This window comes from Anguilla anguilla, chromosome 12, assembly GCF_013347855.1.
Source record: "Anguilla anguilla isolate fAngAng1 chromosome 12, fAngAng1.pri, whole genome shotgun sequence".
Classification (NCBI taxonomy): domain Eukaryota; kingdom Metazoa; phylum Chordata; class Actinopteri; order Anguilliformes; family Anguillidae; genus Anguilla; species Anguilla anguilla.
This window is the reverse complement of record NC_049212.1, coordinates 29,545,640-29,812,852: the sequence shown is the minus strand read 5'-3', so window position 1 is coordinate 29,812,852 and position 267,213 is coordinate 29,545,640. Positions and strand designations below refer to the sequence as shown.

Sequence of the window (267,213 nt, the reverse complement as noted above, 5' to 3'; positions counted from 1 at the left end):
GTGTGATCTTTTGGAATGAGCGACTCCAGGCTCCCAGAGCTGCTTGGCCTGCCCTTAATGACACCCCAGCAACACCCTCCCCATTTCGTCATGATTTACCAAGGGGTAAAAGTCAATCCACAAGAGTGTGAGAAGGAGCCCCTCGGGCGGCTGTGCCGAACCGACTCTCTCGCTCTCTCTGGGGGCCGTCTTTACAAACAGGGCGTGAAGCATTTATTTCCTTTAACTTTTCAGCCTGGCCACTCCCCAGGTCTTGTTTTTTTGTGTGAATGTGTGTGTGTGTGTGTGTGTGTGTGTGTGCATGCTTTTTATTTTTCTCTCAAGAACATAGTCTGCGTTCCACTGCCCCTTTTATGTTGAAGTCCTGTTTAATGAGAATTTTGACTTGGCAGTCAAAATGTGTAAAATGATCTCCAGTAGTGCCTGTTAAAAGGTACTAAAAGGTATCCAGAGTATTGAGTACAGCATTTCTGAGTTGTAGTTCTGATCTTGGATCAGGTTTCTCCTGTCCATGTCCTAGCCTTACCCATTTTGAACTCAAAAGGAAAACTGATCCTAGATCAGCTCTTCTCATCTGAGATGCTATGTGAACATGGATCCAGAGCCTCAGTCCAGGCAATTGCACCCCACCAGGAGTACTGGCCAAATGATAAAAGTCTGTCTGTGTGTGTGTGCGTATGTGTGTGTGCGTGTGCGCATGTGTGGGGTGGAGGTCACCACTGAATCATGAAGGACATGAAGTTCAGAGCTGTTTAAATCAATAAGCTCCACCCACATAACCTACACTGTACATCCGATCCCTGCATAAAAACTTGGCAGCAGAGGGTCCGTCAACTATATTTATATTCTAGTCCTGGAGTTGAACATACTTCCTTCGCACTGTCCCATTGTTGGCAGGATGCGGGAGAAGGCGGGACGGGGAGTGGACAGCCCCCCCCCCATGGCGCCGGGAGGACCCAGGCTGAGATAAGCTACCAGACTGGCCTGTCTGTTTGACTCTGTTTTTTTTGTGTGTGTGTGTCTGTTTTATTTGATTTAATTTAATTCATTTTTCAGAACAAGGGGTTGACGCATTTACAGTGTCCTCCCCCTCCCTGCCTGTCATTTACCCTGGCGTTCTTCCTATCCATTGCATCACACCATTACATTTTGTGCAAGACAGAGGCCTTGCCTACTTGAAGCAGAGCAGCTGGAAAGTAAAGATACAATTTTTTTTTTTTTTAGCCAAAGAGTATCTGGCTTAGTACTGTTTGCTTAATACTGAGCTGAGTCCTGAGGGTCTGGAATAAGGATTCAGGGTCTGGTTTTGAGGATTTCCTAGCTCTCCCTGTATCACATTCAATATACATATCAACACAATTTTAGCAGCACTAAAACAAATAGGCAACATTTTTATAAATTGTATAATATAATTCCTTCACAAACACTACATAAACATTCATAAAGGCTTATCCAAATAACCACAAGTTGGTGTAGATTACTTGGTATGTCATTTGCTGTAATTTCACTTGCTGCTAAGTTAAGACACTATTATATATCACCCCATATGCCTGTTAGCAGTTATTGAAGTAAGCATTCATGAACATTTGTGTAATGTCTATGCAGCCACTATGTATGGCTTATGCAAGACTATTCACAGAAAATGTTATTAAAAGATGTGTGGCTTCTTATTCTTGCGCTGGAACGTTGTTGTTGGAAGCGTTGTGTTTGGCTGTACCCATGCACTTTGGCCTGCTGCTTATTTGATTTCCATGTTCATCTAAATGTGCCGGGTGGAGTGGTGCATCCTGCCAATGCGCCAGTACTCTGTGTATTGATGTGCCCTGCGGTCTGTTTTTAATCCTGGCCGTGCCAGTGCAGACTCTGGCTGCATCGCCCCGCAGAGAGGGAGGGTTGCCCTCGTCTTTCTGCTTATGAACAGCTTAGATCAATCATGATCCTGCAGTCCCTGCATACAGGGGCACCACCTGGGATTTTGGGCCCAATGAACAGATCTCACATTGGGCCCCACCAACCCAGGCCTCACCGTAAAAATGGTCCCCCCCCAAAAAAAATTAATACTTTAATGAAAATTATTTTATTAAATAATGAGTTCATATTTTATTTATGACAGGTAAAAATAACTAAGCAATCAGAAGTAACAGCTGAACAGATAAATAAATACATTTACAACTAACTTGCTAAGAAAGCTTTTCCCAAAAAATATATATTTACATCTACCAATATAACAATATGGTTGAAATATCAAAATGGGCTATAGGTCTGCTGTGCAAAATCTCAAAAGTCTATTTGCTACAATGTTTTTCTATTTGGGAATGTTGGGTTTTGTTGTTGTTCATCTCTCCTGTTGTGCTGTGTAATTTTGTGCCATTTGCTTGCAAAGTGGAAAATATTTTTTGACTGCACAGGGATTTCAAATGCTGGAAAAAAAATAAACTGGGAAAAAAAAATCTCTACGAGACTGCTGCGTTCCAAGACCAGGACTGGTCTCCTCGCCTTTTCCATTGCTTTTGTGAAACGTCATCCTTTCCAAACTCGGCCTCACAATCAGCATGTGTTGTCTTCCGCTTAAACACTAATGGGAACCAAATGCCTCTCGTCGAGAGGTCCACAGAGTGATCCCATTCACAATGCACTGTGTGATCAGCTTTCGGCAAAATATGTCAATAAACATTGAGATCTTAAACAGAATCTGATAAAATGTGCATCGCATATTGTATAAGCTATTTATCACTGCAGTTTGTAATGTTTGTGAGGTGGCCTTCAGAAGTATCAAAGCTCGACCCTTTTCTAAAAGCGACCGTTTATAGGTCCCTTAACCCCACTCACTGTGCTGTTCGGGGTAAACAGTGACAGTCTGGAAGGAGCAGCGGGCATAGGGTACCTCACTCCCCCCTTATCGTAACAGCCGTTAGTGGCGCGTCCTTATCTCGATAACTCGCAACTGTGTACGCACTATTCTTTTTAACCTTCCTTTGCTATCTTGTTTAGATTCAATTACAGATTCAAAAAGTAAGAAACTGGATCTGTGAGAATAATTGCATTGGCAGTCAACTACATTTATTGCTTTATGGGGGATTTAAAACCACAAAACCATAAAACTTAAATAAAAGTAAAATTTTCTTGGTTGTATAAGGTTGTGCATTTTTGTGATGTGAACTCATCGGAGCGACGAGCGAGGGGGAAAAAAGCAAGGCGCACATCTTGCGGGTCTGCGCAGAGCTGGAATGGATGGCTCACAAATGGTTCTAATTTACATCTCGTGCACGGTGTCGTAGTCTGGGCACCGAGGGAGGGATCCGCGACAGAGAAATATTTTCCGTGTGTCTTGACTTCAGAGACGACAGAACGCGTGGGTTTGTGATTTACCCCTGTCGTATCCTTTATGGATCAATGAGCAGTGCTGCGTATGCAATTGGAGCGGCAGGTCTGGCGATAGTTTCAATGTATAAATCCAGACAAAGACAGGCGGTTGGATTTTGATCCGTTACGTTGTCTTGAAAAGAGTTTAGTGTGGAGTTTCCGGAAGAGCTGCTGCTGCATATTTATATGAATAAATATAGGTTACACTAGTAAAACATATAGGCCCAATTTTGCGAAGTGATACCTGCTCCAATCTTGTTGAGATTAACACCTTATTTTGAATGAAAAATTGCCAGAAAAGGCGACATAACGGTCATTTCGCTGTATACTCGATCGTAATAATTTATGGGCAAACTATTATCGAAACTTAAAAACCTTTCGTAGATGAACTTCCACAAAGTGTTATTCCGGTTCCCGTCTTTCTGTCTACCCAAGTGCTGCCTTGGCCTGCTAATTGTTATTCACAGGTACTCGCGCAATTCACAGAAGCTTTGAAATGCAACTTCTTCCTTTAATCTTGTTTAATTAAACGCCTAACCACTTTCTTCTATCTGTAGTAGGCCTATGTGTTGCTCTGCAACCCCCCTGACCAATAGAGGCCACTGTGGCGGCAATTTTTCCGTACAGATATCTTGAATAAATTCCTAAACATAACCATTGCTCTCAATTTTCATGCTACACCCTTGTGGTGGCGCATTTCGAGTTGCCACCAAGGGAATCGGTATGTAATATTAGCTCTATATATTCGTGTATGGTATCAAGGGAAGAGGTTGTTTTTTTTTCAAGGGAATAAGTTGTGTCGCTTTTCTAAGCTCCTTGTAACTTTAATGATTAGGCAAAATAGCCGTTAAATGTTTTGCAAGGCCTATACCTTCGTATTGGCTTTGAAATAGGTCGAAAATAACTTTTACACGAAATTATGAACGCAGAGACATCCCTGCAATTACAAGCCTATGGATTCAACATTCCCACCGGCTTTCCAGTTTAATTACACCAGTGCAAATATAATTTACGCAGTGTTTGATCAACAGTGCTTTGTCATAACTTGCCCACTTCGCCTCACCAATACCCTAACGTCCTCTGTTCTAATTGATTTGGTTTCCAGGCATGTCTATTCATGGAAGAGGACGTCAAGTGTGAATATTTAATAAGAATTAAAGCTGTTACGTCGGGTAAGCAGAAAACAACAAAGCGCTATTTTATAATGCACAGACAAGTGCCCTGAACTGTGATTAATTGGTAAGGAGATTAACTCATGATTTTGGGTTGGCCAACACAGGACACGTATCTTCACTTGAAGACTATAGCAAGATGCATTTATGCTGTTGTCATGTAACAGCTAATGGTACACAACGAAGTGTAGTTGCATGAGTTCCCTTTATTGAAGAATACTAAATGTGTTAACAGGTTTTTATAGCATATTGTGCTTTACTTCAACATGCAAATAAGCTTGGCCTATATGATAAGGAATACAATGAAATCCTTTTGATTAATTGCTGAAGTTATCAAAAGCTGCTATTGATCAGCTATTTGCTATCTTTTCACTTTTCCAGTGCTTTCCATCAAAAAGTCAGCCTACATTCCGCCCGAACTGTCCATATTTTAATTGAACCATTGTAAAATTTGTACAATTATAAACATACAAAGAGGTACCAGTATAATATTTAAAATAGGCTACATTAGAATACAAATAAGGTTTAACATTATTTCACAACATTATAATCAACCAAAAGTTTTAATAGCCTTTTTGTTCTCCATTTTACATAAAATCGTGCTTTATTGTCTAAAACTTTTGAGAAAATGCAGGAAATCTAATTTTTATTTTTTTCTTAGCGAATTGTTCAGATAGTCTACCCTTATGACAAAAAAATGGCGTGGCTGGTTCATAAACTCGAAATGCTAACCTTTCGAGAATGTATTTCCCTGACAGTAGGTCTGTTACGCTGAAAAAAAGCTTCACTGGATAAGCCAGTGAAAGCTTCGCTGGATAATTTTACTTCAGTTTGTTACAAGTATATATATATCAATGTTAGTTTTTCTCAATGAAAAAAACGTATGTTAATATTGAACCTATTAATGTTCCATTGAGAAAATCTAAAAATATAGGTGTAACAAATTGAAGTAAAATTTTGGTTTATCCGCTGACACTCAGTGTAGGCTACATAGCGTAGCAGGCCCGTAGCAGGCTGTCTATGAACAAAAACTGCACCATGAAACCAAAAATCACATAAAGTCCTCCTGTTGATCTTGCCCAAATTGTCTAGGCAACATTAGGCCTACAAATGTACTAAAACACGCTGAACATGAGGTCTGAATGAGTCGGTCTGCTTCTCTGAGCACAGAGCAGAACCACAGCAAATTGCCTACACTGAAAAAAAGCGAAACGTTGGGTAAACATTAAAATTCTTCTAACGTCTTCGAGTGGTCATATCTACAAATTTTAATTTGACTCAACTAATTAACATTTAATTAAACGAACCTATTGATTTTTAAAAAAATTAAAATTAACTCAAATTACAGTTTTTTTTAGATGTGACCACTTGAAGAAGAATTTAGAAAAAATATTAAGCTGATCCAACGTCAATGATCACTTTTTTCTGTGTGCATTTTTGAACAGATTGATTCGTTGCACTGAATCTGTGAAACTGCCTCACATGACCGCAGCTGGAACTTCTGTGTATCCTGTACTGGGGCACTCTGAGCAGATGTTGTGGCGCTCCCGCCCCTCTCTCCCATTGCTTTCCCCATTCAGGATCATTCACGCCCCTCCTTTTCGTAGTCTGGTAGTGCTATTTCTCGGCTCACGAGACGGTTTGCTAAGGGGTTTATTTCCTCTCTCTTGGCATCAGCAAGCACATGGGGCATTAGACGTGTAAAAGGACCACCCGGCTGTAAGCATAATAATTCTAACGCAACAGGTAAGCTCCTTTGTAAAGTTACCTTTTATTATCTTACTGGCTTCCAATTTGTTTCTATACTATGCAGTTTATTGCGCTATTTCATACACTCCAAAATATTCGTATTTTTGTGGCTGCGCAAAGTAGCGCTTTCGTCAGGTTGCTTATTTCTCTAGCTGTTCGGCATTTTCTCGTTTTCTACAACCTGTAATGGACTGTTATTGCGGTGGCAGAATAAAGCATTTGCGAATTATGTATTTATCATTGCAATTACCTGTTTCGAATTGGCTATCCTTATGGATAGGCTATCATAGTACGGTGTTAGCAAACATAGACGGATAGTTTTTAAACGTTACTATAATGTGACATTTTGTGAATATAGGTTACCCTAATGTATCTACACACGCAATACAATGTTTTGTGTTAAATCATCTCTTACAGAGTACATATGGAACCTATTGGACTCGTATGTACTCTCTCATAGCTGAATTAGCAATGGACATTTTGCTGTGTCTCTACATAGCAATGGATTCAGTTGGATGGGAAACTAAGACGATTACAAAGCTTAATAAACGGGGGTTGTTATAATAAGACAATAATTAAACATGGCTTGGACTTTTCTGAGTTCTACATGACGATAACAAGTAAAGTTATGTAAAATCAATTTATTCCTGTTTTAAGGGATATCACTAAGCGAAATTGTATCCAAATCCTGAACGGGTTTAAGAAAAATGTCATATGCTTAATAGTAATTTCGTCATCAACAAGACCTTATGAATATTGATTTTCTTCCTTTTTCTTTTGTTAAAAATAGTCAGGATGGGTGCGGATTACAGTGACTAAGCTGATGATACAACGCGGCTGTGGGTGGGAAGGGGGGATATCCGAGAATTGGATGATCTCAAAGGCTAACTGCGTTCATCTGTTGCATAAGAGTCTAAACAACCAGGGAACGCGTTCATACAAGCCATTTCATCCAAGGTCATGAGGCAAGAACGAGTCACAATGAAAATACAAAACCAAACACTCATTTTAAAATGTAATTTAAAGTCAAGAATTCTAGTCTCCCATGTCAGACGGTATCATTGCATAAGCATGATGCACCATATACACAGGCATTGTAAGGCTGTTATTACATGCTCATGCGCTCTCAATACACAGACCATGCAGTAGAAAAGCCTTCACAACGGTGGAATTTAACCAAGTCATTGTGTTGGAAACAAATGCACCTTCATGTAAGCAAAAATCTTATTCAAAGAATCAAATTTATACAGAACAACCAGTGTGTCTACCCTGCCCATTCAAAACCATTGAAATATTTACAGTGAATCCTTCAAATAATTATCTAATGAACCCTTGTGGAATGGTGTTCCACAATTTTCTGGGTCCTTCCAAATGTAAGCTGGAGAACATATATTTATTTGTACTGTTCCTGAAACCCACACTTCAAGTGACATTCGATAAAAATAAAATAAATAATATTTTTGAAAATATTTTGACTGCAACATATTTTTGTCATCTAAAACAGTTGTATTATCTAAAAAATGTAGATATCTAAAGTTTTTTTTCTGTGAGGATATGACTGAGTTGCTGCACAAAGGTACAGTTCCCTCATGCATCAGAATAGACAGTAAAATGTTCAGTGTTGAGTCAACTCTTACAGAGTATATATGGTTCCTGTTGGACTCATATATAGCTGTTAGAATTATGATTCATGTTGCTGGTGATTTCACTTACCTAAGCCGCGTTTCCACCGCAGGAACTATACCCCGGAACTAGGAACCTTTTGAGGAACTCAGTGCGTTTCCACCGCAGGAACTAGGGTCTAAATTTAGTTCTGGGGGCTTTGTTTTACCCCCCAAAACGTTCCTGCTCGGGGGGTAGTACTTTCCGAAAGTACAGGAACCTTTTGGGTGGAGCTTGCAGCGCTGAACATTTCTGATTGGTCGAGTACTCGTAGCATTTGTGTTGTATTTATTTTCCGCCATTACCCGCCATGTTTGAAAATATTCAGCGGCAAACCAATTTATTTTCATAATAACTTCAAATCAAACTTGTATGTTATGCGGCGCAGTAGCCTACTTTTGGTTATAACCTGTCAACGTCTTGGAATTATAACGTGTGCTCTTCTGTTCTTTTCTTGCTTTAGTATTCGTTTTATAAAATGCTAAGCATTCGTGCTGGGACAGCATATTACGTAGGCTACCAAAACATTCAAACGGATTAATTCGGTTGCTGAATATTTTCTTCCGGATTTTATTTGTTAGCCCGTTGTAATTGACTCAAAACGTTTGATACAGTTATGTGAGGTATGCGGTAGTTCTGCATAATTAACATTGGTGATACAGTACACGCAAACTGGAAATCACCTTCCGCACTTTTTATCCGGGTAAAATAACAGGTTAATTCTAGTAATCTTCGCTTTAGCTTTTTCAGACTGCCGTAATTTTACTCAATTTTACTGCCATTTTTCAATTCCACGAAAAGACCAGGAAGACTATGGACTCATTTATGGTGCATGGTTCGCATCTGGAGGGCACACTTCGCTGCTCGGCTAGCAGTAACTTCGAAGGAAAGCAAACGGTGGCTGTACCACTACTAATTTACATTTTCACGCAAGTCCGAGTTTTCGTTCTATTCTTGTCATTTTGCGATTAGCCTATATGGAATTGACGACGAGAAAGTAATAAAACAGCAAATTGTTTACAACGTGTGCATGTTTTCTGCTGTTAATGAATGTGTTTGAGAGGATATATGAAAATCAATAAATACAAAAGTAACCATATATAGTCATTGTTGGTAACCCGTTGTATATAAGTGGAATAAACCCCTCCGGGCTGTCCCGGTTATTAGAAAATAATGTAGGCTACTTCGGTGGTAGTATGGGGATACAGAAGAAATCATATGACAGATGGACCGACGACAACGTCAGTGGGCTAATTTGCCTAATCTTCGCGGTACTTTAGACCCCGGTGGAAACGCAGACAACCATTGGCTGAAGGAACCTTTTAGTTCCTGGTAAAGTAGTTCCTGGGACTGAAAGTTCCGGGTAATTTTGGTGGAAACGCGGCTCTAGAAACGTGTTGTCATTTCAGTTTGGGCCTGGATTAGTTTGAAAAATAATGCAGTTAAAAATGTTTCGAGTGTGAAGCAACACATCAGACTGAGCCTACCCTTCATAAAAGAAGCCTACGCCATGGTGACAGGCGTCAATAAGTGGGGCTATTTCGCAAAATGTTCAGCACAGTTATTAAAAAAACAGCTGCACCATTAAAACGAAAGAGAAAAACAAGAAAGTCATATGGTAACTTTTCCATATGGCAGACAAATCATTGTACCCATTAATCTACTCCCCACAGAAGAATGAGACAGTGCAGAATTAGAAACCAACGTGGCATAAGTGGTGAGGAAGCCGGACCTGTAACCAGAATGTTATGGGTTTGAGTCCTAAAAACCTAAGTTAATATTGACTCAGGAAATATCCAGCCATGTAAATGTATAATGCTTTATATAAGGGAATATGCCAAATGCCTGCCAAATGCCTGTAATGTAATGTAATAATGGAATCCGACAAGCAAGTAAACAATGTTTTGTAATGGGTCACTTTTGCCGAAACAAATTTCACTGTGAGGTCAGATTACTGTTGTAAATATAGGCATAGTTTATGGGTTGAATGGGGTGAATGGCAGTGGGGTATGTCTCCCTCACCTTTTTGGGGGAACATCAATCACACCCCCCACTCCTCAACACACACACGCGCATGCACACGCACACACACACACGCACACACACACGCCAACTCCTCACAACCACCAGCGGTGCTCCACCACCCCCCATGCACACACAAGCACCACACCAGTTAGTTCCTTGTTTATTAGTTTTTTTGTGAAAGCAGTGGCATTCCAGCTCACAGTTCACTGAATGGTACCCAGGGAAAGCTGGGAGGTCAGGGGCAATAGAGTGTAATTGCCCCTGATACTTCTTGATAGTGGATAAATGGTTTGAGCTGGCTAATGGGGTTTCAAGTGGTGAGGGGAAACCACAGCCAAATATTTGAGGTTGTGGAGAAAGTTTCAGGTCGCATCAGCCGATCCCAAAATTTCACTGTTAACTTTATCTGTGGTGTTTCCAAGAAAGCCCAACAAAGCGAGACTTTTTTGGGGCCTCTACAGTTTTCATCAGCTAATCTGAATGGAGGACAGCTTTATGATAACATTTCCCTGGCAAAATGTTTTCATTTCTTTTCTGTTTGACAAACAGAAAAGAAAATATTTATTTGTTACCTATTAATCCAGAATCTGCCCACAGACTTTGTGTATATTGCAATTCCTGGGAGTTTTCCTTTTCTTCTGGCTCGTTGTCTATAACTATGTAACCCTGTACATAAATACACAGAGAAAGAGTATTCATTTAGAGTGGCAAAGGATGCAGGTGTCCTTTCACAGAAATTTGCTTTTAAACATAAAAGCGTATCTTCAATTATCTCTTAAATATTATACTTACTGAGTTTGGAAGTTTGTGGTTGACGTGAGTTCATGCAGTGTTTATACAGCTGTGCGCCATCAAAGTCACCTTGATTGGAATAGTGAGATAATAGAAACCCAAGGAAAGTGATACAGCAGGTTGAACAACCATCTCTTGGCCTTCATCAAGCAATGGTATCTTAACTTTTTTTGGAACATTTTCCTTTCAAGCTCCTCTTTTGTATGTATATGTAATTATAAAGCCGACTGTTGACTGGTTAGACCATATAATGTGCCTTATGTACACTTGTCTAGCATGTATGTGTGTCTTTAGTGATGGAGAGGACCTTCATGATAAATCAGAGACCCTTTAGGTGTCTCTATGGCAAAGGTAGGCCATGTGGGTCAGGGTGTGACTCAATTCCCTTGCTGAGGTCATTTGCCATAATTAGGTGCTTTCTGAGGTACAATCTTTTAATGGAGAGTGGAGCGTGAGGGGATTAACGGGTGATGTGTATTTGGATGGCTGGTGCAGACTTTTGGTTTTTGGTCCAGAGATGTACAGAACACTGAGAGAGAAGACACAGACCAGAAGAGAGGCATAGGGAGAAAGAGAGAGTATTAGTAGAAGACTTCACAATGTTAAAAACAGTGACCTAGGGAGATTTTCCATCCATCCAACAGTTACACGTTTTATTTTTGACTTTGCAAATACATTCTAAGGCAACAATACCTTTGTTATTCCTGTTCGACCAAAACACTTATACACAGGCTCTAACAGACATGTGAGACAGACACTGAGCATTGTCACGTATGAGTAACATTGCTGTGGGAAACGAACAGCTGGAAAATGGCCTCTCAATTTGTGTGATGCTACTGGATGGGCCTGGCTAGGTGTTATCTGTCTTTTCTCCCCTGTGTCATTTCTTCCATCTCTGCCACACCCCCACCCCCCTCTTCTTACACCAACCTGGCTCCGATTATCTCTGTGATCTGTCTGCAGACTGGAAACGCAGTCTCTGCCCCCCCCCCCCCCATCCCACTCTCTTGCACCCCCACACCATTTGGACCTCAGCTGGGACATCAGTGCAATCATATTAAAAACAGAAGGGACTCTGACATAACACCTCAGATTGAAAAATATACTATAATTGTAAGATTAAAGGTTTGGCTGATCTGAAAGGCATTAGGCAATCCGCATAATTATGCGTTTCTGAATGAGAGACATGTACAAAGATGTACAAAGTACTTACAGATGTGCTTGCCCAGGTTTACTATTGTGGTTTTAAAGTTTTTTGTACAATGTCAAAAGCTCTCACCCCCATTAATTTTTCTCATTTTGCTGTGCAGCTAAGTCAAATGGAATATATTTCAATTGGATTTTTTTCTCTCTTATTTAGGTAACTCTCTATAATGTTAAAATAAATGGAACACTGTTTAGATGTCTTCAGAATTATATAAAAAATAAAAAACCTGAAAAGGACTCCATTGACAAGTATGCACCCATTAGTAATACAACCTATATTGGGCCAGGTAAGCTCCACTTTCTTGACAAATTGCACTAAATACATTAACAAGGTTCACCTATCATGGATTCCAATCTCCCTACTAGTCCCTACTAGTTGCAATCAGACAATGAACTGCCAGTATCAACCACCAAATGTCAGTCAGGCATCTGAAATGCCAGTCAGTAATCACTTCATGGCTTTGGTAGAGAGTTATACCAGTTAATTAAAGGGTGTCATTTTAAAGAATGCACTAATAATCTTCTGAACACACTGTCTTCATTATGATTTTTAACCCTGTGAAGAGAGAGGTTTTTTGGAATGGTTTTCAAAATTCCAAATCAGAAAACTCCATTGCTAATTCTAGAATTCCACTGTTTCAGTTACCAGTAGTTATTGTCACATCGGCATTAGACTGTTCATTTACAAACATTTTAGTCACATATTTGTGATCTTACGCCTTAAAAGGGTTAAAAAGCTTGAGAATTAGAGTCATCATCACCAGAGATGATTCTCTCCAGCAGTACAAATGCAGCTGTGGCAGAGTCCCACCATTCACAGTTTGGGACAGAACATTAGTGATTAATGAGACGGACTCATTCTTACGTTGCCGCATAGCCTTTGACAACAGGCCTCTGATGACGGGCCAGCCGCAATGCAGCGTTTTTGCAATGTTGCTCCAACGTTGCGGCCACATTGCGGGGAAAGTTGTCAGAACGTTATGTGCCAGATGGGAAGATCTCTCACAGAAAGGAAGAGGCCTGTGCTCTAGGAGCACTGGAATGAACATTCTTTCTGGTCTTCCTTGGTCCGTTGCCCGGCACCAAAATTGGAATGTACAAGGAATTCCTTACAAAGTGTGATTCAGGGCCTGACTCACTGGAAACACCCCCATCCTCCCCCAAAAATTCGGCTGTAATACGCTGGAGGGAAAGAGAAACGTTTTCTGAGAAGTCTTGCTCGTTTTTTTTCTTTTTCTGCGTTGTCTTCTCTCTTGTCTGTCCGGTCTCAGACTCTGAATCCTGTTTCCTTTCGTTTGCTTTGCAGAGCTCTGGGACCAGCCTTCCGTCCTCGAAATTCCACAAACTCCTGACTTCTGTCTGCGAGATCCCGGGGCTGAGCTGAAGTTGGGGCAGCTGGGGGGTCACTGCAGTTTTACCACGAGGCAAGCTTCAGGGGAGGAGCACAGTCAGAACTCTGTTAGCCACAGAAGTGCCACTCGCATGAGAGGCAGTCTTCGTGAGGGAGTGTTGATCCAAAGGTCAAGGTGTCTCATTCAGCCTAGTGCCACTCAGGCGGCTAAGAAGCTTAGCCATCGGTGAGACGGACCAGAGGAGAGAAGGGGCCTCTGGCTTCCCTTTCAGAGTGGAGGAGCTCGACACCCGACTGATGCCTGGATCGCACACTCATTTACCCTAACCTCCCCTTGCCCCGAGAGAGAGAGAGAGAGAGAGACATCACAGAGCCTGTACCACCCACAGTACTGAATTCTGGGTAACAGAATGCCAGCCAAGACGCCCATGTACCTGAAGCCCTCCACCCCGAAGCGGGGCAAAAAACTGAAGCTGCGGGATGTCCTGTCGAGCGACATGATCAGCCCGCCGCTGGGCGACATGCGCCACAGCGCCCACGTGGGGCCGGAGGGGGAGGGGGACATGTTCGGGGACGTGGGCTTCCTCCAGGGCAAGCTGGACATGCTGCCCGCCCTGAACCAGACGCACTCCCGGACGCACAGCATGGAGCGCAGGCTGGATGACGCCTTTCCCCTGGAGCCCAAGTACCACCACTCCGCCTCCCTGCTCAAGAACACCGTCTCCATGCCCGTGTTCGTGGCCCCCGAGCAGGCCCCGCCCAAGCCACCCCGCCTCCACCTGGACGAGACTCCGCCCCCTCCCCGGCAGCAGCAGCAGCCGCAGTCGCAGCAGCAGCAGCAGCTGCGCTCCATGTCCGTCTGCGATGCGGGTGTGCAGAGGGGCGAGGTCCGCTACGGCGAGCCCTGCCGCGATTTCGCCTACGCCGCCTCAGTCTCGGCCTTCCCCCACCTGGTGCCCTCCTCCGGCTCCTTCTCGGAAGCCTCCTCGGACGACTCGGTGCTGGACGGCTGCCCGCCCCTGGACCCGCGGCGGGGGCTGAGCCTGGACTCGGACGCGGGGCTGAGCAGCGAGGACCTGCGCAGCGAGCGCAGCGAGTCGCCCGCCGTGTCCCGCTCAGAGTCCTTCATGGGCCTGGACCTGGACCTGGGCCCGTCCATCCTGGAGGATGTGCTCCGGATCATGGACCGCTACAAGAGCGCGCAGGAGGGCTGCCAGCTGTGAGGGCTGGGTGGGGGGAGGTGTGGACTCTGAACCGCAGAAATGAAGTTTGACAACCCCCTCCTCTCCCTCCCTCCAGTTACCCAAGTGCAGATTGTGCTTCTGAGAAAGGAGAAGAAAATAGACAATGCAAGGACATGCCTGTGCTAAAGCAGCAGCCCCAGACTCTTCCTGAATGACTGCATGCCTGCAGACCACTTTCAGTTTCAGAAGCAGGCTTGAATTGGAGAGCTTACAGTTCAAATAATATGTCCTAATACTCACAACTCATTCTTCAGAAGTGCACAGATGTGTTGTCTTAGTGCTTCATTCTTTGTGTTTATCAAAGTCTTAATGAAGACGAATAAGTGAAAACCTCTTGAGGGTATACATGTTTTACAAATGGAATCACAGCATGAGTATTTGCCTGTAAGTTGCTCCTATAGTTTTCATTTGAGACGTGGGCTGCAGTTTCCATATTGCAAACAAGCTAACACGTGAATGTTTTATATATTTATTTCAAGAAATTGTATGATTACATATGTATGTTCAAGGAGTAGTGTAGCCACAAACCAAACTGAGTTCTGTGTACTTTCATTATGGCTCCATCTGGTGGTAGATACAAGAATGTGATATTTGAAGGATAGTGGTAACTAGGTACAGTAAGAGGAGCAATAGTTCAGCTTTGAAGGGTAAGGAAATTAAGGAACGTAGCTTGAGACAGCATGTGATGGTAAGGATGTTCAGACTTTAAGGAATGATGAAGTTTAGGGAGGTGGCCAGAAAAAAATGTACTCAACTTTGTTGCCTTTGAGATATTTGTGGTCATGTACAAGCACTACATAAAATAAATAACAGTGTATGTCCAAGATCCCCTGTTCAGCAACTAATCTGGTCTGTCCTTATGGCAGATTGTGGTAATTCTCACTTTCTAGCTGTATTATTATATTCCTTGCTATATATTGTAATAAATATAATAAATGTGAATGTGAAAAATGATTTTATATATCTGTGTTATTTTCTTTTCTTTGAAACTGAAGATATTATATAATACTGCTTCCTCCTCAGAATAATACTGCTTCTTCCCTCTAAAAAACAGAGCTTATTTCAATAAACCATATATGATATAACTACAATGGTTCCTATGGATACAAAAGTACAACCAATTTGTTCAAAATTATTATTATTTTCTAATGTCATCTTAATTGTTTTTATAAATCCTTTAGTCAGTCCTCCCTCCTCAGTGTCTGAGAACACAAAACATAAATGAGACTGGTAAAAGCATAATCTGTGAAAGATTATCTAGTCACTGTACATTTGTTTATAAATATGTTAATCCTGCAATCCCCCAAAAGAACACACTGAAACTTTGCTCAACCTTAAGTTTGTCTAAGCAGAATCAGGAGAAGCCACTTGCCTGTGGGATATCTAATTATTAGCAGACAGGAAGTGACAAAGACATTCATTCCATTCTCATCCCACCACCCAACACCTGCACTGGGACCAATAAATCCTGCTATGGTGTCCTGAACCTGACATACCAGGCACCCCAACTATCCAACACACAGTTAAAGATGCAAGATCACGTCCAAAATGTACAGACTCAAATTAATCGCAATTGTGAGTTAACTAAACTCTAAATAAAATGTATTTATTTCGTAAACTTTGCTCCATTGTTAACTCCTGTTAACTCCTGAAAAGATTGCATATAATTTTAAGAATATTTGGGATGATACATAATTTTAAAAAATTATAATTCATAATTTATAGATGCATTTTCTGAATACACAGATTATCCATTCTAAATTACCGCGTGGCATTAAATAACATAACGAACGTTAAAACGACAGGTCATATCATATACTCTCAGCATGATGGTCATCGGACACATTTTCATAGGTTACTCATTAACTTTCAAACCGGTAATGGAATTCTACATCCAAGCCTTTTCGAGGTTGGATTACTTAGGTCTACGCTTCGATTTCAAACACCCACACTCTCTATAAACTTCGTACATTCTGTTGATCCAGGAATAGTACGTATTTTACATCACAATGTAAAATTCTGATCAGAACGTGAAGAAACTGATCCTGATTCAGCGTTAAGTACAAAACTTACCCGGAACAAAGGGATCTGTACTTCCGCTCATACTGCGAAACTGGCATGCAAACTACCCACTCAGAGGTAAGAATCTCACCGGAGAAAATTCAACAACCAATCGGAGGGAACAGGCGGTGGGAGCGTATGAAAATGAGGTTTTGCAATGTGTATTAGACAAGACATACGAACTGACGCAGAGAACCCGAACAGCAGCGAAGTTTAGTCCATTTTTGTATTTTCTTTTATTCTCTGCATTTCCAGTTTGCGATTGTTTCATTTACATTAATAGCAAGCAATACACCCAAAGGAAAGACTGAGTGCGGGGGCATCATCATAACCAGCAATGAAGTATGTGGCTTGCGAGCTGATGTTAACTACCTTACTTGTGAGCATGACAGCGATTTAGCGGCATTGTAGCTAATAGTTCAAATCATTAACGGATATTCAGTTCCTAGGTCTCACGATAGTTAGGTGATGGTAACTAGCTCACGCAGAGAAGCATTTTTCTCACAGTTAAAGTTTCGCCTTAAGTAATCACAATATTACCGACGCAGCATGTAGTCGCACAAAGTATCTTCGTTAGTACATGCGCACTTGTAAGCAAAAGCATCAGAAAACCATTCTATGCAAGGTACTACATTGACAAGTGGATTATTATGTCATGTAGGATAATAGTTATGATTGTACCCAACTTTATTTCGCCAAAGATATACCGCTTGGATTTTTCACATAGGTTGAATATTGAAGGGCTGCTGGTCTACTTCCCTTATGACTACATCTATCCGGAGCAGTACTCCTACATGTTGGAGCTGAAGAGAACTCTGGATGCGAAGGTATAGCATGGTGGTCTGGAGGTACCCAAGGTCAATAAATCTGCTTTTGTGTCAGGAAGTGACCCCAGTCAGGGCATATGAGACTTGCTTGAAAGATTAATTTTGCATGTTGAACTACAGATTAGCTTTCACCTTTTCTGTCTGAAGTACATTTTGGCATGCTTTGGTATTTTGATTCGAAGATATGTGTACAAAGCCTCATTAATGGCATGTCTTGTTTGTGTCCGACCCTTTTCTGCTGTCTCCTAAATCATGTGGTAAAAGGGACATGGGGTCTTGGAAATGCCATCAGGAACAGGGAAAACCATATCACTTCTTTCTCTGATTGTTGCCTACCATCGGGTGAGTCTTGGCTACTTCAGCTTTCTTTCTGATTAGATTCACAGCAGAAAACTGATATATTGTTTTGAGGAAATGTTAAGTACACAAAACACAGGGCACAGCATTGCTGCTGTGAAGGATATTTATAGTATTTACAGGAGTGTCTGGAGACTTGCCTGCTTTAAAATGGCTGTTATTGGGGCATTTGTGGTCTAAAGTAAGGAAATACCTTTCATTTAACACTAGTATACCAGCCCTTATGAAGCCAGTTGGTTGTGAGAAACTTCAGTAAGTGTGTGAAATATAATAACATCAAATAACCAGAGAAAGTGATCTAAACATTTAATGCTTACGACCTGCCACTATTCTGTGCTGCTAGGAGCTTACCTAGCTAAACCTGAGAATGTTTTTTATATAGTCAATGTGTGAGAGAGATGTCTTCAAGGGGGTGTCGTGCTGCATGTGTGTTGAGGAACCAATCAAAAGTGACGTAAAATGGTCTGCAATGCTCTTCCTGCTCACAGGCTTATCCACTAGAGGTGACCAAGCTGATCTACTGCTCTCGAACTGTACCTGAGATAGAGAAGGTAAATGGTGGGCGTGGTCTCCCTCACACTACAATACACTCGCATACATTCCCCAGTGCTGTCAGAGGATCCAGACCAAGTCTATGCTCTTTGAATTGGGTTAGAGTTTTTTTTGGGCTTGTAACCAAAAAGTTTCAGGTTTGTTTCCCAGGTAGGACACTGCTGTTGTACCCTTGAGTCAGGTGCTTAACCTGAATTGCTTCAGTAAAATATGTAGCTGTTTAAATGGATAGTATGAAAAAAAGGGAGAGACATTTGTGTAAGTAGCTCAGGAAAAGAACATCTGCTAAATACCTGTAGTGTAATGTCATGTGATGTAATGAGTAAAATGTAAAGCAGGCATATGCTCCATAATGGCTGCCTGTGCTTTACGGGTCTGGATGCCGTACAGAACTTTACTTTGGCCCCTCTCAGGTTGTGGAGGAGCTGAGGAAGCTGATGGAGTTCTACGCAAAGGAGACTGGAGAGGAGAGCAACTTCCTGGCCCTGGCCCTCTCCTCTCGTAAGAACCTCTGTATACATCCTGAGGTAAGCCTGCCTGTCCCCTTCTTTTTAAATGGGGGCCCAATTGCACCTGGGAGTTGCTTGTTGAGGCAGAGTATCCTGCTCACTGAAGCCCTCCCTGTCTGGAGGACACTGTAACCCAATACATGAGGCCCCACAGGGTTGCCTCTGAGGTCAGACGCCACAGGGTGGACCCTGAGACTAAGGGTTTGATTTTGAACCATGGAGCTCATGACTGAGCCAGGTGGCCAGTGCTTTGGCAAGACACTACCATCCCAAAAGTGAGGAGATGTTTGTATAATGGCTGACCACTCCGTCGGCCGACCACAGAGAGCTATATCCTCCTGAAACTCGGCAGAAAAAATGTTTAAGTATTTCTGACATCTGTCTTGGATTATATTTTTCAAAAACATTTTATACTTTGTTTTTAATAAATGTCTCCCATAGTGTAGCTCACATTCTGAGCAGATGTGGGGTGGCCAGGTGAGCTCCCAGTGCAATGTCAATCTGAGCAGATGTGCTGTGTTCAGGTGAGCTCTCTGTACAGTATCAATCTGAGCAGATGTGCTGTGTTCAGGTGAGCTCTCTGTACAGTGTCACAGTCTGATGAGGTGTTGCTGTGTTCAGGTGAGCTCCCTGTACAGTGTCAGAGTCTAAGCAGGTGTGCTGTTTTCAGGTGAGCTCCCTGCGCTTGGGGAAGGAGGTAGACGGGAAGTGCCATGGCCTGACTGCGTCATACATCCGCGCCCAGCACCATAGCAACCCCGCCGTGCCTGTCTGCCGCTACTATGAGGTAAATGGAGTGAGAGAGGGAAGGGGAAAGGGGTGGAAGGGTTTAAAAGAAAGAGCAAACAGACAAAGGAGGGAGTTATGTGATGTGAAAAGGCACAATGGTGATCTAGCTTGTGTTTTGAGCCTGTTTTTTTTAGTCAAGCCAAAAAGATTGACCTTTAAACAGTCATGTAGCTTTCTGTGCCTACTGTGTCTCCTTACGGGTCTTGCTCAGATCTTGTTCTCTGTCCTTCTTCCGGACGGCAGTTTTCCCTTCTCCTCTTCGTGCCTATTTGCCCTTCTGCGTGTTGCACTCACCTTGCTGTCCTGCTCCTGCATCCTCTGTTGCCTGGGTAACCGTTGTCTCCTCTCTCCACCCCTCAGGAGTTTGACTCTGTTGGGAGGCAGGTCCCTATCCCCCCCGGGGTCTACAACCTGGACGACCTGAAAGCTTTCGGCCGGAGGAAAGGCTGCTGTCCGTACTACCTGGCACGGCATTCGGTAAAGCTTCAACACCTACAGTGTGCTGCTTTTTATTGAGGTGCCCTTGGGCAAAATTTAGGGTCCCTTAGGCTGGCATAATTACTTTCCTTACGGTGCCCCAATACAACATGTATGGTCACTGGAGCTGGTAAACGCCCTTGCCCCTCTTCCTTAAAGGGCCAATGTGAAACTCTTTGAGTTGCTCCAAGACAACGGTATGGGCAGGTAACGTTCTGCAGGGGCGAGGTACAGGGCCTCTTGCCCTTTCATTCAGAACTGTCCCGTTCTTTTGGTAGGATGGGACATGCCAGATATCCTCATGGGTGACATCTGAAATTGTGCCTGAAAATGTACTGTTTGCTGAATATTCTCAAGTGTTCTCTGTACATTGTGTTGTAAATTGTGTAGCGTGTCTGTGAAGCACAAAAGTGATGCAGATTAGGAGATATTTACAACGTGTTAACATGCACTGTGCTGTCTCTGTCCTCCCTGACTGAAATCCTATGTGTGTGCTGTCCTCTCTGCACAGCTACTCCATGCAAACGTCATAGTCTACAGTTACCATTATCTTCTGGACCCGAAGATTGCAGACTTGGTCTCCAAAGAGTTGGCCAAAAAATCTGTGGTGGTTTTTGATGAGGCGCACAACATTGGTGAGAGATCTGCGCCCTGTGTGTGTGTGTGTGTGTGTGTGTGTGTGTGTGTGTGTATTTACATGTGTTTCATAGTCCCGCTGTGTTGGTTGACTCCATGCTGATCTGATGATGGTGCCGATGGTCTCGCCCTCAGACAATGTGTGCATCGACTCCATGAGCGTCAACATCACCAGGAGGACCTTGGACCGCAGCCAGGCCAATATGGAGACCCTGCAGAACACCATTCAAAAGTAAGGACCCAGTCACATGAGAGGGGACCGATGCTGCTGCTGGCTTCTTCTAGAGAGTCCTTCTTCCCAGTCTAATTGCACGGTCCAAACTTATGTATGTACTTTCACAAGTAATTCTGGATGAGGACATCTGCTGAATTCCTAGATGTAGATGCAGTTCTTACCAGTGGAGCTGCTTTCTCAACCTCTCTAATGAGATCTTGCCAAAGCCACTCTTCATCATGTTTTTCCTCCTTCGCAGCATAAAGGAGACCGATGCTGCTAAACTGAAAGAGGAATACAGGCGATTGGTGGAGGGGCTGAAGGAAGCCAACGTCGCCCGGGAAACCGACGTCTACCTGTCCAATCCTGTCTTACCTGATGAAATCCTGCAAGGTATCTCCTTTACTAGAGTCACACAAAAATACAGCTGTGTAATTATGATAATGATAATACCAGTAATAATAACTTTGTAATTTATTTGATCTTATTTTACCTGTTTTTCTAAATGTTTTTTTCCCAAACCTGGCATTAAACATCAATTCCTTTTAATTTCTGGGGCTTTTTAGGGGCTCTTTACAAATGTGAAAATATTGTTATTGTTGTTGTTATTATTATGGGCTTATTGTATTATTAAAGTTTATTATTTTAATGGTTCATAGAGGCAGGATATGAGACTATTGAGAGGCCCACCTCCCCTATATGATTGAACTGCTCTCCCTCCCTCCCTCCATCCCCTTCCTTCCCTCCCTTGCTCCTTCGCTCCCTCCCTCCCTCTCTCCCTCTCTCTCTCTGCAGAGGCCGTCCCCGGCAGTATCCGCACGGCGGAGCACTTTGTGGGCTTTATGAAGCGCTTCCTGGAGTACCTGAAGTCGCGGCTGCGGATCCAGCACGTGGTGCAGGAGAGCGCCCCCCAGTTTCTCAAGGACATCTTTGAGAAGGTGTGCATCGACCGCAAGCCCCTCCGGTAAGACCCCGCCGGACCCGCCTTCCTAACCATAGCCCCACAGAGCTGCCTAATTAAGCGAACCCTAACTCTAACCCCACAGAGCTGCCTAATTAAGCGAACCCTAACTCTAACCCCACAGAGCTACCTAATTAAGCTAACCCTAACTAAGCTAACTCTAACTCTAACCCCACATAGCTGCCTAATTAAGCTAACTCTAACCCCACAGAGCTGCCTAATTAAGCTAACCCTAACTCTAACCCCATAGGGCTGTCTAATTAAGCTAACCCTAACTCTAACCCCACAGAGCTGCCTAATTAAGATAACCCTAACCCCACAGAGCTGCCTAATTAAGCTAACTCTAACCCCACAGAGCTGCCTAATTAAGATAACCCTAACCCCACATAGCTGCCAAATTAAGCTAACTCCTGCATTAAAATATTGCAAATATTTTGTTTTAAGTTAATAAGTTTTAACCTTGATTTTTTAAGCCAATGCCACTGCAGTGCTGACTGTGTCATTGTTATGAAACAATTATGTAACAATTTTTGTGCAGGTAATATAATTACACTTCTAGTGTGGGCTACTTCCTATTGCTTGGAAAGAAAACAATGTTACCGCTCAGCAGTATTAAAATGTTTTTGCTGCATGTTTGTTAGTGGCAATCAATGCAGATTACTGGGGAGGGGCAATGTGATATTTGACTGACAAGATGGTTCTATCGCCCTCTTGCTGAGGGATGTATGAATTGCAGTTGAGAAAAGTTCCCTAAATGATAAGGCATGCATCTTTGGAATGAAAAATTCCAAAGTGAAAACATTCAATGGCACAAAGATAATCGCCTCAATCAGTTGAACGTCTGGCATTATTTATAAGGTTTGAAATTCTGCCACAGTGAGTACCTCAGCAATTTAAATTTGAGGTCCTCCGAGGATGTGATGTAACTGTCCCTGTCTGGTACTTCCTCTTCCTGTGTCCGCATAGGTTTTGTGCCGAGAGGCTGCGCTCACTACTGCGGACCCTTGAGATTGCTGAGATCGCAGATTTCTCTGCCATCACTCTCATCTCTAACTTTGCCACTTTGGTTAGCACGTACAGCAAAGGTATGCTATGCATGAATTCGCCCTTTTCACACACACACACACATACACATACACACACACACACACACACCCATCTCTGGCCTTTACCCCTATCTTACACTGCGATTTACCCATGAACCCTGGTGTGCTTGTCAGCGAGCTTGTTTTTGTTCCCGGTCTGTTTCGTAGGCTTCACCATCATCATAGAGCCCTTTGAGGACAAGACTCCAACCATCGCTAACCCTGTGCTGCACTTCAGGTGGGACTGCTCTAGTGGTCTGTAGTCCCTCTTTGGGCTTCACATTTCAGCACTTTGAGGGCAGCTGTGGGAAATTCAGGATGTAATATGGGTAATGGCACTGTATGTCACTTTCACTGTGGAGCGTGAATGAATAACCTATTTTACGGCGACGGATACCTCTAAAATATCTTGGTGTTGATAACTTGAGCCCTTCTCAGAACAGTGCTGATTGTGGGATTTTAGTGTCGATGTTGTCATTAGACCAACAAACTGCGCCCAGTCGGGAGTCTACAGGAGTCTACTGATTCTGGGGCATTGTGTGAGATACACACAAAAAACAGTTGGAACACCTCAGTGTTAATGTATAATTAGTTGTGCTTGATGCCGTTGGTTCAAAGTTTAAATCAGTCATGATTGGTCAGGCTCCCATCCCCAAAAAGACCCATCCATCCTGTTTTTCCATGATTGATTATTAACCTGATTTAATCTACCCCTTGTTCTCGCTCCCTCTTCCCTTTCTCCAGCTGTATGGACCCTTCCATTGCCATCAAGCCTGTGTTTGAACGCTTCCAGTCAGTTGTCATCACCTCAGGGGTAATCTCTCTTTCCTCCCCCCCAGCACAGATTATCTCCCCTTTATGTCTCCTGCTAATCACTGAGTGCAGACTCTCTGCTGAAGTCCTGCTCCATCTGGCCTGGCTTTCCGTTTGCTCAGACAGACAAAACACTAATCAGTGTTAGTTCTGACATTAGCTGGCCGGTTATGTGGCCGGGCCCAGCCAAGTCTTAGTCTGCTGCTGTTTATTCTGTTTTATATTTTGAAGTTTGTGAATACAATATATGTACATATATTTATATAATATATGTATGTGGAAGAAACCGTAAATGCCTGTCTCAGTCCTGACAGAATGAATAGGAGACTCCTCTTTTAATATGAATGTGTGTGTGTGTGTGTGTGGTGTCACATGACCACGCCTCTCTCCACAGACCCTTTCGCCTCTGGACATCTATCCCCGGATCCTCGACTTCCGACCAGTTACCATGGCGTCCTTCACCATGACACTAGCGCGCACCTGCTTGTGTCCCCTCGTGAGTAGCCAGTGAAGCGCACTCACCCCGCCCCACTGATGTCACTCAAAGACAATGCGTTAACGCAAATGCACAAGCGATGTGATGGTTGTTACCAGACGCTTGTCCGTCAGCAGAGGCTGTAATGTAGCCTCTCCTTCCTCTTCCAGATTGTGGGCCGAGGGAATGACCAGGTGGCGATAAGCTCCAAGTTTGAGACACGGGAGGATTTCGGTGAGCCCCAGTGATGAATCCTTTTGGAGTCACTTCATTTGCAAGACATGGGCGTGGGGAATTTGTTTTTCCTTCCTCAAATGAGAAATCATGACAGCTCTTTGACTGTACAGGTGTATAGTTTTACACACTTCCTGGGTGTTTGCTGTGAGAGGTTTAGAAGAAACCGCTGTGCAGTGTCATTTGAAATGAGGGAAAACTGGTTAGCACACTAGCAATTATCCAACTGTGCTACCCAACAAGAGCTAAAATGTTGAAAAGTATTCAGTGCTGTGCTTTGTATTTCAGCTGTCATACGTAACTATGGTAACCTCCTTCTGGAGCTGTCAGCCATCGTGCCCGATGGCATTGTGGCGTTCTTCACCAGCTATATCTACATGGAGAATATAGTGGCCTCCTGGTATGAACAGGTGTGTACAGATTATACTGACTTATTGAGAGTCTGTACCACTGATAGACTGCACCACTGACAGTGAGTCTGTACCACTGACAGAGAGACCGTACAAGCACAATTCAGTGTCAGTGATAGTTTCTGGTGATGTGTTACGTTGACTTCTCAGCAGTACACTGAGAATTGAATAGCACTAGGTTATAATTGGCCACCAAATTGGGAGAAAAAGGGGAAAAATCAGAAACCACATGCTTGTGGTAAAACGCACCTCCTGGTTTGATATTTTTCTTCTTTTACGAGCCTTCTGTCTTTGGTCTCGTCCTGCCTGTTGGTCGCAGGGGATCCTGGAGAACGTTCAGAGGAACAAACTTATCTTCATCGAGACACCGGACGCAGCAGAGACCAGCATGGCCCTGGAGAAGTACCAGGAGGTCAGTACGGGTCACGGTCTCTTTTTTTTTTTATCCATGAGAGCTGGCCTTACTTTCCAGAGAGATGGTGATCCTCCTTATTTCAGCACCTGGTCTGATAAGCATCAGTGTGTCTGGTGAGAGAGACCCAATAGTGTGGAGTGTTTGAAGTCACTTTGTGGTAACGGCCTGCAACTCTCCTAACATCCCTCTCTCCTCCCTTCTTCTCTCCCTCCCTCCCTCTCCAATGGTTTCTGTATCTCCAGGCGTGTGAGAATGGCCGTGGGGCTATCCTTCTCTCGGTGGCCAGGGGGAAAGTGTCAGAAGGGATTGACTTTGGTGAGTTTGGATCACAGGTGGCCATCTTGTAGGAATGCCATATCTCCTTTTCTTCTTCTGGTTACACAGCTAGCAAGTGGTAATTTGCTCAAGTTGTTTTACTGCTCTGAGACTAAAGTGCTAAAGCAGTTACCAAATAATAGTGAAGTGGAATACAATGATATACACTGGAAAGAATGTAATGATAATAATATCTATTATCATTTGATAGAATAGTTGTCGTTATTAATAATAATACTCATAAGGAACCTTCCTCTCTCTCAGTGCATCACTATGGACGTGCTGTGATCATGTTTGGAGTGCCCTATGTCTACACACAGAGCCGTATCCTCAAGGTCAGTTGCTGTGCGGGCACCTCTGCATTTCCTGTAGCAGTGTTCTTCCTGTTTCCTGTCTGGCTTCATTTATCAGTAATCTCAACTCAGGATCCTTTCTTAGCAACTTCAGCAGGCCCAATACTGTGCTTGCAAAGCACTTTTGAAAAGCACATTGTAAGATGCCGCGTCAGTAACGGTCATATCCAACAAAGAATTTTCTTATAGTAATGCTCAAAACTGACAGAATTTTAGGAATTAGGGTAATTTCTTTGGCTAAACCACCCCCCCCCCCCCCTTCTCCCTGTACTCTCCCTGCCAGGCCCGCCTGGAGTACCTGCGGGACCAGTTCCAGATTCGGGAGAATGACTTCCTGACGTTCGACGCCATGCGGCACGCGGCTCAGTGCGTGGGGCGGGTCATTCGAGGAAAGACCGACTACGGCCTGATGATCTTTGCCGATAAGGTGAGCCATGACACTGGGGCCACGCCGCCTTATTTTGAAGGTCCCCGCTGTTTGCCTCGTACTGAGGATTTCAGACGACGGACTGCATCTATGAAGTGCCTTTCAGCTGATGATCTCAAAGAGGTTTACAGCGGTGGAGGGAATCTTACCTCAGCCACTGCCAATGTGCAGCCGAGTCATGGGAAGAGGGATTATGAGCCAGTTAAACTCAGATGAAAGCGCTGATAAGCCAGCCCCCCAGTGTGGCTCCCATTCTGGTGCCACGCGTCCACCTCTCCTCCTCTCTCTTCCCCCAGCGATACGCTCGCGCAGATAAGAGGGGGAAGCTGCCGCGCTGGATCCAGGAACACATCAGCGACGGGAGCTTGAACCTGACCATCGACGAGGTCGTGCAGCTGTCCAAGCACTTCCTCAGGCAGATGGCCCAGCCCTTCAGGAGGGTCAGTCCCCCCTCCTCATCCCGCCACTCTCACTCATCCCAACTGTCACTCTTTCATGTCAGTTATTTTCAAATCTAAAAGGCAGTACCAGTGCTGAGAATGAGGCTAATTGTAAGGGAAAATGTACACCACACAGCTCAAAGAGTAAGTCTAAATAGGGTAGAAAACTGTTGGGTTAAAATTTTCACCCTGATTGTAGTACTGGGCACACCGAGTGATGTCATTACAGGTATTTTGCCTGTGCTGTTAATGGAAAACGCCTGCTTTGACATCACTATTCTAGGTGTGGCCAGCAGTGCATATATGCTCCTGAGCCCTGGCAAAAAAAGCTAAAGGTGCTATATCTAACTTTTTAACGTAGAGTTTTAAGTCATCCACCGAGCTTGCAGAAAGATGGAAAAGTAAAAGTATTGATTTTCCTCAAATTTATATTGACTATGAATTTGTAATTTCAAATCAATTTTATGGTCCATAAGCTGTGTTGTGTTTATGTCAGTCATCAAACATAAGATGCATCAGATACTGGGGTTACCACCTCCAACAGTGCACCTGAGCCAGTAGCACAGCCATCTTTTCCTCATGTGCAGCCAGTTGGAGTGGTTAACTTAACTTAAATGGTGTACAGCACAGGTCCATCTAGCTAGCTGGTTACTTGCTGTGTGGTAACAAAAGGGATTTGTATAGAAAGTTAAAACAAGCGAATAAAAATTCTACTTTCTCAGCGGTTATAGTGAGTGAACACTGCAGGCGAAGCAAGGCCATTTTGACAGTTGCAGTGCGTGTCTCCTGCGGTCACAGAGACGCGGGCGCTTCCCTGGAGTGCTAAAGGCTCATCCGTGAGAAAGGGCCAATCAGCAGAGTGCTTTGTTTCTGCGCAGGAGGACCAGCTGGGGCTCTCTCTGCTCACACTGAACCAGCTGCAGTCGGAGGAAATGCTGCAGAAGATTGCGCAGATGGCCCACCAGGTCTGAGAGGCCCTCCGTCGTGGGGCCTACGCAGCTGCCGCTGCGCCCGGGAGCCACGCCTGTCCCCGCCCCCGGCCCGCGCGTCACATCGCCTCCTGCTGACTCAGAAATGCAGCTGCACTCCCAGTGTACATACATGCATTTGAATTGGTTGTATTGTGTATAATCCCTGACCTGTTGAAACTGTATAAATAAACATTTCAATTTTTATTGTTCTATACTAAAGCGTACAGTGTGATATTGCATAGTGTGCTCCCAGCGCTACTGAGAAGAGAAGCTGGAATGGTATGAGGAAATCTGTTAAAGATCTTGTTCGGCATACATTTTGCACAGGAACATTCTGAGCATACCATACATTTTTTATACAAAAGAAACAAATGGACATTTTGTAAATAATGTCTAGAATTTTATTTTACATTCCTGCAATAATTACTGTTACGGTTGCTCTCATGCCCCCGCAAACATAAGCGATGCCGACACCAAGGTTTCCCAAAACTAACCAATAACTTTATTTAAATACATTTAAGGAATACTAAAATAGCTGCAAAACACCAGATAAAATCAAGACCCGGCCGTGGTCGAGAGGTGAGGAGAAAAAGTCCCATCTCCTGAGAAGCCGACTCCAGGCTTCTTAAAAGGGCACCGCCACAGGTGCTCACAATTAACTTTAACAAGACACACGCGTGTCCAAACGGCCAGCGCCCCCACCTGAGGCGGAGGGACGTAACACCCCCACCACCAGCTGGGGACACCAGTCCCCAAAACAAAATAAAGTGAACAAGGGGAGACAAACCAGGGGAGACAGAGAAACGCTGCAGGAACTCTATGCGCGCCGCACGCATGCGACGCCGCAGGAACTCTACGCGCGCCGCACGCATGCGACGCCGCAGACCATGTGCAAGTACACAGACACTCGAGCAAACTCAACGTTACATCTAGAGGCTTGAGCAGTTTATCGGAGGGTTCCGGAATATAAATTGTCTAGGACCGAAGCAGAAGCACTACCAGGCTAACACGAAACAGACATGGTACGACACTTAATATTCGGAAAACGACAAATGCGCGATAGTATACTCCACAATAAGGAACGAGAAAGCAATAAACGCGAAGTTAGGAAATCGAAAGACCGTCTGTGCTAAACCAGTCTAACCTGGCCGAACGCTGTCAGCAAAACACCGTGCAGGAGGATCAACCGACAGACAATTATCACGAAGCACCGATAAGAGACTAACCAAAACGTTACGTAGCCTACATGTTTAGGCGTCCATGTTACTCAGTTATCAAACTGAACAGTGCTATCAAAAAAAAAAACCACACCCGTCAAACGATTCTATCCTTTTCCCAGCTCAATCGGCCCAGCTGGACGAAACAGCTGATACAAATCCAGAGTGATTAAACCAATCAGGGGCGCTACCATTCAACTATTGTTCTTTCCCGATCCTACCTAACCAAACAGAAACAAAATTCTAACTCAAACTAGTCTTCAGTGGTTTTCTGCGCTCGGGGCGACTTTGAACGCTAAACTCGTGAGCACTGTCAGCAGACCACTTGACTAGTCGACCTCAGTGCCCCGAAGCGTACCCCCACTCATATTAACCACCAAAAACAAAAAAGGAAAAACAATAAAGTGACAAGTCCCTTGGACCCGCCCGGCGGCTAAGCTAACCGGGCTAAGAACAGAAAATGTAAACTCTAAAGGGTAAAATCCCGGACGAGCCCCCATTTATGTTACGGTCGCTCTCATGCCCCCGCAAACATAAGCGATGCCGACACCAAGGTTTCCCAAAACTAACCAATAACTTTATTTAAATACATTTAAGGAATACTAAAATAGCTGCAAAACACCAGATAAAATCAAGACCCGGCCGTGATCGAGAGGTGAGGAGAAAAAGTCCCATCTCCTGAGAAGCCGACTCCAGACTTCTTAAAAGGGCACCGCCACAGGTGCTCACAATTAACTTTAACAAGACACACGCGTGTCCAAACGGCCAGCGCCCCCACCTGAGGCGGAGGGACGTAACATTCACTAAGAAATACATAACAAACACGAATGCTTTTTGTGACCTAGGGTTGACATTGACAGCTCTAGCTTGGCCTTGTGCGTATAGTGGCTAACTGGACCAAAGCAGTAACAGAAAACTATCCCAGAAAACATTTTGTTTCCTCTTTGTTGCACTGTTTTAGCAGCAGTCTCATGTAACTGTGCTGAATTGGGGAATTTGGGAAATGGGGGTTCAAATTTAAAGCTACGATAGTGCTCCTATTGGGAATGATAGAGCTCTGTGCAAACCCATGAGAACAATTAAGGCTTTACCTGTAGAGTTACCTGGCCCTGCTGCATGTTTTTCACCAATCCAATCTCTCAGCTGACGATGACGGCAAATAAAATGTAACACCTCTGTATGTAGGGGAATTAGTCCACAATTGTACTCATATTTGGAACACATTTTTGTGAGTTTTTTGGGAGTAATCAGACTATCAGAGAGGGCAGCAAAGATATCCTTACTGTATCGAAAATTGCAGTCCAAACCACCACAGATGTCAGATCGGTGATTGATAAGCAGGAGCTTGCCTGGCATGATGCAGAGTGGTTTGGAAATGCAGCTCTGCTCTACTGCCTGAAGTGCCTCTTTACACTCAGCAATGCTCAGTATAAGTTTTACACCATCTATGGACTGGCTGTGGAAATCACGTCTATTTACTGTGAAGGTTTGGTGGTGGGCAGAGGGTGGAAAGGGAGATCAGTCAACCAGTAAATACTGGAATGGGACAGAGCTACTGCAGTTTTGTCAGTCTGAATTAGATCAAAGCAACTTAATTATATAGAGACACACATTTGTGCCCATAAGCTTACATACAGCATTCAAATATTCATGCAGGTGATAGAAAACAAAGAGGCACTAGCAGGCATATGGTGCTGTTAACTCTGAGGTGAAGAAATCTTACGAAGTCAGCATTATGCTGTATTTTAAAAAAACATTCCATTATGTGGAAAGGATCTCATTCGAGGTCAGATTAACATTACGCTATACACATTCCACTACCAATCGATATGGCCTTTACTGGAGTTCAAAAAGAACAAAAAAAGTTCTATCAAGTGATTTACTTAAGGTTATGATACCTACCTCCCACCCCCTTCCGGTCACAAATTCAGCTGCCCTAACTTGTGCTTTAGTCGAGGAAATGTATTCTGGCTCTATTCTCAATGTGACAAAAACATTGCAAAACTATTTTCACAGTAATAAAGAGAACTTCTGTAACAATTGTACAAAGAGGAATGTAATTTTGAAAGCTCAAACCAGTTTTTTTTTTTAAAAACACGTTACTCTAATCCTTTTTCTGTAATACATTTACATACAAAACAAAACAGTAGTATCAAAGTGAGTTGCAGTTCGAGAGTATGAATGAATAATAACACTCTCATGAAGCAAAGTCAGTTGTGGGTACACTCCATTAAAAATGTACCTCTGAGAGTTTTTTTTTGACAATTTATGTAAAAGTGTAGGTAAAAAAAAACCAATATTAATGTTAATAAAAATGTTTCATTAAAAATCATAAGACACTTTCCCACAATGCTATCTATAAGAATGCACATAGAACCAACATAATTGCCCAAAAGCAAGCAATAGTCTTGCTATCACTGTTGCCTGTAATATTAACATAAACCAAAAAAATAACTTTGTTAATGAAGTCTGTCAGTTAATGATGTGACTGCACCTAAAGCCTGTTTCCATGTCAGAGTTTCAGGTGTGAACCATGACAGAAATTCCAAAACAAAAGAGAGTGCATTTCCACTCACATCAGTGAGACTATTTCTGTAACATCCAAACCGCCACCATGAGAAATGATGATAAACTACCCTGGGTTCAAGGGAAAACTAAAACTCCTGGCACAACAAACTAAACTAATTTTCAGGCCCAAAATGAATTATACATTAAGAATTTGCAATAATCGTTTAAAGTCCAAACTGGTCAGAATAAATACGATTTAACAACTGTAATAGAGCCAACTAATTTAAACATCACAATGTTTAAAACATGAAACATTTTTTAAATTGATATACACACTTATTTGCTGCAAAGTGCTTAAGGCAGTACTGTATTAACCTAAAACTGCACTAGTGCAGAGTAGATACAAAATACAAAATACTAGACACAAGATTAATTTCTCTGATTCCATGATTTCTCTTCAAAATGTGCAGCTCATATCATTTTTTTGTAAAAAAAAACAAACAAAAAAAACACAGTTTGATAATATATTACCCTTCATCTCGTGTGAATTCCAAAGACCTAAATGAAGAACTGGTCAGAATATTGAGTTTGGTACATTTACCGCAATTACGGTTAACGATTGTCCAGATATGTTTCCTTTGACACAATAACAGAGATTTGGTCACATCATGAAACAAAATGGAATGTGGAGCCATTGCCTGAGGTCCTTTTGGGTTGTAAATCGGTGTCCCTTCTGTAATTATTTTAAAAATATAAAATTGGAACCCAAATTTCATCTTCAGCATAGTGAGTTACAGGTAGTGCAATCTTTTGGATTCTTCTGTTTCTGGGTTTATTTTATACACTGTTATGTAGTGTGTTCAGAATATTTAACATTACATAAATGTTTCTAAATAAATATTTTAAAAGTATTAATTGCATTTTCAACATCTTAAAAACTTCAAGCAGACTGACTGGCTTACCTTCCCTACCAGCTATGAAAACATACTCCAAAAATATTTTTAAATCTTAATGGATTGTCTTCGTTCCCTAAATTCTACTTACGATTTAGTAAATGATCTAAAATGGATTAGCTGTATCTAACATCAGTTGCTGTTCTTGTAGGAACCAACTCCAAACACTCACACACAAGCCAAAGGAGTGTGAGTGTGTGTGTTTACGCACGCACTGGGAATCAAGGAGGACTGCTGGCATAAGAGAAATGCTAGATTCGGACTGAAGTGGGGCCAGCCCAGTTAGACAAACGGATGGGGGATGGCCCAGCAGGTCTTGAGCTTGGTGCAAAGGAGTAGACGGTGGAAGAGTCAAATGTCAGAGGTTAGGGAACGAATGCAGTATTAGCTAGTTCCACTGAGGGACCCCCGACGGGCCAAACTTTGGGTGCTGGAACTGAGGCCTCGGGTTTCTGTGAGAGTGTTAGCCTTCTGAAGAGAGAAGGAGAGAACGACATATTTTTAAAATAAATGCTTCATAGATCTAACAACAACAAGAAGCTTTACAAAGAGGTGATTTCCTTCTTACCTGAGCTGCATCCTGGCTCTCTCTCACCCCGACATTCAGCACATTAAGGGAATTGGCTCTCTTCATCCTATCATAAGAGAGGAAACATATGACCCTCATGGAAACAAATCGACCAGTTTCACCCCACAGCACTTCCATGTGCCCTTGGACTAAACTCCAAACTCAAGCCTGTAGGGGGAAGCAATTATGTGAAGCCCATGTGAGGTGTGGAATTTTCTGTAGTTTATAAATGGCTTCATTGTTTACATGATTGTATAAATTATTTGTTTACGGTTCTAGGCATGCAGAGTCTACTTGTATTTTAGCGATGTTACATGTACTCTCGCTGGTCTGGGAATGTTTTTAGCCATGTACTATTGCTCACGTAAATCACGTCCTCTTGCTTTCCAAGTCACTCTAGCCGAATGTGTGTACTAAAGGAATCCAATGTGATGTAATGTGAGGTTTGGGAAGAGGCCCTTCGTGGCCTTTGCATTCTCACCCTGCGGTCCGGGGGGTGCCATCCTGCGCCCCCACCCCCTTCAGCTTCCTCACCAGCTTCTCACTGCTCCGCCTGATGGACTCCCTGAGCTTAGTGAAGGAGCCACTGCGCTTCAGACCACCGAACCCATCCTGGAGGGAGGGAGTGGGGGGGGGGTTCGTCTTTCATTGAGGATGATTCAAAACTTTTTTTCACAAGTGGGATGTAACACTATAGCCTTATACATTTGGATATTTTTTCAGTGTAATACTTTTAACAAAATAAACACGTTTCTGTATTTCATTTATTCAACCGATTGTTTCGATTGTTTTCAGTTGTTTCGAATCAGTTTTTAAAATCTGGTGCCCGTGAATAACAGGAAAGAAAAGAGACAGAAAGGGAAGGGAAAGGAAACTGGAGAGTGCAGAGAGAATGAGAAGGATGAGTAGAGGAAGGAGAGAGAGATGAGAAGAAAGGAGTGAATGGTGAAAGAAAAGCAGTGGTGGAGCGGGGAGAACGTAGAGGGGCAGGCGAGACTAGGACTGAAGAGAGAGAGGCAGACAGACAGCTTCCTCATTATGTGTAAGATTATCCATCACTGTCATGAAATGGAAAAGAGAATTCTCTGCCAATGTCCCGTGTGGCACCCCACTGTTCACCTGCCGGGAGCTGCCTTCCTCTGTGTGGATCCAGATCGGACGCCCATCCCCTGGGAGAGACAGAAAGAGAGAGAGAGCTGTAATTGCATTATGATATAGATCAGGGGTGGCCAACCCTAGTCCTGGAAAGCAACAGGGTATGCTGTTTTTTATTTTCAACTTTAAAATCAGCAGTGAAATGGCAAGATAACCATGTTATCCTCTGCTTTAATTGATTAACTAAGCACTGAGTAACAACCAGCATGCCCTGGGGCTCACCAGGACCAGGGCTGGCCAGCCCGGAGATATATGATGTCGTTCTGTTTTTGTATCCCTCGGTTGTGCGTGTGCTTTACCGATTTGAATGTACTGGCAGCAGAAGCCGGACCCAACCTATCCTGAGGCTATGAAAGGCAGGAGACGTACAGGAATACTGCACCACAGTTCATAATTAGTGTCGAGCGAAGCCTAAGATATCACAAAATTTGCCTGTTTTTTTTTTTTTTGTTTACCTTCCACAGATCCAAACTCCTTCTCATGGGCTCGCGTGAGGATCTCCTTGTACAGGGCTTCAGCCTGTCTGTACTTCCCCTGTTTAAGGTAACATGAGGCCTGCAAACACACACACACACATACTTCTTTTCAGTTTGAAAGTTACACAATCTGGTCCCCACAGTGCTACCAATCAGAGCACACCTGACTTACAGTCATGGTCTCAGTCATGGCCACACTATAGCCTTCATGAGATGATCACAATGCAACTTTCGTGTTTTTTTTGTGAATCTGTTTCCACAACTGCCCACTTCCTTATAATTGTAAAAAGAAGCAAAACCCTGCACACTACACCTCAGTGCTTCCATTTATTGAACTATATACACAACGTTTCAACCCTCAGGTCTTTATCCAGTCAGGTGTACCTGATAATGGGTGCAGTGAAGAGTAGTGTGCTGGGTTTTTCTTCTTTTTGCATTTGAATTCCCCTATAACTCTAGCACCAATGAAAAGACTGTATTGTATGTATGTTCTTTCTACTTTGCTACACTTCCTTATAATTCACAGCCAGCTGAATATTTTCACTGCTCTGCAAAACCTGTAACTCCAGTAGCTTCCACCACATCCACTTCCCTTCTCTTACCCAGCCTCGCTCTCCCACCCACTCTGGGAACCACGTTCCAATTCTCCAATCCCATTCATCCCATCCATAAAATCCTCTGAAAAACCCCCACCCCGCTCCCAGCAGCTCCCCCCTCCCTGTGCCTCACCAGGTTGTTCTTGGTCTTGGCCACGTTGGCGTCGTCTGGGCCCAGCCGGCTCTGGTAGATGTGCAGGGCGCGCTCGTAGTACTGCTCCACCTCCTGGTACTTGCCCTGGTTCTGGCACAGCAGGGCCAGGTTGTTCAGCTGCTTGGCCACATCCGGGTGATCAGTGCCCAGCACCTGGGGAGGGTGTGACAGCATAGGAAACTGTTTTATGACACCCAGTTTTTGTAATGAATATATTGCACCAAAATGAAGTACAGCAAAACAATAATTAAGCACGAGTATTTATTCATGTATAAAATATTAAAACAAGAAAAAGGGGGAAATTGAGCACTAGGGACAGGTGTTCGTCAACCCAAGCCACCAACCCGCTGCCCCCCTCAGCACACGCCACGTGCTGGCCTTACCAATCCTTTCCCATTACAGAAATTACATTAAAATTTAATGTTAATGTAAGTTGAATGTTGGAAGACATTTGTTCTATGTTTTGTACATCTATTTTCTATTTTTATAAATTTTATTTTTTCTTTTATTTTGTACATCTGGATGGGTTTCCTTGGTCCCCCCTCAAAAGCAGGATGACATGGGTCACTTGACCCTCGACATTTCATGACACTGCATAGCTTCATATTTTGTGGCAACTCACAATGCTAAGTACTGTGGAACTGTGGGTTGCCAGGCTACCAGATTCGCCCTACCTTCTCTCTGATCTCCAGGGCCCTCTTGCACAGAGGCTCAGCCTCCTTGTACTTCCCCCTCTTGCCATACAGCACCGCGAGGTTATTCAGAGTGGCTGCCACCTGCAAACATGCACACACACACACACACACACACACACAATCAGATCTCACAACCAGGCTGAGAACCGCGGGCTACTCTATTTTACACAAACTGAATTATTTTCGAACTGTTATGGTAATGTAAGCCCACTGTGTCACTTCAACTTGTTTTGTCAGTTTGGGAGGGCAAACACTAGCATGCATGTTCTCAATGTGCGCAGCCAGCCACTGCACCTTTTCACTCTGCAGGCCAACAGCTGAGCTGCGCAGAGGAATGCAGCTGCGCAGGAAGACTGCAGATGTCTGCTCAGGCAGAGAGAGTAGCTACTGAGATGGAGAATAAAACCCTAAAACCGTCTCTCCCCAGGCAACACTGCAGGCAATTACACATAACCCTGAAGGACTGCTGACCACTGTGTGTGCTGGCACAGCCAGGTCAGGGTTATATCTGGATGTATCGCTGCAGTGAGTCCCAGTTATTTGGCTGGATACACTGCCCAGGAGTCAAGACAGTGTTTTATTACTGCAACAATCAGCAAAGTCATGCTAACCGCGGGGTGATCCACACCCAGGGTCTTCTCTCGGATGGCGAGGGCATCGTTCAGCAGGTTGGCCGCCTCTTTATACTTGTTCTGGTCTCTGTGAGGCAGGAGAAACATGGAGACAAGCGTCAAACTCAATTCAGTCCGATACTGAAATATGGCATAGGATGTGGCCAAATGATGAAAGTGGCCAGTCCAATGTGAAGGTGTCCCGGCAGTCAGGTGTTCCCCTCACCTGCACAACAGAGCCAGGATTTTGAGCATGGAGCCTACTTGAACACCAGTGGCAGTATGTTGAGCATGGGGCCTATCTGTACTCCAGTGCCAGGATGTTGAACATCGGCCCTATCTGTACACCAGTGCCAGGATGTTGAGCATGGGGTCTACCGGTATGCTAGAGCCAGGATATTGAGCATGGGGTCTACCTGTACAACAAAACCAGGATATTGAGCATGGGGCCTACCTGTACACAAGAGCCAGGATGTTGAGCATGGTGGCTACGTCAGGGTGGGTGTGACCTGAGGACTTCTCCAGGTCCTCCAGGGCCTGCTTGCAGAGGGGCACGGCCACCTCGTACCTGCCCTGGGAGGCGTACTGGATCACCAGGTTGTGGAGGGTTCGCAGGCGGGCCGGGATCTCGTAGCCCCCCTGCTGGGCAGCCGCCGCTGCACTGCTGTGCTGATGAGAGACTGATGAGAGAAACCCGTGAAGGGCACTGAGACCGGGAAACACTGAGAGCTGGAACACACTGACATCTATAGGTACTGATACTGGGAAACACTGAGAGCTGGAACACACTGAGGCAAGGGACACACTAAGACCTCAAAGCACTGCGACCAAGGACATACTGAGACCTCTAGGCACTGAGACTGGGAAACACTGAGACCTGCAGGCACTGAGAGCCAAGACACACGGAGACCTGGTACATACAGTGAGACCTCTAGACACAGAGACCCAGGACATAAAAAGACAGCTAGGCACTGAGACCTGAGACACTCTGAGACCTGCAAGAACTGAGACCTGGAACACACTGAGCCCGGGAAACAACAAGGCACAGATATCAACTGAGACACTGAGGAAGACTGAGGTTTTATAAATTTGTGCTAATACAAACATAAATAGAAAAAAAAGAAACAGAGAGAGGATTCTATTAAGGGAGCCACTGAGACTTGGGAACACTGAGACCCAGCCACAGCCAGTCTGAGCCACACTGGAGACACAGCAGAGGTAAACCGTCTTTCCTTTACAACAGGCTTACTCTGCGACGGCTCCTCCTCATCAGCGGGAAAGAGGTCATCCAGGGACTCCTTGGCAGTGGCAGTTTCTTTGTCATCCTGTGTGAGGTAGACAACGACAGCAGCAGACATTTTGAACAGTCAGCACCGGTACAGTCAGGATTATATATTCTAATATATTTTAGTGCTCTTGGGTGGACGCATCATACAACAACCTGACAGCATACGTTAGTGCAGGATTTCAGACATCAAGGGAAGCATACATATTTCTGATGACACTTTCTGTGAAAAGTCCTTCACAAGAGCTAAATAACTTCTTCACAAGCACTACAAAGACATTCATGAGCACCAGCTGCATCAGTGGCAACATAACATACCATTTGACTATTTTCATTTAATGACTTATAACAGTAGTCCTTACCCCGGGAACTGAAGACCCACAAGGTCTGCTGGCTTTCATGGTTACTCAGCACTTGAGCAGCACAGCAATTGATCAGTTAAAGCAGCCAGTTACACAGCTAACTCAGGTCACCTGGTTTCTTGGGTCTGAATTGATTGCTGATCTTAAGGGGAAAACAAAGAGCAGCAGACTCTGTGGGACCAAGTTTCCAGGACTAGGATTGAGGATAAGGTATAGAACAGAGGTGTCCAATCTAATCCAAAAAGGGAAGGTATGGGTGCAGGTTTTTGTATTAGCCCAGCACTATGACACCTGATTTGACTCTTGATTGATTTGGTCTTGATTGATTGATAATTCGCTGAATCAGTTGTAGTGCGGGGATATGCACGCGCGTACCAGCGGCGGCTCCTCCTGGTCGTATTTGCGGATGCTGTTCATGAACTGCAGGTGGCGGTTCTGCTCCTCCAGGGTGACCAGCTCCTGCTCGCGCTCCTGCAGCCGCAGCTGCGTTGCTGCCAGCTCGTCCCGCAGCCACTGGTTCTCCTGGCAGAGCCGCCGCACCTGCGTCCGCAGCTTCTGCTTCTCCGCCTCCAGCGAGCCCAGGTGGGCCGACAGGGCCATCATCACCTGGTTGGGGAGGTTAAGCACATTCCCACAATGTTTCCACAACATTGCAGCCACAATTTCACAGCAGAATCCCGCCCCCCTCCCCCCCAGCGTACCTGTGCCTCTCCGAGACCCAGCTCGATCCTCTCCAGGGACTCCTGGATAATGCCGGTCTTCTCCTGCTCCACGCTGCCGCTCTCCACAGACGGCTGGCTCTGCAGCGCCTCCTGCAGGCTGTCCAGGAGGGTGTGGTTCTCGCCCCGTAGCGCCTCCAGGCCCGCGATCACCTGCCGCGTGCTGGACAGGATCTCCTCCCCCGACAACATGGCGCCCCCACCGTGCCACACCTGAGGGAGCAGGCAGAAGGCGTGAATCCCACAATGCAATGGGCATGGCTGTGATCCACGCCGAGGCCTGTGCCATTGCATACTCAAAGCATAGACTGAACTCTTACACCAGAGTTGAGCAAGTGAACATTTACATACTGTATGATTCTAAAACACAGAGATACATGCACTACGCAAAGTAGCACACAGCTAAGTGGCTCACAATACAGTGACATCACATTACTTCAGGGAAAGACAATGTCTACACACCAACACAATGGGACAATGCCTAATGACCTCACCCCTGGTCAAAATGATGGTTCCGTGTGATGTCCCTCAAGCTGCTGAGAGAGAGAGAGAGAGAGAACAAGAACAAGTTGAAGGCCTACAAAACATACCGCATCAACCTCAAAATGAAGTGCCACAGTAACCAGCATCAACAGAACAGGCAATTAATCTTTCACTTCTCACCACCAGGGGGAAGCAGTCTTTAAATTTAAGGACAATAAACCAGGAACTGTTCTTTCCTTGAACCGGTCCCCTAACACAACCCTCAGCTGAACAGACACATTTTTTAAGGATGACTGCGTTTTTTAATCAGAATATTCTTTATCCAACCTTCCCAGCAGCTCTTGTGTTCACTATAGATTCCAGCTAGTGACTGCATTTTAAATCCAGCCATAGGGATTGTTCTCGATTATTCAATGGCTTTCCAAGGCAAAAATCATAAAAAAATACATGAACAACAGCAGCTGTGTTCTGAAATGGGGGCCTTTAAAGGCTGTGTCATTGATTAAAAAATAATTGGAGGGAGGAAAAGATTCCGGAAGATTCCCCTGGTCTCCAGCAATCCTATAATCCAGAGACAACTGAACAATTTCACCTATAATTGAAAGGCTGAGCAACACCTTGCAAAAGCCCCAACTACAGTACCACATGAGAGATGGTTATTCAATGATGCAGTGATTGAGTGTTCTGTAGGGTATGGGAAACCCTAAAGATAGAATTAAGTATTTCCATTGCTAATTCATGGAAAACATGCCCTGTGGCACCTTCCACCAGCTCTCAGCAAAGGAGCTTATCCAGCCATATATGGGCAATTGTGTCTTAAGGGCAACTGAGGCTCTGTACTTCCTGTGAGCCCACTCTATTCTCACTCTCCATGGTTATAGGATGGAATGGTAAGATGTGGAGTAGCATTTTTAAGACAAGGTTCTAAAAACAGTTACAGATCAAAACTTTCAGCAGTGGGGGCAGTGGCTGTACCCCAAGAAACCCGGGAGCAAATGTATTTTTCCCATTAAAAATGTTGTAGGTAATATGTGCAATATTATGTATCAAAGTTATGTATTTAGACTTCACCTTTCTAGAAGAACATAAATTCAAGCCAAGGAGCCCCAGTGCAGAAAAATCACAGGAGAGACATTTCTTTTTTTGGAAGATGTTTAAAGTAGGCCAATAGCTACCAGGGAAAGTGAACACCACCGCTGCACAAGTCCAGCCCTTGGTTTCCAAGCTTGTTCATCAGTGCTGAAAAGCATCTATTCACATGATGATCTGACCATATACAGGAGGAAGAAAGGCCTGTGACAGGCATGGTCTTCAGTAGGAACACCTCCCTTGATGTGATACTTGGCTAGTGCCAAACCAACCATCATCAAATATAGATGCTGAATCAATAATATACAGTGAGCCTACAGCCGTCTAATGTAACTGCGGAGTGACACGTTAAAAGCATAATTTTATGTATGCTGCAATTCTGATTCAATTTTGTCTTGAAAGATTAATATTCTTTCTCTTGTCTACCCCATCTTATACATGATATACATGATTCTCAGTAACATGCACCTACAACACATTTATTTTTGAACAGTTTTCCAAGAAAAACAATTAAGTGACCTCAAGAATGAAAAAGAATCATATTACTTGTCACAAAAAAAATGACCCACTAGCCAATGCAGCAACTGAATGTATGCTACAGTAAATATACATGTACCACAAGGTTGATTATTTGTAAAAGCTAATATGGTCCAGGTTAAATAACCTGGCATTTACACTGTAAATACTGGTGATTAGAATTCCCTTCACTGCTCTAGATTACATGGTTTCCTTCTGTTTTCTCTGGAGTACTTATTACATTGCACAAGCCTGGGGGATAATTGAAATTCTATCTCACACACAATAGAGGTGGTCGGTGACCAAAGAAAGTATCACCCAATGCAAGTCAACCTTTTGTGGAACTTGTAACATGAGCTTTTTGCGCTGAACATGTCCTCATACTTACGGGCAGCTAACTGCTAAATTAACAGTAACAAATAATACCCCAATACCCCATGTCACACTATCCAAACAGATGAAGTACTGGATATAGGCAAAATTGAATGTTTTGTTTGGAAACTGATAGCACCATAATCAACCAAATGCAAATGTATCATTTTGTACCGAGAAACAATTTATAAATGTGTTGTTAATAAAATGCACTATACACTATACTTCAGAGAATTCATTCAAAATTGGCCTGCAAAGGCAACTGACTTGGTCTGTTCTTCATATGTCCAAATATATATATATGTTCCCATTGCTTCATCCTCAAATGTTAGCTGACTTCTTCCAGGCAACCCAATATTCATTTTTAAACTCCAATTAAATAGCTTTGTTTAAAAAATAAATAAATAAATAAATAATAATAATAATAATATGGTAAATGGGAGGCCAATGTGAAGTGAACAGTGTTCAATGAGGCCCATGGAGAGCAGGATAGCAGAATCAATAAGCATCTCCCAACACAGACTGAAGACCCAGCTTTGCAGACTGCATCCTGACTCCCAATGTATTCCCACCTCTTAGCACTGTTTTTTTTTGCAATTACTTTGGAGTTGTTAAGGCTGTATTGTGTATGTTGGCTGTATGAATCTATGATCTGTATTATGGTTCTAGATTGGCTTGAGTTAACTAACATTTAGTGCTTTGGTGATGTTACACAGACACTCACTGGCCTGGGAATATTGTTATCCAGATCTGGCTCACATAACTTGAGTGGATGTGCCTGGATAAGAGTGTCTGCTGCATCGATGTAGCATAATGGAATTACCCTTGAAGAGGAAACCCAGCCTACCTTTCCCTCTGGACACGCAGACAGAGATATGATAATGACTGAAATAATAACTGAAAATGGCAAAGCTGCTATGGCAAATTGGAAGGGAACGAGGAAACCATAGAGTCCCCACTATGTGTGTGTGTGTGTGTGTGTGTGTGCATGTGTGTGGGTGTGTGGGTGAGTGTTTGAGTGGGAGGGCGAGGTTAGGTTTCCTGAAAAATAACTGGGGTATATCATCTATTCAAAACACTTCATTAATGCCATTATTCCAAGAGGGTTATCAATTGTTCCGCTCATTATGGCATATGTGAAAAAATAAATAAAAACATCTAAAAATTATTAATTTACATTGGCTCAGGGCTGTGAATGCATGTTAATTGGGAACAGGATAACAAAGCTATGACATCTGTCATAACACATTTTGCTATACAAATAAAGTACATCTTAAATTCATGGTTAACATGTCAAGTGAAACATAGTCAATTTTGATTTACTTTGTTGTTTATCTCTCTCTCTCTCTCTCTCACTCTCTCTCTCTCTCTCTCTGTGTGCGCGCGATTTGCTTCATGGAATTACGCCCACTGATGTAGGCTGTATCTGTTGCATGGGCTATTCCAGTTAAGGGCTTAATGTCCCATACCTAATTATTATAACACTACAACACATACAACATACTCTCATTTGCCAATGGATCTCTGTTGTCTTAATCCCTGTAATTTCAAACTATTGAGCACTAGAGGTAACTCCAAAACCAATTGAACATATATTTTGAAAAGAGGGACAGTGAGCAAAAAAACGTTTTTTTTTCTTTTTTAAACGAGGCAACGGAATCAATAAGTCAACCGAACGGAATTTCATCAAGTTATAAGTTCATTTGGAAGCACCACAAACGTTCTTATAATTTATCATGTATAGGACGAAAATACGAATTAAATAAAACAATTTAAGAGACGTGTCAAATGCTATATAAAGGTACATCAGCCAATTTCCAGAGAAACTCCTCCTAGGGTCACAGTTTTGGTGGGGAAGGCCTTCCAATATTAATGTCACTGAACTCTATTGGGATGGCAGGTATGCCATCCCGCCAAGTTACGCCTTGGCGGGGGCATGCCCCCATACCTATACAGCACCGAGAGTTTGGCACTTTTCAGGGTTCCCCACAGAAATAACCACAACAGCCACAGACACTCAGCCCTTAAAAACATTAAATTCTGTACATTCTGACCCCATTTCAACAAACAGATTTCATAAACAACTCCACATGTCCACACAATAAAGCTCCAAACTAAGGGGATTTTGCGTTTTCTCCTTCTTCTTCTTCTTCTTCTTCTCTTTCTTCTTCTTCTTCTTCTTCTTCTTCTTCTCATTCTTATTTTTCCTGCCGCCTATCCCACTAACAACATGTCTACCCATTGGACATTTCACTGACACCAGCCAAATCTTCACCTACACGACCCAATCAAAAACGCGCATACACACGCAAAATACCAATACCTTTTTACTCTGAAACATTTCCAGTTTAAACAGCTAGTCCGCCTGTGGCCTAGTGGGCAAGGTTACAGTCTTGAGAACACGGAGTTGTAGGTTCAAGCCCAGCTAGGAACGTGTTTCTTTAACCTGCTTCGACCCTCACTGATTATTGTCTACTACTTATCAATTGTTGCTTTTGCACCATATCTACCCGGCCTTCACCGTTCAGTTATTAACCGGCTACAATATTGCTAAGCCATATGGATTCAACGGGAGCTCTTCTGTGCTTACTGGCCTGTGTTCTTCTTTAAAACCACCGGCAGGTTGCTAATGATATGTCACGCATTGCATAGCTATGGCATGGTGCTGCACTAACGAAGTCACAGACTGGTAAACCTCCGGTTGAAGGCTTGAATCCCGACTCGCCCTCAGGCAGATCATTTCCTCTTTTACACTAACTTTTTCTTACGGTTATATTTGCTTTACCAAAACTCACTCACGGCCACCCATATGCATTTCATGACGGCAAATGTATTCCTTTTATTAAAAAGTTACACCAGTTCACCGCTGTGCCATTTCTACTAACTATATTTCTTCACTTGGCTACCGTACAAAACCTTCTTATCAGCAAACGCCACGTTTCTACATTCATGTTACCTCGCCCTGTTCTCTATCTAGCCACATAGGCTACAAACAATTACTACGTATGTATGTTTTGCAACTCCGCAATCTAAGCAGCTAGTCCACCTGTGGCCTAGTGGGCAAGGTTACAGTCTGGGGAACACGAGGTCGTATGTTCAAGCCCAGCTAGGAACACGTTTCTTTAACCTGCTTCGACCCTCACTAATAATTGTCTACTACTTATCAATTATTGCTTTTGCACCATATCTACCCGCCGTTCACCGTTCAGTTATTAACCGGCAACAATATTGCTAAGCCATATGCATTATGACTTACCGTCTGTACGTTCAGTTATTAACCGGCTACAATATTGCTAATCCATATGGATTCAACGGGAGCTCTTCTGTGCTTACTGGCCTGTGTTCTTCTTTAAAACCACCGGCAGGTTTGCTAATGATATTTCACGCATTGCATAGCTATGACATGGTGCTGCACTAACGAAGTCACAGACTGGTAAACCTCCGGTTGAAGGCTTGAATCCCGACTCGCCCTCAGGCAGATCATTTCCTCTTTTACACTAATGTTTTCTTACGCTTATATTTGCTTTACCAAAACTCACTCACGGCCACCCATATGCATTTCATGACGCAAATGTATTCCTTTTATTAAAAAGTTACACCAGTTCACCGCTGTGCCATTTCTACTAACTATATTTCTTCACTTGGCTACCGTACAAAACCTTCATATCAGCAAACGCCACGTTTCTACATTCATGTTACCTCGCCCTGTTCTCTATCTAGCCACATAGGCTACAAACAATTACTACGTATGTACGTTCTGCAACTCCGCTTTAAAACATTACATTTAAAATCATGATTCACTCATAAGTATAACTACTAGCACTGAACATGAGAAAAACACATTCGTGCAATAGATTGCACATGTTATTTAACCCTCCACTTAAACAACTAATGTTAAATACAGACTGTTATATACCGTTTGATAAGGAAACTAAGCTCGCTCATGGTCACTTCATTTACTTCGCACTATAGTCTGTGATCATGTCAACCTTCACCTACATGCCCATTCTGCTAAAAAACATATTGTTTCAACTACGCAATTTCATCATTTCGCCTAATTTATCTCACACTTGTTATTTTCTCATATGCAAAGCCTGCTGGGACATATGCGTCTGCTCCTATTCTCCGCTATCAACTTTTCCGGTTCTACCTTAACAAAACAGCAAAGAGGATTCCTACCTGCAGATAAGCCTATCAAAATGCCTTATAAACCTTACAAACACTAAAAGTGCATCTTCACGAAATAACAGACAACGGAACAGGACAGAAGGGTACACAAGTTGCGACCTAGGCAGCTCTAATTCTACGGGCTTGCTGATTCTTTTGTCAATCAAGGCTCGTTGGATGCCCGTCAAATCTGTGAGTAGCCTACATAGCTACACTGGCCATATTTCACCTTTTCTGATGCGTTTACAATTACGCCACCGCACTATTTGTCACAGCCACTGTTTTACATATATAGCAAACCGAAACTGCTAAACGTGCACTCTCATCAGACTGTACAAATTCACACAATGATAGCCATAATCCACAACCGTTTCTTACAGGGTCACTTCGCATTTCTCACTCTCGTAATAAAACGCTTTGCAAAAAGAAATGATATCTCATAAAAAAACACGTTTTCAACGTACAAAAATGCCAAGTTACTCAAAAGTATTGATATCAAAATGACGCCAAGTTACGGTACTACAAACAATATAGGCTATCTTGCCTCACCGAAATTTAATAACATGTATTCCAAAGCAATGCTACCCAATATTTCCTCAATTCTTTCAAGTCACTTGGCCCTGTGTGTATATAAGCGTGCAGTACATGGACAGGCCAAACATATGTGTGGATGGCTTTCTCACAGTCATGATTGATTGAATAGGCATCTATATGTCCAATTTGTATTGGTATGTATGTATTTTGGTGGTCAGCCTTTCTGTTGCGTGAATGATTGTATGTTTCTTGGTATAAATGTCTGTTCGTAAATGTGAATGTAACATGCTGCGAGGCAAATGTCCCCATGGGGATAAATAAGTTCTCTATGTATGTATGTACAATATGTATTTTACATGTATTTATTGTACGTTAGCAAATATACAATCACTTGTACATTTAGTCAAATTCAGTTCAGAAGCAAGTATAAACATATGTTTTCTGGAGAAATATGCTTCCTGTAGTGACTGACCAGCAGTTTTCTACATGAATTTCAATGTGTTCCATGAGGCAATACGAAATATTTGACACTTTGATCTGACACAACGTTTGCATGACATTGTAATATGGTAAGATTACAAAACACAGGGCCAAGTGACTTGAAAGAATTGAGGAAATATTGGGTAGCATTGCTTTGGAATACATGTTATTAAATTTCGGTGAGGCAAGATAGCCTATATTGTTTGTAGTACCGTAACTTGGCGTCATTTTGATATCAATACTTTTGAGTAACTTGGCATTTTTGTACGTTGAAAACGTGTTTTTTTATGAGATGATATATACGCTATGATTCATGTGCATATGGGTGTGTTGCTGAAAAGTTTCACACACGTCATTCTATTGATTTTGGACTAACAGCCAACCACGTACTTTAGAGTCGGAGCACAAGTATATGTCAATAACTATGGAAGGCCATTAGAGCATAAATAACCAACCTGTCATTGACAAATGCGATACACGATTTTGTCGTAGTACCATGGTAGATGAAGCGCCATCCTTATCGCAATAATATGAAGCATAAATTAAAATTAGAATAACTTATATAGCAGGGAATGCACAACAAATTCAAGTAATAGTGATACTTCAATAAACAAATAACATTGTCCTAATTAGAAAAGGATATTTTACATAGCGATTAAAAAGAATACCCTCAAGAAATAAACGGCACAAAGCGGGCCAGTCGACAGTGTGCATTTAGAGGTAAAGTCAATACAGACATATTGGTAACAATAATATTTACCTCCTTTAATCCCTGACGCGTATTCCGAGGAGTTTCAACTATTTCCCTGCATATGACACAAAAGAAGGCGATTTGAAGAGATGTTCCCCTTAAAATAAAAATATTAGTATCAAAACATCCACGTGCTATAAATCAGTTCGCTCTGCCCGGCATCACAGTAATTTTCTAGGCTACAGAGTCATAAACTAATTCTTGCAATCATTCACCTGTTATTTCGGTTCTGACTATGTGTTATTTGAGCTTACCTGACAGAGTCATACCCATCATGCACAGCGGCTCCCCGGATGCCATCTTGGTAGAGAGCTCAACTAGCTCTGCTTGTTTTAAAATACGGCACTAGCCAATTAACAATAACTAGTTGATGCTGATCATTTTGCTCTTAAGACGCCACTTGGACTCTTACGTAGTTTTTTTTTCTAAATATATCGTAAACACTGACTACGATGATCGTATCCAAAACGAAGACACTATCGCCTAAGGAAACTGCACACTTTGTTCCCCTCAATAAAAGAATCGGACGTCATATTGATGACTGAGATATTTCTTCCTAAAACTGAAGTATTTACGGAACTGCCTTATAAGCCTTGATCGTGTTTGATAAATGAACATCACATAGCTGTGGAAAAATAATCTCGTACAGCATGCGTGCCAATAAAACATGTTTCCAAAACAAAATGTACTCAATTCTGCGCGCATTATCGTTGCGCTCACTTTAGAGGTTGTGCGGTAAATCGCAGGGCTCAATCTGTTGTCTGATCCAATGTCCCCGTCGTGCACTGCTGATCGGACTAGCTCCACGTATGACTGACATCATTAGCGTGGATCGGCTACAGTGAAATGGTTTCCGACTCCTGTGCGAAAAAGTGCCACCATCACCATCCCTGCTGAAATGCACAAGAACTGATCGGTTCCACTAAACAATGCACGGAACACAAAAAAAAAACATATATTTCCCTCTGATTAAACAGAGGATAATTGCACTGGGAATAGGAGAACGGAGAACAGCACAGTGTAATAAGCATTTGAAATGTGACGTGTGCTGTCTGAACAAACTATATGAAACAGGGCTAACAGAGAAAAAGAGCATTGTCATTGGGAACTACACGATGTTGGATGGTGCCTTAAACTCTGACACTGGAGCAGCTGATCAGTTGAGCTTTAAATTAAATCATATGTTTTGGAACATTCATACAGTAATCCCCAATAGTGCCCGAGCTGCATAGGCCACTGAGTTAATATGGTCTACTTTTAACATAGTGTAGACTTATATTTTATTTATACTTGTGCAGAAATTAAACACACGATATGAAAGACCCAATTAAGTCGTTTAACCTATTAAAACTGCAAGGACGAGAAAGTATTAGTTGCGGTACATAATCACCAAAATTAGGCTCATTTTCACAGAGAAATTACTTTATCTCTTAATTAAACATATCTGAAAATGACGCAAGAATATTGAGTCAATAAATAAATAAATGTAAGTAACACACACTAGTCGATTCCTATTGTGACCACAGGGCGGAGACAATAGTCAATGGATGATAGGCTAAATTGTTCTCTTTCGTTATCGGTTAGCTGTTTGCTACCGTGCTACGCATGGGAACGCCAAGTTCATCGATAACCTATGTGTCGCACTATCTCTTAGTGTGTCATAATTGATTATCGGCGTTAGGTAAGCAGTTATTTGCCTGAGCGATAACCCGGTTTTATTATGTCTAAGATATAACTGTAATCTTCGTCATGCATAAAACTCATTCATTGCAGGCCTGTTTCAACACCGCCCACGTCTATCTAGGTCTAGGACACCTTACGGTGGAACAATGCGGGCCAGTGCAATGAAATGTAAGCCTAAAGACGGTTGCCAGTGTAACCATCCGATGCGGCCTTATTGGGAAGCCACCACGTGCATTCTAAGTGTATGAAAAGTGCGCAGAAGTACGCGAACATTGGCTGGAGGGAGAGATGCTTTCCTGCAAGCGCTCAGACACACTCTCGTACATGGCAACCATTCAGTTCCGTTTTGTCGTGCCTCCCGTCTTGTAAATACGCCTGCGTCTTTTAATGAAGTGTTATTTGCCGCCTCAGATTTTAATATGTTTTTTATTGTATATTAGATTGCAGTGTCTGGGGTTTTTTTTTACACATAGAAACAATGCTCCCAACGAGGGACGAAGAAATAATTATGCACAACCAAATAAGAAATCCTGTTCCCCTAAATTAATTGCAATGGTCATATTTCGTGCCTGTGATCAACTTTTGGATATAAGCTAATGAACATGCTTCTGTGCTGATAACATGCAACTGCAATTAGCCATTTGAAAGGTATCATTACTGTAATTGGCAGTTGTTGTGCATACAATTAATTTATGTAGTCATTTGCTCTTGGTAATAAGCCACTGCCAATGGCCTCCCAGTAATTGCATGTATTGGTTTCAACAATATGGTGCTCGCTGCATGCACAGCCCAGCTAACATGCACAGTCTGTTCATTTTTTTATCTTCACAAAGTCTTGCCTGAGAGTTTTTAAAGGCCTTCGTTAACCTAAAGCAGTGGGATAAGGACTGGGAGAGGTGCCACTTAAAAATAAAATGAATAAGAGCCAGGAACTCTATTAAATACAGAGCATTTGAGAAGGGGGGTGGGGGGAGGGTGTTGTGTGTACCCTCTGCGTATTCCTGCCTTGGAGACCAGCACTGATGAGACATAACCAGGATAACTCAACCAATGCTTCAAATTACTAGGCGAGTTCTTCACAAAGCAGGGGAATAGAGAGATGATTTTTTCCCTTCTATGGCAGGCAAATAGGTTTCTGCCTGCCATAATTAAAATATCTATACAGCCATTTTTTCTTGCATTTGTGGTGTTCATCAAACTGCAAGATAATTGAAAATAGGTAAATTCATAAAGAAGAAAACAGGGAATTTCCTTGTGATGTATAGAATGTTGTTCATAAGCATGAGCGCTGGAGGTCAGGCATGTCTGCATGGATATTTACAAGCTCACTTCTGATTGGGAGGCCCCTACGCAGATGCACCGCTGATTGGTTAAAACGTAAATTCCATGTTAATTACACGATGATGTCCAATCGCAATAGCCAATCGCAAATACACCTGTAACAGTGTAAGAACTTTGTTGCTTTTGAAGATTAAACATTTTTTAAACTTACATCAGTGTTTGTTTTTGTTGGTTTTCTATGCACTTTTATTTTTTATTTATTTAACAGTGCGTATTTAAGTGTGTGGACTGAAATATTTGCATTTATACCACCTATGCTTCTCATTAATAATAAAACAGATGTATTGCGTAGTTTGCAAAAAAGTCCTTTCATCTTCAAGATGACAATTTAATATTTTTTGATATCGTCATAATTGTTTCATCTTTCTTTAACTTTATGCAATGATTGTTTTTAAAAAATGGAGTTGGCTGAAACTGATTTGATTCCCTTATGAGAAACAAAAAAGGATAAACCCCCCCCCCCCCAAAAAAAAAAATTAAATAGTATTTTCTGTGTTTGTATTTATAATTAAATTTTAACACATACCAAAAAAAATAATAAATTAGACAATAGTAGCCTACCACTTTGTTACATAATTTTACATTGTGAGACTACCTTCCTCACCTGTTAAGGGTGGCATGGTAGTGTAGCACCATCACCACACAGTAAGAAGCCCCTGGGCTTGGACCCCAGCCCCCCCCCCGACCACCAATGCCCCCCCCCCCCCCCCCCCATCTAGGTGGAGGCTAGAACAGAGACAAGCCTGACAACAGAGCGAATGTGAAAACAAAAAGATTGAAGAAAATTGAAAGAAGAAAACAGAACCAGATGAACAAGCCGGAGAGTTTAGAGAGAGGGGGAAGACAGAGAGAGAGAGAAGAGACAGAGAGAGGGGAGAGACACAGAAAAGGAGCGTGATGGTGAGGGAGCAACTGCAGCCAGGCCGTTACACAAGCCAGCTAATTTATGGCTCAGCTGCCAGGGCATGTGGTGAGAGAGAGAAGGCCCAACGCCGTATAAGGGCAGTTCAGCAGGTGGAGCGCAGCAGCCTCTGTGGTCTTGCGTGCAGGAGTGGTCGCAGAAGCCCACTCTGCCAGTTGTTTCAGAACAGTTGCTTTCAGGGGTCAAGCTGTCCTGGTTCACTGGGTTCTCTGTGTGGCCATCTTAAGAGGTTTCCAGGACTGACTTGAAATCATAATCCTGACTCGTTCACTCAGTGGCAAACCTGGCTCTGCCTGACAGGCTATCACAAGAGGTGCTTGTCACAGAGAGGCAGTGGCTATCAAGGGCAGATTCACTGTTCAGAGCAAACAGGTGAGTTTAGTCTTGACGCGGTTCTGGTTAATTGAAGTGGCCCTGCAAGCAGTACAGTCCCTGGCTCACTGGCTTGCCAAGAGACTGACCTACTCACGGACTCCCTGGGTGACTGAATCCAGCAATAGACCTGCTACACTGAGGGTGAAAATAACAGCAAAGCAGTCAAAATCAATTAACAGCGCCAAACTAAGTCTTAAAGCAAAATCAACATGGAAGTGTTCAAGTCCCTGGGAGTGGCATTTCTGGAAGATGAGCATCATCAAGGACAGCATGCTAGCAGTAATCACTGAGTGCCATTAATTATTTGCTAGTTTCACTTTAGCAAAATGTCTACCACTGCAATTAGCCATTTACTGCCATTATAACTTGCTAAATGTTTCTCATACCTTTGTCACGATACATGGGGGGTTTGGACCCAAACGCAGAGGGGGAAAACACAAAACTCCAAATGATCAGAACAAAAGACTTTACTAAAACAAGGAAACGAAAGGGAACAAAAAGCCTCGCAGGGCAACTTTCAACAAACGAAGGAAAACTTCAAAACACAGGAACAAAGAAAATCCAGAAAATCCAAAAACACAAGGAAACCAGAACATGGGCAGGAACACATGGAGCAGGTACTTGAGTAGGGGCTTACACACAAACACAACCAGACATAACCAAGGATCCAGCACCTGAGTCAAGGAAGAGGGAAACTTAAATAGAACAGACACTGACGAGACACAGGAGGGCACCATGAACAATCAGGCCACAGAGAGGGCAGGGAAAACGAGACAACCAAGAACCAATAATGGAACAATTGAAAACAATCATACAATTACACAGGGGGAGCAGGACACAAAACAGAAGTGCCGCCATCTGGCGGCCCAACAGGGAAAACACAGACAGGAACACAGAACCATGACAACCTTCTCAGTAAAATTAACATGCTGACAAGGGCATAAATGTCACTGCATTGACAAATACAAAGGTGTTGCACTGAATAGCCAGTAGTGTTGTAAATGATAAAGAAATAAATATTTGAAAGATAGCACACACAGTGACAAATTTATTTTTTAAAAATTCATCCTTCATGAATGTTCTCCAGATCTCAGTCATTGGCTTTTTATTCAAGCATAATAATTATGAACAACAATAGTTCCCAAGCTTTTTTTATATTATACCCTCCTCTTTCTTGAAAATGGTATGATCCCATCGCGCCCAAAAGGGTTAACTAGCGATGCATTTACCTCACGTTAAATACATGCTGAAATGTTTTAACACACTAGGTCACTGAGGCATGCCTAAAATACCACAAGGAAAATATATTCCCTCCTTCGCAGAACCCCTCCTTTGAAGACCTCAAGAGCTCCTAGGTCTCCAGTTGAATGCATATCCTCTTGATACCCAGTAAAAGTTTTTTTTTTTTTTTTTTTTTTTTTGCGTTAATACAATTGTCTTGAATGACAAAAACATGTTCAAGTGAGAATATTTTCAGAAATATAAATTCATTTTTATTGACTGTCCCTTGTAGTGTAGGTTGCAGCTTAGAAGAATATATGGTTCTCTTAGGCCAGAGACTCTTGTCCCCTGGAAGGGACAAAAATGCCGGGCCTCAGGAGGATGTTGTTATCCCAGCTTCCTCTAAATTATGCAGTAGACCTCTCTGTGGTCATTGGACTTCTCACTCGCTTAACTCTGCTTAGCAAGCCTGGGACAGTGTGTTTTTGTAGGAAACTGAGCTAGCTCTCACGGTCAGCCTTTAGAAGAGACGGGCTATGTTAAGTGGCTGCTTGTGGGAACCGGGTGGCTCTGTGCCACTGGGCTGAAGGTGGCAGGAAAGGCGGTGGGAGTCCAGCACTAATGGTGAGGAACGCAGCCGACGTGTTGGCGTAAGCCTGAGGCCTAGAGCCTGCCCTCCACAGCCCTCTCTGCACGCTGTGCACCCAGTGACACGCAGACAACAGCCGTGTCCAGCTGTCTGTTGCTATGCATTCGGAGGACAATTCAGACAAGTATTCTGATGTACTCTGGAATGTTCGATGCATGTCTTGCGTATGGTACAGCACCCTCATAAAATCTTCCACCCCTTTTTAAATTTTTCACATTTTGTCCTGTTACACTTTTAAAAAATAATGCTTTGAAATGGTTCCTTCCTGATCTACAACAAATTAATTCAATGCTTATAATGCAAAAAAACTGAACAAAAACAATTATTCACCAATTTTTTTTTCTGAAGGCAGTGTATATATGAGAGCTTGGGGACTGAGGAGTACAGTAGGTAGGCAGCTGCACTGTTAGACGTACAGTATTCCATGCCGTAAGTGAGACCTTGGCTTGCAGAGGGAAGAGATTCTGTACATTTCACACACCTATAATCGGCACGCGCGCACCCGGTGCTCTGAAACAAAGCAGCACAAATGTGCAGACTGTGACCAGGACGCACGCGCAGCTGCGCCTCTGCACTGTGGCAAATGCTAATGCTCAAGCACACACATGTTCCCAGGCTCAGGGGAGGCCGCTATGCAAACCTCATTTCAATCACATGCCATTCACACTCGTGATTAAAGCCTTGAAATCTGCTTCTGGGGGGGAAATAGCCAGTGGACGCACATCGTAGTCCCAGACCACCGCCACACCGGCCAGAGCAATAACCTGGTGGGCTGCCATCCTGAGCAGAGGGGAGCGACTGACGGGCTAACGGACAGACACACTGACACACGGCTGACTCAATGCAATTCAATCAGCAGGTCAGGCTTGGGAGGGCTATCACCTAACACCCCTGAGCTAAACATAGCGCACAGACCACGAGAAGCCTCTTGGGCTCCAGTTTCAATGGGATGCAAAGCAATTTCTGATTCACTCACACTCACACACACACACACACACACACACACACACACACACACACACACACACACACACACACACACACGTACATAACCGCCATTACATTACATTACATTACTGCTATTTATCAGATGCTGCTATCCGGAATGACTTACACAATCTTACAAAGCATCCATTCATACAGCTGGCTATACAGAGAAGCGAGGCAGGTAGAGTACCCAGCTCAAGTGTACAATGGTGGTGCCCTACCCAGGAACCGAGCCGGGAGCCTTTAGGGGAACAAACCCACTTCCACTACGTTGCCATTACACTGCCACACGTACAAATGTACCCACATAAGCACACAACTGCATGCAAACACAACATCATGCAAGCAAATGCATGAAAATGTACCCACATGAAGACACAAACACACAACCACACACACAAACACAAATGCATGCAAATTTACACACACTGTCATACACACCTACACTCCCATGCATATACATGCACAGAAACAAACACAGGCACATTCGCTCAAAAACACTATAAAGCATAAAAGATTATGAGATAGTAGAAATATGACACCTTTAGCTCAGCAGAGAGTGAACATGGCTTGTTTGTGTATTACTATTGATATGGATAATTTACAGTATAATGATTTTCAAACTATAAAGTACTTGCCTGAAAATTAACAGATAACACTAAATAAAGCACCTGCACAGAGAACATCTTGGGACTGATCCATCATAAGTTTGCAGTGGGGTGCAGAAGCCATTGTGTTGCACAAAAAAGAAACAGAGGATATAACAGACATATCCAAGAGAAACAAACATTAATGCTTATTGCAGGATAGCTGACATGCATGGCTATTTCTGAATCACACGTGCAATCTGGGTTTGGCTGTGGGTGAGGCAGTGCTTAATATTTCAATGCCGTGGACACAACCTTTTGGCTTTACCAAACCAGGCAATTACTTGGGCCGATGTCTTTAAAGATCTCACAATGGGCTCACAACCATTAAATGAAGATACATACAATCCTACTGTACAGTTTAAATTAAATGAAGATACATACAATGCCCTTACAGTTATTACCACCCCCCCGCCCCTCCACTTATGATGATATTATGATTATGATGGTTTCTTAGGGACCCTATGACATTGCTACAGTGGTATTGAAACATTTTGTGAGAAGACTGAGATGCTTGTAGTTAAAACACATCCTGCTTGCAGTCAGCTGAGTCCTGTCTGTAGCAGCTGCCAGTAGACACCCCCCCCCACACACACACACACACTGTCCCCATCTCCACAAGAGCAACTCTAGGGTTTCATTTGCGCACACCCCCAACCCCACCCCCACCCAGCCAAGGCCCAGGCTGCTGCCATGTGGCTTACATAACTGTTCCTGCTCTCTGCTGAGCAGCTGTGTGAGAGAGAGGGATACCATGTCCAGCTAATTCAGGAGTGTGGGGCAGGTACAGTGTTCTCTTCTTCTTCCTCTTTTGTCAGGTACGTCTTCACACGTACGCCAGGCCCCAGGTACCCATGGTGCTTCAGGGATAGCTGGCTGGAGGTCCTCCCACCAGGCCTGTGCCTTTGTCAATGTGTCAGTGTCCTGCAGAGAATAAGGTGAAAGTGGATAGCCGGGTCATATCTTTAGTTCGGCCTTGAGAGCTGCTCATGAACAAGTCACCAGGGCAACAAAAGCAGCAGCAATGGGAAAACAAGATTGATGGACTGACAGAAACAGCCTTACCTCACAAATACATTCCATTCCCTGCATTAAGGTAATGCAGTTGGATTTATTTTAATGTAGTGTGTAGAGTACAGTACGGTACAGTCTTCCTTATGGCATGTTCAGCTTGGTTTGCTGAGAAAACATCATCAGGATCAATTAAGCACCCATCAGTTGTTTTGTCCACTGCAAATTTTAGCATAAAGGCAGGGCCTTGACTGCAGCAGTTGCTGCAGGTGAAGTCAATGAAGAGGATCAAAAGCTGATATTAAAAAAAGGGCTTCTTACACTCAAAGTACTGTTCCATTGTGTGTATGCATCCCATTGTTTGATATCAGTTAGGGCACTGTTCTAGCATGTGGGTGGACCCCATAGTTTGGTATCTGTTAAGGCACTGTTCCAGTATCTGGATGCCCCCCCCCCCCCCCCCCCCCCCCCCAGTCTGGTGTCTATTAAGGCAGTGTTCTAATATGTGGATGGGCCCCATGGTCTGGTATCTGTTAGGACCCTGTTCCAGTGTGTGGTTAGTCTGGAATCAAATCTGGACTGTGACAGGATTATGTCTAGCAGCCACGCTGAGTGACACCTAATTGGCTGTTCTGCTGCCCAGGGAGGGAGCCATTCATTGGGTCAGGATGACCGTAACCCATCAGTCACCAGCCACCCACGCTGGTGAATCAGGAGCCCACAGTCTGCTTGATTAAGTGGCACATGAAGTTCCTGGCATCAAAACTATCTTGTCTTGCTTCTAATTTTTGTCTGTGTTTGTTTTATGCGGATGTTTTCTGGGGGAAAAAACTGTTGTATAAAAAAGACTACAATGATATAATTGAACATATGGCATTGTGTCTTTGTGCTGTTTCCAGCTCAAGGCAGGCTGAACTACACAAACATTGCAACCATGCAACTTCACTGAAAATAACTGAAATAATCAAATAATCTAAGAATAATATTGTGCTGTAACATTTCCTCATTTTTCTTTTTCTCCTTAAAAATGGTCTCCATAAATGGCACAGAGTGGCCAAAAAATCCCCACGCAGCCTCAGCACTGTTGTTAGGCCCCCTGTATGGTATCACAGAGTGAAGGAGTGAAGATTCTGCTGCACTGGTTGGCTTTGCATTGCACTTATTTCTGTCCCACCTCACTGATTTACAGCAACGTTCACTGCATTGATTTCTGTACTTTCAGTGTACAGTGAGCTGTCCTGTTAGTGGGTGAGGGGAAGGTGATGGCTCGTGGAAGAGGAGTGTCCTGCACAAAGACTAATTTGGTAAGTCACGTTGAGGCTGGATGAGCAGTGGACAGCTGTGAAACTGGACCCTCGGTATTGATTTAGAGCAAGGGCACCCTGACAGCAACCTCCCCTGCTGCTTTCCACACACATATAAGCCTCTCCCTTCCCCACTGTTCCTACACAGTTCTTTTTATTTCTTCATTTTTCTTTCACTTTCCTGTCTTCCTGCCGATTACACAGGCTCATCCGCTTCCCCTGGGGTTTAGGGAGATTCAGCTCTCAGCACATCGACATCTAATTGGACCAAAAACCAGGAAGTACCTTCACAGCTAAATCTTTGTGCTGTGATGAACTGTCTGTAGCAGCTTCGCCCCATTTCACCTGGGTAACATCCCAGCTCATGAAGGGTTAACCATCTCCTTCCTCCTGGCTCTAGTACAAATGCACTACAAAAATGCAGCTCTTGATTTAATATACTTCAGTAATTGAATTACTTAGATGAAGTGGATCCCAAACTCTATAAGATGCCTGCAATCTCCTCAGTGCCTGCTGACAACTTCAGATAATTTTGCAGGGCTTCTGCCAAGCTTTAATTCTGGGGTTGACTCACAGGAAAGACCTATGATAGTGCTATTACGGTCCTGATCATATCTAATTTATCACATACTGGATACAAACACACACACACACACAAACACAAACAAAATAAAAACCTGCATTATGAACGCAGAGGACAAGATTGTGCAAATCGTGGTAGCAGTCTCTAATGGATCCTGATTACAAAGCGATTATTTGGAATTTGTCCAAAGTAACTACAAGAAAGTAAATAATGGGATTTTAAAATGGCATGGAAAATAATAGGCATACCAGTAGAATGATGGTAAGAATAGTAGTATCAGTAAAAACTGAAATGGTTTTATACATGAGTGCCTACAGTACCTCTTTGAACATGTGCCATCTGGTATTTGAAGCCCAGGATTAATATATCCTGCTTACAGGACAGGTGGAGGGAGAGATGAGGGGAGGGGGGCTGGTAGGGTAGGCTGGGATGGAAGCAGCAGGTGTGATTGGACAAGGTGGAAATCGGAGTACAATAGGGCCCAAAGGGTTCACTTAACTGTCCAGCCCTGGCACAATTCAAGTGTGTGATGAACAGTTGTGCACGGACAGTCAGTTGATCAGAATGCAGGCTGAAACACAGACACTGTACCCACTTGGCAGAGTGTTGCTCTTTTGTCTTTTGTGGGCAGTGCGTTGAGGCTCTCGCTCAGAATAAGTGGCTTGAATTACATAAAGTGCACGGGGGGAGGGGGGCAATGCAGGTAATTCATACACACTCAGCAAACTGTATCAGCAGAACTGTACATTTGGGTTGTCTTTCACTGCTGGATACTTTACAAAATGCAGCCGGGGAGCAGCAGTCCTCTCTCTCTGGGCCAAGGCAGTGAGCAAAGGGGCATTCCAGACAGTCTTTAACCCTCACAGTGCAACAGTGGGGTACCATTGTAAAACTGGTGCCAGAGAACTATAATGCAACATGCTAGAGAACATTACAGTAACACTTGATTGTGATGCCATAATGTGCTTGTATTTGTTTATATAGACAAACCATGGCAATGCTATATTTGGCAGTGGGGGTGGGGTGGGGGGAGGGGGGAGTCATGGGAGGAAATGTGAGACACTCCACATTAACTCTTTGAGTCAAAGTGCCATGACCTGGCAAAGTAGGATTTAGGTATAATCGTTATGTCAGTGGGCAGGGCTTTAGTCCTGGTATCTTTGGTATTAAGGAATTAAGAAACAGGAGAGAGAGAGACAGAGAGAGACGGGGGGGGGGGGGGGGGGGGGGGGGGGATTCAGTAGGACCAGCATTCTGCAGCCATTTGAAGAAATGATAAACATTAAAATATGAAATAAAAATATCAAGACGATATATGCATAACAATAATATGCATGTACAGCAAGCATTACTACGTCAAATATTTTCAATTTAATATATGTACTGTAATTTACACATCTTTAATTTTACGTTATTGTGTAATTTATCATGCAATCTCCATACAAACCCTCATTGCAGTTCATTAGTAATAACGCATTCTTTAGCCAGGCAGCAAAGGAATGCATGTTAGTCTCTATGCGTTGCGGGAAGCATGACTGCATGCTCCTGAGGTGCTGTGCGGTCCTAGGGTGTCCGTGACTGGGGCACTGCAGCCTTGCTGAGTCAGCTGCTTTCAATCGGCAGGACAGAGAATTCTCAGCTCTCCCCAGGTAACATAAACGACCCTCACAGCGATATGCACGCACTCCACACACCAAGACAATAAAACACACATTAAAAATCCCCAGAAGGAGCAAAACTCTGCAGAGGATTGACAAACTAGGGCAGTGGTCTTCCATTCTGATCCTGGAGAGCCACAGAGTTTGCTGGTTTTTGCTTTTGCCTGAAGATCAGCAACCGATTCAGGTGCCCCGAGTTAGCTGTACAACCAATAGCTTTAACTGATCAAGTGCTGAGTAACAACAAAATCCAGCAGACCCTGGAGCGCTTCAGAACTAGCACTGAGAACCACTGCTCTGGGGATTGAGTTAGCAGCAGTGCTCATTCCTGATTACACTACAGCAACTGTGTGCTTTTTCTAGCACCTGTCTGACTCTGTCCAAATGGTAGCAACCCACAGTACAGAAATGTGTCTTTACTGCCCCTGTCACACCCCCGCCCCACATGATGTCCCCTGCCCTCCGTCCGTCTGTCTTTCCATCTCTGAGCTATGTATGGGGACAGGTGGGGGGAGGGGAGCATACAGCTGTCCCATCTTGGGTGCTGTGATGCAAGTTCTTTCCTTTTCAAATCTGAGGCTGGTACCAGCCAATGGGAGACGAGCAGAGACAATTGAACCGGCCAATAGCCACCGGGCATCTGAGTATATAAGCAAAGGTTTGACCCTTTCAAAGTTGGGCAACCCCTACATTGGCACTGGTGAACAGGCTCTGATCCCAAGGACTGTTACCTCTTTCTTTTCTTCTGTGCAGGTAAACCCCGATTCTGGTGTCAAGGGACAGAGTGGAAGAGGTGGGAAAGGAATGGAGGGATTTAGTTGGAAATTGACGCCCCGCCATCCCTTCACTTCTATGCACCCCCAAAAAATGACAAAGGAAGAAGGATTCTCTGTTTAGCTATGCTGAAGTGGCTTAAAATTTCAACTGCCAATTGAGTTGGAGTCCTGAAAATGCAATCTTTTTTTGTATGATGCCTTTTCTCCTTTGTCTTGGTGGACACCTCTTCGGTTTCTCCATGGAAGGTTGATGAAAGGGCGTCTTTTTCTCAAACAGTTGTGTTACAGGCAGTTCAACGATTGGCAGATTTCTCTTTTCCCATTACGGGAAAGGTCAGGGCCAGTATATGGATGTGTTGAACAGTGTAGATAAAATTTAAATGTGGATCATAGATGCCCTGCATAGAGATAAATGAACAGAATGGACTGGTCTAGTCTAAGCAGGGGTCAGGCTAGATCACAGAGTCCAAGACGTGGGGAGTCCTGTGGCTTTTGGATCTAACTCTGGGCTGGATGAGTTAACAGCTGAAATATTCTTGAAACCTAATCTTTCTGGTATGACCATCTCTGACACTGAGAGAAAGCAAGGGAGCGAGAGAGAAAGAGAAGAATTGACATCTTGAGAAATTAAGAACACTGATAGCATGGGGAAGCCACGGCACTTTGTTTGGTGTTTCTGCTCCTTTTAATCTGCGATCTTGCACGAGGTTCTGCAAGCTAATTAAACTAGCAGACTATATCTCCTATCATTATATATATGCAGGGATTGGATAGGAAGAGGTTTTTGAGAAAGCACTATTCAACTAAATTTTCAGTTAGTAGACCAATATATTTCGTCTGTATGAGGAAGGAAATTCTTTAACAGCATTCATACTCTATAAGCCTTGCTTTCAGAATCTTGCTGCAAAGAAGGTAATTACAAAATGATAACTGCATTCTTTATATTTAAAAAAATGGCATTCACAGCATTAACTGAATGGTACAAAGGAGATGTTACAAAATATTGATAGCAGGTTTTGCGGTCTGGCTTTGATGTTGAAGTCTTTGCCCTTGTGAGCAAGACAGAGTTGCCCTGCAGTGAGGTGTATAAATACCTATGTAGGTAACTAGACCAACTGCAAAGTAATTTTGAGTTACTATTATTGGTGAGTGTGTCTTGGTCACGGTATCTACGAGTGTGCCCGTGAAATGGGCATGCTAATTCTGAGTCAAAGGAGGAAAAAATATATATAAATTGTTTGTTACATAAGTCAGGACAGAAGAATAGCCGGCAATAGGGAAAGGGAAAAGGGAAAAAAAATCAATGGTCATGTCTGCTACATTTCTCCTACTGTGGGAAATAGAGTGTTGTAAATGTCAGTGTTTGTTGCATGTGTTAGGGTGGGGTGGTGGTAGTGCTAAAAATACCACCTGCTGCTCGGGGCTTAAAAGTGCACAGAATCCCTTGCTGCCATTCATAGTGGAAATATGAGGCGATGGCTGGACGTAGCCAGGAAAGTCGCAGCTAAGTTTGTGGGGATTCCACAGCACTTGAAACATGGTTTGTTTCAACTAGGCATCTCCTCTAATCCAGAATCCTGCTTTGCCAGGGTGGTTAGCCTACTGTAGAGGCACGGTCTGGACTCTTGTTCTTGCTCACACTTCTTTGTCTCCTCTGTGTCCGCAGACCGTGTTACAAAGGCAACCATGACGAAGAACTGCCACAACGACTACAAGATGAAGTTCAAGACGGAGGAGGAATACCCTGACCTCTCCCTGCACAACAACCACATGGCTAAGGTGCTGACCAAGGAACTGTATGCCAAGCTGAGGGACAAGTCAACCCCCAGTGGCTTCACCCTGGATGACTGCACCCAGACCGGAGTGGACAACCCTGGTGAGTGCACCACTGCATGATATCTCATCCCTCGAATGCCACCAATGCGCCGCAATGCCATATTTACTAGACGGGTTATTGGATTATATGTACCTCATCCCTGTCAACAGCTCAATGCTGACTGGTGGATGGGTGGATAACTGGCCAGTGATTGCATTGTGAGTACTGCCTCTTATGTTTCTGCCATTCCGGTTCCCAGGCCACCCCTTCATCATGACTGTGGGCTGTGTTGCTGGTGATGAAGAGTCCTATGAGGTCTTCAAGGACCTGTTCGACCCCATCATCTCCGACCGTCATGGCGGCTACAAGCCAACAGACAAGCACAAGACCGACCTGAACTTCGAGAACCTGAAGGTGAGGAGAAAGCACTGCCTTTAGGTTTTGGGTTGCTTGCGATTTGATTTATTAGACTAAAAAGCATTTTGAAATAGCCTCCTGGGGGCTGCATCTTGTTAAGTCGCTGTTTTAGCACATGGAAGGCCTGGTAATGAATCCAGACCGTGCTGCCTGTGGCCAGCAGGTCTCCAAGGCGACAGAGAAGTGACTCTTGTGACAACCCAGGGATGGATTTCAGTCGGACATGACATCAAAGTCTCATCATGCACCAGGCAGCCCCATTGGTCAATTAGGGGCCCAAAAAATACTTCTGTCAAGCCTGCATGTGAAGTGCCTTCCTGTGATTTTAAGAACTATGGGGTGACAAGCAGCAGTGGCTGACGTCACATGCGCACATACTTGCCTGCACTCTCCTGAATTGAAGGAGGATACAATGAGCACGGCACCATGGGAGTGAGATGGAAAGAAAACCCACAAAAAAAGATAATCTTTTTTTAAAACACTTTTAAATAGCATACAGGTATTCAGCAATTACCAGATAATAAGCTACTGGAAGCGATTTCATTGATGAGCCTATTGTATTTATGCTGGTCTATAAAAGCGGACCATTTAAAGTGGCGAAAACGCTATCCAGTTTATCCATGAGAGTAACAGTACGATGGATCGTCTCTGTCCTCTAAAGGGTGGTGATGACCTGGACTCAAACTACGTCCTGAGCAGCCGCATTCGCACCGGCCGAAGCATCAAGGGATTCACCCTGCCCCCCCACAACAGCCGTGGCGAGCGCAGAGCCGTCGAGAAGCTGTCCATTGAGGGTGAGTGTTGAAAGGTCTTCTCTGTCATCTCCATAGCTACAGAATAATCAGCTCAAGAGATCCCTACTTGTTTTGGGTCTGTGGATTGGTTTTAACTTATGAGATGAAACACAGCAACAAAGTGAGAACCTCTTTATAAAAAACAAGGCTAAATTGATATGACCAACTATTTCAATAAATCAATTAAATTAAAATAAATAATTTTTAATAAAAAATAAAAGGTGTATTTTGAAATCTCTTTCCAAGTTCATTTTGGTTCCAAATGACCCCCATTCCCAAAGGGCTTACAGAGGCCCCTGAGTTTCTACTGTAGTTGTAAAAGGCTGCGACGATGGGCCAATGGAAATGTTACCTTCAGGAAATAAGAATGGTACGGCAGGGTTTTGTGATGTCACTTCCATGCCTGGGGCTCACTTCTGTGGGTGCTTCCTCCACCCTCAGCTTTGAACAACCTGGACGGAGAGCTGAAGGGCAAGTACTACCCCCTGAAGGACATGAGCGACAAGGAGCAGGAGCAGCTGATCGCTGACCACTTCCTGTTTGACAAGCCCGTGTCCCCCCTGCTGCTGGCTGCTGGCATGGCCCGTGACTGGCCTGATGCAAGAGGCATCTGGTGAGCACAGGACCAACCTCTTCACCAGTCCTCTCATGGCTCACACTTGTGTGTGCATGTGTGTGTGTGTGTGTGTGTGAGGGACACTGACATGCATCCCAAACACATGAATGAGATTCTCTGCTTCTCTTACCTACAGGCACAATGACAACAAGACCTTCCTGGTCTGGGTGAACGAGGAAGACCATCTGCGTGTCATCTCCATGCAGAAGGGCGGCAACATGAAGGAGGTCTTCAAGCGCTTCTGCACCGGCCTGCAGAAGGTGCGAGATGTGCAGCATAGCTCTCGACATCCTCGTCTGTTAAGCAGGAACAAGATAAAATAGGGATAAAGTATAGATAAGACAGTTGTGATGTCCCCTTAGCAGTATAAAGCAGAGAGAAACTCCACCAATCATGAAGTCAGTGGCAGTTGAAAGTAGAGAGGGTAGAAAACTTTAAAGCTTCAAACTGACCATTGGTCTCAACCTCATGTCACATCTATTTTCAGCTGAACAAACGCCACGGCATGAGGCACTTTGGTAAGAACAATAGAACAAAGTTGACAGTGATAGGTGGATACTACTTCCTAGAAACTCACAGGATGTCCTGGAGTTCAGCCAGAAGGTATTCACCAATCATGAGCATTATTCTATTGGTTGTTACCAGCGTGCTTACTGATTGATAAAAATACTCACTGTGTGAGGTGATGCAATGATTGCTATGTCCTGTTTTCTTATCCCTGAGATCAATAGTAGTGGATGCCCAGTCTAGGAATTTTAGGGCAAAGCTACTCAAATGTGGCCAGCAGGACTTTTGGTTTTCTTTTCTTCCAGATAGTTAATCGATTGATTAATGCTACTGATTGGCCAGGAATTTAACTTACAGGTTTAACTTGGGTTTGCAGGTTTAAATCAGTCCTGATTAGAGTGGAAGAGAGAAAACCAGCAGTACGACTGGTCTTGAAGGCCAGATTTGAGTATCCCTGCTTCAGGGCCTCTGTTCAGAATGTTCTACTTACACTTCAACACCATACCACCTGATTCAGCTTATTAAAAATTTTGAGAAATCTTCAAATCTCTAAATCACAACATGTAAACACTGACTAGTGAAATCACATCAGGGCTCACAAGTACTCAAAATAACTTCATGGCTACCTTTCATTCATGAGGTATGTATTCATTTCACCTGTAACAGTCTCTCTCTCTCTCTCTCGCTCTCTCTCTCTCTGTTCCCATGACACAGATTGAGGGCATCTTCAAGAAGCACAACCATGGCTTCATGTGGAACGAGCATCTGGGCTACGTTCTGACCTGCCCCTCCAACCTGGGTACCGGCCTCCGTGGTGGTGTACACGTCAAGCTCCCCAAGCTGAGCACACACCCCAAATTCGAGGAGATCCTCACCAGGCTCCGTCTGCAGAAGCGTGGCACAGGTACGGTGCTCTGCCCACCTGTCCCACCCACTGGCCGAAAAAAGCTTCCCGTTCCCTTAACATGCCTCGGACACAGCACACAGCTGGTCTATCCTGCGGTACATGATCCAAAACACTCATCCAGTGATGAGACAAAAACCTATTATCCTCCTTCTAAACTACTATTAAAGGTAATCTGATTACGTATTCATTTATAAATGTTAAATGGCGAATTTCTTTTTTGGAGAGATTTTGAACTATCCAGTAGCTCATATTAAAGGCCTTTTGTAATATTCTCTCATTCAAGCCTAGGACAGGAACATAGCTCTCAGGGTGCTTTTGTTCCTTCTCCAGTCCTTAGCAGGGGTGGCCCAGCCCATGTTCTTCCTGGCTTCGATCGAGAACGTTCTATGTATATTTCAGCACCACACTACCTATTCAACTGTATGTTGACGACACTTCCTATCAGTTGGAACCCTGTGACAGACACCATGTGAATGTAGAGTGCATTTACAGAAGGGGGTGGGGGGGGGAGCGCAGAGGTTTAAAGTTTACTGGCTTGAGTGCTGACACCCCTCTCTTGTTCTGTGCACCAGGCGGTGTGGACACTGCTTCTGTGGGTGGCATCTTCGACATCTCCAACGCTGATCGCCTGGGCTCCTCGGAGGTCCAGCAGGTGCAGCTGGTGGTTGATGGCGTGAAGCTCATGGTCGAAATGGAGAAGAAGCTGGAGAAGGGCGGCACCATCGATGACATGATCCCCGCCCAGAAGTAAAGTCGGAAATACACTCTTTTTTTATATCACAAAACAGCAATGGAACACGCAGGAGAGCACACAAGACTGCAGCTCTGTCCATCCCCACCCCCTCTCCTGAATCTGCTCCTTTCTTTCCAGAAAGTTATTTCTCTCCGTCCTCTCTCTTCATCTACCTATTCCACTTCCTTCCTTTCTTTTTCTCCACTCATCCTTCCTGTTCTGTAACATCCTGGGATCAAACCACCACATAGTCAGATGCCTTCTGGCTTTGTGTTTTCACCGAAATTTGAATTTCTTTGGTTGTATAAAGTAATTAATTCAATAAATCTCGCCCCATAAAACAATCAATTGTCAGTCTGTTGTTTCTTCACCCTTGAGTCTGTTGTTAATACCACTTCCACAACACCAGGCATTCTACAGAAACATTTACACAACTCAGACCCCACTACACCTGCATCACAAATGGAAAAAATACCTTCTATAGCAGCTTACAAAGAGAGAATTGATGCTAGACCTGGAAATCATGTACAAAAAAAGGAAGAAAAGAAAAAGAAAAACAGGAAAGGTCCAATATCAGTGAATTTTTATTTCAGAACTTTTTTTCTGTAGTTCCCATTTTTTCTTTACATCTAAAGGCACCACAGCCGGCACCAGAATAATAATTTAAAAATTGAAAAGAAAAAAAAAGAAATTGACCCATATTTTCTTTTCTCATCTTTGTTTTTCTACACAATGATACAAATACAAGCACTCTGCTGGATTTTTACAGGGAGAGTAAGGTATATGTGTCTGAGTGTGTGTGTGCGTTGGTGTGTGTTCTGAGTGCGCGTGCGATGGGTTTGGGGTGTTCCTCTGTGTGGCCTGTACAGATGCTGCAGAGGGACAAACAGCGCGCACTCAAGCACAGGGCACAGTGCTTTGCTTATGCTAGAAACTTCCGTGTTCAAAAAGGCATCAGGGTCCTTTGCTGTGTGCTGGGGAGTCTGTTCACTCAACTCGTGGGTGAAGCATGACTGGTGCTCAGTAGTCAGGAAGGACCGTTTACTTTTCTGGGAGGGGACGACTTCATCCGATCCATTTTTAACAGATGCCTCAAGAGTTCCTGGTGTCACATCAGCGTTGAATCACATCGGCCAGTGTCACATCAGCTAGAAAGGTGTGAAAGTGCGGTGATTCGCTGACCAAATTAACAGTGCCGAGCCACGCACACCTGCAGCCGAACAGCACGGCAGGGTAGACGAAATGCTCAAAGACAGCGTCGAGTGAAGGATGCAAAGTCGGTCCTTTTCTTGATTTAACATTTTCAACTCTGGACAAGGAAGCGATTCAAAACGGGGGGTTGCAACTAGCACTTAGTACACAGCAATGACTACAAAGCAGTAAACTTCACTGGTTGGCACTTTTCCCATAGGGGACCGCACTAAAGCATTTCTGTAAACCTGCGGCGGTCCAGTTCTGCCATTTATTCACCTTCCATTGTTACCGTCAGATTTAAGGTTGGAACATGGCCTGGACCCGTTTCCATTATTCCCCATGAACAAGACAAGAATACTGCAGCTCTCTTTCACAGACTGGTGACTGGCTTCTTAAATGGATACATCTCTGGTTTTAAAGGCTTCAGTTTCACACCCCCCTTCAAGTCACACCCCATTAAAATGCTTGTTTTTAAATCTTACTATAAGCCAGGTCTTGCCAGTTGTCCCAATATTGACACCAGACACAAAATCCCCAGGAATATGCTCTCTCTTTTATCACAAGAAAGGTTCCTGCTGGACACTTCCTTAAAATCCTGTCCTAACTCCACCTCCAAATACCAAAGAGGGACCGTAGACCTCTCCCGGTCCACTGAAATTAACTGCTACCAATATGCTCGTGCTGAATCGCACAGTGGCTAATGGTGATCTAGCACTGACCAAAACAACTTCTTACATGGAATTGTGATTTTTGGAATCATATCTGAACAGCAATAGCGCTCGCAATCAATGAACTGACCAATCAACAGTGTGAGAAAAGGTCATTTTATTTTTAAGTTAAAACCGACTGTGAGTCAGCAATAGGTTGTTATGGCACCCCCTCTGTAGTAACAATTGTTTTAAACCTACTGCTTCCTACTCTTTAGACATGTCCCTAAGATCTAACAATATCTAAGTGATGAGCAGAAGACAGGCCCCTCTTTTAAGGTACTATTTTTATGAAAATCGTTTATCCAAGGAAGTGTCCAAAAATCACAGCTTTCACATTTAAGACATTTACCGACTCAGAGGCCTGCTTTTATCATATCCCACAATTCCTCTGGATGAGGCAGATTCACGTACAAGTTAGTGTCCTGGATACACCTGTTGTAAGCCACACCACCACCAATGGGATTTTGTATTATACAGGAGTTCCAGTGTGCAATACTGTTTTTGTATGAGAACCATGAGAAGATGAAAAAGGGGTTAATGCCATTTGAGGGGGGAGGATTCGTGTGCGCATGTCAGAGGTCTTGGGATTCATTTGTCCCGGAGTGGAGAAAATCTATCTGAAAAACAACATGAAATTACACAACATGGAATGAAGAGAGTAGGAGAAGCGTCACAAATCGCATGTAAACAGCCTAATGGAAAGGTATGGAAAACAGGAAAACCACCGGAAAGACTAAACCACCCTCATTTGCAGGCTTTTGACAGATCTGTTTACAATGGCGCCCTCTCTGGTCTGGAGGCAAACAGCCGCAGGTGGACACGCCTGAGGGACGGCTAACACGAGACCAGACAGAGCAAGCAAAGCAAAGAGAAACCATCCCGCTCTCTTGACTGGAAGTTAAAATGTCCCACGCATCCCTCCGGGGTCAAGCCGCCAGGTGAAACTGCAAGGCGGGGTTCCCGAACAGGCTGCGGGCAAGTTGGCAGAGTCGAGGTCCCAGGAGACGAGAGGTCAAATAGGCTCCGCCCACCCACACCCGCCAAAGTCTTGACCAACCGTCGGGTTGAAGCGCAGCCCGGATTCGAACCAGCGATTCCCCCGGCTGAACCTTTCGCAGAGAAGCGCACTACTGCTGTGGCCGGGCCAGACCAAGCTGAAACACATCTGGAGTACATCACCAGGCCATCTGGCAGACATGTATGAGCACCAGTTCTAGCATGTGTGTTTCCCAATAGCACAGCAATGAAGGGTCGCGAAGAGCAGACTCTTACTCCATAAACCATGAAGCCACTAAAGCACTCAGATTTCAGATGGGGGGGGGTGGGCTGTGATGTGGATCAGAACCCTAAGGGACGCTGTGGTCCTCCAGGATGGGGGCTGTGAGAGATCTCTCTCAACGTGTCTTCGGGGAGCCAGACAGTTGTGCAAATTTTGGAACCAGCCAAACCACTGGCACTTCCAACACGGTCGTCCCATTTCACATGCAGAGGAAGGAACTGAAGTCTGCCCTCCTTCAAGCTCCACTTCTTACTGAGATGCCTTGATGGGCTCTCCCAGGTCATTACAGATTTACTTTCCAAACCACTCCCTCCCTCTCTCCTCCAATCAGCAATCAGATCCTGTCTAACCAGTAAGACCGGATCTAATGTCACACCAAGTACTGATCAGAGGTCAGAGGTCAGTGCTGCTGAAAGGAGAGAAGAGTGTGGGAGCATTTGGAAAGGCAACCTAGAAAGCAGAGAAATACATCAAAGAGTAAGCATGTTAAAACCCTTGAAAAAACAAAATCCTCTGCGCCGTAAAGCTCTCAAAACCTTTTCCGTTTCCATTTTTAAATTTCTGCTGATAGCCAATGACTCCAAGACGCAACGAAGCGTCTGAGCCAACTGTGGGCGGACGTGAAGAATTTTAATGACAGGAAAAGAAACAGCGGGATGAAGTCCAACTGAGTGCACCTAGCGCCCGTTCTCCCCTGGTGTGCCAGGGCTCAGGTACAGCTTCACCTGGTGTACACCTGGTCTCCTGGTCTTACACCACAACTTCATTTCACAAGTAGTTTTTTTTTGTCAAGCTGAGCGAGATCCAACCGTCCTAGCTCTGCATCTAATCTGCTGCATGCATGCTCAGAAGCACGCCAAGAGTAGGGGCCCGCAAAATTAAAATGCTGCAACAGTCAGTGCCAAAACTCGTCAGGAGGGAGGTATCGTTACAGGAGGCCTTGTCCGAAATTTCATGAAATGTTCCTTAGCATCTCAGCAATCAAACAATTACGAGTCCAAATTGCCCTTCAACGTTGGGAATACTCTTTTCTTTTTAAAAACAAAGCCTTCATTCCTGTGCTCATGAGAGTCAAATAGCCATATCCTCATTAAAATAGCTGTGTGATAGCAACAGCCAGTGATAGCTATGCTGACTCTATATTTATGACAGAAAGCATGTGTAGCTGTATACCTATAAATTGCACCACTCTAACAAGGATTAATACAAAATAGAGCTTACTGGAGTTATTTTTTTCATGTTAGCTGGTTAACTAGGAAACACATTTGTAAAAGGAAAGCTTAAGAACACTCCGTTCTTGGCTGTGTCTCTTCCTCCATTTTTTTTCCCCCACACGTCTGAAATTGCAATTATCAACCGTTTCTGTTCGAATTTGTGCAACGGTCACAGCCTGGGACACAGCAACGGAAAAGCGAGATACCCTGGTCAGCCAGGCCAGTGTTAGTTCCAGCGCGGCTCAGCTTGGCACAGCATTGTTCTGTCAGCGGACAAAGGAGCAGTGAGAGAGGAAACGGTCACTGTCATTTCATCTTAATTCTTGTGCAGAAGTCTCCATTAAAAAAAAACAACAAAAAAAAAAAACACGCACACACACACACACATGGAACGGTACCATTTTAGAAGGGGGGTACAATTTTCAGAGGGGTTACGGTTAGTTCAAAGTGCTAATATATGAACAGGTCATACGCTCTATTTTAAAATGTGCATGGAGAAAACATGGAGAAAAAAAAAACCTGTAGTGGCTCAGAAAAGCAAGTCATCACGCACCCAGCTTTGTACACTGTGAAGTCAGACGGCTTTGTTCCTGCCCTCACCGACAAAAAAAAGACAAATAAAACAGCGAAGGGAATCTTGGCTTAAAATTGGCAGCCGGTTACCGGGAAGAGAAAACTGTTTCTCTGGAGGTTGCACCTCTGCGCATCTCTGCGTTTCTGCATATCTCCCCCTGGTGGCCGTAGTCTAGAATGACATCGACGGGCCAGATGTTTTCAAGCGGCTTTGAAATACTTCAATGTATGCATCTCTCAAAAACTAGGATTTAAAACAAAAAAAAAGACTTTAAAAAAAGAAAAGAAAAACAACAAAAGACGGTGAATCCCCTGCCCGTAACAAAAAAATTCAAAAACATTTTAAATAGCAGCTGTTCAAAAAAAAAAGAATGACAACAATTATAATCATTATGACGACGACAACGATATCATCAACAGGAATAAAAATAAAATCAGTTGGACTCCTTTTGCCCAGGAATAGTGATGTCTCTGGTAAGGGGTGGTGGGGGGGGTGGGTGGCGACCCGTCCGTGTCCGTGTGTCTGTGTGATGTCGAAGCGGGGGTGGGGGAGGGGTCGGCGGCAGTGTCTCTCCCTCTCTCGGTCCTTCTCCCCTCCGCCTCTCCGCCCCCACCCCCTGTCGCCCTCAGAGTTCCAGTTCCTTGGAGACTTTGGTGGCAATGTCCCGGAAGGCGAGCGGCGCCCCCCACAGGCGCTTGAAACGCACGCCGCTGGTCTCGGAGGGCCCGCTGGGCAGCTGGCACACCTGGGCCTCGAAGGCCACGCGCGAGCCGGCAGCCCCGTGGGTGCAGGACAGCAGGAAGGGGCCGGCCAGGTGGACCTGGCAGCCGCAGCCCTGGGCCGCCTCGCGCAGGGCCAGGACCACCTCCGCCGGGTCCCGCGGGCTCCGCACCCTCACATCCCAGCCGCATCGGGGGGTCCGGGGCTCTGACGCTTTTTGATGCCCAGGTAGATGGCGACTGTGAGGAGGAGGAGGAGGAGAAAGGCAGGGATGGGCGGGAGGGGGGGGGGCATGATCGGTATGGGTGGTGGTTGGGGAGGGGGAGAGAGAGGTAACAATTACTGGGGGTTCGATTCATGCCGGCACTTTGGCCTTAAAAAGCAGTCACGTCGTCTTTAACTCACCACTAATTAATCGAAATATAAATCCAGATTATTTAGATAAGGGATACGTTTTGACGAACATTTCTAGCCAAAAGAAAATAATTTCTTGAAAACAGTGCTGAGTGAATGCTACGCAGTAAAGCGGACTATGCTGTTACGCGATATGCACACATACAGAGACGGCTGTACTTATAAAACAGCCAGATATACTATTATTTAAGCCAATCACAAATTATTAAGAGAAACCTCTTTCAGTTCCAATCACTGGCTGGTTAAATCTAGACAACATACTAGTCATTTATGATTAACACCCAATATGACAGCTGCATTTTTTTGTTCATGTTTATGCCAAGAGTAAAGTCAGGAGCAACGCCACACCAAATGGAGTAAAATTACTTTTAGAATTTTGGGTTTCGTAAAATATATATCACAGGCATGACACTGAATCAAAGCGCCCTCATTCAGATTACCCACAATCCCATTACCTCTTTGAGTACCTCATTGTTCTTCAGTTCGTCACATGATGACAGAAGGCAGATTGTCGTTCCCCCCCCCCTCCCTTCAGTACACTTCTCATACCCCCCCCCCCGACCTATCACCATCCCAGTGATGAGATGTCAGATCTTTAAGACATATAAGGAGCAGAAACACACATGAACTCCATTCCACTCCCCACTGGCAAGACCATGTTTCAAACTTCTGTTTTTTATACATCTAGTTGATGGATTCGCCTTCATGTGAAACAGGAACATGATCTTGCTGTGTAACATCCTGTTCAACAGTAATGCAGCCAGAAGCCTAGCCCAGACACCGTGACGTAAAAGCAGAGCCAGTCCGCATAAGCGAACAGGCACACCTAGGTAAGCTGGTTCATAATGCAACTCGGACAAAACCGCAAACTCACTCACTCGTGGGTAAATTCATGTGCAGCACACATTTTACAGACCGTGCCAAATTATTCCGTAAATCTGTTACACAACAAATTTGAATCCAGGAGTGCACACTCACATTATTGGGGAACTGGGACAACTGTACAACTTCAAAGGTCTAGTGGGTGTCAAACACTAGTAGTCTACTTCACTGCACAGAATTAGTTATGGTCAGGAAAATACAGATGTCTACCACAGTAGTCTGGCTCTAGGACCTACAAGCCATCACAACCCAGGGTGCTATTAGGCAAACACGGAGCAGGCCATTCACTAGGCAGTTCAATCATTATTTTACCTGGTGTTTTTACTCAGATACTGTGCATCGGGGGCTATAGTGGGGAAAGAAGTACATCAAAACCAGTTGTATGATAACCCTGGGATGAAACTGGTGCCCAATACGTCTAATCAACAGTGACTTTAATGACAAATGCCTTAGAAACAGGTGCACCATAGCTTCTGTGTGCTATCTTTGTTTGAAATGTGCCCGGTGGGCAATAAGATGTGACTCAAATATCACTCAACCTCACAGAAATGAAGAGAAACACTGGTTGGCAAATGGCACCAGGTGCCCACTGGAAATGCATGCTAAGAACACTGATGTGAGCTGAATGCTCTATTATGCATTCTACACTTACAGGCAGTGTGCTACTGCCATCAAATTCACCTCTTTGGAGGAAACTATGAGTGGCACACCGTGTAAAATGTAGCCAATATCTGAAAAAAAAGTAGTGAAGCTTGTAGTGAAGTTCGCTGGAGTGAAAAACTGCTGGATTAGAATGGGAAATACTGCCGTATGTGTCAATAAAAACCCCTAAAAAATCCCATTCTGTGCACATTCTCCAAGCTGTGGCCAGAACTACCCACTCATGTCCAATTACTGTACCTAGCCTCAGGCTTCATTTTAACCAGAGACACAAGCTAACTAGGCCTGTATAAGTTGCATTCTGTTTTTTCTGAACTGAACTCAAGGCAATAGGAAACCCCAATCAGAAGCACGTAAAAGGTATAGCATAGCACAAGGGTCAATATCAGGCCTCCGACCACTGGGGGGCACTGTGTTGGATACTCACCTTGAGACCGGAGATCTGCAGACTCCCTCAGGTTCGTCTGTGACCCTCAAGAGGAAGACAAACGCCAGTGTTAGGAATGAATCAGTCAAGGGAAGTACCACCCCCCTCCCCACCACCTCCTTTGAAACACTGCACCCAGCATGACCACCACAATATCAACAACATCCACCCCACGGAACAACATCTAACTCAAGTCAGCAGTTCGCAAAAGAAATAAAAAAACATAACCAACAAACAAACAGGATATACTGTAAAGCAACACCAGGGATGATATCTATAGAAAGGAAGGGTTTTTAAACAGGTGAAAGCATCTCCCCAGGAACTACAGTGACCTGTAGGTTTGTGACTAAGCAGGGGAAGTTATTGTGTGTTCCAAAACCAGTGCATTATGGGACACTGCTCTCCTGAAAGTTCTGCCAAGGAGACATAATTGAGAAGGCACAGAACTCCCAATGAATCAGTCAGTTTACATAATGCAGTTTACATAATGTGAAGAAGTCTACCTGCTGTCAAAACTCAAAATAAATAGACACACACATACATTTATAAATGTTAATTGTTGCATTTGTTGTTTGCGTTCCAGTCTTAGTGAAGTATCTGTTCTAGAATAACTTCAACAGTCAGTTTTAACTAAATGGTTTAAACAAAAGTGGCCTCATTCTACAGGAATTTGGCCTTTGCATCTCCTCAAAGATGTCTCCTGGATGTTGAGGATGACTTTTCTTAAGAGCAGTGAACTGGGGCCATTTTGTGGAACTCAGCATGACTGACCAGGCCTATTATCTTACATGTGACTCAGTGTTGCCAACCTAACCCTTTAACCTAACAGGGAGGACAGGGGTGGTGGGGACTGCACTGTGCGTGTGTGCTTGGCCCTGAGCACTCCCCCACCACCACCCATAGGGGGCGCTCAATTGCAAATCCTGCCCTTCTTATCCTCCTGCCAGCTTTTGGCAGGAGCCCCATGCTGCAGTCCGCAGGCAGGGCAGGGGAGAGGGGGCAGGCCACGGTGCATAACCCAAACCTCAAGGTCCCATGCAGGAGGGAGAGGGTGAGCCTAATTAGGAACTGATGCGTGCATTATCTCACTGCAAAAACCAAAAAATAAGTCAATCTTACCAAGTATTTTAGTCGTACATTTAGACTAAACTTTTTTGCAGTGCTCAGCTGGTAGATGGGCATAGCTTTAAGTGCCATCTGAGGTGTGGTTTTAGACCCTTTCCAAATACTAAGGGGGTCTTACACAGGATGCAAGCACAAGTACGGCCTCCCCCCTGCAGTGAATCGCAGCTCTTAACTGCAGATAAGAAGCTTGTGACAGTGCGTCAGTAATCCCTGTTTAAGTCTGCGATGAAGCCAGCCTATCCCTTTCTAAACTTATCCCCCCGCCCCCAAAGACAAACATGAGTGCCAACCACTGTGGCGGGGGCAGGCAGTGAATGAGCAGTGGTGTTGGGGGGCCGCGGCACTGGGGCTGGTGAGACAGGGGGGTTAAGGTTCTTGACAGGAAGTGGAGGTAAAATGGAGGAATTTTGGCAATTCTAAAGGGGTGCGGGCCAAACCTCATTTTAAAGACATTAAGATGGGAGGCTTCGGTGGCCTCCACATGCACACCCTAGGGAGGGGCGGGGGTCAGAGGTGCGGCAGGAGTACTGTAACATTCCAGCCAATCAGATTTGGCCCCCGGGGGCCACAGTTTTGGCAAGCTCCAGACACGCAGACAACGAGCAGTTTCAACAAATGACCTCATCGCCTGGACGGATTCAGCTTCCCTCCACAGATACGGAGGTGCCGGAAAAAAACAAAAAAGGTTATCTTCTGACCCACAAGGACCAGACCAGAGGGGCCTCCGACTGAGCCAATAACGAATCTCTTTTAGAATGTGCATCCTGAAAGCACCACGCTCTAAGAATGCCAGCCTAGCCCTGCTGCACCTCACTGTGGAAGAATTAAGACTTGGACTGAGGACGCCCCTCCTCCAACGGGAGTATGTGTAGTGTAGAAAGTGACCTGCAGGGAGCGCTGTGGCGCCCAAACCTGACCAGGCCAGAGGGGCAGGCAGCAGACCGACAGGAAGTGGAAATGGGATGGAGGCTGGCAGGCGTACGGGCGGGCGGGCAGGCAGGCAGACAAACGGACGGACAGACAGACAGACAGAGCGAAGAAGCCGGAAACATGGGAGGAAGAGACTTACTAACTGTTTTTGATCCCTGTGGAAGAGTACAGCCCGAGACTGACTTGTTTGAGCTCTGGCGTTTAGAGGGGTCAAGATTGACCCTACGAGGGAGAGAGAGAGAGAGGAGGGAAAGAGATAGGGCAAGAGAGAAAAACGTAAACAGAAAAAGAGAAAGTAGGGAGACAAAGAAAAAAGAGTGAGAAGGGAGACATGAACAGAAAAACAGAAAAGGAAGAAATAGTGATAATAGCAGAAAAAGAAGGTAGAAGAGAGAGAGGGAGAGAGAGAGAGAGAGAGAGAGAGAAAGAAAAAGAGATTTGCAGCTGATTGGCAAGGAAAAGCAAACAAACATAAGAATCGAAATTGGAAAAACAAAAAAGAAACAAAAAGCCACCAACCACAGCCAAGACTGAGAGAAAAAGGGGAAGATATGGCCTAGGGCTGAAGCTGGAGGTTAATAGAGGAAGAAGCCCAGGGAAGAGTCAATGCTGATTAAGGGAGTGGCGAGAGCAGCGGGGGGACAGGGGTCCGCTGGCGTCCGGCAGGCCCCGGCGCCTGCTGGTGGCCTACATGCACCTATGCCCAAAAGAGACGCCTTTGGCCGTGGTGACCCTGGCTGGGTGAGGCCCAAAACGGTGCGGGCTGTCACACACGCGCGCGCACACACACGCACACACACACACACACACGCGCACACACACACACGCACGCACGCACGCACGCACGCAGGCACACACACGCGCACACACACGCACACACGCACACACACACACGCACACGCACACGCACGCAGGCACGCAGACATGCACAAACATACGCACAGTACTACTGATGCTCATTAATCAGGCCGGACTGAATATTCCATGCATGGGGGTGAGCCTACCTCATCCACACAGATGTCTGCACACACACACACACACACACACACACACATTCATAGAATTCAAAGGAATGTTGTCAAACTAAACTGGTTTCTCAAGCATTTGAAACAATTCTTGCACATACATACACAGATTTATTGGTCACAAGTTCCTCACAAATTTGCTAATTTCAAAAAGTACTTCTTAATGGATTACACCAATAACAGCCAATTTTTACATTTCAAATAATATCTGTACGCAGACCATATGAATTAGATAACATTTGTTAAACAGCATCCATTAACATTTCCACCATGCTTAACACTTTGAAGAGTATTTTTCTTGGAATGGTTTCTCAAATTCTATGTCAGAGGTTCTAGAACTCCATTGCTTTCAATTACTAGTTGTGATTGTGACATCAGCATTACTAGTAGTAATTGTGACATCAGCATGAGAATGTTCAGTTAAGAACATTCTAATCACATATTTCTGGTCTTATGCCTTAAAAGGTCAATGCTTCTCAGGTCACTGGTGCTGGTGGGACCCCCACCTCGGCTCCCCTCTCCTCTTACCTGCGTGTGAGCTTGGAGGTGAGCTTGCTGAAGAGGTTGGAGGTGGCGCGGGTGCGAGCGTGCGGCAGGGGGCTGGCATCGTGGGACAGGGTGGGGGAGGTGGGCGGGGCCGCATGTGGGGGTGGGCGGCGGTCCCGGAGCTGGCCCCCGTGGAAGGTGCTGCGGATGGTGGAGCCGCGGGTGAGCCGGGACCGCTCCCCGGAGGAGGAGCCGGACGCCCCCGCCCCCGCAATGCTGTGGGTGGAGGGGGAGGCTGGGGGGAGCCGATGGGACAGGGAACTGAGAGGGAGAGAGAGAGGGGGGAGAGGGGAGAGAGAGAGAGAGACAGGGGAGGAGAGAGAGTTAAAGAAAGTGAGAGGTAGAGGGACAGGGAGAGAGAGGGATAAAGAAGGACAGTGCAAGATAAAGAGGGAGAGAGAGGGGTAAAGAGAGATAGGGAGGTTGGGAGGGAGAGAAAGACGGAGAAAGATGGGGAGGAGAGATGGAGAATGGAAAAAAACATTTAAACACAGCAAAACTTGTAACAATTGCTTTATACAGAGAGTACACAAATTATCAAAATTAAACACGATTTTATCTATGTCAATGTTTTCATCAATATCAGACATTGGGTAGTAATAATGATGAACAAGTGCATGCATAAACAGCTCAGGCATAAACAGCTCTTGCTGTGGGTGGCTGAATCTGTAAATCGTACTGTGGTTTCTCATGCAGTAACTGCACCAAGGTACCGCATGCAAGCCAGGCTGTGTGGGGGCTACGGGTAATGAGTCACTGCATGTAAACTTCCATGCGCATTTGCTTTCTGCTTAGAGATGTATGTTCAGGCTGAATTAGACTTCAGCCCTTTGGCGAACAGCATGTAATTATAGACATGATTGTGGGAGAGAGAGAGCGAAAGAGTGTGTGTGTGTGAGAGAGGGCAAGAGAGTGAGTCCTTTGATGCCCTTTTATTTTAACACTTGAAGGAGACAAACAATTTCTTATTACTCAACATTTCACAAATGAAGGGAAAAATCCAATAGAAACGCAACAAAAATCATAAAACAACAACCGAAAACCACACATAAAAATAAAACGCCCTCCACCCCCACCCAAAAAATGTATAGATAAAAAAAAACACAATATAAATATTAAAGAGAGAGACATTCAAGTGAAAGAGGGGAAATCAAAGACAGAAAGCTAAACAAAAGGAGGAAACTGGAATAGAACTACTGCAAAAAAAAAAAAAAAAAGAAGCAGAAGAGTAAAAACAGCATCCAGGAAAAAGAGGAACAAGGGAGAGCGGCACAGACAGGCAACCGATGAAGCTGACTGGGCCTGTTTGCATTACTATGACGTTTTCTGCTTTCATGCAGGGAGGAGAGAAAAAGATGGGAGGTAGGAAATGGAAAGAAGAAAAAAAGAAAAAAGAAAGGAGCCGAAACTGAAGGAGGGAAAGAGAGAGGGGGGGGGGGGGGAATGGGACGTTGTGGGACGGGCGTCGGCTGGCTGTGTGGCACCAGCGCACAGAACGGCAGCGGCACACGTCTCTGGCCCTCTGTCCCGCGCCCGTGACAGATCTGGCATGACGGCTGGCGGGCCAGGCGTGGGCTCTGCCCCCCCGGGGGCTTTGCTTAACGCTCTGAATAGCGAGCGCTGTGATAACCCCCCCCCCAAAACTGCAGAGCGGGCCAGGGAGAGAGAGGGAGAGAGCCTCGCTTTCAACAGCCATGTGCAGCACTTTGGAACTTGTGTGCTGTTTTTACAGGACAGGGCCTGTGTGCTGGCAGGAGGGCACCAGGCCATCTGTGGGTGCGTGTGTGTGTACATGTGTGTGTGTGTGTGTGTGTCTGTGCCTGTGTGTTTGTATGTGTGTGTGAGTGTGTGATATCGACAAGACTGGAACAGCCACTGTGGGAGAAGTGGGCACGCTGCCAGCGTTGGCTCTCTCAACGCATAGCATGAAGCTGCGAGTGTGCTGTACGTGCTGCGGAAATGAGCTTCGGCTAGTTCACACAAACTAAATGACGTAAAATGAAGGATCTGAGGAGAAAACGAAACTGCACATTGACTTCGGCCACCGGAGTGAGCACATCCCTGCTGGCCGATCTAGCCAAGATGTCTGTAAACATGTAATGCACACAACACACACTCACTCTCACACACACACACTCAAACACTCACTCACACACTCACACTCTCTCACACTCACACACACACTAACACACACACACTCACTCACACACACACACACACACACACTCAAACACTCACTCACACACTCACACTCTCTCACACTCACACACACACTAACACACACACACTCACTCACACACACACACACACACACACTCACACTCACACTCTCTCACTCACACACACACACACACACACACACACACACTCACTCTCACACACACACACTCAAACACTCACTCACACACACACTCTCACACTCTCTCACTCTCTCACTCTCTCACTCTCTCACTCACTCTCACTCTCTCACTCACTCTCACACTCTCACACTCTCACACTCTCACACTCTCACACTCACTCACTCACTCACTCACTCACTCACTCACTCACTCACTCACTCACTCACTCACTCACTCACACAGTCACACAGTCACTCGCTCACTCACTCACTCACTCACTCTCACACACACACACACACACACACACACACACACACACACACACACGGGTGTCTCACCTGTTCTCCTTGCCGTTCTGCAGTAGGGAGTGTCTGTCAGTGCTGGAGCGGTCCGTGCACACGTAGGTGTTCCGGCGAGTCATGGCACTTGCTGGGATGTTGTTCTGGAGGAGGGGGAGAGCACAGGTGTAACTGGGCGCAGTGGGCGTGTTCCATCACGCCCCGGGCCGTTCAGCCGTCCTGCCTGCACTCGAACCCGCACGCCCACAGCTCGTCTGACTGGCAGACTGAGCGGGAAGCACAGTGGACCGAGGGCTACATTTCACACACTTACAGTTCCACAGACCAGGAGCAGAGCCTGTGATGAGAACACAGACAGCAAGTACAGGAAACGCACACAATCTGCTGCTGAACACTCCCCTTCCCTAAAGTCGTATTCTTAGCCCCCATCACCTCGCAGTTCTCTCCAGAGGCCTCTGTCATTTGCCCTCTCATCCTTTCTTCCTCCCTCTCTTTCTCCCTCCCTCTTCTTACTCTCGCAGGTCCAGACATGCACATAAAACTTGCGTCGCAAATTGCGGCCTGACGAGGGTACGTCGGTACGTTCGCAGCCTGCCTGAACTTAACATCTTATTTGCTACAACTGCAGCTAATTACGCAATCAGCGAATGGGGCTACCTGCTATTAGCATCGTGTGTATCAGGCAGAGCTTAAACCGTGCAGTTCAAAAAAGTCCTGTTTAGTGCACTGAATGTCTTTATTGGATGTGGGGAGACTGATTATCTGCTGGTGCACCTTAAGAGCGTGTCTAGCTCTACAGGCAGCGCACGACAAAATGCGAACAGTGATCTTCCAGCTGTGCCAGGAATTGTCAGTTGAAATGATCCAGATGTAAGATAGCGTAATGCTGCAGAGAGCTTAACTATTGCTGGGATGGAATGGGAACGTTCTGCGGGAGGTTCTAGGTCGTCTTTTTACTTCTTCCAGTAGAATTATTTTTTGCTATGGCTGGGCTTCGCCGGGGAAGTCGTGGGCGTCACAGATTTTTGCCACTTTCTTCTTTTTTTGGCAGTCTTTCCCTGCTGTGGTGCTTTCCGCGATTTCTCGTCAGTTTTTGATGGTAACCGTCAGCCTTAACACAGCCCACAAACGTTTGACGGCCCCAGTCCACAGCGCTAATGCTGAGCACTCCTCCTGTTAGCTGCAGTAATGCTGCCAGTGATAACAGGCGCTCCATCAAAGATTCAAACCTCACGATGTAGGTTATAACATGTCCCAAAACTTTAAGGAAATAAAAACAAACACATGGGAATACACGTCTGGTCCATGGCCCAGTCATTTCTTTTTTGTTTTTTTTTCCCCGGTCTCTCTTTCTATTTCCGCGTCCATTCTGTCATTCTCCTCTGTCCAACTCAATCTCACTTCACTGCAGTCCTCTACCTTTTTCTCACTCCCTTATTTCTGCTATCCCTCTTTCTCCTCTTACCATTCCTCTCCCTTTTCCACTCCATCCGCCCTTTCCTCTCATTCCCTCCCCATATCTTCTTCCCCTCTCCCCTTTCTGTCACACTCTCTCGCCATGTCCCTCTCTCACTCCATCTCCCCCCTCTCCCTCCTCCTACCCCTCCCTCTCTCTCTCTCTCTCCCTCTCTCCCTCCCCCCCTCACCGTGGTGGCGTTAATCTCTTTGCGGCGGTCGGGGATCTCAGACTTGTTGGGGTTGTTGGCGCTGCTGACCATGGGGCTGGAGGGGGGGATGCTGCGGCTCCCCACCACGCTGCAGCTGGCCTTGCGGGACGGCAGCCGCTCCTCCTTCAGCTCCCCGTCGCCCGTGCTGGTCGGGCTGCGCTTGGGATGCGCCACGGGCAGGGAGGGCCCGCCTGGGGGGGGAGGGGGGGTCGTTAAAACCACACCCACCGCGCACGGCTCGACCGCCCTGTGCCAAGATACGCAGCTCACACAGGCACACCTTAAAGCGAGAGTCAGCAAACTGCCATAAACTGACAAGCACAGGAGCAATATTGTGGATTTATAGTAATGCAGTTAGACTCATATTTCCTTATGGAACATGGCCATTGGTCACATTACAATTTCTGTGGTCTAATTAAAATGGAAAGTGCTACTGTTTTGTCAGCTAGCCAGTGTCTATATAGCTATTCTGGATGCAGAGTAGTTAATCTAATCTAAGACTGTGGCTGACATGATGTGACATACATGCATCAGAGAGTGATTTGGGTACAGTTTCAGTAAGGACTTGTGTGATTTGGGGCCAGTTTCAGTAAGGGCTTGTGTGATTTGGGGCCAGTTTCAGTAAGGGCTTGTGTGATTTGGGGCCAGTTTCAGTAAGGGCTCGTGTGATTTGGGGCCAGTTTCAGTAAGGGCTTGTGTGATTTGAGGCCAGTTTCAGTAAGGGCTTGTGTGATTTGGGGCCAGTTTCAGTAAGGGCTTGTGTGATTTGAGGCCAGTTTCAGTAAGGGCTTGTGTGATTTGAGGCCAGTTTCAGTAAGGGCTTGTGTGATTTGAGGCCAGTTTCAGTAAGGGCTTGTGTGATTTGGGGCCAGTTTCAGTAAGGGCTTGTGTGATTTGAGGCCAGTTTCAGTAAGGGCTTGTGTGATTTGGGTACAGTTTCAGTAAGGGCTTATGTGATTTGAGGCCAGTTTCAGTAAGGGCTTGTGTGATTTGAGGCCAGTTTCAGTAAGGGCTTGTGTGATTTGGGGCCAGTTTCAGTAAGGGCTTGTGTGATTTGAGGCCAGTTTCAGTAAGGGCTTGTGTGATTTGAGGCCAGTTTCAGTAAGGGCTTGTGTGATTTGGGGCCAGTTTCAGTAAGGGCTTGTGTGATTTGGGGCCAGTTTCAGTAAGGGCTTGTGTGATTTGAGGCCAGTTTCAGTAAGGGCTTGTGTGATTTGGGGCCAGTTTCAGTAAGGGCTTGTGTGATTTGGGGCCAGTTTCAGTAAGGGCTTATGTGATTTGAGGCCAGTTTCAGTAAGGGCTTGTGTGATTTGACGCTCACAGAAGTCGCTGTGCCGCCGCTGGCGATGGTAGGTGGAGGCGCTCCGCTGAGTCTTGCTGTGCGAGGAGGCGGAGCCAGAGGAGGAGGCAGCAGCAGAGGAAGCGTGCTTGCTGGTGCCGTTGGTGATGGTGCTGGGTCGCACCCGCGCCAGGGACAAGCTGCTGCCCGACCGCGATTCGCTGCCCTCCAGCTGTCATGACAACCACAAACAGAACTCTCTGGGGTCAGGGGAATGGAACATAACCCTCACGACCACTCGCATCTCAAGCACAGGGCTCAGATGGATCTACTGAGGAGACACGTGCGCACGCACACTCGCACGCACGCACAAAGACACACATGTATGTATGCGTGGGGCTGTGCTAAAAAATTACTCTCTGTGCATGGGTCCTTGACCTAGTCCTAGTGCACAGTGGGTTCAAATCCCAGGAGGGAATCTGTTCTTAGCTATAGCTAAAATACTTATCTTTGATAGTAGCTAATTACAAATTATAATTAATATACAAACTTTTCTATATGCATACTTTTACGGTATGCATCAATTATACAGTGAAGGATATTTCCAAAGTGCAATGACCAACTTTATCACTTTATTCATATATACTAATCACTACAAACAAAAGTTGTTTTAAAACAAAAGTGGGCACAGACAATGGCTATCCTTCCTTGGCCATCCCTGCAGTGTGTTGTAAATAGACTTTGGCAGCGCCCCCTGCTGGTGCGGCTCACCTCATTTTTACGGCCCAGCAGCAGGTAGGTAGCTGTGACCTCATTGTACTTCTGATTGGTCAGGGCGTCTTTGATCTCCTCACGGGAATATCCCATCCCCACCATCACTTCTGCAAGGCATGGAGAAAAAAAACACATGGGTGAGAGAGGGAGGGGAGGACAGAGAGAGAGAGTGGGAGATAGAGGAGGGATGGAAGAAGACAGTGGGGATACAGAGGGAGAGAGAGAGGGAGACAGAGGGAGGGGAGGATAGAGAGAGAGAGGGAGATAGAGGAGGGATGGAAGAAGAGAGTGGGGATACAGAGGGAGGGAGTGAAGGAAAGAGATTAAGAGGAAAGGAAAGAGAGAGGAAGAGGGAGGATAGAAGAGGAAAAGAAAAAGAGAGGGATAAAAAAAAAGAAGGCGAAGAAAGATGGGTCCTTCAGGACCCCATGTGACCTCACCGCTGGCTACTGGCCACAGCCAATAACACTTAGAGAGGAAGAGGATGCATACGCACGCAGAACACATTCCAAACGCACTGCGTCTGCATTTACGTTACCCGGGAAATGGGGAGAAGATGGATCTGAGAGGCGCAGGAGCGGCCAGGTGCCAGGCCAGGGGAGAGAGGCCTGAAAGGGAGGGAGGGACGGAGGGAGGGAGGGAGGGAGGTGGGGACAGACGAGGGACGCGAGGCGCGGGACGCTCACCGATGCGGCTGGCATCGTTGTAGTCCTCCACTGGCTCCACGTGGGGCTTCAGCTCCTCCCCCTCGTACCCGGCGTTCATCCACTTGTCCTTCATGATTTGCTGGTGAGGACACAGGGCGGGGGGGCACAGACAGGAACAATCGAGCACAGATCAGAGCCAGGGGCCTGGACTGCATGAAACCCTGACTAACTTTACACAGCTGGTTTGAATGGGGGGTTGTTGTTATTATCGAATTGCAACTTTTATGACAACGGGACAGATAACATTCAGTGAAGGTTTCTGTCATTTGACACCAGCAGCAGGACCAACATTTTATTCCCAGGGAAAGCTTAGACAAATTGATTTTACGCTTTTATTGTAACTGAGCTCTACAGTATTTATAAACTTGGAACACAAAAGCAAATATAGCAAGCTTGGAGTTCATTTCAAAGCTATCACTGAACCTAAGTGAAGCACATGTTTTGGTAGGATTGATATAGTTGGCTATACAAAAGGGACCATATCAAGGTTGATCTCAGGTCAGACTGAAATGCTATCAGGCAGAACGTAAATGATTTAAATGAGTTGTGCTTCCTGGACCACTTCTTATATCACTGTATCAAAGGGCCTGTTTTAGCTAAATAACTAATCTGGTGACTGCAGCTTTAGGTCCTGATGTAAGACTTTACCCACAGCTCACGTGATTGGTTACAGCTTAGGGTCCTGAAATCTGAACTCCACCCCCAGCCCTTATGATTGGCTACATCTCAGGGTCCTGAGGTAAGACTCCACCCCCAGCCCCCGTGATTAGCCTTCAGCTTTGGGCCATAGCAGCAAGCTCCACCAGAAAGACCCTCCGATCGGCCGCAGTTGGTCCTCCTCACCTCCAGGGTGCAGCGCTTGGTGGGGTTGAGCACCAGGAAGCGGCGCAGGATGCCCTCGCAGTCGGTGGACATGTAGAAGGGCACGCGGTACTTCCCCCTGAGCACGCGCTCGCGCAGCTCCTGCAGGTGCGGCAAGCACAGGCACATTCGGCGCAGTCAGTGCACGCGCCTCCGACATTCACACAGCTCCGGCTCCACCCAAAACTCCAGAACACAAAGCGTTACAAACAAGTACGGTGGCGGACGTATGATGTACTGGGGCTGTTCTGCTTCCAAAGGTACCAGCAAGTACCTAAAAACCTTAGACTAAAACCTGGTATGTGTTCCCCATCTCTTCAAACATTAAAAGAGGTGACTCAGTGAGGTTATCACGGCAAAGGGAAGGCACAAAAAGTACTAAATGCAAGGGGTGTCAACGACAGGTCAATTTCCGAATAAAAATGATGTCATGTTAATAATGAGATTATATAATCACAACAAGATTATGCAATTAGAATTTGTCATATTGCTCAGCACAGAAAACATTTGATAAACAATAAAGTGGAATTTATCCAGCATTCTTTGTTCATACTCATATTCTTCCAATGTATACGTGTGCGTGTTCATATATATATATATATATATATATACATACATATTTACCACTGTAATGTAATAATAAAGAGACTGCATGAAACAGGCAGAGAGAATGGGAAATTGACCATGACACTGATGCACTTAAAATTGCATTTACACGTTACAGATGAGCTGAACGCAGTGCTCTCTATAGGACAGTTCTTAATCAGGGCATCAAGCCAGCAGTTCGGCAACTGAGGCTCACTGGTGAGCAGCCTTCTGGCCCCAGCTAATCATTAACTTCACATTCGATACATATGAAATTATGTGCCCTGGTGTAGCTGGAAGAAGGCCTCCCGGGTTAATGCACTCCGGGCCAGCTTTCAGCCCGCACCCTGGGGCACAAATCCTGGGTCATGCCAGCCTTAGTCCTCCCTGGCAGCGCGTGGTTGCTGGGATTAGGGGGTTGTTTACAAAACTAGTCTCTGCTGGGAGACAAGGGGTAGATTCATGAGGGAGTAATGAATTTATCGAAGGGGGGAGTGGGGGGGAAAAATCCAGCAGCACTTGGGTAAGAACTGACTCAATGCATGGAACAGGACTTCTGTAAACAGCCACGTCACAACGGAAAGCCTCCAGTTAATGTTTACCGGTGACGAGCAGCTCCCACGGCCTCCTGCCCCCTGACACTGATCTAGGATCAGCTTACCCAACACAAAAAAATCATTATGAGATAACGGCGGAGGCTGGGCCAAGGCCAGTATACCAGGGTAGAGCCTACATCTGCCGGGGCAAGCAAAGGGTCATTAATCGCTTAATGGGCAGAACTGTCTCAACAGCATAAATGACTACAGCCAATCACGTTTTACTGGTTAGGGGCAGACCGTTTTTTGATTGGTTAATATCAGTCAGGAAGAAGCAACAGAAGACAGCCGCACTTATTCATCAGTATATGAACCCACACGCTTTCCCGTCACCGATTTGCAGCAGCGCACTTCTGGATATCACTTTCACCGAACCACTGAACATCCTTTGCTGAAATGATATCCAATCAGGGTACTGATTGAAAGGGGGCCTTTTTCTAATGGTTTTGATTTCATGCCCCCAGGTCAGAAGAATCCAGTGCCAACTGGCGCTGCCTGGCTCAAAAGGGTTTGGCGAGACTGGTTACATTTGGTATTAAAAAATTTTTTTTCCCCCATGAATTTTTAACAATGGCAGATTTTTAAAGTCGCAATGAGGAAATGGGCACATGCATGCTGTGACTCATCTGTAAACAGATGTCCAAACGATGGCATGTACAGCATACCGCAACGCATACACCTTCTGCAGCGTCTACTTTGACCAATCTGAATTCTCCAAGGATAAGAGCATTGTATACCAGTAATGATTTTTTTCACTCGTCAATTCACAATCCACCTCAACCCCGCCCACGACCCACTAGAGCAGTTAACAACTGTGGGACGCGATCCCATGTGGCATTGCCTGATTTGAGGATAGGATAGGCTGAAAATAAGGGGTGGGGGGCGGGGGGAGGGAATAATTGATACTGGTAATTTTTTGTCTCTTTACTACATGTCGAACATCACAGCCACCCAACAAAGCAATGTTGCAATAAAGCAAAGAGGCACGAGAGGCCGTGGTGTATCACCAGTCACGGCTAAAGGTCGAGTGTGTGGGTGGGGGTGTTGGGTTCACGTAAATTTGTGGAGATTCATATTAAGGGCTGCATCAGAAAAAGGTTAGGGAACCCCTGGGTTCCCGCTGGCACAGAGGCGGGGGGGGCTTGCCTTCAGGTTCTGCCCGTCGAAGGGCAGCGAGCCGCTGACCAGCGTGTAGAGGATGACGCCCAGGCTCCAGATGTCCACCTCGGGCCCGTCGTACTTCTTGCCCTGGAAGAGCTCGGGGGCCGCGTAGGGGGGGCTCCCGCAGAACGTGTCCAGCTTGTTCCCCAGCGTGAACTCGTTGCTGAAGCCGAAGTCGGCGATCTTGATGTTGGAGTCGGCGTCCAGCAGAAGGTTCTCCGCCTGCGTTCCATCGAGGCGGGACAGGGTCAGGGGACGCTAGGCTAAGGCGGTTTCAGGCCTAGTCATTCTAATCTAACCGCTTTTGTTTGCAGTCAAACCTTGCGTGTTTATTATTTATTGAAAAGTACAGTATGGCCCAATATAAGTGTAAATTAGTCTGGGGGTGTTTCTCTGTTCAGCAGGAAAGGCGCTTTAGGGGTACCGCCCTCTTTATGAGCCTGCAGCCTATCAGACAGAGGCTGCGAGGCTCAAACTGCTCAGTACCACATGGACAGGCACTGCCAATCACGCACAGTGCAAAATAAGGAAACCTACACCCGTATGATCTCAAAGCACATCTTAATTTTTAATCCACATTATGATGATGACCATTATAAAATTTTAAAGGGGACGTTCACCTTTTTTATATTCTTTTCAGTTTCAGATAGCTCAAATAGTTTTAGTGTGCAATGAAGGATTTAAGTATCAGTTTTTATATTGTGCCAGTACTTTATTCCTTCCCAATTCTCATGCAGCGTAACCTCTTGACCTGTGTAGTAATCCTGATACAGGAAGCTTGCAGTCTCAGGTTGCAATATTAAACGCAATTTCTTGAAGAATAATTGGGTAATAAACACACACACAACATCGGCAGGCACAGTGTTGCTGTATAAGCCGCTTTAGAGTGACCTGAAGTATATTTGGTTTCTTAAGACCAGAATGACCTAATACCAGCCATTGTAAAGCTGGTAAGATTGTCATGAACTTCTGCAAATATCTGAAATATCCTTCAATGCATATAAAACTGTCTGGGCCAACTGAAAACATACACCAAAACTTAATATGAAAAACCCCAGAAAGTTAACTTTCCCCTGAAGTAATACGGCACTGAGACCTGTACACACTGATAACCTGTACAGACTTCCGCAGCAGCCACATACTCACCTTGAGGTCCCTGTGGACAATGTTTTTCTGGTGACAGTAATGGACGGCTGACACAATCTGTGGGACAGAGACCGACAGACAGACACGCACAGGCGGCGGTTAGCTTGGTGAAAAGGAACGGTGTCTGCTATGTCCGTGCTTTGTTAGTTTTGGGATGCTACTCTGGTTAGATGTGAATGCGCCGTGCGGGGGCTCACCTGACGGAATTTGGCTCGTGCTTCTTTCTCCTTCATTCTCCCGTGAGACACGAGGTAGTCGAACACCTCACCTGGGAGAGAGAGACCGTACGAAAAATTACACCACTGCCTTTTATAGTAATAAGGTGAGTGAACATAATATACATTTTCGTTGAAGCAAATGGCTACACCAGTATCATAGGACTATCATAGGATTCTTATTTATTTTTCCCCACTCAATGTCAGTCATCATAAAAATGCTCAGCCGGCATTGTGTGTATCTGTGTGTGTGTCTGTGCTTGTCTGCATGCGTATGCGTGTGCGTGTGTGTGTGTGTGCATGCACGCACTTGTATGTGTGTGTTGGGACAGATTAAATATCTCCCTCATTAAAAGGCAGAAGAAGGAGGCTGAAAGTCAGGAGGCAGTCAGAGGATAAGGATAAAAACTGAGGCTACGCTTAATGAGAGGGGGGCGGAGAGGGCAGAGAGAGAGAGGGAGAGAGGGAGGGAGGGAGGGAGGGAGAGAGAGAGAGAGAGAGAGAGAGAGAGAGAGAGCCTGTCTGGGGTGCATTGAGTTGGGCTCAAAGCCGGATGCCTGATTGATGTGACAGACGCATGTGTATGTCTGTGTGCCCGAGCGTGTGTCTGTGCATGTACAAAAGTGAGTGTGTTAGTGTGCATCCATTCGTTTGAGCAGAAAAGGATAAAGGATATGCCTGTGTGTGCTCGTGTGTGTGTGTGTGTGTTTGTGTATCAAGCTGGAGGCAAATGCGTACAGAGGCAGAGAGAGAGGGAGAGGAGAGGGATGCAGATGTGCCAAGCCGTTTGGCGAGGGGGTGAGGGTGGGGTGGCACTTCAAAAGGGATGTGCCAGCCGAATAGGGAAGAATTAGCAAGGAAGGACACAACATGGGGACAGGGACCGAGACAGCAGGAGAGAGAGAGAGACTGAGGAAAACAACAAGGGGTCACACCGATAGGAGAAAACAGAGAGGGATAAAGAAAAAGATTTATCGATAAGGACAGAAATCTCAAGACAGAAATGTCTTAACCCCATACCAGAGGCATGGGGGAGAACGCCAAGAGAAATAACATTCACCAGGATGCTAAGGGAGAGGCAACGGACACTCTCCGTCTTAGGTTTTTAATGGTCTTGGGGCTAATCCTTTAGCCTGCTATTAACTAGCAGCCCAGTGCTTCATATGTCATAATCAAGTGGACTAGATCAAGTCGCAGGCCTCATAGTTTAGAAAGAGGAAGCGGAGCAAACCCGGCATGCGTGCGTGCGTGCGTGCGAGCGGTTACACGCGCGAGTCTGGTGGCGGGAACGGCGGGTGAGGCCGCTCCCCCCCTCTGCTCATCCAGCTGACGCAAACGAGGGCCGAGTCATGCGGCCCTTCGCCCGTCGCCCCGAGCGATCCTCCGCCTCTCCGCGCGCTCGGCTAGCGGCCCGCCCAAACGGCACGCTTCGCCCGAGCGTGGCCGCGGGAACAGCGCGTTCTGCGTCAGGAGCGATCGGGCTTCTCTCCGGCAGAGCGCTGCCATTCGGCTCTGCTGCCTGAGCGGCTCCGTGGAAGCGCAGTACCGCTGCTTGACCAGCAGGGGGCGGGCTGTCAGGACACACTGTGGGGATGTTTGACTGTGTTGTGGCGACCAGGCCCCGCTGCTCAGCACAACGGTGACACAAGGAGAGGAAGGATAGCGCAAGAGATATGTCAACATAACGTGTGTGTGTGTGTGTGTATATGTGTGAGTGTGTGTGTGTGTGCGTGCGCATGTGAATGTGCGTGTAAATGTGTGGTGTGTGTGCATGCACATGTATGTATGTATACATATATGTATGTGTGCGTGTATGTATGCATATATGTATGTATTTATACAAATCTATACCAGCTGCCTGATTGTTTTATAACCTTGAAAATTCTTTTCATTCGAACAAGACACTCTTGTCGTGGAGAGTCTGGAATCTTATCTCCTAAGCGGGTCACCTTATGGTCACAAACCACTCACTGATTCTCAACAGATAGAAATGTCTGTATGGGGATATTTTGCAACAGGTCCATGAGTACAAAAGCCCTAATTAAGTCCAGCCTGCATTTGTCCTTAGCATTCACTAATGGATTTTAGATAGCTGCTTACTTTTCGTTTCCAGCACAACACTGGGTGTTTGGCAGCCACTTCATTTAACAAAAATGTTGCTTAGGTAATGAAAAAGTGCACTTGCTAAACCGCATTACTTGAATTTTAGGTCAAGCCACTTTGCTCTTAGACTGAACAGGGTCCATTTGAATGTTTCCCCATAGGGTCCAGCGACTAACTACCGCTGCAAACAAGCGTGCGCACGCCTATGCCTGATCTCAGATTTGGTGAACGCAGCTTCAAGGTCCCTGAGGGTGTCTTTAGTCACCAAACATGCTGGAAGAGGTTTACCAATGTAGTTTTTACCAAAGGACAAGCTGACCTTTTTGCTTTGGGACAAAGAAATACCAAAAACATTTTAATTGCACTAAATGGTAAGTCAAGGATAATGCACAATTTTGCTTAAACAAACGTGCAACATTAAAAATTCAACTTATGAGAGACATCGTGTTTGCCCCCAATGTTTTGAAAGCAGACATCTGTTTCTTTTGACGCACGTCACATGAAGCTTCTTACAAGCGCATTTGTGAGATTTATTTTTATTGTGTTATATCGAGCTCTTGTGTCATGACAATCCCAGAGGCGGTCAGGTCACCTAGACCCTTTATACTAATGAAAACCCAAAATATTTCAGCCAGCTTGAATAGGCTACTTCAGATTTTTCTTTTTCTCCAAATTCGGAACGCCCAATCATGTTTTGCAGGCCTCGTGGATGCGGTGTGCTCTGTTCATCAGCCAGAGTGCCGGCTGGAATGCGCTCCTCAGTAGCTCGCGCGGACTATCGCTGCTGCGTCTCAATCCGCCAGCTGGCCCGCAGGGCCACGCAGCTGCCGCGCTTCTTTAGAACACACCGTCGGCGGACACATCCATTTACCGCCAAAAAATTGATTTTAGGGCGCGGTCCCCCTCTTTACGTGCATTCTAAACGCAGCACCAGAGCGGAGAGCGTGAGGGTGGAAAGACGGCACCCACCTCCGCTGGCGTACTCCATGATCAGGTAGAGTGTCTTGTCCGTCTCGATCACCTCAAATAGCTGAACTGTAGGACAGAGAGACGAACACATACACAAGATATTGAGCACCTGGGAATTCAGACCTATCTGTGTAGCAAAATACTTTTCTTCATTTTATTATCATTTATTATTATTACTACCATAACAGTACAAAACCCTTGTATAACCTGGTAGGTAAATTAGTGATAACCAACAAGCCACCATTAAAAAAACCAGGGAGCACAGAAGGAGGAAGTAGCAGAGGACTGGCATGCGAGTGAAGACCACCCTGTAAATGGCCACAGTTGACATAACCCTGAGCCTGCCGGTGAGCAGCCTGGGGATTGGCCCAATAGACAGACCAAAGTGAATTGGAACAGCCAATGAAATGCCACCACTGACTGAAGCAATGAAAGTGCTGCATACAGTAGGCACTGCAGGTAGAACCAGGGCCATGCGCAGCTGAGTCTGCAGAAAGGAGTCTTCAGCGTGTTCACACTGGGGCTGGGGCGAGTCGGGCAGCCATGGCGAACACCAGGCCTGATTCAATCAGTTCAGTTCCATTTTATTTGCATAGCGCCTTTTCCAGAGACACTGACACAAAGACGCTTTATAGCGGATACAGAACAGAATACTGGGAAAAAACCAGGCCTGAAACCCCCCCCCAAATACGACTTCACCTCAAGCCCCCAGAACACAAGCAGTATCCCCCCAGTGGAGAGAGACCCCCACACGGCCTTGTTGAGCCTGTAAGTTTGTCTGTCAGTCCGTCAGTCTGTCTGTCTGTCTGTCTGTCTGTCTGCAAACAGGCAGAGGCCTGGCGCACCAGCAAGGTCGGGACAGACACGGGAGACCAAGCGAGGGCAAACGTGGCGACCCGCGGCAGGCCTGCCCTTCCGCTGGGCCCCCGCCTCTCTGGCCCGAAAAGGCCAGGGGGGCGGAAGAGAAGCGTGGGAAGACCGCGCGGCCCGCGGCGGGAGCTGAACGCGCTTCATTGCCCAGGCGCCTTGGAGTGCAGCTCCACACACTGTCCCCATCACATTGCATCAGCTGCTGCATTCTGCAGTCTGGAACACTGCACTAGCCAGTCTAGACCGGAACAAAATGCACCGGCCAGTACAGACTGGAACAAAATGCACTGGCTGACATAGACTATAGAAATGCACTGGCTGATCTAGACTATAGCAATACACTGGCTGATCTAGACTATAGTAATGCACTGGCTGATCTAGACTATAGTAATGCACTGGCTGATCTAGACTATAGTAATGCACTGGCTGATCTAGACTATAGCAATGCACTGGCCTGGCCTCCCCAGCCTTTCTGCGGACACACAGAGGAGAAAGGAGTTAAGGCCACGGCACTCACCTATGTTGGGGTGATTGAGGCCTTTCATGATCCGTACCTCTCGAAATAGCTAGAGAGAGAGACAAAGACAAGGTCAAACTGAGGTCGCAACACCTCAAATATCAACCATACAGAACATTTCATTGCAGTATTCACCTTTTTATTTATTTCTTTTTTATTATTATTATTTTTCTACAAATCACATTATCCTTCTTCCAAATCCAGGTGAACATTAAGCCAAGACAATAAACATAGCTGAACAAAAATAGATTGAAAGACATCAAGAACAGATTGATATTAGATTTGTCCTCCACTCAATCATACAAACACTGAGTTCAGGAGAATCCACCCCCCCACAAATAATTGCAGGTTCCACTCCCCTGGGACCACATGACCAGACGGAGACTGCCACCTCCGAGCAGACCAACCCACTGTTTCGGCTTCCGCCACAGATCAAGAAGGGCTGATTCTTTTAGTTTTTGTTTTTCCTCCTTTCTAGAAATAGCAGGGGAAGATTACTGTGTGCTGTATGTGCCGGTGCGCTTCAACACCCCGGAGTTAGGGAGTGAGTCAGACACACGCTCGCCCCCCCCCCCCCCCCCCCTCGCCCGTGCCTCTCTCTCGTGCCCGTGCCTCTCTCTCCCGCTCGTCCCCCCCCCCCTCTCGTGCCCGTGCCCCTCTCCCCCGCTCGTCCCCCCCTCTCTCGTGCCCGTGCCCCTCTCTCGCGCTCGCCCCCCCCCCCCCCTCACGCTCGGCCCCCTCTCTCCCGCTCCCCCCCCCCCCCCCCCCCCTCGTGCTCCTTCGCCAGCTCTCTCGTCTTGCTCGTGACATCTGCTGTAGCCGGGTAAGGCGGGCGGGGCGATGGAGCGCCGCGGTCGGGGGGAGATGGAGCGCCGCGTCTCGGGGGGAGATGGAGCCGCGCGTCTCGGTGGCCCCCGGCACGCGCGCCCAAACGCCTCTCAGAAACCAGGAGACGGCGGCAGAAAAAAAAGGGGAAGCCATCTGGATGTCATAAGAGCCGGCTTTCACCGGCTCACGCGGGCAGGGGAACGGACGCAAACAGTGACAGGAAACAATGGCAGGAATGCGCGCGCGGCTGCATCGGAATGCTGCGTCGTTAAGCCCATTCTTCCAAAACACAAAAACCCAAAAAAACCTACCCCAGCACCGCTGAGCGAAAACACCCCTGCCCTGCCACTGTTCCCGGGACATTATATTCTGTGCACTCTCTTAATGAACATACATATATACGCACATACACACACATACACATACATAAACAAAACAGTAAAATAAGAAAACAGTAGACAAGGAATCATATGTCAATTAAAATAAATATTGTTAATTAACCTAATATTTAATTAATCAATATTGTTCTAAGGCAATATATTAATTGGCACAGCGTACAATTACTGTGCTTGATCACATAGGCCAAAAGCTCAAACAAGCACACGCGCACACACACACACACACACGTGCGCACACTCACACATACACACATGCACACAGACGCACACGCACTCACATGCACAAGCACACGCACACACACAGGACATCATCCAATCAGCCAGGGGAAAGATGCCTCCAACACAGCTCGAGAAATTTAAAGGAAAAGCAGAGCATCATTTTTTTTTAGGTCAAAAGTGAGTAGCGGCAGTGCGGCTTGTGCACAGAAACGTGCTCTGCAGTGTATTTCATACTCAGTGTTTGATTTTTCCATCTCAGATGCAGTCAGACAGAAAAAGGGGTGAACTCAGAGTGAAAGCATTAATGCGACAATGCGCACTGACACATTTTCAGTCTAAATACAAGTCTGGATAATGTAATAACTGATAATCAAATAATCTGTCATAACTTAAAAATGTATGAAGTACTAAAATCAAATAATACAATAAATTGTTGGATAGTGTAATAATTTATGTGCACAGATAAAGTAATAATGTAATTATTGCACTATTCTGTCGTTCTCGTGTGAAAAGGTGGGTAAAAAAATATCTATGAATAATTTAATAACACGGTCATGTAGCTTGATACAACTTATAAAAGGAAGTAAAAAAATCTTCTATACATATCAAATTCGTGATATCAAAATGATACAAAGTTAAAACTTAACTTTCACCAGTACAGGCCATTGAAACTAAACAAGCTAAATTCCAAAACTATGCTATCAACAACGTGTGCAATCTTCACATATTAAAGTCAGTCAGTGAACAAATTAGCTATGCTTACTTGGGGAAAAACCGTTTCCTCTGAATTATTGTCTTTATATAAAAACTATAATTTTCCCAGAGGAGGAAGAGATACATCATTCTAAATCATAGTTGGCTGGAGCTAAGAAGTATTCTTTTGGAGTCTGTGCAACATTTAGAATGAATACTTTGTGCAGCAATAATTTTTAAGCAACGAAGTTTGGAAGTACAGCACTTGTCAAATCCTCGAATACAGCCTCAGTTTTGAGTGGTCAACTCTCAACCTCATCCCATCATGCTCCTTAGAAGCACTGTGAAATGCAACTTTCTGCTTGGACAAGGCTCAAAAATATTTTTGACTACTCCCACAAATTTGAAATTGATAGCCCAAATGCTAATTGCAACTGCCACAATGTGAACATTGCATTTTAAATGAACTGCATTTGGCACCATGCCTTTGAGGGTTTCATTGCATGCTTACAACACATGCACAAGCTTGCATCACCGAGACAAATGCAGTTACGATGGTGAAATCAACTTCTATTTCAATTTGATGTGAATGTTGTGTAACTTGCTGCATCAAGGTACACTCTGCTGGCAAGAGTAACTTCTAAATTGGATGCGATTGATTTTCCTTGCAGAACAAGCAAAAAGCGTAAAACCTAATCGCGTGTGCCAATGGACTCATCTGGGGCCATCTTTCATTAACGTAAGCAGGCTGCGGCATGTACTTTGGCTCAAGTAGAAATGCCCCTGCCATTTCTAACACGCCTATTTGAAAATCTGGGTAGTTTAGGATCGTCAGCTTTTTCCAAGTAGAAATGTTAGCACTTAAAAATGCTTCCGTCAAATCTCGGATGACATCTGGCCACTGCTCAGTTACGGGCTTCTTCCCCCCCACCGACAGAGGATTCGCCCTGGGTGTTCATTGCAGACCTCGTTTGATGTTTTTGTCTGTAAACGCTGGTCTGTTTTTCGTGCTTAGTTAAAAGGACTCATTGCAAACTCATTGCAAATTGGCTCCAGTGAGTGTTCAGTGTGCCAGGAGGGTACCGTTGTACCCGGTCGCTTACAGACTTCCTGTGTTTGACATTCCGTCCGTGCCACATTCTTTCCTGCCACCCGGTTGTAGCCTAATATGTCAACCAATTGCTTTTATAAGAGTCACAATTGATCCCTAATTGCCTAATTAGTCAGGCAATTGTGACAATGCAATCCCTATAGCGACTTCAAAGGGATTTAGATGACACTGCAGATTGAAATCATTTTGGGTGCCCTAGATAAACTGATGTCCCTACTAAAAACCAATGGATAAAGTCATAAGTTCAAATAAATAAATGACATTATCCAGAAAAGGTTATTACCTTATCTGTTAAACATGTGTTTTAACATACCCAGCAAGTTACTGCATTATCTGGTTTTATTGCATCATATGTGCAAAAGCCTTTAAAATGTACCAGCCAAGTAGTAACAAGTTATAACATTATCCGGTGCGGTTTACATTAACCATTGTTAAATCGCATGACTTGCATAATAGGATCTTCTTGGCAGCAAAAGATTTACCTCAGAAGGTGAACTGCCCATTCAAGTTATCCTACTTGTCAGTTGTTCAGTATGGAATCTCATCACATCAAACGAGGCGTTCCCTGCTTTGGCAGTGAGCTCACGCTAGTGGGGTGGGGGGGGGGGGGGGGGGGGGGGTGTGACGCCATAGCGGAATCCCCCAGGGGGAAAAGCAGATATTCCTCCCTCACCAGTGTCACATCACAGTACCGCCAAGCAAAACAACAACTTATTTTGCTCCTGGCGAGCACTGGACACACCCACTAATAAAGTAATTGGATTCCGGAACATAGGCCCAATGAAGTTCCCTCACACTGCCAAGTAATTTAATGGGTCCAGAGTCACCTACTGAAAATGTAGGCCAGGTGAATTGCAAATATGCAGTTAGGTCCTCTGACGCAGAAGCAAATATTATCTTGCCATCCGCAGGGAACACAGCAGAACACGCGTGTATTTTTGAGAGCATTTTTTTACAGGAGGTAAATTTTATTCACCGCTTTACTATTATTAATTTTTCAACATCCAATTTGTTGTGGGACGTTTGCAGGGAGAAGCCGGTCTCAGCTGTGAATGCCGTAAAGTTTCACTGGCAGCGGAATACCTGCTGCAGCAGGGCAAGCGATGTGCTGGGCGTGCGCTCACAAAGCTTCCCCTCACTTCTCACACAGCGAATTGCACAGGTTACATAACGCTGCACATGTTTGACGGACTTAATCCCTCTGTCACAGACAGTGACAATGCGTGAATAATCTCTCCCCCCGCCACACACGAGCGGCATCATCCATTTGCATGCAAATATGGCCCCAAGAAACGGCACCCATATGCACAAACACGCACACACACACGCGCATGCACACACAGACCCTTTGTGACCTGTCGAACTGAACTGACAGAGACAGGGAACATCAGCTGTTCACCTGAGCTCTACAGATGATAATCAGATAAACCTTCCCCCAAGCCTCCCTCCCTCCATCTTTCACTCTCCCTGCATCTCTCCATCTCTCTCACATAAATGACTTCCTGGTTCATTCCCCAGGCAGTGCCCCACGTCACTGTTGCCATGGTGACCCAGGTATTAAGACCGGGCTCTTCTCTGGCCAGCCTGCGCCACACATTCCCTCAGGGAACCATGTCAAATCAGTCCCACAATCCCCTGCACATGGGAGCTCCGGGCAGAGGGCAACAGTGGAGCTGCCCGTATCCCACATACGACCCCCCCCCACACACACACACACACACATGCACATACACACACACACACACATGCACACACACACACACACGTACACGAACACATCCCCCCAGCCTCGCTTCCTGTTCCTGAAGGATGAATAAAAACAGCCCATTCTGCACCCTTCCCAGTTTCTCCCTGTATTTACGTGGAGCTTCATTAAGGAGAAACAGCCAATCACCACGGGCCGCCCCTGGGCCTCAGACAGCTTAATCCTGGTCCAATGTTCCCTGCCTGAACATAACAACCCCCCTCCCCCCGCCCAACACTTAGTCATGTGACCTGTTCCACTGAGCCGACAGACAGCCTGGAATGTCAGGCCATGAACGGCGGTACATTCGAGCAGAAAATGAGACAGCCGAACCGTTTGAACCCGCTCCTGTGAGAGACACGGGCGTCATCGGTGATAAACGCTGCAAAAACATGGGGGGGGGGGGGGGGGGGGGGGGTTCATGCTTTGATGCCGCTCCCATTGTGATTCTCCTCAATCCACCTCCAACTAGTGAGCACCCCCAAAACGGATCAGATGAGCAGGCTGCAGCTGCCCCCCGCCCCCCCCATCTCTCCCGACAGCTTCCCTCCTCACAAAAACAGGCTGGATTATGCTAATGAGGGGCCCTTTCATGTTGCCCATTAAGGCAAAGGCAGTCCCCGGGCCCTCTGAGGAGCCCAAGTGTGGCCTTGCTCCCCCAACAAGCCTCTTTCACAGGGCTTTTAAGGTCCCGCACTGCGTGTGGGTGGGTGGGTGGGGGGGGGGGGGGGGGGGGTCTGTGCAGTGCAACATCACTGTCACATCAGTCCGCCTCTTGACAGAAAGGGGTGGTAATGTTCCCTCAGCCGGGCCTGGTGGAATTACAGAATCCAGGACGGTAGATAGATAAGATTCTTTATTGTATACTTCTGGGGAAATTTGCCTTTGGCTTCATGGGTAAAAACAAGCAGTCAAACAATACAGGCCAGAAACATGTGTGTTCTACTCCCGACAGAGTTTAGATGCAAGACTCCCTGAATTGTGCCGGTCAAAATATCTGGCACAAAATGCGTTGTTTAATCTATGGGTTGTCCCAATAAAAATAATGTTAATAGCCCGGCAACTTCCCAAATGCATACATTTCCACTATCACATTATTATGAAAACTAAAAAGGCAAATCTCAATGACACAAACCTTAAGACACTGCCACAAGAACACAGATGGCAGAGAAGCTTTGTTTACTCATGCAGGTGCCAGTGAAATTTTATGCCTCTGATATTTGAGCATGGCTATGCTACAAGATGAAGGATGCTTCCATCATTCATATACAGGCTGTGTTGAGTGTCACTGCACTGAACCAAGGGCATTAGCAGGACAAGACACCCAGCAACCTGAAGCATTAATGAACCAAACAGCTCTTAGCAGCCAATCCCAACAGCTCTTTGCTGGCCCAATTCACTGTTCCCCTGGGACAAATCACAGCCTGGACCTGTCTGCAGGTCCTGAAAACTCAATTCAAATTCTGGTTATATTCCCCAGAAGTGACAACTGATTGTCTTATTAATATTTCTTTCAGGTTTTTAACCCAGCCATTAAATTGTAATAACCACTATTAGATTATTGTGACCTGTTCAGCAGACAAGAACAGGGTTGGTGTGTATCCTGTGCTCATTAACATTCATATCCGTAAGACATGTCATATGTAAACCATTTTGCATTTCTAGCTAGGTTAGAGCTGGTTAGAGCAGATTGTCCCATGCAGTATCCTTACACCACCAGACAAAATTAAAGAAAGCAACATAAGCTACGCTTTACTATTGTATAGCTGATCCAGAACATCATTCAATGTGCAATAACGTGGTAACACTGAGCTACTGTGCACTAACATAAGACTCTAAAGCAGTCACAAATACCGGGCATTACACCCAAATGAATAAAATCTTCCACAAGTCTACTTGAAGGCTATCTGATTGTCGCTATCTAACGGTAGGCCTACAGTACTTACCACTCCACTGTGTTCCACTACAAGTTCTGGGTGAAAATGGGCACCGCAAATACTAACTGTACGGGTTCTAGAAATATATGCAGTGCCCGTGGGCTCCAGAAATAAAACCCACTTCTTGCAGGCCTCTTCATTTTTGGTGAAACAATATTTTCTTTCCTCCGCATCCAGAGAAGGGGCAATGCTACAGGCATTTTCATCTTGCATTACCCGCACAAGAGTGGCAAGAGCATCATTTCCATATTACATGTAGAAAGGGTTTCACTGGACCTAAGGTTTTTGTTACGTGACCAACACCCAGTTAACCCCCGTCCAAAGGGGAAAGCAAGCCGGCACAGGCTTTTATACGTTATTCATTTATTTATTTTTTTTGCAAGAATCATTTAAAAATATTTCTTGGCCATTTGTGAATGCAAAAAGAGTATTAAAACAACACATCAGCAAAGAATTCACAGATCTCCGTTTCCTGGACTTCTAATGTGGCAAACAGGACCTGTGATTGTACAGTGTGACTAGTTTTCAGTTCCAAGGGACAGAGCGAGAGCCAGAGCATATCGGTCTTTTATAAGTATGACTCACTTCCTGTATCAGAGCATCATTAAGTTTCCCTCTCAGTCTCCTTCTGCCCCCTGAGATATCACACAAGGTTGCCCGTGGAGCTTACTGAGCATGCGCAGTTATAGAACGTGGGGGAGTTGGTTCTGGTTGGTTCAGAGATGTATCCAGGATGGAATTGGGGGGGGGGGGCATATTTCCAGGACGATCACAAGGGGGGGAGGCTTCACAACAATTAACTGTCCAACTGAACAACTTCCCTGGGTTCCACAGAAATAGCAGAACACCAGCAGCAAAAAAAATAGCATGTTACATCCAGATTTTTTTTTTTTTTTTTTTTTTACAAATGCATTTCTGGATGTACATAGTCAACAGAAAAAGCATTACACTGGGAAAAGAGAATAAAGAGGGTTTAAAATTTTAAATGTATATATTTTGTATAAGATAAGATATTTTGTGGTATTTTTTTGAGGCACAACGTGCATACAGCCGATTTCTACTAAACCTTCTGGCTATCAGCTTCATGCACCCGTGGTAGGCCAACATTCAACCAGCTGTTGTAAAGTGAAGCAATTCCAGTTACCGACATCCAGATCTGTTAACAGGAGTGTCTGGAGGCAAACAAGCAGCCAGACTTCCACTGGCGGCGTCGTTTGTGAGAGCCGCTGATCTACTGGGCGTTGGCCGCACGACTGTGCAAGGAAGGCCTGGCGTCCGACGGGAGAGACTCCGGGGACCGGACGCAGCCGAATTAGCAGAGTGCCAGCGAGCAGCTTGCAAACACGGAGCGTCCGCGTGGTTCTTCAGGGGCCCGAGAGAGAGAGCGCCGCTCCAGGGGCCCGGCCCAGACAGATGGGCCCGGCAGGAGTAGCTAAAAGCCTCGGTTAGCGGAGTTGGAATGATGGGGAGGCGGAGGGGACGGTCTTTAGGATTTGGGAGGTTCCCTGCTGGGTTCTGCTCCAAAATCCCGCCGCTCTCCCAGCAGGCCTTGCTCCACACAGAGCGGTCTCACAGATTCTGTTCCGGCGGGACGTCCCAGCCCGAATTGTGCGCCAGCTCCCCTGCTCCTTCGCTTAACGAGGGGCAGAAGGGCACCCCGCCATGCTTCAACTGCAGGCCACCGGAGAGACACGCGGAACCGCGCGTGACCGCGAAATGCCCACCTTAACAACGAGTAACGTCGAGTCGACGGGGCGTCTACTTCAAGTGTCACGCATGTTTAGATTTATTTAACCAAAGTCCCCAGGGTGGGCTGTTCCCCCCCGCCCCCGGGGACAGGAGAGGTTTGCTGGATGACTCGTCCACAGGACGCGGGCCATGGCGCGTGATCACGACCCCTTACAGCGCAGCGGCAAGGCAGTGGGTGCCATTGAGCACCACACACGTGTGAATCTGTTCTAGTCCCTGTGTCGGGGTGGGGGGGGGGGGCGTAATTGTGGACTCTTTCGAGGCTCCTGGATGAACGTGACGGAACTAAATTTCCGTCCGCCCGGAGGAAATCGTTCTACTTCAAGCGGAGCGATTCACCTGGCACCCCGCTTACCCCCTTTCACTGCAACAACTGTGTGGGAAAGCACCACCCCCACCGGCCACTTCCCACCCCCCGCCTAGTCTCTGCCTTTCTTCAGGTCTGTACCACTGCTATTCACAAAGCTACCCCCCTCCTGTCTCTACCCACACACAGGGCCCTCACACACACAGACACGCACTCCTTCCACCTCTTTCCAGCACAGTTTTTGGTTCTCTTTGGTTTCGCTCACGTGGCTGGGCCCCTTTCTCAGGACTCCCTTACTCCACCGTGGCAGCCCCCTCTCAGCATGACCCCCACCACCGAACCCCACCCCCTCCCCCTGAGGCCCCCGCCCCCCCCTCCTGGTTAGTCGTCCCCATTGTTTGCCCGTACGGAATGCGGTCCCTAGTCGCTGGGGCATGAATGGGAGACACACAAGCCCCGCCCCATAAAACCCCACGCTGAATCGCTGAGCTTGCGGCCTCGAGAGCAGCAGCTGAGTGGCTGCATGGTCCAGAACTCGCCCCCCAACTCCACCCCTCGCCAGGCAAAGAAGTGGCATTGAGGGAGGTGGTGCCCAATTTAATCTCCAGACCTGGCTGAAGTAACTTTGTGCACAGCTTTCGGAGGTGAAGGGGGCTGGGGGTGGGGCAGCCGTGGCGGGGGTGGGGGCATTCGATATCGGCAATCGAGAATCCCGTAAAAGCATAGAGAGATTGAAAGGAGGAAGCAAACAAAGAAGGCAGCTGTTGGCCAACATGGCGCAACACGGGACCCGCTAGCTTAAGGCTACCGCCCGCCCCTTCGGATTAAGCAAACCCCATGCCACGAGGGTGGCGCACGTGGGCGCAACACGCCAGTGTCGCGCAAGGTCGCGTCCTCTGCTGCCAGCCCAGACAGCCGCAGTCCGGCAACGCCGAGCGGTTTAAATAGCTGCCTTTGGCAACGAGAGGCGGAGGAGGCTCTCCGCACCTCCTGTCCTCACAGCCTCCGCAGGGTCTGGGGCTTTGGCAGAGGAGAAGGTCCTCACCGTTTCACTGCCTAGTGTGGAGTACAAAATTCACATTTTTTTTAAAATGTGAAAAATATGGGGTGTCTGAACAGGTGTGTGTCGCTGGGGGCGAAAGGGACCGTCCCGTGTCTGGATGAGGAGGCAGAAAGAGGGAGATGAGGGGAGAGGACTGAGTGGGGGGGGGGGGGGGGGGGGCTCTGCAGATGTAATTGCGCTCTGCAGTGTTTGGTGTCAGAGAGACCCTGATGAGTGAGAGCTGAGAGAGGGAGAGGTGGAGAAAGGGAGAGAGAGAGAGAGAGGGAAGGAGAGAGAGAAATAGAGAAAGAGAAAGGGAAAAAGAAAAAAGGGGAGAGGGAAGGAAAGGGAGAGAGAAAGAGGGATAGAGAAAGGGGTAGAGGGAAGGAGAGGGGGAAAAGGAGAAAGACTGAGCGGGGAGGGAGTCACCTGGTGTGTCCGACTTGGGGAATAATGCTGACGGGACAATCGGCCAGTGTGCTTCCACTGCAGTGCACACTGCACCTCTGCAGGGATCGCCCCCGCCCCTCCCTCCCCCTCCCCCTCCCCCTCCCCCTGTCCCAACTAATGACAGAGCAGGGACACAGATCAATACCATGCCATTTCCACTTCTATCTATTTATTTGCATAAAAGTGTTTAAGAAGTACACTTCAAATTCTCCAACTTCCTACTGGAAATCCGGGCTAGGAATGAGAGGTGCCAAGTGCTCCAGGAGCATGATGTCATTGTTAGCTCGTTCTCACATCGGAGGAGCGAACGTCACGGCAGGCTTACACCGAGCCCCGCCCCATCTTACTGGAGGGCGAAGACAAGGCATCGTACTGCACGCCGCACTGGAGTTCGAAAGCGTTTTCAATTTTCACACCTTCGTACCATCACTGAAAAATACCACGCTTATGGAGGTATACCGTTTTCATAGTAATGCTGGCACAGCAACACGTTTTCGGTTCCACCAAGTGTTCCCTATTCACTGCATTTATACAACCTATATTAACGCAACCATTTAAAAACAAGGCTTGCTCTTGCAACGATGCAATCTGAGCGAAAACATGGCCGCTGGTAGCTTGTTTATTGGTGCGTGACAGACAGCCGTACGTCAAGACTAACCGACGCCCTCTCGCTCCACATGCCGTTCTCTTCCGCAGCGAACAGAAATATTTGTGCTTGGCTGTCTGCACATCGTCTGCCACATTCTTCTCCCGGGTCTAGGCCACCTTTTCCGTTCCCCGATACACACTCTGGCTACACGTTCACTCCTCTTAGCGCAGCCCAATATCCTGACCAAAATCTACGCGCGCGGCTAGCAACATCAAACTTTTTAGCGAACGACTGGCCATGTCCGACTCCTTGATTGTTGCAAATCGGATACTGCAGTGTAGTACTGTTTCCATAGAAACCCCCGCCATCACAATGAGACGTGGCTGCCAGTGGCCCAGTGCAATTAGTGAAAGGGACACACATTTTTCTACTACATGAAAAAATAAAATTACGTAGTTTTGAAATGCGGAATACTAAAATTTTACTTGAAATGCAGCAGACTGTGTTTCCTTTTGGGTCACAGGAAAAAAGGTCAAAATGCCAGATTGACCCACACCACTGGACATCTGGTGACCCAAGATATCAATGGAACAAACAATGAAGCCTGGATACGTGGTTTAAACCATTTATTTTGTTGGCAGATCACCTCATTTAAACCTCCTGGTTTCCCTTCATAAGCCAACATACTGTCACTCTGGAGCCGACGCCTTTTCTTTTCTTTTTTTCCTTTTTTGTTTCAGGCCTCCATCCCGTCTCTCTGCTCCCATCTATCCCACAGATACTTCAAACAAACCTGTAACTGTAATTAGCCTGTGGTCTGGTTCCACAACATCACTTGTTGAGCCGTGTCATGTTGTTACAGCAGTGGCAGTGCTTTACGAAGAGCTAAGGAAAGCTTATTAATTAACAGACACACAAACGGTGCACTAACAGTTTGGACGGTACTGAAATAACATCAGCTGACTTTTTATACACGGTATTACCGGCCCAACCCTACACTGCGGCGATATCAAACGGAACTGCTCCGGGAGCAACGCATGCAGGCGCTCCCACCTTAAGCCGTTTTGCATAAAAACAGAAGGCATCACCTAATTATCATTTTTGTGAAGATGGGAACGCACAAACCACAGGACACCGTCCTCACATTCTTTCTGGCATCGGGTGCCAGCAGACCAGGGGTGGGGTTCGGGTTGACGAGAGCGGAGCCGCTATGGCAGCTAACGGAAAAGCTCTCGGGGCGTTTTTTTGGCTGAGCCTCTCGCCGCGCACGCCCTTACGCCGCCGGGCTGCCGCACGCGCGCCCTCGCCGCGATCACAGCGGGATCCAGCGAAAATGGAAAAACAGGCCCACTTAGGGTCGGGGTAATGGATATCGACCCGGTCAGAAGAGGACGGGGGGGAAAGCTCTGGCGTTTACGTAAGACCCGGGCGCAATAGCTTGTGGCTTCGGGCGCCAAGTCGGGCCTTCAAACGCCCCCCAATGCCGTATGAAGGAGGAACATTCCGGAAGGCTTTGTCCACATATTGAAAAAGTGCAACAAGCGAGCGCATTTTTACACACTTCATACAGCGGCGATATTCAACTGGGGGCCAAGGGAGCCAAATGCAGCCCTCCACAGCCACGCTCTCTGTGCTTTAATAAGCAGGAAAAAATATTCAAATGCATCAGAAATTGTGACTCTGTCCAGGTCGGTGTTTGCGGTGTCAACAGGCTATAACTATGCCAGCCATATTTTCCAGAAAGCATTCTTGGCCGTAATAACTGTGACTACTTTGTGCTCCTGAAGGGCAGCAGAAGACAAAATGGAGCTTGTTTGTTTCATGTTAACTAGCTTTTGCTCAGTTTGCAAAACAAAAACCTGATAACTCCATCAGCTTCTGCCCCCTTTCTGCCTAAGTACGACTGATCACTCATTTTAAATTTTGTCTAAGACTGAGGTTTTAACAAAAGTGAAAACCAAGTGAGGAGGGGAAGGTAGCCTCATGCTACTGCTTATTTCCATAAATCAACTTCAGCTGCAGATCAGCTGGCTCCCCACAGCAGCAGAGCGACGGACCGCCATTCCATCGGACCGACCGCTGATCTGTGCACGTCAGGGCGGGTCTCAGTCTAAATGGCTTTAAGGGCTGTGAACTCACACGGCTTTAACTTCACCTGAGCACATCCCCGTAGGTCTTACCTGCCAGGCCAGTTTGCACACACAGGTAAAAAAAATTAATAAACAGGCATGGAGGCCGTTATGCTACTTTGTACGGTGCATCAAAGAGATATGAGACTTCTACTCATCCTTCCTTGGTGAAACGGGATACTTCTAATGTTCATAATGCCTGAATTCAAGTGGAGAAAATTTTGTACATACGACGCAGGCTGCCGTTCTTTGCACTCTAATGATTTCACACAAAATGAGCGATGGAGTAACACAAACAGTACTACTGCAGGTCATCTTATAGAGAGTACCAGACGACTTGGGGGATTTAAGAACAGCAGGAAGTGCAAAGAAGATCCTCCCGGTGTCGACGAAACGGCGAGCGACGCAGCAGAACAGCGCGGGAGCGAGGCTTCACGAGCAGAGCTCAAAGTTTCTGCCCTCAGTCGGAGGCGCGTGACGTCTCACTGATTGTGCGCGTTCCAGCACTGCACGGGGCCTCCGTCTGCGGAGTGAACCGTTAACCGCCCTGCTCCGCCCGCCTCCCACCGCCCGAGGGCCGAACAATGACCCGGCTTGTTGCGAAAATAAACACATGTTGTGTCCCTAACCTGCAGCAAGATGGCCTCCTCTTACGCTTGCTTTGCTTCATGTTTGTAGACTAAATAAAACATAATAAATAAAGTAACCCTACGCTTGTCTCAACTGAAGGTTCATAAAACTGAACTGCACTGTAGGAACAAAATGGAGAAAAAAAAAATCCTGAGTGATGCTAACGCTAAGCTTTAGCCAGGGCTGCTGGCCACGCCCAGCACTGCCTGGGAATCATGGCACTACACTGAGAACAAGCGCCTCTGGATGCGCCACACGGCAGCTGCGTCTCAGATTCACTACTGCACACGGAGGCTTCCGCTGGTCCAGAATGAAAATGTGAGAGCGGGGACTCACCTTCTGTAGGCTGGTTGGATTCAGCTGAGTTTTGTCAATTATTTTTATTGCAACCTAAAATAAAAATATAATTCACGTGAGATACTGCCACAGACACTACAGACTGACACAAAATAATACAATATATTTGTACTACTATGAAATGCATAAAATACATTCAACCCCCTGCCCCCACCCCCGCTGCCCTCTCCATTCTGTGTGACCCCATCTCTCCGGGTACCAGCGCTAACCCCCCAATTTCCCACCTAATCTCACCCTATAGCCCAAGCCCAACAACCCCAAAACGTGCTAAGGCCCCCAGCCTTACCCTACAAATAAAGCCTCACCCCCCACCCCCCTGCGCCCGCCCGCCCCCAGCCCATTCTCACCTCCCTGCCCGTCAGGATGTGGCGTGCCAGCTTGACCTTGGCGAAGTTGCCCTTGCCGATGGTCTTGAGCAGCCGGTAGTTGCCGATGTGCGGCTGCTCGTCGGTGCAGGAGGCGATGGAGTTCCGGCAGCGGGCCCCGAGCGAGCGGCTGGACCAGCCCGAGCCCTTCTCCGAGCGGCTGCCCGTGAGAGAGGCATGCTGGGAAGGGAGAGAGGGGGGAGAGGGACCGTGAGCCCAACAACGCACAAAGAACGCAGAGACTCGCAAAGGTCTTCACCTCACACTAGAAACACAATTCAGCATTTATACCTGAGGTACTTGGCAGATGCTTTTTGCCTACAACACCCAGTTCCTTATATGACACACACACACCTGTGCTAAAATGCTCACCTTACAGACATTGCTATTTACAGTTCATACTTAAGGCATTCGGCTGATACTTTTAAACCAACGAGTCTCACAAAATGCGCACTGAACACGGTAAGCAAGCGCCGCTGCAGCTACAGATGAGGAAAGTTAGCCTAATCAGCGCTGCAGGGGCGAGGCGTCAGTCCTTCCATTAGTCCTCCATGAACATAAAACACAGCCCGGCTTCATGCTTCAGCTGCGCGCAGCTCGATGAGCGAGCCATAAACCGGGAAAAACGTCCACACAGCTAAAAGCACCACGGGCTCCATTTACAGAGGACCCTGCGTAATGGAACAATAAGACTGGTCAGGGCGGCGGAGGGGCTGGAGCTGCGGCTGGCAGGGTAAGAGAGGACCCAGATTTACCGCGCTGCAGGCCCGCCGGCGCGCGGGCTCCCGAAGCGACTGCCGAACGGGGGCTGAGGTCAGCCGTGAGAAAGGCGCGGCGGAGGTCGGGCGCCGCTCGCTGCACACAGCGCGCTTTCCGCTCACACTCACGCAACCTCACACTGCAAGCACAGCGTGCGCCGCACCAAACACAGGGTGCATGCGTGTGAGTACCGGACCGCTGAGTTTAGATTCCCCGTAGGGACGTGTGTGAGGAGTGCGGTTTAACCAGGCCTGGGCTACGGTCTGTACGGCAGGGCTGGCCAAGCCGGCTCCAGGAGATCTACTGCCCTGCAGTTTTCAGTCCAACCCTAGCAAAACACACCTCATTCAACACCTAGAGATCTGCTTGAGCTGCTAATTAGCAGGATCGGGTATGCCAAATTAGGGTTGAAATGAAAGCCTACAGGATAGTAAATCTCCAGGAACTGTCAGCTGTAAGGACTGTCAATGCTGGAGGCGTGGTCAGACCGCCCCCCCCCCCCGCTTGTCGCTGAGCCCATCGGTCCTGGTGTCTTAACGAGCCGTTCTGCCACGCAAAGGCGAAACCACCCGCCAAAAGCATGCTTCAGCAGAACTGGCCATACGGGTTGGCTGACGGTCATGGGGGCGGGGCTTGCGTGCCCTGGGCACGTGTGCGAGATCCAGCGATCTTAGATGGTATCACAAGGCCTCGCGCTCCCCCCCCCCCCCCCCCCCCGCCCCCTCCGGGGCGCGGCTCAGGGCAGGTCGGCCCGGGGTTGCCGGGCCGGTCTCCGCATGACGTGGGCGTGGCTGAGAGAGCCCAGGCGGGCGGTGACGCAGAGCCGGTCCACCTCAGGGTCACGCCGGAGATAAGGAGCTGCCGCAGGAATGAGGCTCCGCAGCATCGGCGTCTGAGCTGCAGACTCCAGCCCGGCCAGAGCGCTCACGGGGAGAGGGGCCGACCGACAGGACGATACAAAAACCAGAGGAGAGAGGGAGTGTGGGAGAGATGGACAGAGACAGAAAGAGAGTGGGGAAAGGGAGAGTGAAAGCAGGGGAGTGAGAACAAGAGTGGTAGAGTGCAAAAAGGAGAGACAAAGAAGGAAAGATGGAGAGAGTCAAAAGAAGGAAAGAGAGATAGAGAGGAGGTAAGAGAGCAGATGCAGGCTCAGCAGACTCTGTGATGGTGAGGCTGAGGGCCCTACAGCCGAAGTAGGGCCCTACAGCAGAAGGCCCCTCAGATCTCTGCCAGACAAGCGTGTGTGTACGAGTGTGTGCGTGTGTGTGTGTGCACGCGCGCTAATGCGCAGTGGTGTCAGAGATGATCTCATTTCCAATATTTCTATAAAACAGAATTAACCAGGCACATGAAATTTGTCACTTGCTCTCTGCCTTGCTCTCTCTCTCTCTCTCACAAACACACACACACACACAGGGTAGTTTATGATTGCATCACCGCTTCACCTCCCCCTCCCCCACTGTCCGGGGTGCAGTCTCGGTTTTGTCCCTCCTCACATCCACCTGTTTCCCCGTCCCTGTGGGAGAGGCCGGATTACCCAATACTCCCTCCCCCTACGCCTCTGCCTCCCATTGTGAAGAAACCCAATCGACAGACTCCATTTGCCCATCCCCCTTGCCTACCCCCGGCCCACCCCCCCAAATCAATCTCCCCATATTATTATTTTTTAAAGACCAGTCTTCCAATCTGTGCATCGTCACTCCCCACCTGCCCGCACCACCCCCCCCCCTTTATTTTCCAAGGAGAGCCTATCGATTCTCTCCACGGCTTTCTCAGCACAACACCCACTTATACGAGGGGAGGGGGGCCCGACTGACGAGGAGCCATCTTTGCTGACGCACTGAAAGAGAGAGAGAATGAGTGAGAGAGTGAGCGAGAGAGAGAGAAAGAGAGAGAGAGAGAAGCATTGAGGGAGGGGGGGTGGAGAAAGTAGGGAACCCCCACCCACAACCCCCAATAAATGTCTGTAACAAGGGGAAACACAAGGTGAACCAGAGTGGGATTTGGAAGCGCAACTGTAGTCTGCAGTCTTTTGAGGAGACAGAAGTGTTGAGTGAACTGAAAAAACAGGCCCTGCTCTGTGGGGGTAAATAAGGAAGTCTGCTACAGCCAATAAGCCAGAGGAAGAAAGGAAAGAAAAGAGGCGACAGCCCAGCCCGTCTTTTACTGAATAAAATAATGACAAAGGGACTGGTGTCCTTCTGTCTTTCAGGTTCTTTCTTTCATGTCTGTTGTTACAGCAAAGTTAACTACGCAGGAGACTATTATTTCTCAGAGAAGGGAGAGATTACATCTGTTTGCAGCCTCACAGAGACGCTCTTCCAGTTTTCGGTAAAATAAAACATCTCGTGAATGCGACCGGTCTAATTTTAACCCCCACTAAGCAGGGAGCACCGCGCCCCAGACACACAATCGCTGCCTGACTTTCTCAGGTTTTTGTTCATTTCGTTCAAACGTTTCGTACGCCAGAGCAGGAAACGTAACCTTTAATTAGTGTCGGCAAAGCTGACCTTTGTGACACACATGTTGGTCAGAGGTGAAATATTTAAAAAAAAATAATACAAGTAAAAAAAAAAAAAACATTTAAATAGAAGGGAAAATAAAAAAGGGCAACTACAACTGCAGCCATTTTGAGTAAATAGTGCATCGCACAATGTTACCTTGTCATGAAGACCCACTGGCATTTTAACAAAAAAACGAAACTAATAATTAAGTTAAACGTTCATCCAAGACCCACCGTTCTAATCGGAGGTCCAATGGAATGGACGCTGTGATGCGTTTCTGAGCAGAACAGTGCAGACAAAGGTAACAGAAGGTGCTCTCCCAGAAGAACATGCTTTGAGGACCACGAATGCAGTATTTCTGTTCTTTTTATGTAAAGGCAAGTCTTCTTTCATGAGCTGCTTCTGTAACCTGTGCCAGCTAAGAACCACTGTAACAGCACGTTCGTGTCTATTCAAATCAAACCAAATGCAAAAATCAACAGATGTTTTTAAACTGGCCGGAAGACACAGTTTGCTTTCAAATGCTGACAGTTTAAAAAAAACGTATAAATAAATTTCAAAAATTTAGACGCTACTCCAGCTGAACTACATTCTACATTTTACTGCACCTTACTTGACTGTTTGCATTTTTTGTGGTGCTCTTGTGCTATTTTGTGTGTTTCTGACTGGTCACCCGAAGAAACAGCGGTTCACTGGTTAGCCCAAGCTTTAACACTGGGTATTCTCAAGCAAACCAAACCTGTGTGCAGCCCAACTAATATTAGCCACTGCACTGGAGCCCAGCCAAAATTCATTCTAATTGAAGAGAATTCGCCATTTTAATTGATTACACCACGTTTTGTTAAATGGCCACAGACTGTGGAATGCACATTTATGTGGTCTATTTTCAACCATTTTCTGCCATATCACTAAATATGGCCTCCAGTTCTTGCACAGAGGCTCGGTAGGAGGGGCTACGTCGAGTGTGACGGATGCATGAGTGGAGGCTGCTGCCATGACAACTCAGCTGTGAAGGAAATAGGGGGAAGAAGAAAAAAAAAAACTCAGATCCAAACAGCCTGAGGATTCAGGAGGTGAAGAAATCGCAGCAACGGGACGTGAGACACAGACACGAGGAAACAGCCAATAACCAATAACCCGTGTTCCAGTAGCGACAACAATTTCTCTCTCCTATCTCCCTCTCGCTCTCTCTGTCACTCTCTCTCTTTTTCACAGTCCCCCCCTCCCCCCCCACAGCTTCAGTCTCCTTCACACATAATACATTTTCACACCTCTCCCGGATGATATCGCAGGCTGCAACGCAGTCTAATGCGGGGCTTTTTGTTAAAAATATATGCATCTTTAAATGCCCCGTCCTAGCAGTCAAGCAGATGGAACATATTTGTCAAGAGGGCATCTTAACCGCACAATGCAATAACTGTCAGAACAATGACTTGGAGACTCACGAGAAGCGAAACCACAGCGGCAGCAGCAGTAGCCACGGTCTGTGGCGAGGCCAGGCCTTCACACGCCACCCTGAGAGCTGAGGCTGCTTTCAGACAACTGCTGAGTCAGTTTCCTGGTGCCAGTTTCCAAATGAAAAGGCTCAGGAGTGTACGTTTGCGGGCCGACCACTGGAGGAGGTCAAAATGGCCACTCCAGCGAGATCCAATTAACGGTGCAAACCCACCGGTAAAACCCACCCTTATAGATGCATCACGTTCACAGATCAAATATAATGCTCCCTGCTGCAATGCAACTGGCTTCTGCCCCAAAAAGGCACACATATACATGTGTGCGAGAATATGGACGTGTCTGTGTGGGTGTGCATGTGAGTGTGTGCCTGTGTGTGTGTGTGTGTGTGTGTGCGTGTGTATGGCATGTAGCTTACATGAGACTCCAGGGGTGGGAGGGGCTTTTACCCTCTGCTCACATGACTCTCAGTTCCCATCTCTGCCCAAAACAATGGGCCTTCCTTCCGGGACACATCCTGCATGACAGGGGGTCAGGGTTGCACCAGCCAGCCTAGCCTGCCTAGTTCCTTTTTCTGCATGCGTCTCTGCACTGTCTGCTTCCCGTAGTCACACTGGTCTTTTCACAGTTTCTAACTGTGACTTTACATGGAACATTCTCTTTAAACAACAGACAGCAGCGAGTCTGCTTACCATAGACGGCGCCAGCAGCAGCAGCCTAGAATGCTCCTCCAACTCTGCCAGATACAAAGGCCCGCGAATCCCGCCAGGTTTCCGTGGCGATGCATATCGGCGCTCAACATGGAAGTTTATCCCTTTAATTTCCTGCTCTGATGAATATGACATGCCTCTCCCCACAGGTTACCCTCATTATAAGATGAGTAATTTCCTGAAACAGCCAACTAAGCTGGCAATGCAATAAGGAAGATATCCTTATTGTCCTAATAAAAAAAAAAACGAAAACACATTTTGGGTTGGAACGAAGATATTTCTGTTTGTATATTCCCACTGGTGGTGACCTGGGACTTTATACAGAAAAATGCAGGGGATTCCCAACGCTTCTCGTTTTTCACCTTGACCTACGACCTCACACCTCTCCTCCAATGGCAGCCTCCAGGTTCATCTTGTGGCAGCCGGCGGTCCAAGCCCATCACCTAAATTAGCGCTTCACATTTCCTCCAAGTTGCGCTGACGTGGATAAATGAACACACGAGTGCGATGGGAAGTGTTCGGCTGACCGGCGGGCGTCGGCCGGGTCTGCTACCCCACCACAGGAGTACTGGCTGGCTTAGTGGTAGCAGAAGGCTGTCCCTCAAGAGCCGTATGGTTGCAACGCGCCCTGCAGTGGAACAGCTGAAACTAGCTCCAGAGAGGGGGCAACGGCAGAGGGGTTGGATGGAGTTGGCTCATGACACCGACACCCCAGTTTGATGGTCATGTTCTGGGCCGCGACCACGGAAAACTCCGCGCTGGTGAACCTCTACTGTACAAGCGTGACCGCACGGAGCCTCACTGCACTTTTCTCCCCAGTTTGGAATGCCCAATGGCGAGTTTGGGCCTGTCCCGCAGCGGCGGGTTCAGAAGGGAGGAGGACCAGGAATGCGCCTCCCCCGAAACACGCAGGATCTGCTGACTGCACCTTTTCCCCTCTGCGGTCTGCTGACTAACGTCCTGCAGCAGCTCCGCCGGAGGCCTGTGCAGCTGCTGATGGGAGATTGCACTGAGCAGACTGCCCAGAGGTGTCGCTGTTGAGCAGGGACCCCTCTCCAAATGAACCCTTCCCCAGGGGCAAAGCTATGGTCAATGCATGTGCAGTCTCATGAGAGTCCAGCACAGTTAAAGAAAAAAAAAAGTTTAGTATGTTTTGAGTGGAGAGGCAAAATCCAAATGTTAGCAATTTTGAATTTTTGAATGTTTCCACATTATGTTCTGCAACTCAGTAAACATGCTATTTCTGTCGTTTGAGGTGCACTGTGGGATGGTGCTTTTGCTGCGAGCGCATAAATAGAAGATATCCGCCGGTGATTTGAATACGGCCGACTCAGAGGGCTCTCCTGGCTCGATCCCACACAGAAAAGATGCTATTTGTAGCAGCAAACACGAACCCCTCACCGCCCCCTCCACCTCCTCACACAGGATGAGCCAGAAGACACGCCTACACTTTGAAAATCAGAACCTTTATCGTCCCGGTTGCATCACCGAGGAGAGGCTCCACAACCACACAAGCGGAAGAGCAAACGGCTCTCAGATACGGAGAAACTGGCCTGGGAGGCTCCTAGCGCAAACGTGCCACAGACTGACCGACAGGCAGGCAGCACTGAGTCCGTATCCGCAAAACATCCACGAGTGGCAGAGCTGATCTAGGATCAGGCTTCGCTGTCTATATCTCAACATTACCCATCATGAGGCAGAAGGCAAAACTGATCCCAGATCAGTGCTCCTCCTCTGAGTAGCTTCATTAATATGAGCCCTGTAAAAACTTTATCCTTTTCCAGGCTCTTCAATGAAGCTTCAAGGCTAGCAGATAATAAACGTAAGCTAAAGCAAGGCCATGCGTGAAAGTGCACTCAAATCACATACACCTTGCAGTGGCCACACGAACAGCAAAGTCAGCACCTGAATTGCATATCCTTGCAGCTGGTATAAGAACACAGTGACTTTTTGCACTTAGAACCAGCAACATGACGAATAGCTACTGTACTGCAAGATAATAATCTTTGAAGGGAGTGACATTTCAAAAAAAAATAAAACACACCATTGTTGTCTATCTATAACCATTATGACTGCTGAGGAAAGTCCAACAATTCAACAGGCAATTTGTCTGAAATCAACCTCAGACACATCACATTCAACATACACATCTCTTTATTTAAAATCCCTTTTATTGCGTTAGTTTTAAAGAATGATTTGGGATAAAAGTGCCCTTCCCGTCTGTCTGATACAGCACGCTGTATTATTTCCCAGAAAAGCCTGCAGGGAGAAAGCCGATTGGTCAGTTGGTTGGTATGGTGAAGCTCCAGGAGATACTGTACAATTTATTCTGGAAGCTGAAGCAGAGATCCCAGAACAGTTCCATATATGATATACTGAGCACACAAAAGTATGCATTATAGATTAAACAAGAAAAGAAATCTGTAAGTGAAATAATACCTTTACTCTACAAGTACAGTAATACTAAGTTACTTTCTAACACATATGCCCCCCTGCACATACACACACACACACACATGTATGCATGCATGCACATACTTCCTGCTCACACAAAAATTTATTGCACATGCACAAGCACACAAACTTAGTTTGGACGTGCACGCACACAGACGCACACACACACACACACACGCCACTCCCGCCGCACTGCACAGTCATTGGCCCGTGAACATTTCACTGTACGGCATATCTGCACCACTGCTTATTTAGGTTGCTGTATCTGTGGCCGTGCTGGTTCTGCCTCGTCCCCTGGTGTGTTCAGCGGCACAGCACACTGAAACGGCCCAATCACGCTTCCTCTGGGTGCCAGAGCCTTCCACATGAGTCCACTCAGGCCCTCAGACCTTCACGAGTGCCTTTTTTAAACAGGCATCTATCTGGACGCCTGGGCCAGTAAATACTGCACACAGAGGACCGCTCCGGTGGATTCGTATTTCCCGCCATGTTTAATGGACAGAGCTGAGCCCAGTGGGCACTGTGGAACAATGAATGCTTTACTTTCAGCTCAACCTTGTTTTTCCACAGACCTGAATTGATTCTTTAAAAAAATAAATAAAAATGAGGTGGCATGTGAAATGACGATCAACTTGACCCAGGTCTCATGTTCCTGGTCTCATGTTTGGATCGAAATGCCAGCGGCAGCCACACAAAACAAGCCCCTGTTGTTGTTTCCATGTTTTATTTTGGAGTCTTCCTTTCCGTTCACTCTCCACTCTGGTTGGCTGCTGACAATGCTGCTTACATAACTGATCATTGATCAATCGGTTGAGCCAGTAGGCCCATATTAGTTGGTTCAGCTGTTACAATCCATTGCTAGCACAGGTAATGGTTGACCTAGGCTGAACTTTGGGTTAGGTCCGCAACAACTGTTATATAAATGTCTCCTAACCCAAATATCTGGTACACTTATTTGATTGTTGTCTCCATTCCAGACTCTCGGGACTCATCTACACACACTACAGATGGACTTCTTCCTCAGTAAAGAGGAAATATCTGAGAGACATGACACCACTCCCACATAGCAGGGTGACCGAGCAGAAGGGGAAAGTCACATGACAACAGAAGAGTTGGTGTAGAAAACACCACTGACTATGATGATAAGAATTTTATTATTTAAAAAAAATAAATTTAGCCATTGATGTAGAAGCCTACATTTAGGCTACATGTAGCTACTGGACAGTAAGAGTGCATATTGGGATTTTGTGATCAGAGGATGCTGAGTATGGCTGGACTGGGTTGAGTAGCACTGGACTGAGAGGAGCCAAAAGTGAACTGTTGAGAAAGAAGAATGCAGAACACACTGCATATATCACCCACACCCTTAAACACAGCGAATGGGACTGGAATACATGAATGTATAAAGAGGCTCATTTATCAAAGCCCACCTCACCTCCCCTATCAGGCCACTGACTCATTATCAATAGAAACAAAGCAGGCAAGGCCTCAACTCTGCCCCTCGGCACAGGCTGGAGTGACCTGGATCTCCACACAAGCCGTCTTCACGTTTAGCAACTCTGAAATTGCTTTGCATTCCCACCCTCTCCCCAAAATCCTCAGATCTCAGACGTCAATCCATCTGTGTTTTGATGAGCAACGAAAGTGACCCGCCACTTTGTAGGGAACGGTGTACGCGTTTTTGCTAAATTTCCAGCGTGAAATGCAGAGTCCGTCCTGCTTAAATTGCATAAATGCCATACCAGCAGAGCCTCCATTCATGCTTGACACTCATAAGGCAGGGGATATCCATTGTACCTCCAACACCTGCTCTAGGACACATTCAGTGATTTTTTTCCTCTCAGTTTGACATTCCTGGTCACTTGCTTGCGTCACAGCGAGATAAGCAGTTTAGATAATCTGAGGCAGGGCCCTCCTGTATTTGACGTGCTTCCTGTTGTGCTCCTGTCACCAGAATACGCCATCTCGTTTGGAGACTGGGTTGGGGGGGGGGGGGGGTCTGTGGGGTCCCTGTGAGGTCACGAGCGGTCGGCCCCATCCCGCCCGCCCGGCAGTGGCAGGAGGCTTGGGGGCAGGCCCCCGGAAGACGGGCGGCACCATGGGAAATGGTAATCGGAAGGGGAAGAGGACCATGGGTGGCTCCACCCATGTGCAATCTGGATTTCCTGTGAATCCGGTGTGAGGGTTTATCTGCTGCCGATAGTTAAAGAGAGTGACCCTGGTTGGTCTTCAGTTGAGGCTGGGAGTTGCTGTTTGAGTGTGATGTCTTTTTTTTGTGGATGGAGCACCACAGAACCCCAACTACGATTAAGAACCACAGAGAGTTGTTCTCTTAAATATTGCTAGCCGTTCACTCACAGATTTGGTCTGCATGATACAGTACTGGGCATGTCTAATTGCAGAAAGAAATAACGAAAAAAATGTCCCAAGTAAGGTTTTTAGTAATGTACAAAGTGCAAACAGATGGCAGAAGCACACACAGAATATACTTACACAGTACAGCACTTGCTGAACATGTCTACACAAACACAGGTGTAATGATGAGAAAAGGTTTTCTGATTATGAATGCAATATGAGTGATGCATGTCGTGACCCTGCCATTATAATCATAAATAAACAAAGTCAGTTGTGTCCATTTACTAAGGTCACTGACACAAAACAATCCCTGTGCTCGAGGGAAATATTTTTGCCCATGCAACCTCATTCAACTGTTTGCTTTATGGTTGTTCTGTGTAAAAATCAGATCCGTTCTAACACAACCCTCAAATTTTCCGCAAAATTTGAACCTACATTTCTTCCTGTTCGGATAACGACCAAGGCACAATTCCACATTGTTATGTTCATTTAGTCATTTTTTTCCTTAAATCCAGGCTTTCTTTAACACATCTTGGTGTTTCGCCTTACTATCCTGAATGACAACCCTCTGGTCCATCAAACAAAGAGTCAAATTTGTAATAATTCTACTTCCGAATATTGGAAAAATCCACGATACAAACATTTAACTCAGTTCAAATGGACACTGTGATTATATTCCATGCAAAGAGATTTAAAATGACAAGATGGTGCCTGCTCTGCGCATGCAAATCAAACAGCTGACCAGAAAATGGCATGAATAACAATTCCAATTCAGTGAATCTCAAATATTATGTAAGACACAAATGTGGAGCTCTGCCTGTGGTTACACCACAACGGGAAAAATGCGCATACCAACTCCGAAGAAAATCAGAGCGAAAATAAGTCTGATTTCAAATGGTATCTGCCCATAAGCCATTATTTTTTATTTGTTTACAGTACATTCTCTGCTCTACCTTGTGTATAAATACACCACAGACTATACAATTAATACATTGTACTACTTTGTTTGTATTACTACCTTAATAGTACAGCATTTATTTCTGAAAGTCTATGCCACGTATGATAATTACAGCTGGGTAACACGCAAACACACTCTCTATTAATAAGACCCTGCTATTAAATTGTCCCTTGTGAGGCAAAGTTCCACTGAACTCAAACGAATTGCATCGGGCTTGGTCTCCGTCTGAAATGGAATCTTAGCGGGAACGGCCGTTTCTCATCGGCCAGAGCCGCACTGGCTGTCCCGTGTCTATCAGCTACAACGGGCCGTTTCTGTGAGTCACAGAAGCAAGCACACCGTTCCTTCACAAAGCTCTATCTCTCTCGCCATTTCACATTCGGTTGCGTCAAGCCAGATACAATGATAAACAAATCCTAAATATTTTTTTTTCATTTATATCCAGGTTAGTTTCAGAAGGAGAAAAAGATACAGCATTTGAAGGAGGCCAAGCACCAAAAAATACAAAACATTTTAAAAGACAGGGTGCAGGCGTTATGGTGGGACACATTATTCAGGACACGGGGAGTAGAGAGGGCCTGATGAGGAAAGGCATTGATCCTGCCGAACAGGCACACAAGGCCACATTCCCCCTGGGACTGCCAAACCAATCCGACGAGAGGAGCAGGCCTTTTCAGACGCATCCTGATCGGCCTTTGAGAGACTTCTAACAGATAGCAGCGCACGGTCGATATGGCTATGCAAATGTCACAATCTGGGCGATTGCATCCTGTGGGTGCTCAGTGTGAGCGTGTGCGTGCGCGCGTGCGCACACGCCGACAGGATTTAAATTCCTGTTTTTGCTAACTCTAAGGACTGCGTGTTCCCCAGCTGTGGGTGATCAATTGTCACAAGCGACTATATGCTAATCCCATGCTACACATTGCATGCTAACAGTTCAGCATCATATCTTCTCTTCAATTTAAGATGAATGCCAAAACAATTCTTTAAAAAAAATAATAAAAAAACAACAAAAAAAACAACAGAATAAAAAATCCTGACTCAAGCAAGCCTTCGGCAGCAGTACAGGGTAAGCGTGGTCTTTGTGCGATGTAGACGGACGCTGCCAGTACAATACACCAGCATGTGACCCATCTCGTCACCGCGCATCTGCAGGCTGTCGGACCCAACTCCATGGAGAAATCCAATACACCTGACTGGTATCATTTTAATTACACGCATGTCAACGCCATCTGTGGGGACCTGGGCAGGCGAGCACTGAAATATGCAGGAGCTCAGCAGCGTTGGCTTTCGTGTTTGCACCACCTCCTCACTCAGAGCACTGCACCGGGGGTGCAAGCAGCGTGCTAAAGGAGAGAAATATCAAGTACCCAAAAGCGCATCTGCGCTGACAAACTGTTAATTTAGGCTCCGGCCCCAGCTCCTTGCGCCGCCGCCGCCGCCACAATTAAACAGCCGCGGGGGCGAATGCAGCGAGTGGACGCTTCCAGTGGTCCAATCACAGGAGAGACCAACACGCTGCATAAAGGCACGCCTTTCAACTCATTTTTATCATTTTCTTTCTTTTACATTCTGTCCATTTTTCAGACCTCGGGATATGAAACACTTTGACACTCCCATTTATATGTAGTGACACGAAAATAGAGATAATAATAATATATTGAGATATGCTACGCAATTTTCTATTTCTTCAATTGCGGTGGCACCATAGATTTACTGGTTAATACTAAGGAGAGGGCGTAGGTTCAACCTCAGTGACACCGCTGACTGGCTGGTTAATACTAATGAGAGTGTGAGGGTGCAACCTCAGTGGCACCACTGATTTACTGGTTAATATTGATGGGAGAGTGAAGGTTCAATCTGAATGACAACACTGATTCACTGGTTAGTACTAATAGGAGAGTGAAGGTTCATGAAACCAATTATGGGTGGAGCTACCACGTGCAGCCAATAGCAGACTGGTTTAGAAGACAGTGAATATCGCTGGTTTAAAACAGTGAGTCACTGAAACAAACATAACTCCACCCATTACGGATTTCATGATGTCTCACTGTCAACTCTTCCAGGTGATAGCTTCCATTTCATTATGCTTTGTCAACTGTTCTGATAATTAGGAATGGATAATTAGGAATGGATTCTGCTTTTTCAGAAATGTATTCTGTATCTGAAATCTACTACGTGTCTCTATAGTTCCTCTATTTGAACACATATAACAGGTAATTGGTCATGATTAACCATTTATTAGGCCTAAACCAATCATAATGAGTCTGGCAGAAGTAATGGCAGTAGACTGTTCAATCAATCGAACACATTTTCTCCTTGCAAACCACCTTTTGGCATTCCAGATTCCAGATTCCCCATAAAACTGTAGACAGGACTGAGCTGATAATTTTGATTAAATAAAAAAGTTTAATGAGAAATATTTAGAAATGTGACTTGACAACATTAATTTGACACAAATTAAATTAATTTAGTAATTAAATCAACAGTTATCCTATAACAGACATACCACAATAAGCCACAACCTTCTAGAGTATTTCAGCAGGAATATGCTCATATTTTACTGGTAGACAATTTATTACTGACTTATTATCATAAATAATAATATGAATGGATAAATACTTGTCATTAGTCTTGAGCTTTACTCTGTGAATCAATACACACAATTCAGTGTTATCAATCATTAAAAGAGATGATTTGGGTAATTCAATGGGATGATTGTTAATGATTGCTTAAAAGGTGGCTTCTGAAGGAGCTGTATCAGCATCCTGCCAGGGGAGGATTGAATTACAGTCTGCGAAACCCGGACACTGAAATTGCAGGGCCCTATAACGCATGGGAGATAGGGGTAAGTAGGAATATCAACTAACGTTTAACTCCTTTCTCCTGGCAGCTAGACTGAAGTCTCATGTGGTAATCATCACAATATTCAACGTACCTAAAGCCAAAATAAGAATACATAAAAAGGTAAACGTTTTAGGATTTTCCTGTGGATTCCATAAATTATATTATATTTAACATGGATGACATTTAACATATTTGACAATGTTCTGGTCAGTTCATTTCTTGAAGCCCAGCTGCCAGTGTTAATTTGGGAACTAGCAGGTATGTTAATAAATTCATTATTTTGTTGTAACATTCATTCTTCTTTATTTTACACAACTCGGGCTTTATAACAAACTGACACTGCATACACAACATCTTTATAGTATATGTATAAGTATACGATAAAATGTGACAAAAAAACACACTCATCAAACATTTGTTTGCAGTCATTAACGCAACGATGAGTCAATGATATACTAAGACGAGAAATGCGCGATGCGGAGGCAACGTTTTATTAGTATGAAAAAACAATGTTATTTTCATGCTTGAGGACATTGTGTACAAGGCCTACCTAGGCGGTCTCACTTGGACTGCTACACAGACTGTGTACAGGTAAAAAAAGATCCTACCCAAGACGTGAGGTATTAAAGGTTATCTCAGAGTAAACCGATCATAAAGGCTTCCGTGGGGTCTCTGTGTAGTGTCTTTCCAGAAAAACAATGGAAAACACATATCATTCATCCAAAGCGTACGTCTACGCCCCCTCCTCAGCCTTCCGCTGACAATCCCTGAACGAGGGAACGGGGATGACCACGCGACCAAAAGTACTGTCATCTAAAGGCATATCTGAAAAACACAGGGGCCTTCACAAATGGCCTACATCTCTCTCCGTTCGGTAAATGTTTTCTGCGATACTAAACGCACCGCCCGTTTCATTATCCGAACCTAATCTTACATAGGGTGCACACATAACCTACTGCAAGATGTAGATGTCTCCCTTCGCTGTCACGTGTCCCGGACCAAACCTCGGCCATAGTAACAGAATTGCTTCGAAATGGGAGTGGCTGTTCTTTTTTTCCCTTAACGCGAGTATTAGCTACCATGGAATGCTAGATTATTAGAACCGCGTACCAAAATGTATCTGATGGATAGTATTTCAGTTTAACAACGAGCTGAATCTTAACGAGTAGTTTTATAACATTAGTATTATATTACTATTAGATCAATAGTTGTATAAATATTGTTTTAAAATAAACGCGTGTATGCGGTTATTAGCTATATACGCTGTTTCGTAAAAGATTATGCCAATGCGCGTCCACACGATTGGCTAGCGTTCACAGATCATAATGTGATTACTGGAATTAGCCACAGCAACTGAAATTGGCGTTTTTTGTTGTTACCTTGCAGTTTTCATCTTATCTCAGCTCGCCAAATGGGGAAGAAAATACAGATACCTAAACCCTGATATAAGGGCCTACACGAAAATGCCATTCTCTCATTTTTAAGGGCGGATCTTGAACTGCATCAATAATATAACACAAGAACATGCATACTTCTAGCGGATGACATAGCAATAATGTTTATCTACATTACAAAATAAATTCAATTCTCAATAACACGCCACCACTTTGCTAGCAAGCTAATGCTAAAGTCAAACAAATGCCCTCTAATAACCTCTCCAAAATTTTGTAAAATGTTGTGACATACATCAGCAACACAACGACATAACTGAATATATCCGACTAAATGTAACTAAACGCCAACTAGATTGCTACCATATTTAGCTTGTTCTATAGCATTACTGAGTAGCTACTGCTAGCTAGATACATTTGTACATGCAGCATCATGCTGAGCATGTAGCTGGAACAAATGAATGTGCCAACTGAATCGTTTTAAAAACGAAGGGTTGCAAGACAGTGTCTTTGAGCTGTAGCTACATATGCTCCTTGCGGTAATTAAACCATCATAGCAATCGACCTTCATGTGCAAGCGTGCACACCTAGCTAACCATTGCTACACTATCCGATGCTTACAGCTTGCTACCCTTATTTTACCCGCAGTGCATCCATAGCGCATTCACAGCCAATACCACATCCCTGTCATATGCTGTTTTGTGACAGCCTCCTGCAAGAAAACACAATATTACAGTACAATGTATGACACACTGTAAGGTATTATCGCGTGCTACCGGCGAGATGTGATCGGTTAGCTAGCTAAGGTTTACACATAATCTGCAGAGTAATGTCATTTTACTTACGTGGTCCGAGTTCCGTTCATTCCCAGACGGTAGTGCTGAGCGAGAAGACATTGTCCCTGAGTGTCCCTACTTTTAGAACTATAAATGATTTGTGTTTATATATATATATTTACAGAATTATATCCAACTGAAAATAACAGTCGACATTGGCCGCTCCGCAGCCGAGCCAGTGTTCCAAGGCAATCAATGCCTTATCCCGCCGGCGAATCCGTGTAGGAGAGTCGAATCCTCTCTCTGCTCGTCGCAGCAGGGACTGGTATCCTCAGACGATCCGCATTTTCAGTGATAAAATACGACAGCAGCAGCAAACGACAAAACAAGATAAGTTCTAACAGTCGACTAAGATTCGTTCATGTTTGGCCAGAATCCACTGTATATAAGCGAATGTCAATACTGTGCATCATTTTGGCATAAAAACAAGCACGACCAATTTCGCCTCCGTTTATCACATAGCCAGCTACCTAGGCAGCCATCCGAAATAAGATTGGCCGAAATACTTAATGTCCTTGATTCAATCGCTCAATCGGTCTGGCTATCAACCTGCGTTGAAAAACCAGCCAGCTTGCTGAAAGGCAAAAATCGACAAATAGCTTGCTAGATAATAAAAAACGAATTAACGGGAACGAAAGACTGAGACTCAGCTCACGCTATGCTAAAAATTAAATCTCCCCGTAGAAAAACACATTGATGAAATATTTATCGGTATACACCTTGTTTTCCGTAAAATAAATAAATAAATAAATACAAAACAGCGGCTTATCTCTAGCTTGGTATATTTAAAAACGGAAAACATGTGCTAGCTACCTAGCCAATAGCAACAACGAAGCTAGCCTCTGGTTTGGGATAAACAAACATCTCCGTTTCAAAACGCACCCCCATAAGGGGTAGCTATTTTGTTAAGAAACAGCCGTCCCCCACCCCCAAAAATATCTTAATAAGAACAGTTCAGTTAAAAAATCTACATCCCGAAATCGTATGACACTTAGGAGAAGGAAGGACGTCAGGAGAAAGAATAGGCACGGCTGCAGTGGACGCTCACACACCCTTCCCCCATTTTCTTAAAGAGACAATCCCTTCATTCATTCATCTGCACCAGCGCTGCTGCGAGCCACACGTACAGTTGGCATTAGATACATCCTGCCAAACGTTCTGCATCATTCAGCCACTGCAGTTTGCTCTCTTCTCCAATGTTAAGATATTTTCCATTATCTTAAAATGTGAAACTAGTCACTAGTTTTGGAAAACTCAATGAAATCACAACAAATTACAACAACAGATTTTGCAGTTCTATACATATTTTGTGTATGCAGTTGTTACGTATGAACTAAAGTAACAGGTTAAACCTGTGATTGCACGGTGCCCGCTGAAGGTAGGTTAAGTTGTTGCAGTAAATGAATGAATAAAGGAATTCATTTTCATAAAACAGACTGTGTCCTTAATGTGAAATGGCTGCAACACAGTCTACGTTTTCATTACTAACAACGTTTAATAAATGAAAGCTTTTTTACACACAAAAAAGTTGTGACTTGATGAACAAGGAAGTCTGCTCTGAATTAGCAGACCTATTCCTATCTGTGATTGAGGTATACTATTTTTTAAATGATACATACAAACAGAATAAGAGGAAATTGCAACGGTGCGTAACACTTTCATTGCTGAAAGGAGTCAGAGAAGAGTGGTCACTGATGTCCAACTAGCAATTATAGACCTTCCATGGATTTTTATTTATTTATTTGTTTGTGGTGGCGGGGGGGCCTTTTACTATATTATCCTTTCTATACCACCATACAGGACGTCATCATCAATCAACATGACCGCGGTCAAGGTTTTTGCAAACACCTGAGTCACAAATGACAAGCCGCATGTTCTGTATGCTCACAGCTCCTATTCCTTCTGTTTTCTCTCCACACTGAGACTTGTGAATATGAACGGTAGCGTATTTCAGCTCACCCGTAATGAGAGACATGTATCGCCCTGTGTTCTGTTGTTGTCTCTGTTGGCAATCCCATTCCAGTCCTCTTTTTTGTAGTTCACAGGGCTATTTGGTAAGTTGCTGAGTCACACATGGGCACAGGCCGTACTGAGTTCTAGGAACTGGCTGTTATAAAAAGCAGAGAGAACTTCTCTGAGCTCCATTAGTCAGCAACACTCAATAACAATAATTGAACAGTTTTTCTTTCAACACTCAGAGGGAATTATTCAAAAGGACTTCACTTGGGAACCCTTAATTAGCCATTTTCAATATTTCAAATGGGTTAGCCATGGAGGTGGGTAATGTTTTTTCCACAACCAGGACGGTGAGGGCGGCCTGGGATGTGATTGCAAGTGACGTCTGCACCCAAAGCAGGTCAGAAGAATCAATAGGGATCTGGCCTGGTGGATGCATCCATCTCTGACCCCAAACAAACAGGCTGTACCTCCACAGAAGCTCCCCAGCCTAATTCATGAGGTATATGAAGGTATATGGAGGCTTTACTCAGCTTCCCCAGGTATGAATAAAACAGGACAACTTTGTGACCCTGAATACTACTGGTTCTCATTTAATATCCTTATAACAACTGCCGTGGCCAGTGAACTGTAATTGCAACAAAAACTGAAGTCCACTCATCACTCAGCTTCTGACCAATCATTTGGAAGAGAGCGTCTATATCAGTGGATTCTGTAGCAATCAATATGGTCACATTTTAAAAATGTCACAACAGCCCTCATAAACACAGTGTATTTTATTGTGCATATGCCCATGCCGTACTGTGTATAATGTTTTTGTGTCAACCATATTCAAGCCCATCTACCTCCCTCCTCCCTGGCAGAGACACAGACAAGTACCCATAAGGTTCAGTACAGATGAATCCAAGTAATTATTAGAAGACATCTTAAATGGAATTTTTAACTTTTTAGCAGATTCCAATCAGACATTTTTAGCATGGCCACACAATCATTCAACCTGAATGAGCTAGGTAAGCGAAGTTGTCCTCTTTCACCAAATGGAATAGCAATGAGGTGGCACAAAATGGCTGCCACACATCATCAAGGTACTGCAAGCTCCTGACTGATGGTGCAAGTTGCCACTTCCTTATGTCTGTGGAGAGAAGGCTATGTGCGGTAATCACTCATAACATATTGGACTGTACTGAATGAACATTGGTAAAGTTAATCACCTCCCATGTGAACTCCAAGCTGAAGATAATGAGTGACAGTACTGCATACCACAGTCTCAGAAGAAACGGTTCCAAAAGGCTCCTCTGCGTCTCCATAGAGGAACCCTGTCTAGTTCAATGGTTCTTTGTTGGGCGAAATTGTTCAGCCTGGGAGGTTTCACGCTTTTCACACCTACCACAGAGGGTTCTATAAAGACCTTAAAAGGGTTCCCCTATTCCCCAATGGAGACCAGCCAAAGGACCTTTTTCCGAGAGTGCAAAGCTGAGAGGTTGCAAATTCAAATCCCTGGTGGGGACCATCGTTGCAGCCTTGGGTAGTAAGGTACGGTACCTAACATTTTTTCAGCAAATATTCAAGTGTATAAATGGTGAATGTAAGTTATGTAATTTTCTCACTCACTTGCTAAGCTAATAAGTAAAGTGCAAAAAATTATAGAATGTTCTTAAATCCTTCACCCATATTAAGTGTACTGATTGTGTGATTTAGTCTAACACTGACCTGGAGCTCCTCAGACTGTGCCCTCGTGAAAGTACATTTTTTCCCACGCAGTTTCTCCTGTGGAAGCTTGCGCTGGGTCTGCTGTCCACATCCCGCAGCCTCTGAGCAAGGATGGGAGGGACCAGGGCACAAAAGCCAATCTGGCAACCACTGGGAGGGGGCCTGGTAAGACTGTGTGGCCAAGGGGCCAGCTGTCCCAGTGCTAGCAAACAGCTCGCGGCTACATGTACAGAGGGGCACCTGGCCCCATATGGCAAAAACAAGCTTGGCTACGAACACCCGTCTGCTCTCAGATCAGAAACATGGGGTGTCCCTACCGCAAATTTACCGCCGTCCAGCTGGACAGGTGCCCGGTAAAAATCAATCCTGGAGAAATATGGCTTCCTGTCCATCGCCACAGCTGATGGCAAAGTGCCACGGGTCCTTCACTGAACGGCTACACTTCTGACTCAATCGGCCAGACTGGCTAAAGCACCAAGGCCAGTGTTCAGGCTTTGTCGAGGTCCAGGCCCCATCCAAATACCATGAAGTAGCGGATTCTCTCTCCATCTCTCCCTTGCTTCATTCATCATTTCAACATATTTGAAATGACTACTACTTGACTGATGTTGCTGCCATATTGCTTCCACCAGTCCATGTTCTACAGAGGGAGAGTGGAAAAAATGTTGTTGTTTTGGCTCTGTACTCCAGTAAATTGTATTTGAAATAGCACAATGAATATGAGGCTAAACGTGTCAGCTTTAATTTAAGGGCATCTATATCCATATGGGGTGATCTGTGTTGGAATTATAGCCCTTTCTGTATGCAGTCCCACCAGTTTAGGGAACAAAAGTAATGGGATATTTGGCGGTTCAGCTGTATCTTGGCCAGGTGTGTGTCCTTGCATCATTAGTTCATGCACAAGAAAGCTACCAAAAGGTCCAGAGTTGATTCTCTGTGTGGACTTTGCATTTGGAGGCTGTTGCCTCAACAGGAAGGCCAATGAGTGTCAATGCCAGTTAAGTAAAGCAGGCCGTCATGAGGCTGAAACATCAGAACAAATAGATCAGAGACATCAATTTATTCTGATTCTAATTAAAATCAATGTCTGATACATTGCCAGGAACGAAGAATGCACTGGTGAGCTCAGCAATAGCAAACTACCTGGTAGACCATGGAAGACCAGTAGTGGATGAACAAAGAATACTTTAAATTGTGAAGAAAAACCCTTTTCAACTGTCGAACAGATTACGTACACTCTCCAGGATGTAGGCATAGATGTGTCAAAGTCGGAAATAACAAGAAGACTACACCAGCATAACCTCGGAGGGTTAATCACAAGATGCAAGTTACTGATAAGCCTCAAGAACAGAATGGCCATGTTACAGTTTGCTAAAAATGTACATTAATACAACTGCAGAGTCATGGAACAAAGTCTTATGGACCAATGAGATAAGGATTAACCTGTTTCAAAAGTAATGAAAAGAGGAAAGTGTGGAGAAAGAAAGAAACTGCTCAAGACCCGAAGCACCCTGCCTCATCTGTGAAACATGGTGGAGGTAGTGTTATGGCTTGGGCATGTTTGGCTGCCACTGGAACCAATTCACTTCTCAGTATTGATGATGCAACTGCTGAAAGCAGCAGCAACGTGAATTCTGGAGTGTACATAAACATTTTATCTGCTCAGATCCAACTAAATGCCTCAAAGCTCATTGGACTACACCTGACCTTGCAGCAGTACCGTGACCCAACCAAGGAGTTTTTCAGGGCCAAAAAGTGGAATGTTCTTGACTGGCCCTGAACTGAGCCCCCTGAGTCCAATGGAGGATGTGTTTTAGTTACTAAAGGCAAGACTGAAGGCAAAACACCTTAGAAACAAACAGGGACTGAGGATGGCTGCAGTACAGGCCCGGCAGAGCAACACCAGAGAAGATACCCAGCATCTGGTGATGTCTACGGGTCTAAAGCAGTCATCAAATATAAAGGATTTGCAACTAAGCAGTAAATATGACGACATTTAACTGTATATCACCAATGCTGGGAGTCAAACCTGTCATAGCTGATAACAGTTCTGCTCATCCACTTGTGTGTGTCATTAGATCATATATAAACTATGCTATTTCCACATGTTATGCCAGCAGAAAACTATCTGTTTTTTTGCCTCTTTAAATCGTATGATTTGTGTTGGACCTCCTTGACCAATGTTGGGGTCATTCCCACAGTTTTAAGGCATTTGCACAATTTAATCATCCTTGGCAACTGAATATCCACCCCCTCCCAATCCCCTATCCCCCTTGGCTGACTCTTAGCAAGTGTTTTAATCCCTAATCTGATCAGGATTATGAGGGAGCCCGAGCGCCTGGCAGCGTCTACCCAACCGTCATTAGGTTTAGACACCTGCTTGAACACGATGGGCCCCCTGCCTTGCTATGGAGATATATGGCTGTGGTTCCTCGATTTCTGGACAGACAGGCAAAAAGCTTGTGGTGTTTTATGGGGGCATTGGGGTCAGCCAGAGTGTCCCTCAACTGCTTTGAAGAAAAGCAAAACCATTTCTACTGGAGCACAGACAGTGGTGGTCTTTTGGGCAGCAGCGGGGACTTTTCTCTGCAAAGCTAGGAATCCCAAATAAGAGACCAGCAAAGTGACTGAGGTATACAATAAAACTCCAAATCACTGCGGACATGGTTGCAATAAGTGAATTTTGAGATGAGCATTCTCAAAATGGACGTGTCATCCTTTCTGCTAGGTCTGGGCTAGCAAGTATCAGTGATTAAAAAACAGTGACAAGAAATGCAAGAAGCAGAACAAATTTAAATGATTTTCTAAAATTTTCTTAAATAATGCATGATATAACTTTTTCTTTCATGGCTTATAAATGGATTTACTATAAATATTTCGATGTAATTTAAAATATAACATTTACGTCATTAAAAATGATATTTTGATAGGGCTCTGGAAATTGATACAGTACTTCAAATAAAAATGATATTACTTGAAACATAGCTCTTATAACGCCATCTTGTGGATTCAATGTTAATAACGGGGCAATTATGTTCCGCCCTCCTTGGCCCTGCTTAATGTTAGATTTCCCTTGTTCACTTATAAATTGCATGTATCCATGATTAAAGCATGCATACTGTACAAAATAAACAAAACAATAACCCAAATTAATTGGAAAATACATTTACAACGCATGAAGCAATACAAATGCTTCCCGTACATCTGGAACTGTTAGACCATGTCGAAAAATAGTCTTATGGTCCCCCTTGTGGCACAAACATAAACTGCAATCACATGCTCTATACCGTCGTCATCGCCAAAACTGTACATTCATTTATAAGTGAGAATGGGCGGGTTTCAGACGTAATGGTGGATCGTCGCGTATTTTCGTACTATCTGTAGAGCGCATAAGGATTGGCTGAGAGAGTTTTCCGGCGGTATTCTGTTAGACGTTTTTCAGAATTAATAGCTCGTTGTTTCGACAAAGAAACCGTATACAAAACTAATACTTGTGAAAATGTAGCGTTGGAGTCATAATGTTAGCATGCTATGTTCCTTAACACAGTATAAGGCTTCTGCAGGTATATCGGCGAGGTTATCACTGTAATAGAAAATAAGAAAATGTATGCGCGTTAACATTAAGATGTAAGAATTATGTGAATTATGTGTTTGTGTCATACACTTAACAATTTGTACCAACACAGACAAACCTTACTGAGGTTCTTACTATGGCATGATGTATACTTGTTTAACGGACTTATGCCCAGGAAGGCGCTGTTTTCTGTATTGCTTTTATGTGCTGTGTGTAAGAAAGTAAACAGGAATACATGCGTCTTTACTGACCGAATTCTCGTTTGCGAAAGTAAAACGTCTGATTCATTAATTTATCAATGTTATAAGAACGATTGAGTGGCTGACTAATATGATGCATTCAGGGATCTTCATAACATAATGGTTTTGAAAAACGTTAGCGAAACTGTAGCAAGCCAGATAGGCCAATAACATTTCAGTGCTGTTTCCCCACGACTAAGTGTTGCCCCAGCAGCAACTGCTGCATCTCCATCTCTATTCAATAAAGGGAACCTCCTCTGAAAGAAAGACCAGGAGCATAGAATGGCAAATTAAGAAAGAAAACACACGCACACACACACACACACACACACACACACACACACACACAGTGCTACATCAGCTTTTTCTCTTTAGTTACCTGCGTCACTGACTGAAGACTTGTTTTGCAGCTTTGTGCATCTATGGCTTTTTCCATGTGTGGGCATCTCTGAGACTTTGCTTGGCTTGGGTTTCTCGCCTTCACGTTGAGCGAGCAGCAGCCCACCATCATCAGACAGCGACTTCAACTCTCAGTTTAACAGTACATCCTCCTCAGACCTGGCAGAAAAAGAGTTTAAGTATTTTCTTTTATTTACAGAACACAAGTGACAAAAAATGCTGCAGTGAAAATACTTTTTAAAAATGTTATTCGTAACTACACAGAACAACAGGTTTCAACATAGTGCTGCGATATCTACATGGTGAAACCAAAATGTATAAACATACCCTTAAATAAAGAATGTGCACTTTAACCACCAATTGTTTCATTACAAATCTAAAACTGGAGTACAGAGGCAAATCAAGAAAAACTATGTCTTTGTCCCAAACATGGGCTCACTGTAGATTTAATCACTGTAGTAATATTATGAACTGCATGTAAAATAAAATCTACTCATTACATTTTTCATTGTAATATGTAGTCAAAAGTAAGGCTGTGTCAAACATTTGAAATAAAGCCACTAAGCAATTGTGCACAGCAGTCAACTGCACAAGAAATCCCCTTTCAAATTGAGGTTTTGTGTGTGCCGCATCATTTGAAAGATGCCTCTTTTGCATTGGGGGGGAGGGGGAAAAAAACCCAATACTTGTCAATATGCTTCGCTAGGCTGAAGGTTTTTGCCCACAACACTTTCACTGACTGAGCATCTTGGATGAAAATTCTGAGAAATTCACCTCTCATTTCCTCTATCACCATAAAGAGTGACATGCTAACTCCTGCACTTCAGAAGACACATTCACTTACCATAGGAGAGACGTATCTGTCTTACTCATCTGAGGTAAGTCTCACCATCCCATCAGCAACTGTAATTATGATAAAGTCTATTTGATTTATATAGTGTATTTTACAATACTGTGTATTTAATGTCCTCAGTAAGTCTGTTAAAATATGTATTCTAAGTTCACCTAGTACTGTCTAACCATGACAGATAAATGATTTATTTTAACGAAACAGTCACGTAACTTCTTGTGGCAAAATTGTTAACTTGTAATCATGCCAAAACATAAAATTGATGATGATCATTGCATTACAAAAATAAACAATGTAGGTTTTGCTTACAATATTTTACCTGATCAAGAGTAATGCATAAATGTATTGCATATCTGTTATTCTGCAAGTATTCTGAAAGACCTAAAAGCAGTTGATTACATCAATATCCATGCAAAATCAGCTTGAGTATCGAATATTCAAAGTTCACTGTTGTAATTTACAATGCACAAAGGTACGTTATAGTTTTCTGGGCATATTCATGACTTGTTTTGAAGGTACTGTTTAGCAACATTTTTTCATTGTTATTAATTTTTGCCTGGAGGACTAATCAATGTGTTCCGATGAAATAAACCGAACTCAATAAAACCACTGAAATTCCTTCCTAATACAATTACACTAAGTGTCTTAAATAATGCATGTAAAATTTGCTGTAAGAAATTATCACATGGAATATCCCATGCTCAAATAATAAGTATTTATGTTAAAACTATTCTGATACATTTGACTAATTTTTATATTACAAGAACAGGTTGCTTTTTTCATTTACAAGTGTTCATTTGTTTTTGCACATCATATTTTTACATTTTAATCCTGTAATTCTTCACAAAAAAAACTAAGCTGTGCTTGATCATATTCTAGAGGGAACACATATAATTTGCTTTCAAACATTCTGCTCCCATAGATAAGCTGTGGCCATGCTGGCACTTTGGGGCATGATTTTGACCCTGTCCTCTGTGACCGGAAGCTGCCCTGAGCCATGTGAATGTATGGATGACTCCACGCTCAACTGTCAAGACAAAGAGCTTGAGTCACTCCCGTCCCTCCCACCTGGAACCAAGGAGGTCTATGCCACACACAACCTCATCCACTCACTTCCTGCTGATGGGTTGGAAGAGCTTCAGATCTTAGATCTGACCAAGAACCGGCTCAATGTTTCCATCTCAAACAGCTCTGCTCTCCCAGACATGAGGAAGCTGGACAAGCTCTTCCTCAGGGACAACAGGTTGGATACGCTGTCCCCTGGACAGCTCCGAGGCCTCACCAACCTGACGCTCCTGGACCTCAGCGAGAACCGCATCAAGGCCTTGCTGCCTGGGTCTCTCAGGGGACTGCAGAACCTGGACACACTTATCCTCAGCCTGAACAAGATCCGCTCGCTGCGTCCCGGTGCACTGGAGGGAGCTCCCAGGCTTACTGTCCTCCACCTGAGTGGCAATGCCATAGAAGAACTGGAGGAGGGCGTGTTTGAAAACTCCACAAGTCTTCAGATGCTGATTTTGTCGAGGAACAGTTTAAGTAACATAAGGAATGGGTCCTTTAGGGGAGCTACAGGCCTTAAGCACCTTGACCTAAGGAGCAACAGCCTGGGATCAGTACCTGTAGCTGCTCTAAAGGATATCCCCAATCTTCAGAGCTTGAATTTACAGAAGAATAATCTCTCCAGCCTTTCAGATGAGGTATTTGCTGGACTGACATCTCTTAAGGAATTGGATCTGAGCAACAATTTCCTGACTTCACTCTCTGAGAGATCCCTGAAAAACTTAACTGAGCTAGGTCGGCTAGATTTGAGCTTCAACCGGATTTGGTCCCTTCCCTCTGGGCTGTTCCAGGACCTGGGCAAGCTGGAGATCTTAGACATCTACCATAACAGGCTGAGCTCCCTCCCAGCAGACCTTTTTCGCAACATGACTCTCCTGAAAGAGCTTCAGCTGGACAGTAATAACATCTCCTGGATCCCTTCTGAAATTTTTCATGAAACACCTGGGCTCCATGAGCTGCAGCTGGACAACAACCGACTTGTTGACCTCCCAGCAGACCTTTTCTCCAACGTCAGAGAGCTGAGGATTCTGTACTTGAACCACAACGACCTGTCCAGGATTCCTAAGGCCATCTTGAGCCGAACTCGAAAACTGCGGGAACTGCACCTGGACAACAATTTTCTTGAACCCCTCCCACGTTCAACCTTCCAAGAGCTGACCAAGCTCAGGATCCTGAAGCTGCACAATGACCACTTATCCACTCTCCACCCAGACTTGTTCACCCACCTTAAGAGCTTGAAGGAGCTGTTCCTCAATGACAACAAGATTAAAGTTCTTCCATTGGGTTTGTTTAAAGAGCTTGGGAACCTCAAGGCACTCTACTTGGACAACAACCAGCTGACTAGCCTGTTCCCTGAGCACTTTGAGAATATGGAAAACCTCAAGGAACTGCACCTGAGCTTCAACCGCCTCTCTGAACTTCCCCCTAATGTCTTCCACTCCCTGGCAGACCTGAGGACGCTATATCTCCACAACAATCGCCTCACCTCTCTGCCAGCTAATATCTTCAACCCACTGATGAAACTGCAGGATCTTGATTTAGACAAGAATAAACTTGACCGCCTGCCCCCTCAACTCTTCCAGAGCCTCGAGCAGCTCAAAGTGCTCTACCTCAGTTCCAACCATCTCAAGGCCCTTGAGCACGGCACACTCTCACCTTTGCGGTTCCTGGAGGTGATCTATCTGGATGGAAACCCCTGGAACTGCACCTGTGCCTCTATCCTGTATATCAGCAACTGGACCAATCAGCATCCAGCCCTTTTGAAGGACCACCCCACATGCCCCAAAATGGGAAAGCCCCTGTCCCAGCCAGCACAGTTCCCTTCTTTGCTGCCCCAGTGTGACAGTGGAGCTGCACAGCTACCCACGTACGGGGCATCACTGCGCTTGCCAGCAGTACTCACAGCTGTGCTCTGGGCTATGGGCTTCCTGTGAGGTTTCATGCTTCTGCCTTCCATCCCTTTTGTTTGTGCTCAAAACCATGGTGCTTCTGATCAGAAGAGCAGTTTATGTGCCTCCTTGGCCCTAGGAATCATCCCAACCCCCCATCCCCATAACCCCCCCCCCCCCCCGCCCCCACCAGAAAATGTAATGCACTTATAATTTGTATCTTTTTACAAATCTTTCACTTATAGAATAGTGCCATATTATTCACTGCAGCATTCTTGTATCCTGTTATTTTTTGCATCATAGATAATAAATCAAGCCTCAATTTAATTTCAATCAAATGATGAAATCGATATTGACACGTTTAAGGTATTAATGAGAAGTTTGCCTTCCTGAAACCTGATGTCACTTAAATCTATTCTAAATTCAGATTGTAAATCTGTAATATTTGTATTTGTGGTGCATCTTATATGCTTATGGCGATTTGTTATATCTTATGGTTATATTTGTGCCTTATTTCTTGTCATTAAAATGTGTCCAGTATGGTTGGAACAATTTATGATAAAGCAGCGTGGTATGTAAATAACCAAACCAGTAAGTTTACATTTCTGCTGGCAAAGTTTCACTAGGTGTCACTGTTTCTCCATCATTTTTGAGGAAAACAGCAATGCTATTTTGCTAAATGCTATTTCATCTTCATAATAAAAGTGCCTTCCCCAGCTCCATTCCCATCATTACCGACTGTGACCCTGAACACCCATAAACCTGTGGCCTGCTCATTCACAATCAAGTGAATGTCACAAGGATACGCTTCAGCTGTTCATTCCCATTGGCTTGATCTTAATTGCTTGAGGGTTAACAATTTTTGTGCTAATAATTCCCATGACTTCAATTATTACAATGATAATGCACAATTTCACCTGGCATGTCTCCCTAAATACAGTAGAATATAATATTTTTTTCTGCGAAATAATACTTCACAAAAGCATCCAAGTGCAACAAATAGCATAGGCTGCTTCGTAGGTTTGATGGTGATAAGCATTCAACACAGCGCTATGTGGTGATAATGGATCTTTCCTTTAAAACTCCTCAGTAGCCGAAATCAGCCTTTTTTCTGAGGTCAAGTCAAGTAAAAATTTAACAATGCCAGAGACATAGTTAATCATCAATTTTTTTGTTGGGGGTAGGGGGTGGGGGGGGGGGCTTGGGCAAGCAAACAGTGCTGAGACAGAGGAACCCACCCTACAGCAGGCACAGTTCTCACCTTCTGTACTGTGTTCGGGGCGGGTTGAAGGGGCTGACGGACCAGGAAATAGCCCGTCACAGAAAGGAAAGCCACTTTAATCTAAATGACATCTCTCCTTCTATTTCTGCCACTGGAACACGTCAGAGGGGCTTGGAGCAGATAAACAAAGGAAGGCGTTTGGTCTCGTTGACTTTTATCTATAAACAACGAGAGAGGTCTGCCAGTGTCCCTGGAGACCAGCAGGCAGTGCATTCACTTACACAGACAGGCAGTAGCGGCCTCTCCTAACCACATCACTCAGACCCTCAACTCACACTCTCGAACGAGCCCACACATTCCTGTCACAAAAGGTCAAAATGTTTTCCAGCTCAGACCTTTGACTCCATAGCATCCTAATGTTATTTAGCAGCTATTCACTCGGTTACTCTTTCAGTTCACAACTACTTGGTGAAATTCATTCAAGTACAAAAAATGCAACGGGAAGTCAAACACATAGACAGTGGATGACTTGTAGAATTGTATGATGTCAATCATCAAATAACCTAACAATACTTGGCCCAGTATGTACACACTACTTAGAGCAGGATGCGCAACAAAAAATGTTTTTATTTTAAACATATTTTTACATTTCTAACAGTCTAGATTGCAAATATAAATTTGATGAAAACATTTCACTGTGGTCCAGTATGGGAGTAAACCAGTGTTACAGCTGTTAAATAACTGTTCATAAAATTAAAATTGAGCACACAACGACCCTCCGGAATTTGAGCTGACTCATTTCTGGGGACCCACTGCGTAGGCCGCTTCATCACAATCATTATTGCGACCTTTGACTTGTAACAACCTTCTAATTATTCTTAATTATACCGTTAAAAATCCTATTGGCCGGTGATTTACCCTCAATAAGTCAATATTATGTCAGAAATAGCTATACGCACTATGGAGAATGCATGTCCCAGGCTACAGTGTGGCGTCTCCAACCCTGAACTCAGTCCGAGAGCCCAGGTGTGAACAGCCTCGTCATCCCGTTATCCTCCATATGTGACGTGTGGATCAAAGTGTGCGAAGGGAAAACATGGACGCTAATCTGCTTACCGCTAAGGGGCAGACAATACAGGTGATGGATGGGAAAACCCAACGCCAAAGGGGGAAGGGTGTAGTCTACTGAATCCTGTTATACAAAAAAAGTACTTTCTGTACCTTGGAGCTTTGTTATTTCAAAATACCAAACTATTTTTCGTTTGACGAATGCTTTTTTTTTGCTTTTTATCTCAGAGGAAGAGATTTTTTTAAACCACTTTCAGCCGTCACTTATCACCACCAGGAACCAATAGCATAGCCTAATATGGTATACCACCTTCAGAGGATGGATTATTACTTTTACTCAGTAAAATTAATTTTGGATGACAATAAATTAAATATTCAGTTGATGGAATTGTGCAAGTTGTTCTGTACAGTACATATTTTTTTCTTATTTATTGACGCAAAGCCCAACCCAGCCTTAAGTTTTCTATTTTTGGAGTAGAGGAGAACGAGACACTGTGCTAATGCTTGTTTTCATGCCACATGAGACCCCCAAGGACCCACAGACAAGCAGCGCCATCTCTGAGAAGAGGTGACTGAGTTCAAGACAGAAAGTCAGGTGGAACGGAGAGTGTTTGCCGCTCGAAAAAGAGGTGTCTGACGTTACTCGGCTTAGCCCGATTTTTACCTCAGGTTTCCTGCAACACCTCTTCCTGACTTCGTAGGACAACAGAGAACACAAGCAACTCCCGCGCACGCAGCAAAAGGTCACATTAAGCCAAAAGGTGAGTGCCTGTTGCTGTATTTCAAGAGTCAGACAAACCATTGTTTTCTCCAGACTGAACTCCCGCTACATAAAGTAGTTTCCGTTCCCTGGACTATGACAGACCAATAAATTTTTGGTTTTTAAAAAAAAAAAAAAAAAAAAGGGAGAGAGGGAGACTGGCTGAAATAAATGTTAGCCTAACACCATTTCCACTGTAATTTCCAAGTTCTACAGTAGCTCTGTCCTAGATTGAACTGCCCTGTGGCCTCTTGCCAGTAAAATAGGTTTGCATAGGACATTCCGAGTGAATTTGGCAATGAAATTCCTTGATGTCTCAGAGTTTCCGTATTGAAAATTTTTTTAAAAGGTACTTTTTAAATACATTTATATCTGAATAAATAAAATTACTGTACAAAAATAATTTACAACATTATTATTATCCACATAATATAGAATATCCAAAAAAGATTGTCATCTATGACATCTATATGTTGCCAGTGTAATGCACTGTTCAGAAATAACAGGGGAAATTGTAGAGCCAGAAATGACCACTTGCAGCTTCTCAAAAAGTATTTTGGACCCAAATCTCAAATGTGTGTCAATTATCCTTCTTCCATGAGAAGTCTCTTTGAGAATTTTATAATTCTATTCAAGTAATAATGCAATACCTGACTGATAATGTAATAACTGAAAGATAATGCAATAAAATGTTGCTCTGAGTGCCAAGAAAAATGTAATGTAAAAGTCTGATAATGTAATAAATCAACTGATAGTATAATACAAATGATTACATTATTGGGGGTTTATTACATTATCTGATGGGTATTGATCAGTATTATTATTGTTTTTTATTTTTACCCACCAGATAATTTAATAAATTACCAATAATGTATAAATGTATTACACTATTGAACTTTTTTACATTTGCGTTGGCACTCAGAGAAACAACTTTTAAATTATCAGTCAGTTATAACATTATTTGTTGTTACATAACCTCAAGTTCCATATCTCAAATCTATAAATTACATTGCAAATTTACAGTCATCTTACATAAGTGGCACCTGCAAATATGTAAATACCAGTTATGCCTTTCCAAATACATACCCATGATGAAAAATTGCCAGATCCCTGTCTTTGGGATTGAGGATTGTATAAATACGGGAAGAAGATGCACAGAACATGGGTAATATTCAGTAATATTTTAATATATGGTAAAGACAATACAATAAAGAAAGATATTTGATAATAATCATGAGCCTATATATTCAAATTAAATACTGAATTACTTATTGTTGAATTAATCTGATTTACAGCCAGCAATGTAAGCCAAAATATCAAAATCTTAAATATTAATAAAATATCAGTAAGCCAAAACAGACAAAATTTAAAACAAATCCTGATAAATAAATATTCATATATAAATTAAATATTTTCATTGTAGGTCCTTCTGGATAGGAGTGTCTGCAAAATTGCAGTAATGTAATATTAGTTTGCATTGAATCACAAAATGTCGATCAATGACCTGCACACCTGTTTTGAATGTATAATTCACTGTTCACCTTGTATGACTTTCATTCACAAGTGGATGTGACTCCTTTCTTGCAGGTTTTCACTGGAATCAAGAGAACCAGAATATAATGAATATCAATCATGAACCTTGGCACTGACCACTGAGCGTTCCCCTCGAGTACACAATAAATAAAACAGCCGCTGAGGATGTCCGTTTGTCCACCCTGTGTTCCCCTGAAGTTGCCCTTTTTCAGTGTTGTTCTGATAGCGCTGTCTCGATAGCGATAGCTTGCTGTCTTTCCCTCCCTCCCCTATTAATAGCGTCTTTTTTTCTGAGGTTGTTTTGGTCGATCCAGGAAACGGCCCCCTCTTCCCACCTTCTCTTGGAAGGAACAGACGCTGTTTATTGCGCACGGTGGCACTGTCCAGTGGACGGTGGCAGGGCTGCGCGTATTATTAGGCTACAGGTGCTGCGAATGACAGGCCTGCTCAAGCTGTTAGCCGGACTGCTAGCATTACTGCCTAATAATGCACCTCCTCAATAATCCTATTGCCCGCTGTAACCCAAAATGACAGAAAGTTATGATTAACAATTATATATATATATATATATATATATATATATATATATATATATATATATATATATATATATATATATATAAATTAATAAATAAATAAAAGATGGCAACTCTGACCTGTAAGATCTACGTTTGACTGTGGAAACAGCAGGCTACGCACGACTTTGTCACTGATTCTGCACCACGAACGCAGAGAATATATCTGCTCCCTTTTCCTGTTGTTTCACGTCTTGTTGCATAACATCCTACAGTATATGCAGCTCTTTGTTGTTGTTTCCTGTTAAAATGTCATCTGTCATGTTACCTAACCGTTTTCCTTAAAAATTTGGAAAATGTGCCGACACACAAAGACAATTCACCACAGGTGCAAGAGAACACCTCTGAACGCGTAATAGTTCACTGTTCAGATTTGAACATACATCACGTTAAGTTTGTGTGTTGCTAAGTTAGCTTGCCACTCGGTACCTCCTTGAACGTGGCTATTTAAAAACGAAAGTTATTTACGAAAAGGATAAATCATTTTACCACAAGAAAGAAAGCTGAAAAAAACACAGGCCTACAAAGCTTCAGAGCACAATGCCATTTTAATACAGTTTGCATACAAATACAACAGGGACCATGTGTACTCTGTCATAGTTGATTTAACACGGAACATTTTACTGTGTAGGCCTATACTAAAGAAATGTATGCTTTACTTTTTTTAAAAAAGGGAATCCCCCATGGAGGGAGGACAGAATGGAAAATTAAGTATATGCTTAACTGGTTACTGTTTCAAATATGCCTTTTTTGTTATTTGCATTTAAAAAAGGCTAAGCCCAATGCTTATAATAGAGGTGCACAACTGCAGTCCTGGAGGGCTGGCCTGTGCTGGTTTTTGTTCCAGCCAGTTACTTTAGTGTTAGTTTTTTGACAGGTCTGTAAACTAGGCTGGCTTACTCTTATACTGGAGCACAGTAAACTCTTTAGGATACACTTGTAGTTTGTGGCTGTAGCTGGTGCTTATACCAATGTCAGATCAAGATATGATTGAGCTAATTAAATAACTAAGAGCAGAAGTTTCAAAATCCTGAAACAAATCAGCCCTTGTTGCGCACCCGAGCTTATAAACATAATGGAACAACTGACCATGTGATTGCTTGAACTGTGGCTGCAAAGCCTCTCTTTTTGAAAGGGCTATTTAGCTCAAGGTGTGCAGTTTAAACAGTTGCTGATTGGATTTCATACCAAAGCATTTTGTTGAACACACGTACATTCATGCAAATCAACAACCATGAAAACCACATCACTGGATACCAAGAGCAATCAGCACCCCTTCAAAAAGGAGCCATACTTCCCAGCCAGCAGTGCATTGCTTTGTTGTATTTATAAACAAATTCCACAGCATTTAAAATGAAATAATGGAAGCATATTTGAAATCAAAATAAACTTTTTTCTACACATTCTGTATCCAAGTTGTTTTTTTTTCAAGAGGGGATGGGGTCCTTTAAAAAATGGGTGGTGTTTAAATATTGTTTATAGTGTTAGTATCGATATTTTTACTCTAAAGAACCAACATATGCATTTATTTTTAAGTCAGAGAAAAATGTTTAAAAAAACATATTTTTTAAAAGTTTGTACATTTTGGGGACATAACTACCTGTTGCACTAACATTCTCTCCTAACATATCACTGCGACTCCTCCTGTATATTGGGCATGCTTGCACTTATACAGTCTTCTAGTACAGTAAACATGCAAACTAGTGCGTGGCTGTCTGAATAGTCAAACTGACAGAAGACACTGCTGTGGTGAAGCATATAATATGACAAAAAGCAGTTTATAAATGCAGTGATAATGTAGAAATATTTTCAAACCTTCCTTCCAGGTGTGTGTTCTCTTGATCAATTTCAGAATGGCAAACATACAAGAAGCTAAAGTATAAGTGTTATGAAATATGTTTGCCAAAACATACACATCAAATCTGCGAAAATCAGTTTAGAGCACAAACAACAATTAAAATCTTCATAACGCAGAGCCATGTAAAACACTGCATGTTTACAATATCTGTGATAATTTATGACTCGCGTTATAAATGGAAGCTTCTCTTGGGTAGCGGGAGTAAGAAACCTGTTTCCCTGGAAGATAAATGAGGCCTCCTGTCCAGCGGGGAGGGGAGAGGCGAGATGGGGAGCCCAGATAAGCTGGCCCCGTGTATACAGCTCCTGCCTGCCAGCCAGGTTTCTCCTCCCCAGTGGAGACAGTCACATAAATAAAGACCCCTGTTGCACGCATACGGTCCAGGCCGACTATCACCCTGTTTTTTCCACGCTATTATTTAAATGTCAAAAATATTTAAACAAAGGAAAGCTACATCCTCGTCTGAACAGATGTTTATGGTGTGTGACATCACGCCAGCAACTGCCTCCCCCCCCCCACACCTTCCTGCTCCGGTCTGTGCCTGTCTGTGGGGCGGCGTGGGGCTGCAGCCCAGACATTTCAGGAGGAACCCATTATAATGCGCCGGGCTGTTTTGGAAACCTTTATTGTTTGGCCGGGGTGGGGTCGTCCCAGGTACTCTCCCACACGGAATGCGAAAAGACAACATAGCTGAGTTGAGCTGGCGGAGACCTCTGACATCATAGGCTTACAACACGCTCTCCTCTGCAATTGTCTGTCGAACACCACTAAATAAGGCAGTTAGCCTAAGTTCAGGCAACTTAAGAACGGCAGACTGAAATCCGGAATGTTGCAGTGGAAACACAATGGAAACGCTCGAAACAATTTGAATTCTGTGTGTCTCAGTCATAACAGGTCCTTGCCATGAGTTCAGGCTAAGCCCTGTAGTGTAGAAATTGCAGGGAGGAGACTGAGATGTCTTTAACTGCCAATGGAAAGAATTGGATTGTGTGGGATTAAGCCGGTCAGTTTCTAGGGCTATCACTTAACCCTCAATATTGACATGCAAGCGGTCAATAGGGTGCTAGTTGTCTTTGAGAAACCTTCCTTTTCTGTGATTGGTGCTAGTTATGAGCCCTGTAATTTGCTGTAGTATTGTGTGGCCTGTAGTTTGCAGAATATAAATATTTATGTACTACAGTATAAAATGTTTTCATACAAATATATCATATTGTCTTTACACATATCATCCAGGTCATTATTAAATCATTAAAAATGTCTGTAATATAAAAGCACAATTTCTAAATCTTACACTGCCCCCAAAATGTCTGTTCAGCTAACTGGCTGGGATTGCATCAAGAATAGTTTCTAAAAGATCGGCACTAGCAAGATTCTCCGTTTACCATTCGCAGTTGTGAGTTTTATGTTTCTCAGTGCCCCAAAAACCCCACATAAAGAGTACTGCAGCCAGTGACAATCCAATGACTATTTTCCACACTGAAGGCCCACACAGAACTACAGCTGGGCTAGCACCTATCTGAGAGGAGTTTTGCATCTCCTATTGATGACAACTTGTATCCTATGGGTACCTTTGGTGCTGTTAGGAGGAGCAGATGAAGCCGCAACTCGAGGAAAATTGACTGAATTGAACACAGACCTGCCCCTGGCATGACAGATAATGTTGTGCCTGTGGACTCCCAGGCACAGCCAGCTAATGGAATACTGTAAGTGAGACTCAGCAATATGCCAGCTATAGCACCTAGCCGACAGTCCGAATGCTTACCTGCTATAGCACCCAGCCTACAGTCAATGTGCTTACCTGCTATTAGACCCAGCTTACAGTCAAAGTGCTTACCTGGCTTACCTGGTACAACACCGAACCTACAAAGTGCTTACCAGCTATTGGACCCAGCCTGTAGTCAAAGTGCTTACCTGCTATTGGACCCAGCCTGTAGTCAATGTGCTTACCTGCTATTGGACCCAGCCTGTAGTCAAAGTGCTTACCTGCTATTGAACCCAGCCTGTAGTCAATGTGCTTACCTGCTATTGGACCCAGCCTGTAGTCAATGTGCTTACCTGCTATTGGACCCAGCCTGTAGTCAATGTGCTTACCTGCTATTGGACCCAGACTGTAGTCAATGTGCTTACCTGCTATTGGACCCAGCCTGTAGTCAATGTGCTTACCTGCTATTGGACCCAGCCTGTAGTCAAAGTGCTTACCTGCTATTGAACCCAGCCTGTAGTCAATGTGCTTACCTGCTATTGGACCCAGCCTGCAGACAAAGTGCTTACTAGCTATAGCAACCAGCCTGCAGTCAAAGTGCTTACCAGCTATTGGACCCAGCCTGCAGTAGAAGACGTACCATTGCTAGCTATAGGACCCTATTCAGTCAAAGTGCCCTTTTTTGTTCTTGGTAGTTCTTACACAAACAGAATCAGTTCGCAGCACAGGTCTTTTAACATGCCACTGGTATGCTGAATACAAAATACATGCATTTTATCTTTTATTTTTACTGTGCCAAACAAGAACTGCTGAAAAATTATGGGTATCAGGTCTACTCTTTTAATAGGCAAGTAGTACTTGTATAGGTCTCGGATATCCTATCGATATATGACATAGTGCACAACTGTTTCATGGTAACACGGAGAACACATACAGAGAGGCCACTTTTCTTTGTGTTTTACACAGCATGCGCCACACACTATGTGCCTATAGACAGGGAAACCTGGGTGTGATGCAGCTGATACAGCAGTCCCTGTGAACTCTCTGTGTTTCCCCAGCAGGCCGAAAAACCGCGGGCACCCTGACAAAATCCCGAGTTCAGGTGGGAGGCGGGAAACCCATTGCTCAAGAACAAACAAAAGAGGAACAAGAAAAAGAGTCTACCACGAGAACAAAGAAATCCAGTGAGCGTCTTCCTAAAACAAACAGCAAGTATCAGTGATTAGGGTCAATATGTTTTCCAGCCCGGGGAACATTAATTAGAGGAAACCTGCGAGCGATTCCTAGGGAATTCATTGTGCGCTAATGCATTATTAGGCCTGGATGAATGGGACTCTGCAGAGCCAATTCACCCCTCCATCTGTCCCACCCCCCCTCCCCCAACCACCAACTATAGGGCCATCCCATGGCCTTTACGCATTTTGGCAACGCAAACCGTATTTGCTGAAATGCACAGGAAATTAGTGTTACTTAATGTGGGTTGACTGGCCTCTAATACTTGAGGGGGTTTTTTAATGCTGGAAATGGTTCTTCCAGGGCACAGGTTAATGGTCTGTAAATATTACACACTTCTGGGAAGATTACAGGAAGTATAGTACATATTTATTTCATGATGTTCTGATTGCGTGTGTTTTGTTGGCCCCTAAAGTTATTTCTCTACCTCTAAACTCAAGGTTCTATCTTTAAAAACAATTTTATGATTGCAATGTTTTAGCGACAATGGTTCCTCATTTTGCCACGTGGGGTGGCAAAACACGCTTGGGGGGTCCTCACCTTCTATGCGTTTTGGAAATCCACAGACGACATACATTACGGCAAAGAAGGTTATGCTTTATCCTTTTTTAAAGTCATCCAATAAGGCCTTTAATTACTGAACAGCGCCTTTGATTTCATGTAACATTGCTCCAGAAATATACCATAAGTAGCGTCCACTGATTCATTCATACTTTGATTACTTCAAGGTAATCCTGACATTTGACATTTTCTACACACGTTTATTTGACCACTTAAAGCAAAGCAAAGCAAAAGCATTACAAGTGCAGTTCTCTCTTTAACGCTCAGACAACACATAAAACATGTTGCATAGTCAAAACATATTAAAGTGTTTATTCTCTTAATGTTACACATAATAAAAATAAATGAATTGTAATTGTTATATTACAGTCAGTTCAGGACTACAGGAGTCCAATACATAGATGGAGGGCAATATTTCATTTTTGCCTTAAAATGCACTTTAACACATAGCCTCGGAAATCGAATGCCTGCACTCAGGGCACAGATACAGGAGCTGAGGTGAAACCTTAATCTGGTGGCACTTGAATTCTATCCCTGTCCTGGGCAGGTGGAGCTGCAATCAAATTTCGTACCAAGTGAAGTCCAGACAGGAACATGCCTGCACTCTACAATAGGTGACCTTTACAACCGGATGGTGAAACTGCTGCAGATGATGAAGCAGGCACTCTATAGCATTTCAATGGTTTCCTATAAACTGCCAAGTTTTGTATAGCAGGAAAAAACAACCAATTAATTGGTCTTCACTAATATACTTCAGATATTTATATATTATTATCGATTTAACTAATATTTGGGACATTCAACATTTGCCAGGCATGCTTACGCATGTGAGCAAGCAAAATGTTTAGCATATTTAATATGATCTTGGATGTATTGTCAATGTTTTACAAAGAAAATTTCTTACAGTGCATTTTGCTGCTGTTATATATCTGACAGCTAACGGCGAGAAAATTAATCTGAAATGTTAACTGACCACACCCCTCTACCCAGCTGAGGGCTACGTACTGTAGTACAGATTGATTTCCTTCCATTCGCGGTTCATTTTTTTCCAGGTTCCTTGAAATCTCGAACCCTTACTTACTTATCAGTGATGCACATTCGAGCCAAAGTTCCCTTCAATTCCTGCCTGGTACCTACATAGTATATACCAGTATACACGCTTCACCATTCATACTCAAACTCAATGTGTGTGGGATCAGTAGACCTCTTTTCAAATGATTACTGATTGATGTCACCTTACATACAACAACACAACATAACTGTCCAAGAACTTATGCAACCTGGAATGGCCTTGTGTGAATTTACTGGTTTTAGATGGGATTATTACTGTGGACTAGAAAACACTCCAACACTACAGATAATACGACAGGAGCTTCTTCAACTAAACACACACTTGTGGCCTTTCAGATTCCTCAGATGAGCGAAGCTTTTTCCACATTTATCGCACATGTACGGTTTCTCTCCTGTGTGAATTCGTTCATGGGCCTTAAGGCTGTTCCCTTGATTGAAACTCTTCCCGCACAGAAAGCAGCGGTACGGCTTCTCTCCGGTGTGTATTCTTTGGTGTCTATGAAGGTTGCCCAAAATTCTGAAACTCTTCCCGCACGTGCCACAGCAGAAGGGCTTTTCTCCCGAGTGAATGTTCTGGTGCGTTTTGAGGCTGCTCTGCTGAGTGAACGTTTTCCCGCACGACGGGCAGCTGAACCGTTTCTCCCCCGAGTGGGTCTTCTCGTGAACTTTGAGAGAGCCCGAAGCACTGAAGCTTTTCCCACAAATGACACAGACGAAGGCGTTCAGCGCAGCGAGGCACTGCTGGTGATTCTTGAGCGAAGTCATCGTCTCCCCACAAACGACGCACCTGCAGGGGCTCTCTCCGGCGTGGCTCAGCTGGTGCGATGCGAGGGAAACCGCGGCGCTGAAGCCCTTCCCGCAAACGACGCACACGTGCGCCTTGACTCCCGCGTGCACCTGTTGGTGTTTTATAACTCTGCTTTTCTGATTGAAGCTCTTCCCGCACGTGGCGCAGACGTAGGGTTTCTCCCCGGTGTGAATTAGCTTGTGGGCCTTAAGAGTGTTGGCTTGATTGAAACTCTTCCCGCACACAGTGCAGCAAAATGGCTTCTCTCCTGTGTGAATTCGCTGATGCCTGTGAAGGTTGCTCGCAATAGTGAAACTCTTCCCGCAAACCTCGCAGCTGAAGGCCTTTTCGCCAGTGTGGACTATCTGGTGCATTTTCAGACCGTACGCACGATTGAAAGTCTTGCCACATACGTCACAGCAAAAGGGTTTCTCTCCCGTATGAACCAGCTTGTGTTTTTTCAGCAAACATTTCTGAGGGAAGCTCGCACCGCACTCGGCACAGCCGTATGGTTTCTCCCCTGTGTGAACGAGCATGTGCATTTTCAGACTGCGCTGCACTGTGAAGCCCTTCCCACACTCTGTGCAGCTGTACGGTCTCTCAACAGTGTGAACAATCTGGTGTGCTCTGAGATGCAGCAGTTTAGCAAAGCTCTTCCTACAGTGCATGCAACTGAAAGGTTTTTCTCCTTTCCTGGCACCTCTTCTGCAGCTCTTTGTGTTGTTTTCTTTGTTGAAATGCTTACCGCCGAGCGGATTCCCATTCTTATCTGGCCCTGCTGGCTCGGGCTGTCCTTCAGTACCTTCAGTAGGCAAGCTGACTTCCTCCACACAGTTCTGATGTGCAACAGCAGGTGTCCCTGCAGCAACACTGGTAACAACTGTTGGTCCTGCAAGAAACAGCAAAATTTAAGACCGCAAGATTTGGTATTTACTGAAGAAAGTGAGGTAAAGTGTCCTTCTAAAGGGTACATTGGCAGTGCCCCATCTGGGAATCAAACCTGCAACTTCACTTATTGTACAAGACCAGTTTCCAAGCCATTATGCTCCACTGCCACCCGACATCCCAACAACAAATACAAGCAAAGACATCAGCCAATTTGGATACTATGCAAACAATGTTAACCATGTTTTGGGAGTGGTGAGCAGAGTTTCTGTATTAGCTATCTGCTGCTGCTGTCTGATCTCTCCCCCCCCCCCATACCTAGCCATCTGGAACCTCCCACTGGGCAATGCTTCTGCCAGTTTAGTTGAGCACAGTCTGCAGATCTAACAGGTGAATATATTATTATGATGGACAATGTTGGTATTTATTGATGTAGGATATCTTAAAACTTCTAGAAGCATCTAGAAGTTCAGTTTTGTACTCAAGCTCTGCATGCATCTCTCCAGATGTTCAGAACAGGCTTATACATCCTTCTAAGACCAGATAATTCATTTTGTCCCCTAGAGGACATGAGTCTCAGGTCTTAATGTAAAAAACAATACATTCTGCTATGCTTAAACCTACACTACAAGGAACATTCAATATAAGTCAAATAAATACCTTAATAGTTTTGTTTAAACTTTTTTTCTGCTGGTCTCAGGAAGATAACTGACCACCAGGGAGAAGTGATGACAGAAAAATGCTCATAACTGAAGTAAACCGGATTTTACCATCTTTACTGGTGTCCAGTTTCTCCTCCAGAGGACTGCTCTGCAAATCCTCTTCAGGCCCTTCCTCCTTGATAATTATTGACTCAATCCTGTCGTCAATGTTCGAAGGCTGTAACAAAAAACTGTGTTATTCTCAATCTAACCGCAATCTGATTAATTTAGCAAACACACACAAGGTTAGCTAAGAATACGTGCTAGAAACAAAGTTTTCTTTATCTCTTAAAAAATGACCAGAGAATGCAAGTGCAAAATTTTTTTTTTTTTTAATATCGCACCTAAAAATCTCTCAGAATGCACAATATTCTTGATTGTGCCCTCCATTGCAAATTAAAATGCATAGTAAGCAACAGCCAGTTGAACAAACCTCTGCTATCACACCAACACACTGCAATGGAGCAACTTCCTCTTCCACAACTGCAGGGACTGCATCACCCCACACACTGATGACAGCAGAATCTGGCTCCTCTAAAATTAAAGAGAAAAACTGAAAATCTCACCTCATCGACAGAAGTGTGCGCACATACACATACATGTGTGTACCCAGCTACAAATTAATGCCAGTGTTTCGAATGAATTCTCTTAAATTAGAAGTATTCACAAATATTTAAGTTAAAAAGCACCGTATGAAATATGAAAAATAATCCCACAAACACAGCGAGGTATCTTACCGGTTTCTGTTGCTCTTAATTCACAGGCACCCTGCACTCCAACAGAGTGAGTTTTTAAGGGTCTCTCTCCTGCTGCACCTCCCACCACAGTCCTCAGCCCCTTCTCCATCAGCTCCAATTTCCTCTTGAGAGTTCCGATCTCATTCCGACTCCGAGACACTTCCAACCGTAAAACCGCCAGTTCTTCAATGGCAAGTTTACAGATTTTATTCACCGCCTCTTGAGCCAGTATCTCTATGACAGAGGCAAGTTGTGTCTAAAAAGATAGTGATACAACAGTTTAATGAGCAAATCCTCAACAAAGACGAATTACTCATTAATTTAGTTTTATTTTTGCAAAATTTATAAATACACAAAAATGACAAAGTTCACTAATAATATACAGTGCAGGGAGAGGCAGAAAACCCAGTGGGCTTATTTGAAGCCTCCACCTAAAAAATGTTAAAAATTTTACAATGTTATAGAGAACACAAACTTAACATACAGAAAATAATATAACTACATAAAAGTGATGGCAAACTAGTAGTAACAAAATAGATATAACAACAACAACAACAATAACAATAATAATGACAAAATAAAATCAGAAAAAGTGAGTGTGTGATGATGTACTTGTGTATGTGTGCGTGCGTGTATGCGCGCGTGTGTGCGTGCGTGCGTGCGTGTGTGAGTGTATGTGCGTGTTTGTGAGGGGGATATTGATTTATACACCTGTATTGACTAACTAAGCAATAGTAATGATACATGTCACTACGAGTGAAACAAAATAAAACATGGATACATGGACAACAATACATGGGGAAAAGCAATTACAATACAGCAGTTAAATGGTCTTTTAAGCATCTTTTGTAACATTTTATAGAGGAACAGTTTGCATATAAAACCAATGGAGGTGGAGGAAAATCAAATGATCCCTAAGAGTTTTCTAATACGATGGCCTTTTTAAGGTATGGATTCTCCTGGCAATGGGAATTAAAATATATATTTTAAATAAACATTGATTATAATTTTTTTAATTAAAAAAGAGACTTTACATTCTCACTTGCTGAACAAAAAAGGAAGAAACGATACGTGTGTTTGAACTGAATGTGAATTACTGTGGAAAATCCCACAAAATCAGTTTAATACATAGAATGAAAACAGAAAATAAAACGAGTAGATTTTCCAAAAGTTGACAGATATTGAAATGACATTGCCCCGTATAAGCGCAAGCAATGCACATAGGGGCCCTGCTGGTCAGTCTATATTTTTTCATTGAGCCGTACGCAACTTTCAGTCTATCACCCAAACGCCTGGTAACACACTAGTTATATTTGAGGCATTCAGTCATTCGCTAGCCGGTGGTTATCTTGCCAGCAACACTGTAGGGCTTGTCCTGCAGCAAGCAGCGTCAGCTCTATCGAATTTGGAACATCGCTGAACCTCTTCATCGCCTACAGCTATCGGCATGTTTAACTTACCATCATCGTTTCGCTTCCCACCGCCGGAAATTTAACTTTAGACGCTTTATTGTCACAGGAGTGAGACATTTCGAAACACAAAGTTGCCGACCTATCAACAACTTTACTAATTTCTGTAAGGACTGCTGTGGCCATAACTTCCATTATGGAGGCTATTTGTGTTTGAAAGGTATTCGACATTCTCAGAGACATTACTTAACAACACTTATGTCAGAATATTTTAAGGATGAACATAGTTTAATTAGTTAGAATGTAATAAACAAAGATGCCCACTAACAGTGCGAGCTTCAGCTATCCGCGTTAGAAGCAAACAAAACATGCACGTTCTACGTAGTACAGGCTCTGTACTTCCGGTTGTACTTCTTCGATATACATTTCAAAGTAAAAGCCTATTGAAGAAAATGAAAAAATAATACGCCCTCGAACAGTAGTTCTTGAAATTGTGGTTAACCAGGTATGTAAAAGGGACTGCTTAGTAACACGCACTGTCCCAACAATGTTTTTTTGTGTTTATTTACACATTAGTGTGACTTTCATACAGTGGAAACTGCAGTGGATGAATAATTAAGGCAACGAAAACAATCTTTTCAGTCAATTTAACATATGTCGTCTTGTCCCTGTGACAGCGACCACCACCAATATATTTTTTTTAAAGAACAGCTGTGAAATGATCATTTCTGGTGAGCTCCAACGCAGGTCAATACACTTAAATGCAGTGATGGTATTTCTAAATCAGCTGTCTCCAACCAGTAGTTTGTGAGCTACCAGTAGCTTACAGCCTGTTTCCAAGTAGCTCAGCAAAAGGAATAAATACAAGACCTATTGGTCATTATGTGAATAAATATGTAAGTGACATGAGTACTGTAGCTCTTGGCCAAGATGTTTTCTAAATGTCTATTTCATGGATAAAGCCATAAACCATGTAGGTCTTCATACAAATACATAAATAGTCTGCAATGACCTAATGTTCTTGAGATTATTTTGATAGCCAGTAATTCCAAACAAAAAGACATTTGCCACTGATAAAACGCATTGACACCAGTTGTATGAAAAAACTACTTTGTACTGTTGTATCATTTTTGTGAGCCAGAAAGAGTTCTCTACCAAACAAACACTGATTAAAAAATAAATATAGCACATTGTAACTTTTTTGAGAAGTGATTTATTAAAACAACAGGAAAGGTCAACAGAAAATGGCTCTCAGCTTGCAGCTGGGAAAAGTGAATAAAAAAATAAATAAATATAAAATGTGTGAAATTATGTACATAGAGTGAAACTGACTGAAGAAATAAAAACTCACTTCTTGAGTAAAAAATCCATCACACTCAGAAAGCGTGCCTCTCGGGCAGCCGCCTCCCTCACCCGCCTGTCCTCGCGCTCCCTATTTTCCCTAATGAGGCGCTCCTCTCTCTCCCTCATCTCCCGGTCCCTCCTCTCCTCTCTCTCCATCATCTCCCGCTCCCTCCTCTCCTCTCTGTCCATCATCTCTCGTTCCCTCCTCTCTTCTCTCTCCATTATGACCCTCTCCCACTCCGCCTCCCTGGTGTCCCTGGCCTCCTCCCTCCTCTCCAGCTCCTTGATGGCCAGGAGCCATTCAGGCTCCTTTTTGGTCCTCTTGGCGGCTGGGCTGGTGGGTGGTGCCTCAGGAGCCGCGGAGCTGGAGGTGGCGGTGGAGCTGAAGCAGGAGGCAGCAGCTCTCTCCTCAGAGGGAAAGGAGGAGACGACCGTGCCACCTGGAGTGGATGAGGAACCAACAGCCACCAGGGTGATGCTGTGACTGGACCCCAGCACCTTGTCCATGGCCGCGTACCACTTCCAGGTGGCAGCAGTCATCTCTACTCCCTCTGTGCTCCTCCCATTGGGTGGGTTCTTTAACTCCTGAAACAGAAAGGCCACCGTTAGTGTGCTGTACATAGTAGTGTTTGTAGTATTATTTTATGTCCTTGAGGGACAATTTAACCCTTACTGTTATAGTATTCAATGAAAGCTTAACAATTCCCCCTCTCTCATGGGGTGAACAAAGACGTATCCATCCATTATCATGTAATATGTTACATCCACTGTAGAACACTTGAGAAGGATTGTTGTGCTGTATGCTCCGTGGAACATTCCTAGGGCAGTTTCATGACAAGCCATTGGGATAACAACCTTGACTGATACATATATGGCAATCCAGACAAACAGACAGATAGAAAGACAGGTAGAGATACTACAAATACATACCTTGTATTTCTGTTTAAGGTTCTCCCACTTTTTCTTCATGAATGCCACTGTCACCTTCCCCTCCAACCCCATCTGTCTGATAAACATCCTGTAAAGACATATTCACAAATTGGCAAAAATCAACATCAAGCTAACCAGTGAAGATGCTGTGAACTACTAGAGTAAATGAAATACATTGTAGTTAGACAACACTTGGAGTATTGTGTGCAGTTCTAGGGACTGTACTAAAAGAAGGATATAGAGCCTCTGGAAAAGGCTCAAAGAAGAGCATCAAATTGATGCTTGGTATAAAAGATAAAAGCAATGAGGAAAAAACTTAAGATACTTAATCTCTTCAAGTTTAGTAAAAGGAGACTTAGGGGTGATTTGATTGAGGCTTTTAAATTCACAAAGGGGATCGACAAAGTGAACTACACAAGATTCTTCAGGTTGAGTTCTGTTAGTAGAACAAGGGGACATAAATGGACATTAGCACACAGAGAGTAGTCAATGTGTGGAATAGCCTGCCAGGTCACATAGCAGAGGCAGACTACGCTTTATACAGTGTTAGATACTACCTAGTCTGTAGATAATCAGAGCACTAGGTGCAATTTGATCGGCAAAATTGTCGGGCTAAATGGCCTGTTCTCATCATTATATTATGTAGATGGGCATGTACTGTACAGTAGTGCATGCACTAGCTTATCACTTTCCATGGTACAGACGGTGGCTGCATTGGACAAAGTACCAACTTACTCAAACCCCTTCACTGCAGCATTTCTCTTTCCTGTGAAGAGGCTCTCATTAGCACCTCTCCACAAGATAAGCTGCTCTGTTATTTCATCCATCCCTGCAGCAGCAGCAGGAGCAACAACAAAAACAACAGGAGCAAGTTACAAAGCTATCTAGTAACCCAGCATGTCAAGTCAAAGCAACATAATATCCCAACTATACTGAAGTGCACCACGGCCAATCAGGCGTTCTCAGCCTGTTGTTTTGATATCCTGATATCCAAAGGACGCTGGTGTGGCTAAGATAAAGTTACACATGTCTGTATTGCAGTTAGTTCCACTCAACTATTACAGGAACATACACGTGTGCCACGACAAAAGGCTTCTGTAAAGTTACATCCAATCAAATCCGTAGGAAACCTGAAGCTAGACCAGCTGGTGTGTAGTAGCAGATTGTCGGGCCACTATCCAGTTAGCCAGAAGATAATGCTATGTGCAAGTGAAGCTACCCAATAAACTACTGAGTAATTTAGCATCGCCACTACACAAGGCTATTGCGTAAACAGTGTGACATCATTTTTCAGAATGGAACATAAAAAGTAAACAAAGCACGTACATGTAAACGCAGATCCAGCTCCGGTGGAATTTAAATCGAGCGTTGCCACATTGGTGTGTTGCTGTTGTTGTCGAAAGGAAAATGTCAGCAAAGCTGAGCCTCATTTTTAATGTGAAGCTGCGTGTTATATTTACGGGACCAAAATGTTCCTTCCCCAGCAGTATGCTCCCGGATGTACTCAGGAGTGTGTTATTCTGTCTTAGAATTCTTACCGCTGAGTAGATTCCCATTCTTATCTGGCCCTGCTGGCATGGGCTGTCCTTCAGTACCTTCAGTAGGCAAGCTGACTTCCTCCACACAGTTCTGATGTGCAACAGCAGGTGTCCCTGCATCAACACTGGCAACAACTATAGGTCCTGCAAGAAACAACAAGATTTAAGATCAGATAACCAGAATGAACAAATCCATGGAAAACTGTTTCTGGAGCAACAGTCTTGCCACAGAAGTATCACCTAACGTTGGTATTTATCAATGCGGGATACCTTAAAATTTCTAGAAGCTCTTTACAGTTCATTTTTGAACCCAAGCTGTATATGCATCTCTCCAGATGTCGACGACAGGCTTATATATCCTTATTAGACCAGGGAATTAATTTTTATCCCCTGTAGAGGACATGAGTCGCAGGTCTTAACCTCAAGAACCATATATTCTTCTATGCTGAAACCTACACTGCAAGAAATATTCAACAGAAATAAATTATATTTAAAATTTTTTAAATAAATGTTCTTACTGCAACATGTTTTTGTTATCTGAGACATTTGTATTGTGTAAATAAATAAATAATTAACAAAAAAAAACGTATTCTGTTGGTCTCCGCCGATATGCTCATAAATCGAGTAATTCAGATTTTACCGTCTTTACTGACGTCCAGACTCTGCTCCACAGGACTGCTCTGCAAATACTCTTCAGGCCCTTCCTCCTTGATAATTACGGATTCAATCCCGTCCTCCACATCTGAATGCTGAAATAAAGAAGAGCATTATTCTCAATTTAATCAAATTCTTATTTATTTAAGACATTCACAGAGTTAGAAAAAAAACACATGCTGAAAAAAATCTGTATCTCAAAAAATGACCTGAGAATGCAAGTGTGAGAAATGTTTTTTTTTAAATTCCCCCTCAGAATCTTTCAGGGCCTGTAATACTATGCAGAGTGCACAATATTCTTGATTGTGCCCTCCATTGCTTCAGTACAACTCTTACCAACATTAAACAATGAAAAAAAAAAAAAAAAACAGCAAGACATTTTCATTGAACAACATATAACTACAGACAATAAACCCTTAGGAAACTGTGGATGGTCACATCAAAGGCAGCAAAAAGCAGATAAAAAAGGCTGCATGTTCAACTCGCCGCCATCTGCCCTGGTAACAAATCAAAGTAAAAGCAACAGTCAGTTGAACAGACCTCTGCTATCATGCCGACACACTGCAATGTAGCAACTTCCTGTTCCACAACTGTGGGGACTGCATCACCCCACAAACTGATGACGGCAGAATGTGGCTCGTCTAAAGTTAAAGGGAAAAAACAGAAAATCTCACTGCATCGACAGAAGTGTGTGCACATATACATACATGTGTGTACCCAGCTACAAATTAATGCCAGTGTTTTAAATGGATGAATTCCCTGTAATTAGGAGTATTCACAAATACTGAAGTTAAAAAGCACACTATGAAATATGAATTAAAAATGAAATATGAAATGAAATATGAAAAATAATCCCACAAACACAGCGAGGTATCTTACCGGTTTCTGTTGCTCTTAATTCACAGGCACCCTGCACTCCAACAGAGTGAGTTTTTAAGGGTCTCTCTCCTGCTGCACCCCCCACCACAGTCCTCAGCCCCTTCTCCATCAGCTCCAATTTCCTCTTGAGAGTTCCGATCTCATTCCGACTCCGAGACACTTCCAACCGTAAAACTGCCAATTCTTCAATGGCAAGTTTACAGATTTTATTCACCGCCTCTTGAGCCAGTATCTCTATGACAGAGGCAAGTTGTGTCTAAAAAGACAGTGATACAACAGTTTAATGAGCAAATCCCCACCAAAGGCTGATAACTCAACATCTTCATATCAAAACAATGGAGGAATGATCCGTAAGAGTCTTCTAATACCACTGGCTTACTGAATATTTTTTAAATTACATTTGATTGCAATTTCTCAAGTGAAAAAAAGATATTTTCTCACTTAAGTTACTGAACAAAGCAGATAGAAACGCTTCGTGTGTTCGAACAGCATGTTCATTTACAGTGGAAAATCCAACAAAACAAGTTTAATACATAGGATGAAAACAAGGAACATAATGGTTAGATTTTCCAAAATTCATTTCAAAATTCAGACTGATCTTTACCATCAATAAATGCCAGCACTCTGCCATTTGTCACATTTATTCTGCCTCTGTAAGATTTTCAGATCTTGGGGACAATCAGTAAATTAGATAATTGAGATTTCCCTATTTAAGAGCAAGCGGTCTATATTTTAAATGAGCAGTATGCCTATGCACAACACCGATTTAAAAATTGAGCCGTCTATAACAAGTATCGTTACACCTGGTAAACATTGGCTATAACTGAGGCATTCAGTCACTCGCTACCCAGTCGGTTATCTAGCAAACAACACTGCAGATCTGGTCCTGCAGCAAGCAGCGTCAGCTATACCGCATCTGAACACCGCCGAGCCTCTTCATTTTCCATAATCACTGGCTCGCTTAACTCACCATCCTCGTTTCGCTTTCCACCACCGGAAATATAACTTTAGACGCTTTATTCTCTTGAGAGCCAGACAGTTCAATACAGAAAGTGGCTGAGCTCTCGACACCTTTACTAATTTCTGTGAGGACTGCTGTGGCCATTACTTCCATTATGGAGACTATTTGTCTTTGAAAGGTATTCGACATTCTCAGTGACATAAACTTGGCACTTATTTCAGAATTTTTTTTAAAGGCTTAACATAGTTTGAATGTAGAAAACGCTTTAGCGGTTAGTTACTAACAACAAAGATGCCACTAACAGTGACATGCGACCTGAATGTTTTCCAGGCTGTACTTCCGGCCGTACTTCTTCAATATGTATTTCAAAGTAAAAGCCTATTGCAGCAAACGAAAAAGACAACGCGTGTCGCATTCTTAAACATTTTTGTTTTGTCAGTTTAATACATTCCTTCTCGTCTTTGTTACTGTGTCTGCATGAATCTGGCTGTGTATCTTACAAAATTAATATGCTTTATAAAAATAAAAACAAAAAAGATCAAGGAATAGCAACACCAACTCGTACAAAACATATATTCCATAAGAAACTAAATATATACTTGAAAAAACTCTCTTCGATGTAAAGTACTGATATGCAAATCTCTCTCTCTCTCTCTCTCTCTCACATGCTTGAAATAACAGGCTTGCCACTCAATGCATTGATTTCAAAAGAAATATATTCTACATAATCAGTACATACACTTGAGAACAATATAAAAAAATAGGGTACATTAACAGACTGAAGAGGACAATTCAAAATGAGCACATCTACATTAAATTTAATCAGGATAGAACAATGGTTATCGAACATGTTCATATGGTAACAGTAACAAAGTTTTAATACTTTACAGTGGCAATGTTTCTTCAGGTGGAAACATAATTTTAACAACCCTGATAGGCAGCAATAAAATAATGTACCAATCCAATCTTTCATATAAATGAATCAGTTCATAAGAGCAAGAATTGGTTTGTGGCAGCCATTTTTAAAAAACAACAGCCTCAAAACACAAATGAGTGCAAGTCCCACATCATTCCACCACGGTTTCAGGTGTTATGTGATGCAAGTAACATTGCCAAATTAGTATAATTCAATGACTACTGGTAGCCTGGTTTCTTAACACAAACTATGAGACGTTTGGCCATGTTGTATAGTGTGTATGCATTACATTTTGGGCCCATGTGCCCAGTTTATTGCACATTATTCATAAATGGATCTACTATGAACCTAGGAAGTCGTATGAATTCTTCAAAACCTAAGGAGGTTTTATAGAAATATTATAGTAAAACATCAACAGGATGCCAATACACTTACTGAGCTCGGCACCATAAAAATATCCTAAGTCACGTTAACCCGCATTATTGCTGTCCCTGGAGTTATTTGATTCATATCCAAAATTTACAAAGTAATTAAAGGGCTCTACCAAAGTAAAAACTACTGAATTTAATTCTACAAAAAATTTTAAAACACCATGGATAAACCAAACATCTCTATACTTCAAAGTCTATCACTTCCTTCTCTTGTCAACACGATAAGGCTGTCTGGTGCAAATACTGATGCTGAGACACGTAACAGATCTTCATAGAATTAAGTCATAAGTTGTTCCTTGCTATGGAAAACATTGCATGACCAGGAAGATGCTCAGTTGTGGAACTTACGGGGTTTAAGAACCGGCCCCAAAAATCATGCAGTCCAACAGTTCAACCACATTGTACACTTCAGTTAAAAAATTCTGTCCAGACTTTTACAGAACAGTTTGCTCAAGTCTCAAAATCCTCACTGTCAAGACTGAAGTGTCGCTGGGAATCCCAAAGTGCTGCATACTTGGGCATAACATTACCTAGAGATTGAGTGTTTCAGTCGGCAGGGGACAGAGGATCTCATTGTTCAACAGCGCCCCCTCTGGTTAAGTGGGCCAGTGAAACCACTTTTAAATTTCATCTGATTGGCAAATATACGGCAATTCGCATCAAAAGTAAAAATTTCAACTACTTTATATCTCACACAGTGTAGCATCTGTTTTTGACAAATGCAGTATTTATTGCTAATGACTACTTCTAGTTGACATACTTAGGAGTTGCATTTTATTTGTATGTTTGACATAAAGCCCTGTTAATAAGAACAGATCAAGTTTGCTTGGTTTTGAGGAACTTGTGGTTTTAAAAGATGAGGAACAGAGAACCTCCTCCCATATGGCACAGGAAAATTGTTCCCTTCAGGTGTAAACACATTTGTGTTCCCTAAGATTTCTTACATATGCAAAACTCTTCCCACATTTATCACACATAAATGGTTTCTCTCCTGTGTGGATTTGCTGGTGAGCTTTCACATTATTAGCTTGGCTGAAACTTTTCCCACAAATATGACAGCTAAATGGTTTCTCTCCAGTGTGAACACGCTGATGTCTCTTAAGATTACCCACAAAACTGAAAGTCTTCCCACATGTGGCACAGTTAAAAGGCTTCTCTCCCGTGTGAGTTCTTTGATGTGACTTAAGACTGTTTTGAAAACTGAAATTTTTCCCACATATGTCACAGGTGAATGGTTTCTCTCCTGTGTGAATTTTTTGGTGTGATAGAAGTGCACTTACCTGGCTAAAACACCTGCCACACTTCACACAGCTGTATGGTTTCTCTCCTGTGTGAACTCGCTCATGTATTTTAAGGTAATGTGCATACCTGAAGGTCTTTCCACAAAATTCACAAGTGCAAGGATTCTGTGTGTTTTGCTCCCCAGTGTGAGTTTCCTCGTGTTTCTGTAGTGTGACCTGATGAGTGAACCTTCTCCCACATGTAGCACAACTGAATGGTTTCTCCTTTCTAAACCTTCTCTGTCCAGTGTGAATTTGCTTATGGTCTTTCAGACTATTAGCTTGAGTGAAACACCTCCCACATATGTCACAGCTAAACGGTTTCTCTCCCGTGTGCACTCGTAGATGCCGATTAAGGTTAACTGCAACGCTGAAGCTCCTCCCACATATATCGCAGCTGAAGGCTTTTTCTCCTGTATGAACTACCTGGTGTGTTTTAAGACTGTTTGCACTGCTGAAGCTCTTCTCGCATTTGTTGCAAGGGTACGGCTTTTCTCCTGTGTGAACCCTGCGGTGCACTGTAAGGTAACTAGCTTGACGGAAACTCTTTCCGCACGTAACACAGCTATACGGTTTCTCGCCGGTGTGAATACGCTGGTGCACCAACAGGCTGCGTTTTACAGTGAAGCCCTTTCCGCAGCGTGTGCAATTGAACGGTTTCTCCGCCGCATGGACAATCTGGTGTGTTTTAAGGCTATACTTCTGACTGAAGGTCTTTCCGCACTCTGTGCAGCTGAACACCTTCTCCTCCTTCTGAGCGACCTTGTGCGGTTTCTCCCCAGTGTGAACTCGCTCGTGCATCTCCAGCCTGCGCTTCACCGCAAACCTCTTCCCGCAGTGTCCGCAGCCAAACGGCTTCTCTGCCGAGTTGAGGACTCGTTTCGCTCTAGGAGCGCATTTCTGTCTGCTGTGCTTCCCCTCGTTTGAATGGCCCGGCCTTCTCTCGCCTTCGCCAGCTGCCCCGCCGGCCTTCAGGTTCTTGGTCTTCCTGAAATGCTTTCTGCTCGCAGGGCACTCGTCTTTGACAGGAACGTCTGCGCTTGACTCAACGGCAACATCCTGCCCTTCCTGGTCTTCCGCATGCGTGCCGGTTTCCTCCGCTGGGACCCCATGCACAATGGGGGGGTTTTCCCCAGCGTAAGCGCCAAACTTCACAGGTCCTGCGAACGGCATCAGAGTAAAGAACGCTTAGTCATAAGAGAATAAGTTCATATAGAGCACGATCACCTTACGGTCAAGAATCTCACCCTCTCCGCTGATCCTCATGCCCTCCTGTACATCGCCGTTATCCAGGTCCTCTTCCAGTATTTCCTCCTTGATGACAATCGATTCAAGTCCATCCTCTTGCAAATCCTCAGACTGTCACAAAGTTGTGAGGTGATTATTATTATGATTGGAACCCAGTTCTGAATCTTCTAATATGGAACAACACTCACAACAAATAAGAGGGTTAATTCAGCAATAATAAGGTAAAGCTTTTGTATTACATCAACAGGCCCAACTACAACCATATAGAGTGCGAGCAGTGCACCCACCAGCAGCATTGCTTTTTTGTTAGAAAACTAAAAAAAATGTGAGAAAAAGTTTTTCAAAGTTTCGTGAGCTTGTCAAAGCGCAAGGGGGTGGAATCTGTTAAAGAAAACAGGAACAACTAACATTTTCTGGATATGTTAAACTATTTTTTATAAACATGGACACTAGTTGACTTACCTGTAAAGCCATGCCAATGCAAAAAAGTATTTAAGATGTGTCAAATTCATTAAGCATAATCTTAATATGCTTTTCAGACTACTCTAACACAAGTTAATCATTTGCTTAGGAATGAAGACGATCCAAATTTAAATCTACATATTGCAGGTATAACTGAGATTTGACCCTTTGATTACATGGTAATAGGCTGGATTCCCTTCAGCCTTTGTTTCAAAATGAATTCACAAAATAATCGTACTAAACATGGCCAAGTTTAAGACAACTTTACGCAACTGCTGAAATTGAAAAAAAAAAGCCTGACTTACTGTCAGAGTCAGAGTTGAAGACTTCAGGCTACGTTTATGCAACAAACCCCAGGTTCTGCAACACATTCTCTGAATCAGTCCCCATAATCAATGTGCTCCATTATCAATAATGTCGGAGTAGAATTCAGGTTGAAAACCTGTTAGGTAAACATACCTCTACCATCATGACCACACACTGCAACGGATTAACGTCCTCTTCAGTGTCCGTGAGCCCCGAGTCCCCCCACAGCCCAACCCTGTGAGAAGATGACTCCTCTGAAACAACAATGACGTCATGAGTTCCAACAAACTACTTCTTTCCCAGACTTAAAATATTAACATACGTACAAGTGTGTACAGTCGACATAACTCCATTGCAGTTGAACAGAGATGCTAAAAGCAAGGTAAAGAAATTCCCAGAATAGATTCCACTGAATAGGGGGACATACAGCTACAACCCAGCATTTCAAACTGGGAGAAAAGGAAAGGAAAACCGGGACACAAAATGAAACTAAACAAGCACAAACACAGCACATCACCTTACCTGTTTCTGTTGCTCTTAATTCCCAGGCAACCTGCACTCCAACAGAGTGGGTTTTTAAGGGTCTTTCTCCTGCTGCACCTCCCTGCACAATCCTCAGCTCCTTCGCCATCAGCTCCAATTCTCTCTTGAGAGCTCCGATCTCATTCCGACTCCGAGACACTTCCAAACGTAAAACCGCCAGTTCTTCAATGGCAAGTTTACAGATTTTGTTCACTGCATCCTTAGCCAGGGCATCCATAATGGTAGAAATCTGTGTCTGGAAACAAAAAGGCAAATAAACAGCCATCACTTCTTTTCATACCGCAGCCCACAGCCAAGCTTGCAGTGAGTTGAGTCAGAGGAAGACCGTCTCATAGGCGGCTTTGGCATGCAGTCCCCAGGCACCAGTGGTGGGGTCCCAATAGAGAGATGAAATGTGGACCCCTAACCAACTGAGCCTACGCCTACCCAGGGCAGGGTCTTGGATTACTGCCCCCACAGTAGGCCACTGCACCTTTCCCAATAAACAGGACACCCCGAGTACAACTGTGAGGTGGGTAGCCAAGCCCCATGTTTGTTCAACAAATGGTCAAATAGGTGCTCTTGAAGGTGCTCATTATGTATACAGGGCTAATGAGCTGTTTCTATATTATTTCTGTATGCTAATAATCTATTGATTGATTAAGTATAGCCTAAATCTATCTAAAAATTATTTTACCTCAAGGTAAAACACCTGTTCATTGTAAAATATACCCAAGATGCCCAATTGCTTTTTTATTATCAAGTAGGCTATATCATGCAAGTGATGGTGCACGACAGTGGTGAACGGCCTGAAGTAGCCTACATCACATGCCTGGTCCACTCCATACCAAGTGTAGGAGTGATGTCAAAGCATAATGCAAAGAACTACTTAGCTTATATCCAAGTAGTGCAACTAGAGTAAACATTACAATTGACTTGGAGCTCTGTTCTACACCTAAAGTCACATTGATATAGTTCCATGCTACCATGAATGTAGCTTGTGAAACTGGCTTGAGGATGGTAACACTAGTTTAGGGACATGAAACTACCTCTTTTTAAAATACCCATGAAGAAACATGTCAAACGACATGTACAATGGAAATACACTGCAACAGTACTGTCATTCACTGGTTTTTTAGCATAATTATTTAGCATATTAGACACATAAAAATGGAACGTTAGCAGCTTCAACAGAAGCCACAAAGCTTTCAAAGGTAAGAATATGGAACTGACCATCTGGTTAGGCTGTAGAACCTTCAATTACAGCTGATTAATATTTATGAAGAAACACACCCAACATTCAGTGCCATGTATTGTCCTTTGTCACACCCCTTCATAAATATTCATAGACTGCATCAAAGCAAAAGGTTTCGGCTTCAATTTTGAATTTAGAGAATGTAGATCTCACCATCTGGTTTGTTTGCAGAGTCTTTGGTTCATTTAAAAAACATGAAGCAGCAAATATCTAAATTTCTAGAAATTCAGTCTCTTATATGTCAACAATAGTGTAAGAGACTGTAAGAAAAACATTAATAAGATAAATACCAGGGAAGATCATTGCTTATAACAACATTACCTGGCATGGGTTCCACCATATATTAAGCTGAATCAGTTTAATATTTACAATTAACTAAAATACTTCAGTTTGAAATGGGGATTGTATTAAAACGGCATGCTTCCATACGTTCACATGCCACAAAGGAATGCATGTTAGCTTTCTGACTATTAACTCAGATAAAACAGTCGGTTCGGTTAGCCACATGCAAATGTATACCTACGTAGCAACGTCACAAATCAAGTCATAATCTAGTTACAAGTCACATAAAATCTCTAATTCATTTTTATTTTGTAATATTTTCAGCCACATTTGAAACCAGTCAGATGCTATGCAAAAGTAGATAAATTAAAATTCACTCTACTCACTCAGAACTAACTAGCACGCGAGCTCATTTACATGATTGCGAAGACAAAAAATACCACGTCCGAAATCACAGAATAGTATATTGAATTCAGAACTCACCATAAACAGCAGTTTCTTCGGTACTGAATCATCATTTTGATCCTGTGATATTTCAAACCCTAAGACAACAGAGTCCAGGTCGACAACTTTCCTCATTTCTTCTAAGGCCGCTTTTGCCAGTAATTCTATAACAGAGGCTATTCGTGTTTGAAAATCATTAGACATTCTTCCCGTGATTTAACAGAATAGCTTTCAGAATATAAAATGAAATTCAATTGGTGTGAAAGTCAAAATCCATAATACTGCCACAAGAACACACAAACGTACAGGTGTTAGAACATTGCATTTGGATACTTCGGTTGACAGGAAGTAGGAGGAAATTACTTCCGGCGCCCAACCGGCCTAAGGATTTCAAAACAAAGGTACACTATTTTTCTGCATTAAGATATTTCAATATACTATAGGCCACAACTTCCCAAACGTTATCATCGCTGCATCTCGCTGCATGAAAGCTTATCGAAAATGTCCTGTAGCATTTATATAATTCCTGAAGCCAACATAAATCACAGGGTGAATACTTTTTAAGGCATAGCATTTAGTACAAAATACATTTATAAACAAATACAATGCCATTGCAATTTTAACTTTATATATGTGTAATTGCTGAAATACATAAATATAAACAAGATATTTAAAAAAAAGGGAACACAGTTTAGTTTATTCTGTTGTGGACCTCCTTCTTCATGGATCCCGGGGGTCCTCGTATCCAAACTTGGGAACTTCTGCTTTAGGCTGTAATGTAATTTAACCTACCATAGATTTATGACAAATTTCTGAGTACCATTGTTTCCCCACCAATAAGATTTTCACCTCCTGAGGGTCATGCAACTTCTGTAATAGTCCTTTATTTTACAAGAGTTTTCACAAAGATAACATGGGCGATGTTTGATTGAGGGACACAATATTTAATAATTTTGTCATTGCATATTTTATGTGGAAAACACATTTGCAACAATAGAACTAGAAAAATTGAGATGTCCTCTAACAAGCCACTTCCACTTGATATGATACCAGGAACAAAATGACACAATGGTACGAAAATGTAACAAAAAACTGTCAAGTGTAGGAGTTCTGGACATAGTGGTTTACTTTGCAAAATGCATTGGCAAAGTAAAACGCACAACTTTATCCACATTAATTTTTCACCTTTAACTTAAATTAGAACTGCATAAATACGTGTAATATAAAACCAAATAATCACCTACAGCTAGCTGCCTTTCTTAGGTGATAGGTGTCCACTGATGCTTGAAATGTTTGGGTCTGAGAGATTTGTACCCTTTCAGAAGATGCGTACCAGTCACATTCAGAGCAGTGACGTTTTCTTCAGGCATAAACACATTTGTGTTCCCTCAGATTTCGTGAATAAGCAAAGTTCTTCCCACATTTGTCACACATAAACGGTTTTTCTTTAGTGTGGATTTGCTGGTGAGCTTTAACATTATTTGCTTGACTAAAACTTTTCCCACATATGTCACAGGTAAAAGGCTTTTCTCCTGTATGAGTACGCTGATGTCTCTTAAGATTACCAACAAAGCCAAAACTCATCCCACATGTAGCGCAGATAAATGGTTTCTCTCCTGTGTGAATGCGCTGGTGTGTTTTAAGACCATTTGGAAGGCTGAAACTCTTTCCACAAACATCACACCGAAATGGTTTCTCTCCAGTGTGAACTCTCTGGTGTGTTATCAGTGCACTAGTCTGACTGAACCTCTTCCCACACTTAACACAACTGTATGGTCTCTCTCCTGTGTGAACCCGCCCATGTGTTTTAAGGGAATAAAAACAACTGAAAGTCTTTCCACAACAGGCACAGTCCCATGTTTTCCCTGTGGGAATTTGTTTAGGCTTTTCTCCAGTGTGCATGAGCTGGTGTTTTTTCAGTAAACATTTGTAAGTGAACCTCCTGCCACATGTAACACAGCTAAAAGGTTTCTCTTCTGTGTAGGACTTTTCTCCTATATGAGTTTGCTTATGGGCTTTCATATTATTAGCTTGGCTGAATTTTTTCCCGCATACATCACAGCTAAATGGCTTCTCTCCTGTGTGAATTCGCTGATGTCTATTAAGATTAATTGCAAGACTAAAACTCTTCCCACATAAATCACAGCTAAATGCTTTTTCCCCTGTATGGACTATTTGGTGTGTTTTAAGTGTATTTGCAATGCTGAAGCTCTTGCCACATACATCACAGGTAAAGGGCTTCTCTCCAGTGTGGACCCTGTCATGTATTTTAAGGTAACTAGCTTGCCGGAAACTCCTTCCACAAGTAACACAGGTGTACGGTTTCTCACCTGTGTGAATAAGCAGGTGTACCTTAAGACTACGTTTTACAGTGAAACCCTTCCCGCAATGTGTACAGCTAAATGGTTTCTCTGATGTATGGACAAACTGGTGTGATTTAAGATTATGTTTCTGGGTGAAGCTCTTCCCACACTTAAGGCAGTTGTACTTTTTCTCAGTGTGAACTAAGAGATGTTGGTCAAGACCACGTTTCATTGTGAAGGCCTTATCACAATGAGGGCAGCTAAAAGGTTTCTCCAGTGCAAGGGCCTTTGGCGTTTTACGAATGAGTCTCTTGCTGAAAGTCCGTGTGGTTTTTGTGGAACCGAGCCAGCTTCTTCCTTTGCTAGACCTGGCCTTTTGGTTCCTCTTTGCATTTCTATTTGGATCTTTAATATTTGCACCTGGCTCTTCTGCAATAGATTGTGCCTCTGTGCCTTGTGCAACCTTTAAAGATGTCTCCACACCATTCTCAGTTGAAAGTTCCTCTCTCTTACTTGGCTCTCCTCGTCCTGGCGGTAAGAGCAAAAGTGAAGAACATATATAAAGAAACAAAGTGCAATCTTTTTCTTTTTGTACCAATACAAAAACATGTCTCATCCATCAAAGTAGTTTTCTGAAATGTCTTACCCTCTTCACTGATCTCAAATTCTTGCTGTGCGTCACCACTATCTTCAACCGTCTCTTCCTTGACAATGACCAATACATTCCCATCTTGTTCCATATCTGCAAACTTTAATAGAGGAGTGAGATTATCATTCTGAATTTGGAAGGCTTCACACTTCCAAACATGCAACACAATGACTCTTGTTGCTCCTCAGCCCATAATATGCTTCCAGTATTAGAGCACATTCAGAGCTAAAAGGGAAACGGCTTCCACAAATAAAGAGTGCTTCTTGAAAAGGTTAAAATTCTTCTACTTCTCAAGCAGGTGCATGAGAACTAATTTGCATAATTTTCTTCTCGTACATGAAGTATGGCAACTAATAAAATACTAAGGCAAATACTTTGATGCTACTGAAGACACGTGTTCATGTTGTGATAACTGTGCAAGCAAAGATGAGGCCTCGCAAAATCAGAGAACTGACCTGACTGGAAAGATGAATAAAGGCAACAAAACCACCAGCCTAATGTATGTGAATGGAATCATTCAGAAAGATGTCGATCATGTGTTTATATGGAAAGCAGAAGTTCCACCACTGATAGCTAAGCTATGTAGTGCAAGTTGAATTTTCAACTGGTTGTTCTGCCATATTTGAGTTTCTTTATTATAACGTACTGTGTAATATACACTAAAACAATTCAGGTTAAATACTGAAGGTTAAGTAGAATGGCAGTGTCCAAGCTGGGTACTGAACCTGTGATCTTTAAAGTACAAGTCTAAACAAAATGCATAATAATTACCAACCTGCACTCCAACAGAGCGAGTGCTTAGAGGTCTCTCTCCCACCCCAGCTTCTTGCACAGTCCTAAGCTCCTGCTCCATCAGCTCCAACTTCCTCTTGAGGTCACCGTTCTCATTATGACTCTGAGACACTTCCAAACGTAAAACTGCCGACTCTTCGACGGCCAGTTTGCAGATTTTGTTCACCGCTTCTTTAGCCAGTGTTTCCATACTAGAAGCAAACTGTGCCTGAGAAACAATGTACAGATTTTTATCAACCAACTGAAAACATTTCCTGCCAGATATTTCAGGAATACATCAACATCCCTTGCAATGATTCCATTTTTATTTTTGGATATTTGTGGCACACTTTACAGTAACTTCTGGTAGTTACCTATCTACTTTCAATTATTGCTTTATTAACAAAAAAGGAAAAAGAAATATGAAATCACTCCTGCTATCTTCCAATTAAATGGTTTTAGATAAATCTAAACTGCGGCAGCAACTCAATTTCCCAACCAAAAAAGAAAATACTGACATGGTAGCATATGCTGAATTTAACTTCCAGTTTGGAAGAATATTTATTACAATAAATCTGAATTTTAACTAATCACCATCAATCACTGCTGTTATTGCATAGCAATAACAGCACCTCTGACATGATATTTATATATTTTATTACAAGGTAACACTATTATCTTGTTAAGAAAAACATACAGCTCAGGTCATAGAATATTGTTAAGTTGTTTAAAGCATAACGTATTTTTCACCAGACAGGAAGAAGAGTAGAAACGCAACTACCACAAGACGCCGATGCATATTCTTCCCTTCGTATAATATTTCCCGGGCATTTCTGACATGCTAACATGAAATTATGTAACACAAAATTTTTCTTAAAAATTTAAGTTTTAATGTCTCAATGTCATCGTTGCTTAATGATCACATTCTGCTTGAATATTGATACAAATACTCAAATATTAACGTATTAAATATTACGTCAATGTGTGATCACGAAGTCCCGGTGAACTACAATCTGACTACAGATTTCGGACACGATTTTCGATGGACTTCCATTATAACATGTGCATCTTGTTTGTTCTTCCTCCATGTTTGTACACTCGCCCGGCTTCCTATAATATTGGCTTTATACTCTGGATTAATTTAATAGTACACGTGCAGCTTAAATGAGAGATATATGATATAGATATTTTATTTTTGCAAAGTCGCAGCCTTTGCCGAAGAAAGTTGGTTGGACTTTATTTGCTTAAAACCATGGCTTTTACAACTCCCGCTTGAGTCGGTGCACTCACCGTCTTAGCTTCGGACGCCGTCGACAGTAATGCTATTGTCTGCGCTTCATTTCCAGCCGAAATCGCAGATTCTTCAACAACTAACTCAGTGGAGGAACCAACATTAACAAATTTGCTCACTTCTGTCACAGCAGAGTTGGCGACTGTCTCCAGGATGGAGGCTACTTGTTTCTGAAAAGTGTCACAAGTCGACATCCCCTAATTAGTTTTACAGTACGTCATTATCACAAAACTAAAACCGTAAAAACAAGCTTTAGCTTGGTAATTGTGTGATTTCTGGACTTAACAATACATACGAGACGAGTACCACAGACAATGTTTTAACTATCCACCATCTTTGACGCTACGTAAAATGTGTATCCTGCAACAAAGATGGTGGATAATTCAAGCTAAACCACTCTACAGAATATGTCGCTGTAGTTCAACGTCAGACGACACGCACTATTTAGAGGCCGGATGTTTAATGACAGGGCCATCTCAAACGGCTGCACTGTTTATACCAGGAGGAAAACAACTTTTTTTTAAACTGGCCGACTGAGTTGATTTGACCAGTAGTGTTTAAAATGAATTTTTTAAGTGTTTAGTTGTCAGTGTCAGTGTTTGAGTGTTTTGTGCAACAAGCACATGCATAACTGTGCTTGTTGCACAAAGCTACACTTCAAAAAATTCAATTCCATTAAGCTAAATTCAACACTATCAAATATTTTTTGTGTTCACTGGCTTATGTTAATTATTTACAACAAGAAACACAAATTTAACAGTCATTAAATTTGCCTTCAAAATGATTCATCATAAAAATTCAAATAAAAAATGATCAAATGTTCCAAATTATGTATGGCACAAGGTGACAAAAGAACCAATGAAAACAGTTTCTAAATAACATATATTGAAATACACTATATTTACTGAAGTATGTGGACACCTTCTAATTACTGGTTTTGGCTATTTCAGCCACACCCATTGCTAACAGGTGCAAAAAATCAAGCATACCGCCATGCAATATCCATTGACAAATACTGGCTCAGTGACTTTCAATGTGGCAATGTCATAGGATGCCACCTTTCCAACAAGTCAGTTCCTCAAATTTCTGCCCTGCTAAAGCTATCCCAGTCAACTGTAAGTGCTGTTATTGTGAAGTGGAAACGTATAGGGGCAACAGCTCAACCGGGTTTCCATGGCCGAGCAGTCTTACACAAGATCACCATACGCAATGCCAAGCATTGGCTGGAGTGGTGCAAAGCACACTGCCATTGGACTCTGGAGCAGCGTTCTCTTGAATGATGAATTACGCTTCACTATCTGGCAGTTTGACAGACGAATCTGGGTTTGGCAAATACCAGGAGAACGCTACCTGACCAAATGCACAGTGCCAACTTTATAGTTTGGTGGAGGAGAAATAATGATTTTTCAGGGTTTGGGCTAGGCTCCTTAGTTCCAGTGAAGGGAAAGTGTAATGTTACAGCAGATAATGACATTCTAGGGAATTGTGTGCTCCCAACTTTGTGGCAACAGTTTGGGGAAGGCCCTTTCTTGTTTCAGCATGCCATGCCCCCATGCAGAAAGCAAGGTCCATAAAGAAAGTAGCTGAGTTTGGTAGGGAAGAACTGGCCTGCACACAGCCCTGACCTCTACCCCTTCAAACACCTTTGGGATAAATTGGAATGCCGACTCCAAGCCAGGTCATATATCGAACATCAGTGCTCAACCTCACTGATGCTCTTGTGGCTGAATGGAAGTAAATCCCTACAGCCATGTTCCAAAATCTACTGGAAAGCCTTTCCCAGAAGAGTAGAGGCCTCAACAGCAGCAAGGGAGGTCCAACTTCATGTCATACATTAACATCACATGTTACATATTTAAGTGGAATATTAACACAAATGCACCCATAGAAACAGACATTAGTTTTCAACTCAAGAACATTTGACCAAGACAAGAAATGATGTAATGATGTATCCCTGTAATTATGTGCAACATACATGCTAGTCTGTTGGAATAATCAGAACGATCAGAAAATAGGACATTGTTCAGCACATAAATAAATGACACTCTCACAGACAAAAAAAAAACAGGAAATGGGTTGAATAAACAGCAGAAGACATTGAAAGCCCAGGGAACTGGAAAAGAATGTTAGGTAAGACTGGGAGACACCGTGATTCAAGTATTAGTCAACATCCCAGCTCCCCCTTCCCAACTGTACAGGAAAATCCTCCCTTATCCAAGGACCACTACAGCTGGATCAATTAGGGTTCTCACAGTGATGTTAGAGCTGAGTACCTCCGGCCTGCTAGTTGCGTACCAACACCACAGTCACCAGGCCGACGAGGTGGAGTGGATGACTGGCGAAGAAGTGGATGAATGCCAGGGGAGCATGGGGACTTTATTTGGGAGATAATGTTCATGGACATGATGTTTTGCCAAAAAATTAAGCGCTGTCATGCACAAAAAGATCACTATACAAAGGTGGTTTTCGAGTTTGAGTCTGAGTTCTGATTTTTACCCACCATCTGTTATTACAGCCATCAAATGCTTTTAATCAAGGTTAAAGATGTAAAATATGGTATTTGAACTATATTTAACAATTATTGTAATAATAATAATAAGAAGAAGGGTAGGAATCATTATCATCATCATAATAATAGCAGATCATTTTAGCTGGGGTAAAAGATTTGAAGATTAATGGGAGGTATGGTGGTGGAGCTGTTCCAATTGCTGCCCTGTAGGCTAGTACAAAGGATTTAAACTGTGAGCTGGAGCAGGCAGTCAGTGAAGTCAGGACGTTTAGGAAGACTGTACACAAACTGTGTGGCTGCATTATATATTAGCTGCAGGGGTTTAGTGGCACATATAGGGAGACTGACAAGAAGGGAATTGTAATAGTCTAGATGTGGGAGTACCAGGACTTGGAATGGGAGCTGTGAGGGTTAAATGGATTCTTCTTAAATGGTTTCTTCATTCTTCAGATCTACATCCCAACTCACACTGCCAGTACATGGAAAGAGGAGAGTCGGTCATCTAGGTTACCCCTTGGTTTTGTGAGCTCTCCTGTTGCATCTAGAATTAAAGGAAACGTCTGGAGGGTGGTGAGAGGACTTGGAGGGAATGTGTAGCTCCTCAGTCTTACCCAGGTTGAGCTTAAGATGACAGTTCCACCATCCAGCATGAGATGTGCTTCAGCCTAGCTGGGTTTTATTGGTGCTTCTTTTTCAGTTTACTATAACTACCCGTATCAGTTCAGTGTTACAACTAATCATTAGGCATGAATCATTTTATTATGATCTAGGACAGTGGTGGCTGCTTTAGACTCCTGGAACTAGTTATATATGCTTTAATTAATCAATTTAGTGTTGAGTTTCAATGAAAACCAGCCCACCCTACTGCTCTCCAGGACCAGGGCTGGCACACCATTGGCTGTCTCCCCTCATGTCGGTGTTAAATGAGTGCAAAGGTTTTAGAACATAAAAAGGGGGGCAACATTGCACCCACCACCCTCTTGCCCTCAAACCCCCCCCAAACTCCCCACCGCCGCCAGTAAGACATAGCGGGGGAAGTTCCCTCCCATAATGCGGTGTAAACTTGGCTCCAATAAAAGTGTCCGTTTGCCACCTCAGCGGACAACAGGAAACTGTTGTTTACTGAAAAACATCCTGTCTGCAGGCCTGGAGGACTGGCTCATACCCTTCCATGGCCGCAGCCCTTCCAGTGGAGCCATGCTGGAGCCGTGCCCGTCCTGAACTTGCCCACGGTTCAGAACACGACCACACCTGCCAAGAACCAGTAACGAAAACAACACAGAAAAAAAAAACATTAAAAAAAAAAAAAAACCAAGAGAAAAAGAGCGATGTTTGAGTGCAGGCCCTTGACTCCATAACAAGGGCTGGACCGCACTCCCCAGTGAGCCTCTCTTCAGCTGCCATTGTTCTGTTGTTTTTTGGACGTTGTTATTTAGCTCTGTCAGTCCTCCAGGATTACCCTGTACTCTCCAGGAACTGACAGTTTCACCTTCCCTCCTCCACCGGAGGCAGATAAAAAGGGCCTTGCAGATCTTAAAATGGCACCCGCTGGTGAGCGGCCTTTCCATCTCTCTGCTGTTTTTTTTCTCTGTGAACCTTTCCCCCCAACTGGGATAGCTCAGCTCTATTGTCTTTATACTTAATTAATGGCTTTTTCTCTTATTCCATTGTTTCCACGCTTGGAAAAAACAACAACCCAAACAACGCGCTTTGATCTTACCTTTCTCATTTATTCACATTAGCTGATTTGATTATTTACAGTTCATGGCAAATGTATTTTTACATCTAATTGTGCACCAATTGTTTTCGTATTGGTCACAGAATAAACAGGAAATACAGTTACTGTGCCGCATACATGGGCAACCCAACCAGCAGAGTGGAGAAAAAGTGACGATTTTAAGAAATTAAACTTAAAGGCATGAAACCAGATTATCAAGGCCTGTCTTTTAAAAGCAATTTCCGATCAACATGTACAGCACATACAGAATTAATGATTAACTATTTTTGTGAACATTCGAGAGGCGGCCCATGCCCCCTTCAAATCCCCTCCTGTGCACTTCCAACAGCAGATAATAATCCTGAATACATTAACTCTACATATTAAACCACAGGCCCTCTCATATGCATTATACAATGAAGATTAAATCATTAGACCACAAGCTAAACGAACTGATATGATTCACTTGTAAATCTAACACAGCCAAAAAGATTTTTTTTTTTTTTGCTTTTGTTAATGTCTCTAATATATTTTTTGTTGATATTTTGACAACAGCTTTTTGTCTTGATCATTCATAAGTGTTAGATCAAGGAGAAAGATAACTTGAAATGGAAATTCAGCTGAATGCTTTCTTAAGAGTTTGATTACAGTAACAGGACAGACTACTTAACAATAAATAAGACTTTCTGCTGGTATATAAATAATTGTCGTCTTGGTCTTATCCTCTTTGCTTGAGTTTCACAGTTTACATTTGCCTATATAACAATGTGAAATAAACTGTGTATCAATAACTCTTAAATATGAAGAGACTCATCGTAATGAATAGATAATTAAACTGTATAGTACCTTAAATCAAGCGTTTATCATTTTTTGGCATCAAAAACCGCCATCTTCTGTATATTACAGTAAGCACATTGCTGGGAACAAGAAATATATTTTTTACCAGCAATATTTTAATCAGTAAATGTTGCTTTTCATCAGTAGTGATCAAAGTTACATATCATATCTTTTGTAACCCTCATATAACCCATATCAAATACACTATGTGGCCATTTTCAGATTCATTTTTGCTATCCAGTTCATTTCTAGGAGTTGACAGAAGTCAAGTGTTGGGGTTCATCTTTTAGTTACAAGAATGGGTATCTGAAAAATTCCTGGTATTTTAATTGAAAATAAAACCTAATTTATTATGCAAGGACTTAGCTGGCAGGCAAATTTTTTCTAAGTCAAGCTGTTTCTCTGGTTTTGTTCCTTATTAAGAATCTCATAAAGGGAAAAATTAGTTGGCGAGGCCATGGAATTGTTGCACAGATCCTCATTTATAATCACCTCACGGTCATTGTCGCTTTACATGTCACAAAATCCGTCCATGTAAAGGGGATGGGTGAGTAAAGTGTTCCTCCGTTTCCCCCCATTGGACGCCTGCCAGTTTTTCAGGACGTCGCCCCCTGGTGGTTTCTCCGGTGAGTTCAGAGCATCTCGTCAGACGCCGCTCTCACGGGGGTCCTCTTGCGGCGTGGCCTCAGGCCGGAGACGCAGGAGGTGGCGGTGAGGGCGATGCGGCTCAGGCCCAGGTTGAGGCAGTGGATCTCGGAGGTCACCGGGACCTCGGAGAAGAGGGCCCTGTCGCGGGAGAGCTGCGTGAGGCTGTCGCTGTTCTCAATGTCCTTGACGATGTTCAGGATCTCCTGCCTCTCCGCCTGCCGCGTCATCCCGCGGATGTTGAGGATGGCAGATATGTGCTTCTTCCTGGGGGAGCGAGAGGGAATCAAGGCTCGATCAAATATATTTGTAAAGCACTTAAGAGAAAAGCAATGCTGTAAAAATAATGGGCTGTAGAAAAGGATATCAGCACTGAGCTCCTCACACCAGCTGGTTACTGTTTACAAAGTTAAAATAAAAGCATTTTGGACAGAGCTGAGTGCAAATGTTACCGTAAACTAGGGGTGTCCAATCTTATCCAAAAAGGGCTGGTGTGGGTGACAGTTTCTGTTTAAGCCCACCACACATATGATTCAACTAATTAACTAATTTTAGTCTTCCATCAAGACCTTGATAAGTAGAATCAGGTGTCTTATTGCTGGGCTAAAATGAAAACCCACACCCACATCGGACCTGCACAGATAAGATTTGACACCCCTGCAGTGAACAGACCGGGACAGGGGAAAAACAGCTTCTTGGTAGGGGGAACAGTTGAGAAATAGGGGAAGTCAAACCGCTGTTGGCAGACTTTGATCTCCTGCAAACAATGGGCGGGGTCGACACTCGAGAACAAGGAGACCCGTGAGCCGTGAAGATGACTTTAACATCTGTGCTTGTTAGTCAGGCACGGTTGGCCTTTGAAGGAGCACCTTGGCACCAGCCAGTCTCCTGTGGGATGGCAGGAACAGCCCTGCAACAGTTTCCTGTCTGCGGCGGGCGGGCGGAGCGTCGGTCGCCGGAGAGCCCTCGTCTCTGTGCGACTGCCATCGCCTCACCTTGCCGGATGGCCGAGCCGGACAGCGTGCCACTGTATTGTTTCCGAGGTCCTCAACTTGTGCCACCGGAATTCTCTGTGTTATTTTTCAAAATACCACATTTATGACCCGCCTCGAGGTCTTGAATTGAATGGGCACTGTTCAAGAGTGACTCATGTGTCTGCTCTGGTTGTGCAAGAAGGTGGAAGGGTCTTTTTTCAATAAGATAACTGACGTGGCGTGCTGGAACTGACACTCGTACGGCTGGGCCGGTTCAGGCCTTCCTGTGCGAGTGCTGAAGGCCTGGTGGATGGTACGGGAGGGAATTGGAATGTCTTGATTGCATATTCTGTTCTGCTGCTACTGTATAACATGCATAACTTACACACACAGAGTCACATATAAGCTCACACTGACACATGTATATATCTCATGCATACCATACCAGGGTGGACCTAATTATCTCAGGATGGGATATGGGCCTGGTACTTGGGTCTAGGAGTAAAGGGATCATTCTTGGGGTTGAAGTATGGTTTTTCCTGTGGGTTTACAATCTCACTCATATTTCACTGTCTTATTAACGTTTGGGAACCAATCTGGGCAGTTCAGTTGGTGGACGATACAGTGGAAAGAAGAGGAATGCAGCACAGTCTGTGCTTTTCCAGATTTTGAAGGAAGATGGTGCAGTGATGAGGTGGGTCAACCAATACAAATGGACATTCCAGATATTTTAAGCAATATCCAAAATATTGCTTAAAAAATGTCCCATTGTAGCAAGCACTCATCTTTATGGTTGATGGTGCAGAATCATGGACTGAACCATTGCTTTGAGCCCTGGGAGGTAATTGTTTGAAACATACTCATTTTCTCATTGAATAAACTGTGTGTATGCCCTTCTGTAAGTATCTCTGTATAAGAGCTTCTGGCTTCTTACTTACTAAATTACTTTCAGCTACACTCTTCAGTAGACTACACCACAGATTACTACTGCTTAACTCATAAATGCTAATAATGCTGAGTCATTGAACAAATCATTGCTTTCAATGGGAAATTTAAGCGGAAACATAAGTGTCCAGGGTAGGGACAGCTAACTCCAGTCTGGCTAGTTTAGTTCACACCTGGACCATCAGGTGAGTTGACTTCCAAATGAAGGCGATGACTCTGCGGTGCAAATAGCAGCCAGGGCTAAACTAGGTAGAGAGGAAAGTAGAAAGGAAGGGTGGCGACAGTCCTGGTCTTGGGCTTGCCCACTGAGGCTGAAGCAGCAACTGGGTCAAGTCTATAAAGTGTCGCGGAAGAGGGGCAGAGAGATGTATGGCGGCATTAAGAATGCATTCTGCTCGCGGCCACTTCCTCGGTCCCCGGGATTGCCCCAGTGGGACCCTAAAGTTGGCGACTGACCTCTGCAGGTTAAAAAACACTGCTAATATGTCAGACCTGGGCAGGAAGCCGCTCTTCGGCTCTTTCTTGGCTCAGGCCTTGAGATGGATGGCTCCCTCTCTTTCATGTGCTTCAGCGGTAGCGGTTTGCGTTTCCATTAATACCAGGAAGCAGTCAGGGCTTGTTTGCTTTCACAAGTTCCACCTCTACCACCCGTATGCCATTTATAGAGAGGAGAGCGTCGCTGAAATGCTTTTAGGCTGACTTCTGACTCCGGGGCCTCTCGGTTTTTGTTGGCTCGGGCCCTAGCCGGCGACCCCCTGAACGATGCTTCCGCTCTCGAGCAGGCCGTCTCTTTCGGGAGGCCCTTACCGTATGTCTGGGAACTCTCTCACCAGGACTCCCACTTCCATCTGGATGGAGGGCGTGTCCTCCAAGAGGATGATCTCCGACAGGTGTGGGACGGCGCTGTCCAGCCACGAGGACGTTGATTCCTGAGGAACAGGGGTCAGGGGTCAGAGCTGCCCTCGTCATTACGCTACAAGAAAGAGCTAAGTATGAAAGCACCTGGCGCCACGTTATATACATTTAACAGATGCTCTTACTCAACTTAAAGGTCAGCTAAAACACTTAGAGCCACTTCACAGTGAAACAAGCAGCGCTATAATCAAATACACTGTCAGCATAATCAGTTTCCCTTCCAATCATAATCAACATAATCAACAGTCCTGTGAATCATAATCCACTGTGCGATCAATCATCTGCAACTGTCCTGTCAGCATATTCATTATTAGCTGCATTTGTGACAATATGTGACAAGTATGTGACAATATTAACATCTAGCCAAAGACAGTGCAAACAGACAGGAGCTTGTTTCACGAAAAAAGGCAATGTGTGAGCTAGTATGTATAAGACGTGACCATTTTCCATCTCTGTTTTTGGTGAGTTTAACAAAAAGTTGCCATTATCCTCCCTCCCATTGTTCCATTATTGTTCCATGCTCGTGAACATCTGATTGGTCAGCATTTTTTTGCAGTAAATAAAACCGGCTAATTGTGAACAAACACAATTAGTTATATGTACACACATTTAAAATAAAATGGCACCATGTCCGTTCATTATGTAGTATAATGTGGTTGATTATAATAATGAAACCAAAAAAAAAAAAAAAAATGTAAAAAGCGAAAAACAATGTGTATTCTGAACACAAAAATGAATACAGATTATAAAGGGAATAAATGTTAACAAGCCCAACTGAAAATAACATATTTAGGTTTGGTGCTGAATCCAAGTTCTCCAAATACCTGAACACTAAAGAGTATGGCACTTCCATAGGGATAACCCAACAAGTTTTATGAAACTACTGCCCAGTAATACACGGAGCAAAGAAAGAAAAGAAACGATGCTCAGCACAGGCTCTTGCAATGTTTTATCAATAATCAATAATTGTGTCAAAATTTTGTGAACCAAGTTTTGGTAAAATATACAATAAAAAGCAGTCTCATATTTTGTGAAAAACCACCCCGGCCGGAAATGAAGAGTTTTTAGGGGGACATCCTAACTACTCCCAACGGCATCCACACACATCCAAGTTTTTAATTTTTTTTTTTTTACAGCAATTCACTTTAGGCTCTGTATCCCTCCAACAAATATTTACACCTAATAATTTAATACCTGGATCATTCACTTTCATGATTTTCAGTACAAAAAAGTAAGATGGACTGTCGAGGCCCATGCTCTTTGCAGGAACTCTAAATGCCCTCCAGACGTCCATGAGCCTTTCTGTCCAGGGCCCTCAGTCAGCTACAGGCCCCACTGGAGACTTCAAAGACCCCGGGCAGGATGTTCCTCGGTAAACAAAGCCTTCCTGTTGTCTGCCGAGGTGACAAACGGATGTTTTAACTGGAGCGCGGAGCGGACGCGGTGGCCAGTGGAGCCGGGGAGGGTGTGGGTCGGGTGGGGTGGGGTGGGGGGTTAGGGGGAAGGTGCCCTCTCATGTGAGGTGGCCCGGTCGCATCGCTCACGTGCCGCCATTGGCTCAATGGTGCCCATTCATCACCCGTCTCCTTTTGTTTGAGACAAAGTCATCCAGGCACAAACACACGTGACAGAAATGGGGGGTGGGGGGGGGGGGGGGCGCATTCCTTTGGGTCTGACCATTGTGCAAGCCCTTCATATCTTCAGCATTGCGTCTAGGGGGAATGTCACAGAAACTGACCCGAGCCAACTCTAACCGTGCATTTGCAGGTCAAGGAAGCTTTTAAATAATGTTTCTGGAGCCTTTCTCACGCTGCTGTAGCATTGTACAAACACTCTAAAAATGTTATAAGCTAGTTCAGCTGACACACACCAATCGGTATCACTGTTAGTGTATGTCTGACATACTTTCATTGATTTGGTACTTGCTGACTCACCAGGTCTTTAAAGAGGACTTTGAGCTGCTTGCTCTCGTCACGCAGTCGGCTGGCCATCCTCTTCCTCATCCTGAGTGATGTGCAGATGACGCGTCCCCTCATGATGGCACGCAGGTATTCAATAAGTACCCGCCTGTGCACCTCGCTCACCAGCGTCTGTCAGCAGAAAAGGTCATTTGACCAAAACAATCAATCAATCAATCACTGATTCAGGATGTAAAATCATCACTATGATTCTCCATAGGTAGATGCTGGGCTTTGCTTATTCATCCAGGTCTTAGGCCTGGATTCAATTATCATCAGCGATTAACTTTGACTTGTATGCAAATGAAAACCTTCAGACACACTCTATCCTGTGCCAATGCACGTTTAACCATCACTTGGCCTTCAATCACAGCAATGAGTATTAAAACATGTATGGCCTTCTGTTTAAGGGACCAGGTGATACAAGAGATGCCATCAGCCTGTGAATGTGTTTCCCACTGACATTAACTTCACATCCCGTTTCAAACAGAGCTTGGATCACTCAAACTCTGTCCTTCAGGAAATGTCTTTGCACCTGGGAGCAAATATACACAGGTCATTAATGGTGGATACCTGGTATGGCGGACAGTCCATTCTGTGGAACTTCTTGAAGTGCTCCTTTATGATGGCTATGATTGCATCGAAGGCATCTGTGTTGTTCAGCCACTTCCTCTTCACTAGCTTGTCAAAAAAGGGCTGAAAAGTGGAAAAGGTGAAAGTTCAACAAACTTAGCGATGTGTTCCACTGTTACAGTAAGGCAAGGGGCAAAGGGACTGGTGAGAAAGGCCCTGAGATAGGAAACGTGGGTAAACAGGATTCAGTCCCTCTCTAGTCGTTTGGGCAGGTCATTAGGCCAGGAGGCCCATACAGTCACTATGCCCTGGCCTGGGGCCACCGCTGTTGTACACACTACGGAGAGGAATGTGCTATTCTGCCAAATTCTGTTTTTGTATGCCCATAGGTCTTTGCAAACATGTGAGTGGGTATGCCTGAATCTGTGTTTGTTTTCGTCCGTGTGCGTGTGTGTTTGTGTTCGTGTATGTGTGCGTGTGTGTGTGCCTATTTGTGCACGTGACTTGCAGGTAGCTATTTATGTATGCCATATCCCTGAGAACCTTCAGATTAGGAAATAGAGGAAAGGCAGATAAGATTTTGATGAAGCTTACATCAGGCAGGAGGCTTTGGTTTGTGCTGGATATTTGCGTGTGTGTCTGTGTGTGTGTGTGTGTGTGTGTGTGCGCAAGCGCATGTTTGTGTGTGTGTGTGTGTGAGTGCGTATCAGGCTCACCCTGATGTTTTCGAAGAGCCTGTCAGCCAGCACCTTCACCCCTTGGTGCACAATCCTGTCCAGGGAGGCATTGGCTCTCCGAGCCGAATCCTCACTGACCTCTGACGCACCCTGACTACAGCGCTGGACAAAATTCCTACAAACAAAAGCACACACAGGCACACACACTCACACAAAATCAATACATCACTATAATGGAACAGGCAACAAACACCCCTTAGAGAGAAGGACTATAGAAACAGTGCACTGCAATTTCACGGAATGTAAATATGTGGCTTTTTAAAATGTAGAAAGTAAATCATTGTCTATTGTTGACCTACAACTGCCATTGGTTCGTTTTTTGTCAGAACAGTACATTTCGTAACAGATATCCAAGGTTTATACTTCCTTGTAGGAAAAACACCACCAGTAGATAACGTTTGACTGAATTCTTGCTCCACATACCTGAAAGGGGGACAGCAGTTAACCTGGGCGATTGTCGTGGAGATGTAACCATCAACCCGCTCAGCAGACTCAATCTGTGTCTCATGGAAAATCTCAACTTTTTTTTTGAAGCTGGGGAAAAAAGAAACAAAAGCACATTTTCCTGTGATTGAACTGTCATGTATTTTTATCTGGACTGAAGTATATCAATAAGTATGCTACATATTAATTACAGAATTAAACAAGTATAGCACAGGATTTGGCCTCTCAATTACAATTACACTAAGACAGGTACAATGCAATCTAAGATTAATAGGCAAGAAGCTATTTCTGACCTCAGAAACATGGTTAGAGATAAGACGTGAGTGTGTGTGTTTGTGTGTCAGCATGTGTGTATTTGTGTGTGTGTGTGTGTGTATGTACTTGTGTGTTCCTCTCACCTGTACAGGAAGTCAGCTAGTCCATTCAAACTGCAGTGTGCCACACGGGAGCCCAGGTCTCGATTTATAGAAGCTGATCTGTCCAGATCCACCTGTAGTCTCTGCACACATGAACACGCACACACACACACACACACACACACATGCACACAAACTGTGAGACATGGACCCACTCACTATTCAAGAGCAAAACTCAATATTTGAAGCTAAGGGAAGTAGTACCAGTTACAGCCACTAGAGAACACTGCAATGACAGCAGCTGTAGCTCACATATTTTACGTAACAGAGTACTCCCCTCATAAGAACTATCAGTAAGAACCAGTAAGTGCCTCATAATGATCAGAAACATTTTAGACGAATTGAGAAAATCTCATACATAATTTCTTTTTAATACAATAGCTCCTCACAATAAAAAAAAAAAAATTCTGAACAGAAGAATGTTGAACATGAGGGTACATTAAAGAGTCTGTACAGGCATGTAGAGCTGTGCCCTTCTCTGATAAGATGGTGGTGAATGTGACTTTGAATGACCTGAATGACAGTGCGAGCCAATGATGACTGGTACTCCTCCACCTGTAGCATCTCAGTCCACCTCTTCTCCTCGTTGTCGAGGACCTGAGACAGCTCATTGGTCACTTTGTCCTGAAAAGCAACACAACCAAAACCAAGCTGAGCTTAAACTCCAGGATTCTGGTTGTGTAACATGGGGAAAGGGGTAACTGATGCACATTCTTAAGAGAGATCTGAAACCGGGAAGATACCAGTCAGAAATATGTCCGGGCGAAGACCAGCACATGTAGTTGCCAAGATCGCGTTACCGTTTTTTCATTCTTATCCAGTGTGTGTGTGTGCATGCACTGCACATCAGTATCTCTATATGTACCCTGCTACATGCTGTTGGAAGAAAAAACAATGCTTCTAATATAAACATATATAATAATAATATTAACATGTAATAATAGTGATCTAATATTTATCTGGAACATTGTGTGTCAAATGGGGGCTGCACTGGAAAAAAATCTGTTTTAACAAGTGTTTTAGTCTTGTAATGAGATGTAAAATCTTATTTTTTTCTCTCAACCAGAAAAGATTAGCTTGTTTTAAGTTAACTTTTTGCTTGACAAGTGAAATTGTCTTAGAAAATCTTGAAGTGAGTAAAACTGTCTCACCCGATTTGCAATCATTTTGTCTTATTTATAAAAAAAAAATAGAAATAAAATTTAAAGTCTAAATATAAGATGAAAATCTTAAGATGTACTTCTCTTTTTGGTTTCAGAAGTGTGCAGTTCATCTTATGTGTCGATTGTCAAGGCAAGGAATGTCCCAGTGATTGACAGCTTTGCTGTGAGGGACGTAAGTCGGCCGTACCCTAACGGAATTTAGGCAGTCCAGCTCCAGTTTGTCCACGGTCTCCGAGGGCAACAGGGGCCCCAGCTGGGAGCGGTTGATGGGTGTGGGCTTGCTGACCACATTAAGAACATCCCTGGAAGGGAGACCAAGAAACACACTGAGCGTTTTGCTATGCATAACTGCACTGACTTACTGGACCTCAACCACTTGATTGATTAATAGAAAGCAGTAGATATGTGAATTGTAGGTTTTGGAAAGCATTTACAAGGGGAATGTCAAACTCCTGGCGAGCTGCAGTGTCTGCAGATTTTTGTGGCTTACTTTCAATCAAGAGCCAATCAAGACCTTGAGAACAAAAATGGTGAACTCTTCAGTCAATCAACTTAAATGAATTACAGGTACTGAAACATTCTGACATCTGACATACAACATTTGGAGAAATTAATGACGATTTCAGAAACAGTGCAACTCTTGTTTGTTTTTAAAAAAAGCAGATGCTCTTGCTGATTTGAAAGTGTGAATATTAGCTGACTAATGACAGTATAACCAGGGTCAGATATGATGGACTTCTTAGATACGTCATGCCCATGACCAGCTGGCCTGAACCCAGCTGTTACATCCTCATGCTGTCTCTCATCTAACTGCCTACATCGCCCCCTGTGGTCAGTCCTCTTCCAGGGGTCAGGACCTCAGAAGCCTACCTGTTGTAGATGTTGTAGATCCAGTCCAGCAGGGAGTAGGTGTCGGTGACCTGTAGGGCGGCGCTGGTGATGGTGTGCAGCCGGCGGGTGACGGCCTTGTGGTAGCTCTGCGCGTACACCTGGAAGGCGGCGTACTCCTCGGGGTAGATGGGCACTGCGTTCCGGCAGGCGGCGCCCAGGTCCTCCACCACCCGGCTGCGCAGCCGCTCCAGGTAGACGGCCAGCTGCCCTGCCTGCGCCTCCACCTGCTGGGGCAGGCTGGCGTCGGCCGCCTCCGCCACCGCCTCCTTCCACCGCTGCTTGAGCTGGCGGGGCCTGGGGCCGGCGGGCGCGGTCGCGGCCTCCCTCTGGGCCCAGTCCCGGTCGGCCTGCTCCTCCTGCTGGAGGACCTGCACCACCAGGCTCAGGTTGGGCCCGGCGGTGGGGCAGCGCAGCGACTCGCGCACCACGTCCCACATCTCCTTCTGCAGGGCCTCGTACAGCAGCTCCACGTCCTTGGCCTTCCGCCGCCCCCCGTCCTTGCTGCCGGGGCTGGTCAGCTCCTCGGCCGCCGCCACCCCCGGCGAGCTCACGCCGAGGGGGGCGGCCGTCACCTCGCACTCCTGCTCCAGCTCCAGGATGTGTGTGTCTGCCAGGAACAGGTCCCGCTTGGTCACCAGCTTCAGGATCTCCAGCACTGCCAGGGGAAAAGGAGCAGCGTGACTCAAACTTTCGGGTGAAGCAAAGTGCGGCCAAGACACATACAATGCTCTCCTTATCCTCCCGAGACCTGCCAGCTACCCTGTAGAGGACGAGTCTCTGGTCTTCATCTCAGGAACCATACACTCTACTATGCTGAAACCTACACTACAATGGACATCCAATTAAAATAAAATTATATTTTTGAAAATATTTTCACAGCAACATTTTTCTGTCATCCAAGACACAAAAATTGAAATACTTGAACTTTTTTTTGCCTAGAAAAATATTTTACAAATCAGCTCGTACATTAAAGTTTAGTCTGGTGTACAACACACACACACACACACACACACACACACACACACACAAATCAAAACAAAAACACAACACCCCCCTGCCTGCTCCAGCACACCTGGACCCTGAGCCAGGATGAGGTGTGTGACATGGATTCCCGCGGCTGGTCTACAATAAGATTCAGTGGCTCCTGCCGTACGGCCTGCAGGCAGTTGTTATTTTCCCGTTTGCATTCTTATGTCTGTGACATTTGAGTCTGTCAAGCACACTCAGGAGGAGTGCAGGTTTCATCTCGTCTGCAGTGGGCAACATCAAAGGGCCCTTCAGGGGATTAGAGAATGCCAAAGATAAATCAGCATCCATTCCCACTGAATGCCCAATTATGTGTCTTTAAAACCGACAACCTCAGCTCCACATTTTTAAAGCTCTGACTGTTGATGAACCTTTACTGATTGGATCACGAAAGATACACTAACACTGGGTATGTATTTCCTGTATAATACCTAATACACAATACAGTAACTACAGGTTAAATTTTTAAATAGATGTATTTAAAGAAGGTCCTTGGTTTGAATCCCAGCCAGGGCCTTTCCGTGTGGAGTTTCATGTTCTCCCCGTGTCTGCGTGGGTTTCCTCCGGGTCCTCCGATTTCCTCCCACAGTCCAAAGACATGTAGGTAGGTGAATTGGAGACTCTAAATTGCCCCTAGGTATGAGTGTGTGTCTGTGAGTGAATGGTGTTTGTGCCCTGCGATGGACTGGCAAACTGTCCAGGGTGTACTCCTGCCAATTGCCCAATGCATGCTGGGATAGGCTCCAACACCTCCCACAACCCTTACCAGGAAGAAGTGGGTATAGGTAATGGATGGATGTATATGTATGCTATAATCACTGTGTGTACAGCAGTGCCTGCTGAAGTTGTACATTGGCTATTTTGTGCTGAATGCTTTACACCCACTGAATGAATGCTTAAGTTCTTTTCACCCCCTCCAAACAAACAAAAAAAAAAACCGAATTGAGCACACAGCAGAAACACAATAACCAAAATAAGGGTAGAGACCTTAAAACTACCCTTCTCTCAGATGACGCGAGACGCGAGTGCATCGGTTTGGCATATTTATACCAGTAAACAGACCTGGTCTAACAGGTTCAGGTAAAAGCATAAGGGGTCATCTGTAAATATCTCCTTAAAAAAAAATGCTTCCTTTAAAACTTCAGAAAGCCGAACATTTTTAACATCTTACCAAGACAAAGGGAAGCTGAACGCGAGCTGACCAAACACTACCCCTGAGGTCCGCTAAAGAAGAGGAGAGGAAGCCAGGAGAGTTAAACCCATCTGGCCAAGAGAAATAAATCATTCCGTTGTTCGCATGACGCTAGTGGCACCTTTGCCATCTGACTTTTGAGTGCCAAGGCAATAAAGCGCAAAAGTACATAAACAGTTTATGGAAAGACAAAGTGCACCGTTGATTAATTCGTGAACTGCCAGGTGGCGGACGGCGGAGAGAGCTCATTGAACAGCTCCACTTGCCCTTTGATTGGCGCTCAACCACCGCCTCGGCGGCGGGAACAAAGGCCGACGGCAGAACAATGGCGGCCAAACACCTTCGGTTACGCAAGAGGATGCCGGAGCAATCAACGGGCGCGCACACCAGCGGGCGTTAACTATCTGTGGCCATTTATTAATGCGTGGAGAAGACGTTCCTTCACTAGGAAACTGCACGTGGAGTCAAACAGCTGAAATGACTGAGGAAAGGGACTATTTAGAAGAGGCAATATATTTAGTTCTGAAGCAGGAGCAATGTTGAGTAAGAGTTGTTAAGGAGCCCTTAATAATTTTATTAATACTGCTCATTTCGCCATAACTGATAAGCATAATTAGAATTTTCACAACCAGGTGGTTTGTTTTACGACATCAGTAAACAAAGCGCCTTTGTGTACTGAGGACATTCCATCCCACTAAAAAGGCCAGATCTTTTGCAAGGTCACTTGGAGATTCTGCACTCGGAGTTTGCACACCTATGTTTATTTAATTTTTTAAAAATTTGCCCATCAGTCACGTATCCAGGCCATTCATACAGCTGGATATTTATGAAGCTGGTAAAATAAGTACCTTGCCCAAGGGTTAAAATATCTGGAGCCCCCATGCACCTCACCCACCCCATCCAAAAATCAAGAGCTAGAACTTCTAAGCCCAGGTCCACTACACCACACTGTTGACACCTTTTGTTTGATCTGCTCCATATAAATGAATCAATATCATCCCAAGGCAACAGAACAGCAGTCCATTAAACATATTTCAAAGACGACATACAAGGAATATACAAGAGCACAGATGTCAGCACTTCTGAGTGCTACATACTTAAGTGTCTTGGTCTCAGGAGAGTGAAACACCCAGTGTGGTTTCCATTACTGACCGGTACAGGCTGTTTCCTGCCTCTCTGGCACATGTTTGGGCTTTGCCCAAAATTATACAACTATTGGACTTTCATTTCCCAAACATCAGCTGTTTTTGGGCAGGTGATAGAACCAGATTGATTGCAATATTTGGTGTTGCGGGGGAAGATCTCCAACACTGGAGAAATCCCACAACCTCCCACTCATAAATTATGGTTAAAGCATGTGAAATACAACCTTAAGCTCGAGAAACTCGAGGGCCCCTGAAATGCATTCCCATTTCCCCAGCTTATGTGCGGCCCTGCATACAGGGACTTGTTTTCTCTCATAGAAAATCCTTTATGTTGAGTCATTTTTGAAAACACAGTTTGTCCTGGTTCAGCGTGTGAAATGATCCATCCCCAAAGCCGGCCCAGCTGTGCGTGTTTTCGCTGGGCTCACGGCAGGGCAGCCATGTGTCTCGGCTGCAGAGCAATAATCCCAGACTCCTTTGCTCACTGCGCCGAAGGTCTGGTTTAAGAAGCATGCCATCAGATGGAATTACTTCAAGCCCCTCGGTGCAGGGGGAAATAGAGTCATTTCCTCCTCCTTCAGTGTCATTATAATCGGACGTCAGATGGGAGGGGAGGGGAAGGAGTGGGTGTGGGCAGGGGGCGCTTTGGGAAATCTTTCACTGGGACAGCTCTAACTCACTGCGCCATGGCAAAGGGTTCCACTGTCAAGCACTGGTGTCATACATGCCCAAACACAGTGCATCCATGTACACCAGGCCCAAACACAGTGCATCCATGTACACCAGGCCCAAACACAGTGCATCCATGTACACCAGGCCCAAACACAGTGCATCCATGTACACCAGGCCCAAACACAGCACATCTATGTACATCATGTCCAAACACAGTGCATCCATGTACACCAGGCCCAAACACAGCACATCTATGTACATCATGTCCAAACACAGTGCATCCATGTACACCAGGCCCAAACACAGCGCATCCATGTACACCAGGCCCAAACATAGCGCATTCATATACACCAGGCCCAAACACAGTGCATCCATGTACACTTGGCCCAAACATAGCGCATCCATGTACGCATCCACTATGCATTGTGCCAAAACAAAGCACGTCCCCTGTGAATCAGGCTCAAATGGAGCACATCCGTGTGTGTAATTCCTGTACAGAGCATGCCTGTGTGTATCGCAGCATAAAAGGTCAGGAGCAATGCTGGTCCTTCTATTGCTGAGTAGTCCATTTTTTCCCCCGAAATGGGAACTCTTTTTAAAGAAAAGGATGTGGGGGCACAGCAGTCCCCACTCATCCACCCGGGTCGCGTCCGAGGAGGAAGCATCCGGTGATGTGACGGCGCCCCCCCCACCCCACCCCAGAGTCATTTAGCCTGCTGTCGCCATGCCAACCATGCGGAAGGACATCTAAATATAATACACAATGCCACCCCAGCGCATCGTTTTTTTACGTGTGGGAGGTGGGAAACGGCCGCTGTCCCCGGGACAGGCGGGGCGAATGGATGGAAAAACTGCACACTCGCCCGTTCCGCGGGCCCCGGAGCCCTCTGCCAAACCAGTGACGCATCACCAGGAGGGCGGGGTCTTGGTGGGGGAGGGCAAGCCCACTGTGTCGCCGCTTGAGCAGGAACGTCAGGAGGGAGGGAACGGCAGCGCCCCCTTTAAACGGCAGAAGGAAGGACACGTAACATATCCCCTTGAAACCAAACCAAGTCGGGACCACCAGATGTAGCAGGGCCTACGCGGCAGTTCTTATTCAAGGTTACCCCTGAATCATTAAAACACAGATGACTGACACGGGACGGAGAGCTGCCCAGAGAGTTTCGCTTAGCCCTGCAGAACCCAAACACAGGTTCTTTGTTCAGAGGTACTCGCCCCTTAAACTTACAGCTGAAACATATGCCAAAGAGCTATAGAAACGGTCCCACCCTTCCTAACTAACTGCAGTTGTATAAGCCCTGGCTATAGGATATAGTGAAATTATGTCCCCAATTTTTTTTTTGCACTTTTGGGAATTGCAAGAGCCTAATCCTAGTTTTGGGCAAGTATACACGGAGAAAGGATTGTGCTGAAACAGGAAGCCTGGGGGAGTGTAGTGCCTACCGTGCTGTTCTAGAAGGCCATGCTGTCTTACACCAGGAGCCAAGGTCAGGTAGGTATTTGTGTGGTTCCTCTTCACTGGCAGAAACAAAACAACTCAAAGCCTCCTAAACTCCTGCAGGCATGAGGCACTTGGCCATACCAAATCCACACGAAATCCAAATGCATGAGATGCACATAAGGGTTTGCGGGGCGGTGGGGAGGGGAGCCAGGGGGAGGGTGATGCAGCCAAATAGTTGAATTGTAGTCACTTAATTTACAAACATAACAATTACATTTGTATACCGAAAATTGTTGTATTTCTAGAAACCAGAACTGCGTTTATCAGTTCTATGACCTCTGCTGCATTACCGCTGCATTACTGTTGCATTACCGCTGCAGCCCCCCCCCCCCCCCCCCAGGTCCTCTGCTGTCTCCAGACCTCCCCCCCCAACGCTCGCAGGCCAGATGGGAGGCCGCCCCGTCACATCTCAGCGTGGTCAGGGCAGACAAATATTTTCCTTCCAAGGCAAGATATCAAATAAGCAGCGCAGGGTCCAGTTTCTCCCCTGCAGGCACAGCTGGGCCAAATCTGTTTCTGGGACACCCCCTCTCTCCTCTACTCCCCCCCGCTCACCAGCACCAGGCTCCAGCCACTGGGGTTGACTACAAAGCAGCTGAGCCTGTCCTGAAAAATCCTCTTGTCCCATGGTGTGGGTCCCCCCTCACAGTCACATACTGCCCATAATAACTGACAGGTGACCCCACATGGCAGGGGGAAGGTCTAGTCCTCTGCCCCTGGGGGTCACGATTGGCCAAATGTACGCTCATTTCTTTGTTTTAGATGTATTTTTGATGTCAAAAAGAATGAATTCAATCAAATAAAAAATGATCTGAATTTCAATAGCGTCCTCTATCTCTTGTAAACGTAGTCCCTTCACTTCACTGAGTTCCCCTCCTGTTTACTGGCAGAGCAGAAGAACACAGGAAGAGCAAACTGCTCTGCCCCTCACTGGGAAACGATCTGCGCTTTCAACGAAACGCAACCACAAACAGACAATAAAACCGCTTCTATTTAGCATCCAGGAGTGTCTCCATAGGATGTGGAAGTGAATTTCATCAGGTCTGCATCATGTGCTGTGGTTGCTAAGGCCACCGTTTGGACACTGATACGATAGCAGCAATTACAGGATGTCTGCCAGCTAGAGTTATGGTTTTATGGTCAGAAGGCCTTGGACTGCACTGGAGCGGGCCTAGAAATCATTCACCAGGGCTCAGAGTACCCACCCGCATTTATGGCAGCTTTATCTCAGCAGCCAAACCCCATGTGGACCGGTACTAAACTCCAAAGCATTGACCTGCCGGGTTTCGTTAATCATAAATTAAACACTACCTGTGGCACAGGTGCCTTTGCTTTCCATCTGTCCGGCGAAGTTGCGCAAGGTCTACCCTGCATGGAACACACCAGCACTTTGGAGTGCCGCCAGGGATTTTGGGCCCCATGAAAAGATCTCACATTGGGCCCCACCACCACAGGCCTCCCCATCCCTGCACAATTACAGCACAATGTGTTGAGTAGTCAGGACCGTTGGAATCGTACTAATCCCTCCCCATACGGTGCTCCTGCCAATACTGACTCTGATTCCCATAGCCAAAGATCTTTATACAGTTCCCACTTTTTTATTGTTCTTCACAATTTGAAAATTTGTCATAACATGGAATCACAGACATGGCCCACACCATTGTAAGGGACACTACAGCTGGATTATATGCACACCAGTGCCTGTTTTCCACACAAAACCACAAGCCCAGTGCCGTGGGTGAACTGGGGCTCAGAGGGGAGGATCAGAAGATATTCATCTCTCACTGATGGCAACCCGTAGCCTGGGCTTGCATGTGGTGACGTTGGGAGGAGGTACTGAAGGGGTTACCTGGGGAGAATGCAGGCTGATTCCTCCTCCTACCCCTGGGAGGACAAAGCAAGCAGAGTCCTCCTGATGCACTACCTGTCACAGTTGACCAATGTCTAGGCTTGTAGGGCTTGAATTGAAGCCAAAAGTTTATCACACTTGAGGACAAACAAACAAGCCGATACACAAGTCCCATATAGAGGTGTGGGCAAACACTGTGCTCCCTTTTTTCCTCTGAAGCCAAAAACACAGAATCCGTCATCAGGTCTCTACCAGACTCTTTGTTGTCAGATACGTGGGCTTTCAAAGCTTCTACTTTCACTTCACGTTCTCCTATGTCTCCAAGGAGAGTATTCTTCCTACTTTAGTAATTGAATTATCTGCAAAAATAACAAAAAGGTTGTTTGTTTTCTTTTGTATGGTGATTGAAAAGATTTCCATGTCATTCACTTCGGCCCATTAGGGAGTTTCCTGATGTTTGACAACCGTCGTCCTTAGTGAACATTGTTGAGCACAATCAATATTCACAGCACAATGAATTGCACAACACCGATGTCCGCATTGTTAATGGGCTAACTTGAGAGGATGTTAAAGGAAGTGGGTCACAAACAAACCACCCTTAACAGCCCAGTACTTTTCCCCACTGATAGTCCCCAGTGCCACACATTACAGAAGAAAACCTATTTGTGCACAACAGCCTATTTGGACTCAATTTAAAAAAATGTGAATGTTACCCAAAGAGAAAAGTGTTTTTCACTTTCTTCTGAGACTGACATTGTGTGTCTTTGCTGCTGCATTTCCCATGAGACATGATTCATGTGTTGGACTCCGTGTTGAAATTTTGGCCTAAGGACATAGTTTTGGCCCATGGCGTTCCTAGCAATGCAGCCCCCGCTCCCCCTACCCCCGCCGCACACCCCCCACCCCCCCCCATGTGGACTGTGCAGCAGTGGGAAGCCGGGAATGCCGTCGCTGAACTGTGCGTTGGCAAAACAGCGTGAGGGGACTTGGCAAAGAGTGCCGTGCGAGTTTTACACACATTATGCAGATAAACAAATAATCGACCGAGCTTTGCTATGTCAGCTGGGGGACTTGTCGGCACTGCCAGGAAGCAGACAGCCGGCTCCTTCGTGAAAGATATAGCGCAGAAACCCTTTAAACCCGACCCGGTTCCTTACGAAAGTACATTTCCAGGCGCTACCACTATAATATGGGGAATGTGCAGCCAAGAACATTAAGCCCCCGTCACAATGCCAGAGCTTCACGGAGGTTAAAACCCTGCCACGCTCCATTTGGGGGTTTAATCCGGGTAGAGGTATTATGATGGTGAGACCTGGTCTCTGTGACCACAGGACACCCGCGGCAAAGCTCACACGCTATGGCTACACTGTGGAGAGGGTTCCGGAAACGTGTCCCAGACTCTGATTGGACTGGGAACAGCCTGGTCCTCCTGACTTTCAACAGCTTTTGTTGACAGGTGAAAGATCCGGGCTGCATGAACATTTGGCAAGCCATAATGATCATCAGCACAAGTAATGCAAGCAAAATCGATGTTATTTGTTATGAATATTTTATTATTGTAATCAATACTCCACGTGTATGCCGACCTGGTTCTGATAATTCCAATGAAACTAGTAACACTAATCTTCAATAGCAGGATTGCCTTGTGGGCTGTTTACAGTACGCTAAAAATCAAACAAACACAAAAGGTGCATTTTCATGCCCTGATCCCTTGGTAGTTTGCAGATTTGTTGATATAATTCAGCAAGTCCTGTCTTTAGTTAACATCCAAATAGCAGCTAGACATCTGTTGTTACCATTATAGCCTTATCTCCATATCAGAGACAGGCACCAAGGACCAGAATGTCATGGTCCTGCGTTCCTGTCTGCGTTTTCCCTGTTGGGCCGCCAGGTGGCGGCACTTCTGTTTTGTGTCCTGCTCCCCCTGTGTTAATTGTATGATTGTTTCCAATTGTCTAATCATTGTTTTCTGGCTGTCTCATTTTCCCTTCCCCTTCCGTGGCCTGATTGTTCATGGTGCCCTCCTGTGTCTCGTCAGTGTGTTCTATTTAAGTTTCCCCCTCCCTTGACTCAGGTGCTGGATTCTTGTGGTAATGTCAGATTGTTTGTTTGTTAGCCTCTGCTCCATGTGTTCTTGCCTATGCCCTGAATTTCTAGTGTTTTTTTTGAAGTTTTCCTTGTTTGTTTAAGGTTGCCCTTTTGTTCCCTTTGTTTCCTGGTTTCCAGTAAAGTCTTTTGTTCTTTCACGTGGAGCTTTGTATTTTTTCCACCCTCCCAACCCCACGCAACCTGACACAGAATCCTTAGAAATTAAGAGGACAGACCTGGGCAAGCTGACACGGTGAAATAAATCTACTGAGAAAACATGGCATGCCAACTAAACACTTATTGTGCAAGAGTTGCGTGCAGGAATTATACTGTAAGACAGAGTGAGAGAGAAAGAGAGGGTGAGAAAGTGAAAGGGGTGAGGATGTCACTGTTCTGTTGGTGTAATCTTATAAACTTCTGATCTGGTGATAGATATTTGGTGACATTCACCCAACCTTGTCTGGAGTACTGTATCCTGCATTCTTGCCAATGTTTCACTTAATAGGATTAATAACAAGTTTAAGCATCTATATCGCTCAAATATCTGTGCAAAAGCCTTGCATGTCCAAAATGAAATTCTTAGTAAGAGCACAAAACTGTTTTTTAAAAACATATTCATCAAAAGAACACATGGCTTTTATTTTTTAGTTTGTATAATTATGAATGCACAGTACATAGGGGCGACATAGCTCAGGAGGTAAGACCGATTGTCTGGCAGTCTGAAGGTTGCCGGTTCAAACCCCGCCCTGGGCGTGTCGAAGTGTCCTTGAGCAAGACACCTAACTCCTAACTGCTCTGGCGAATGAGAGGCATCAATTGTAAAGCGCTTTGGATAAAAGCGCTATATAAATGCAGTCCATTTACATAAAGCTGTTTTAAGTGAACTTCCAATTTATGTAAAACAAATAAATGCAAATTACTACATTCTTTACAAGAAAGCATTTATTGGACTTCTTATCAGTCCCATCTACGGGCACTTATCACAAGTCATTTTCATCCATGTTACTTCAAGAATTTCAGGAAAACATTCTCTTTGACCAAAACAACGGAATCTCTGCGTAACCTACTTGGACTTGGTTTACCCACAGCATCCCTTCAGATTTTCCCCTATTGTCTCCAAAGCATCCAGAAATAACCCAGACGACAACGACAAATTCATGACATCATCTTTGTTATGATACTGCTGGTTTGCTTTTCACCCTGAAGAAGAACGGAAGTTTCTAGGGCCGCAATTCTGAACAGTGAGGCACAAAGTTTTTTTTCGTGTTTGTTCTGCAGCTAACCGAGGAAACGTTCTGCAGCAACATGTTATATAACACTACGTATGCCAATTCAATATGGCCGCCTTCTCACAGATTTAAATTTGTGATAAAATGCCATGTGTGCCCGCTGCACACCATGCTACCCCTATCTGCACATACAGACTAATGGAGCTGGGCCCTGGCATGTAGAATTACAAGGCCAGCAGACACACTCCAAAGCAGATGCTGCACAAGGCAGAATCTTCCAGGGGCAGAAAAGGAAAAAAGCTTCCATGAAGCTATAAACCTTGCTCATCATTTCTGTCACAGCTATCACATGTTAGGGCATTGCTACTGAATGCGCCGGTCGCATTTGTTTTTGTTGCTGCTGCCAACAGTCTGTCATGAAGATGGGAGATTAAATGCCGCACGTGAAATGATGGGGTCAACAGATGTGTACATTGATATATCCTGCTCAGACCCGGAAATTCATGTATGGGACATGAGTCTTTGGTCTTGATCTCAAGAACCACATATTCTACCATGCTCAAACCTATGCTGAAAGGGACCTTCAATAAAAAATAAAATATTTTCACTGCAACATGTTTTTGTTATACAAGACACTTGTATTATGTTTTTAAAAATTCTAATACTTAAACCTTTTTCCTGCCAGGTCTCAGGAGGTTGCTACATTTTATTCATTTAGGAGACACATACCCAAAGCAGCTCATAACTAAAGAGAACATATGTGCATCCACTTATGGTGAAGTTATACGAGTTATATGAACAACAGTGGCTACACAACAGGCTAGCATGGGTCCTATATCACTAGAGGTAAGTTCATTATGCTAACCTAGAACCATGGGGCAATTCACAAAAACATATGGAGGGAGGCCCAATACCAGAAAAAAACTTTCTGTCGGGTCTCAGGAGGATATGCTGGGGCTTGAGGAACTGCCAAAACTACCAAAAAAAAAGACGTGGGCAGACTCCTTTGTCTGGTTACGCATTTGCCACAATCGGAGTAATCTGAACATTAGCACCAGTGCTAAAAACACTCGCTGGCAGACTGAGATACACTCTGCTTACCGGAGAGGGGCTCCCTGGGCTTGACCTCCGGCACCTCCTCCACCATCTCCTCCTCGGGGCCCTGGGAGGCGCGGTCCGCCATGGACTCCCTCTTCAGCTTTCCCCCCCGCATTATCTTGAGGAAGGACAGGCGGCGGCTGCAGTCGTCACCCTCCGAGCCCAAGTCCCCGTTGGTCAGGCTCTCCTTCCGCAAGCTGTCTTTGCACCTACCTGCTATCCTGCACATGGAGAGAGGGAGAGAGTGAGTGAGAGAGAGAGCGAGAGAGAGAGAAAGAGAGAGAGAGATGGGTCGGGCTGTGGAACCTCCTCTTGCATTTGGATCACAACAGGAGTTAAAGGCGATTCTGAAAAGAGTCTATTACAAGCTATAATTTGTATGTAAGTACTGAGGAACCTCTTTGCCATGTCTAAGGGCCATTTAGCAGAGGGGCTGGTGATCTGAAGTTCAATGGAGAAGACCTGTTTTTGTCAGTCTCACCAACTGCAGGCCAAGTATCAGCTAACTCAAACTCCAATTAATTTGGAATTAGTCTGCGTCTAGTCTGTGATTGATCTACATTCACAGTTCTATACTGCTGAATGAATTTTCCTCAAATTAAGTAAACAATGCATTTAGGCAGAGCTGATGATTGTGACATTTTCCAGGTATTTTGGAAGTGCAAAGCTGTTAGAGGGGTCCTTAGAACAATGTGGCTGCTTTAAATAGCCTTAACTCAGATAGAGCAAGAGAGCCCACCTTCCCTCTGGAGACAAACAAAAGCTTGGCACACAAAAACAGGTTGCTTTGCTTCCAGATTGCATAATGCAGAACACATTCAGGAAATAATGCACCATCCGTTTAAGTGCTGTACGTCAACGGCTGGCCATATAGCTCATGTACTAACGCACAAACAGCTGCATATTTTTCTTTTTAACCCTCACAACAACACGTGGCAAATTCAGATGGAAAAAAATTATTTCCGCTGGGGACAGGCACAACCCTTCTGAGGGTCATGCTTTACATTACATTACAGGCATTTAGCAGATGCTCTTATCCAGAGCGACGTACAACAAGTGCATCAGTTCAAAGTGCAGAGGTGCGAAAAACACCGTAGAGTGAAGTAAAGATCGTAGTGCCAGAAGTGACCACATAGATCATGACTCCAACCCTGTAGGGTAACCTGTTGAGCAAATAAAACAATCCTGCCAAGTACAAAACTAGCACTGAAATCACATTTGCCTAATCAGAATCAAACAAAACAATCCTGCCAAATACAAAACTAACGAGATCGCATTAGCCTAACTATGTATATTGAGGTAAATAGAGTATAGCTAAACTAGAGGCTAGGGAGGGGTGGGGAGAGGTGCAGTCTGAAGAGATGAGTCTTTAGTCTGTGCTTGAAGGTTGTCAGATTCTCTGCTGTTCTGACCGCCACGGGAAGTGGCTTTACAAACCTCACAATGGGAGAAGTTTCACTGTACTGTCAGTCGGTAACTTGCCTGACCAATCAAAAGGGTTTGCCCTCTGATGGGCCAATGAAAGCTACAGTACCTATAGTAAAGGACACCTGGTTTTTGGTTCTCACTCTCCCGAACTCAGCCCCCGCCAATCACCTGAGCAGGCTGCCCTCGGAGCTCCGCCTCCCTTTCTTTTTCTTCTCCTGGGGGGAGGGCTTTCCGTGAGAGCCCTTGGGAGATGGGGTCCCCTCGCCCTTGCTGCGCCCCGACATCCGCAGCCCCTTGCCCAGCTTCCCCAGAGTCTTGAGCGGGGAGACCCCCCGGATGCGCTCCAGCGTGCCCTTGATGGAGCCGCCCTTCCCAGAACCGCCCCGCCGCTCCTCGTTGGCCTCGTTCTCGTCCTCCTCGTCCTCAAAAGGGTTGCGGTCGCGGGGCACGCTGCCCTCCAGGAGGGAGCTCTCGTTGCCCTCGCTCCAGGTGTCCTGCTCCCTGCCGCCCTCGGCGAAGGGGTTGTGGTCCAGACTCATCTTGTGCAGGATTAGCTCTCCGTTCACCTTGGCCCCTTTCAGCCTCCCTGGGAGGTTCTTAAGAACGGGCATTCTTCCTCTGAGGGCTTGAATTCTACGGCAGACAGACAAGGAGACACAGAGAGATGGAGAGTCAATGGATTTGTTCAGCTTTCCATTCGACAGTCATGCAGACAGAGGTAGATTTGACATGTGTCCAGTCAGTGAATTGTACACAGCTTTCTATTAGACAATCTCACATGTACCCCCTCTCCCATCTCACCCCCTAGCACATCGATTTGTATGCATTGCAGATTGTTAGGTTAGTAAAATTAATTTACATTTAGTGATTTAGTGATATTGCACATATACCCATTAGTCAGTTAGCCAGTGTAGCCACTGTTTTTCACATAACTCATATCCCTGGAACACAGGTGGATGCATGTATGTTGAGACACTCTGAATTTGTGTCTGCTAGATGAATGCAATGGAACATAATGAAAGATATAACAGATGTCCAGGTGATTCATCTCACAGCTGACAGATTTCTAACTGATACAGATTATATCCTTCATAACCAGACACTGTGCCTAGAATGCGAATGTAGGACACGGACATTCATCATCACTACAGCATATTTGGTAGATACAGTATTATGCTGGCAAAGGTAAATTTCAGAGGACCCATTCTGCAAATTATATCCTTTTACTTTGTTGGAAGCTCTGGAACTTTTGGTAATTCCCAATCCAGCTCATATAAAGGCAAACTGTTGACCTCATGGCACATTTGAATGAGCAAATGACAAGCTGAGAAGATCTTCAGCAGGCGTAGGAATGCATCATTGGTTTAGCTGTGCTGTTGGTTGAAAATAATTCAGCATTCAGGAAAGAACCAGAAAATTCTTCTCTTAAGCGGCGAGAAGGAAGTGGAAGTTCTAGAAGAGGCAACTCGAGTTCAACTGATGAACGGAACAACAGAAAAAATGCTCTCGATGACTTGCTTCAAATCTTTCATACTACATACATTATTCTCTGGCAGAATGCATATAAAAAACTTTCAAGTAAATATTTTAACACACGCCATTCAAAACCAATTAAATATGTTAATGCCTGCTGAATGGCAATCATAGGGTATTTGCAATGTTTCACATACCAACTCTAGGTGACCCTGAAGTGTCATTAGTACACATTTTTGGAGAAGAGCTGGATTTGTTAAATGAAGGACTTTGTTAGGAAGGAGGTCTTGTAGTCCTTCACCCAGATTTTCCGTGATAACATTATATTTACACAATAAACAAACCGCCTGAAATCTGTGTGTTTTGTTATATCACCTTGGCAATTGTCCAGTTTCGAGGTAGGACAGACAAGAATGACCACCAGGTCTTTATCTAAGAAGCTTTCCAGAGGCTGAGAGATCCACACGCAGCTCATTTATGAGCGTGGTGCTTCGTGCCCTCTGACTCTCTTCAAGAAAACAACGTTGCCATTTTCCATGGACTTCCTCTCGCACAGAGAGGGCTAGGATATTTCAAGCTGGTGACAGCTTGACAGGGACAGCGCTGAATCACTTCCTTCTTGTGTGTGTGTGTGTGTGTGTTGGTGTGTTTGTCCATCCGTTTGTGGGAGGGATAGATGTAATTTTTGAACACTGACTTCAGATGTCCTGAAAGATTTATGAGAAATTCCCTGAGCTGTAATTCCCCAAGTTAATGGTTCAAATCTTTATAAGGAAACAAAGTTGCTTTTTCAACTGGTGACCCAAAGGTCTAACCTCTTCATGAGTAATTATAAATTAAAATGAATAACAGCTTAACACACAATGTTCACGTGTTTTTCCTTTTACAAAAACACCAGTCAAAATCCAAACCATCAAGATTTAGATCAATGGCAATTTATGCACTTTTTAGTATGAAATAATTAAACTGATGCATCATCCCAGTGAACTACACCGGCCCACCGTATTCTCGCAGGGCATGCTTGAAATTCCTGAAGAGGGCCTATTGTGTTTCAGTTTCCTACTCATTTTTTAATGACAGTGTTTCTCAATGATTTTTCCACATGGGCAGTTTGACAATCAAGGTCTCTATATGTGTTCGCAGGCCTTCTCACGGGGACTTAGACAGGGAAGTTCGGCGACTGGGGGCGCGACAGCGACACCAGACATGCCAATAATGGGGGCTATGATGGGCTTGGTTGTTCCGGAACATAACGGAGAGGGAAATGACAGCGGCAACTTTGATGACGCCAGTTTCTGACAGGGCTGAAACAAATCCAGTGCCAGAAATGCTCTTTGGCATCTGTTTTTAACCAAGGTTACTATGAGTCATGTGTGTTCTTGAACAATGAGATAGGGATCCTCACAGAAAAAAAACAATCACAGAAAAAATAAAATATAGCAAAATACTGTGATGTTACTCATTTGTAAAAGAACTGGATTATGGTCTCATATAAAGCTATACGACTAGCTGTCCAAGTATAACAAACCTACAGTAATTCTATGGTCATTTGCATTTGTGTTTATCCACATGACCAAATCCCCAGATCATGTTTCTGCCAAATAAAAGCCAAGACAATCTTAGCAATGAGGTATACTGTATATAATCATATAAAAATGAATTTCTAAATAATGTATAGAGACATTAATGTTGCTAACAATATTTAATCTCCATAGTCCTTTCTATGGAGAAAGCTTTGCGTGCTGCCTTTTTCTTCACTGCAGCCCACAAGATACATTCTGGCTGGGACGTGCAGTCCCATGTAGTGTTGGAATCCCGGATCCCATCTCTTTTCTATAAGTCACATGGTCTGGTGTAACAGAAATAAATTCAAAAGGAAAACTGCAAACTGAACATCAAACAGAAACCATTGGGAAGCAAGTGCAGTCAGCACTACTCTGGGAAAAAAGTGATATCCAGGAAGGATTTGAATCATCAGAACACACCAGAAGTGAAGCGTCAAAAGATCAAACATGGCAAAAGTGCAGCCTGTTCGCTTATTAATCCTTCTACGACCTGGCAGAAAAAACGGCTAAGAATTTAAATTATTGACATAATACAAGTGCCTTGGATGACAAAAGTATGCTATAGTGAAAATATTTTCAAAAATATTATTTATAATTTTTTTTATTGAATGTCTCTCGTAGTTCAGGTTCCAGCATAATAGAATATATGGTTCTTGACATTAAGACCAGACTCATGTCCCCTACAGGGGACAAAAATGTTAATCAAAATTTTTGTTTTTGAACCACAGCTTCAAGGTTCCAACATTTCACAGTCATTTAGTGTGTAGACACTATACTCCTCAGTTATTGTCTTCAGGAAAGGGGGGGGGGGGGGGGGGGGAAGGTGCAGAGGTACGGAGGGGCTGGTCTCTCGGGGAGATGCAGCAGATAGGCCCCAGCACTCCAGCCTGCACCGCCTGGCTCGCTGCCACGCACGGCACATCCATAAAGACCGAGCCTTTAGGTTCAAACCCCCAGGAATGTTGGAAACGTCCCAGGGAACCCTGTGTGACTTTCCCTCAGGGAATACACTGGCCCTCACACACCCAAACGTTGCACAGGACTCATTAATGGAGTGGTTTTTGTTCTTGTTAGCACAACATGGTTTAACGCTCAGTGGGGGGAAGTTGACGAGTTGTCAGTTGAGCATGCACTTCTTGCACCTGCTGTCTCTGCTTCCCTCTTTAAGGAATTACTGAACCCTGCACTTTGCACTTGAGTCTGAGACAGGCTGGAAAAGAACGTCTGCTAATTTCTTGTAAAGTAAAAGAACGTTACCTGCTGACGTTTGAGAGACCTTTTCCCTCAGTATCCCGCATTGCATCTGTGTTTCTTGCTGACTTTCACTCATACGACATTGGGAGATTCTTGACCTGCCCTGAATAATCCACTGCACTTGATATGACAGTTGGAATGCAATGGTTGTCCTATCCTTGTTTTAAAAAAATATTTACCACAGCTGTTAATCATTTTAAATGAGGTGAAGCAACGGCCCAGTCATAAGAATTAACATTCCACTGCCCTTCATGCATCAAAAGTCATGCAGCTAGTATGTGCCAAAGTTTAGAGGACACAGTTCTGTATAAAAAATGTTCTTTTCTCACCAAACAATCTAAGACAATTTCAGGATATAAAAAAAGTTGAATGACTCTTGAATGGTGTTATATCAACAAATCTTTGTTGAATGATACAACAGGTAAAACAGATAGTTCTCAGCCTTCTTTGACATTGGAGTTTGCCCTGCCATAAAATGTCCTACAATTAGTGTTCCGTGACACATTATTTTTCAAGATTATAGCGGTAGTAAATTGTTAACAGTTCCCCTGTAGACAGAAATCGCACGGTTGCTTTTGTGAGCTGATTCATGAAAAGGAGAAGTGAACTTAAATGCTATTTTCCATTGCAGAAAGAGAATGCCTCAGTCAGCTGATTTACAATTGAATTCCCACGAGTGTGAGTGAATAAGACCTGAATCTGACCACAGGGTGCAGAGAAAAAGCACGTAATGCACGTGGCGCACAATAAGGTCATTATCAATAACCTCTTAACCGCCTCTGTGGAATTCAATCAGCACAGTTTTGCAAGACACTCTGGAATACAGCTCAAGCTTCGAATTATTGCCAGTAATGTGCCAAACAAAAAGACATTCAAGATGCATACCTTAAATATATGAATATCTAGCTTGTTTCGCAGGGAAAACACAAATAATAGCAGTATAACTTTCTAAAAACAATAGATATCAATGTACCACAAAACACTGCTGATGTAGAAAAGTCATATTTTTTTAAGAAATGAGAAAACGGAAAAAATGTGATTTTGTCATCAGATTTGTTCCATTTTGAATGCCAAATTGACATAAAATATGAAATTATTAGATAGCTATAGAATTGGCCAATCGGTTAGGGTGTAAACTATTTCCACACATCCATTATTAAGTAAGATTACATAATGTCAATTTGTAAACCTCTGGCACTGCTATAGCCTATGAGCTACTGCTCAGCTTAAGATGAATATCTATTAACATTTTCATTTAAAAAAGTTATTTTGACTGGTAAAATGGTTGCTATATATTTTAATTTTACCGCTACAAAACTAGCATCGACTAGTTTATAGTATCTTGTGTCTATCGCAAATTGATGTTCACCGCATTTGCTCCAATGGGTAACATTGTAAATCAGAAGATTTAGTTTAGCGAATTAATTTACTTACTGAATTCATGGTGGTGCGTCTTTGAAACCAAAGTGGAAAAAGGTTCCAGGGATCCAAGACACACGCAGGGAGAGAGAAATTACTCCTGCCTTGATGCTGACACAGCGGAGTCTGCAGGTCTGACGCAAGCAGCCTTTTACTTTTACTTCTACTTCAAACCCCTACGTCCCCTAAACCCTAATCGCACTTCACTCCAGACGCACGCGGCGCACGCATTCGAGGATTAAACACCTCCGCCGAATGGTATCGCCGTGCAAGGGACAAAATCTTGAATTAAGGTAGTGTCCCCGCTTTCATTTAAAAGGGGAAAAATTGCTTTCCGGTCAGGTATGGGTTACACACACAGCCAATTTATTGAACACAAGGTAAAAGTTTGCATCTGTATTTTGAGTTTTCATTATTTTAACATGCTAATAGCCCAATTCTTCCGACCGTCTATTTGCTTAGTTTTAATAGTTTACTCTGGCTTTGTTTTACATGAAAACACAAGTCGCTGTGCTTATCTGATTCCAACTCATCTTGCAAGGGTATTTCCCGTGTAGGCCTATTAGCACGCTAATACTTTTCCGTGTTCTAAATCAGTAACCTGCTATCGAAGATAAACACTCTAGCCTAACAGGTATTTGCAAGGAAGTAGGCTACACATGATTTATCGGAAAAGGAAAAAACGCTACCAAATGTGACAGAAACATTGTAATTAATTACTGAAAATGTTTTTTTTAACTCATAATTTAAATGTATGGTTATGACTAGATATGGTTTGTAGGCTACAGACTCATTGCTGTTTAGAGTAGCACATGGATTACATTTTCATTTTCACTAAACAGACCACGAGGAAACATTTATTGAATATTTACCACCTTGCATGGTGACCTCTGATAATTCATATTAGTTATGACAATATCTTCCCTATGGCGGGGAAGGGTAATGTGTTGGTTAACGAGACATGAGTTTACTGTACAAGAGTTTATCCCATTGCCATTGTTGCCAAATTAATTCCCCCTAAAAACTCCTGAAAAAGCCACATATTCTGTTGACTTGTGATAAACTTCTCACAATTTGTCCCATATACCTCTTTTTGTAATCCCCATCTGCCATCGACTTATAGGCCTACATTTTTACTGTAAAATTTAGGGGATTATCGCCCAGTCTGACAACCCATTCCCCTCACCTCCTGTCCTACCAACATTCACACAGGGTGAAATGATCCATTGTGATATGCATGATTAATTCTCCCCAAACCATAATCAGACTTCAAGAAATAGGGGAAAAGGGGCTCACCATTTAAGGTGAGCATTTAAACACAGTTTAAAAAGTGCTTTGCATCAATTCTATTTATGACAGACATGCTGAATCCAGTCTGAATGGGTTGAGTCTAGGATTTTGGAAAAAAGCATGGATATTTTTAAACAGCATTTAAACATTGTCACAACAGACTGTAAAATATAACGAAGACAGCATTTTACACAAGCAGAGCCGAAAACAATGCTGTTGTTCTTTTGGTCTAAGGGAAAGTTAGCCAGGTGGATTCAGGTAATCAAAGTTATGCTTTCAATTTTACATAATTTTGCTTTAACAGTATTTATTTTCTTGCAGCAATAATTCCAATAATTTGTATCTTCTGCCAAAGCTTCTCTCTCCCCCCATAGACCCCATTGTGACATAGACCAGTGTCACAATGTCTTTGAGCAGTATATTCAACCCATTTTCTTATGAATGCTAATCAGATTGGAATACCTAAACATTGCTTTTGAGCCTTGTTTAGTTTTAAACTGGCTTGTGTTTATCCAAATGCAGATGGACTCCTGTCTCTCTTTACACCAAACAATTGCAGTAGCAGAGTACCAGTACATATTTCTACGGCATTTGCACTAGGCCAAATGTATAGTTTTTGCTTAAATGCAGTCCTTGTAGGTGGTCATTGACCAGGCTTTGACATTAACACTGACACTTAGGTCAGACAGATTGCAACTCTCACAATCAACCTCTTTGTATAGATCTGTGTTGCGTAAGTATAAACAGTTTATATTTTGTTTTCCCAAAGCCATTACTCTTGGAACAGTCTTGGTTGAAGTGCACAAATGACACGTGTGTGTGTGTTTGTATGTAAGATATGTGACAGTTGTGAAGGTGGCAAGAAAATGTCCTTCACTGTGTGAGGACATTCCTTGTACATTCTGTACAATGTACAAGGCGTAAAATGGCTTCCGAACACATGAGCAAACTGGCTTTATTTACTAGCATACAAATGGAAATGTCTATGCTACATACAGACCATGCTCAGTATTGTTCAACTGGAGTGATATGAGTGATATGACCAATATGTGAATATGACTTTCAAAACCATGAAAAGTAATAATTAATTACACTGCCTTGTTCATTTCCACCATGTTTACATTGAACATTATTATTCTGATCTTATTTGGAGATTCTGGTTACGATATAGCCTTATTCAAAAAAGCAAAACCAGGTTAAGCCCTTATCCTGACTATGCAATATCCAAATAAGATTGCATATGCCTCTAGTAATCCGAAAATGGAAATCATATAAACACCTTATTCCATGTGATGCGTGTAAATGGGATACTTGGAATATGACCGTAACCAGAATAAGGATCATTCAAATTTAAGTGGTTGGTGTGGGTTTGGTGGGCCTCCAAAATCCTCGGACCAGCTCTGTGTGCGTGTGTGTGTCCGTGTGTGTCTGTGGGTGTGTGTATGTGTGTGTGTGTTTTCTTTTCACCCCTCATAAATTAATATTTTACTTGTCCTTTCACCTTCATCCTCAGCCTCGTGCAACACTCATTAGCCTTTGACTTTACGGTCCTAACCGTTCCTCTCTCTTCGCCATCACTCTTCCTATTTCCTTTTGAGACGCAAAGGCCAGGACACGTGCCGAAAGGAAGTCAGTCGACTGCGTATCAATTCCTTGACAAACACAATGGAGTCTGCAGAAGTGCGTCACATCGGAGATTATTAAAAACGCCATCCTTTCTTAAGTTGGAAGCATTTCAGAAGGACATGCCGTAGGCAGAGGATGCTCTGGCTCCCAGCAGAAACGTTAGAAATGTGTTTGTCCTAGCATGGGAGAACTTTGGGAAATAGTTGGAAAGAAAAAAAAACAAAAAAAAAAAAAAAACAGAAGAGCCCAGACGCTGATGTATAAACAAAAGAGCAGGCGCGAGTGCCCGTCCTTTCCTCTCGGCCTGCCCCGGAACGCTATCGCAAAACATTCCAGTCAGCAGTAAAGGACTGGCGGAGGTCACCAAAGCAAGACAGGGGCCCTGCAGAGGTCTGTCGCCAAATGGAGACGTGGGGGAAGAAACGCCTAAAGATTTATTTTTTTCTTTGCCCAATTTGGACAATGATAACCCCCCTTCAGCCCGGCTGTTTGTTTTTCTTTTATTTTACGAGTTCTTTGTGGCTGAATATAGACTTGCAGCCATACAAAATGCTTTCGTAATGTTTAGCCGTTTAATTAGCAGTAAGGTTTAAAAAAGAAAGGAACGTTATGACCTCTGGAAGTGGGATGCAAAATGCACAGGGGACAGAGAATCAGATTCACAACAATCATACATATACATGAAGCATTCCAGTCATTGACCAATCAGCTTTTCCTGCCAAAAGTACTCATTATGGAATGCATTACAAACAGAAAGGATATTAACAACTGTTTTTGACAAGTTTAACGATGAAATACTGCCTAACGATAAAAAGTGTAGAGAATTTAAATTCAAATTTGTTGACATATTGCATCCATTGTAATTTTGTGCCAAATCTGTATTCATTATTATGTTGTAACTCACTATATGGCACTATTTTGACTTTTAGTGTCATCAATTGTTTTATTTTGTGAAAATTATGTTGCTGAATAATTGTGCGTTTTGTATTTGGTACCATTTTAAAACGGGCCAAACACAAGTTATGAATCAGCCTTGGCTAGAAACTAGATGCAGCACATCTGTTTCTTGTTTTTAACTTGTAACAGTGTTAAATTGCACTGTACCAAAAAAATAAATGACAAAATAAAAAAATATATTTGATGTGTTCAGATTAAAAGTTACTTGTGTGTAATTTGATAATATTAGTATTTGCTTTTAATGCAGATACTACATTTTAGGGGATTTTTTTTAAAAAAATTTTTTTACAATACATATAGCTCAATTTACATATTTTAGTGTAGGCATGTGGTAACACATGGAAACAGAAATAATTACTTATATTCTTTAATTAAAATTTTTATTATCTATGATAGCCTATTGTTTCTTAAGTGATGTATTACTACACCTTTCTGTTAAAACAAACACAGTACAAATAAACAACCATATAATTGATTTAGAATATATTTTTTAAATTATTGCATTATTATTAGCATTGAACAATGGTCATTTGGATGCATTTCATCTTGCGGTAAGTTATGGCTGCCACCGTCTATAATTTGTCAAAATAAAACAGAAGATCTGACAAGCTAGCTAGTCAAGTAGCTACACTACTGGGCACTTTCACTTCTCAGTCTCAATAATGGACAAAAACAAAACTGAAACGGCTTAGATTAATGGGAAACTTTTTCCATTGACTTACTGTGGTTATACTAGTTAAATGGGTTTTCACTTTCATAGCAAGCTACATTGTAATTTAATGGTCAACTGTATTTTCAGTCATTCTTAAATAGCAATGTCAGTGCAGTGCAACCATAAATATCCTGCTTTGTACATATCAATTAAATTTGCCCATCAAAGGGTTAACAGACCAGTTTGCCTGTCTGACCAGGGGGACCGGTCATCCTGAGCAAGCAGGTTAATTTGTCAGAGCACCTGCTTTAATCTAGAGCACATGGATACTGATTAACCCGGATGTCTCGCTCACTTTCTGAACTGAAACCTGGTCACCTTCTCTGCAAGCTGTTTTGCATGTGCTCTGTGAGAAATGTGATGCGTGCAAACTTAGTCCAACCAAGTCTATTGTTAATGCACCAGACGACCAAGTACAAAAAGGCTGCAAGCAAGTTGTGAATTGGCTTATGAAATTGTATGGTAAACCATGAGAATGGTGGCCCTCCACAAAGTCAACAAAGACTAGCAGCATGTGCAAAATGATCTGTAAAGTTGCCTCCACTCTCAGAAAGAAAGGTATGAAAAAGTGCCTAAAAACGTGCAAAGGCTTACACTGGGGCAGTACTCAATAGATACAGAAAATTGAACCCCTAGCCCTCAATACATAACTCATTTGTACCTATTTTGTTTGTAAAAAAAAAAGTACTCATTAGTACCCAAAAACAGCATCATTGTACTTTCAGGGTCCATTTCCCAATTTTTTTTTAGGAGAATAAGAATGTACCTTAAGTGTACCTTTATTTCTGAGTGTGTGGTGGAGGAAGATCCTCACTACTATTCTCCAGGAGAATGGACTCCCCCTCCTACTGAGTCTGGATCCTTCCAATGTAGGTTTCTTCCAAAAAGCCTTCCAGGGAGTTTTTCCTAGCCACTATCACTGGCTGTTGGTTTGCTTTGTGGGGATTTAGGCCAGAGTAAACTGTGACGTGTATTGTGACAAATCCTTAAAAGGATTAAAATCCTTAAAAGGACAATCCTGTAAATGTCTGTATGATAAAATTTGATAGATTCATTGATTAAAGATGCCATTTGGCAGTTGGTGTCTCCATGGCCGTTTAACAATGGTTGGGATACAGAATCAGATGCTATTTTTTACACAAGAATGATAATTGCACACAGTGTATATTTAAGTGGAAATAATGTGAGGATGCCACTGTCTTGTGTCTCATTCCTGTTGATTATCGAGGGGAGAGAGGGACAGGAAATGTTGAAGCAGGCTCCACTTATCGAAAAAAAGCTGCTATTTCACTTTACGCCTAGGCTTCTATATAAAGGAACAGCAATTCGCATGTATTTGTGGTTTGGGAACAGGAAATAACACTCCATAACATCGGCCTTCTCATTGTCATCAGGACACGAGCTGGTGTCTTGTCATCCTTTTCCACACGGCCACTAAAGTTATCTTGGTGTTATTGTGAAAGTTTTTGCTGTTATTGTGAAAGTTCTGCAATGTTCCAAGCTGACCAGCATTGTTCTGTTTCTGTTTTCAGTTTAAATAATGACATAAATCCAAACCTTAATTTAATTTTCATAAAGCTACTGCTGTCCTACCGCATCTCAAAGAGCTTTCACAGGAAATTGCATGTTATGTCTTCCCTTAATTCAGGACCACCTTTCTTGGGTGTGTGACATTTCACATCCTATTTTTCTGAAATCACAGATGCTTCCATTTTAAACAAATAGGAAACAACCTAAGTGATTTTCCCAAATAAATTTCTTTGCTATTTCTTACACACTAGAGGGGAAGGAGCCAGAGGACAAGAAAAGGAATGTGGTTTCAAACAGCACTGGCCACATTGTTTTCTGGGTTTTGGTTGACGTCTTCTGGCTAACGAGACCCTCTGGTTATTCTCTCGCATGGAATCCTGCTGTGAACTAAATTACTTTTTTCTACGAAGGACTCCTGTAATACATCAATAAAAGTGAGAAGCTGGCAAGGTGTGTTTTGCTTCAGGCTGTCCTCAAGGTAACAGCGAGGGCTGAAACGATGCAGTTCTGATAACCACTCAACGTCAGGCTTCTGAACTGAATCCTGAGTGATTTCACGTGTAAAACCCACAGATCACAAGCAGCATACTGCTGTGTGAGTGACTGGTAGATGGTACCAGTTTTCACTTTTCCCCCACAACAGCCGACAGCTGACCAGCCTATGTAATTTCTGCTACTGTATCCGGTAAGGAAACTTAATGCATAAATTCTGTTCAATCACTGTTGTAGACTGTGATAATTTATGATGATGATTTACTTTGATGATATATAGATGTGGGAAGCAGAATGTCAGAACTAAACAATTCAATTGTGATAATAGACAATAGATAGTTAAATAGGTGAAAGATAATAGATATTACGGCACACTCAACAATGGGCCACTCTATTTATTTATGCATGCCAAAAAGAAATCTGGATCGTATTTCTCCATCTCTGCTTCCTGGTTAACTGGTCACAATACATATGGAAAGGTTTCCATATTTAGGTGGTGTCTATCAGGTTCTGCAGTAATGCTGCACATCCACAAGGGGGCCACAAGGCAGCCTTGCAGCCACGAGAGGGGTCACCGGAGGGCGCTGTCAGCGCAGCCCTGCCTGCATCCTGTACCTGCTGCGTAATCTGGAGCCGCAGGACGTACCCCGGCGAACCGCGGCCCCATCCCCCAGCCAACGGAGAGGGGTGACGTATTCCTGTGTTAATCACCCGCTGTGCTTCCGCCCGAGCTCGTTAATCTGTCCGTGCGCCGCTCACCTGCCACGGCGGGTTGTGTGTTTTGGCAGAGGGATGCTCAGAGCAGCGGTCATCGTTTACTTGATTTGTGTTCCCTCGGGCTGCGGTAGCATCCGCAGCTGGGTAGAGCCCCACGTAAGAGCTCAGGTGAACCGCCTCTCGCCGGGTGGTTTCTGAGACCTCAGATGGCACGGGCTTTCGTCAGGTTAGCAGCATTCAGGAAGACAGAATCATTCTGAAATGCAGTCCCTCGCCCTGGCTGCTCTTCACAGTCGTGCACGAATTACACCCTGAAAAGTGATTCATCTGAGCTCTGTTTTTCCTCCACTCCACGCTATTTATCTAATTTACTTCTCTCCCCTTTTCATGCCTTGATCAAACCCCATAGCATCGATGCTCAGGTCATCGGCTACCAATGCGACAGCTGTTAACACTGAAGTGCATACATATTACAGGTAAGGTCTGCCATTTACCCGGCCATTTGAATGACCAAAGAGGGAAACTCCTTTATGCGGGAGCTGTAGTACCCAAGGGCCACAATGCAATGGCCACAAATGTTGTCCTGCACTGCGTTTTGCTGCATTTTATTTTTTACTAACATCTTAAATGTAAATTACATTACATATTACATATTACAAATACATATATTTCTTGTGACTTATCAGACCATCAAGTCCATGATTAACTGAGAATAGAGCAAAGTTGCTCTAGTCTATTCTCTTCTATACACTCCGTTCCTTGACTTGACGATCTGATTAGATATTAAAAAATGATTAAACTAAACTATTTGGCTTGTGACTGAACATTGTGTGGAGCACTGGAGGGGCCTGGACTTGCGCCCGGTCGGATACTGGTTAAAATTCCAGGCAGAGCACTGCATGAGCATAGGGCCAGACTTTAACCACTTCACTGAATATTCAGCCGTGCAAATGTGTAAACTGTATGGGTTGCAATAGGTAATGGCTTCCACTTAGCAAATCAGTAATGAGAATCCCAAACAGCAAGAAAACTCTTCAGTGAGATCATTGACCCAAGAGGAGACACAGCAGCCGTGGACATAACTTGCCAAACGTGTTCACAGAGCTAGCGGCAAATGTAGTTTACTGTAGTTTACTGTGACGTGTCTGTCAGGTAAACCATAATGGATGCTCACTCGCACATTTTCATTATGTTGCATACATGTCATATTGTCACCCAAGCATTAGAGAAACCCAAAGAGAGAAGGTTGATGTTTTCTGAATGTCGTGCCATTGCACATCAATTTGTTCATGGACTTTCATTGCTGCATTGTTTTCTTAAAATGTTTACATTGACTCGTAGTCTTTTTTTAGTGTCTTGGAATTGTTAACAAACTGTGAGTTGACGATGACTTCTCCACTGAGGAATTTTCCAACAAATTTCCCAGATAACCATCAATGAATCACGAGGTCTTGTGACTGACCTGCCGGAGGGGAACAATCTGTTGACGCAGACCCGATTCCTCACTGGCACACTGTTTACGGGGTCATTTATAGTCATTAACCAGTAAGCTGTTGTAAAAAAAAATCATGATGAGCTGCTGCGTACAGTGAGCCACGGCTGATTGGTTAGGGAGGAGGTTGCTGCGATCCGGACTGTTTATGTGAAGGCAGGACACAAACGAAGGAAGCACACATAACGCTGTCGTCAATGTGAGATGTGCCGTGTGAGTCCTGCTCTGTGGCTCGTTAAGAGGTCGTTTGTACATCCACAGAAGGCAAGTCCCATCTGCAGAAATAGCTGTACCCAAGGCCCACAATGCAATGGGGCACAGATGGTGTCCTATAAGCATTATAAGTTTCCTGGCATTTAGACGTCAAGGCATCTATCTTACACTGCAGGAATTCACAGGGCATATATACTCTGAACAGTATACCGTGATGGAATCAGGTAAGCTTAGTATTTTTTTCTCAGTCTATCTGCAGATTGCATCAGGATATCTGAATTCTGCTTGAATGAATGCTGCATGAATGATGGATTTAAATTTGTTCAGCTAATGATCGAAGAACAACTGCAAAAACCTAACTGCCGATCAGACTATGAGAGAAGCCAACAGCAGAAAAGTTGTATAAACTTCATATGTAACAATCACCACATTAGGCTCACTAGTGTACGAATAACAGCAGTGCACTCAACAAGACCCACGACTGTCTGAAAGCCATTTTATGATGGATCTCCTGCAGACCATGACAGACTCCAGTCAAACCCCAACCTTCAAAGACAGCCATGCAAAGACCTCTTGTCAAGAAGCTAGTCAAGACAACTCAACAACGACTAGAGCAATGACTGCTTTTTCCCCCCTGCACTCTCGACAGTATCTAGCCCATGCTCTTACCTTGCAATGCGGTGATCAGCTTCAGTGCCGTGGCATCCCTGTGTGGAGCGTGTTGTCAGTCTGCCGCGCGCGCGTGTGTGTGTGTTTGTGTGTGTGTGCGTGAGCGCGTCTTCTATGGACTCTGGGGCCGTGCTGCTTCCTGGCAGGCCTGTTTTGTAGCCTAAGACGATGCTTTTTCCTGAGGAAATGTTCCATCCCCTTTCCTCCCTGCGTGGGCCTCTGCCGGGGGAGGGGGGGTGGGGGTGGGGGTTGGGGGGGTTAGGGGGTGGGGGCTGTAATTATACTAATTGCTGGTCCAGGGGGCTATTCTTTCTTTTGCTCTTAAAAATTTATTTGCTTATTTATTAAATGAATAGCTTACACCCCCCCCCCCCAGGTCACTCCCCCTGACCACCCCTACCCACCCCCTCCCAAAAGCAATGGGGTTGGTCTGACCGGGGTTAACAAGGGCAGCAAGGCGTTTATCTGGCATTTTTCCTTCTCTGTTCTCTTTTGTCTGAGTTTGTTGATGCTGCTGATGCAGCTCCCCCCCAAGCTCCATGTCCAGGTAGAGGACTGTTGTGGTATCAGCTGTCAGGCTGTCACGTGTTTTTATGCTGGCTTTGTTTAAACAGGTTCTGTCTCACACATGATGGATGCTGTTGGACAGAGCCGGCCGCTGGCATAAACAGTCCTTTAGGGCCACTATGCACTAAATAAGTGCCTGATACAGAGCCACAACATATGATGTTGTATTTTAGGCATTTTTTCATGTCCTATTATGAGAAACAGCCAGTGCATTACTGCCTGTATTTTGCGTTGGCTAAAGCTGTCAGTTTGTTTAATTCAAGGAAAGTTGATCTGAGTTCATCTAGAATAAAAGCTACCTCATCAGCTGATTCATCACTGAAGTGTTAGGTGTTCTGGTGGAGCCCCCTTCAGGTAGGCCCCTGTTACAACTTTTGAGGAAGAACCCAATCCATAATTCAGCTGTCCAGGGGCCTCATTTATAAAAATGTTCTTAGATTTATACTTGAACTTAGTCTTAAGATAATTTCGGACGGTGTGCTTACGTTTGATTCATAAAAGATACCGAGCATAAGAAACCTTGCTTACGCAGGTTCTAAGAAGACCATTTGTAACTTACACACCTGTGATCTATAAATCTCAAATTAACTTAAAATTGACGGCACCTGAACCTGCCTTACAAGCAGCAATTTCCCCTCATATAATGCTAGCAAAAATGAAGGTTTAGTCAGGAATAACCATGGACCAAAAGAGAAAAGCAAACTTTTTGGAAGATGCGATCATGGAGATGATAGAGGAGATTGAAGACAGACAACACGTATTATTCGGTGGACTAAATAGTGGGTTGACAAACAAAGCCAAACAGGTAGCTTGGGAGTGTGTCGCTGCTGCAGTGAACGAGGTGGGGCAGCAAGACAGAACTGTGGCTGATCTGAAAAAGAAATGGTCTGACCTTAAACTGCAAGGGGAAAAAAAAAAATAGCCATACATAACCAGCAGGAAAATCACTTACGTCAAGTCTAGACTTTGCATAGAGATAAGATCATTTCCACGTCAAAGTAAGGTTTTATAAATAACTACTTCTACGTGGTTTTCTGCGTAAGTCGTACTTAAGATCAAAATTGATCATAAGTCCATTTTATAAATGAGGCCCCAGGGGCATATATAGAACCATTTGACTGATCAAGTTTTTTAGATAATCATACCCAAAATGACATAAATATATACATACCCTACCTCCTGCCAATTAGAATTTGAACATAACAGAATGTTATTACACTTATTACACTGGTCCAATATACATACACAAAATACACTAATTTCAGGAAAGATACCGACATTTATAATCCATAGTGTTTGTTTCATTTGAATTTAAGCCACAACACACTGTCACCCTAGTCGATGTGAGACATTATATTACATTCGTTTATCAAACACCCAGTACAGACCGACCTTAAACATATGTTGTGACAACGTTACAGAACATCTGTCTGCCAGTGCTAGCATTCCCATAAAAGCAACATGACTTTGTTTACTCCACAATCAAGTGTGCGAAATATTTACAGAACCCAGTTGTTTTGGGAGAAACATGCGTATTTCTAACATATAGACAATGAAGAATCTGATGTTCTGATATGAACCAAAAGAAACTTGTGTGTATTTGAAAATGCATGTATCTTAGAGAGACGTTACATGGGATAATTTCTGATTTTGTTGATTCATGTCCTCTCCTGCCATCTAGAGGCTGATTGGTGCTCACTGCAGCTGGCTTGCTGTCACCAATGGTCTGCCTGTATCACAGATGTGCATGCAGTTCATAGTAATAACTATCAATAGTAATAACTATTATAAGGCTTTAAAAAAACATTTGTCCTGAACACTGATAATGAATTCAAATGTTTAGTTTTTTTTGTTGGTATGGCTTGTTGTTTAGGGGCCAACTGGTTTGCAATTGTTTTATTTACAGTTAAATAAAAGTTTAATTAGTTTGGGGAAAATTCTGAATGTGCTCAGTCAAAGATGTACACCTCTGTGACTCCTGCCAGATGAAGAGGGTGACAGCTGTAAAATAGGGTATCTGAGTTTCAGCCAAGGTGAGCTGAAGTTCATGATTTGTCATTCAGCTTGATATGTCTGGTAGGGAACTTTAAATGTATGCCATGATATATTGGAAGGGGAAGGAGATAGACGTTGTTGCTCTTGTCTTATATTATTGTGTATCTTTTGAAATCTCCATTATGTTTTAGAAGCAGAAGACTCTGAGCCCTGAATACTCTTAATAATTTAGGTCCCCATTTGGACTTGAGAACATTTAGTATTTCAAAAGTAAATGGTGTCAAGGTATAGGAACTTTTAACTCCTTTGACACAAGGCGATCCATTATACATTTGTCCTCACCCGTGTGCGATCATAGCATCTGTTCTGTCCAGAGACAGGTTTGAAGCCACTGACTGAATTAATAAGCTTATTCTAGATTTGACCAGACAGTGGTGCTGTTGGTCTACAATATTGCTTTATGTGGACATTTTCATGGTGCTGTAGTTCATTGAGCACTGAGATAAACGCAGATAAAACAAACCTGTTTTATTTTCTCTCCCTCATCTGTCTTTGGCTAGATTTACACAACATTCATGTAAAGTCCAGTTACTTCTACTGAGCCTTAAATAGTCTTGTGTGACTTCTCCAGCCTGCCAATTGTATGGGTGACCCACTCGAAGGCTAAGAGGACTGAAAAAGGAGATCCAAGTATTTGCTCCTTAATTCACCACTGTAGACAGACTGAAAAAATAAATGGTGATTATAAATCGTTGTAAAAAAATCTCAGCAAGTAAACCAAAAATGATTTAAAGCCTGAACTGTAGAGGTCTACTAGTGGTAAGACCATTCACCAGCTGTTAACTGCTGATCCAAACATCCACTACCTCACCTCTACTGTATACTGTGGTGCTGCAGTGCAACACACTGATGGGCTGCCTTTTCATATGCTTGGGCACTGGAATGTGTTTAGTATATTTATAGGCCTGTGCGGTTTCTTGTATAATGACTCATGATCATCCAAGACGAACACATTCAGGAAGGGTCCAGAATGTGACCTAACCTGTTGGAGCACTGTGCCTACATGTTATACCTGCTTTCTGTGAAGGGAGAGATTTATAAATACCAACATGTTTTCACTGTTCAGTCCAGGTCCAATATACATGTAAGAAAAATATGGACCGTCCTTTAAGCACTTTTCTGTGATTTAGAGCGTCTGCCAGATTGCAGAGAACATCCATGATTTGCCGACTAAATATGGAAGCGTGTGTCAGTTTGACACATGGCATTTTGCTACCGAGTCTTCTCACACTGGCTTTGTTATTATTAACAAGGGCAAGAGCAGAGTTGTTGATTTTAGACCTGCTTGGCCTGACGGTTCTGGCTGGGGCACTTAACTGAGGAGTTCTGGTTAACTTGTGTCTTGAAGTGCCTGGCTAAAGATGAGATGATCTGTAATCAGACAAATTACATTGTTTCTAATTTTAAACATGTGAAGTAGTTAGTACACTGCTTCATAAATTCCATATAACTAAAATGGTTGGTAGTTGTTGCTTGTTTTTGAAGGATGCAACTGCCTGAAATACTGTTCTGGAAAAAGTGGATATTTTCTTTTAATGTGAATTTTTCTTTATGTACTGCTACTGCTATAGCATATTTAAGTGAAATGTGCATAGCTTAAAGAACACCATTTTTTAGACAGCCATTGCAGAGGTCAATCTTTATTTCAAAGAATTTACAAATAAAAAAATGACTAACAAACAAATACAGATTTACAAATCATATCAAAACAGCCAATTAGCAAAAATTGGTAGGAAAAAACATGAATAAAAATTGGCGCGGGTTATACAAATCCGAAAATACACATGGAGCAGTCACTGTTGACACTGGAGTTGAATGGGGGGGGGAATAAGCACTTTATCTGACTGTTAGAAGGTTTTTTTTGACAACCTGGGGGCAACTCTTATCTTATCTTCATTGCTGTTTTCCCATGAATAAGCTACAATGTAAAGTAGAGCATAGCATAATGAATTAACTGCTCAGGAGCAATCCCTCTTGAAGACATGCAGGAGTTTTTTTTTTTTTTTTTTTTTTTTGCACTGTAGCAAGGATTTGGTTTCTGATAATTATCAGCAGGGACAGTTTGGGATCACAGATGGAGATGGAGCGGATGAACTGTGCAGCACTGTGTACGTGAAGACTGTCAGTTACACAAACATCACTTAAAAAGTAGAGCATAAGGACAGGAGAAGCAGCCTGTGCTTTTTACGCTTACTCATATTTACAGTTTCTGTGAAAACAGTTATATGTGTGCAAATGGCAAAACAAATGAGCTAATCAATAACACTCCATTTTTTTATGAATGTAAAAAGTGTTGCTGCCTTGAAACGTAATTTTTCCATTATACGGGTGGCAGTTATGATGCCAACAACCAACCGATTCTTCATGCCCTCAAGACATACGTGTGGGCCTTTCAATTGACAGGCGTTGCTGCACCATAAAACGAATAAACACTGTTACAATGCTTAAAAAACGCTGTGAGAACGTTACATTGTTGTGTTTTGGTGACCATTCCTAAGCGGTTTTTAAATTACTTGAACAAGAAAATCGGGTAGGAAGACCATTTATCTGAAAAATGAACCTGTTTGTTTACTAATTCTAGAAAGAATTCCTATCAGCAGAATACCTTTTTTTCTTAATTTTGTTCAATATGACAGAAATAAATGTTGGGGCTTTACAATAAACCATATTAATTAGAAGGTGATTGAGTTCAGCTAAATCATTAGATCATGAGAGGTCTGAGATAAGTTTGAACTTTTCCAGAACAATTGCAATGTTATATCATTTTAATGTAATAATATATTATGTAATAAAGTAATATAATTCAAATCACTCACAATTAAGTACAATAATACCACATTAGACACAGTAAAGGATTGTAAAAATAATTTCTAAAACTAGATAAACATTCAGGGCAGTTTCTAGGAAAGTTCTTATTCTCCTCTTTTTCTTGCTCATGGTCAACCTTCATTTTTAAAGGGTGTTTTGAACCAGATACCATTGACTGTAAAGCAAGGCTTCCCGCCATAATGTTTTCAATGTAATCCCGAATGCACAGCAATTACATGTCCTCTGTGAGATAGAATTTTTCTCTCATTTGCTTAAGATCCTTCCGTGGCCACTTCCAAAATTGGAGCACCCATTGTGCTCAGGGTGAATGCCAAGGGGGTAGTTTGAATAATTTGGGTGATGGCAGATTTTATTCAGTGCTTTATTCATGTACTGTACTTGTTTAAAAAATATTCTGTCAGAGCACGAGTGTAACTCATAATTAAAATATAACAGAACACACACACACATGCACACACACACACACACACGTGGACCTCTGTATAAACCCTTCAAATTCAATCAACATACAGTAGTGCTCACCCTACGGTACATGTATCATTATTGCAGTCATATGTGCTTTATGAAAATCTTCCATCTGGAAAGGTGCTCAAGCAGCTTATCCAACGAGCGCACCTGAGAAAACTAGGTCTGAAATCTCAGGGCAACGCTTATCTCACAGCAGACCTGGGTCAAATACGTATTTGTTTTGGATTCAAATAATTTTCTACACTTTACTGATCTTGTCTGGTGTATTGGAATCAATGAAATACTCTCAAAGTGTAAACCCCGCCTTCTGCTCACATTGGCAGGCTCAGTTACATCAGGCAAGATCAATAGAGCACAGAAAAGTATTTGAATCCAAAACAAATACGTATTTGACCCAGGTCTGTCTCACAGTAATGAGAAGATTAAAGCTTCAGATCCACAGAAATCCCCAAGCAAATTAGAATGGAGAATGGTCAACATAATAAAAGATGCTAACTTACCTGGACTTAAATTCTGCAAGAAATGCATGAAATAACTGAGGAATCAATGCTACTGTATCAAACACCCACATGTTTTAATATTGTCTTTCATGCATTTTCATCAGAATTTGCTGTCCATTAATATAGCATGTTCTGCAGAATTTGGCCTTCAATTTATTGGATTATTTGCAATCCCAGGCATTTTAAATTCAATCATATTTCCATTTTTAGGTCTGCTGTTGGGTCTTCTGGTGTTAACTGGATAAGGTGAAACCTTGCGGTATGAAAAAAAAAAAAAACCGTAACAAGTGAGATGATGTCATCATCCCCATCCATATTACCCCATTCATCAACTGCTGACTTTTCCATAAAGGGTGGTGCTGCAGAGCACTTAAAGGAGGATCAATTTACAACACTGGGGCTTGTAAAAAAAAAAAAAAAAACACAAACACAACAAAACGTCAGCTGGTTTCCGGAAATCCTCGAGGGGCCGGATTTATCGGAATCAGTGCACACTGTGAAATGTGGAAGTGTGTCCCGACGTGCCTGAGGGGTGAGGTGTGCTCTCTGGGCCGTGCCCAATGAAAAACCAGCTCCGCAGGGGGTCGCCAATCTCACGATCCCGTGTGAGCGTCGGATTGAAGCGTGTGCGTGGGGTTTTTGGCCGTGGTCGATCAGTCAGTCGCCTCTCCTTCCGTGTTGTCCAATGCTGTGGACCAAGAGCAGCGTGTGCAAGGGGGTGGGGGATTGGGGAGGGGACGGCAGGGGAAGAGGGTGGGGTTAGGAGCCTCGGTGGCCACGCCCGCGTTCCCGTGAGCGAAGAGGACGCTCAGTGCATCTCGGCTTCAGGGTGGTGGTGGAGGTGGGGGTGCTCCATGCCATCATTGTGGAGGTCCTCCTGCTTCTGCAGGCCCTGGACTTTCAGCATCAGCTCCTTAATGAACGCCTGTGGAGAGAGAAGGAGGAGTGAGTGGGGGTGAGGTTTAGGAGTTTGGGGGAGGTGAAAGGGGGCAGCCCAGTGCCATTGGCATGGGTTTTGTAGTTGCCCACCTTGGGCCAGCCAGCCCTGCAGCTTGTCTTATTCAGGCCACTCACAGAAGAACAGCAGTATGGGTGAGAGTGGGGGTGGGGGCAGAATGAAAGGGTTGCTGTTGTACAGAGAAAACAAACTGACATTGTTGGGCACGTGGAGTCATTGTGGAAGGACGTGTCAGTTACTGCCTTTCTACGTGTGTGTGTGTGTGTGTGTGTGTGTGCACGCATGTAAGTGTGTGCTTGTGTGTATGTGCATGTGTGTGGGTGTGGGTGTGCGTGGGAAAGTGTATGTGTTTGTGTGTATGTGTGCCTAGGTGTGTGTGTGTGTGTGTGTGTGTGTGTATGCGTGTATATGTGTGTGTGTGTGTGTGCCTGGGTGTGTGCGTGTGTGTGTATGTGTGTGTATGTGCTCATGTGCACATATTGCAGAAAGAGTCAGGCAAAGTTGTGTGTGTTTTGGCGGAGAGGCTCTGTATGGGGGTGCATAAGTGATGGTTTAGAGAGCAGTGCACTGTCAGAACAAGAACATGCTGGCCCTGTGTATATTTCCACACACATCTATCCACCTGCTTGACATAAGAGGTCAGGGAGCAGAGAGAGAAAGGACTGCTATAAAAGGACACAAGTGGGCAGGGGGGAGGCCACAGAGAAACCACAACTGAGAAGAATGCTTTTCAGAGGCACAAACTAAAGGAGGCTTAGTGGAAGCAGAGGTGGAAAGTCCAGGGGTCACAGAGTAAATGTCCTGCCATGTGTTTCTTCCACCCATTAATTCAACCAGCTGATGTCACTAATTAGTTCTACCTCCTGGATGAAGAATTGCGCTAATTAGCAAATCCAGGTGACTGGAACAAAATACTGGTGAGGATTTCTGAACCTGGATTAAAGGCAGCAGTGTAGTATAATGGTCACAGGTTTGATTCCCAGGCAGGACACCGCCGTTGTACCCTTGAGCAAGGTACTTAACCTGCATATATAGCCAGCTGCATAAATGGATGCAATATAAATGCTATGTAAAAAACGTTGTGTAAGTCGCTCTGGATAAGAGCGTCTGCTTAAAGGCCTGTAATGTAATGGATTTTCCAATTCTTGAGTGGAAGACAGGGAGGCACACAACTGCTGCCTCTCTGGAGTAGGGATGCAGGGACAAAGCAGCCATGTGACACATTCCCAGCCAGCACAAAATCTTACTGCTCCTTTTTACGAAGCTGTAGTAAGGCTGCGAGAGTTGGACATTTGATTGGGGTGAATTTTAGCAACGTTTTACAGGCATTTTTTATTTATACAAACCCTTTTCTTTATTTTACAACCGCAACCCACTTTCCAGCTGCACAGTAAACAGGATGATATCACTAGGGTTACCAGACATCCAGTTTTTGACCGGAATGTCTGGTTTTCAAATTATTTATACAGGTACAGTGTGTGGTCCTGACCAAGTAATTTATGGAAGAAATTTAGCAGTAGCTTGTAAGAAATTTTAATGTCACTGACTCCCCGGTGAGATAGAAGGGTCATCGCCCAAGGTTCGACGCACTTCAGAGCCCTCCCCCCAAGGTCCGTTAGCTCCCAATGACGCTTGCTGTGCATGTTGTGTTATCCGGTTTTGGAAAATTTTTAATCTGGCAACCCTCGATATCAGGCTCATACTCCTTCCATACAGGAAAACATTTGAGAGGTGGGACCCATCATAATCGCAACAGCGATGTTTTCACAGCTTCCACAATGTAATAAAATTGGGTGGCTTGTTTCAACCATGCATTGTTGTCAGTAGAAGTGACATATTTTAGCACACCTATCATAATCCCATAATCAGAGTATTGCATGGATGGATGTATGGAAAATGTGACAATTCAAATAACAAAAGAATAATAAAAACATACGAATTATCAAATGACCACATCACATTAACAGATGACCACATATAATAGTTAAAACTAGCACATAGCCACACTGATTGGAAAAAATTCAACAAATTAATCAACAAACACATGAAAACTCAGCACATGAATTAAGTCGACACCAAAACTTAAAACTCTCAGTGAAGCAAGAATTGATTCATTCTTAATATAATGCAAATCTCAGCCATTCGTCATTTGAAGACTCCCTGTTTTCTATTTGATGCTGTGCTACTCAATTTGACACTTGCCGTTCACTTCATTGTCCGGTAATTTACTTAAAAGCTTACACCTGCCAATCAAATGCAATATCCCCACCCTTCTCATGAAATTCACCATTTTATTAAACTGAGTGAGCCGCTGCCATTTTTATTTTTTTTTTGGAAAGAACTGAGTGGTTGTGGTTCGTTTATTAAACAATAATTCTGTCTGAAATAATCTCACAGTTGCTCATCTTTTGAAGTTGTCATTAACTTCTCTATCTCATGAAAGCAAGTCTGTTCTTGCAAGTTATTGGGTTGGACTTGCAAGTTTGCTTGTTAGCGCTATCAGTTTGGTAGTTTGCTGTGGTTTGGAAGTTTTTAGGGTGCCATGCATGGGCAAGACAACAGGTGTTGGGCCTGAAATTCCACTATCTAATAAGATTTGTTCAAACATGTTAAGTTATTGACAACTTATGGAGATTTTAGATACAACTGTCAGATCATTAGAGACAAAGGATCATTTCATTAAACCAACTGAAACCATTCAACTTCACAAAACAAAATAATAGTAGCTTTGTGTATGTGTTCAGTTTTCACTGTTCAATGTAATATTTTGTTAATTGATGTGCTGGGTTTTCACTGATACATGTGGTCTTTTGTTATTTGAATTGTGGCATGAAATAGCTTCCATATGGAATGGCAGCAATGTTTTCTGTATTCTGATATATTTTCAATATATAATAGACATTAAAATATATTATTTACAGTGTATCTGATATGTACTCGCTCCCTTTCATAACATGATATACTTGGCTGTGGGATGGGTTTTAACTCAGCCACAGCCTCTAAAGAGAGGGAAATGGATACTCACGTCTGTGTTGTTACTGCAGGTGTGGAGAACCTCCTGAAAATCAAAAGACAACTGTCATGCAAAATCCAGAGAAAGTGAACCACTGTGAAGTCCCATTCTAATATCTATCACTCCCTCACAACAAGGAAGAGGACATCCAGGAAGAAAGCTTAATCCATTTCTATGGAAACAAAGCCAATCCTTTCTTTAAATTTTCCTAGCCAAGCAGTCTTTTGCATAGACACACGAAATGTGAAGTGTTTAACAGTGACTAGATAGCAAGTGGTAATTAATGTTACCACTGTGTAAGTGTGAATTGTGTGTCTGTCTGTTAAGCCTTGTATCTACAAGCCATAGTTGTCCCAGATACTACAGTACATCCTTCTCATTTGATTCTATCATCTTGAGTTGCATGATGGGAATGCAAAGTATCCAAGGGCTAATGAGACAGAATCTGTAGCCTTCCTCGCAATTGTGCGAGCTTCCCTCGTTAGCTGGCTCATCTGAGCACCCAGAAGGCCAGGCGACGGTCGTCACGGCACCTTTAGCTTGCACACCCGCTCCTCGTCGCTCGGCAGGTCCAGCAGCTCGTCGATGTTCACCTCCTCTGGCATGTCCTCCTCCTGCAGACAGAGAGGAGGCCATCGTACAATCAAGACCTTCTTAAATTAGCAATGGTAGTGTACGGCGTGGTGACCTCTCGTTATCATTTACCCGTTGATCTCTGTCTTTTCTGTGACGAACAACAAGCAAAGTTTTTGATTCTACCAGAGGACAGTGATTGGCAGGGGCTGGTAGCTCCTCCCATCCCAGCATTCACTTTCCCATAAATACTTAAAGTTCCACCTCCATAGAAGAGTGACAGAGTTTTTCCTTTGAATTAGAAATGACCTTTTCGGCACCATCTATATCATTTTATAAGTCCAGAAAATCCAAGGCACCGTTTTACCATCACAAGAGGGCTGTTTCTAGGACCACTCCTACCCAAACCTCCACGTCTCCTTTCTGCAACATGTTCTTTTTCATAGTATTTGGAAATTAACAGCATGAAGGCAAGGCATTGGACTTGGAGATAATAATTTCAACTGAATTCCCTTCAGCTCTCCCACACTCTCAACCACACACTTATTTTTATCAGATAACAGTATTATATTTCCAGTTCTCATTCAACCAGTACACACTGGAATGAAGGGGAGGTATTAAAAAACAAATACAAAGTAAAAAAGACTGCTAAACAACACACTGATCAATAATGAAAAACAGTGGGATGTCTATCAAGCTGTCCCTGTGTGACCTCTACATTGACCACTAAAAAGCTAAAATATAGTGAAACTAAAGATAGACAAAAAGAAGATAACCACACACTGATAATAAACAAATAACAGATCTGGGTCTCCTTTGTGGAAATTAAACTGAATATGGATTATATCCCCTAAAAGGTCAAATTGTATTTTTATTCTCAACACTACATTTCGCAGATCTTTATCTAGAGTGAGTTACACAGCTTACATTTCACATGCTGTCCATTAATATAACTGGATTTTCACTGCTACTGCATTATTGGTGAGGTCATTAGTGATGATCATGTGTATCCATGTGAAACATGAACACCCCACAAGGTTCTGCCTTTGACTCCACTCCAAACCAGCCAGCATGTGTATCTTTGTCTCAGTGTGTGTGTGTGTGTGTGTTTAATGTGTTAGTGTGTGTGTGTGTGTGTGTGTGTGTGTGTATGCGTGCAAGGATTCACTCATGCTGTGCTTCCTGAAGACCAGCTCTATGCTGGGTCATTGTTCTCCTGTTCAATTGAACAGCTGTCCAACTGAGCCTGGCAGCTGTCATTCAGGGAAGCCTGTAGATCAATTGTGTATGTGTGTGTGAGCTTCCACCTCTCTATCACCCTACCCGATACCCTGTCCTGGCTACAAAAAACACTGAGCAGGAGATGCAAACATGTGCCTTATTTCTTTTACCCTGATTATTTGCATGCCCTCTGAAAATTCCAGCCTTTGTGCAATAGTAATTATCAGGTCCTACGCAAAGTGATGATACTTTGGGCAGCATCTGATGCAGTGGGGACAGAGCATGGGGTTATAGGCCTGGCCAAGACATTTTACATCAACTGTGCCAGTGAAAAACAAAAGTGTGGTCAATGTGGTCTACTATTCCCACTAGTACCAGTAGTACTAATAATATTTGTAATAGTCATAATAAGTATGGACATATTTATAATTAATGTACTCTGCTGATTTAAGGGTCAGCTGGCAATATCACCACATTGACTTTCACCTTACAAATGCACTGCATGCCTATATGCACACATATATCCTGTGGAGAGGGAGGGAAATGACTCCCTTACAGCACCACTTTGCACTGAAATGCAGGGAGACTCTGTGAACACTCACATGTATGAGCACGAGACCCGGATGCAGTCACCATGCTCCCATGAGGTAGATAAACTCCAGCGCACAGGGTGGGAAACAAACAGGGACTTTCCACAGTGAATGGAGAGCAAACAGGGAGTGAATAAAGATTGAATGAAGAGTGAATGATGAGTGGGGTTAAGAGGAATCAGGAGTGGGATAAGAGGAATCAGGATAGGGTTAAGAGTGAATCAGGAGTGAGGTTAAGAGTGAATTAGGAGAGGTGTTTTTCCAACAGCAAGTACTGTGCAAATTCTACAACTGTGGAGGTGTTACTGCTGTGCTGATTCACCATAAACAGTCATGCTCTGGTTGCAGAGTAGTCCGTGTTTTATTTTTAGATTATTTTTGTAGCTTTATTTGATTAATGCAGTCTCTCTTATCCAGGATGACTTGCAGGGCTTTGGTTCTATGACCTTTTTGTACACCACAGGATGTCTGAAATTAATAATGCAACTGCAAAAAAAACAAAAAAAAAAAAAACAGCTGTGGGGATGTCCTTGTATACTCAACTGAGGCCATTGCCAAAAACAAATACTTTTACAATTTAATCGGGCAAATGAAGGGGAAACTATTTCGGTCAACAAGCTAAAATATTACTTTCTCATAAAAGACAAACCAGAGCAATAAAACAAGACATCGCCCAGGCAACAGCACTACACTTCATCTGGTATCAGAACGCACTGCCCTGTGTTCACCTGCTAAAACTGTCACTCTGTTCGGCAGGTACAGAGAGACCACTCATTCTGGATCATTGCACATATTTTACACACAGGAACTTGGGTTGCACATGGATGGTGTGTAAATTGAAACTGGATCTGCTGTTAGGGGTAATATGCCGGTGGGCACATTATGAGTTGACAGCGCATTGCAGTCCAGGCAAGTGACACTGCGACATGATCCACTACTATACTGCCACAGTCCAAGTCTCATCCATCAATCATATCACCCGCCAAATGTCTACTTAGCATTGTTTATACAACAATAGACTGAGCTGCTTGTCTTCTATACTGTAGATTTATTTTTGTCTTTAGACATCTGTGTATCCATGCACAAATAAAAAGAAGTTCCATTCCTTATCATAACAGTTCAGAGTTCACCATTCATCTCTCATTAAATCATGTACAACATATGTATTTACCTTTTTAAAATGTATTTATCTTATGATACGCTGACATGAGTCAGTGCATCCTTTTACCATTGTGAAAACACCTTTAAAAAATCAATACCAGGCTCTCTGTGACATTCTCTTCACAGCCTCCTGGTTTGCCGAAATGATGAAGACTTTATTTCTGATAACAGCAACATGGTAGAGGCAAACCCTGGATAGATCAAATTACTTTCGCTGTTTCTACTGTAACCATGAGTTCCTGAGTTTCTCAGGAATTTCCGTCTAACCAGCCACAAAATGTCCTCCTTATCTCTGTTTTACCCTATTAATAGCAGCCCCTCCCCAAAAGAAACAGCGTGAACACCCCCCCTCACAGCATGTTACAGTGGTTCCCAGAAAGACCCACATTAATATTACCCATGCGGAACATGAGAACAGAAGCCACTACTTTTTTCTTGAGAAAAGCAGTAAATTTGTAATTAAGGAGAAAATAAATTTAAAACACATAATTAAAAATACAGTATGTCAACTTGTGTGGCTACCGTATAAGCCTTTTTTTTAACAATGAACTAATTTTGTGAAAATTCACAGAAACCAAGACGGAAATAACATTAGTATTTACAGGTTATTTTAGAGTTTTTTTTTTACATGCAGCACAATCTCTACATAAGAGGAACCAGGTAGGCGTATCCGCCATCTTTCTGAGGGAATGTACGTGTCTGCATTGACCAAATGATCCCTAACATTTCATGATCTGTAATCAGAAAAAAGAGGGTGGTCAGCAAACAAAATACATCGTCAGACTACAATACATGCCAGTGCTTTAGAACAATCTGCTGAGTATCATAACTCAAAGGAGAGGAAGCAGTCATACATGTACATGAACATCATTTATTTTCTTTTAAAACTACCTTTTTTGAATTGTTAGGCCCCATATACAGTACAAATTCAAAGTTATATATAGCCAGGTTTAGGGTAAGACCTTTTCGAAAAGTTCTCATACAAAATCCAGACTACCTTTTCAAAGTCCATGGGGTCACTACACATCGGTTTCAACCTTAAGACCTGTCTATAGGGTACTTCAGAGATTAGGGTGAAAACTAGATGCGTAAAGAATACTATCCTTATCAGCGGATAACAATATAATGGTAGATATAGGAAAGACCTTCATGTCTAGAAATGATACCTCTAAAAATGGCTAACATCTGAATTGATCCAATAGCCATTTTTGTTAGGCAGGTAGCTAACATTTTTTATTAGCCACAACTCTTTTGCCTGCAGGAGGGTTTTTAGCACACCAACCACATCGGCCAACAGAACTTTCCTTTGGGGTACCATGTGTTCCACTCGGAACAATTTGTAGATTTGTACTGGTGGCTCTGACAGAAGCAAGTGACATCACAAACAGAGTAGAAAGGCACCCTAACAAATACAAATCCCAGCATGCAGCTGGGCAGTGAGAGTGACACCGAGGCTGCATTTCTCTGGTAAAGCTGCCAGAGTGCCAAGGGGAACTTTCGCTATTCTGACTCTGACAGTGCAGCCTAAAGGTCAGTTAGAGTAGATCCAAGCCACACTCACCCACTGGGCCACTGTGACCTTTCTTTCAACTCCAAATGCCACAAACAGACACGTGGACCACCGTAGATGTTCTTTCTATATTCCGTCTATGGATAATGGTGCTGTGTGCAAAGCCTGTGAAGAGCTCTGGAATTGAGACATGAAGGTTGTAAGTTCCATACCTAGGTAAGGGGGGGTGTAGTTATAGTACGTCTGCAGTAAATTAGGGTGAGGGGCTTTAATTCATATGTCTTGTAAACAAAATATGGCTCTGTAAAAGGGTTATAGTTAACATAAGATGTATATATATATATATGGGACAACACCTAATAATAATAATAAAAAGAATAGTAATAATAATCCTCATGAACAGCAGCAGTTATCTTCTTGTATCTAGGAAGTGGAAATTTCAAAGAAGACAAATTCCATTTTGTGTGCACATTCCCAGTTTCCCAGTGGCTTTCTAAAATGCATTTACTGTTGTATGTAATATCATCAAAGTAAACACACATGGTTTGTTGGGCAGGATAAAATTGCAGACCCACTCCGTAACTCATAGCAACAGCAGCATCCTTTGAGGGTCCTTTATTTTAGTTGTTGCCCTCAGATTTGTTCTGTCATGACTTGAATTCAACCTTGCAATCAGTGCCTTGGGCGACACAGCGAAACAGTTCTTTCAAGGTGTGTGCTTACACAATGCAGTCATCACACCGCTATTGTGTGGTACACTTTTCTGCTGATAATAAGACATGCCCCTTGCATTCCCTATGTCCATCAAAACACCACCACAACCGTAACAGCCATTTCCTGGTATGTCATATGGGGGCTGCAGGACTGTACCCGAAGGAAAAGCAGCTATTGTATATCCTCACTGAGTGTACCCTTGAGGAACACCTTCGACCTTAATAACAGCACTAAAATTCTCACTTAGCACTTGAGCATCTAACTGTGTAAGCCAAGAAACTATAAAGAGCACAAACTGCGAATGCCTGGGACATCAGCCATCAAAGTTAACACGGTAACTAAGAAAAACACTACCGCGTAGAAAGTGATGAAAGACTTGCAGACTTGTGTAAAGGAGAGGAAGCATCTAAAAATGCAGCACCTATCACGGGCATGGATGGAAGGTATTGTGTAATAATTGAGCTGATGTGGAAGCCTGAGCCCATCAGCTCTTGAGCCACAGAGAAAGGAACAGGTCAGTTCATTCATCTTAGCAGAGGCGGAAATATACTCTGAGGGCGAAATTTAGTCCTCGTTAGTTCCAGGCCAGTGGGTTGTGGGTAATGTGGTTATGTCTGCTTGGATTCTCTGGTCGGAGACTCACTGGTCTGCCTGTGGTGCATCCAGACGTGCTGCATTTTCTTCTGTTTGGCTACTTGCCTGCCTGCTGTGCACGTGTGTGATAGTGGTGTGTGATAGTGTGTTATGTCAATAAGCCACCAAGCCAAAACTGAACAAAAGGCTGTGGTTGAGATATAAAGGGTTTTTAGCCAGAGGTGTGGAGTACTGTGTTTCAAAAATACTCTTACATCACGCTGAAAATAGGGATCTTCTTCATATCTGCCCTGGAATGTATCCTTGGGATGTATAGAAATTGTATAGAATTCAAACGCCAGCCATTTGCCTTGATGATGTCAGCCATTGTTGCATGGTAAAATTAAACACAGCGCAGATGGGTTTCCCTTGAAATCTTGGGGTAAAAAAAAAGCCTAGTGGGTAACCTTCCACCTCTACAGGGCATACACTTGTTATATGCTGTCATGTGTGCACGGGCTGTCCGTGTTCTCAAAAAAGACAGTAGAAATGTCCACATTTACCAGTGTGATGAGTATTTGTAGTGATGTCTGCACTGCAACTCATTCTGTGGAGCTCTGCACACAAGCTCTTGTGTCAGAAAATGGTCGTTCCTGATGCCGCTCTGTGCGAGATAAATTTTTCAGTTGCTGTGCACGTAATCGTTTTTCCAGACTACTCCTCCATTTTGTGTGCGCTCTCGGCTACCCTGTAGATCCGGCTGAACTGTGACTCAGCTTTGACAAGTCCCCCAGCGTGAGCGAAGTGGCATTGTTCCAACAACCTTTGTTGACTAGCATTGACCTTTGAAACTGATTGACGTTGCTCAGATGTGACACTGCCTTGAGGTGGTCACCGTCCCAGCAGCTTTGCATGGAAATCAAATAAACCCGTCACCTTTATGTGTTCAAATTGCCAGGAGCGGTTTAAAGGAACCCGTGCCATTGATTTTCAACAGCTCAGCCACAATATTATTTGTGTCATTCCTGATTTCCGCAGAAACCCCATATCCAGGCTGACAAAGCAAGTCTGAATTTTCTACAGTTGTACGACTCAACACAAATGCAGCATTGCAGACAGGAGACATGGGTAAATGCTATCCACACACTGCTGTTTCTCCCAAATGTGATGTTTGATTGTGCAATCGCCAGAACAATGTTTTGACTGCACATGTCTTTGTCAGGTTACATCCAGGAGTCCTTGGGCTTTATCCAAAAGGCAGAACATTCTGTTGTGTTTTGAATGTTCCATCTGTTGAACATAAAATTCACATGTTTCATGGACGATGTTTAAAGTATGTAACTGACCACAGTATAAAGACTACACACAGTCGGCCTCTCAATTTCCTTACCTGCAAGTGTTCTGCGACTGGGTATTTGGTTTTAGACGTTTCTATTTTAAAACATTTGAGTAACATTTTGGTGCTCTGTTTCTAAACATTTGAGTATTGTTTTTGGTAGTTTGTTTTAAAACATGTGAATAACATTTTGGTGCTATGCTATAAAACATTTGAATAACCTTTTGGTGTTCTGTTTTAAAACATTTGAGTAAGGTTTTGGTGCTCTGTTTTTAAACATTTGAGTAAAATTTTTGGTGCTATGCGTTAAAACCTTTAAATAATCTTCTGGTACTCTGTTATAAATCATTTTGCTAATGTTCTGTTACTTCGTTTTAAAACATCTAAATAACGTCTTGGTGCTCTTGAATGTGTCCCTCATGTCCAGAGGCAATAGGAAAAGTAAATGCTGCCCAACCTGTGGGGCCTATTCTGAAACGGTGCGGAGAGCCTCACTCCTGCCACACTCGTTCTGCTGAAGTCAGCAGTCCGTACAACTGCGTCTGCTGCAGGGGCACATTACTGGAGCCATTTCCTTCCCATCTGGCCCCCGGTGTCCCAGGCCTGCTGCTCTTACGTAAACAGAGAGCTTCAGTCACCCGGCTCATCCGCTACCCGAACCGCACCAGCCTGGTGGCCTGAAAACACAGGCCACATTCAGGGCCACCTCTTCGGCTACTTTATGAAAACAAAATAAAACAAAACATTAACACGGCTGAACCATTTGAAGTAAAGCTGAACGATTAGAGCTGTACCAAGCTATCTCTAATGCTGGGGTTTTCTAAGCTCTAGTGTAACATGTCTTTAAAAAGCATTGATAACGTAGATCCAGTATCATGTTTAAATTATTTCTGTTTTCGAAACGCTTTAACTGTTCATGGAAGCCGCCAGCAAGAAATAAACTGCGAACGTGCGGATACTTTGATGGCAGATGTGGGCTTACAAGACAAATAGCTTTGCTGTACACACGCAAGCACGCCATTGAAATGTTAATCTGGGCTTTGATTATCCAGGGAAGAAGACTGCTGGCTTTTCCTAATGTGGCTGCTGTGGGGGGAAAGAAAGAGTGGAGGGAGTGAGGAAAGATGTTGGGGAATAGGGAGGGGTTGGGTGAGTGTGTGTGTGGGAGGGAGGGGGTGGTTATATGATGGTCTTTGTGCAATCCGATGACATATGGGCCTAAGCCTCCAAGCCCCTCCCAGAGCCATCCCATGAGATACTGTTCAATAGATCAATCCTGGGACCATTAGCTGCCGTGGCACTTCTCTGCGCAGGGAAAAATCCACCCGGAAGTGCTGCAGATCTCATTACAAACGCATCACATGCACTGTTCCCAGTTCAGCAGCATGCACTCAAGCAAAAACATGTGATCACACACTCGCGTGCGCACACAAATGTGCAAACACACAGACGCAGGCACACACATACATGACCACACGCTCGCGCACAAATGCAGAAACACACACACTTATGCGCACAACTGCCAACAAATTAGTTTCCAGAACATACACGTGCGTGCGCACACACACACACACACACGCACAGGCACAGCACCTGGGAGTAACCTACACACCCACATATGCACACCCGTGTTACACACCCAAACTCCTTCTGATGCACCTGTAAATATAGCAGCGACAGCTACTGTTATCAGCTACAGCATCAAAGTACCAGTGTGTCAGCTGGGAGGGGCTCGTCCGGGATACATTGCTGGCATTTCCTTCATCAGACTGAAGCTTCAAACTCACACCACCCTTCTGCCCATAGGAATAGCCAGATGGGACACTCCTGTTAAAAGCAGTGAAAGCAATATTCGCAAGCTGATTGGTCACAGCAGGCAGAAAGTGTATTCTCTAAATGCTTTCAAAATACGCAAATTAGGGGTTGTGGGTGTTAGATTCTGTGTCTGTGTATGCTTTGGGACATAACATGTACAGCTTTGAAAGTGAAGTTAAAATGTACATCAGGTTTAGTCATTCTGAATGAAATCTCAGCAGATCAAATGCAGCTCAAACATCTTGTTGAACAGGTTTTTTCTACTTTCGCTCTGATCCTCAGCCTTATGACCTCCACAGTTACTGATGAATTTCTCAGGCACGTACCTTGATTAAATTCCCTTAGGGCCAAGAGATCCTAATAGAAATATACATTTGGTTTTTATCTCACACGCATGGAGCTGCCAGAATTGTACGTGTGCGTGCAGATATACAGTGAGCTCCATAATGTTTCAGATAAAGACACATTTTTTTCTTGATTTGGCTCTGTACTCCACAATTTCAGATTTCTAATAAAATAATTCACATGTGGTTAAAGTGCACATTCTCAGCTTTTATTTAAGGGTATTTTTACACACTTTGGTTTTACCAGTGTAGAAATTATAGCAATTATTTTATACATAGACCCCCCATTTTGAAGACAGTAATATTTATTAATGTCATGTTAATGAAAGTGGTCATGTTTAATACTTTGTTGCATATCCTTTGCATGCAATGACTGCTCAAATCTGTGACCCATAGACATCACCAGGTGGTGAGTATCTTCTCTGATGATGCTCTGACAGGCCTGTACTGCAGCCATTTTCAGCTCTTGCTTGTTTTGTGGGCTAGTTGCCTTAAGTTTTCTCTTCAGCATGTGAAATGCATGTTCAATTGAATTCAGAGTGGGTGAATGACTTGGCCAGTCAACAATTTTCTAGTATTGAGCTTTGACAAACTCCATCGTTGTAGGTTTGGGATCACTGTTTTGCTGTCCAATGAGTTTGGAGGCAATTGGTTGAAACTGCGTAGATAAGATGCTTCTGTATACTTCAGAATTCATACTGCTGCTGCTATCAGCAGTGAGCTGGTATCTGTGGCACGCATACATTCACAAACCATAACACCCCACCATCATATTTTACAAATAAAGGGGGTGCTTTGGATCTTGGGCATTTCCTTTTGGCCTTGGCACTTTGCTCTTGCCATCTCTCTAATACAAGTGTATCTTGCTTTCAGCTGTCCACGATACCCTGCAGGCTCTTTTAGGTACTTTGTAGCAAACTGCAACTTGGCCATCCTGTTTTTGTGGCTAACTAGTGGTTTGCATCTTGCAATGTAGCCTCTGTATTTCTGTTCATGAAGTATTCTGTGGACAGTAGTCACTAACTCATCCACACCTGCCGTTTTAAGAGTGTTTCTGATCTGTCGGACAGGTGTTCAGGACTTTTTCTTCATTATGGTGAGAATTTTTCAGTCATCAACTGTAGAGGTATTCCTTGGCCGACCAGGCCCTTTGCAATTATTGAGCTCACCAGTGCTCTCTTTCTTCTTAATTATGTTGAAATGGGGTACTATGTATAAATTGTGCAGTGATTTCTACAAGGTGAAACTACAATCTATGAAAATACCCTTTAATAAAAGCTGAACTTTAACCACTTGAGAATTGTTTGACTGCAAATCTAAAATTGTGGAATACAGAGCCAAACCAAGAAGAACGTCTTTGTCCCAAACATTATGGAGCTCACTGTATATACACACACCTACACAGGTGAAGTTTTTTTTAATTTTCTTAAACTTTGAGCTCATACCTCATCACACTTAGTAAATGTGTCTAAATGAATAAAGTTGCATAACATTCAATCCAAGGCTGAATCCAACCACAATGCAACTTACTGCAATACTGGGCTACACTTGAGTCTAGCAGATTCTGCAGTACAATTACAGCTATCAATAAACCCACAGTTAAAAAAAAAAAAAAACCTCCTCAACAATGTCATTGTAATTCTAGGCTTTGTGGTTTGGGGGGGGGGGGGTCAAATGGTCACATTTCAGCTGCAATCTACTCACAACACTGTACCAGTGGTAGATTTACGGGCAACAGTGGCTCATTGTCTGCGGGATAGAACAAGCTCATCCCATCCCATCCAGCAGGCGTTGAACTCGCTGATTCATTCCACTGCCATTTCCAACAGCAAAGTGTTTCTTTTCAGGCCCATCTGTGTTTTTCTATCTGTTGTTCCTGAGGGGCTCGCCCACCCAACCACAGCCCTGAACTTCTGTGTGGAGGCGGACCAGGGGGTCCTGTTCAAGGACTGACGCACATTTTTTCAGCTACTTCTCTGCAAATGTTCCTTTGCCAGCAATGATGCAAAGCCTCACACAATACACTATCACCTGGCATGTTCCTACTTCACAGCGGTGACTGGAGAAAGAGGTCAGCCGAGACTACCTGCTGTTTGGACTGGGGCTATCAGCTCTGCTCAAAGCTCCATAGAGACTGGCTGGCTATTCCCACCGGGAAAACCCATCAGAGGCTAACAGTTTTTATACTGCAATTTCGAGCACCAGCAGTAGTGCTGGCAGTACTGTTACCAGTCACCACCTCTTCCTCGGTTTTGTCTGAATCAAACGATGGCGTGTCAACACCACAGGCGGGAAGCAAAAGGGAAGGCGTCTGCAGGAGGTATTGACTGTGCATCCTCACTACTTTATCTGACCTGGGGACAAACAGAGGCAGAGAGGCCAAGTCACCAGGCTCTGAGGGGTTTGTTTTGGGCCTTTCAGCCAGCGGGTAAGCAGTCCCGTTTCCCCGCCCACCCTTGGAGAAAGTTCTCCGGGCCGTGTGTTTCCTCTCCTCTCTGAGCGCCGATCGCTGCCCATGTAAGGCAGCCAGAGCCTCAGCCAGGGCTGCATCTTTGTCTGGGAGCAATTACAGCCAAGCTCCTCCATATTTCCCAGGCCAACATGGGAATGCACCGCCCTTTCCCTGATGCAGGCAAAACGACCCCCAGAAAGGGACCACCCACAACAGAGCAAGTTGTGGGTAAATATTTATCTTTATCTTTCCAAGAATTTTATTTAGAAAATAAGGAACTTAGGCTATCCGGCTCACATCCACTATCCCTTTTCATCCCTCACCCCATGCTACGCTGTTTCCACAGGAAGATGTCTTTTATTTTATTTTTTTTGTGCATAATCTGGCCTTAAGTCACTAAAGAGTTCTACTAACTGCAGTTTATGAGCATACAAGATCTCCAAACTACAAAGGCAGCAATGTGTACACACTTAGGGAAAGGAAAAACCCTGACCTGAAACGAAATAGCATTTGTGGCTGAAACTGCAGGCATTTAACGTTGGGTTAATTGAATGTCACTCTTAACAGTTTTAGACTCTATTAAGTGACCATTGAATAGCCAATATCACGCGAACAAACCCTGCCGAGATTTCCTTGTATTGTCTGTTGCACGTGCTACTAATGCGCTTCTTTGTGTCATAAAAATGTCACAGCTCTGTACAATCCAAATACTGGAGTCACCGCTATTTCGCCTCTTTTTTTTGCGAACACACTTATCGTGTAAACGATTGATTTTGACTGGAAACCTCCATTTGATATATAAAAAAATCCACCTGCTTTGTGAATGTCAGTGGCTATATCTACACACTTCACGAGTTATTCTTGGGGTTATTCGTTGTTTCAATGTGAATATAAAGTATATACACGCTGTCTCTAAACAGAAATTGTGATGATTAACTTGATGTACCCAAAAGAGTCGGGTCACACCCTTGTGTCTCAGAGACTCTCTCCTGTCTGCCAATGTGTGACGAACACGCTAACCCCAACCCCCTCCAAAATTAACATTTGCTGGACAGCGACACTGCTAAGATGTCGCGATCGGTAGTCGAACAGTTTTCCAGCATCTCTGCTCATTGATCTACAAGTATTTATTTATTTTTCCATTCATGCGTCTCGCTGTTCTAAAATTTTTTATCACGTGTAAAGACGCACCGTGTAACCGGCGGCTTTATTTCTGAATATATAGCTGTACATACCTATTTATATCATTATTACGAGTCCAGTCTAAATGACTGTACTTAAATACTACACTACAGTGGACATTATAGTCTCAAGCAACTGCCAAATCACTGTATGTCATCCCGAGGAGGAGCCCACAGATTAACGCAAGCTGTAGCCTACTCCTGTTTAGATATCAGAACACAGCTCTGTGGGAACAGGTGATGGAGACTCATCACTGTTTTAGACAGAGAGGTTAGAATGGCACTGCAACAAAAGGGACTCACCCTGCCCCGGTAAAGCTCATCCAAACCAGAATCAATCCATTTCTCCACGTCCAGTCGCCTTTGAAGCTCCTTTCTGTTGTACTTAACCGTCACTCGGGCTTGCCTCTTCTGTAAGCTAAGTCCAGGATCCCTTGCCGCCCCACGATTCGGAGAGTGGACTTTGTTGTTACACCGCCTCCCGACCCGGTTTGCAGCCATCTCCTCCAGCTTGGCTGACAGACTAACACACGCGCGGATGGTGGTCAATGACTGCGCTCGCTGTGCGCAAGGGAGATAGTAACACACGAGGAACGTTCAAACTGAGTGGCGAGGAGAAAAGAGGAATATCTGCCCTGGGTCCTAACGCTTCCGTAGTAAAGGAACAGAACGCCTCCATTCGGGACGCTTCTCCAAGAATATGGTCTCTAAATATTTAATTAGAAATCATGTGAATGGGAGTCTTTGTAATGTGCGTTTTATAGATACCAGGCTGTAGAGTCGTGTGTAAAAGAAAGTGCATCCTCTTTCAATTCTATGGTTTTACATATTCGGACATAACAAACCCTCATCTAGTGCTCTCCAAGTCCTAACAGTAGGAAAATTAAATTCACGTGACTCGTAATATGCACAAATTGTAATTTGTCATTATTTATTCAACCAAAAAAAAAAAAAAAAAAGAACCTGCAGAAGCCTTGCTGCTTCCATATCAGTTAAAGGATAATTAGGACCAGGGACACACGATTAGTTAATCAACAGGAAGTGTAAACACTTGAATATAAAAGCAGGAACTTTTACAGTTGGAGTATTCAAGTTTGAGTTAACAGGCCAAGGTCAAACAATATCTGTGAAAATCTCATAGAAGCAATTGATCAGATCATTTGATCTGTCTGGGAAGCGTTAAAAAGCCATTTCCAAACAATATGAAGTTCACCATTCCCCGAACTGGCAGACTTGGGGTGCCGTTATGAAGTGCCCTCTATGCCGCCCCTACATGACAGTGTCCCAAAGGGTACCCTTTTCAGTAGAGAAAATGGGATGCAGTGCTGTATAGGGTACTCCTACAGGTGAGAAAACATTATGAAGTGCCCAATTAGGTGCTCCTCTAATGGAGAAGTGCCCCTCCAGTGGATAAAATGTGATGCAGTGCTGTAAAGGGTGTCCCTACATGCGTGAGAATGTGGGGAAGTTTCCTAATGGATGCCCCTCCAGTGGAGAAAATGTGATGTGGTGCCATATAGCTGCCCTTACAGTGGGATAAACTTGAGGTTCCCTACAGGTGCCTTTCTGATTAAAAAAACTCACGAAGTGTCCTCTTAGATGTCCTTCCAAGTGAGAAAACACGATGCATCATAGCTTTTTGCGCGCTGGTGGGGCCCCATGTCGTGCAGTAGGTGCCCTTTTTATTTTTTCACCCCTGCCCTTCAAACAGCCTGAGTCCGCCACTGATTCCCCAGTAAGAAAGATCATTTACAAATGGAGAGCATTCAAGACAGTTGCCAATGTACCCAGGAGTGGGCGTCTCAGGGCATACACCCCAACTTCAGACCATACTGTATGATGCTCTGAGAAACCGTAAAGTACCCTGATGCTACATCCAGGGATCTACAACCCCCTGTCAACATGGTAAATGTTAGAGTTCATGACTCCACCATTGGCAAACACTGAACAATTATGGTTTTCATGAAAGGGTAGCCAGGAGGAAACTCCAAAAAACCTTCTCTCCAAAAAAAAAAAATATATATAAAATAAAAAGAAAAAACACATTGTAGCACAGCTTAGCTTTGCAAAATTGTACTCTTGAATGAACCACAGGAACCGCTCTGAAACACTGTGCTCTGAACAGCAGAAACTAAAGTTGAGTTGTTTGGTTATAATTCACAACACCATGGTTGGTGGCCAAAACCAAAGATTGCATGTCACCACAAGAACCCCATGCCACCCATCAAGCATGATGGGGGAGGGGTGATTATTTTGGGCTGTTTTGCAGCCACAGGACCTGGACACCTCACAATCATTGAGTCCAACATGAATTCCTGTCTACACCAGTGTATTCTGGAGGAAAATGTGAGACATTCTTTACAACAGCTAATGCTTGGTCGAAAATGGATTGCACAACAGGACAATATCCTAACCACATCATTGAATCTACAACTGAATTATTGGAAAAGGAAAGAATGAGGGTTTTGGAATGGCCAGGTCAAGTCCAGACCTCAGCCCCATTGAAGTGTTGTGGTAGGACCTGTGCATAAACAGAGCTGTGCATAAATAAATGCCCTCAAACAATTTTATAAGGAATAGTGAGCCATAGTTCCTTTCATGCACTGTAAGATAAATAAAAAGATAAAATATTATATAAAACAGTTACTTTAGGTTATTGGTGCTGAAGAAGGTTCCAAATGCTACTCAATCATGAGCTGCACTTATTTTTGCCATGGAAGGCTTCTGCACACTGTCTTAATTTTAGTTGAATGAATAATGACAAAGTAAAATCTGTTAAGTCTTATTTGTCACATGAGGGTTGATTTATCTACTGTTAGGACTAAGTTTTTAAGTCAGCTGTTATATGTTCATTTTAGGTTTGTCTCTAATAATAATAACAATAAGTATTATTATTATTATTATTATTATTATTATTTGTATTGCAGCTTGTTCAGACTGGCAAGGTCACTTCACAGAGCATGGAAATGCAGATGCATACATACATATATATTCAAAGCGAGAATAATATACACAGTGTGTGTCTTTGCATCATTAGTTTATGGGGGGACCAAAAATAACTGGACAAATTATGATGACATTAAAGTCATATTTATTTGCAAATCCATCACAATCGATGACTGTCTGAAGTCAGTGACCCATAGGCATCACCAGTTACTGGTAATATGTTCAATTTGATTCAGGACAGGTGATTGACTTGGCCAATCAAGAACATTCCACTTTCTGGCCCTGAAAAACCTGGTTACTTTAGCAGTGCGTTTGAGGTCACTGCCCTGCTGCAAGGTGAAGCACGATTCAATTAGTTTTATGGTATTTGGTTTGATCGGAGCAGATAAGATCTTTCTATACACTTCGGAATTCATCCTACTGATACCCTCAGCAGTCTCTCCATCAATAAACAGAAGTGAGCCAGTTCCAGTGGCAGCCATAGATGTCCAAGCTATAAGATTATGTTTTGCAGATGAGGGGGATACTTTATATCATGAGCAGTTCCTTTCTCCGCACTTTTTTCTGTCTATCACTTTTTACTACTCATCTAATCTGTCCATAAGAGTTTGTTCCAGAACTCTACAGTTTTTTAAAATCTACTTTTAATCGAACTAACCAGGCCATTCCTCTCAGGTTATGCTGGTGTCGTTTTATCTTTATTTTAGTCTTTGACGCATCAATGTCTACATACTGGAGAGTGGGCTTGATATGTTGGACAGTTGAAATGGGTTTTTCTTCACCATTGAAAGTATTAGTCTGTCATCCACTACAGATGACTTCCATGGTCTACCAGGTTGTTTGCTATTGTTGAGCTCACCAGTGTGTTCTTGCTTCTTAAAAAATATACATACAGTTGATTTAGACACACCCAATGTTTTGATTATGTCTCTGATTGATTTATTCAGATTTTTCCGACCCATGATGGCCTGCTTTACTGGCATTGACAAGAGCAACACACTCCAAATACAAATTCCACACCCATAATCCACTCTAAACCTTCTATTAGCTTTATTGTGCATGAACTAATGATACAAAGACACACAGCTGGCCAAGAAACAGCTGAGAAGCCAATTGGTCCCCTAAAATAGGGGGACTATATATAAAAATGGCTACAATTCCTACATGGTTCACCTGCTATGGATGTAAATACCTGCAAATTAAGCCGCCAGTGTGCTTATTTACCTTATATTCATCGTTTCATCTCAAATTCAATGTACTGGGGTACAGAGCAAAACAACAAAAATAGTGTCACTGTCTAAAGACTTATGGATTGCACTGTATATATGTTAACACAAAAGGTAAATACAAAAAAAAAAAAAAAAACAAACAAACAAAAAAACAATATGAGCAGCACAGAAAATCTAACTGTGGTGAGAGGGTATAGTGTGATCTATGTAGTGCTGCATGAAAAGTTGTTCTTAATTGAGTTCTGAATGAGGAAATGATGTACAGTAATGGAGCTGTTGGGAGCATTCCAAACTCTGGGGGCTATGGTACTGAGTTTTTGTTAAATACAAGTGTCCCATTAATGTTTTAAATAAGACTTAATACTTGTTCATCTGCCACTTGGAAATGGATTATGTCATTGTCATTTAAAATTTTAAATTGTCATTGTCATTAGTGTTATAGAATTTTCCACCACAACAGTAGCACATCTATGTCAAAATGTTGATGTTTCTGCCATGAAAAGAATGTGTTTTTTGGGGTGGGGGGATAAAGCCTGAGAGAAACAGTGAACAACAAATCAAGGTAATAGAGTGTAGAGAGCTAGTGCAATATCGTACTATGATATAGGACTCGCCGGCTGCCCTCTGGTGGCACCGTAAGAAATTGTCTTACCAGTGTTATAGGTAAGCAAATGTGGAGGAAAAGCTATGGAAATTAACTTATTCAGTCGACGTTCTGCAGATCAAACCAATAGGTCAGATGAATGTATTTCAGAAATCTTGTTTCCGCCATTGTACACGTGAATTTTGTTCATCACGTACAGTTTCCGCATCAGCAAAGGTATTCTGCACACGCCCAATACCTTTTTTATTATTGTTTTTTTATTTATTTTTTGATATGGTAGCAAGTAAATTAGACAACCCCGTTACTTTTATATTTAAAACTAATGTAGTAAATTTCAATAAACGTTAGAAATGTGTCTGGCGTTCTGGTAGTGATAAAGTTTGTTTTATTTCAACAGGAAGGGTAGGGAATAGGGAACTTGAGAACTGCGAAGTCAATCATGACGTCAAACGAGGAAGTAAGGGAACAGGTTATTGTTTTATTTGAAGGGAAGAATGCACCTGGCTGAACAAGACGAATCGAACATAAAGAGGAGGACAGACGGCATTCGTCAGACGCTGCAGTGCTCCCATCATCACGGTTGTGTTTTGATATAACGTGTGCTTTACGTTACCTTTGTGTAACAAGGGACTTGTAGGGGACGTTTTGTGTTTCAGTGCGACCAAGTGGAGTGTAAACAATGACACAGTTGTGGTACATAGTTGTTTTCTGCGTTTTGGTCTCACCAACTGCGCGGGGACAGGTGGATCAAGAATGTTTCGGGGCTTTCGAAACTTCGGACGACCAGGGACTGGATTTTGACAGCGGGGCCAGCGTAGAGGGGCCCATCCGTAATGTTTCCGACCGCGAGGCCTGTTTGTCGGCTTGCTGTAACAAGGAAGACTGTCACCTGGCAATTGTGGGGATGCCGCAGGACGGACCGGCCCAGTGCTACCTCGTCAACTGTATGAAAGATGGGAACGACGTGTGCCGCATGCTGGGGCAGAAGGGTTCCACCGCTTACAAAAAGAGACCAGAAGCGAGAGCTGCGGACTCTACAGGTAACGACCCAGAGTGTTCTGCTCAGTCTTCCCGACAATGGAAACGATTCACGATGCGTGCTTCAAAACAGGATCTACCAACACCTGGTGCAGGTGATGGTGAATTCAGGAAGTTGTGCAAAACCTGTGGCGCAGTGAAAATAATTTATTGATCGAAAGAGAAGAGTTGCCACTGTTTAACAGCGCGCGCGCGCGCGCACATACACACACACACACACACACACACACACACACACACACAGCATATCTGTAAATTTAATTGCTTATGCACATCCGACTGCAAATGGTTGCTGTTTCTGTTCCATTTTATATGAGCGTATTGCGGTCACCTCACTGTTTCACTTAGAAACGATGGCGTTGGAACGACATTAATTTTCGCAAACGATCTAGTATTTAAAAAACTTTTGTTTTTAGTATAATACACTGTTTTTTACCACTTGGTTCACAATCAGCCAACGATGGCCATTTATTTACCTGGAATATTATCACTAAAAACTACATGAAGCTTTCAGCTTTCAAGTTCTGGGTTGTGTAATAATCCAATGTTTCAAATGACGTACCCTTTTTTAGACTTCTACTGCTATGGGGACACGCGGTGCATTTCCCCATGAATTAGCTGTTTGCCACGAGATACTCGATAGAGTAGTTGTGTATGCGAAAGAGAATACAGTGCCGTTTATTGCGTCGTACAGTTTTTGTTGTCACTTTAGATGTTTGTCTTATCATAACCACACCCTTACCACCTCTTGCACAAATAGATCATCTGCTAGTCTAGCAGTTTAACTGGTGTAATCTCAAATCCTTTCAGATGGGGTGACACACATACATAGTGTATACAAGGGGTTTGCGTGTTTTCTAAGCATTAGGCCAATTAAGGAGTGAATAGAGTTTCTGTGACCCCCACCCCTCCTTTTGGGATTAAACAATTGAAAGAATGGGGATTAAAGTTTGATTTCAATGTGTGTCAGTTTGGGGACCACTGCCCTTTACCATCTTCTGAAGTGTTGACTGTAAGCAGTTATAACCTGTCATTTTGGCTGGGTATTGTGACAAATGTACCTTGTTAAGGATTGTTAGAAGAGTTTCAATGATACTGGGGGCAAGGGAGTAGGGTGTTGTTAAGGTGCTATTGAAGTTTGTGTAGGAAGCTGATTATTAACTTCTAAAAAAAAGTTAAAGAGGAGCATTATATGCAAATACCTTGAAGGTATTAACTTAACTAAAGACTCAAAACCTTTGTTTTGAATTTTCTTGAAATTCCAGATGCAAGTCCTAGTTTCACATTATTTTATGATTTCTTATGGTATCTTCTCCACCTCATTCCTGTTCTTAATGAGCCCCACTCAAGTAGCTAGCTAACTACAAATACTAGGCTACTTCACCCCACCTTAGCCTGTTATAGAGTGTATGGATTTGGTAGTCATGACTGGCTGGCTTAGTGTATAGGTGCTTGTAGACTGTTTTTTGAAGCCCTCCAAGTCCTCTAGGATTCTGCAACCACAGATATTGGGTGGGAAAGAAAACACATTTTTATTTATTTATTAATTTATTTATTAATTTATTTATTTTTAACCTCATTAAAGGTTTGCGTGAGTGGGTATTAGTTCAGCCAAATTTCCAGACAGCATCGTCCCAGGCTGTTGTATAGTTTCTTTCGTAATGATCCAATTTTATATAGATGACTGCTTACAGATTCAAGCCTTGCAACCTATGTGCTACTGGCCCAGCTCCTTAAGCCATTACACTGTACCACTGTGTGTTGTCCTTTGACATCCCCCATGCCCTTAGGAAGTCAGCTGTGTCTGTGTACACAGCTGTTTGGCAGCCATGTCCTATTCATGTCTATGAGCAAGACATGCTGGGATGCTGGCGTACTGCTTTTTTAGTTAACCCCAAGTTCTGGTCCTGGATAGGTATCAATTTACTCACAAACATGGTGTGGTAAGATTCAGTGGGTGGCTAAGGTTCTCCTTGGCTGTTTCCAAGCAGCGAACTGGTGAACTGATTGATAACCAGTCAGAAATGTCTTTATTGTGGGCTACCTGTAGGCAAAGACTGCATCCGGAGTCAGCCATTTTGTTGCAAGCGATGTGTAGAATGTGACATGCAAATCGTAAAAATGCAAGGTGCTATTAAGTATTCAAAATCCTACCTATGCATTTGAAAGCAACATGTGGCCTATCATTATAGATGTGTACATACCCAGAAGCACTGTGAGCAACCGTGTCATCCGTAGCTGACTACATTCCAGTGAGGGTATGTGCAACAGCACCATGAAACTACGCAGTTTTTCAGTTGTTTGAGTACTAAATGTGAGTCCTAGAAAGATGATATGGCTGGACTTATTAGGTACACTTACAGATGCTGGCTTACTGATGTGATCTACAGTACAATCCTAGCTCCTTAATAACCTGTTAGACCACACTGGTGCCCTTGCCCACTTAACACTGAGCTGTGGTCCCTTCTCCTCCCCTCAGATAAGTGCAGTGCCCCTGCGGAGGTGGGTTCATGCCGTGCCGCCTTCCCCCGGTTCTACTATAATGGCACCAGCTGCGAGTCGTTCATCTACGGAGGCTGCGAGGGCAACGGGAACAACTTTGAAACGGTCGAGGCCTGCAATGCGGCCTGCAACGGTACCTCAGGTAAGGGTGGCAGCCCTCACTCTGTCTGTGTGTGTGTTTATGCGTGTGTCTGTCTGCGTGCGTCTGTGTGTTTGTTGAGTGAAGAGAAGGACGAAAAATGGACATTTTGCTGGAATGTAAGTTAGTTAGCAATGTTCTTCCATTTTTTGTCACTGAATGCAAGCCCGTTCAAAGTCTGTTCTGTGTTTGGAACAAATAACCCAAAAAGCAAAAATCGTAACTACAGTAGACCATTTGGTAATGCTTTGAAATTAGTTTTGATATTACCACAGCTCCTTAAATAAAACTAGCTAAATGCTAAATAAATTACCATAAAATTTGACAACTTCATTTTTTTAATTAAATTTGTGACATTGTTAACAGGCGGGAAGTTGTGATGTCAGAGGGAGGAGATGACAGGAGGATGAGTACCACTGAAACTTCTTGAACTCTTCCTGGCTTGAAATCCCTCAATACTATTTATTTATGGAACAGCTGGACATAACATTCTATTTGTACCATTTCCTTGTTTTCCGTAGCTCAACTTTATTTGTAGCTTAAAGGGTAACTTTAGTTTTTTTCGACTTGGACAAATTTTTCCAAAATAGATAGCTGTGAGCTGTTATTGTTCCAAACTTTAATAATAATATTCATTTTAAAATTTGTTTTTCGCAGTAGTAACTGTTGCTTACTTGCACAGGGGCAGGCTGTGTTTATGTGTGCAGGGGGGGTGTTGTTAGAGTTGTTCACTGCAGTAGCTTACCACACAATAGCCTGCCAGATGAAGGTTCATTACTGGTGTATGCTGGTCAGTTTGTAGTGCAACCAACCACAGTCAAAGTCTGTCTTTGTCATGCAAATGCAGTCGATGAAAACTGTGCTGTGTACTTCTACTTATTTTGTTATCACAACGAGCAAAGGCGCTTAACCTGCCAGTAATAGGCTTGTCACCAGCACCATCCAGATTCCAGATCACAAAACTTCCTTGGTGGTGCGTCGCAAGCTTTTCTGCTTCTTGTAGATCTCACTGAGAACAATGTATGCTTCCACAAAAAAAAAGTAGTCTGTCAACTGAAATGCCAAATGGCTGATAGAAAATTACGCAAATGAATGTCCCCTTCAGGCTATGCAGCATTATTTGCGTGGCCCCATTAGACTGCGTTGGAAAGCAGAGTGGAGCGGTGACAAGCTCCACAAAGAAAGCTGTGACAAAATTGTCATTACTAAACTGCAGTGTGGAAATAGCTCAGAAAATTGGGTCCAAGTCAAAAAAAGAAAAGTAATCCTTTAAATATGGCATTTTACATTGTGAAAAATGTGTGTAAATTATCATTTTAATCCAATCAAGTGTGTGTGTGTAGCATGTAGCATGCATTTAGTGACTCCAATGAGTTCATCCATTTTTGTGCCATTGAAAAGAAGCACCTCTTTCCACCCCCCTGACCTTTGCTAAACTTGACCCATGCTCACAGAGCACTGTGGGATATGTTTCCTGTGCCGAGTCATGCTACAAACATGGCACACAGGCCAACACAAAACCCTTTGTCATACCAGGAAGCCGAGGAGGGCAACCTGTAAGAGGAACAGACGCTTGCATTTGCACTCCCTTTTTCCATTGTCGTAATGTTTTTTTTTTTTTTTTTTTTAGTTTCTGTTGGGTTGGCTCCAAGCAGTTCTATACAGAGAGATGCGATCTGCTGCAGACTGTTGGTGTACACCCCTTTCAGTTAACCTGTTCTACCTGTTTAAGACTGTTTAGCCTTTGTCAGGCAGCACCACTGATTAACCAGCAAAGCTGTATGGCTGTAAAATCTCTGCTGATGGTTCCTTACTCAGTAAGAATATATTTTTATCTATGAAAAAATATTCTGGGATGGACTGAGTAATATATTTGAATATATGAAGGCATTCAAAGTATATTTTCCATTTTTGCTTTATAGTGCATTCTGTTGGCTGTATTCCAATACAGGTAGGGGCCAGAAAAGGCAGAAACATTTGAGGAAAAGCATTCAATTCAATTGGATTTTATTTGTATTGTACTTTTTATAGAGATGCTATCACAGAGGCTTGATGGGAAAGCAGGAAGTGGGAAAACTGTGAACACTCAAACAACAGTGTGTTTAAAAAAAAAAAAAAAACTCCTTGGTGGGGAGAAATCTCCAGAAGAACCCAGCTATAGTGAGGGAGCCCACCCTCTGCTGGCTGGCCTGGTGTTAATAGTTTAATTTATGGTAAATGGTAATTGAAGGGTTGAAAGCAGGTTGTTACCGTGTTAATTACGCAGTGAAAATGCCAGCACGCTGGGCAGGCCTGGGTGCCTCAAATTATAGATAGTATCCCTATAAGGCCACATCTCAGTGACTTTTTTTTTTTAACAGAAGGCGTGATTGTTTTGCATGTTTGGCTGGAGCTTGTGTGACAACTCTTGCTGTTTCACAAGGAACGGTCACTAAGGTGATATCTGCATTGAACTCTGAGATAAATACATCAACACAGGACAGCCTACACCAGGATTGTTCTGTCCGAGCATGGCTAAACAGGCAAATGACTCTGAATCAGGTGACTGCAAATTTCCGCCTAGGGAGTGAACAGGCAGTTTCGTCAAAATGGTCCTTTGAGAAACTCTGCAGAGCAGAATTCCACAGTGGAGTTTCAGGGCACAAACCACTCATTACACCTGGCAATGTACAAGTCCAGCGGTGCAAGGAGCCCAGGCAATGGACTAATGGGCAGTGGAGAAATATGGTATGGTCAGATGAATCGGCATTTATTGTGTTCTCAACAAAGGGATGAGTGCACGTGTTGTGCAGTGTTTGGTTCTGCAAGTGCAAGGCTCTGGGGGTTCTGCAGTGGTGTGTGGTCCTTCTCCTCGCATGGCTTGGGTCACTCAGTCCCTTAGAAGGCAAAGGCAATGCTAATCACTGCTTTATTATTGTGAGTGGGGGGCTGCTGGGTGGCTGATACGGTTAAGTCACCACGCTGTGGTGCACGAATGGTCTCGGATCAAATCCGGACCACACTAGTGCTGACTGTGGCTTGTAGTCCCATAGGGTGACATGTAACAGGTGATTGGTTCGCCCAGGGTACAGGAGGTTTCAGTCGGTTAGGGGTTTGAATTTCATTGCTCTCTGGCGAACCACGGTGTCCAATCAGGAGCCTGTTTAGCACCTGCCAAAAGCCGTACATGAGATGTCTTCCTCCGACTGAACCAAAAAAGGGAGCATTAACGAACTGAGTCCGGTAACGCTCCCTTTTTTGGATGAGAACCACGGATGTCTCCACTCTCCCAAATCAGCTGTGGAAATCACATATGAACTTGACTAAAAATATTGCATTGGATATTCCAAATTAGGGTGGGAGTTGGACGTGTTCAGCACCACATTTGGTACCAAATTTATTTACTCACTGGTTTGATAAGCATGACAACAATATTTAGATCTTGTTCAGAATGCCACCCCTCACCAGATCTGGAACCAATCGAACATTTCTGGGGAATTCTGGAGAACATCTGAAACTGTTTTTCCCATGAATAAGGCACAAGTCAACTGACTTCATTGTGGAAGAATGGTGCTGCATCCCCCCCGCAGAATCCATGACGCTGGTAGATTCTGTGCCGTGCCGGATACTTGCTGTTCTGCCTGCGTTTGGTGGCCCAATGGCCTTTTAAGTAACTTCCGATTGGTGTTTCCACCTTTCTGGCCTCTGCCTGTATATCCTACTGAGACTAAAGAGAATAATGGAAATGGATGTATTCAGCATTTAAAATAAGTTTCTTATTTAATAAATGAGTTGGAGTTATGTCTTAATAAATTTGATATGTGTGCTTAAATTGTGAAAATATTTTCAGAACAGCCTTGCTGTCTTTCTCTTATGATTGTCTGATAATGTTAAAACAGTTGAAAACATCTTTGTTAATGTTAAAAAAAAATATATATATGTTAGGATGGGTAAGAGTCGTGTGGATTTTGTGGTGTAATTTTATTTTTAAAATGGCTTTAATGTTCATGTCTTGTTGGTTAACTATTAGGGATGTTGTTTTAGTCTTTTTTTGTGAGCATCAGTTGTTCCTTTTCTGCTGTTTCTGTTGCCACCTTCCTTGGGGATTTGGAAAGTTCTGTTCTACTGTAATGAGCAAAAATTAAAGCTGCAAAGAACATTCACAACCTTGTTTGTGGTAGTATTACTGTGCCATATTTTAACTGCAAGTGAAACCTGTTGATCTGAAATGCTTTATCAAATGGGGCCATTAAGCAGTTGGTAATTTCTTATCCAGTCGCAAACTGCTCTAAAAGGAAAAATGTTTTTTTAAAAATCTTTATGGACAATAATATGAGAGATCGGAGCATTGCTGTTCAGTAAACCCCAACCCAAAAGCCTTCCTCCTGTACTGAGCATCCCAAAAGTGGAAGCAGGGGGTTCCCAGCCAGGCTGCGCAGCCCCCGCGGTCTGTGTCGGGACGCGCTGGCGAGGGGGTCGACCGCACAAGGCGTTCCGAGGAAATCGGGCGCGGGGACAAAATATAACTCCTGGCATCTTTTTGTCATTTTTTCCCCCCCTGTGACAAAGGATAAATGGCTAGACTTTCTGTCTCCTGGCCAAAGGCCTCGGAGGTCACGGACATCCACTGTAAATTTGTGGAAACCTCTGCCAGACGCCTCTTCCTTGCCAAAAGTCATCAGCACCCAACAGAGTGTCTCAGTTCCTGCTCCACAGGGCATCAATCCAACTGCTTCATATTTCCACATTTTCGTTAGAGGAAACTGTCCCCAATCAACAATATAATTTATACGTCACTAAAATGCTTCTGTAGGGGTTCCATAAAAAAAAAACTTGCGGGTATATGGTTGGACATATGAAGCATTAAAATCTAAATTGTGGGTCCTTTGTACGTCCAACTGTAGACTTTCCCTGGGTTTATTTTTATTTATTTATTTATTTAGTATTTTATTTTAAAATATGTTTTCAAAAGTTGAGTTATTGCCCAAGATGTGCTTATCAAGGGCTGAAGGGCTGGTTGAACAAGCTAACAAAATGGACAATAGATGATATTTTTTTAAGCTTGTTTATGCCTGGACTGACATTGTATGATAAGCTGGGGCATGGTGTGTGTACAGAGTTAAAGAATATTTTGCAGTTTGAGCATACTTGAGTTGGGTGGAAGAACCAGTCCGGTGACCTCTCTAGGTTTGTGTTGCTGTTGGGGGTCATGTGACTGCCTGCGCCACATTCCTATTTGCACTTAAAGGTGTGGCTATGATGACATTATGCCAACAGGTGTGGTGTACCTTCTTTTGTTGGATTGTTGTTTGTTTCTCTTAGAAGTTCAACTCTTCAGTTACACTCTGTTCGGAATGAATTAATGAATTCATTTGACAATTTAAAAATGAGACTCTGATTAGCAGACAGTAATCCATTAAAAAATAGTCAAGAAACGTAACAAAGCCAACAGGCTTATTTCCAATGCGGGCCTCTAACATTCAAACATGACATAAAACAATGTAACAGCTGTGCCTTGGACATACAACAGAACTGATTCTTCTTCAAAGTTCTCTACTGATTCCAATTACTACTCACTAATATATGGTCAGTTGCTGACCTATTTTGTTTTGGGATTTGCAGAAGCTGTGAAGATTGTTGTGCTTTCTCTCTGATGACTGTTTACAGAAATCATGTTTTTTGCAGTAGAGCTTTGACTGTTCTGGATGATTGCTCTATCGGATGTTGTGGAACTTTTGAAGAAACCGGTTTCATTCTTTTGGCTTTGCTCATTTCTATTTGTAATTCAAATGTCACTGAGTGAAGTATTAATACCCAGAATCTTCTACCCGCAAATCCAGTTCTCCAACTGATCTTTAGACCTTACCGCAGGGCTGTCCAGTCTAATCCAGAAAGGGCCATTGTGGGTGCAGGTTTTTGTTTTAGCCCAGAATTAAGACACTCAAACCTCATCGTTGTTAATGGCATGTGGAGAGCAGTCTGTGGTTGGACTTTCTGGCCTTAAACAACCTGCTAAGCCAATAAGTACTGTGTGTGTAGGACTCTGCTATCAAGAGAGGTGAGAAACCGTGAGAATAGTCCAACCAGAATTCATACCCACAGGGTCAGTAAGGGCTTCTTGTGAAGAAATTTGAACTCAGTTTGCATTTCAAACCTTTCAAAGGGATTTTACTTGTTTATGAAATGACAACTGACACATTATGTTGATGTTTACTCATGACAGTTAAGGTCTCTCTCTCTCTGTCTGTTTCTCTTTCTCTCCCTCCTTCCCTCTCTCACCCATGCTCTCTCTTGCTCTCCCTCTCTCTAGGTGCTGTGCAGTCTAATGAAATCCCCTCAGGCCCTGCTGCCAGGAGAATGGCCCCCGCTGACCTCAATGGTAGGTCACAAATACACATGGGCAGAATCAGTCTGACCAGAGTGACCTCACAGTACTGGGAGTCCAACCAGGTTAACCATACAGTACAATGAGCCTGGCAAGGTTAAGGTTCTGGCACTATGAGCCAGACCAGGTTCACCCTCTGCCCAAACTCCAAGGGTCTGGTTTGCTAATAAACCTGTGGTCACTTAACTTCATATGACAAATAATGATCCATGTTTTGGATAGGGCTGAAAGGATAAATAAGGAAGTGAGTTTCAAAGACAAAAAATATATAAAAAAGGAAGGAAAAAAAAAATACACAAGAAAATAAATGTTAACATGGCAGCTTTAGTGCCATCCTATCAGGCAGCTAAAGGGCCTGCTTCAGTATAGCTTCAGTAGATCATCAAGCCCAACTGACCAGCAAGACCTCTCCATTCTGCAGCCTCTGATGTGTTCCCAGCTGGCCCTTCTGAGTCTTCCCCCCGTGCCCTGACAGCAGAGGACTTTGCAGGCAAGTCATGAATTTACCTCAGGGCTGCCCATCCCTGCTCATGGAGATCTGCCATCCTGTAGGGTTTCACTCCAACCTGAACAAAGTACACATGATTCGGCAGCTAGGGATCTTTTTGAGCTTCTAATTGGTAGAGCCAGGTGTGCCAAATTGGGGTTGAAATGAAGACCTACAGTACGGATCTCCAGGAACATGGTTGGGTTGGCCTGCTTTACATGATCTTTCTTCCTCTCTCTCTACCTGTCAGATAATGCTCTGTTAGCATCAATGCTTTATTCCTGCATATTGCCACTGGATAGCAGTCATAGTATAATAGTTGGCTTGATGAGAAAAGTCTAGTAAAGTGTTGCATGCTATGCTTACCTCTCATCTGCCACCTCTACCTCCAAGTTTTTCCTCCTGTCATCCTCCTCCATGGTATGTTCCTACTCATTCTTTTAGTGTCGCTCATTTTTATCTCTCTTCATACCTGTGGTATTACGACAGTCAGTGTTTATCATTTCATTCTCCTCCCTTATCTCCTCTCTCATTGTTATCAATGCCTAGCTCTTTTGCTCTCTCTCCCTCATCTCCTCTCTCATTGTTATCAATGCCTAGCTCTTTTGCTCTCTCTCCCTCCTCTCTCTCTCCCCATCACTCTCTCAGTGAAATGCCTTCATGTTTCTCTCAAAACCATTGTCTTTTGTATTCGAAGCCATTGTCTCTGTGTAGCTTTGGCCCATGTGGAGGTGTGGCCATTTGGGTATATAATGCCTCCCGAACTCACCCATTAACCGCACCCCTGACCCCCGCCCCCGTCCCCACAGAGCTCTGCCAGGCTGAGGTGAAGACTGGCCCCTGCCGCGCCTCCATTCCGCGGTTCTTTTATAACAGCACAGCCGGCACCTGCCAGAGCTTCATCTACGGGGGCTGCCGGGGGAACAGCAACAATTACGGCAGCGCTGAGGAGTGCCAGACCACCTGCTCAGGTGCTCCCGGCCTCACCTGTTTGTGCATTTAGAGCCTGTCACTTCCTGTCTCACCAACCTATATGAGCCCATATATATAGAGCCCACACCCCACCTGTCTGTACATCTAGAGCCCACCCATCACCTGTCTGTACACCTATAGAGCCCACCCCTCACCTGTCTGTACACCTGGAGCCCTCACCCCTCACCTGTCTGTACACCTGGAGCCCTCACCCCACCTGTCTGTACACCTGGAGCTCAGCCCTCACCTGTCTGTACACCTGGAGCCCTCACCCCACCTGTCTGTACACCTGGAGCCCTCACCCCACCTGTCTGTACACCTGGAGCCCTCACCCCTCACCTGTCTGTATACCTGGAGCCCACACCCCACCTGTCTGTACACCTAGAGCTCACCCCTCACCTGTCTGTACACCTATAGAGCCCACCGTTCACCTGTCCGTACGCCTAGAGCTCATTTAGAGCTCTATCTTGCTACATTCCCCTCACCTGTGCATTTGTTTGCTTTAGAACCACTGCCATCTTAACACAGAACTATTATCTTGTGTTACTTACCTGTGATCATGGGATTAGATTAATATTTGGCCTCAAACTTTTATTCCCACAGGAACACAAACACCAACTATAAAGATGTGCTAAAGAAAGTCCATTGTATGTCTTTGTTCATCCTGTCATAGGGACAGCCACTCCCAGCTCCAGGAAGGCCCCTGAAGAAAATTCCAGTGGCAGCAAAAGCTCAGGTGCGCCCCCCTCTGGTGATATATGTGAATGTTGTTGAACACTTTCCCTAGATCATTTTTAGGCTGTTTAAAATGCTTTGGGTCTACATACGTGTTAGCTAGCTGAACAGGAACAGGGTTGCGTGGCAGGTACAAAGGTGTGTGCCTGAAACAGGGGTGTGGGTGTTTGGTAACCCGGAGTCTCCCCTCTCCGTGTTTAGAGTCTTGTGTAGAGAAGCAGGACACGGGACCCTGCCGCGCCGCCTTCCCCCGCTTCTACTTCGACCCCGCCTCCCAGTCCTGCCAGCCTTTCATCTACGGGGGTTGCCAAGGAAACGGAAACCGCTTCCACACGGTGGAGGACTGCATGTCCCTATGCTCTGGGCAGGAAGGTAAGCAAGGAGGCGGGAAAAAATGTCTCCTTCAGTTAAGAGACAACAAGTGAGAGGGCTTCCACCTGACAGGTGTCAAAGGGTGCAAGGCTACACAAATTATCACTGCACAAATGCATGGTTTTAAATGATTTCTGATATGACACCGGCTGTTTTTTTAGACATTATATGAAAATATATTGCATATCTTCTATATGATTTGTAAGTTTTTAAGGAACTGTTTGTAGAGAGAGGAGTTGGTGGGAGAGGAATGAGGGGGAGATGAAGAGGGAGAGGTCAGGACCGGAGAGAGGGTGCGGGCAGGGCCGTTGTGTTTGGAATGTTTGTTAAGATGCTGTCTGTGAGGGAATCTGTGAGTCCCTCCCTCGGACCCTTGATAAAACATGACTGTCACTTTCACAGGGAGCGTGGCGAAGCACGATCATCCATCCAACCGGACCCCAGGTAACACCGTGGAAATGATTAGGGCCTGCTAATACATTGAATACATTAAGAAGTAGACATAATATTGCCACCCCATAGCATTTATCTTTGTGGGGGGAGAAATGTCTTGCTTCATGTGAAAATATATAGGAGATGTGGGTTTGCTTTCTCTGGGCGAGCCTTTGTCCTGCAGTGGGAAGTTCACGCGCTAGCGCGCGCGCGCACGCACTCTCTCTCTCTCTCCTACAGCTTACATAATGGTGGGAACGCTGGCGGTTAGCGCGGCTGTGGCGCTGGCGGGCCTGATCCTGTTGGCGCTGAGGAAGACGAAATTCCCCCGCCGCTCCCGCGACGACAAGGAGGAGCTGCTGCCCGAGGACCAGCTGGCCACGGAGCAGAACGCCTAAGGGCCACGCCCGCTCGCAGACCCGGGACACCAAACACACCCCCCAATCCAGAGCTATTTGGGCCATTCCAGACTCTTACAGAAGCCGGACAGTGCAGCAGTGTCCTGTTGGTGGTACACTTGGTAAGACCTGGAATTGCCCAAAACGCTGTGCGTTGAGATCGGTGTTTCTGTCCTGGCTGGTATGCCCTTTTGGCCCAGATACGTTAAGCATAACCATTCCCACTGTGCACAGACCAAATGCACAAAGCCTGGCTCACACGACCTGTGAAAGGTTATTCAGTTTTACCATTTCTCTTGTGGGAACATTATTTTAATCATCAAATTAACTCTACTTTTGTTCAGATTATAAATGTATCACAGCTGTGCTTTTTCATGTTTCAGGGAGGGAAAGGTAGATAGATCCCGGCAATTTGAATACGCCCTCAATGAGGCAATAACACCATAAATTAGACATGATGTCAGCCTTTAATGGCAGCCTTAGTTCCAGGTTCTAAATGATCTTGTATCAAACATAACGGTGTGGCTTTGGTGATCACCAGGCAGACACAATCACATGTACAATTGAAATATTAAATAATTATAAAGCAAAGGTCAAAAGCAAATAGCGAAAGTAAATATTCACGGTAAAGACTAAAAGAAATATTAAAGGTCAAAGGCAAGAAAATTGAGTTTTTGGTGAAAAGTTTTTAAATTATAATCATTTGCTTGAACATGAAATGTTTGAATTGCTTTAATTTACTCATCCAAGCGCAAATAGAAGAGATGGCGGGGCATTCCTCCTTCAATATGATGAAATAATCAAAGGGTCAGCAGTGTCCATCACTATAGCAATGTGTCTGTGCCTGCATCATTCTGAAGTTGGGAGGATCTTGATTAAAATGTTGGCATCCCATCATCATAGGCTGGAAATGACGAAACACATTTACATAAGCATTAGTAAAGTATGTCTTTGCTTAATTTTTGTTTCTTAATTTTTATTTTCATTTTAGGAACTGGTGCGAATAAGCCGTGTGCATATTGAATAATGAGTGTTTTTGCAGTTATAGTTGGAGGGACACATTTATGACAGGGCTCTGTAAGGCTGCGATGCATAGTGATTCACTCCAGAATGTAAATGGACTGCAAATATGTTTTTGTTTTGCCCTTTTGTTCTCTTTTTTTAAGATAAGAAACATCTAGAAAATTGAAATAAAATTGAGCAGAATAAATGACAAGAAGAAAATACTTGTATGCCTCGTCCACATGAACCGAATTTCCTGTGCAGCTCCACCCAAATTTGAAAAAAAAAAATTGTGTCTGTTGAATTTTTATAAGTCTCCATGAAGTAGGGGGTCATTATTACAATTTTACAGCTGCGTTTCTCTTTCAAAAAGGTTGAATGTGACATTTATTATTATAACAAGGTTTTATAGAAGAAGTCCTGGTGCATTGATGTACGTGTAATCATCTATTTTCTGAGAATATATATCTAATTTCTGAGAATATTCTAATTGATTGAATTTAATTTGTGACTGGAGAACCTTATGGGAAACATCAAGGGAATTCTTTGTGCAACCTGTTCTTACAAGATATAAATATTCTTTATATGTATATTTTGTATTCATTTGTATGTAGTTTTAAGTGATCTAAAATGACAGTAAAATGTAATGAATAAACTTAGCCAGGCAGAGATTAATGTATACTGATAGAGGAGACAGATTTCATCAAATTACTCATTTATATGAAAGACAAATTCAGTTCCTCTTTATGGGCATCTGTCCTCTACTGCTTATGGCACAAGGGTCTTCACACTGTCTTCTCCTCAAGATAAAAGGGGCATTTCCATTAAGCTGTAGCTTTAAGCAATGAAAGCAATTACAATGACATTTAATAAAATGCTTCTGATGGTTCAGACAAAGTCAGTTTGATTTATAATGTGAAAACTTCTCTTTTTATGATTATTATTAGAATTGGGAACAGTTTAAGATTAATCTGTGAAATGAAATTTTGGAGTAATGAGTGTATTTTCTTGTAAATCATTCAAATAAACTCCTTTATAAACTATTAATGGTGTAGTTTATTTATTCCAAATAGCATGATCATTTATGGTTATTTAAGGTGATTAACTATAGACATTTAGATTCCCAGACTTTCAGTAAATCTGGATGTTCCTGCATGCAGTTCCTCACAATTGTCCCCACCCAGGCTATTTTATTTATTTATTTTTATTTTTTTAACAAGATCAGTGAAGTGTGCGCTAAGCCACTAGAGGGCACCCACATACAATACATAAAGTATGGACCACACTAATGAATGCTTTAATATGACACAGATACAGTTTTTTTAACACAATGGCTGGGGTTTTAGTCTCAGCCAACTGATCGCGAATCAGTTGTTGTGGAACAAAAGTGTCCCCAAATCAAAACCACATTATATTACGGCATTTCCCAGATGCTCCTATCCAGAGAGACTTACACAGTTTAAATTTGTTCATAATGAATGCTTTTCTAAAGCAATTCAGGTTCCTTTGTAACAGTGGTGTCTGCCCTGAGTAAGAGCAGTAGTGTTGACACAAATGTCAACATTAAGTGTACAATACAAATGTCAGTTCCAGAATTTAAATACTGTGTGAAAAGTCTTTAATTTTGAACATAGAGAAGGATTCCAGAGGTGCTCTGCCATGTAATTTTTTTTTTGGCTAGCAGCTGACCTCTTTTGGTTCTTTGCAACATTGCTTGTGATATTTGGTTTTCAGTTATTGGTCAAATGTAAAAATTGGTGCAAAGCAAAACTGGCAGCTTTTATTTTCAGAAACCACTCCAATGGCATAAATATGTTTGACTCAATGTTACAAGATGCTACAAAATGTCTGCTTCCGTTTTCTGTACGATGGTGCATGTTAAACATCTTGACACTTAGAAGTCGCATGTAATCTTTACTCATGCCCAATGACCTTTAACCTTTGATGCATTTTTATAGTTGTGCCTTTTTCATGCTAATGAAAATAGAGACATAAATTGAGGAGGCCCCCACTTTTAGAAAGATTTTTCTTTTTTTTTTAAAAGTGATTTATTGAGCTGATGCTTTGCCACTCAGGGTTTCATTAGGGTCTTGTTTGCTCTGTCATTGTTTACTAAAGATGGCTGTTTGTCAGGAAGTCCAGGGAATTACCGGTTTTATTGTTTGCTCTAGTTTGCTGGAATCCCAGAGACGGGCACATATTGAAGAGTGTGATTTGTAAAGAGTAATATATTTTCACGCCTCACTAGCTGAAGGTATTTGAACACCTGCTCTGGTTCAAATCTAAATATTGAGCGCTAGAAGTACAGTCTGTTTTTGCTGTTACTAAAACTGGTAATAAAATGACTCCATTAGAAATGCTTACTGTTAGACCAAGTACCTACAGTATATATACAAAGTTTTGAAAACATGACAGATTATTGAAATGCACTGCAGTTTTGACCATACAAAAGTTCATGGCAACGGAACATTTTACAAGGCCTGGACTAAACCATTGGTGCACAGTCAGTTGAAGGAGGTCATCTGCTGAGTTCAGGACCAGGTCAGTGTTTTCAGTTTCACTCCAGTACATCTGCAGGCCACTTAACTGAAAAGCTGTTTGGCTGCACTAGATGGACTGTTTCCAGGTCTTTTGTAAATTGCATTTATTGTGGATACCTGGCTCTGGTGGATCAGTCTTAGCCACACAGGTCTTACTGTGTCAGAGGCTTGTCTTAATCAAAATGTTTGAACATATACAGTCAAAGCTTATTTGTGCTCTGCCCTTAAAGTTTAAAAGACATTTATAAATTCCCTGTAGTTTTTTTCCCCCTAATGTGGAATTCCAGTGTCTCTTGAGTGTCTGAAGTGCATACCTACCTGCAGCAATGGTGCATGCGTTGCACTAACGCATTAAAAAAACAAGTTGCTAGTTGTTTTCCTACAGTACTACAGAAGAGTTTCTGCTGATTGGAGGAGGAGGAGGAGGAGCGTTAAGCGGATGAATTGCTGAATTGCAGCGGTAACCCAAGGAATCTTGGCTGACTTAAATCCACTCAACTCCTGGCAGGACAAGACCGGTTGTGTCTTTCTGGTGCTGTGAATGGCAGTCAGCTGATGACCTGGGGTACCTAGGCTATAGCGGCCAGCCTGCTGGAGTGGCAATTAGCTTTACTGACTGGGCCTCTTGAGACCCCAGACAACAGTTCAAGCACGTATAATTTCTTTTATAAAACATACTACCAGTTGTTGGCTCATATTATTGACTTCGAACCCAGAAGTATTGTGCATATGCAAAGATCTCTTTAATGATGTTACTCAAAGTTAAGGAGAAGGCATGGTGTGGTTAGATTGAATCGAAGCTTTAACAGCCAAAACCCATGAAAATGCTAAGGAGCATGGGGAATATGGGCCCTGGATCCCTGAAGTGAGTTTAGCTAATTTCCCGGAAAGGTAAAATTACTCCCCACCCTTAACTGACGACCCTCTTCAGGTTCAAGTGCAATTCCAGTACATTGCTTTCTTTAAACATGTAATGGACGAGTGGAGAGGGGTAATATTTATTCAATTGATTAGATGGTAATCCATCATGCTAGACTGCTTTAGAGAGGGGAAAAGGCAGAAAAGGCCAGGCAGAGAGCACGATGATGATAAAGGAACTGGCCAATCGGGAAGCTTCACTGAAGCCTGGGAGACCACTGACGAGCTGCAGGGAGTGATTCAGTAACTCTAAAGCTGGCCTCCTCCCTGGCCCGTCTGCTATGGAATCTGCAGGGCCGTCCTAGATACCTTTGGGTCCTCTCTGGCCCACTGACTCCTGAATGTCGTCTGTGACAGTGGTCGTCTGGTTTCCATCTTGCATCTAAGTAATTGTGCTTGTTTTGTCCCCCCCCCCCCGTCCCTCCCCCCATTCACCCCCCCCCCCCATATTCCCCTGCAACCAGGCACTCCACTTGAAAGATCCTCTGCATTCTTCAAGCATGAGCCTTGTTACCCCCTCCCCCACTGCCAGACCGTCCTCAAACTAATTGTGTGCGTGCGCGTGCGCATTCAGTGGCTCAGGACGTTTGCGTAAGAGATGTTACATCCTGAGGACTTCCAGGGAGGGTGTGGGATTGGTCTAGGTACAGCTTATGCTCTCAGTCTCTTGCTACCATCATTGCCAGATGCATGTCGCACCATAAAGAGCCATCATGTCTCCAAAAGCAACGTCTCTGGAACCCGCCCCCCTGACGCCACCACCGCAAGAACTTCTTTTGCAGGGTGATGACACTCACCAAAATCTCCATGGCTGCCAACCTCAGAGCGTGACTGTCACTGATCAAAACCAGAGAGCAAGACTGAGAGAGAGAGAGAGAGAGAGAGAGAGAGACTACAAGAGAGGAATAAGGGGGAGAGGGAGAAGGAGCATTCTCCTTAGAGTATGATGTCATGGCTTTGGATCTCTGGGAGGAGGAGGGACCATTTGGGGGGGGGGGGGGGGGGGTCCAGGGTTTCAACGGAAAAGGGGCTGTAATTCGAGTGACCCCATCTAAAATTGAAAGCAGTTGTGAATCCTCTTGAGAGGTGAAGTCCTGTAGTCCAGACTCTGTTCGCCGTTCCCACGACACCAACCGACCTCCACCTTTTCTGCCCCCCCCAATATCATTGCTCTGTCTCCCTCTTTCTCTCTCTCTCTCTCTTTTCGCCAGGGTAGCTGGTCCCTGTGCCTATAAATGGGAAGTCTGGTGGCAGCGGAGGACGGAGAACCGGGGGGGAACCGCTCTTAAAAAGGCAAGCGGGGAGGCAGCCGAGACGGTTTTTATAAAAAGCAGCCTTGAGAATTATAAAATGTTCATGAAATGGAAAATAGTTTCAGCAGATAATTTAAGAGCCTGTTGGGTGACCAGACCCCTGGACCCTGCCCGCTGACTCACTCACACCCTCCTCCCCTCCCTTCTCTCCTCACCTTGTACCCTTCTTACCTTTCACTCAGCTGAACAAAGCCTCCCCCCCCCCCCCCCCCCCCCCCCTTCAGTCACCTCCGTTACAGGCAGAGGCCAAAGCCAGGCCCTGCTGGTTTGATTCCTCCAGTTGCATGACCCAGAATCAGCAGAGCTCCAGAGAGAACACAAAGGGAGGAAAAGAAAGGAGGAGGGTGGAGGAAAAAAAGGAGGAGGGTGGAGAAATTTCAGCCAAGGTTTCGCCACAGCTTTTGTGTGAAAAGATTTTCATGTTTTACACAGACAGGGAAATAACATTGGAGCGTTCTATGTTAAGAGTCTTGTCCCTTCCTTGATTGTAATGATTGTAGATTCTCAAGCTTAATTGGAGTGAGAATGATGGATTGTCCACACTGCTATAAATCAAAATAAGCAAACATACACAGAGGGATTCTCTCTCTCTTTCTCGCTCTCACTCTCAGTTTCTCTCTCACACACACACACACACACAGACACACACACACACATGCACGTGCGCGCACACACGCAAATGTCTGCGTTATCAGTGATAGGCTGAAATGTAGGGGTACTCCACGGGCTCATTTAGCAGGCTTCCAACACCAAAAGTACACACCCCGCTAAACGGTTCCAGGTGGGGATCCTGCAAATGATTACGCCGAAGGCCAGCACCAAATTTCCCTGCAATGACCAGAACAGAACCTCAACGTGAACGGGCTTGTGTGGTCAAGGCAACTGGCAAAGAATTTGGCTTAAAAAACCCGACCACTTGTTCTCTTGGAGCAATGGCCAATTACTCACCGGAACAGAAAATGGTGTTCAGTATTGTGCATTACGGCTGTCCGCAGTCCTCAAATGCTTTTTGAGTCCAGGCCAATCTTGACTGAAGTGATAGCCAGATAAGTGTGTGTGGTGAACATAACAGCCAAGTACTGTGTGTGCATGTGTGGTACACTTCATAAGCTATTCATTCCATTTCCAGCACACAAAAGGGATATGGGAGCATGCCAGTCTGAAATGAATGGTATTATGCCCGGGGGATATACTTAAACTTTATGTTTAAATTTAAAGGAAAGTTGTTTCAGGTTGTTTTGGTTTTAGGTTAAACAAAAAGGTTTTTTTTAAAAGAGGAAAAAAGCTCCATTGTATTATTTCGAGATACAATCAGACCTCTGGTATGCTTGGTGCACATTCAAAAATGTAATTAGTCTTTAGAGGAAACAGAATGTTGTGTGCTAACTGAAAAAGAAACATTTTTTTGCCCCCTGTTTAATTCTGTGGAGAAGTGATATCATCAGGTATGTAAGAATGTGGGTATGTGTCATCGGGACTATGAAACTGCATTGGTCCTCTGGTCTTTTATTCCTCACTAATGTAATGTGCTTGATGCGGAGGAAAACAGCCATTTTGGTTCAGCCTCATGCCTGTTCTGTAATCATGACTTTGGTGATTGCTAACTACAGGCTGCGCAGAGCTGGGCTACTTTGTTTTCCGAATGACAGGAACTACCTGTCCTCGCTGGGTGGCTGTCCCTGCCCGATCATCTTCAGTCAGATTGCCTCATCATGTGTCCTCCTCCTGTGTAAGTCACAAGTGACTAATCTCAGCCCCAAATGGCTTACGTGCATGTTTGTGTCCTACCACGCACAAGGTCAAACTGTAACAGTGGCATGATTTGCACTTTTGATAAGCTCTGGCACGGACGCAGACATTTGTTTGCTCGGTTTCAACAAGATGGTACCCTGAACTCACATAATGCTTTTAAATGGCTGTTCTTAAGGGAGTTTCTGGCTTTTCAATGTGGAAAAACACACACACAGCTACTTAATCAAAGCTCGTATCTGGGCAGGTAGGCAAGTTGTCCGTAACTCTATGTCTAAATTAGCGGCTCGCCTCCAGGGAAGCATGAAACCAAATGATTCCACCCCTCCAGGGCCAGAGACGTTGATCCCTCGTGTTTGTGAACCAGAAAGGGAGCGCAATTCAGCAGGGAAAGCTGAGATGTTTTAAGCTGTCAGGCGATGAGCATGAGCCAGATGATGCATTGCTTGGGATGAGAAGTGATAGCGGAACCCAGTCTGGGTTGCATTCATCCTTTCAAATGCCTCATACCTGACCTCTTTCACACACACAGAATCTCTCACACTCAGAACACACAGTCAGAAAATGGAAATATTACCAGAATGTCCTTACACACACTTCTACTGACAAAATTGTCAGTTTCTGTCTCACAAACGCACTCACACTGGGTTTGCCAGATTTATAATTTGTAAAAACTGGACAACATGCACAGCTGGAAGTTTAATTGAGGTGTGGAGCTGTCTGAACCAATGGCAGACCAAGGGGTGGATGGGGGTGCTGGTGGAGGGTTGATGAGTGGTGCTTTGCTACCATTATTGGAACCTTTCACAGAACTTGGTGAGGTGGCGGGTGGGGGGTTGCGAACAGGAAAGGATCATGGACCGGGGGTGGTCCAGACACTAATTCATTTCAAACTAATGGTTCATTTTTTCAATCAGTTACACAGACCGGACATTATATTGTCTAGTTGGGACCACAAAAACCAGGCTTCTGGGAACCCTAACACACACACACACACACACACACACACACACAAACACACAACCTCATCTCCACTTTTATTTTTAACAATTGAATTGGGCACCCTTCATTCTTTGTTAGTTCAATGCTGCAACTTGTAACTATGTCTAGGAACCAGTTTCCTGCTGCACAACATACAAAAAATGGGGTGCACACACAAACACATGCACATACACAGTTTTGCAAATTCCTGTATATTTACTTACTTCCCAGGTGACATAAAACATTTTAAGAACATTGGGAACATTCCAGCCAGATCGCCTTTTGATTGAGAGATAACATGGCAAGAATGCTCTCCAAACAGCCTTAGATCATATTTATTGTTTTCTTCAGGTCACAGGAAAATGTTTAGCACATGTCACATACAAACTTACTGGCATCATCTCCGGATGGTTATCATTTCATCATGAAAAAAACATCATGGAGGATATTTGTCAATAATTCTAAAGGGACATCCAGGAAATCAGACAAATTTGGTGTTGGGAAATTTTGCCTTAACTATTTGGGAATGCCCTGGGAACCGGCTGGGCTGGTAGTCTCATGCACGATAATGGCTGGACACACATGCAGTGTTGGGAAAGAGGTGACAAAGGGTTGGGGAATGCCAAGGATTTCGAAGGGATTTTTGCCGTCAGCTCCGTCCTCGTGGGTTCCAACATACCATCATCACCCTTGTGAGCTCCAGTGCTCAGAACACTCTGGAATGCGAGGGCAGCTTGGCGGTTAGCGTCACACTCGGGGCGGATCGTCAGCTGCCTTTCCACCGATTAGCTCTGGTGTGTCTGTTGGCTTGGACCTCTCCTTTCCACCCCCAGAGCTGTCCCAAAGCTGCAGGCTGGGCCGTACAGGGCCCCTGTATGAAGAGTTATAACAAAATTCTGCTATTATGCTATTAGCCACTGCATATGACATCAGCAGGTGATGTCAGCTGTAATATTAGACAAAGTTTTTTTTTTCCGAAGGAGTTTTAATGAGCTGTTCATCCCAGTGTTATTTCTGAGCAAGCTGCATGTGAGATAACCACAGATCCTTAGAAGGACAGAGAGCGATAGCCACAATGACCTGGGCTGAAGATATGTTGTATCGATGCGTGCGTGTGCGTGTTTGTGTGTGTGTATATCTGTGTTTGTGTGAACGTGTGAGTGTGTATGTGTGTGTGTGTGTGTGTGTGTGTCTGAGATAAGAGACATTTTCTCCCATGGCTGAGGATGAATTAAGTATGACTCACTGGTTCTGGCCGGCTGTACTGCTGAGGAATTTGGAACTGCTGGGGAGAGAGGGTTAGAAAGGGAGAGAGAGTCAGGGCAGAGGAGAGACAGTAAATGGGGGCAAGATAAAGTTATAAAGAGAGACAGAGAAAGAGGGAGAGAGAGAGAGAGAGAAAAGAAGCAGTTATTCTATGGAAAAGCTGTGGAGATGGCGCTCTGTGGAAGCGTGTGGTCGGCATGTTGATCTGCTGGGCTTGTGGGACGCGTCTGTGCCTGACCACAGTCTCTTTGTCTCTGCTGCTGCCTTTTCCAGCACAGCTACTCTCAGCATCTGTCTGTCTGTCCGTCTGCCACATTGGGGAGTCTCTTCCCAAACCACTCCAAAAAAATCTCAGAGGGGATGTTTACACGGACAGAGAGGTCACTGTTTTTTTTTTTTTGTTTGTAGGTTTTTGGGGGTAGGGAAAGGGGCGGGGCCTGGGATTCTGCAGTCAGGACAGTAAATGTCCGGGCGGTTTCTATGACTCTATATTTGCTGCCTTTCTGGGTGGCCAGGAATTAATTTTGCGCCCCATACTAGCATATCAAAGAGGACAGGCTGATTTAAATCAGGATTAGGCCAATTCAGATGATTTTCTTTGGGATGTATTGCAGCCAGAGAAAATATTTTTTGTGC

The 267,213-nt window shown here is 43.9% G+C and overlaps 12 protein-coding genes and 1 long non-coding RNA gene across 34 annotated transcripts; 6 read left to right on the top strand and 7 right to left on the bottom strand.

Annotated features, from left to right (window-relative positions):
• Positions 1–6,099: 6,099 nt before the first annotated feature.
• On the top strand, positions 6,100–15,518 carry zgc:154093 (uncharacterized protein LOC777623 homolog). The gene is made up of 2 exons (XM_035384155.1): positions 6,100–6,281; positions 13,276–15,518. Exon 2 carries the CDS (start codon positions 13,731–13,733, stop codon positions 14,541–14,543), a length of 813 nt encoding a protein of 270 aa, XP_035240046.1. The 5' UTR covers positions 6,100–6,281; positions 13,276–13,730; the 3' UTR covers positions 14,544–15,518.
• A 1,239-nt stretch (positions 15,519–16,757) lies between these two features.
• ercc2 (excision repair cross-complementation group 2) lies at positions 16,758–28,099 on the top strand. Its single transcript, XM_035383857.1, has 23 exons — positions 16,758–16,967; positions 17,353–17,452; positions 17,717–17,794; positions 18,298–18,360; positions 18,775–18,888; positions 19,541–19,657; positions 20,020–20,136; positions 20,648–20,771; positions 20,908–21,004; positions 21,246–21,379; positions 21,782–21,950; positions 22,914–23,032; positions 23,201–23,270; positions 23,777–23,846; positions 24,240–24,341; positions 24,491–24,554; positions 24,843–24,964; positions 25,284–25,376; positions 25,622–25,694; positions 25,959–26,029; positions 26,331–26,474; positions 26,771–26,914; positions 27,793–28,099. Exons 1-23 carry the CDS (start codon positions 16,963–16,965, stop codon positions 27,883–27,885), a joined length of 2,283 nt encoding a protein of 760 aa, XP_035239748.1. The 5' UTR covers positions 16,758–16,962; the 3' UTR covers positions 27,886–28,099.
• Positions 28,100–32,192: 4,093 nt separating this feature from the next.
• On the bottom strand, positions 32,193–48,415 carry klc3 (kinesin light chain 3). 9 transcript variants are annotated; one of them, XM_035383826.1, is made up of 15 exons: positions 47,831–48,415; positions 47,586–47,631; positions 39,679–39,717; positions 39,167–39,397; positions 38,841–39,071; positions 38,068–38,143; positions 37,273–37,498; positions 36,819–36,906; positions 36,187–36,288; positions 35,492–35,665; positions 34,742–34,841; positions 34,251–34,300; positions 33,613–33,743; positions 33,132–33,198; positions 32,193–33,034 (listed from the first exon to the last, which is right to left on the bottom strand). In XM_035383826.1, exons 4-15 carry the CDS (start codon positions 39,374–39,376, stop codon positions 32,948–32,950), a joined length of 1,542 nt encoding a protein of 513 aa, XP_035239717.1. In that variant the 5' UTR covers positions 39,377–39,397; positions 39,679–39,717; positions 47,586–47,631; positions 47,831–48,415; the 3' UTR covers positions 32,193–32,947. The 9 variants fall into 9 exon arrangements, with proteins under 9 accessions (XP_035239717.1, XP_035239711.1, XP_035239712.1 ...); XM_035383820.1 differs by having other exon boundaries at positions 39,679–39,720; positions 47,831–48,414; XM_035383821.1 differs by lacking the exon at positions 47,831–48,415 and adding an exon at positions 47,792–47,817 and having other exon boundaries at positions 39,679–39,720.
• A 12,187-nt stretch (positions 48,416–60,602) lies between these two features.
• Positions 60,603–66,867, top strand: ckmb (creatine kinase, muscle b). The gene is made up of 8 exons (XM_035384206.1): positions 60,603–60,710; positions 62,400–62,609; positions 62,809–62,963; positions 63,628–63,760; positions 64,202–64,373; positions 64,513–64,636; positions 65,598–65,787; positions 66,363–66,867. Exons 2-8 carry the CDS (start codon positions 62,420–62,422, stop codon positions 66,539–66,541), a joined length of 1,143 nt encoding a protein of 380 aa, XP_035240097.1. The 5' UTR covers positions 60,603–60,710; positions 62,400–62,419; the 3' UTR covers positions 66,542–66,867.
• A 222-nt stretch (positions 66,868–67,089) lies between these two features.
• mark4 (microtubule affinity regulating kinase 4) lies at positions 67,090–126,203 on the bottom strand. Of its 8 annotated transcripts, none has more exons than XM_035384548.1 (18): positions 125,135–126,203; positions 108,842–109,039; positions 108,474–108,527; positions 94,312–94,360; positions 92,925–92,990; positions 89,835–89,905; positions 89,638–89,694; positions 88,477–88,713; positions 86,132–86,251; positions 85,268–85,367; positions 84,579–84,688; positions 83,850–84,039; positions 82,508–82,719; positions 80,901–81,004; positions 78,206–78,484; positions 76,792–76,874; positions 74,598–74,634; positions 67,090–72,453 (listed from the first exon to the last, which is right to left on the bottom strand). In XM_035384548.1, exons 1-18 carry the CDS (start codon positions 125,183–125,185, stop codon positions 72,120–72,122), a joined length of 2,352 nt encoding a protein of 783 aa, XP_035240439.1. In that variant the 5' UTR covers positions 125,186–126,203; the 3' UTR covers positions 67,090–72,119. The 8 variants fall into 8 exon arrangements, with proteins under 8 accessions (XP_035240439.1, XP_035240440.1, XP_035240441.1 ...); XM_035384550.1 differs by having other exon boundaries at positions 72,258–72,453; positions 74,598–74,642; XM_035384551.1 differs by lacking the exon at positions 67,090–72,453 and adding an exon at positions 73,321–73,856 and having other exon boundaries at positions 74,598–74,642.
• Positions 126,204–133,386: 7,183 nt separating this feature from the next.
• Positions 133,387–136,969, top strand: si:dkey-182i3.11 (insulin-like growth factor-binding protein complex acid labile subunit). Its single transcript, XM_035384402.1, has 2 exons — positions 133,387–133,881; positions 134,776–136,969. Exon 2 carries the CDS (start codon positions 134,789–134,791, stop codon positions 136,844–136,846), a length of 2,058 nt encoding a protein of 685 aa, XP_035240293.1. The 5' UTR covers positions 133,387–133,881; positions 134,776–134,788; the 3' UTR covers positions 136,847–136,969.
• Positions 136,970–147,497: 10,528 nt separating this feature from the next.
• On the bottom strand, positions 147,498–153,304 carry LOC118209431 (zinc finger protein 883-like). The gene is made up of 5 exons (XM_035384721.1): positions 152,955–153,304; positions 151,495–151,750; positions 151,191–151,291; positions 150,827–150,935; positions 147,498–150,060 (listed from the first exon to the last, which is right to left on the bottom strand). Exons 1-5 carry the CDS (start codon positions 153,144–153,146, stop codon positions 148,691–148,693), a joined length of 2,028 nt encoding a protein of 675 aa, XP_035240612.1. The 5' UTR covers positions 153,147–153,304; the 3' UTR covers positions 147,498–148,690.
• A 792-nt stretch (positions 153,305–154,096) lies between these two features.
• LOC118209430 (gastrula zinc finger protein XlCGF26.1-like) lies at positions 154,097–166,713 on the bottom strand. 5 transcript variants are annotated; one of them, XM_035384719.1, is made up of 8 exons: positions 166,395–166,713; positions 164,375–164,630; positions 157,910–158,010; positions 157,356–157,464; positions 156,716–156,859; positions 155,913–156,006; positions 155,178–155,265; positions 154,097–154,832 (listed from the first exon to the last, which is right to left on the bottom strand). In XM_035384719.1, the coding sequence occupies exons 1-8, from the start codon at positions 166,557–166,559 to the stop codon at positions 154,251–154,253; spliced, it is 1,539 nt and encodes a 512-aa protein (XP_035240610.1). In that variant the 5' UTR covers positions 166,560–166,713; the 3' UTR covers positions 154,097–154,250. The 5 variants fall into 5 exon arrangements, with proteins under 5 accessions (XP_035240610.1, XP_035240608.1, XP_035240611.1 ...); XM_035384717.1 differs by lacking the exons at positions 164,375–164,630; positions 166,395–166,713 and adding exons at positions 158,249–158,504; positions 159,219–161,315; XM_035384720.1 differs by lacking the exons at positions 164,375–164,630; positions 166,395–166,713 and adding exons at positions 158,249–158,504; positions 158,853–159,209.
• A 506-nt stretch (positions 166,714–167,219) lies between these two features.
• On the bottom strand, positions 167,220–171,783 carry LOC118209432 (gastrula zinc finger protein XlCGF57.1-like). The gene is made up of 4 exons (XM_035384723.1): positions 171,369–171,783; positions 170,083–170,307; positions 169,305–169,407; positions 167,220–169,186 (listed from the first exon to the last, which is right to left on the bottom strand). Exons 1-4 carry the CDS (start codon positions 171,561–171,563, stop codon positions 167,718–167,720), a joined length of 1,992 nt encoding a protein of 663 aa, XP_035240614.1. The 5' UTR covers positions 171,564–171,783; the 3' UTR covers positions 167,220–167,717.
• A 3,804-nt stretch (positions 171,784–175,587) lies between these two features.
• On the bottom strand, positions 175,588–214,868 carry exoc3l2b (exocyst complex component 3-like 2b). Of its 3 annotated transcripts, none has more exons than XM_035384869.1 (13): positions 214,731–214,868; positions 199,490–199,954; positions 197,897–198,114; positions 186,073–186,748; positions 185,390–185,504; positions 184,553–184,663; positions 184,022–184,122; positions 183,603–183,713; positions 183,159–183,294; positions 182,443–182,565; positions 181,846–182,001; positions 179,804–179,925; positions 175,588–177,344 (listed from the first exon to the last, which is right to left on the bottom strand). In XM_035384869.1, the coding sequence occupies exons 2-13, from the start codon at positions 199,930–199,932 to the stop codon at positions 177,065–177,067; spliced, it is 2,592 nt and encodes an 863-aa protein (XP_035240760.1). In that variant the 5' UTR covers positions 199,933–199,954; positions 214,731–214,868; the 3' UTR covers positions 175,588–177,064. The 3 variants fall into 3 exon arrangements, with proteins under 3 accessions (XP_035240760.1, XP_035240759.1, XP_035240758.1); XM_035384868.1 differs by lacking the exon at positions 214,731–214,868 and adding an exon at positions 205,048–205,235; XM_035384867.1 differs by lacking the exon at positions 214,731–214,868 and adding an exon at positions 203,617–203,767.
• On the top strand, positions 205,237–209,173 carry LOC118209524. The gene is made up of 2 exons (XR_004761723.1): positions 205,237–205,325; positions 207,836–209,173. It is a non-coding gene; the product is annotated as an uncharacterized LOC118209524 (long non-coding RNA).
• A 4,108-nt stretch (positions 214,869–218,976) lies between the features above and the next one.
• On the bottom strand, positions 218,977–239,212 carry ppp1r14ab (protein phosphatase 1, regulatory (inhibitor) subunit 14Ab). The gene is made up of 4 exons (XM_035384870.1): positions 238,894–239,212; positions 225,654–225,734; positions 225,133–225,165; positions 218,977–222,074 (listed from the first exon to the last, which is right to left on the bottom strand). Exons 1-4 carry the CDS (start codon positions 239,089–239,091, stop codon positions 221,958–221,960), a joined length of 429 nt encoding a protein of 142 aa, XP_035240761.1. The 5' UTR covers positions 239,092–239,212; the 3' UTR covers positions 218,977–221,957.
• A 4,594-nt stretch (positions 239,213–243,806) lies between these two features.
• On the top strand, positions 243,807–258,846 carry spint2 (serine peptidase inhibitor, Kunitz type, 2). Its single transcript, XM_035384758.1, has 9 exons — positions 243,807–244,409; positions 246,887–247,051; positions 253,338–253,406; positions 253,834–253,902; positions 254,709–254,870; positions 255,545–255,607; positions 255,808–255,978; positions 256,381–256,422; positions 256,651–258,846. The coding sequence occupies exons 1-9, from the start codon at positions 244,049–244,051 to the stop codon at positions 256,806–256,808; spliced, it is 1,260 nt and encodes a 419-aa protein (XP_035240649.1). The 5' UTR covers positions 243,807–244,048; the 3' UTR covers positions 256,809–258,846.
• The last annotated feature ends 8,367 nt before the right edge of the window (positions 258,847–267,213 follow it).

Excerpts from the sequence above, each read along its gene's own strand:
- zgc:154093 (XM_035384155.1), top strand. The coding sequence starts at position 13,731 with ATGCCAGCCAAGACGCCCATGTACCTGAAGCCCTCCACCCCGAAGCGG.
- mark4 (XM_035384548.1), bottom strand. The coding sequence starts at position 125,185 with ATGTCTTCTCGCTCAGCACTACCGTCTGGGAATGAACGGAACTCGGAC. Across the intron at positions 108,528-108,841 it reads ACATCCTGACGGGCAGGGAG|GTTGCAATAAAAATAATTGA; the intron begins GTGAGAATGGGC and ends TTTTTATTTTAG. Across the intron at positions 89,906-92,924 it reads CATGGAGTACGCCAGCGGAG|GTGAGGTGTTCGACTACCTC; the intron begins GTGGGTGCCGTC and ends TCTCTCTCCCAG.
- exoc3l2b (XM_035384867.1), bottom strand. The coding sequence starts at position 203,657 with ATGCGGGATACTGAGGGAAAAGGTCTCTCAAACGTCAGCAG. Across the intron at positions 198,115-199,489 it reads TCCGAGGGCAGCCTGCTCAG|GATAGCAGGTAGGTGCAAAG; the intron begins GTGATTGGCGGG and ends CTCCATGTGCAG. Across the intron at positions 185,505-186,072 it reads ATCTACAACATCTACAACAG|GGATGTTCTTAATGTGGTCA; the intron begins GTAGGCTTCTGA and ends TCTCCCTTCCAG.
- ercc2 (XM_035383857.1), top strand. Across the intron at positions 21,005-21,245 it reads CTGCAGAACACCATTCAAAA|CATAAAGGAGACCGATGCTG; the intron begins GTAAGGACCCAG and ends CCTCCTTCGCAG. Across the intron at positions 26,030-26,330 it reads CACAGAGCCGTATCCTCAAG|GCCCGCCTGGAGTACCTGCG; the intron begins GTCAGTTGCTGT and ends TCTCCCTGCCAG.
- klc3 (XM_035383826.1), bottom strand. The coding sequence starts at position 39,376 with ATGTTGTCGGGGGAGGAGATCCTGTCCAGCACGCGGCAGGTGATCGCG. Across the intron at positions 39,072-39,166 it reads TGGGTCTCGGAGAGGCACAG|GTGATGATGGCCCTGTCGGC; the intron begins GTACGCTGGGGG and ends CTCCCCAACCAG. Across the intron at positions 35,666-36,186 it reads CCCTGGAGATCAGAGAGAAG|GTGCTGGGCACTGATCACCC; the intron begins GTAGGGCGAATC and ends CACCCTCCCCAG.
- LOC118209432 (XM_035384723.1), bottom strand. The coding sequence starts at position 171,563 with ATGTCGACTTGTGACACTTTTCAGAAACAAGTAGCCTCCATCCTGGAG. Across the intron at positions 170,308-171,368 it reads CGGCGTCCGAAGCTAAGACG|GCACAGTTTGCTTCTAGTAT; the intron begins GTGAGTGCACCG and ends ATTGTTTCTCAG. Across the intron at positions 169,187-169,304 it reads ATTTGAGATCAGTGAAGAGG|GACGAGGAGAGCCAAGTAAG; the intron begins GTAAGACATTTC and ends TCTTACCGCCAG.
- LOC118209430 (XM_035384716.1), bottom strand. The coding sequence starts at position 166,559 with ATGTCTAATGATTTTCAAACACGAATAGCCTCTGTTATAGAATTACTG. Across the intron at positions 164,631-166,394 it reads CGAAGAAACTGCTGTTTATG|ACACAGATTTCTACCATTAT; the intron begins GTGAGTTCTGAA and ends TTTTGTTTCCAG. Across the intron at positions 164,107-164,374 it reads ATTAAGAGCAACAGAAACAG|AGGAGTCATCTTCTCACAGG; the intron begins GTAAGGTGATGT and ends TTGTTGTTTCAG.
- LOC118209431 (XM_035384721.1), bottom strand. The coding sequence starts at position 153,146 with ATGTCTCTGAGAATGTCGAATACCTTTCAAACACAAATAGCCTCCATA. Across the intron at positions 151,751-152,954 it reads TGGGAAGCGAAACGATGATG|ACACAACTTGCCTCTGTCAT; the intron begins GTAAGTTAAACA and ends CTATCTTTTTAG. Across the intron at positions 150,061-150,826 it reads ACTGGACACCAGTAAAGATG|GACCAACAGTTGTTACCAGT; the intron begins GTAAAATCCGGT and ends TGTTTCTTGCAG.
- spint2 (XM_035384758.1), top strand. The coding sequence starts at position 244,049 with ATGACACAGTTGTGGTACATAGTTGTTTTCTGCGTTTTGGTCTCACCA. Across the intron at positions 255,608-255,807 it reads CAGTGGCAGCAAAAGCTCAG|AGTCTTGTGTAGAGAAGCAG; the intron begins GTGCGCCCCCCT and ends CTCCGTGTTTAG. Across the intron at positions 255,979-256,380 it reads CCTATGCTCTGGGCAGGAAG|GGAGCGTGGCGAAGCACGAT; the intron begins GTAAGCAAGGAG and ends TCACTTTCACAG.
- si:dkey-182i3.11 (XM_035384402.1), top strand. The coding sequence starts at position 134,789 with ATGCTGGCACTTTGGGGCATGATTTTGACCCTGTCCTCTGTGACCGGA.
- ckmb (XM_035384206.1), top strand. The coding sequence starts at position 62,420 with ATGACGAAGAACTGCCACAACGACTACAAGATGAAGTTCAAGACGGAG. Across the intron at positions 62,610-62,808 it reads GACCGGAGTGGACAACCCTG|GCCACCCCTTCATCATGACT; the intron begins GTGAGTGCACCA and ends TCCGGTTCCCAG. Across the intron at positions 64,374-64,512 it reads CCTGATGCAAGAGGCATCTG|GCACAATGACAACAAGACCT; the intron begins GTGAGCACAGGA and ends TCTTACCTACAG.
- ppp1r14ab (XM_035384870.1), bottom strand. The coding sequence starts at position 239,091 with ATGGCTGCAAACCGGGTCGGGAGGCGGTGTAACAACAAAGTCCACTCT. Across the intron at positions 225,735-238,893 it reads ATGAGCTTTACCGGGGCAGG|GAGGAGGACATGCCAGAGGA; the intron begins GTGAGTCCCTTT and ends CTCTGTCTGCAG. Across the intron at positions 225,166-225,653 it reads AGCGGGTGTGCAAGCTAAAG|GAGGTTCTCCACACCTGCAG; the intron begins GTGCCGTGACGA and ends TTTGATTTTCAG.